General features: G+C 48.1%; 16 protein-coding genes and 1 long non-coding RNA gene across 26 annotated transcripts in view; 6 read left to right on the top strand and 11 right to left on the bottom strand.

Moving 5' to 3' along the window:
• The window catches only part of VPS53 (VPS53 subunit of GARP complex), a 63358-nt gene extending 36658 nt beyond the window's left edge, over positions 1-26700 (bottom strand). For both annotated transcript variants that reach the window (XM_021524901.2, XM_021524902.2), the window contains exons 1-9: positions 26573-26700; positions 24012-24092; positions 22929-22978; positions 22085-22151; positions 8151-8237; positions 7788-7903; positions 6544-6663; positions 1169-1247; positions 175-318 (exon numbers count right to left, since the gene is read on the bottom strand). In XM_021524901.2, coding sequence (XP_021380576.2) covers positions 175-318; positions 1169-1247; positions 6544-6663; positions 7788-7903; positions 8151-8237; positions 22085-22151; positions 22929-22978; positions 24012-24092; positions 26573-26656 — 828 coding nt within the window. In that variant the 5' untranslated portion in view covers positions 26657-26700. The remainder of the gene's footprint in view (positions 1-174; positions 319-1168; positions 1248-6543; positions 6664-7787; positions 7904-8150; positions 8238-22084; positions 22152-22928; positions 22979-24011; positions 24093-26572) is intronic.
• A 148-nt stretch (positions 26701-26848) lies between these two features.
• On the top strand, positions 26849-31391 carry TLCD3A (TLC domain containing 3A). Its single transcript, XM_021524903.3, has 5 exons — positions 26849-27058; positions 28186-28269; positions 30336-30549; positions 30652-30747; positions 31122-31391. The coding sequence occupies exons 1-5, from the start codon at positions 26937-26939 to the stop codon at positions 31389-31391; spliced, it is 786 nt and encodes a 261-aa protein (XP_021380578.2). The 5' UTR covers positions 26849-26936.
• A 1643-nt stretch (positions 31392-33034) lies between these two features.
• On the bottom strand, positions 33035-36278 carry GEMIN4 (gem nuclear organelle associated protein 4). The gene has a single exon (XM_021524967.2). The coding sequence runs from the start codon at positions 36276-36278 to the stop codon at positions 33096-33098; it is 3183 nt and encodes a 1060-aa protein (XP_021380642.2). The 3' UTR covers positions 33035-33095.
• A 303-nt stretch (positions 36279-36581) lies between these two features.
• GLOD4 (glyoxalase domain containing 4) lies at positions 36582-41492 on the bottom strand. The gene is made up of 9 exons (XM_021524984.3): positions 41361-41492; positions 40323-40372; positions 39610-39730; positions 39075-39219; positions 38742-38878; positions 38417-38503; positions 38184-38297; positions 38009-38095; positions 36582-37698 (listed from the first exon to the last, which is right to left on the bottom strand). Exons 1-9 carry the CDS (start codon positions 41448-41450, stop codon positions 37633-37635), a joined length of 897 nt encoding a protein of 298 aa, XP_021380659.1. The 5' UTR covers positions 41451-41492; the 3' UTR covers positions 36582-37632.
• Positions 41493-42523: 1031 nt separating this feature from the next.
• Positions 42524-43862, top strand: MRM3 (mitochondrial rRNA methyltransferase 3). Its single transcript, XM_031506486.2, has 3 exons — positions 42524-42625; positions 42899-43066; positions 43221-43862. The coding sequence occupies exons 2-3, from the start codon at positions 42928-42930 to the stop codon at positions 43772-43774; spliced, it is 693 nt and encodes a 230-aa protein (XP_031362346.2). The 5' UTR covers positions 42524-42625; positions 42899-42927; the 3' UTR covers positions 43775-43862.
• Positions 43863-44642: 780 nt separating this feature from the next.
• NXN (nucleoredoxin) lies at positions 44643-92100 on the bottom strand. Its single transcript, XM_021524904.2, has 8 exons — positions 91760-92100; positions 57945-58062; positions 56422-56555; positions 55919-56019; positions 55401-55507; positions 50490-50669; positions 47895-48019; positions 44643-45838 (listed from the first exon to the last, which is right to left on the bottom strand). The coding sequence occupies exons 1-8, from the start codon at positions 92075-92077 to the stop codon at positions 45656-45658; spliced, it is 1266 nt and encodes a 421-aa protein (XP_021380579.2). The 5' UTR covers positions 92078-92100; the 3' UTR covers positions 44643-45655.
• Positions 92101-98697: 6597 nt separating this feature from the next.
• On the top strand, positions 98698-107678 carry LOC110467728 (multidrug and toxin extrusion protein 2). Its single transcript, XM_021524985.2, has 17 exons — positions 98698-98804; positions 100640-100741; positions 101174-101242; positions 101581-101729; positions 101874-101916; positions 102509-102553; positions 102919-103016; positions 103223-103320; positions 103629-103742; positions 103929-103996; positions 104262-104370; positions 104736-104811; positions 105113-105182; positions 105736-105868; positions 106151-106245; positions 106476-106557; positions 106846-107678. Exons 1-17 carry the CDS (start codon positions 98709-98711, stop codon positions 107079-107081), a joined length of 1683 nt encoding a protein of 560 aa, XP_021380660.2. The 5' UTR covers positions 98698-98708; the 3' UTR covers positions 107082-107678.
• A 2246-nt stretch (positions 107679-109924) lies between these two features.
• Positions 109925-115494, top strand: LOC110467729 (multidrug and toxin extrusion protein 1). Its single transcript, XM_021524986.2, has 17 exons — positions 109925-110085; positions 110161-110262; positions 110429-110497; positions 110761-110909; positions 110998-111040; positions 111144-111188; positions 111517-111614; positions 111766-111863; positions 112372-112485; positions 112561-112628; positions 112881-112989; positions 113125-113200; positions 113280-113349; positions 113628-113760; positions 114054-114148; positions 114488-114632; positions 114951-115494. The coding sequence occupies exons 1-17, from the start codon at positions 109927-109929 to the stop codon at positions 115160-115162; spliced, it is 1785 nt and encodes a 594-aa protein (XP_021380661.1). The 5' UTR covers positions 109925-109926; the 3' UTR covers positions 115163-115494.
• An 85-nt stretch (positions 115495-115579) lies between these two features.
• LOC110467730 (aldehyde dehydrogenase family 3 member A2-like) lies at positions 115580-121249 on the bottom strand. The gene is made up of 11 exons (XM_077787556.1): positions 121222-121249; positions 120411-120577; positions 119984-120215; positions 119536-119621; positions 118862-119070; positions 118593-118710; positions 118340-118481; positions 118030-118196; positions 117378-117477; positions 116531-116766; positions 115580-116391 (listed from the first exon to the last, which is right to left on the bottom strand). Exons 2-11 carry the CDS (start codon positions 120570-120572, stop codon positions 116374-116376), a joined length of 1470 nt encoding a protein of 489 aa, XP_077643682.1. The 5' UTR covers positions 120573-120577; positions 121222-121249; the 3' UTR covers positions 115580-116373.
• Positions 121250-121783: 534 nt separating this feature from the next.
• Positions 121784-129216, bottom strand: LOC110467673 (aldehyde dehydrogenase family 3 member A2-like). Of its 7 annotated transcripts, none has more exons than XM_077787551.1 (12): positions 129101-129216; positions 128389-128555; positions 127782-128013; positions 127369-127454; positions 126283-126491; positions 126014-126131; positions 125761-125902; positions 125423-125589; positions 125190-125289; positions 124560-124795; positions 123486-123609; positions 121784-123223 (listed from the first exon to the last, which is right to left on the bottom strand). In XM_077787551.1, exons 2-11 carry the CDS (start codon positions 128548-128550, stop codon positions 123529-123531), a joined length of 1533 nt encoding a protein of 510 aa, XP_077643677.1. In that variant the 5' UTR covers positions 128551-128555; positions 129101-129216; the 3' UTR covers positions 121784-123223; positions 123486-123528. The 7 variants fall into 7 exon arrangements, with proteins under 7 accessions (XP_077643677.1, XP_077643679.1, XP_077643675.1 ...); XM_077787553.1 differs by having other exon boundaries at positions 128389-128552; positions 129101-129185; XM_077787549.1 differs by lacking the exon at positions 129101-129216 and adding an exon at positions 128949-129056.
• Positions 129217-133192: 3976 nt separating this feature from the next.
• ULK2 (unc-51 like autophagy activating kinase 2) lies at positions 133193-169565 on the bottom strand. Its single transcript, XM_021524906.3, has 28 exons — positions 169129-169565; positions 167875-167967; positions 166609-166650; positions 158393-158425; positions 157983-158019; positions 156403-156576; positions 155262-155335; positions 154643-154744; positions 154251-154309; positions 153864-153946; positions 151830-151880; positions 151360-151445; positions 150583-150754; positions 149644-149704; positions 149315-149407; positions 146229-146366; positions 145089-145234; positions 144509-144589; positions 141525-141811; positions 141225-141415; positions 140477-140586; positions 139513-139665; positions 138687-138895; positions 137269-137447; positions 136302-136420; positions 135796-135953; positions 135146-135281; positions 133193-135056 (listed from the first exon to the last, which is right to left on the bottom strand). The coding sequence occupies exons 1-28, from the start codon at positions 169219-169221 to the stop codon at positions 134989-134991; spliced, it is 3228 nt and encodes a 1075-aa protein (XP_021380581.1). The 5' UTR covers positions 169222-169565; the 3' UTR covers positions 133193-134988.
• A 1610-nt stretch (positions 169566-171175) lies between these two features.
• On the bottom strand, positions 171176-182893 carry NLE1 (notchless homolog 1). Its single transcript, XM_021524907.2, has 13 exons — positions 182871-182893; positions 182459-182605; positions 182158-182375; positions 181981-182060; positions 181675-181751; positions 180428-180525; positions 178892-179084; positions 178341-178476; positions 178008-178054; positions 177670-177872; positions 176623-176782; positions 176467-176537; positions 171176-176007 (listed from the first exon to the last, which is right to left on the bottom strand). The coding sequence occupies exons 1-13, from the start codon at positions 182877-182879 to the stop codon at positions 175995-175997; spliced, it is 1452 nt and encodes a 483-aa protein (XP_021380582.1). The 5' UTR covers positions 182880-182893; the 3' UTR covers positions 171176-175994.
• Positions 182894-183453: 560 nt separating this feature from the next.
• AKAP10 (A-kinase anchoring protein 10) lies at positions 183454-201101 on the bottom strand. Of its 2 annotated transcripts, XM_021524909.3 has the most exons (15): positions 200939-201101; positions 197563-197610; positions 195328-195510; positions 194542-195057; positions 193075-193173; positions 192559-192643; positions 192097-192220; positions 190904-191040; positions 189882-190026; positions 188988-189161; positions 187486-187595; positions 187062-187144; positions 186471-186523; positions 185794-185889; positions 183454-184753 (listed from the first exon to the last, which is right to left on the bottom strand). In XM_021524909.3, the coding sequence occupies exons 1-15, from the start codon at positions 201099-201101 to the stop codon at positions 184748-184750; spliced, it is 2022 nt and encodes a 673-aa protein (XP_021380584.3). In that variant the 3' UTR covers positions 183454-184747. The 2 variants fall into 2 exon arrangements, with proteins under 2 accessions (XP_021380584.3, XP_021380585.2); XM_021524910.3 differs by lacking the exon at positions 200939-201101 and having other exon boundaries at positions 185803-185889; positions 197563-200906.
• Positions 201102-206239: 5138 nt separating this feature from the next.
• Positions 206240-264106, top strand: LHFPL7 (LHFPL tetraspan subfamily member 7). Its single transcript, XM_031506461.2, has 3 exons — positions 206240-206527; positions 216601-216739; positions 260931-264106. The coding sequence occupies exons 1-3, from the start codon at positions 206240-206242 to the stop codon at positions 261155-261157; spliced, it is 654 nt and encodes a 217-aa protein (XP_031362321.1). The 3' UTR covers positions 261158-264106.
• LOC116184304 (uncharacterized) lies at positions 217778-257305 on the bottom strand. The gene is made up of 3 exons (XR_004149069.1): positions 257284-257305; positions 220661-220767; positions 217778-217806 (listed from the first exon to the last, which is right to left on the bottom strand). It is a non-coding gene; the product is annotated as an uncharacterized LOC116184304 (long non-coding RNA).
• A 369-nt stretch (positions 264107-264475) lies between the features above and the next one.
• On the bottom strand, positions 264476-272323 carry SPATA22 (spermatogenesis associated 22). The gene is made up of 10 exons (XM_031506460.2): positions 272306-272323; positions 269093-269174; positions 268233-268325; positions 267714-267842; positions 266940-266994; positions 266716-266811; positions 266004-266304; positions 265561-265690; positions 265136-265233; positions 264476-264801 (listed from the first exon to the last, which is right to left on the bottom strand). The coding sequence occupies exons 3-10, from the start codon at positions 268273-268275 to the stop codon at positions 264610-264612; spliced, it is 1044 nt and encodes a 347-aa protein (XP_031362320.2). The 5' UTR covers positions 268276-268325; positions 269093-269174; positions 272306-272323; the 3' UTR covers positions 264476-264609.
• Positions 271072-277870, top strand: ASPA (aspartoacylase). 2 transcript variants are annotated; one of them, XM_021524913.3, is made up of 6 exons: positions 271072-271508; positions 273426-273621; positions 274771-274864; positions 275280-275387; positions 275955-276064; positions 276600-277870. In XM_021524913.3, the coding sequence occupies exons 1-6, from the start codon at positions 271330-271332 to the stop codon at positions 276810-276812; spliced, it is 900 nt and encodes a 299-aa protein (XP_021380588.1). In that variant the 5' UTR covers positions 271072-271329; the 3' UTR covers positions 276813-277870. The 2 variants fall into 2 exon arrangements, with proteins under 2 accessions (XP_021380588.1, XP_021380587.1); XM_021524912.3 differs by having other exon boundaries at positions 271072-271556.
• Positions 277871-279103: the final 1233 nt, after the last annotated feature.

Genomic DNA, 279103 nt, shown 5'->3' with positions numbered 1-279103 from the left:
AATCCTGCTAGAGATAACACCAACTCCCAGCTCATCACCAACTCCAGATCACACCCATAATCAGTGTTTCCAAGCCCTTGGGATAAAAAATTTTCACCACAGGAACCTGTGGAAGAATGAATGCCAGCAGAGCAAAATGTGAAATCCAAATGGAGCTTGCTAAGCTTCCCTTACATCTTGATTTTCCTGGAAAAGGACCAGATACTCCGAGAGGTGCTGTTTAATGAATTTCTTGATGATTTCCTGTTTGATCCTGGGATCCAGGACGTTGGCTACCAGGCAGGCATCACGTAGGACATTGCTGGGTCCACCAGTCCTCTGTCAAAATAAACAGGAAGAAAATTATTTCAGGTTAAATAAGTTGAATGGGTGATCCTAAATGCATTCAGGTTTATCCTTTCCTATTATTCTCTTTTCTGCTGCTACTCTTTATTGCTGCATGGAAACTGAGCTGCTTCCATTTCACTGACCATGAAGTTGTTCCATGGTGAAGGTAGAACATTTAGAAACTTTTTTTTTTTTAAAAAAAAGGCTGCTTTGGTGCTGTTTCTCACAGACACAGATTTGCCCTTCACCAACTGTTCCAAAGAGTTTCCTCATTTCTGTACTTGTCACTTGCATAAAGAAACCAGCAGAGTTGGTACTTTGAAAGACAGAACTGGTGTTTTCTTGGAAGTAAAATCAAATTCACACATACTTCCCTTACTGTTTGCAAATGTTTGGATGCACAATGCTGGGGAAGCACAGTTGGTGCCTTAGCCCCAGCCCAGATTTGTATCTGCTGAGTAAACCAGACACAAGCTTGGTGGTACCGTTTCAACAGCCAGCCTTTGCTTGGCTTCCTCTGAACAAAACACTGATTTTTGTGACAAACAAATAACCAGGGACTGGCTGAGACCCCAAGGAAACCCTATAGATGAATTATTGGGGCATTCCCTGCCTGGCTGCAGCCCTCTTGCAGGAGCTGTGTGCAGAGTGAAGGGTGGCACGTCCCCCCCACAATTGTGACAACAACAGTGAAAAGTCACCCTTTGCTTTCTAAAGAAACTCCTGAAACAGGCAGAGACCAAATCTAGAGGTAAAATAAGGCTAAATCCAACGATAATCACAGTGAACCCTTTTCAGTGACACTTTTCAATGGGAGGAAGAGGGAAAGTGAGAACTTTACCTTTGTACCTTGGGAAGGAAAGGCTTCCTCGAAGTCAGCCAGGATCTGCTGCCCCAACTCATTCTGGGCTGCCTTCACCCTAAAAAGACACAGGAAGGGCTTTGGGGGTTCCTCAAAAACCTCCCTGCAAGGTGGCTGAAACACCAGCAGCTGCAGGAAGGTTTGTAAGGGATCAAAAGGGTGCTGAAGAGAAAACATCCACACTAAGAAGGTCTTTGTGTCAAAAGTGGGAGACTTTTTGCTCCCTGAATGACAACTCTCCACAGCACTGACCCCTCAGCTGCAGCAGAACATGGCCTGGATTCTCCTGCCCTGCTGTTATTTAATATTTCAATAAGGGCTGGTTAATCAGCTGAGACATCAGCTATTTGAAAGGCCTTTAATGCCAGTGTGATCTACATTGAAATTCATTTATGTTGACCACATTTCAACAGAAATATGTTCCTAACACGTAAAAAGCTTCACAATGTCTCAATCTTCACCATGAACCTTTCACAGTTCCAGGTGTACTGATCCATTTTTAAATGGATACAGCTGGCAGCAGTTTTATCCTATAAATTCTCAATGTCTTAGAGAAGCACAAAAGAGCAAAGGTATGAAATGGGAGTAGAATGAACCACAATCATGCTCTTTATTTGGCTGAGAGAATAAAGCTTCCAATTTCCAGAAATAAAAGTCAATACAGCTTAATTGATACTTCTAGGGAAATGGAAATGCCTACACACACTAGAAAGTGCCAAAGCAAACAGTGAGGCACTTCTATCCCTCTGCAGCCCTTGAATTCTTCCATCAGTTTTTATTATACTGGAAAGGCTTTCAGGTCTAAACTGATCACTCAAACAGTGGATTTTTCCACTGAGATTGATACTCCAGCAAGACTGGTGACATTTACTGTTGTGAAAATGTTTGTTCAGACTGTGGGGAGAAGACTTGGGAATTTTTTTCATGCTTGTTTAAGACTCCTCAACCTTATCAAGGAATGATCTGCTTCTTTAATCTTCCCATTCGAGTTCCATTAGTAGCAAAACCCTACGAGATGATCTGACAATGCTGGATTCTTTCATGGTGCCAAATGCAGAAAATTCTAGTCCTTCAAAACTGATGGCTGAAATATAACTTTATATCTGAGATTTAACTGGATGTATGACCTGCCTTCCTCAGGATTTATTTATGGGGATTTTGTTGAAAAAGCTTCTGCCTGCAGTGTCAAAAATAATTCTCACTTAAGCTCTCTGCTTCACAGGAATGTTCAGAGACTCCTCTACTCTTCCAGGTAAAGTCACTCAGTTAAGTGGGAAACAAAAGGAATTCACCAATATGTCGAAATAGGAGTGGGAAATTTAATCACTAAGGAGAAAGCCACAGCTACAGCTTTACTCCTGCTTAAATTCTACAAGAAAGAACTTGTAGCTCATGGGAGAAAGCATCACAAAAACAAACCTTTCATTCTCCAGGAAAAGAAGTGGAAAAAACAACAACAACAACAAAAATATATTGAAAACAGACTGATTTTTTTATCTTTTAAATAATCCAGAAACAAGAAGTGTGTAGAATTAGGAGTCACAGAAATTAGTGAGTCTGTATGAACAACTGGAAGCTATTAGCAGTGATACTTCTTTCCTTGTGAGTGGCTGTGGGGACCTTTCTGTTTGACAACAGCTGCAGTGCAGCACAGTGGAGGCACTGAAAAGAGCAGCAGCCAGATTCCTAAAGACTCAACAAATTTAAAAGAGCCTCTGTCAAGCAGTTAAAAGCCCTGTCCACAAGCTTTGTTGTTTTAGGCTCTGATTCAGGAAAGTACTTAAGGATAATCTTAATGGGGATTCTCATATCCTTAAATTAAGAAACTTTCAGGAATGCCTTGCTCAAGTGGGATGTTAAAAATACGTATTTTTTAAAAATAGGTCCTGCATAAAAATCTCTCAAAAGCAAGCAGGAAGAACCAAGTTTGATTTTTTTTTTTCCTTCATATTTTCTAAGAGAGGGACAGGGCAGAGCTATCCAAGCAGACAAAAGTTTAGGTGTGAGCAAGGACAGGGAGCCCCAGTGCCCTCCCAGTAAAAACCACTTTGGTATAACCACACACACAGAAACACTGAATTATTTTCACTATTATACCACACACCCAGGAGCAAGAAAACCTTTCTGCCACCTCTTTAGAGCTCAGCTGCCTTAGGCAGAGGACAAGGGGGGCACTTGCTTTAGCCACTGGAAATTATTGCCCCCGTGGAAAGCTGTCAGCTTTGCAGTAATTCAGAATATTCTCCATGCAGTGGAAACTGCAGCCATAAAAGCCTGGACATTCGGCCTGAAGGACTCCCCTGCACATGCCTGAGGGTGTGTGTGGAACCACTTCACCAGGTGAATTGGCTCAGCAAGCCCAGAAAAGAGATTTAGGATCTCTCAGAGCCTCAAGTGGCTTTGATAAGGGTCTCTTTCCCTGGGTAAATTCCCCTAGAAATGTACTGGGATATCCCAGCAGCCATCCCACACAGCAGGGAATTAATTGTCTTTTCCTGGGGCTGCCAAACCCTCTGGTTTATCCAACTATTAATAATTTCTGTTTATCTGACTTCTGTTTTATTATTACTGGCTTTTGTTCTCCATTTCCCCTGCCTTTAAAAAATAAAAACAAGAAAACCCACCGCTATGTTTCAAATGACATTCAATTACTAGAAACCACAATTCCTTTAGCCAAAGCTACCAGAAATCTTAAACCACGCCTGGCAGCTTGCTGAGATAAAAAGAGGCTGAGCCAGCCTGTTTTCCTGTGGCAAACTGATAATTATCTTTCTCCTAAATACTTTCCAGGCTTTTTTCCACTATTTGCTAGGCCTGCAAGACCATTTTTCTGGGTGGGTTTGGGACCACTAACTGTACCTCCCTCCAAAGATGGAAAACAGCAAAGGAGTGAGAGATAAGAAAATATTCCTGTTTACTACAACAACTATCAATGCACTGCATTAGAAATTGCTTTAGGAACGCTCTTAGGAAAATATTTACATTTGGCTTTGAGCTGTGACATTTTTACATCAATACTCAACAGGATCAGCACAAGAAGCCAAATAATTGAGAGTTCAGTCCAGGTTTCCAATGAATCCTTACAGTGGGATTTTGGCTTGGTTATTTTCAAAGGGACAGAACAGGTGGAAAACAACATTAAAAACACATCATTACTTCTCACAGCATCCAGGAGCAGCAACCTAAATTGAATACCCCATGACAAAGAGCACATCTAACACTACCAAGCAGGCACTTCTCCTTCCCATGGTTTCCCATTCATACTTGGCTTCACTCCATTCACACCATGAAAAAAGAGGCTTTTTATTTCAGAAAGCAACAGAATCTCCTCCTTTAGCAGTGTATATAATGGGCTTATTGTATATAACAGACATTGCTTACTGTCACAGGTCCGTGCCAACATCTACTAAAGCATTTCTTGCCTTCCCAAACATCCTAGAGGCTTCACTTCTACCATTAAAACAAATCCATGAGATACCAAACCCCAGCAATTTCACAGTCTAAAAATATCCCTGCAAGAAGCCAGGCAAACTTCCTCTGATGGTTCATGAATCACAAAACGATTTCCAAGCAAAAGAGAGAGAAAAGTCAACTCCAAACCAGGCCCTAACACACAGCCACGGAGTGAAACTCCAAAAGCAGAATGATGGTGCCATGGACCTCCCTGCAGGAATTTTCTGCCTGGATGTGGAGCAGTAAAGAGCTCCCAGCAGCACCCCAGAGCTGCTCCTCTCACCCCACAAGCAGCCTCCTCTATCACTACCAGATGGTGCAGCTCTCCCTGTATAAACACTGGAAGGAAAACCCTGCCGAGGCAATTCTAAAAATAGGAGGAACAGACTTTCTTGAGCTTTTCAGATCCTTATCTTGAAGGGAGAATAAAACAAAAGAAGTTTTTTCCTCCATGTCCTTGCCAGTCTGCTGGCGTGACTCAAAACCACCCTGCCTTTTAGCAGGAGCCTGAACTGGTTTCTGTAACAATCAGCAACTACAAAAGTATTAAATAATCATCCACCAGAAAGGGAAAACCAGCCAGAATTCTAGAGCAAGGCTTAAATTAATATTTGGCCTTAAAATGGCCAAGGACAGCAGGTTTCTGCCCAAAGGGCATTACCACTGCAAGCAATCTCTCTGAGCACAAGGCTGGAATAGACAACAGACTCAACTCAGAAAAGAACTGACATATGTTTACATTTCCTTGATGTTCATGTTCATTTAAGCAAATGCTTATGGTCAAATGCTTTGTTAAACAAGACCCCATCCCTACTCTGGATTTAGAGTGGATTTTTCTTCTGCTCTGCTTCATGGATTCCATCTGTGTTTTCTGGAAGAGGTGTCTATATCATAAAGAAAGTCTAACAGATTTACATGAAAACATTACAAACAAATCATTCAAACTCTGTTTCCATCACTAAACAACACAGGGAGCCAGCTGCTGTCTTAGCAAAGGGAGTTGCCAAAAAAAAAAATTAATGACTGTGCCTGGAAGACTCCTTTGAGTACCTCAGTAATGAGCAAAGTCACCTCAGGCAGGGACAGCAATGTCCCCTAGAATAGGAAGGACCTTGTTCCCTCCACTTCCAGCTGTCACATCCCAAAGGAAGCCAAGACTGAGGAGAAATGGTGGCTTAGTGACCACTGAGCCCTCACCTGCTACTGCTGAGGGTGGTGGGGACTTCCACCAAAACTCACCAAATTAGTGTAGCTCCACTTCAGAAAATCAAAGCTGTACAAAGGCCAGCAGAAGATTGGCTATAAACCTCAAATCTCAGCAGAATTGGGCAATGGCAGCAGGTTTTGGCAGAAGAAACTGGAGGTGCTCAGAATAACCAAGTTTGGCAACACAGAAGGAGGAATCCTGCCTGTCCAAGCCCTGGGGCTCTGCAGGCTGGCAGCAGCTCAGCAGCAGTGATGCTCCTGGTGAGGCACAAAGGGGCCCAGACATCACCATGTGCATGAACAGATTTGTGCCTCGTGCCAGCCTGCTGAGCTCCATCACTGAGCTGAACAGAGCAGGAGAAAGCATCACCCCAGGGCTCACCACAAACACCTGCACGTGAGCATCACACAGAACAACCTGCACTTCCACAGGCTCCTCCAGGTGAGGAAATGAAAAGCCAGTCAGTAAAAAGCACAGAGCCAGTTACAGCCACACTAATTACTGCTGTTGAACAGAATGGGCTGCTCCAGATTGGAGCAAGCTCTGTCCAGTTTTAACCTGTTTGTTTTGGCTGTAAAGAAGCTCCAAGGACCATATCCAGGCTTCACATCCCTGAGACTCTGAACCTGCCTAAGACATTTCCTAGCCTTCCTCCCCAGCAGGAAAGGAAGTGCTCAGGGTTTGGACCTTTTACCTTTCAGAGAGCTGTCGAATCTGAGGGATCCCCATGTATTTGTTGAAGTGCTCCAACACATTCACGACACCTTGGAGAAGGTTGGCAACTTCCCCATATTGTCTCCTCCTGGTCATAGCCCTGCAGAGGAAATTAAAGATTTACAAAGGCAGATTCAGTGAAAATCCTGGGTGGTAATGCCACAGGTTACTTCATCCCCACTGGGTCACGCTGGTCCCTACTGACATTTATTTTTCTAAAATACACAGCTCTTCATTAACATTCCAACTCAACATTAAAATTTCACTTAAGCGATGCTAAAATAAACCAATCTGGCACACATCTAACAATGCCTCAAAAAAAAAAAAAAGCCATAAATGTCAAAAGCAACACTTGGCAAGGAACATGTAAACTACTGAATGCATCCGCTTCCCAGTATGGGTCCGGAGGCAGTAAATGTTATTTCACTGTAATGACCTGAGTGAAGCCATTCGTCATCACACACAAAGTGTGAGTTAAAGCTTCTCTGGAGGAGAACGATGCTGAAAAGCCATTAGCCTTGACTTCTCTGTTAATAACTTTCACAGGGAACTGACAGGGAAAAAAAAAAAAAAAAGAAATTCAAGTTAATTTATTTTTATATCATCCTTTAGGATCATTCCAGTGGAGACAGCAGGCTAAGTAAAATTTAATTCTCAGCACTTCACGACCCAGCGTTCGTGCAGGATTTGCTACAAACCAAGAACAGGCTGTGCAACTTCACAGATGCAACATGTAAAAAAAGTGTATTTTCCTAGATTGTGTGTTCCTCAAGCATATTAAAAAAACAAAAAAGGATTATTAGATATATTTAACCCCTAATTTACACACAGTACAAGCTGCAAGGTTTCCTCGAAGACATGCTAGAATGAAAATTAGAGTAGACTTCTACCAAAACTCATTGCACTTTTAGATACAAGAGTGACAAAAATCTTCCCAAATTCCCAAGAGCACATCCCTAATGAGGATTCCTAACAGGCTGTCCTACTCCTTGAAGCCAGACTCGTTCCTTATCACCAAGGAACAACAGAGCAATCCAAGCAATCAATGCTGCAAAATATTAAACACAACAACACAGGCTGGGGGTCACTCAGAGCAACACGGAAAGGATCTGGCAGACCTGGAAGCAAAATTCCCTCCAAAAAACCAGGCAGGCTGTGACAGACCCATAGAGAACACTGCACAAACTTCACACCAAGTAGTAGCAGCAAGAGCTCCCCACTTACTCCAGAGAATCCACCCCCCCTGCCAGCATGTGGAGGTGGTTGAGGGTGGTGATGGAGGTGGTCAGGTGGCGCTTGGCATGATCCAGCTGCTTGATATCCCTGGTGATTTCCTTCACCTGGTGAATGAAAAAAGGATTCTGCTTGAATATCAAGCCCCAGCAATGGAATTTTCAGGAGATAAGAAGCCACTCTCTCCTTTTTGGGGCTGCAGAGGTGTCAGCTCAGCAGCACTCTGAACATTACAGGTTCAGCACAGGCTCAGTAGGAAATTACCAACCAGCCAGGACCAAGGACAAAAATGTTACTGACAGGAAAAGTCAGTGTCCCCTCCCTTTCAAAGGCCAGAGAGAAAGTGCTGCTCACCATTTGTTCAGATTTTTCAGCCTTGTCTTTAATATCCTTAATTTTACCAAAGAGCTGTTGAATGGCTTTCTGGGCTTCTTCCAGGGCCTGGAAAAGAAACAAGGTCAGAGTGGAAAGAAAATCTGCATTCAGTTTTCACCTTTCTAAGAAATACACAATAGCTCTTAACAGTCCCTGGGGCTGGGGCACTGGAGGGGAGCAGCTTTCTTACAAAGAAAATACCAGCAGCACAACAAAAGTCAATGTACCACGTTGGAATATTGAACCTGAGTGGACCAGGGTTTCAGTATCCATTTTACAACAATGCTTTGGCAAAATTTCATCAAGATATTTTATGAAAACAGCTCTTTAAGGTTACTAGAATATATTTTGACATACTAAGTGTGGGAAAATAGGTAGAACTTACTCCTGATCAACATGTATTTAGAGCAGAAAAATGAAACCTCCACAAGACCTCTATGCCCATCATTAATTATAAATAAAAAAGACACATATAGAACACTGAGTGCTTGCCCAAACCCCTTGCTGAATTAGGAGGACATTATCCTGGTGGAAAACATGATGCTGATTCCTTTGGAATGGGCAGCTCAGCCTCCCACACACCTGCAGGAGGAATGGCTCTTTCTAAGCACAGGTAAAGAGGTGGAGCCCAGGAAATGGCTCTCACCTGGATTTTCGTGCTATTTCCTTGGGGCACCTGGTCCCTTTTATACACCCATGGCACAGCCTGACCTCACACAAGCAGTGAACCACACGTGGATGCAGTGAACGAAGCCACATGTCCAAAATCACATGTCCAAAATCTGCCTTCTGAAGTAATTCTACACGTTCTGCCTTTCCAGCCTGATAACATTTCCAGCTCCAGCTCCACTTTGTTCCCTGCTGTTCAGTGGGCTTCTATCCCTCTGGTTTTATATCCAGTCCCATGACCAAGGTTACAGCACAAGCTACAAGTTCCTTCAGCAAATAAATTTAACACATCTTCATTTGGAAATGGATGAGGAAACTATCTGCCAGGAGTTTTTTGCTGGAATATAGCTGGGTTATAATAAAAGAATAAAAGCTGGAGATGGTTTATAATTCATTTTCCAGAGTTGGGGGGGGGGAGGAAAAGTCTCCTCTGAAAAATCTTCTGAATCATATGGAAGTTAACACTTTATGGATTGGTGTCACAGATGTTCACTGAGGGACATGAACACACAAAAATGTTCTGCAGGGTGGCTGAACAGTCCCCAGCAGCCTCTCCAATTCTTTTGAGAATTAAATTTTCTCCTCCATTTAAAGGCTTGTGGATTAACTGCAAAGCAAAGAAGCAAAGAATGCTCTTTTCAACATATTTAGCTCTGTCTCTGTACTCAGGCCTGCAGTACATTACTCTGTAACGTAATTAATAAGTGGTTATTAAGCAAGCAGCAACTGTCTTGCATGGTCTGAGCTTTGCATATGTCTGTATAAAATTCAAGATTCAGCCTGAAATTCTTTACAGATGCCAACTGCTGTTTCCCTTTGCTTCAGCACTAACAGCAAATGCTGATTTTTCTGCACAGTCCCAGGAATTCAGAGCTTCTTCAAAAGAACCTATGTCTCTAATGGTGATATTTAATAATTGTAATAAAAACCAGCCTTTACAGGAAAGTGGGTGAAGAACAAATTCCTGCTGCTCAGTGGAAAGCAGCACACGCAGGGTGGGCAAAATCCTCACCTAAAAACTGCTCCTGGAACACTGAGCAGAGAAAAATGGGATTCTGTCCCTGAGCACTTAAAACTGCCAAAAATAAGGCAAACTGGTGTCATCACCTGGTCCTGACACTTTCACCTCCTTAAAAACTCTGGAAAAACACAAATGAGACAATGTGTGCTCTGCTCCATCTGATGAATTAAGGAATTGTGGTCTCCTGCTGTGAGAAATGTGGCTGGGACAGAGGGAGAGACCAAACAGCAGCTGCTCTTCTGTTCCAGTCCTGCAGCTCATCCCTCAGAGAAAACATTTCCATAACTGCTAAAAAATAAAAAAAAACCCACACAGGGAACTCAACTGCAAACTTGAGTAAATCAGAATTGCTCATAAACACTTGTTTCATTCCTTAAAACCTTCTTCCAAATATTTGCTTAGCCATTAAGACATAAATCTTTTATCTATTCTCCTAAAAAAGAGCTGCATATTCCTTACATGACTCAGAACACACCAATTCATGATGTAATCTATATATATTTATATAATGAATATATCATTTGTATAATTTACATGTAGAGGTGAAAACATTTTTTGAAACATTTGCTGAAAGTAACACTATGTGAAAATCTATTTTTTTTTTTAAGTCAGGAGGGCCTTGTCAGACAGATCTGGTGTGAAATTCAGAACTGGATAAAAAAATGTTATTTCATGCACATGTACAATCGAAAAAAAGAAAAAAACAGAAGACAGTTCAAAGAACTCAATGAAACTTTTTTTGCTCTAAACTCTAACCATAGCATCTGAGAGTAAAATACTGTGTATAGAGGAAACAACAAAACCAATAATGAAAGAAAACCATCACCTTACCAGTCATTATAAAGACAAAGTAAAGCAAATAAAAAAACAAAGGAAAAACAAATTTCAAATATAAGAAAACACCTCATATTTAATAAACAGTGTTATTAGGGGATAAGACACCAACATCTAGGGCATGAAAGTAGGTCTAATTGCTCAAGCTGTAATATAGAAGTTTATTAATGGAACTAATGACTGTTCTTTCAGCTGTAAAAAGAGAGGGGAAAACACAGCCACGCTGAAGGAAAAAATGCATTTCCCTTCACACTCTGCCCCTGCTACAACGGTGAATCATGAATTTTAAAAGCATTTTCTTACTGCTTTTGTTACAATTTTATTAATAGGTTTCTTTTGGACAGAAATTCTAGGGAAAAACAGTATCAAGAGGATAGGAATTGCTTTTATTCCAGTCTGTCTGGTTCCCATGCTGGATGACAGGCAGTGATCTCCCAGCTGTGGCCTGGCACTGGGGTCACCTTGCGTTACTAATTTATTGGTTTCCTCATCAGAGCAACTGGGAAACATGGAAATGCACACACCCCAAACAGCAACCAGGAGTGAAGTTATTGCACTTCCTTTCCTCCACCAGCAGTTCATCCCGGGGGCAGAGGACCACGAATAAATAAAGATAATCTGTTGTGGTTATACGAAACAAGGATGTTGAAACGAAGGTTGTGATGTACTGGGAAAACACCATATGACTCTAATCAACAACTGAGCCTGCAAGCTACAATTAACCCATCAGCATTATTTATTCAGTTTGATGCAACCTCTGAGTGCCAGCACCAGCTGAGAAACACGGTGTGGATGGAGAGGGCTCAGGAGGCAGAGCCAGCAGCATCCGAGGCTTTCTCCCTAACATTTGACCCCATGTGGCAGGCACATTCTTCTCTCTCTCAGGATTTTTTCATAGAGGAGCACAGAGGAAAGAAAAAGAAAACAATTTCTATTTCTGCTCCTTGTTTTTCCCACGTGGAATGTGTGTGGAGAATTGTTTACCTGGGGTGATGGCTTGGTTGGATTCTGGTGAGGATTGTTTGAGCCTGATGGCCAATCCAACCCACCTGGGGCTGGGCTCTCAGAGAGGGTCACGAGTTGTTAGATATGGTAGTTAGAAAAAGTAGGTTTGTAGTTTTATCTCCTTTAAATAGTATATTAATGCATTATAGTATAGTTATAATAAAGAAATCATTCAGCCTGGAGTCAGACATCAGCATTTCTTCCCTCCGGGTTCACCTGCATTTACAATAACCCTGGGCTTCCCAACTGCTCTGACAAGTGTAAATTTAGCACAGAGGGCAGAACCAGCCAGCGGGGGAGAGGCTCCAGGCACAGAGTGCTTGGTACAAGGCTCCAGCCACGGATCACGTTCCTCCTCCTGTGGTTTAGTGTGTCAGGCATGTCCTGGATGCAGGAGGGAAGGAGGGGATGTGGCGTGTCCTGCTTCCAGGGCTGCCCTGCAGAAGTGAGATCCCAAAGCAATTCATGCAGAGGAAAACACAAGGGTGTCAAACTCCCCAGTTTAAGGCCACTGTGTGTTTTCAGCCATGCCTGGTTTTCACTCAGTATTTATGCAGTGGGAGCTCCTGTGTTCACAGCAGAAAGCTGAGACATCACATACACGGGGTGGGAAACAGCTCCAGCTCACAGCCTGAGCTCAGGTAAGCTGGGCAGGCAGTGAGCAGCTCTGCTGTTTGCCAAATTCTCCAGAGCTGGAGGGAAAAACACAGCCTATGAATCAGCCACAGCTCTGCAACCTCCTTCACCTTGAGATGCGACAGCAAAAGACTCCAAAGGCACCGGTGTAGAACAATAGGGAGCAGAGGTAAGCCATGAATCACTGAGAGACTGCCTAAAAAATTGCTTTCCTTGGCATTGTCCCAAGCAACTCCTAAGGTCAGACCACACATCATTCCATGTGTCACCTTTTCACACGAGATCTTCCAAGCAGCAGAAGGAGGGAAGAAAATAACCCAAGCGAGAGGTGGGACCAGACTGTGGCTTGTTTGTTAAATTTGGAAGTGATGCATTCTTTAAAAGGTTATGTTCCACTGACTTACAGTACCAGGCTGACATTCATACACACTAAAACAGTGTTAGCAACAATTATTCCAGCCAACAAAAACCAGCCCAGTGAATTAGAGTCAGTCTCTCCAAATCCCTGCAGTGCTGCAGATGGACACAGCCTCCTCCTCCCCTTCCAGCCCAGGTACAGAGCTGTCACATCACCCCATCAACCGGCAGCTCATTAGTGGGTGTGTTAATTTCTAAATACCTCTTTATGCATCCCATCGGGAATCTTGTGCAAGAAAATACTTCAGTACCAGGAAATATGCAAATAGGAATTAAGAGGCCTGTGTGTTACTAGAAAATGTCATTGAAGTGGGAGAAAAAGCAAATTTTCAGATGAGGTTTCCTTGCTTGAGGAATAACTGAACTAACACTGGCTTTTTTTCCCCCTAGTAATGGTTAAAATACCTCCATGGTTTCTATTTGCTTGCTGGTGTTGTGCTAGATACATGTTATTTTTATTTGATTCTAGCCAATATATAGTTCAATTGAATGTTGTTATTCACATCAGAAAGCTGCCCTCTACCAAGTGTTTTATAGACACTTGACATCTGCCAAATTCACAGCATCCAAATGTATTTTTAATGTTACAAATAGGGCTGTGGTCATGATGCTGAGAATTTAATGCTCCTGGCCTAGTCCCTGCTCTTGAAAACCAAGTGTTAATGCTTCTTTCATTTGCTGCCACACTTCCAGCCCAGATCAATGAAAATCTAGACCACGACTAAAAATAAAGTTCCCATCCCCAATTCTCTGAGGAGCCTCAGCTGTGGAGATTTCAAAGAAACCCTCACACTGGAACCAGCCTCACATTTTCTGCTGCTGAAACCTCATACAAACGAGTCCCTCCAGATTGGGGAAGGGTGGAAATTTACTTTGATTCTCAGACTGATTTCATTTTAGAGAAAAGCATCATGTTTTACAGCCAGGGCTAAACCACTGCAGCTGAAGCCTGGGCTTGTCTCACACAGGACAGCGCCGGCTGATTTCCCTGAGCAGACAAACCTGAAGGGCTCATCACCCTGGGGCTTGATTTTAGCAGAATTCTACCCTGGGAGTTCAGCAAATAGTACATAACTACTACAATTGTCACTGAAGAAGGGAGTTTTGTGTCATCAGCTCCAATCCCAACCACTCAGGCTGCACAGGACACTTTATATCAGCAGATTATATCCAACACTGCACGAAGCTCAAAATTGCTGGAACTGCCCCTTCACTTAACCCCAAATCGTGCTTAGAAATCAAACCCCACGTTCTCAACAGCTGCACAAACACTGACAGACACACGGGGTGAAGTGACAGGTGATTTCCAGGTAGTTCTGGCCAAAACCTTGCAGCTTAACTCCTGAACTGCTCCCCTGGGCTGGTCCAGCACCTCTCTGAGCTGCCAGATTTTACTGCATCACCCAGGCCTGCACAGGGGTGTCTGCAGCATCCCAGTTTTTATGCATCACCCAGCCCTGCACAGGGGTGTCTGCACTGTGAGAAAGGTGCTGACGTGCTGTGACAGAGGTTTGGGTGGCCTTGCTCCAGTGAGTAATTTTATGTGAGTTTTACAGTACCTAATCTGCATCTGGGCAGTGTGGCCATTTAAATGCTAATTGTGGGCATTGCATAACTTAAAAAGTAAAGCCTCTGGAACTTCATCAGGCTTGGGTCCCATGGTGGGTTAGTACAGCTTCATCATCACCTCATGGCAGGTTACTGCAGCTTCATCACATGGCAGGTGAGCAGCCAAAGCCTTGCCCCACGCCCAAAATTAAACACTATTATCATGCAGCAAAATCTCCCCGGGCAGACACTCATTATTCTCCTTATCTATGTCAGAATAGCCAAACTGTGAGTCTGTGCCCTCCTGTTTGTGTTGACATCCTGATTGCAGGTGTTTGCAGCACCTCCCTGTGCCCAGGAGAGCCTTGGATAACCCAGTGCCCCTGGCAGTGCTGCTCATCCTCCCTCCATCCTGGAGCTCCCTGTGTCTGCTTGAGCAGAGGGAAAACACACTGAATTTATTTGGGAAGACTGCAAATGACTGAGGGACTCCAGCTGATTTGTTTGCACACTGCAGTCAGTGATATTTGCAATATCAGAGCTTGACTTCTGTGGGGGATAAGTTCAGCAGCCACTCAAGTTACATCGGATTTTGCAAGATGAATTCATATCCAGGTTCATGTGCTGGTTTGGGTTGGGGTGGAGTTAATTTTCATCACAAGGATGGAGCTCTTTCTCTGCCCCAGTCAAAATCAGCACAGGTTAGGACTTTAAAGGAAATATAAATGGGGCAAAGGAAAACCACTCCAGGAACCCTGCAAGTAGGGATTTCCAAGTGGAATTCCTGTCAGTTTACCTGCTATAAGTATGGATGCAACACAGCTGGAATAAACATGACCACACATCAAAAATGTGAGGCAACAACTGAAAAAAAAAAAAAAAAAAAAGACAAAAAAGAGGGGAAAAAAGAATTCTAAATATCCACAGTAAGACACAATCTCCTGCCTGTTTGGAATTCTGTTTTCAAGCTGGGTTTCTTGCTTTGGTGGCATCAAAGCCACACAGGACTGGTCACAATTTGCAGCTTGCAGTGCCTTCAGCACCTCCAGCACAAGCACAACCCCATCGCCAGCCTCAGGCTGCAGGACAGGAACATCCCCTGAACTGAAGCACAAGGCAAGGTCAAGCTCAGACTTGCTCCTGCCTTGCAGCAGATGGCAAAAGTTATGCCAGCACGAGAATAAACAGCACTGGCTCTTCCTGGCATGCCATTCACCTGAAACCTTGTTCACTGAACGTGTTCTGGGCTAGAAAAAGCTCAGTGTCTCTACAAGGGAAGGACATTGTCCAGCTGTCACAATTCACTAGGGAAATGACTCTGAATGAAACTCACTTTTGATTCATTTTGGCAGCTCAGCTCCTGCTTATTATTCATGGCTTACAAAAGAATATTATGGGACTTTAATCACTCAGTTGGAGCCTTACAGAATCTGTGGCATGACTTTTCATAAAATATATGAAGTCACACAGCTTACAACGCTGTATTTAACCCCAATCCATTCACTATCTTAAAAAGGAATTGAAATCTAACACTAGTCATATTTCATATGCTCACATTTCAGAATAATGACCCATTCATAAAAATCCAGGTGATAAAGCTTAGCCTGGCAGGAGAGAATGAACATAACTGAAAGATAGTGCTTACAACATCAGGGACTGTGACACAAAATAGCCCCCAAATATTTCAGAGACTTAGGTTTAGTTATTTATTAAGATATTATGACAGTCAGTGCTGTCCCAGCAGCAGGGGCAGCATCAACACCTTCCACACGAGCCAAACCTGGGCAGTGTGGCCAAGGAAGCAGCACTGGAATTCGATGGCTGGAAGTGAGCATGTGTTTAAATAAAATTTTAAAAATGGCAGGAAAGTGCCCAGGGTAGGAGATGTGCAGGCACTGAGTGCCTCAGTTCAGTGTCAAACACTGCCTGCAGTCAGAAAAGTCACCTCCACACAAGGAGGGGGAAGTGAAGGAAGGAGGCTGAAGCAACAGAGCTGCTTCTTAAACAGGTTTATGGACACAGGGTACAAAAGCACCTCCCTGCCTGACAGTGTGACACTGCCCTCACAAAACTGGAGGGGACAAGCCACTGACTGTGGTGACACCACCCACCAGCTGCCCTGGGGCTCAGGACACTGCTCAGAAAAGCAGCAGATGACCCCACTCCTACTGCATCCCTCTTCTTCTGCTCACTCTCCATCTTCATCTCCTCCTTCCTCCCTGTATTGATTCTGCAAAGTGTTTCCTGATCTCTGTTTAAAGGAAGAAAAACCAAGGAAGTGTTTCACATACTTCCAGCTCTGACCTTGTCAAACCCACAACCTGTGGGCATTTTTCTCTGCCAGACACAGCCTCCTCTTTCCACAGGCTCAAACACTGCCAAACACTGCAACACACCCAGGGCAGGGCAGGCAGAGTCTCCCCACAGCTGCAGAGCCCAGATGTTCATTTGCACATGCCAGGAGAAAGGACAGCTCTGGCTGACCAAAGGATGGGATAGCCAACTGAACTGTCTGGGCAGCAAGGATATATTCCTATTACTTGACCACAGCAGCTGCCATCCCTTTTCTTGTACTGCTGGAGTTATGAGAAAGAAAATATATATCACTGTTTTCATGAAGCAAAACAAAGAAGGAGCCAACCCAAGCAATCCAATTTATCAGCCAGTATCTTCAGCCATGAGAAACATCCAAAGCTTTTCCCAGCCTAGGCACATCTATTTGCTCTTCTGGTTAACACTAAACTTTGTTCTAGCACTAATTGAGCCAGATCCTAACGGAGTCAGACACATTAAGCAATAAACCACATTTTTCTTTGAAACACAGTCCTTATTTGATGCAATTCAGTCATTTACATACACTGTGTGCACAGGGCAGGAAGGGAAAAGATGGACCAGAGATAACAGAAAGAAGCCTGTTGGGTTTTATTGAGATTCAAACTATCAAGCCACAAATCCATTTGGGATCTTGGGCCTGCTCTGGGGCTCTTGATTCTTTCCAAATTGGATTTCAGCTGAATCCACCTCACCTTTATTCACCCTGGTTGCACAAACACTGCTAAGGGTTAAACCAGCAGCAGATGCAGAGGCTACTTATTACAAGGACAAAAGCCTGATAGGTGAAGCAGCTTCAGCCAAACAACAAGTAAAGGCATGTCAGCAACTGTCAAAAAAATTACAGCCAGTCCACGCAGGAGCTCCAGCAACAAACACAACTGAGGAGTGACCCACCAAACCATACAGAGAATGGAAAAATTGATGGGAACTTTTTATCCTGCACCCCAGGGCACAGAGGAAATTATGCCACAACTGGGCTGCAGCTCTCAGCAAGGTCAGCCCACACTCCAGTTCAGCAGCAGCTCTGAGGGGAAAAAAAAAGAAAAAAAAAAACCTTCCAGAGGAAAAATCGCATAGCACTGGCTCCCTAGAAACTGTTACAACTGAAGCACAGCAGCTCCTGCATTCCCAGCCTCTCCCAAGGCATCCAAAATAGTCCAAGTCTGGGACTCCCAAGGAAAATTTTGTTACGCCCTACAGAGGAATGTTCCACCCACGGCTGTTGTTTCCTCCCAAAAAAGGATCATTAGTGAGATAATTTCTGAGGTTCAGGGCATTGTCTGCAGATTTTGCTGAAATATCGCACCAGGAAGGGGAAGCCAAATGAGCCAGACTATTTTAAGGCTTTTGCATTTGGAGGAAATTCTAGGGCAAAATTTCAAAAAGGCAGATGCTTTGAACTGGGAAATGTTATGCTTTGTAGGGAAGGGAGCATTCCTGTCTTTAGAGCAGCTTAAATAACTCTTTTGGGGCCACAGCTATTTGATGGCCTTTATTTTTAGACTCAAAATCTGGTTTTTCAGACACCTCGCTGCTAATTTATCCACACACGTGTACATGAGCAGGACTGTTTGGGGAACAGTTTAAAAGCTGACAGACAAAAAAAAATTATTTTCACATAAAAATTTCTTACTGAAATGCCTTCTCATAGTTCTAACTCACCTCAAAGCCCTGCTCCATTACCTCAGTAGGCAGAGGGGCACAGAAGTGTAATCCCAACCAGATATATATTCCCAATCACCCCAGCCAGACAGGACAGGAGACTCCATCACAGGGAGCACAGCAGCTGGATCTGTAATCAGGATTTTGGACTTCCTATCTCTGAGGTCTCCTTTTTCCTTAAGGAGCATGGAGAGCACATTTCCAGAGCTGCACACTCCATATTCCCCACTGGGTCAGACTGGGATTTAGATTCCTCTGAAAATGTTTTCCTGCTCTCAAAACCAAGGCTGGGCTCCCCTCTCCTGGACAGCTGGGATGGTGCAGCTCTCCACAAGACAGCTTTGGAAAGCTCCTTGCTGGGCTCAGTTGGTGAATAACCCCTTCTCCTCCAAAAAAACCAGGCTGGCATGGCTGATAAACCTCAGCTTGTCTTCCAGGAACCTGCCTGGATCACTGGTGTCCAAAAAAGGTTGGTGATAAACCCCAGTAATTCAAGGAGCATTGGATGAAGTGCCTGCACGAGATTCCCAAGCATTTTTTGGACAGCTCTGGCTGACAGAAAATGGGAAAGGCAAGGCTGAGCTCCCTCACCTGCCAGGGCAGCAGGGATGGACCAGCACAGACAGCTGAGGGAGGGACTCAGCAAAGAATCCCCTCCTGGCTTAGTTTGACTTAAACAACATTTTTTTTCTTCTGTTACCGCATCCAATGTTGTATTTCCTTTGGAAGGAAGTCAGAGACTGAAAGGATGTTTATTCAAGCTATTATTTACCCCTCAGACAAGGACATCTCCAACACAACACAGTCAGCAATGCTGGCAAACACTGGCCACAGTATCAGGAGCTGTTAGGAGAGAATGTGACTCAAATGAAGAGGTTTTTGAAAAACACCTTTCAGGCTCAATCCAGCAGTTAAATACACAGGATCCTGAGCTCCCACTGAAATTCAAGCAGCTACAAAATGAGAGTTCAGATGCACTTTCATTTATGGCACATCCTTTCAGATGATGGATTGTCCCTCTTGGATCTTGGTGTGCCAAGTGATAGAAATCAAAAGGCAGGAATTTTCCAAAAATTTCTGACTTCTCCAAAAGCCAGCATGCTGCAAGTACTGTGCACTACAGGCAGGAGAGTCTCTTATGGTAAGAGTTACAAATGGAAGAAGATCAGAGATAAAACTTACTGATGTGGCCACCTTTAAGCTTTGTTTCAAACCTCTTGCAAAAGCTGGTTGCCAACTGTTTCCTCACTAATCAAGGGTTTGCAGTTGTGGTTATGATGACAAAATGCAATAATGATCTTCATCCTGGGCTGCCTAAGGGTGAGGCTCACAGGATGACACTATTTATCCATGTGGATGTGTCAATCCAATTTTGCAGGGAAATACTGGTCTTGAGGATACAAGTTTCCTACAAATTTAGTAAGAATCTAAGATCAGTAGAAACAAGAACTTAATTTTGCTGTGGGAACAAATTACGAGGAAAACTAAATAAGAAAAACGGCAACGCCCTTCGAAGCACAGAACTGACTTGCCTTAACAGCACCTTGTTTTCAGTTGTTTCAAAACAATTTCTTACCAAGCATTGGAAAATAAAACCCATCCTCTCCAAGTGGGAGAAGTCATGCCTCTTACTCTATAAAAAACATTTCCAAGTGTCCTTGATTCCCCCTGAGAATATGCTGGTAAAACAATGGCACTTTTCAGCACAGCAACAGGCAGCTGGAGCTGGAAAACAAGGTTTTCACCCCCACAATCTGCTATCAACAGGGTGATTTGATGTGAAAAGAGCTGCCTCACTCCCCCACACAGCACCCAGGACACTCAAGGGACACAGTGCAGGGGTGACAACAACAGCAAATGTTTCTTCTAGGTTTCCTCTGATTTTGTGGTGACAAATATCAAATTCCATCTCAAACTAAAATGCCATTCAAGAGTTCTGCAGCACTGTAAAGTGACTTCCTTTGCTGCAGGTCCCTGTGATCTCCAAAATCTGAGCTTGCTGATGCTCCTTCACTGCTTTGAACTTCAAGACCCAGCCAAGTCCTGCCATTCCAACAGTGATTCCAGCAATTCACACAAAAAATGCATACCCAGGCGTGAGATGATGACCTTGGACTAGAAACATAGAAATAAAAAGCTCACAGCATTTCAGAATTAATATATTTTTCTTCCCAGAGAAGTAACACTTTAAATAATTGAATGGTTTCAGTGTTTGTTAGGATCTCAAAGTAAGAAACAACAGTTGTGCTCCTGGGAGATTGTCTGGCCTCAGCTGATGCAACTGCATGCTCTGGCATCCATCTTAAAGTTTGCTTCTACTTTGCAAAGCAGCAAAATGAGGGAAAACAGGAAAATCCACAGCTAAATACAGGAATATTTGTGACTAACTGCAGCACCACACCACTTGAAATATGTCCTGCAAGGACACACAAGTGAACACTCGAAAGTTTTTCCTTAGTCAGGATTTTAACTGGTTCCTTTACAACCAAACTGCAGGAAGGGCAGCACAGACAGCTGTGCCTTCCAGGTGCTTCAGAGCAGGACACTGTGCAGGTCCATCTGTCCACGCCTTGGAGAGTTTCAAAGGGATGGAGGAGTGAGAAAGCAGACACAGGACAGAGCTCTGAGCAAAGCACAGAAATGCTCCTGTGATCACTGATCATGGCACTGCTCGTGTTCATCCTTTTCTCCAAGTCCTCAGGGACTCCAGGCAAATCTCACCCACAGCTCTTCTCAGTCTCACTCTTTTGTGGTCTTTCAGAGAATTTATCCTCTCAGATGGGCCCAAGAGGCTACAACAGCAGCAACTTTCCAATCACAGCCAAACTCTCCAAGCACTGCACCAGTTTCCACTCCCTCCTCAATTTCTGTAATTGCCTCCCCACCTGATTGCCTGTTTGACTCCTGCACAGTAATTACAGGCAGCACCACTCCCAGGTAAGCCACAGCCCAAGCACATCCCCAGTTTAACAGCAGTGCTTAGACATCCATGATTCAACTGCTTCTGCTAGGACAGATGAGCATCTCTCATGTTTTTCTAAAACAACAGAAAAGCATAGGCAGGTTAAATAATTCCCTCAAGGGCTCAGTGGCACAAATAGGATTAGAAACAGATACCAATTGCAGTGACAGCAAGGAGTGGAAAATAATTACCCCATGCCAGTGTTAAGGCTGGTATTAAGAAGCTACTGAGGAACCTTGACTGATAGTTCAAGGTTCAATGTCCCTGGTCTAAAACAGGACAGGAAATAGAGCCAAACCAGGTGAGACCTCAGAATCAGCTGACACAGGGGCCAAGCTGAGCACCCACAGTCCCTGCAGACATGGCTGTGCTCACCAATACTGAACCCCCAGCAAACACCTCTGTCAGGCAGAAAACAAGTGAAAACCTGAAGGGTGAAGAGGAGCTGCAAGAGGAAGAGGCAGCCAGTGATCAGCACAGTGACCAACAACTTGGGACAGCTCAGCAAACCAGTGAAAAGGACAAACAGCCTTGTATTGATCCCTAGCCAGGATCAAATGTACTTGTACCTGTTCAGTGCTGCTCGTTTTATCATCAGCTCCAGAGTGGCACACACGCCTCCTGCTTTTAATCTTTAAATCAATTCCTCATTCACTTCCCTTCAGAGGGCGAGGCAGGTCAGAACAGCTGCTGAGCAAGCAGCTCATCAGTGTCAGAGGCACAGGAGCATCTCGGGAACAGCAGCAGTGAAGTTTTGTCTGCCAGAGCCACTCCTCAGTGTGACATGCCAAGCTGAGAAGCCCTGGCACTTCTGGCTGCTCATACCTGCCTGCCATCCTGTCCCACGTTGGTCTGTCCCCTCACCACAGTTCGAATGTTGTCATCCAACCTCCTGCAGGAAAAACCCCAGAGTGTCAAACCCAGCCTGTGTGAGCCTGACCCAAACAACTGGGGGAATCCTGAGAGCTAAAGAACCAATTTAAAACAAAAAAAACCTGCTCTAACCAATGCTAAAGTCATTATTTCCCCCCTCTCTCTCTGTTCAATGGCACTATCTTGCACAATTTCAAAGTCCTGTTGCAAAAATAAAAATTCATTTCCTAATTTAACCAGGGTTTCTTGCATTCCTGTTCCCTTAAGCAATATTATCAGCTCTCCCTTGTCTGTTTGCATTTCAACTTCCCACATGTGAAAGTGCTGTCTCAATCATTTCATGTTGGCAGTATCAGCCAGCACAGAAAATTTAAGTATTTCATGCACACTTTTGTTTATTTTGTACTTTTAGGACCAATAATGACAATTCAAAAATAGAGAGTGAGACTTTTTACAATATATATTCTGACCCCAAAAGCAATGAATTCTTGGCAACTGAGTCTTCTGGGTAGTTTGCTCACTCAGCCTTCAAACTATACAAAAATTTTGTATTTTTGATACTTAGCTGTTTTTCAAAGCTGCACTTTGCAACCCATCAGCTTAAACAGCCTGAAGAACACTTAACAGAAGTGAAATATAAAAATTATAATTGTTTCTGTGCCACTATTAGACTCAAGCCTGATCCTATCCATGCCCTTTAAACAAACTAAATCCTGTCAGCTGCAGCACAAAGGCTGCTTTTATGAACTTTGCTGACCATCAGACCTGATATGCAAAGAAATGCAGAAATATTTACCTTATTTTCAATCTGATCTTGTTCACAACTTCATCAATGTTTGCCAAAGACTGGAATATAAGAAAAGAAAAAAAATCAGAAAGAAGTGAAATGGTGAATGTCTTAGAGAGGAATATGTCAGCTGTGATCCCAAACACTTCATCACAGAGGGGTTTGAGGAAGAGGAGAGCAATGGCTTTGTTTTACAGATGTAAGAACTGAGACAACAACTCAGCTGCTTCTCTGTCACATCACCAAGAGCAGAAAAAGACAGGTCAGGGCTTCCCCCATGCCTGAGCTCTGTCCTTTGGCAGCAGAACGGTGTGACAGTGACCTCCAGTGGGCACTGGGGATGGGGACAGAGCCTCTGCCTTTGGGCTGAGACCCCCCTGCAGAGCCCAGACCCGCAGAAAACAGGCTGGAAGGAGATGCACTGAATGCACTGCTGGGGAAACAGCTCCTCACTGCTGGCAAAGGGAAAAAAGCCAAGCCACACCGCTAGAGAAAGCTGCAAGCCAAAACCACGGCACTGCAGAGGATCTCAGACGTGGCAAAGGTTGGAGCAGCCTCAAGACACAGATTTCACCTGTAGAAACATCTCTGTTTGGCAAGAGGTTAAGCCAAAAACTCCCCCTGGGGCTGAAGTTGGGAAGACAAAGCAGGAATGTGGGCCCACAGCAATCTCATTCTTTACATCCCAAAAGAAAAAATTGGGTTCAAAATCTCCTGTGATATTGCACAGGCAACACCTGCCTGATTTGGCTGAAAATCCCCAGGAACTCACCAATGATTGATATATGGCAAGTTATGAAATTTATTCCATTAATTTATTTCCACAAATCAAAGCAGGACTTTAATTGAAGCACTCTGGGTGGAAAGAGACCACAAAATGACAGCAAACCCAGTGAGCTGCAAATTTAAGAAGTGATTATTGTCAAAGCTTTATTTCCTGTGCTAGTGTTTAAAATAAAAGGTTTGGGTACAGGTTTAAACACTACTTTGTCCTTTGCTAATCAGGTTACCCTGATAGTTAAGTGTGGAAGTAAAATCAGATAGTAAAAAGTGTGAAAATGAAGTTTTGAGAGTATTTGGAGCCTGACTTACTTGCTCAGTGGGAAAGAGAGCATTAATATACTCCACAGCATTGAAATCTGCTCTGTCCAGTGGATCTTGGCTGGGAAATACCTGCAAAGAGGGAGAAAAACAAACACAATCAACCATCATCAGTAATTTCTGTAACTTTATACAGTTTCTATGACTTTTAATTCCTTCAGCACCCGCTTCCAGTTGTGTTTCACAGCATATCTCTAACAAGTGGCCAGGAGTAGAGCAGCCACATGCTCTGCAGGGCTATGACCTCCCAAAATTCCTGTGGATATTAGCCTGGATAAACACAGATAATTCACACACACGATTCCACACGCAGCTCTGGCACAATCCATCCATCCAGGAATTCCCAAGACACATGAGCTCTGCATCCCAAACCATGCTGATGCTTTTGTTGTTGTCTGGGAACAAACAGGCTCTTGGCAAGAGCTTTGCCAGGCCTCATGGTGACAGACAGAGGATTTGCTTTCCACAGCCCTGTAATAAGAAACGTGATGAATTAAGGAGTGGCTGCACAAGTTCTCTGGAGACTTGGGTTTGCCACTTTTCACAGAAGGGGAAGATAAACACAATCTGCTGAATGATTTGGGAAGGGGGAAAGAGCAGCTGTGGTGCAAACAGATCTCCTCTCTCCTCAGAAGTTCAAAGAACACAAACACGACTGCCAAGCTTTGCTTTTTGTCCCCACAGACTGAAGTGTGGTGTTTTCCCTTCTCTGCTACCACCCTGAAGCTGTGGATGTCCCATCACTGGAAGGGTTCAAGGCCATTCTGGATGAGGTTTGGACCAGCCTGGGATGGTGGAGGGAATGAGATGGTCTTTAAGGCCCCTTCCAACCCGAAGTACTCCATGATTCTGCTATTTGTCCCATATTTACAGAGCCATTTTCTGCTACTACAGAGCCAAATTCTGCTATTTGTCCCATATTTTCAGAGCCACCAGCTCTGCACTCCATGGTCAACACCCCCCTGGCAAAAGCAGAGCTGACCCCACAGCATCTCCCTGCTCACTGAAAGCCTTCACACCTGGGCACATGAAGCAGCATTTATGCTGTTTTACACATTTTGCACTGTAAAATCGGTGATTCTGTGACATCAAAGCAAATTCTGCCTGAACCAGCCCTCCTGGGAAGCCTTCCCAGTCACTCCTGTGGCTGAGGAGAAGCAGGCAGCAGTTAAACATGCATGAGTCCGTGGTGAGAGAAGAAAATGCTCTGACATCACCCCATGGTAAATGCAGCATCACACCCAGCCCATCCTGCTCACAGCTCACACTCAATCTCCACAAACCCTATATCTCCACAAGTATTAAGAGCAGATGAAACAAGAGGTGAGATGTGAAGATAAAGGTGCTCAGGAGCTCAAACTGCAGATAGGGATCAGTGCTGCAGGCAGCTGGAGCAGCTGCAGGAGCTGTCACTCCCAGGAGTTTGTCACAACCTATTAATCAGAAATGTCAGCCTGGATTTGGTGAGGCACCAGCTCTGCCTGTGCTCCCCACCCTGCTTCCGGCAGGGCAGCTGAGCCAGCTCTGCTCATTTAACCAGAACTGGGCAGGCTTTGCCCCAAAAACTGGTTCAGGAACACTGACAGGAACAACTGGATAATTGGGTTGAGAAGAAGTTGGAAAGCAGCAGGTGGTGTCATCCTCAACTTCTCCCAGTGCTCAGGATGTCAATATTTTCCTACAGCTTTAGTCTTTGTTAAAATAATTCAGCCAGGCATGTGGTGGGTTCTCCACTGCTCAAAAGCTCATGTCTGCAAGTGCAGAGGCTCGAGGTCCCCTTTAGAAGCTAACATTTAATTTACCTGTTCCCAAGGTCACCCCTTGCTCTTCCAGGAGGGCCACCAAAAGCGACCCACAAGCCTCAACACTCAAGAAAAGCGCAAAAAACTTATTTGAGTGCTACTATGTGAGACAAACACTGCTGCTGCCCAGACTTCTGCTCCAGAGAACGGTCTTTGGAATGGAAGGGTGGCTGCAGGCAGGGCAGGATCAGTCACAGAGGACAAGAGCCATGGTTTGACCCTGGATGCTCAGATGGGCTCCAAGTGCCACCAAGGGTTTCAGGGAACGCAGAATCCCCCGAGTTCTGGGGGACCACACGGATCATCAAATCCAGCTGCTGGCCCTGCACACACACCCCAGCATCCCTGTCCATCCCTGGAGCACTGTCCAACTTCTCCTGCAGCTCTGGCACCATTCCCTGGGGAGCCTGGGCAGTGCCCAGCACCCTCTGAATGAAACCCCCCCGTGTTTCACCACAAGCCAAAGCAGGACGCTTCGCTTATCCCCATCTCAGCCGAGCCACGGGTTGAAACAGCAAAGCACCGGGGTGCTGTGCCTGCGGCGAGCCAGCACCGCACGGTGGCACCGACCGCGACACGACGAGCCACGCCGGGCCCGGCCGCTCCGGGGCTGGCGGGGCTCGGCTCGGGCCCAGCGGCGGAAGGCGCGGGGCCGGCGGGGAGCGCTCGGAGGCCCCGCGCCGAGCGGCCCCGCACCGAGCAGCCCCGGGCCGCGGCCGTCCCCGCAGCGGCGGGACCCGCCCGGCGCACCTGCTCGATGGCGGCCTGCACGGCGGGCGCCAGCTCCAGCGCCGCCTCCAGCCCGGCCTCCAGCTCCGGCTCGTCCTCCTCCATGGCGGCGCCGCCGCTTCCGCCGTGAGGGGCGGCGCCGGCAGCGCCGGGCGGGGCCGCGGTGGGCGGGGCCTCGTGTGGTGGGCGGGGCCTCGCCGGGTGGGCGGGGCTTCCCGCGGGGGCGGGGCCTCCGCCCGGCGGAGCGGGGCGCGTCCCGGGAGCGGCGGGGCTGGTCCGGACCGAGCCGAGCCGTGCCGAGCCGAGCCGAGCCGAGCCGGGCTCTGCCGCCGCCCGGCCGGCTGTTGGTAAGCGGCGGCGGGAGGCAGCGCGCTCGTCCGTCCCCATGTGGCGGACGCTGGCCCTCGCCTCCGCCTTCTTCCCGGGGCTCTTCATCCTCTGCATCCGGGTGCTGCGCTGGGCCGCCCCGGGATGGAGCCTCAAGGAGCGCATCCTCCTCAGCGGCAGGTACGGGCGGCAGCGGCGGGACCCGCCGGGACCGGGATGGGCAGCGGGAGCGGCAGCGGGAGCGATCCGGGCGGGCCAAGAGCACCGAGTCCCGCCGGCCGTGAGCCTGGACCCGGGGGTGCCGCGATGCTCCGCGGGACGGTCCTTGCTTGTCCCAAGCCCAGATCCCGCGGGGGGAGCAAGGACCGGCGGCAGGAGCAACGCTCCGAGCATGGGCATCCCCCCGAGTGAGAGCATCCCCCCCGAGTGAGAGCATCCCCCCGAGTGAGAGCATCCCCCCAGTGAGAGCATCCCCCCGAGTGAGAGCATCCCCCCAGGGTGAGAGCATCCCCCCAGTGAGAGCATCCCCCCGGAGTGAGAGCATCCCCCCAGGGTGAAAGCATCCCCCAGGGTGAGAGCATCCCCCCAGTGAGAGCATCCCCCCGAGTGAGAGCATCCCCCGAGTGAGAGCATCCCCCGGAGTGAGAGCATCCCCCCGGAGTGAGAGCATCCCCCGGAGTGAGAGCATCCCCCCGGAGTGAGAGCATCCCCCCAGGGTGAGAGCATCCCCCGAGTGAGAGCATGCCCCGGAGTGAGAGCATCCTCCCGAGTGAGAGCATCCCCTCAGTGAGAGCATCCCCCGGAGTGAGAGCATCCCCCCGAGTGAGAGCATCCCCCCAGTGAGAGCATCCCCCCCAGTGAGAGCATCCCCCAGAGTGAGAGCATCCCCCCAGGGTGAGAGCATCCCCCCAGTGAGAGCATCCCCCCAGGGTGAGAGCATCCCCCAGGGTGAGAGCATCCCCCCCGAGTGAGAGCATCCCCCCGAGCACGGCCATCTCCCCCCAGCCCTGCCCCGCCGGACCCCGCACCGTGGTACCGTTGTCGGGGCGGGGATGCTCCGCTGCATCTCTCCCTCCCTCTGCCCACGGGGAACCGGCAGCGGTTCCACCGACCCACGGGGGTGGAAGGGACGGCACCTGGCACGATTCCCCCGGGAGGCAGTGCCTGGCACTGCCACACATCCTCACCATGACGAGGTGTGCACGGAGCGGGCATCCAAGTGCCACCACCTTTCCTGCGGCAGCCCTGTGCCCCAGCCCCTGGGGGATCACTTTTGGGGTGACCCCTGTCCTCTCTCTCCATTTCAGGCTGGTGTCAACGGTCCAAGCCACGATGGCAACGTTGTCAGGGATCACGGTTGTGCTCAGCTGCAAGAACGTGGTGCATGACAGGTAACCCAGAGCCCAGCTGGTCCCTCTGCCCCGTGGGGAGCGTGCCGAGGATGTGCTCAGCCAGCTCGGGGCTGGAGGGTGTTCTGCCAAAGGCTTGCACGTACAAAGGGGAGAGGAAAAGCAGTTCTGTGTTCCTCTTTCTCCCACTTGGGCTGGAAGGGTTGGGCAATGTGCTGGCTGTGCACCCCCCAGACAGCAGCAGCTTGCTCAGGCCTGGGGGGTGTTCTCAAAGGATGGGCTGTAACATGGGCTGTGTATGAAAGAGAAATACAGACATCAGCAGCTCTGAAGGGGTCGGGAGTCTCCTTGCTGGAAACTGAAATTGCTCCAGAGTCAAGCAGACCCGGTGAGAACTGATTTCAGAGGTGCACCAAGGCATGCCAAAAGGATTCTGAAAGAGTCCAGGAATGGTAAAGCTGGGATGGAGCTCACTCTGAAGGAAAGTCCTGCTGCCTTGCTCTCGGTGCTCTGAGATAAACTGCCCAGAAGTGGCTCTCAGGAGGAGCGATAGTGTAATCTGGGTCAGAAGGCTTGAAAACACAGCTATTATCCAGACTAGCAGAGAAGATTGCAGGAGGGAAGAATATAATTATGCCGAGCTGGAATTCGACCGTCACACACCGATTTTAGGGTGATTTTTAGGAAGGGCTGCCACCTTGGCCATAGCAGACCTGTCTTTAATACACAGATACGAATTATCTTGCCTTGTTCTAGGTAGTGATACCTTCCCAGATTCCTCAGACCTGCTTAACCCAGGCAGTCTATGAGTTAACTCTTTGCTCTGAAATAAAATTTCTGCTGTATAGATAAGGCAGATGATGAATCCCAAAGCCACACAGACAGAAGGTGCTGCCAGCAGCCCTCCTTCCCCCGGAGCTGTCTGCTTGCCTGAGTGTACTCAAGGCCAAGGGCTCTGTGCAAACACTTTGTGGGCAGAGACCTCGATTTTCTTTGAATCTGGAGGAAATTGAGCCCAGTGCTCAGCAGGGAGGGCCTTGCAGAATGACAGCAAGACAGCAAGCCAGGAAGCATCACAAAGGTTGCAGTAAAATTTGCCAGTTTATTTACAGAGGCAGACAATCGTTATATTGCTGGTGCTGTAATTGCCCTCCAAAACCCTGGGCAAGTTTGTAAACACAATCACTTGCCACCTGTGCTTCACACCACTCACATCTTTCCATCTGGAGCAGGAACTCCCGCAATAAATTTTTTTCTTGGGATGGCAGGAGAGCAAAAAGAGATTTAAGCCCCAAGCTACATTTCTCCAAGCAACAGCAAAGGGTGGTTTTGCCTTTTTTTTTTTTTTTTTTTTTTTTAATTTCATCAGTGTGATTTCACACAGGACTTTTTTAAGGAGGCTGGTGGCCCTGCAGAGCAGGGCTTGCTGCTGCCCAGATTGTGCAACCAGGATTCCAACATGCTTTGGGAACAGGCAGCTGCCTGCAATTATTTCCCAACTGACAAACGCCTCATGGGGGTTTATTGCCTGTATTGGATATTTTGTGCTTCACTCTCCAAACTCCAGGCCAGCCATCCCTGGTTAACTCTGAGTTCTCCACATGCTTCCCAAACATTCCCTGGGTTAGGCAGCTGCTGATGCAGTGAGACAGGCAGGAGAGACCCAGGATTAGGGGTTTCCACCACCAAGCACCAGCTCTGGGGGATCCAAGGGTTTAGGAGGGAGATCACCTGTGCAAAGGTGTTGGCTTGGTGCTGGATCCCAAAAAATGCTGTGCCTCTGGCCTGTGCAGCAAACACCTGGCTGTGGGGCTTATCAGGATCCTTCCTTAGAGCCGTGTTTGTGCTTGGCCAGGCTGAGCTCAGTGCCTGGCACAGCCCAGCAGCAGCAGGGTCAGCACTGAGATCTGTCCTCCACACGTACCAGGCACCTTTTATCTGGGTCAGCCTGTACTTGCTGAGCCAAACAGAGTTAAAATTCACCCCCTTTCAGCTTGAAAAACCCATTGAAATGCTGTCATTTCAGTCCTAAAGATTCTTCCACCTCCCAGAGCATCATGAGGTGCTGGGAGCTGTTTTAATGCCTCTGAGTGTGCTCTCCCTCTCAGGCACTGGCTGGCTGTGGAATACATCTGGGTCCTGGTCCCCTACATGACCTACGACATCTATGTCATGTACCTCTGCCACTGGCACAAGAGCCAGGAGAAGGGGATCCTGGAGAAGAAGCACTCGCTGGCCAGCGTGTGGAGCTTCCTCCTGCAGGAGAGGCTGATGGTGACCCACCACCTCTTCATCCTCATCGTGCTCACCCCCATCACCCAGGTAAGGGCTGCTGCAGGAGTCCAGGAGCCCCTGGATAGCTGGGTATTGGCTCCTGGCCACCTCTCTGCAGGGTCCCGTGCTCAGTGCTGGCTTTCTTTACAGCATTTCAGGGGAGAGCTGGGGGACTTCTTTGTGGGCTGCATCTTCACAGCAGAGCTGAGCACGCCTTTTGTTTCACTGGGCAAAATCCTCATGCAGGTAGGTCACTAAGGGTGGGGTTGGGGATTTTGTCCCCAATTTGTCCTCTGCCCCTGCCCCAGGCTCCATCAGCCCTCTCCAGACAGTGGCTGAGCTGGGGGGGTGTCTCAGAGAGGGGCAGCCCCACAGCTGTAGCACAAATCTCCCCTGCAGTGCTGCCTTCCTCCCAGTGTCCCATCCCTTTCTCCCACCTGTAAGCCCAGTGGCATCCCAGAACTGGGGGCTGTGCCGTGAGCTGGTGCTGCACCACGTTCATTCCTCCTCTGCCCTCCTCCATCCCTTCCCACCCCACCTTCCTCCAGCTCTCCTGGATGCTCACCAGCACCACCAGCGCTCTGGAGCGCTGCTCACCCCACATTCCCTTCCTCCCCCAGCTCAAAATGCAGGACACGCTGCTGCACAAGGTGAACGGGATCGTCATCCTGGTGACCTTCTTCCTGTGCCGCATCCTCCTCTTCCCCTTCATGTACGCGGCCTACGCCCGCCAGGTGGGGATCCCGCTTTACCTGGTGCCGTTCCGCATCCCCCTGCACTGCAACATCGCCAACGCGTCCCTCATCGCCCCCCAGCTCTACTGGTTCCGCCTGCTCTGCCGCAAGGCCGCCCGGCTCTACGGCGGCTCTCCCGCCCACCGGAGCAGATAACGGAGCCGGTAACGGCCGGGGCTGGCACGGGGCAGCCCCCGGCCCTTCCCTCGGGGAGCAGCTGGAAGCACCTCCCGTGTCCGGGAAGGTTTTTCCTCGTGTGCTCCTGCCGGCCTGGAAGCTCGGCACCGCGGCACGGCCGAACGGAGGCTCACGGAGCCGGGTTTGTTCCGCCCCGCGGCGGCTCCCGGCGCTGACACCGGACACCGGCCAGGGCGGGGATGCTGCAGCCCATGGGAGCTGTGCTGGAGCCGCAGCACAGCTCTGCGGAGCCGTGCCTGACCTGTACTGACTCCAGCCCTGTCCGGCCTCTCACCTCCTGCTGCTGCTGAGCTCAAGCTCCACTCAGCCCGACGGTGCTTTTCACCACAAGTGGCTCGGGAGACTCCTGTGCTCCCAGCAGGGCTGGAGGGCACAAGTTCATGGTTCTGCTGTCACAGGGCAGGATCTGCCAAGCCCTTCCTTGGCAGGGGCTGCAATTTTCCCTCCCCTAACCACAGCTGCTTTTATCTGGCCTGCATCCCCCCCAGCAGGGATTTAAAACCACCTGGCACGCCCTGCTCTGCTCTTGCCCTCCAGCTGGCACCACCACACCCTGGAAACAGCCCCATGGGGCTGCACAGAAGGAATCAGCAACCACAGAGCAGGATGCTGAGCTGGTCCTTGGCCAGTTCAGCCCATTTCCATAGCAAAATGGGTACAGGCTCCCCAGCCTGCCCTGCACCACAGGGTGTGTGCAATCAGACCACAGCCGAGTTCATCCCCTGGAGCCAGCACCAGCCAGGACAGCCACCTCCTCCTGCAGCTCCTGTACCTGCTCCAGGCAGGGAACTGCACTGGCACAGCCCCCGTGCCCAGAGACCTGCGACAACTCTGTGCCTTTCATTCTGTCTGAAACCAGCAGCCAAGCTCTGCGAAATCTGGATTTTTTGGGTGTTGGATCTGGTCCCAACCACTGCTGCTGTTCTGGATAGAGTGTAAAAAAAACAAAAAGGGCCTCTTCCGACCCCTGGTTGTTGTTGCAGAGACTCCACAGTAACCACTGAGACCAGCTGATGTTACAAACTCCTGCAACTCTTTACAGATGTTGTATCTCACTGTTTTCATTGCAAATAACGTGCCTTATGTAAGGACAAAAATATCCCCAGCCAATGAGGCACTCCAGTTTGCACTAACACTGCCCTATTTACTATCAGGAGACCAATAAAGATTTCCTCTCTGAGTCACACCACTGGCTGGCTCTTCCACGTGCCGTTCATTACTGGGTGGGGGTGTTACGTGTGGGGTTACTGCTGCACCCCCACCTCCGGGCAGAAGCAGCACACATGGATTTCCAGAGGTTCCTGCCTGTCCTGAACTCACCCAACTCGCTTCCCAGCCTCCAACTCGCTTCCCAGCCTCTGGCAGCATGGAGCAAAACCAGCAATTCTCCTGGGACTAGGAGAGGGCTGGTGGCAAAGCAGCCAGAGGGAAGCTATTTCCTCGATGCTGGAGGCTGCTGTGTAAATGCAGAGCCAGCAGCCACAGAACTGGCAGCTTGGCTCAGGAACAGCTGCGCCCAGTTATTCCAATGGAAAACCAAAGCGCCTCCTCCTACCCATCTTCATACAGCCGCTTCCACTGCTTAGTGGGAGAGCACAGCAGGGAGGGAGTAAACTCAAAAGAGAAAAGTGAGGGTTTATTACAGATCATACAAGGTCCACATCAGTGCTCTGGGCGTGCTTCCAGCTTGCTGAGCTTCTGCAGGAGGGTGCAGCGCAGCTCCTCGTGCCCCAGGCTGTGGGTGACGGCCTGCAGGAAGTGTCCCTCGTTGGCTCTGCGCAGCGCGGCGCATGGTGACCCGTCAGCCTTGCTGGACACCTCGTACTGCGACAGCACCTCCAGGGCCACCACCAGCAGAGGCTCCTCACAGCCCCCAGCAGGCAGCATGGCAGCCACGTGCAGCAGGTGGCAGAAGAGCTGGATGCAGGTGAAGGACACCTCCTGCGCGCAGGGCTGAGCCGCGGCCGCCGCCGCGGCCTTGAGGGAGGCCAGCAGGTCGGTCAGGCTGGCGCAGTACAGCTGCACCACGTGCAGCCAGGCCTCTGGAGGCAGCCAGCTGGAGCAGCTGGAGCTGCAGAGGAGCTGGAAGCCCCGCAGGAAGAGCACGGAGAGCTGCAGGTGGCAGGCGAAGGGGCGCAGGTTGAGCAGGGGCACGTGCTGCACGTACTCCAGCGTGTAGGGCACGTGCAGCACCTCCTTCTGCAGCAGCTGCTCCACCACGGGCACCAGCCTCCTCCACTCGCCGGGGCTGCACCAAGGCAGCACCTGGATGAGGGCCACCAGGAAGCCTTTGCTGAAGAGATTCACCTCCTCGGGGTTGTCCACGTTGACGCAGAGCAGCGCCAGCATGGAGTCCCTGAGCGCTGGGGACACGCAGCAGCACTCCATCCACGCCAGCAGCCCACTGCCCGGCCCGTAGGCTGGCCAGGACTGGCACGTCCACTCGTCCTCAGGGAGCCTGCAGATCTCGAACAGCGTCGCTGGGACCTCGTTCTTGAAGTGATCCCCATAAAGCTTCTTCAGACGGAGCCCCACGGTCCAGTCCAGGGATGCCACCTTCCTGTGGAGCCAGGCCAGCGACTGCACCCACAGCTCCGAGGAGGGGACGGTCTCTGGTCCCACCAGCTCGCACAGCTGGCACAGGATGCTCAGAATCAGGTCTTTGGTCTCCAGGGAAGGGAAGAGCTGCTCCCTAGGCCGATGCCAGTACTTGGTGTAACCATCCAGAAGTTTGCAGAGGCTAAGGAGAAGTGGGAATGGGTGGCAGGACTCAATCCAGTGCTCTTCTGAGCAGGATGGTATTCCCAAAACCTTACTGAGGATCTGCAGGCTCAGCTCAATCTGAGCAGAGTCTGACTTTAAACAGGGAAGGACAAAGGCTTCGGTCACTTCTGCAGGTGACACAAGTGGGGTGGCTGAGCCTGGCTGCATGAGAAAGGCCAGGAACTGAAGGAATTGCTCCTCTTCCCTCGCCGTGGAAAGCTTCCCCCACACTGCCTCCTCCAGGCACCTCACCACCAGGCTGCGTGGCTTGCCTGCACCCTCGTGGCTCTCCAGGAAGCTCAGTGCTGGGAAGGAGCAGAGGATTTGGGCGAGGAACTGGTGCGCCCCGAGGTTGACCACAGCAAGATGACAAACCTGCTTCACTGTGGCCTCGGGGGACAGCAGTGTCAGCCTGGCCACAGAAGCCACAGCCCTGGCCAGGCCTTCATCAGACACACTCTCTGTGATCTGGTTCAAAGTCACATTCAGGTCCTCCTGGAAGCCCTCCCTGACAACCTGCACGTTCTGGGACAGACCTGGGCCGCCCCAGGACGCCAGGACAGCTGAGATCACTTTGTTTTTGTCACTCAATGAAAGCTCAGTGTAGCACTCCACGATGGCTTTGGTCACTTGCATCTGCAGCTCTTGGGCCTCCTGGTCATGGTGGGAAGTAGCAAAGTTCACCAGCGTCTCCAGCAGTTTCAAAACTAGCTCAGGAGTCTGGAACAGAGCTTTATTCTTCACCAGGCACTCGACCCAGGCCTTTGAAAAAGCCCAGGTCTTTTCAGATGCAAAAACAGAGCAGGTTTCCCCATGGCGGTCCAGCCTCTGTGCAATGATTGCCATGGCAACTGAAGACACAAGGCTGGTGTCCAAACCCTTCAGGACTGCACCGGTGTCCCTGAGCAAGTCCTTGATGAGCTGTGTCACCTCTGACACCACCCATGTCCCGCCATCCCCCAGGTCTCTGGTCTCCAAGAGGAAATCCAGGTTCTTCCCAAGGCTGCTCAGAGCGTCCAGGAGCCGGTAGCTCTCAAAGCAAAGCCCCTCACACCCCCTCAGAGTGTCCTGCAGCTCCTCTCCCCAGGCCTGCAGCAAGCTGCAGAGCAAGCCTAAGCCATCGAAGAGCTCCTCACGAGAGGGTTTGGTCAGGCACAGGAGGCTCAGGCTCCTCTCTGCCTCCCTCACCTTCTCTCCCAGCTCGCAGGGGTGGTACTGGCTGTCAGCATCACTGCTCCAGAGACTGACCACGGCGCCGAGCTTGGCCAGGTGCTCCGCGATGGGCAGGGGGCTGTGCCCCGGCCCCAGCACCGAGGAGAGGCACAGCAGCTCCGCCAGGTTGGCCAGGGCGTAGCACCTCAGGCGGGGCTGGGCGATGCTGCCTCGGATCAGCTTTAACCCCTCCAGCAGCACCGCGGGCAGCCCGGCGGTGGCCGCGGCGCTCCCAGGGTCACCCTTGAACCTCTTTGGGGGCTGCAGACCATCCTCGGGGGGGGACTCCCCGCCGTGCTGGTGGATGAGAGCGCCGAACGCCGACACCGTGGCATCCTCCTGCCCCGCCCTGTGCTTCAGCACCTCCCACCACACGTCCAGGAAGAAGCTGACGTCCGACAAGGAGGTCTCGCTGGAGATGTACCGCACCAAGCTCTGCAGCTGTGCCCGGCACACGGCCGGCGGCAGCGCCAGCAGCAGCTGCACCCAGAGCCGCGGCTCGCCCAGCGCCTTCACCAGCTCGAAGAGCGCGGCGGGGCTGACATCGGGGATCATCGCGCCCACCGAGAAGAACCCGTCATCCCTCCAGCCCCACTCCAGCGCCGGCAGCAGGATCTTGGCCCACACGATGGCCACGGCCTCCTTCTTCCACCGGCGGCGCGGCGCGGGGCAGCGCTCGGCGATCTCGCGCAGCGCGTCGGCGATGGGCAGCCCCGCGCGGGGCCAGTCGGCCTTGCGCAGCTCCCGCAGCGGCCGCGGCTGCAGCAGGCGGGCGGCCAGCAGGAAGCCGCCGTGCAGGATCGCCGTCTCCTCGCCCACGGCCCAGGGCCCGCCCGCCGCCATGGCGGGCCCGCGCTCCGCCGCCGCCATGGCGCCCGCGCGGTGACGTCACGCCCGCGCTGCGCTGACGTAACGCCGTCCGCCCCCGCCCCGCCGCGCGCTCGCAGCGGCCCCTGGCGGCGCGGAGGTGTGCTGCTTAATTAATTAATGAAATCATTAATTAAATCATTAATGAAAAATTAACGAATTCATTAATGAAATCATTAATGAATTGATTAATGAATTCATGGACTAATATAATTAATGAAAACATTAGTGAATTAATTAATGAATGAATTCATGGACTAATATAATTAATGAAAAAATTAATAAATGAATTCATGGACTAATTCATTGCCATGCTCCACTATCAATGTGTTTAATCATACAAATAGGATTCCAAACCGCCATTAAAATGGAATTCAAAAAGCTGACTGAAAAAAAAAAAAAACAAATCGCAGTGAGGAGTTTTTCCTGCTCCACCTCAGAAGTGCCAACGCTGCCCGATCGATCGTCTCTATCAAACTCGTTTCGCGATGAAAACCTGATTTAAAGGATTTTATTTAAGGTTTTCATCAAGGAAACGATGGTCAGGCAGCATACGTGGCACAAGCAATGATGGGAATGACTCCCTGTATTCCCAGCAAAAGCAGAGCAACTTCACTCCAACACAAAAAACCCTGAATTGTTATTTCCAAAGGCAGCTTCTCACCAACAGCTAAGTGAAAAACTTATTTCAAGCTGCCCCCTGGCACCTCAGCAGACAGTGCAGCTCCAAACCCCAAAGCACAGCCTCAGTTCCCTGCTGGAACGTGGAAATCTCCTGGAGAAAGACTGGAAACCCAGCAACAGCAGGATCCCAGTGAGAAACACACCACGGGCTGAACATTTCCCCTTGGAAGCTGGGGAAACTCCTTGGAATAACAAGGACTGGAGTATTCACGCAGCTTGGCAAGATCATTTCTTTGTTCCCAATAAAGGGATGCACCCCACACCTCCCTGGAGAGGGGGAGTAGCCACAGCTGCCTCCAAATCTCCTCTCTAGCCTGCAAATGAAGGACAGCTAAAGCAAAGTAATCAGGAAATTAATTAATCAGAAAATAACCTATCCACCTTTCCTTGAAGCATAACAACACAGAAATGTGATTCTCTCTTGACTGATGGTCCCTGTTTTGAAGCCAAGGGCTCAGCTGCTCCTTTGCTGCATGGCCCCCGTTTTTTTGGATGGATGAGATGTGAAAGGGACAGAGCAGCAGGCCAGAGACATCAGCTTAAATCAACCCAAAAAAACCCACCACAGGAAATCCCAGCACCTTCTGATTAGGAAGGCAGCACTTTAACCAGGATTGGCACTTTCTTGGAAGAACTCCAAGGCACAGAATAGCAGCACAGGCCATTCCTCCAGCTAAGCTGAAACCTTCTTCATGTTGTGCTCAGCAAACCACTTGTCACTGTTGTCTGCAGCCATGGCCTGCACAAAGACAAGTGGGAACATGGTCAGAACAGGAGGAAAGCTCTCTGGAGAGATAAATCATTTTTTAGCTACTAGTAAGGAGAACTGACACTGAAAACCAACTTTCTCTGCCACAGCAAACAACGAGACCATGCCCCAAGAGTGATGCTGGACAACTCCACCCAGGGCACCAAGTGAGATTTAAAAACTGATTTATTTTCCTTACCAACCCTGGGTGATTTGCTTCCAGGAAAAACTCAGCATGGAATGAAAATTGGATTTTACAGGTATCTCTAATCAGGAAGAAAATGAATGTGCAGCCACTTACATCATCCAACAGCTTGTCACCATTAGGGTCCACCTGGGACAGCTCTCTGAATGCTTCATCCCCCACAAAACAGATTTCGTGGCCATCCTGAAAGGAGGCAGCTCAGTTATAACTAATGGCAAGGAGGAACTGAAACCAAATTTAACCACTTTTAAAACTTTTCAGTTTTACTCACAGGATCAGCCAGAATCACCACCTGCACCGTGGCTTTGCCAGGCGTGTCCAAGCTGACCAGGGGCGTCAAGATTTTCTGATTCTCCTTTTTCATCAGGGCTTCAATGCTTGGCAGCTGGAAACAGAAAGCAAACCCAAATCACCTCGCTGCCAAAGAGATAAACTATCTGCTCAGGGTTTTGTTAACACCAAAACAACCTTCCCCAGCTGGGGGGAGGGAAATGGGGCTGTTACCTCTTCCTTGGCACAGGAGAAGGCGATGCGGCCGAACGCTGTCCCGTGGTCCACTGCTCCTCCAACAGCCTTCAGCTCCAGCTTGCACTGGGACAGGGAAAAACCCAGCCTGGCTTGCAGGGACACTGCTCCAGGCTGCAGCTGATTCCAAAATCCCCCATCCACGCCTTTCCCAACAAGCCACAGCAAACCACAGCTTTGCTTTTTTATTTTTAAAAGCGCAGCTGGGTGTATACAGCGTCAATTAAAACACTCATCATTAAGGGCACAGTTGCTCTAATTAAGAGCTTTTTTCCTGAAATTGGTGATTTTTCCAAGGACTGACCTGGTTATCAGCGTAGCCCAGCAAAGCCCTTTGTTTCTCCTCATCCTTCTCATAGATTTTCATCCCAAGCAAACCAGACCAGTAGCTCACAGACTTCTGCAGGTTTGAGACACCCAGGGTTACCTTCCACACGGGATCTTGAGGATTGCAATAATTTCACATTAGCTACAAACATATTATAGCTTTAAATCCACAGTTAATGTCATTAGTATTCTTGAGAAGTAACAGAGAAATTATAAAAAAAGTGTACTGTTCTACAAAATGCCATCAAAATAAACACACTCTGATACCCCACTGTTAAACCTCTGCTGAACACCAGCAGGGGTATTTCACCTTGCTTGGGCTGTTCTTTGTCTTCCAGGTAGAATTTGTATCCTCCTGGGGCTTCAGCTTCAAAGACACCAGAGGTGACTTCTTTGAGGGGCCACCCCATCTTCTTGGCATTGCTCACAGCCTGGCTGGACACCAGAGTGATGCCCTAGAGAGGACACAACACAATCCATGGGGTGGAGGCAGAGACAGAACCTCCTTCCACACAGGAAACACGAGATCTCCATCTGCTGCCAGCCACTAAATCACAAAAATTATCAAAATAATAAATATAAGAGTGTTTTCCTGCAGCAAGTTCCTCCTGTTGGATCTGGCAGCAAACACCAGCTGTCCCACACAGCAGAGGGAGAGCTCCAGAAATGTTTCCTGGACCTCTAAGTGAGCACAAATCTGCTCTGGATTCTGCTCTTCCAACTCAGAGACAACCATAAAAGCAACGATTATGTGGTTAAGGGACCCAACAGCATAAAAATAAGCAGCTGTGACAAATGAGCTCCTAATTATCAAGGTAAATCAGCTTATCATGAGTGGAACTCACCAGGAAGTCGTTGCCCAGGCGATATTCTCCAATGCCATAATTGTAAGTCAGCTCTGCCACAAAGTGATTGTCCTCTGGTCCGTAACCCACCATGGTCTTGCTCCATTTTCCATCATAAGGGCTGGAATATCCATATTATCCATATTTTAATGTCATTAGCATTGAAATGAACCACCAAGAACTGCGAGTATTTGTGTTTCAAGGAGGAGTTGTGTTTCTAGAGTGAAATCGTGGCAGATTTGACCCCGGGCTCTCTTCATATGATAAAAGCAATTCTACCTCATTAACAGCTGGTGCTTTAAGAGCACAGGCTGCTCATTAGCTGCAATTACATAATCACTTCCTTATTGCTAAGTAGGAAAGGGCACCAAACTGTAAGATTCCTTCCACTTCACAATGAAATGCATTCCTCTTTCTTCTTCTTTTAATTTCTTTTTCTTTAGCCTTGGGCTACCAGGAGGGATTTTTAACTCAAGAACCTTGATAGTGCCACGATTATCTAAACAATCAGTGGAACTGGAGTCCTGATAAGCTGAGAAATTCCTGATAAGCTGAGAAATAATTAAGTATCAACCTAGAGGCGTGGTATTTCTGTGCAATATAAACACCACACCTACACAGAGTGGGGGGCTGCAGGTTCCAAGGGAAGCAATTTAATAAGAAACAACCCAAACTTTATTTTACTGTGAACAACAGCTGCACCGGGCACTCACCCGTTGCAGGTGGCCTTGCAGCCCTCCTCGAACTCCTCGTGCCGCAGCACCTGCAGAGCCAGGAGGTGCCCTGGCTTGGGAGGGGATCCCCTGGAGCATCCCCTCGATCCAAGCCGGAACTCCTTCCCCAGGCCCGGGGAAGCGGGTGGGAACAGGGCCAGCGCGGGCAGGAAACGGCTCCTGTCCCATTCCCAACCCCATTCCCATCCCATCCCCATCCCATTTCCCATCCCGTCCCCGTCCCATCCCCATCCCCATCACATTCCCAACCTCATCTTCATTCCCATTCCCATTCCATCCCCATTCCCATCTCATTCCCATCCCCATCCCATTCTCATCCCCACTGCCATCTCATTTCCCATCCCATCCCCATCACATTCCCATCCTCATTCCCATTCCATCCCCATCCCCATTCCCGTCCCCATCTCCATTCTCACTCCCATCCCAATTCCCATTACCATCCCAATTCCCATCCTCATCCCCATCCCAATTCCCATCCTCATCCCCATCCCATTCCCACCCCCATTGCCATTCCTGTCCCTGTCCCCATTCCATCCCAATTCCCATCCCCATCCCCACCCCCTTCCCCATTCCCATTTCCCATCCCCACCCCTTCCCCATTCCCATTTCCATCCCCACCCCCTTCCCCATTCCCATTTCCCATCCCCCTTCCCCATCCCCACCCCCTTCCCCATTCCCATGTCCCATCCCCATTCCCATTTCTCATCCCCACCCCTTCCCCATTCCCATTTCCCATCCTCATTTCCCACCCCCATCCCCATTCCCATTTCCCATTCCCATTTCCCATCCCCACCCCCTTCCCCATCCCCACCCCTTCCCCATTCCCATTTCCCATCCTCATTTCCCATCCCCATTCCCATTTCCCATCCCCACCCCTTCCCCATTCCCATTTCCCATCCTCATTTCCCATCCCCATTCCCATTTCCCATCCCCAGGGCCGCGCCCCGGCCCCACGGCAGCCGCGGCCCCGCCCGCTCCCGGCCACCACCCGCCGAGCCCCCCTCCGCCGGTGCTCACGGCCATGCCCAGCAGCTCCCGGTAGAACCGCGCCGTGCGGGCCCGGTCTCCCACTTTGAAGACGAAGTGCAGCGCCCTGCGGGCGGCCATGGCGGCGGCCGTGACGTCAGGCGGGGCGTGCCGTGACGTCAGGCGGGGCGTACCGTGACGTCACGGGGCGGGGCCATGGCGGCGCTGGGCCGCGCCGGGCGGGCGCTGCTGTGGCGGCGGGCCGAGCCGGGCGGGCGGCGCGGGGTGCGGGCGCTGCGGCGGAGCCCCGTGAGGGTGCTGCAGCCGCGGAGCCCCGCGGAGCGCCCGCGGAGCCCCGTGCGGGAGCCGCCGCCGCCGCGGAGCCCCGCGGAGCCGCCGCCGCCCGCCGCGGAGCGCAGCGCGGCCGCGCCGGGGCCGCGGTACGAGAAGGCGGCGGCCGGGGACCGCAGGCTGGGGTGAGCGCGGGGAGCGGGGCCCGGCCGCGCCGCCCCGCCGCACGGGAGGGAGGGAGGGAGGGAGGGAGAGCGACACACGCCGCGCTGGAGGAACCGGGAGGGCTTCATAGAACCGGGGAGGGGTTGGTTCTTTAATCTCCATTCGCTCTCGAGGGGAGATTAAAGCCCGGCACGTTCCACCCGTACCATGGACAGGGGTATATTCCGCCAGACCAGGTTGCCCAAGCATCATCCAGCCTGGCCTTGGGATCCAGGGGCAGCCACAGCTGCTCTGCCAGGGCAGGCGCCAGGGCCTCAGCACCCTCCCAGGGAGGAAGTCCTTCCCAATATCCCATCTAATCCTGCCCTCTGGCAGTTTAAAGCCACTCCCCATCATCCTGGCACTCCAGGTCCTTGTGGAAGCCCTTCCCCAGCTCTCTTTCAGGTGCTCTGATCCCACCCCAGGGCCACCTCGCCCAGCCTTTCCTCCTAGGACAGGTGCTCCATCCCTCAGATCACCTTTGTGACCACCCGGAGAAGCTCTCAGGGGCTGGTGAAGGTTTTCTGAAGGTGCTGTGAGCATCACGGCCATGTTCTCTGAATAATTTCTCCACAGAAAAGTGGTGACTATCGCCAAGTCAAAGAAGTTCCGAGATAATCACGGGAAGGTTCTGCTGGAGGGGCACAGGCTGATCAAGGATGCACTGGAGGCAGGGGCTGTGCCACAGACTCTCTTCTTCAGCACTGTGGGGCACCTGAAGCTGCTGCCTGAGGCAGAGATAAAACGAGCCAGCTTGGTTAAGGTGAAATTTGAAGACATTAAGACATGGTCTGACCTCGTGACTCCTCAGGGGCTTCTTGGTAAGTTGCCTCGAAAACAGTTGCAACACTGCCCAAAGGGAAAGTTTTCATATTTAGGGTAATGACTCTCTTAATAATCTTTCCTTCGACATAGCACTGATGGAAAATAAGTTTTCCTTGCCAAGTGACAAACTCTGCTCACACTTCCTTTAGGTGGTGCTTTTCCTAACACTTCCTCTGGCACATCTTAAGTGAAATCTGGGCCAGCTCTTTCAGAGCAGGCCTCTCCTGGGGGTGGGTCAGTGAAAAACCTGTCACACTTCATTTCCGCAGGCATTTTTTCCAAGCCTGACCCTGCCAAGATGTCCTACCCTGCAGCTCAGCTCGCCAACTCCCTGCCACTGCTCCTCATCTGCGACAACATCCGAGATCCAGGAAACCTGGGGACTATTCTGAGATCTGCAGCAGGAGCAGGCTGTGAGAAAGTGCTGCTCACCAAAGGTAAGAGAAAAGTTTGAGTAGCCTGGGGGTAAAGAGGTGCTTGAGGATGTTCCCCAGAGTTCCTAAGGAGTGTCTGGCTTGGTTGGCTGTGGCTGTGAATCCCACCTCTGTGGGGACCCCTGTGCTGTCATGGTTTCTCCCCGTTCCTTCCCAGGCTGTGTGGATCCCTGGGAGCCAAAGGTGCTCCGTGCAGGCATGGGGGCTCATTTCCGTGTGCCCATCATCGCCAACCTGGACTGGGAATCTGTTCCCACCAACCTCCCTGCTGGCATCCAGGTCTGCGTGGCCGACAACAATGACCCCGACGCTCCAGCCGGGAGCACGTCCGTGCCCAGAGGGGCTGGCAGGGCTGGCTCTGCTCCTTCCAGCCCAAAAGCTCCTGTGAAATCCAGCCCCAGGGCTGCTCCCGAGCACGAGGATGAGGAGGCAGCAGCAATGCCAGAGCTGGCTGCACAGCATTACTACGAGGACTGGGCCCGGGCGCCGGTGGCCGTGGTGGTCGGAGGGGAGACCCACGGCCTGAGCCCGGCCGCGCTTGGGCTGGCAGCCAGCACGGGGGGGAAGAGGCTGCTCATCCCCGTGGTGCCAGGCGTGGACAGCCTGAACTCTGCCATCGCTGCTGGCATCGTGCTCTTCGAGGGCAGGAGGCAGCTGCTGTGGAGGCACAAGCAGGAGGATGGCAGGCAGAAGTTGCCTGTGCCAGGCTGAACTGTTTGGGTGCTGAAGGAGCACCTCTTGCCTTCGGTTCTTTGAGGGTTAATAAAAGAGCAGCTCGGGCTGTTTGGTTTGTAGTAAATGAGTGTTTAAGGCTGGAGAGTGCTGGGATGAGTGTGTGGCCACACGGTGATGCTAGAGAGGAGGAAAAGGCCGGGGAGCAGCCCTGGCCTCTCCTCAGCCGCTTCCCCCCTGCTCCAGCCCTTTCATCCAGGAGATCCATGGAGACCTCAGATCCCTGTGTGTGCTGGCCCAGCCAGGCTGCTGCTGACAGCGTGTGTCCCTCCCAGCCTGGCTGTGGTTTTGGGTCACAAACACCAGATTGATGCTACCTGAGTGGGTCCTGCCTGTGCTTACCCAAATCCTGTGCTCCAGCAATCCCTCCAACCCTGCCATGGCCAGGCTGGCTGGCGTGTCCGAGCTGCAGCACTCCTGATCACGGGCTGCTCCTGGAGCTGCTCTCCTGCCAGTTCATCACTGCTGAACTCGGGAACCCCCAAAACGTGCAAAACACAGGCTGGGTTTGCACAGGCCGAGCTGGCGGCCGTTCCCAGCTCCTGGCGGGGTGGGAAGCTGCAGCAGGATAAAAGCAGAGGCCATAATCCTGCCATGGCTGACTAATGAGCTGAAAGGGAGAAGCAGTGGCTTGCACAACACCAGCTATTCAGGCTGGGAACGCCCCAGTGGCTGCCAAAGGGCTCCCTCCCTCCTGGGGAGCTCCGAGCAATGCAGGCACAGCCAGGGCTGTGTCAGCCCAGGGGGAACACACAGAAAAAATCCCAGGAGCCACCTATCCATGGGGTCAGGCTGTGGGCTCCTCTTCCCCTACACAGGTTTCCTCCCCCACAGCAGGACGCAGCAATGGAGGTCATTGTAACAGTTTTATTACAAAGTTCCAATCACCATGTACAGTTTTTACAATGTCACTTTTCAAGGGCTCGGCTGCGCTGCTTGGGTTAGGGGGGGAAAGTTTTTTTCTTAGGGTTTGGGAGGGTTTTTTTTTTTTGTTTGTTTGTTTGTTTTTTAAAGAACAGCACCGTTAACGTTGAGTTTGGGACACACCTACGAAAAACAGCTCAGTCAACTAACACAGAGGGGAGAGAGGACAATTCATACCAGAGAGAAGGACGAGAGGGGACAGGGGGAGCACAAGGAAGAGACGAGAGGGGAGGGCAGCCCGGTGGTGATCCTCCTCCTGGCTCAGAGTGGGAGGGACAGGGAATACCCACCCATGGCAGGGGGATGGACCCTGACACAACAGCCAGCGCTGCCTAAGGCTGTCGGTGCTTGGATGGGGGGTGGAAAACCCACAAGGTCTCACCCCCAGGAGGAAGAGCTTGGCTGTGCCGTGGTCTTTCAGAGGTTGTCAGCAGTTAAGACTTTGTCTTGGCCTTGTCAGGGCACTTTTGTGGGAGAGAAAGAACTGGCCAGGGGCAATGGGGACAGTTTCCTTATTGCTTCCTGGAAGTCATTTAGTCAGCAGGGGTGGTGAGGAAGGAAAGAAGGAGGGGAGGAGAAAGCAAAGAGCCCCAAGGAAGCCCACCCACTGCCTGATGCATACGTTGGGAAGAACACCATGCAAAAAGATTTGCCTGCTAGCTAGTGCCGTGTATAAAATAACGATACGGTAACAGTTCTGGCCTGGTTATTAGAGGTTATTATATCACCATGAAGCACAAGCGAAGTCTCCAAACGCCAACAACTCCCTGCTGAAAGTGCATCTCAAGGAGTTTGCTTAGGAGGAGGATTCACTGCGTAAAACAAGGCACCACAAGAAGGTTGGATACTGGGTCGGGCGTGAGGACACGCTGGAGAATCCACAAGCGGCGGAAGAGAGACCTAGTTTTAAATAACGTCTGTTGGCACAGGGGCCCCTTAGATGGGCTCGGGTTTTAGCTTGTCTGCTAGAAAGTCGCTGACAAAGGCTTCCACGATTTCGGGCGTGATCTCCTCCACATCCATCACGTACTTGGCCCGGGCTGACATGTCCAGGATGGTGAGCAGGGGTGCAGCCTCGGGCAGGTTGGTGTAATCCCGCAGGGAGTCGGTCATGTCGTCCTGGAGGCCAAAAGGAGAAGGACAGAGGAGTCAACAGCAGAGCCAGGAGACCAGGAGCAGCTTGCTGCTGCCACAGTCTATCCCAAGAGGCTGCGCCTTGCAGCAGCACCACAGTACCACCAGCATAGCAGGCAACGTCCATCTCGGTGCCTGCTCTGCTCATGGTTCATGTCACAACCAGATGGGGTTGGTTTATCCCAGGCTGGAATGGGACATCCACTCCTCCAACCCAGAGGCGCTGCTTCCAGACCGACCTGCTGCCCCAGCCACCCCAGAGCCTCTGGGACATCCACAGCTCAAGGAAACTGGTGACAAGTGCTGAACGTGGGGACTGCCAGCCCTCTGCCAGCACAGCCACTGCTTGGTGAGCTCACCGCTCACCAAGGGCGGATACCAAAGGGACCCAAGCGCACACCCAGAACAAAGCAAAGAACAGGAACGGGATGAAGACTTGTGCTTTGAGCCAACGATGAGACCCCACCAGCAGGTCCCAGTGAGTGGGCACCCACAGGAGCAGCATGCTGCTTGCAGGGGGAGAGAGCTGCCCTCCCCTCGCCCCGGCACAGGCAACGATCCATCCTTCTGAAGGCTGCGGGATGCAAAGAGGCGGCAGCGGCGCGATTCCTCGCCGAGCCCACGCAGCGGGGCGTTCCTGCGCGCCCCTTCCGAGGGGCAGGAATGGAATCCACCCACCTGGTTGGCGGCCGGGGCTCTGCAGCGCGTGGCGCCAGCGCCGGGGAGCTCCACTCGCGCCTCCCCTTCCTTTGCAGGGGTTTCTGGCGCAGCTGGACCACGTGGCTGGAAGGGCCAGCAGGGCCGGGCTCGTCGCCTCGGCCGCCCCCCACCCAGGTGTCGGGGCGCCTCGTCCTTCATTGACAAAGGCAGCGAGGGATATTTTTAATCAATGCAAAATCGGTGCTGGGAGAGCAATGGGAGGCGCCTGCTCCGGCCACGGCCGGGCTGCTTTGTGCGTGGGGGCCAGCGGAGCCCCGGGGCCAGCGCTCCCGGCTATTGAGGTGACGGATGAATGGGATGTGCCGGACGCTCCCCATTCTTCGGGCCGGCCGCCGCAGGGCCGTCGGGAGCTGCATGAATAGCAGCAATGTTTCAGCTACAGCCGGCGAGCGGGAGGAAAACGCTTGGCAGGCTCTGGGGGAGGGGGGGAAGGTCCCAGACCCTCCCAAAATAGCCCTTTCCAACAAGGGACTTATTCAAGGGTGCGGGGCTGAGCTGGGATGCTCAGAGACCTATTACGGTGCTGGGAGAGGGAGCGGCTGCACAGAGGGGGCTGTGGGAGGTGGCAGTGGGGGCCTGGCTGGCTGGGGGGGCCCGGGGGTGGCAGTGGGGACCCTTTTGTCGCAGGGCGGCTCCGGAGGGCTCCGCGCATGGAGCACTGCGGCGGTGACGTGGGCGTGCAGGGACGGAGCAGGCGCAGCGGCTGCCACCTGCCCAGGCCCTGAGAATGATGTGGGAGGGGAAATGCAGGCCTGGGGGTGCTGGGAGGTTTTTTGACACAAAACCTTAGTTTGCCAGACTGCAGCGGGACAAAGTGTCTGTGCAGCGGAAAGGGAGGCCAGAAGTCCTCCAGTTTTCCCATTTCCATTCTCTCCAGCAGATCTTTGACTTGGAGCGCTGCACATGCCTCAAATGACATCTCAGCCAAGAAAAACATGGTCAGCTAAGGGCAACAGCTGAAATTTCACTGGCTGGGCCAGGCTGAATCTCAAACCCTGCTCTTCTTCCCCTGCCCATCCACTTTTCTGCCTGCAGGGTTGAGCAGGCAGCAGCCCACTCCCTCCCACCTCCCACTGCCCCGCTCTGCCTGTCCCTCTCCTACCTTCAGGAGCATCTCTGAGCAAACCCTTTGCTAGAAGTAATATCTGGCAAGGAGAGCACAGACTGAGCCAGGCCTCAAGTCTGGCTTTGCTCTGTGCTGCCTGGCAGCTGCAGTAGCTCCGTGCCTCAGTTTACCCCCTGAAAACAGCAACAGCAGTACCCAACTCAGCTCAGTCCCCATACCCAGCAGGACACAGCCCTGTGCTCTCCTCTCACTTACCTCACCCGCCACGAAGAAGAGCAGCGGTGCCTCCTCCTCTTTGGCTTTGTACTTGGCTATGATTTTTTCAGCTATGGGCTGGATCAGTTGTTTTGCCGCCTCCGACTCCCCATCATCCTCTGAATCTGCAGGGCACGGGGTTGTGGAGACAAAACAGAAGAGAGGCAAGGCAAAAAAAAGAAGTTAGGATCAAAGGATGCAAACGGGCTGGGCGCTGGCAGCTCTGTCCCACAGCACCTCCGTGCAGGAAGCAGGAGCCCGGATGCGCCGCACGGACTTCAAAGGCACACACAGCTCTGGAGCAATCAGGGAGCAGTGAAATGCACTACAGGGAAACACCCAACAGGAGAGCAGTTCCTGCTCCCCAAATACTCCACTCCTTGCTCCCTGGTGCTGTGTAGGGACAAACAGGCACACAAAAAGCTGCTCTGTGGTTTGAGCATGTTTTGAAGAGCAAACCAAGGTGCTGATGTGAGGCTGCTGCCACCCCTGCCCGCCACGCACCATCCCTGTGCCTGGGGATGGCTGAGCTGCAGCTTTACTGCTCCAGCCTCAGAGCTCTGAAGGCAGCTTTGATTTGACAGAGGTAGGGCAGAAAGAGATGGCAGCATCAATCAAACGCCAGCCACCACTGAAGTTCAAATAGTGAGCTGGAAAGAGGAGAGTCTGCATCCTTGGGAAGCATGGAGATTAAAAGATTCCAATTCAGGGAACACTTTTAGGCACTAAAGGAAGAAGGCAGAAGAGAGCCTTTTGTTCCCCCTCATGGTCTCTGATGTAACCACCACAACAGGTCCAGCCCCCAGCTGGGACAAGCCGTGCCCATGCCAGGGAAACTCTCTGTCCTTGCTTCACACAGCCCTGTCCTCCTCTCTGGCTTCTCCAAGCAAAGCAGGAGATTCCAGAGATGCTGCACACTGGATTTCAGGGTCTGTCCTGTGTGCAGGGCAGTGATAAATACAGCAAGTTGTGGGGTGTCTGCAGGGATTGCTCTTCCTACACACATCAGCTGCTGGCGGCGCTCCAGGCAGCCCTGCACACTCTGGCTAACCCAGCCCTAACCCCTCTGGGGAAGGAGGTACATCAGTCAGGATTTATTCAGCACCAGCACTTCTCCTGGGGGTGTTGCTGCCTGTGCAATGGAGGCACTGGTCTGCTGGGGGGGTCTCCCAGCAGGACAGAGCTGGCCAGGAGCCCCCCCCCCCCATTCCCAGTGCCTGCCTTGCTGCAGCACCAGCTGTATCTCTGCCCCAGCACATCACTGGTGGGTTTCATCAAGACCATCCACCCCCAAAAGCATGGAGCAAGAGCCCCAGCTGTTCCCCTGATGAGCTGTTTGCAGCAAGGTGATAGAAAAAGTTTGCTCAGAGCAAGATAAAAATAAGTCTTTCCAGAGGCCTGCAGCGCCAGCCCCAATCCATCAGGCTTGGCGTGGCCAGCCGGTCCTTCCCACGTGAGGAGAGGATTTTTGGCTCTGTGCTCACATCCCCTGCTGGGCTCTGCTGAATAAATAACCAGGGTCAAAAGGAAATCTGAAAGGGAAGAAGGAAAGGAGCGAGGGCCATGTTATCAGCCTGCAGAGGAGTGTGTGCTGCTCACAAAGGGCACATGAGGAAGCGGGACACAAGCCCTGCCCTGGGCCGGGCACAACACCAACAAGGCAAGGGGGGCTTCTTCAGCACACCCCTAAACTCCACACAGCACACAGGGGACAGCTGCACCCCCTCAGGAGCCCAGGACCCCTCAGTTCCCTGCCTGGGATGCTGTGTGCACACTTGGGCTGCCCACCCAGGGCTCAGCCTGCAGCACAGCTCATCCCAGCCATGCCCTTTCCTGAGTTATTGTGTCCATTGCTGGCAGGGAAGCAATGAAGAATGAGCCATCTGTAGCTCTAGGCTTGTTTCTAACTGCAGGGAAGCTTCATGTGTGGGTTAGCAGGGAAAGGACAGGAACTTTGGGAAAAAACCTTGCCCTGTCCTGCAGCCAGGGGAATTGGGGAAATCAAGGACCAGCAGAGCACGAAAGGCTGCTCTGACTGTCACGGCCCTGTGAGCTGTGGTTTCAAGCACAGATCTATAATCCCTTGCACAAACACTTCCTCTGACTCCTCTGTAACATCACTTGTGCCTGAAGTCCCTGCTCCAGAAAGGCTTTTCCCATCTCCACCACCACCAGCTGTGACAGTGTATTTCTCACCCTCCCAACACCTCATCAGCATTCCCAGCCACAGCCACCACCACACCTTTGTTATGACAGCTCCTCTGCGCTGCCAGTCGCTGCTCCACCACATCCCAGGGGGGTGTGTGGGAGCTGCAGGAGCCCCGTGGCAGCCTCTGGCAAACCCCTGTGAGCTGCTGTGGCACAGGACAGGGGCTAAGGGGCTTCCACAGCAAGCTCTCCTCTCCCCTCACTGGCCTTTCTGTGAGCACACAGTGATGGAAAATGGAAATGGATGTCACATCCCTTCCCAGGGACCTCGTCATCACCAGAGGCAGGTTCCCAGCCCCGTGGCCAGCTCGAGCCAAGCTGGCAGGCTGCCTAGCCCCCTTTTCCAGCATGGGCTCTGCTGGCAGAGCAGGGATGCTCCATCCATACCTACAAAGAGAACGAGGCAGGGGCCCTCATTGAGCTGCACGGCGTTGGAGTCGGTCAGCTCCAGCACGGGCTTGGGGTGCCAGGGGAACTCGCGGCACTCGATGTCGTTCAGCACCTCCACCCGGCCCTGCCGGGTGATCACCTCTCCCTTGGCGTCCAGCACGATCAGAGTCGGGATGCCTGTGGTGGAAAAAAACAGGGAGGAAGATCAGTGAACTGGCCAGCGACAGGGTGTGGGAGAAAGGCCTTTTCCTATGGCCTCTGGCTCTGGCAGGAGCCCAGGCAGCCTCCTGCTTCTGCGGGAGATCAAGCTCCCTGGATCCTGTTTCTGTCCTAGCAGAGCCCTGTGATTCCAGGAGCCCGAGCAGGAAGCTGAGACAGCTCTGGCATTGCCTGCCTCTCCCTGCCCAGCTGCAGGCAGGGATTGCTGCTGTCTGGTGCCCACGGGTGCAAATCCCTCTGTACCACCCGAGGACCCTCCCTCTTGCACCACCATCCCAGTGCCCAGATGTGGCTGCCTCTGGAAGAGCCCAATTCCCAGGAACTCACAAGGCCTGCAGACAGCAGCGGTCAGGAAGCAGGGTGTGTTCCTTCCCAGAAGAACACCAGGTATTTTTGCCCCACAGCCCTCCAGCACTAATGGCCCAGCCATTTCCACAGCACATCCCTCTGGAGACTAATAAAACTGTGCAGGAATGTCCAGGTCTACAGGATCCTGGCAGGATGTGGCTCAGGGGATAGCCAGTGATGGTCTGGCTCTTGGGAAAAAGCAACATTTTACCCTGAGCTATGGAGCTGAAAAGTTTAGTCGTAAAGGAGAAGCTGAACAGAGTTGCAGCAGAGGCACAGCACAAGCCACCAAATCAAATGTCACTGGGAGTGGGGCAGGTTGGACACCAGCTGGTGACCATCCCATCTGATAAAGCACCGACTTTCCGGCCACAAAACAGCCACGGGTGGGTCAGCAGGAGCAGCTGACGATGGTGACTTCATCTGGAAAGCACACCACTCCTCTGTCATCAGGGAGACAAAGAAACATCCCACAAGGAAGGAAGGGGGGACAGTGGGATCAGGCCCCAGGGGACAAACACAGTGACCAGTGTTAGTGCCAAGTGCTGCCATTGCTTGGCCCTGCTCCCTCTGCAGCATCTCCTTCACTCAGCAACACCCCGGGCAAGCTGAGGCAACTCAAACACTCCTGCCCTTCATACCAAGGTTCATTTTAAAGCTCATTCCTCAGGAATACCCTGCAGAGCCCCTCCTGCGCAGGGGGCACGCAGCGTGTGTGCCCCTGCCAGGCTGCTGGCGCTGTGTTTGTCCAACAGTGGGTTACTCAAAGCCCTCTGAACTGGAGGCGTTTCTCTAGGAAATACTCGGCCATCTGTGTGTCCCAGCCTGCCTGCAGCTCCAGGCCAGCGGCTGCATTCCCATCATTCCAGCCCGGCGCATTCCTGCCTGCGCTGGGGCTGGTGCTAAGCAGCAGTGCAGGAACCCGCCCAATGGCTGAGCTTGCAGATCCTTAGGGTACGCCAAGAAAACCATTTTGTATCACAAAAAGGCTCATTCATTACCTGCTGGTAATTCAGTGTAGCCCCAGGGCAGGGATGGGTTAAACAGACTGGAAGGAATTGGGAAATCTCAGGCTGGCCCTGCCCTTAGAGGCACAAAGTGCTACTGACACCAGGAGAGCGCAGGATTGGGATCTTGATCCTTTTAGGATTGCCAACCCCACCCCAAACGCCTGCTTTTCCATCCGTTATACAGCAGGGACAGGCTGCTCAGGTCATGGTCAGCCTGAGCAGCACTCCCAGGCAGAGGTTTCAAATAAGCTTTGCTGATCTGGGAAAATTAGGGGCCCAATTTAGACACAGATCGCTGTGATTCTGCAGCTATCAAGGATTTCATCCACTATTCAAAGCATTCCTTTACACTTCGCTTAATTTGCATATGCAGATAACCCGACCCCCTCCCCAGTACCCAGCCAACTACAAATAGAAAATAGAATCAGAAAACAATGGTTTTTAAGATAATTCACATCCCCATCTTCTCAGGTGACCTTTGTGACTACTTCCCTAAAAGACACACCCTGTTTTCAGGGGACAAAGACCTGCAGGACCAGGGAAAGCATCCTTAATGTTATTCACACCTGCTAACCCAAATAATTCCCCCTCCCCACTCGTCCCAGGCACTATTTGTTATTTTAGTGCCTTTTGGGGGATTTGGTAATTGCCTTAAGTCATAACAGCAGAATTTACTTATCAAGAAGAATCAGCGATCAGACACTGCAATGAATATTGTATAAGCTTGGATGAAAATTAGCATAGACAGTCTTGGTTGGATTTTATGCACTAGAAAATGGATTTGGCTCCCACGGGGCCAGCATTTTATGAAAACACAGGGGCCAAATGGTTTGTTACCGAACCTGGCAAGGCATTTACATATTTATATATTAAACCCCAAACCCGACATTGAAATCTCATCTGCATGAAGTCTGTTGGGTGAGTAATCACAATCGAAGTGAAGCAAACCCCACACCAACCACAGCACAGGTGGTGCATTTTATTGCTGGTTTTTCACTTTTTCAGAAGAAAGCTCCAGAAATCTCCTCTAGCAGTGACTTCCAGGCTGTGAGGGCAACCTGTGGGTGTCCGGGCTAAAGCACAGGGAAGGAGAGGAACAAGAGTTTTTGGAAGGCATTTCCAATCCCAAAGAGACACCACAGAGTCCAGGGGGAATATTGGGCAACTCGTGAGATACACAACAAAAAATTCCTATCAAAGCATCAAGTCCATCACTGCTCCCCATCCCATTGGGAGGAGAGCAAGGCCAGGGAATTTCACCCAAGGCAGGACTGGGAGCTGCCTGCACAAAGGGGAATTATTTCTAAGCAGCCACAACACAAGACATGACTCTTAGCACTGCACTCAGAAGCAATTTACTAGAGGTGGCAGGGTACAGCCTCTGACTGCACATGAGTTATGAATAGAGGCATTCAAAGTAAACCCAAATAAAGGCCTGTAACCCAACTTGCATTTTATACTGCGTTTTTAAAAGTTGTAGGGGCCAACACAGGACTAAAACAACAAGAGATTTGACTCTATTGCTACTTTCCACCACTCAGGAACTTAAAGCAGACAAGGAAGACAAACTCTCCTGTTGTTTCAGTACCCAGCCTTCAAAAAACAGAGGGAAACCTCTTCATGTTGTACTCACAAGCCAGGCACCAGGATGGTAACCTGGACACACTCACTGATCAGAAGTGCAGCCCCAAGGAGAGCTTTCAGAGGGGGCAGCATCACCAACCATGAATGTGGGAAATGCACACGTGGTTACACAGATCTAATTTTTCATTTGGGTGCAATAGCCACACGTGGTGGTGATGTTTGCAGGAAGATTTATCCCAGCTGGTGTGAAAAGCCTGACTGCAAACAGGCAGGCAGCCCCAAAGTCTGCACGGAGCTGAGCTTCAGAGATGAAGCTGCTGGTCCTGGGGCAGAGGAGGGGACTGGGGTGCAGGGGAACAGCCAGTATTTACATTTTCAGGTCGGCACACAACAAAGAGAGATACCTTTAAGAATTCTAGAGTTGTAGGGAAAGCTGTTACAACTGTTTCCCTGGCTACTGCCTGCCTGGTGCTCAAGTATCCATGTCTGGACACCTTATTTACAGAAAGTCCCAGTGAAACTGGCAGCAGTCCTGCTGAAACCAGCCCTGGAGAGGGTTGTGAGCGGGCCGGGGAAAAGACAGATGAATTTGGAAAGCTCTGGCCTCATGGGAAGGTCATTAAGCAGCAAACTGATGGCTATTTAAAGCAGGCCGATGGTTATTCTTGGGCTGAGGTCAGGGAACGGGGCTGAGTGGCAGCACCTGAGCTCAGGCCAGAAGGGGAGCTCGGAGAGAACTCCAAGGAAGGATTATTTCTCCTGTCACTCTTCCCAAGCCCTGGGCCTCCTCTGGCAACACTCCTCCTTCCCCACATGAACATTCTGCCAGCCTGCACCCACCTGGACAATATGAAGTCAGGGGAGGTTTAGGCTGGATATCAGGAAAAGTTTTTCACCCAGAGGGTGGTTGAGCACTGGAAGAGGCTCCCCAGGGAAGTATTCACAGCACCAAACCTGTCTGAGTTCAAGAAGCACTGGGACAAAGCTCTCAGGCACAGGGTTGGATTGTTGGGTGTCCTACACAGGGCCAGGATTTGGATCTATGATCCTGATGGGTCCCTTCCAACTCAGCATATTCTGATTCCATGACAGAGCTCTCCTCACCAGCCAGTCACCTTGCACACCTCTGTGCTGCAGTTTGTGCCCTGCAGGAACAAGGTGCCAGTCCCCAGGAAGGGTTGCTGTGAGCTTTTATCATCTTTGTGACTCTTTGAAGCCACCCAGACACACAGAGTCTCTCCCTGCCCCTTTGAGCAGCCAGGGCTGCTGGAATTCTGGCACTGGCACGTACAGTAAAAGCAAAGCCATGGTTTACATCAAACACTCTCTCCTTTGTAATTCATGTCACTAACATAAACCAGATGCCATCTTCCTCAGCCCCTGCACAGAACGATGGCCTGTGCCTTTGCATTACATAAACCAGCAAGAAAATGAAATTTGAACCTTCAAGAAATAGCAAAAAACAAATAAATCAGTAATTAGACAAAAAACATCCAAGCCAAAAACAGCTTCCAAGTTTCCAGGAAGAATTAGGTTGTTTATGGAAGTCCTGTTTCAACTAGCAGCCTGCCTGGCAGGTGGTAGGAATGTGAGTTTGTGGAGAGCAGAAACATGAGGCTGCTCTGCCTGGGGCACTGTGCTTTGCTTTGCTGTTTTCTTGGTTTAGTTAAACAAGAGGAGACATTACAAATACTCAACAAAAGAGGGGGGGGAAAGGAGATTTGGGCCTCAGTGTGGCCCTTCCTACCTTGGATGCCGTAGAGTCGGTTCAGGCGTGACCGTCTGGCCTCATCGCCGTAGGGCACAGCCACCCAGGGCATCTCACTGAAGTACTGCTTGAAGGAGTCCTCTGACCTGTGCAAGGGGAACAGGGCATGGCATGCACAGCCCTGCACTTGCCAGGCTCCTTCCTCGTTAAAAACCTGGCTTGCAAAGCCTTTTATCCCTCCCACCAAAACGCATCAAGCTGGGAGAGAGTTAGACCAAATTTAAAGCCTGCAGCCCTTCATGAAGAAGTCCACTGTGTATTTTTCCCCCAGTAAAATATTTCAAATTCTCCAGGGCATCTAAATGTCGACTCGTGGTGACTGCAGCAGCTCAAGCATCCTTCAGACCCCAGAGCCACAAGCCACAAAGTGAAGCACAGAGCTGCTCTTGCTGAGCCCCCTCTGCACGTCCCTGCTGGGCAGAGGGAAAGGACTCAGGCAGCCTCTGTGATGCCAGAGCCAACCTGCCCTGCCTGCACAGGTGTCACTGCTGCCTCACCTGTCTGCACTGACAAAGAGGATCTCAAACTTCTGGCCTGCCTCCTTGATTTTCCTGTAGGACTCCACCAGCACCCTCGTGAGGCTTCGGCACGGCGGGCACTGCAAAACACAAGCATAAGGAGGACTGCAAAACACAAGCAAAACACAAGCAAAACACAAGCAAAACACAAGCAAAACACAAGCATAAGGAGGATGTTGTCTCCTCCTCAGGACCAGACCCACACCAGCAGGGCCAGGTGCCCCAGTGACCACGAATGAACTGGTGTGACCTCGTCTTTGCTGCAGTGCCTGAACGTGCCTGGGGTTTATGGTCTGTAAGTTACCAACAAAACCTCTTCCATTTTTAAAATCTGACCACTCTCCCCCTCACAGGGCCAGCTGGGGATGAGAGGCCACCGCAGTGCTGGTGATCAAAGCATCTTCAATTCTTCAGCACCAACCAGCCCGGGGTCTTTGCTCTCCCTGAGCCCACAACTGCTCTGCACAGCACCTCCTACTCACCCAGTGTGCAGAGAAATAGACCCCGACGTGAGAGCCCTCCAAGGCACTGCTGTCCAGTGTCTGCCCATTGCTCCTTAGCAGAGGCCCAGCAACGACTTCACTGAAGGGTTTTGGCCCCCAAGGGAACTCCAGACCTGGGGAGGGGTCAGGATAGAGGTGGAAAGAAGACACAAGACAGTAACATGTGCATGCAGCTTTTACAGATTCAGGTTCTGCTAGGAAAAAAAAAAAAAAAAAACAAACCTATTCAGGATACAGGGATCCTGTCTGAGGAACCCTGCTGGGGTTTATTCCCATCCAAAGGGGATGCAGAACACCTCAGCTGTCAGGCACCACCACAGCCCTGCCCTGAGGCGAGGCAGCCACGCTCTGCACTGCAGCCAGGGTCACCTCTTGCTCTCAGGCAGGCTGCACCCACGTCACAACACCTTCAGCTTGACAAAGCCTGCTCTGCTTTTGTGCCTGATGAGGCATCTTTCCTTATCAACTGTGTTTATTTTAGCAAGAGAGGGCAAGGAGGTACGTGCTCAAGAATGCAGTCAGAATCTGTCCCTTATGCTGATAATAACCACATATTCTTACACATATCCATACATGTCTTTATTTACAAACTTTAGCTATATATATGTAAAAGATAGCGTGTTTATATCCATATATCTCTATATATATCTTACACTAACCCTCTGCACCCCAAAGCAAGCTGTGTGTGTACACACAAACACGCTCTGAATCATCTGCTGCCAGCTCCCAGAGCAATCAATCCATGTGTTCAGCCAGAGAGGAGGAAACATCACAGATGGCTCAGGCCACAACATGTTCCTGCTGTACAGCTCCTGCCACTGAATTAAAGACTCTGTCAGGATTTACTGCACCAAGAAACAATGAGCCAGCAATAAAAGAAATGGATGGACAAGTACAGCAGATGACTTATGGGTCTGCAGGATCTGTGAGTATGGGCACATTTGTTTGGTGTTTTGTTGTTTGTTTTTTTTTCCCCCAATTTGGCTCATTTGGGATTTTTCCAAAATGGAGGAAGATGGATTTAACACCAACTCCCAGCACAGCAAACCTCAGCAAGGGAGAACAGTAACATTTTTTTTTTGTGTTTAATTTCTAAATAATGGGAAATGCATTAACCTGAGTGTGATGTCAGTGATAAAAGTCCCACTCAGTATTCTGGAAGGATTCTGCTCCCAAGGTATGGAAGGTCTGGGCCCTCATGTGCCTCTCCATTAGGGAAAAATCCAAACTTCATGTTTCAGTTAGCCTAACCTTTTCCTCATTAGCACTGCAGACAAGAATCCTGGAGGGAAATTCCTTGTTCTTTTCAGTAAGCAAAACCAAAACATGAGATCTGGCAGGAATGATGCAGAAAATTTTACGCCGAAAATAGCACGGTGCTTTGAATAGTTAAGTATGACAATAGTTCTTTGTTCCCTCCCCCCCAGGCCATTCAGAAGGAACCGAGATGAAAAGGCAGCTGTGTGTCCATGTTTCTGTGGCACTGGGGACTCCAGTCTTACCTTCAGGGTCATCTCGGATGACCAGGAGGCCGTTCCTGCAAACCACCTTCCCACTGGAGGCATCGATAAATATTAGGGAAGGAATGTTGGAGACTCTGTACTTGTTCCACAGCTTCAGCTGGAAAAGAGATTGGAAGGGGAGATAAGGAAGATAAACTTGGCTTGGTGAAGAGGAAGATTTTGGAGCATTAGCATCTTTCGGAGCAGAGGTCAGAGGTGAACAAAGAAACAGAGCTGGTGCTTCAGGGATGAGTGTGAAGGAATGTGAGGAAGAGCTGCTGGCCCAGTGCCCAGAGAGACCCTCACCATCACCACCATCCCCTCAGGACCTCAGGTGAGACCTCTGTGTGTCTCCCACCTTCTCTGGGCTTGCCCATGAGAGAGGCAAAGCTTCTCCTCCTCCTGCTTTTACCTTTTGCAAGTAAAATTGGGATAATACTTGCCATGCTTTGAGCTCTTTGTTTAGAAGACATGGTAAGCACAAATACTTTTAATGCCACTGCTCTGAAGCAATTTGTAATGCTTCCCTGGCAGTTTCCTCCCCTCCCATTTCCATGTTCATTAAACAAACCAGCAACCCCTGCCAAGACACAGCCAGGCTGAGCACCAGGCCAAGACACAAAAAAAAATTATTCTTCTGCAACTGGGGCTTCCCGGGTTTGTTCCCAGGAGCTGATTAAGGGCTTTGACATCAGCCTGGGGGCCCAGCTCATCCATCCTGCAGTGCCAGCTTTGCAGGCTGATGGCCACATTTTGGGCATCCCAGTCTGGACGGGCGTGTGCTCGGCTCTGCACAGGGGGGACGGAGCCCTCTGGGTGTCACAGGCTCCTGGGCCCACGTTCCCAGGATATGCTTCTGGCACAGGATGATTTAGAGCTGAATTCATGCACAGAAGCTGGCTGGGATGAGGAACAGGAGCAGCAGCTGCTGGCACAGCCCAGCCTGCAGGTGTGGGCTGGCAGGGCAGCTCTCCCCACCATGCACGGAGGAGCTGCTGCCATCACCTCGTTTTCCTTACATTTCTCCAAGCATTTCAACCCAGACAGCCCAGTGGTGAACTATCAAACTCTCAAACAAAAGCCAAACCATAACCAAGAGCCAAATGGGGAAGGAAATTAATCTCCAGCTTCCCCTAACATCAAGCTCTGCTCTGCAAAGCCCCTCGGGCTCCGTGTGTTTGCAACGTGCTGCAGTTTGGAGAATAAAACCCAGGCACTGGAGAAGCACAGAAGGGGCCCAGCAGTGCCAGCCAGCAAAACCATCATGTGCTGCTGCTTCCACCAGTATCTCACAGAGAAACTGCACCCAGGTGCTCCCAGAGGAAGAACTCTGCAGATGGCTGTTCCTGATTTGCAAAGAGAGGCAATCCCATTTCGCGAGATGGGAATGATCTGGGGACATAGAGAGAGGCAAGGTTTTGTGTCCTACCCCCCAGCCTTCCATTTCCAACAGACATATTAATGAATTCACAAACCAAATGGCCTTGGGCATGAAAAGAATAAAGAAACTGTACTCAGCACAGACCAGCCCCCTCACAATGACAGTGTTCAAACACAGAAGGTAAAATCCACTTCTGTGAAGTTTAAAGGGTGGGGAAAAGCTCTTTATAAGGATCACAGGCATTTAACAGGGTGCTGCAAACAATAAGGAAATTACAACTAGCAATCGGATCGTTCTCTTTAAATAGTTGCTTACATTACACTTCATTTTGCCAAGTCCTTTGTATACAGAAGCAGCTCCCCGGGGGCATCACGGTGGGTCCTGGCAGTTTTGCTTGGCTGGGGAAGCAGCAGGGTCTGCACTTGAGAGCCAAGAGGCTGCATGGACTCGCTGTGCTCAGAGGGAGGGGGCTGGAACACCCCAGACAAGGGGATAACAGCAAAGCAAACCTGCCCAAAGCACTGCAGCAAGCGTGGCATGGCTGGCTCCAGGCAGTCTGTGAGATCCAGCATGTGTGGCAGCTTTTGCCAACAGCTGGTCCTGGGTCTTCTCAGGATGTGTAAACCATCAGATCCCACTGGATACAAACTGCAGGCACTGCTCTTGGCAGACAATCTGCAATCCAGACACTCTGTCCCCATGAAATTAGGAGTTTCCACTTCCCACTCACCAGTGAGGGTCCAGAGGAGAATGCCTCAAGCAAGCATGAAGCCAGGTGTGTGTCAAAAGGATCAAAAAGCATCAAAAGAGGTCAACATGACATCTCTTAATGCTGGGGGAGCACGTCCATCGCTGAGCTCTGAGACTTGAACCTAAAGACCATCATGTCATGCTCAGTCACACCTTGGGTGAATGAGAAAAAGCAATTCAAATGGAAAGGTTTTACCCTGCACCTGTGCAAAAGCTCCCAGACACAGCCCAGGTAACACCAAAGTTTTAGAGCTTCCTACAGGCTGAGCAGCACTTCCTATTTTTAACAGATTTGCTGCCTGGGTTATCCCTGAAACTCATCACACAACACCAATGAACAAACACAACAATTGCACACAAAGCAACTGGAGTAGGGTTGCCATTTGAAGCCTACTACAAAAAAAAAATTGGAAGTTAGTGGTCTCGATGCACTAACCATATGAATTCCATCCAGGAATGTGCTGTTTAAAGTGGGAGCAGTTTGGTTTGACGAGTCCCCTGTGCGCCAGGAAAGCTGATGGGGAATGAGAAACGCACGCGCCGCAGGAGGAGTGCCAGGATCTACCACAATTCCCACCACCTTGGCCCTCATCAGCCAGATTCCAGCTTTTCCAGAGCCTGTCAGACGTTTGGGAAGGAAGCCTGATGGCTCCTTTTACTGCAGGTCTGACCTGAAAGAGCAGAGCCTTGCTAGGAAATGGGCTGGTTCATTTTAGCCAAGCTGAAAACAGCTCCCTGTGCGATTCCCACGCTGTGCCATTATTGTGCACCTCAACTACAGCTTCCACCTAAAGCCACTGGGATGACCCAACCTGTCTTGTGGCAAACCATTGTGCTAGTTAGTTTTTCTCAGGGTAAAATGCCAAGGATTTGCCCATGTGAAGATTCTGCAAAGGGAACAAGCTCAGCTTACACCCGCTGGTTGTGGTCCATGCAGAAAGGGAAATCCAGGAGAAAAAAGGCATCCCTGGTATGGGTACCTGCACAACCACACACCTCACAAAGGATTCTGTGTCAGGCTGGGTGTGGGATGCAGAAAGCAAATTACAACTTGCTGTGAGACTGAGGGCTGATGGCATGATAGCTCAGGCAGCAGGGCAGAGTGCTGCCTCAGCAACTCTGAAAAGCTGTTTTTCCTGCCGTGAAGAGGATGACATAGAAATAACATACTCCACACACTCTAAGGATTTGATCATCCATTTAAAGAGGGGATCTCTGCTCTGCTTCCCAACAGCTGCTGCAAATCTGTGGGATATCAAGCCAAAGCTAACACAGATGTGGAAATAATCTACGGGCTATTCAGCCTGAAAGCAGCTGATCCTCTCGCAGCGCCCTTCACTCCTGGTTCAGGCCTGCTAGAGCCACTGCTCACCCCAGGACACCCACTGGAGAAGCAGTGAGGAAATACAGCCCCTCACAAGCCTCTGTGCAGGCTGAGCAGCCTTACAGGAACTTCCCTGGCTCCTGTGCAGGTGGTTTAGTGCAGCCGTCCAGTGGAAAAACCAGAGTCACCAGATTCCTCGGGTAACTTTATCCCTGCACAAAAGCATCACCAGGACATCCTGGAAACCACAAACCCTGGGGGCTCCCTGCATGACTCCATCCACAGCCAGCTGTGAGAGGCTTTCAGAGATCTCTCATGATCTGAGGGCTGAGGTGATCCCCAGACATCAACCATGCAGCAGCACAAGGCTGCTCTCCCCACCCGTACTGGCTCCATTATTCTCCTCATCCTGATGACTGGGAATTCCTGGCTGAGAGGCTGGGGAGACGTTTGCAGACAGGCACAGTAATTTTTCCAGATAAAGGTGTCAGACGAGAGGTCTCCCCAGCAGCCCAGGGCTGGCACCCGGCCGGGGCGGATGAAATCCCCTCCTGCTCTGCTCCTTCTGCTGGGGAAGGGATCCCCCACTTCCAGCAGCTGCCGGGTGCTATTTTTGGTTGTGCTGATTGATTTATCAGTCCTGGTCGCATTCACTCGCTCACATAAACCCTGAGCTGCAGCAGTGAATGCTGGCAGAGATAAAGCACAAAACTGCCTGCAGTGCACTGAGCCCTGGCTGCTGGGAAAGTGGTCCTCCCACCCTCCTTGGGGGCTGCATTTCTCTGCTGTTGTGTGAAACTGGACCATAAAAGCTCTCACGCTTCCCTCTTCCATAGCACATGGAGCTGACTCCACCCAGGGATGCAGAGGGCAGAAATGGTCTCCACTCATCTTGCATCCACACTTCTACCCTGACCAGCAACAGAAGACAAAGCCAGTTTAAATACTCAAAGGCAGCTATAAATGAACATATTCCTGCTGTGGGTGGCTGCTGCTTTGTACTAGCACAAATGTAAAGCCACTTTTCTAAAAATTCACTCTTACCAGCAATACCTCCAAGGCTCTGGAGAATTCTGGCGAGGCATTGGAAAGATCCCACCTTCCAGCAGCCCCATGAGTGACCATGTGAGAGCACAGAGGGGTTTCCATTACAGCATGGGCTCAGCTCTTGCTGGCCTCTCATTCAACAGCCACAGGCTGAAACGTGAAGTCTGTCTGAGGAACACACGAGCAGCACTCAGGTGGAAAAGTGCCCTTGGTCCAGGGCTGCAGGGACCAGCAGAGCTCAATGTCCAGCTCTGCCACACAGAGCAGCTCCAGGCTGAGATATCCATGGCCATTCCCAGTGCTCCAGCGCTGCGGGAACCCCTCTGTCCTGGCTGACTGACAGTGTTAAACTGCAGCTTTTACATCGTGCCTTAAAGGGCTTACAAGCACCAGGGGCCACCCAGGCTCTGCAGACAACAGGCTGCTCCCTCTCCCTGTCGATTTAAATCTAGTTCACGCCTGTCCTTACCACTCAAGCTCAGCTTGGACAAAAGCTCCTCTTCCAGCCCTCCCTCACTGCTCCTTTTCCTTCGTGCATCCTCCTGAGCAGAAGGAGAAGGTGGTGAGGGAAAAGCACACAGCCAAGTAGTGGGGGGAGACCAGATGGTGCACGCCAAGGTCTGACCCTGTGACACGGAGGAGATCGAGCGAGGCTGGGGATAAATTCATGTCCATTGTGCTGTCGCCTCTCTCTGAAAGTAAATCAAAATCTAATTACAAAACACAATGGTGACAGAGATGTCTGCTCCGGGAACGTTAATGAGCTGAGGAGGGAGGATTTGGAATTGCAATAAACAAGATTGATGTGAACAGCTGAGATGGACAGTGCAGGGCACCGGGGCTGTGGGTCCTACAGACCCCATCGCTCCCCTCCCTGTGTGCTGCCTGCAGTGGCTGAAAGCCCAGTTAAAAACCAACCACTTTCCCCTGGCTCTCGGCCTGGCAGCACCTGCTGGGGACATTCCAGCAATGTGACTCGGTGCTAACAAAAACCTAAAAAAAAAAAAAAAAAAAATCAACCCAAAAGTCGTGCTTGTCACTTCCATCCTCTCCTTGCTGTGGCTCCATGGTGGGAGCCTGGCACAGCATGGCCCAGCTCTGCCCACATCACCCCACAGCTGCTGGGGGGACGGGGGAGACCCTGGGCTTTTGTTCTTCCTGACCAGGGAGCAGAGCAGCAGCAGGTTTGGAGGTGAGGAAGGAAATCCTCTCCACGGGTTTCTGGCACGGCGGCCGAGGGCTGCTCTTTGTTCCTTGAGCCAAAGGCTGCGATGGGGGACCTGGGCCAGCCCAACCTCGTGTCCTGGCGTTTCCTCCCATCTTCCTCCCTCAGCACCCCGCTCCCAGAGCTGCTGCTGCTCCTTGCAATCTGCCAGGCTGTGCCAGCCGAGCGCTTTGTTGGAGGGGGCTCCGAGCCCAGCTGCCTGCTCTCCCCCTGCCACACACACAGCTGACAGGCTGCATCCTCCACAGCCCACAGCTGATAGGAAAACATTTAATTTGAGCAGGGCTGAAGAGCAGTTAACATGATGTATGGAGAGCAAAGCCCCAGGGCCCGCAGCAGACACGGGAGCTGCCCGGCTGTTTTACATGTGCGGGTTTCAAAGAGCTGCTGGGATGGCAGCTCGATTTGATCTCAGGATCAGGAGGAAGCAGCATTTGACTAAACATACAGATAACAACACAGCCAGGAAATCGAGCAGGGAGGGTGCCACCAGACAGGCTGGTCTATCAACACCATGAGGATGCTTTTCATAAATATTTTTTTTTCCTCAAATTGTATTTGATAGCCCAAAGAATGCAGAAATTTAAGGATGCAGCATTGCACCCACAACTAGGAAACACACCTCCATGTATTTCAAATAAATGGGTTTTTTTCCTCCTTGTGCACCGCTCTTAAAAAGGGGCTTGCACATGTGCAAGGTATTTAATAAACATTTTTTCTTTCTGCAAACACACAAAAAGCAGTGAGGGCAGTGGGAGTTAAAGCATATGTGGGAAAAATTTAAGACACATATAGAAGTCTATCATCCATGGCCCCTATAAATTACTCCCCCAGATGACCAACACTGAGTAAGAAATAGCTATGTAAACACAAAGGCAATAAGAAAAAAATTATAATTTCTGTCTATGGGAAAGGGATATTTTTCCATCTGTTTATAGGAACGGCGAGGGGTGGGGCGGGAGTCTGGGATGTTGAATTGGAGTTCAGGGCCTCCCTTGGTCCCATGTCTCATCTGTCACTGGAAGTGGGACAGTTGCCAGAACATGGCTTTCCTACCCACTGCCTTTGCTGCTACTGTTCACTTGAGTGCTGGCAGTAATCTCAAGGTCAAACACCTTGCAATCCTGGATCATTAAGAAACAAACACTTCTGAAAAGCCTTGAGTTAAGACAGAGTTCCCACCAAACACAAAAGCCTTTTAAATCAGCAGGGAAATCGGGATTTGTTGTTTTGTTTTGTTTTGTTTAATGCACACAATGAGGTTATTAGTGGGGTTTCTGTTTTGTTTTCAGTGGTTAATCCATGAGGGAACCTTACACAATCAGACCAACAAAATCCTGGAAAACAATGGAGTATTTGTTAGCACTGTAACACACCCTGGGGAGGGCTCCAGGAGCAGCCAGAGCAGTGACAAGTCAGCACCAGGACATCCCCCAGAGCAGCTACACAAAAGATTCCTCTAAAACTATCAAGGCATCATAGATACCCTCTTGTGCCCACTGCTGCTGAGGCACCCACTGGCTGGATGGCAAATTTGCTTTTCCACAGCACCTTTTGAAATGCAATAGCTCATCCATCACATCACTGTGATGCTTCCTTACAAAAAGCTCCACTCAACACAGCTCTTGCATCACTGCAAACACTCAGACTGTTTAAAAGCAGCCACTTTTCTCCAGCTGATCTCAGGGTGCACTGCTCACTCTGGTCCCCCCTACAGCTGCATCCATCTCGGTGTCTCAGCACCGAATCTCATCTGGCAGCACTCCTGGTTTGCAAGCCAAGGAGGATTTTCATGCAAAGGTTACCCAGCTGCAGAGCTACAGAGGCCATAACCACAGCCCTGGCTGCGGGGGCAGCTCGGGGCTTTGCATGCAACAGGCTCTGCTCAAGGGATTCACTCCGTAACCACAGATCCAAAGATGCCAGGAACTAACCAGAGCCAGGTGCTCTCAAGCTCCAGCTGGAAAGAGCAATCCCTGCCACTGACAGCCCCGAGTAATCCTGCTCTTCCTCAGCTCTTGGGGTGGAAGGGATCCCACAGCCTGGAGCAGCTACAGTGCTCACAGGGACTTCTCCTTTGGAGCCCCGAGTCCATCCTGAGCAAACATCACACCACCAAAAGTGCAAAAACCACTGAGGATGATGTGTTTTCAGGGCCTCTGTGCCCTCCTGTCACACCTCACCAGCACAGCTGAGCCCCAGGGCTGTGCTGGCCTGAGCCAGCGCTGGGTGCCTGCAGGGAAGAGCATCCGAGTGAGGTGTGACACGAGCAGGACAGATGGAACACAGGCTGCTGGAAAATGCTCCCGTGCTGAGCACTCCTCTCCCTCCTGCTCCCCAAGCTGACACTCAGCCCCTCGGCAGAAAGGCTGGAAATGTCATCCTGCCCCAGCCAATGATCTCTAAATGAGAAAACGTCACTGAGAGTCCCAAGTTTGCAATTAATCACCTGCACACATTAAAAACCAGGGCAGAACGAAGCTGCCCAGAGATCAGATGCACCAACACCTCAACTGCAGCACAAACCAGCGGGTGGGGAGTTGGAGAAGCCATTTCTTCACCCACTCCTTTTGCAGAGCAGCTTTTCCATCACACTGGAAACACAGAAGGGAGGGACAGGGAAAGGAGCAGAGTCCTGGTATGGGCTGGGCACAGAGGAAGGGGTGGGACAGCCAGGATGGGGCCAGCAGACGGGGCTGAGGGGTTTATGACACACACACATGGTGGGCCAGGTGCAGGGCAGAGAGGGAACCCGATCTGTCCCCGAAACCCAGCACCAGCCACAGGAGGCCCCAGCTCCAGAGCCATCGACCCGGGAGGAATGGCACAGCAGCCTGCAATTCCCTCTTCTGCATTTTGCAACAGTCAAACCAGTTAAGAAGATGAACACAGAGAGTGAAAAATCAGAAGCAAGGTCAAGCTCCGCTGATGGAAGCTCCCAAGGAGCCAAGAGCCTGCAGTCAGCATATGGATGAAGGGAGGACACTGGTGAGAGAGAGCCTTGGCCACCGTGTCCCTCCTGCCACCACCAGCATGGCACAGACAGTCGTGGAGAAATAAGGAGCTGCTGCCAGGAACTGATGAAACGTGAATCCCACGGGGGTGTTCAAAATGTCAGATAAGATGCAGCATATTTAATTCCCTCTGCTGACAGCCAGCCCCAGCTGGAGGAGGAGGATTCAGAGAGAGAAGGATACCCAGCACCAGCCCTGCCACTGAGTCTCTGAGTCAAGAACAAAGCAGGAGGTGCCACCCAGCCCTCTGTGTCAAGAGGGACACAAAAACCTCATGTTTTTGGTGAGAATATGGGAGATTCTGTGCAAAGAAAAAGCAAATTGTGTGTTCTTTTATAACATGCCGAAAACTTCTGTGTGCTGGCAGTGAACCTCCTCAGATGGGGCTGTATTTCAGCTGTTACTATATTCAGTTTGTAAAATGCTCTGGGATGATAAAAATCACTCCAGAAACAGTTACTAAAACTGCTTCCAGGAAATAGATTCACAGAGTTGGAGAAAGCCTGGTGTTTTTACAAGAGCTTCAACTACTGAGAAAGACCAAAGATAAGCAAGAAATTTTGCTTCCTTGTCTTTTCAGCAATAAAAAGGAGCTGCACTGGGGTTTATTTGATTCTGTAACATACAAAACAACCGTTAGTTGTTTCCTCAGAGAGTAGCCTGATCTGAGATGGACAGATAACACCCCTCAAATCACCTGGAGCTGAAGGCTTTCTGCCTTAGTCAAGCTCTGGATTTGTCTGCTCGCATTCTTGTTTAATCCTGTTGCTTTCCATGATTATTGAATTGTCCAGAAGATGATCCCAGGGTGACTAAATCCACGCTGCAAGAACAGGGATTTTATCCAGGAAAAGCACCGTGGGAGCACAGCCCATCTCCCCATCCCCGTTCCAGCCTCAGTGCTAGGAAGCAGCATGTTTGGAGTTGGATGAGCCACAGGAAACGCATCCACTTGTGTCCAAGTGACTTTTTCCAAGGATCTGCCATGAAGTTTTAGGCTTAGTCACCCCATCCCCACCCCTGGGTCAGAACTGATTGAATGCAGCCCCCGAGTCAAACTCCAAGAGCTCATCTCGTTTGGCAGCCCTGCGCTTCCAAGCCTTTCCCCTCCTCTCCCTCTCCCTCCTCTCCTTCAATTATCTTGCTTCATCTTTATTCTGTTTCCAGGAACACTTAGCAACAGGCTCTCGCAATCAGCCACCGGCAGGCAGGATCTGAGGAGGAGACTGCAGTTGAGATGACCTTTTGCTACACTCATGCAAATTTTAAAGAAAGTATGTGAACAATTTGCCTTTTAAGCATCCTCTGCCTACATTCACCGGGAGTTAATTCTCCTTCTCTCCTTAGAGGCATCAGAAACATCAGATTTTCTGATTTTACACTAATGAGAACAAAACCTGAGGCTTAATTCCGGCTTACTTTGTGGGAATTTTTTTTTTCTGTATCTCACGCTGTCAGAAGAACCTGAATGGGCAGAAATTAATATGTGACACCTACCCTGGCCTAGACCCCAGGCCTGCTCAGGCACCACGTGTTCCTGTCAGCAAAAGCCAAATGTGGATTGAGGGTCCATCCCAGCAGCCAAACTGGTCCTGAGATGGACAAGATGCTGTTGGCTCCTCTTGGTGAGCAGCTTTCACTGATCACCATCAGAGACTTTCATCCCAGGACAGCCCCAGGGCATGCCAGGAGCCAAACATTGCCTCAGCCTCCCCAGGAACCCCAGCTTTTTGTGATCTCCATAATTAAAGGCAGCAGATAAAGGCTGGGACAGTGGTTCAGGACTCTCATTCCCATGGGACTCCTGGAGTGCTCCTGCCAAATCCAGGGATTTTGGCAAGTGGCGTCCTCCCAAGCAACACACCAACCACCACAGAGGTCTGGGAGGGCAACACTGATGCTGGATGGATGGAAATGATAAATAACAAGCCTGGGTTTGGAAAACCACTCAACAAACTCACAGCAGCCGTTTTTACAGCCACCCCAATGGGTGCTGGCAGAGGAGAACAAGCAGCAGCCTTGATTTTCATCAGATTTAAATCAAATCCCCAAAGCTTTCCAGCACTTTCCCTGTCACTCAGTAATTTTCTCACATACACGAACAAGTTTGGAGACAGCCCAAAGTGCACACCAGGACAGCCAGCGCAGCTTGCAGGGCACAGGGGCATTACTGCATTTAGTACTTTCTCCTTAAAACAAATACTCTGTGTTTGGAATAAAAAAATCCTGTATTTCTTGCAGTGGCTAGAAGCTGAAGGGAGGGAATGGGTGAATATCCAGGTACCAAGGCAGGCAGCACACCTCCTGCTTTCTGTGGAGTTCATAACCAGGGAAAGAATTTGCAGGGCCCTGATCTAGGAAACAAACAAAACAAAGCCCCTCACAGATCTTTGATACTTCAGATAATCTTAAAAAGTATAATCTACTGCTTTTTTTTTTTTCCTTTAAAAAATGAAAAGTCTAAATAAGCACATCATTGATCCGATTGCTGAGAACAGCATCTGGAACATCAATCTCTGCCTGAGACTGCAGAAGCTGCAGGAGAGCTCAAAGCAGCCAAGGCTGCCCTTGAACCAGATGCTGCTCACTCTTACAGAAACGCCTGTGGATCTGTGTGAAAATGATTAAACAAAATTGCTCCCTCTTTTTCCAGCTTCAGAACTCAAATCTGTTTTCTCTTAGAGGGCAGATGCTCATTACATATCCCACAGCACATCAAAGAGCAGGAAAAGAAGGAAGGCAGCCACCCTGCCATGCACCAGTGCCCAGGGTCCTGCCTGAGCAGCACCCACCCCCTCCCCTCCCCAGAGCCCTTGGCTTGGGGTACAGAGGGTAAAAATGCCTCTTCAAGCTTTGGTCCTCACTTAGTGTCAGCATGAAAGGTGCCACTCAGGGGCTGTCTGTTCCAACAGCAGCAAACAGCAGCCCTGTGTTCTGTAGGCAATTCTTGTGGGGCTTCAAAAACTCCAGCTACTGCAGCACCTCGGGGAGCCCCAAAACTTGGGTATTTCTCCAATATTCCTTCTCCAGCAGTGTTTGAGCATTCAGAGCAGAACATGAGGGATCATCAATCCGGTCCCAGACCTGTAACCCCCATCCAGATCCAAGCAGCACCTCCTTCAGATGCTCATTAACAAAATGAGATCATCAAGGGAGAGTTGCAAAAGGTGCCAGGGGCCTCCCAATCCCCCAGGAGAGGCTCAGCAGGATGTGACCTTAGGGGCACCAAACCCTGTGCCTTTAATGCCACACCTGATTCAAACCCCTGTGCCCAGAGGTGAAAGGCAAGTGACAGATGGGAGACCTCACTCGTTTATTTTAGTTCAAAGACCTCAGAAAACTCAAGGCAATCACTCACCAGCTCGGATAGTTAAGGAGGAGTGTGGGGAAGTGTGCCTGGGCAGCAGGAAGCACAAAAGCAGTTTCGTCCAAGATCCAAGGGAGAGGAGTCACAGCCAGGCTCTTACTGAACAGCTTCTTCCAGGCAAGCCACTGCCTCATCCGTCTTAATCCTTGACCGCTGAGAGATGAAAACAATTTATCCTCGTTCCCTGCTCTTACTGAGGGGTTACAAGAAATAAAACTAAACCAAAGATCAGGGTTATATAGCTCTTCTCAGAAAAGCTCTGCCTGACCTGGACTTTCTCAGTATGCTTTTATCTAGGAGTGTTTTGGCTAAAGCTTAGCCCAGGAAAGCCATGTGAGCCAGGCAGTTAAAAACCTGGTACTTTTCATGTTTATACAGCCAGCTAAGCAGCACACTACAAAGGCTTTTATTCCAAGTCTCTCCTGACAAACCAGCATCGATAAATTACATAATCTCCCAGGAATTATGATGCACAGGAGGAAAGAAACTTCAATTTTCTAGGTAAGAATGAAAGGCTCAGAAACTGAGAACTGAAGGAAAAGTCTGTACAAAAATCATCCCAAGATTAGAAGGCAACTTTTTTTTTGTACTAAAAGGAGACAGCAAAACCTGCTGTAGATGCTAACACACTTCTTCCCCATGGCTACCAAGAACTCTACAAGTCCAGAGCTGAAGACAGAAATACCTCAAAGCTTTCTCTTCTCTCAGATATCTTTATTTCCAGAAAAACCAATCTGAAACAAGCCCTGTGTTTGACAAGCAGAGCAAATGGCTACAAGCACAAGAAGAGATGAGCTTCCCAGTCTGAGAGGTGCAACTGAGCAATGAATCATGGAACAGAATCATGGAACAGCCTGAGCTGGAAGGGACCCACCAGGATCATCAAAGCTGCTGTCAATGGGGTGCATCCAAGTACAGCCCGAGCTCCCAGGTTGAACCAGGCTTCACACACTGACTGTGTACTGAGCTGTGTTGGTTTTACATGCTGTGTGTGCAAGAGCCAGGAAAAATCCATCTTCAATGTCATAACAAACCCTAAGGTAAACACAAAGGCAAGGCCAGGCATATTATTCAGTTAAACAGGCACATAAAGGAAAAGGCAGCCCTGGCCGTGTGTTTGCTCCTGATTTTTGTTGTTTCTCAGGGAGCACACACAAAAATGGGCCACTTTAAGCCTTGCATGAAGCAGATGCTCCCCTCTCCAAGAACAAACCTGCTGTTCCTAATAAAAAGCAGGAGTTTTGCAGAAGAAACCTGCACTTCACAGTCTGTGCACTCCCCCAGCACTGAGTGAGAAAGGAGCTCACCTTGGCCCCCTTGCAGACACCATGCCCAGGGGCTGGGCAGCTGGGATAAACACCCAAACCCAGGGAATTCCCAAACTCTGAGAAACCAAACCAGAGCCAGCTGGTCTGTAAGGCTGCAACCCTGCAGGAGAGTTGTGTCTTCAAGTTATGAAGTTTATGGCGTTTGCCCTGCACATGAGAAACTACCCACATGGGTTTTTAAGGTGGTGGGCAAAGGAAGGGGTGTCTGAGAGTCCAGGTGCCCAGTCAGGCCAGGAAGCAGCCAAAGGAAGAGTCCACCTGCACAGAACCTTCTAGAGTAGCTCTAACACAGCTGGATTTGGTCTTTTGTGCTTCCTCCAGGAAAGGCTGAGCAGCTCTTCCCTCCACTGGGCAGAGCTGGAGCCTGGTTAAATTCCGGGCACAGAATCGGCGGCACTTTGGATTAGTGACAACTTCAAAAGGAGGAGAAAAGCCCTTCTCGGGTAAGTCCTTGCTGCTCAGTTTGCTGAAGGGCATCAGGACAGCCTGAGCCAGCAGCAGCTTGGCTGAACATTTCCAGACTCCATCTGGCAGCCTGGCACCCAGCCTGCTCCTCCTTTTCCGTGCCAACAGGGACACGCGGACCCGCCTTGGTTACGGCAGCTCCAGGGGAAAGGATGAGCAACTTCTACACCAAAGATTCTTCCACACATTGCACAAAATTCATGCCTTTGAACTCCCTGCTAGCTTAGGAAACGAGAGATTTCAATCCCCAAAAACAACCTGTTTGTATAAATAAATAAATAAATAAATAGGCAGGAGTGCCAGATTCTGCTCCGAATCCCAGGGAATCAGCAGGTGGCAGATGGTTAAAGCCAGAACAAGGCTATTTCAGAGCTGCAAGTTGAAATATCCCCCTCCATCCTCCCTGTAGATCTACAGGAGGGCCACAGGGAAGATTTAGCACCTGCAGCTTTGGGTTGTTGTGGTTACCTTTTAGCCCATTCAAAAGAATATTACAATGTGTTCCCCAAGGGAGTCCATAAATAGCAAAGGATTCTGCTCTAATCCCCTATCTACTCCTTTCTGGATAATATGGCATTTGGACAAGCACTGCCAAAACACAGATTTATGGCAAAGCTGAGAGTTTGCATGGCCAGCACATGCTCTAAAAACTCAGGATTCCAAGGAATAAATAAAGCCTCTCCTAGGATATAGACAGCTCTTCAGTAATGGAAGCTTCATGCAGATACAAACCTGCTTGCAGGATTTCTGCTTCCCTCTGCCACACCAGGCAAAAGACAAGTTTATATTGATTTTCCCCAACACCAAAATCAACTGTTCTCACTGGGTGTTCTTGCTGAAACCACCACCACACAGTCACTTCCCATTTCTTTACTAATACTTTATAACATCTATCAGCTATTACCTATCCAACCAGCTTCAAACTTCTTTTCTGACAGTGACCAACATCAAAGGGGAAAGAACTAAGAAAACTGCAGACTAAAGGAACTATAAAAAGTACAACTCATGAGTGCTACAGTTTTACTGCTCCACTGGAGACACCAGGGAGCTGTGTGCTCTTAGAAGTTCCTCAGCAAATGGTGTATTAAAAAAAAAAAACAAAACCAAAAACCAACCAAATAACAGCAACTTTGCAGACAACTCGGTGCTACTGCAACTAGATTTTGTAGTGGAAATGCTGAAAAGCACCTGGACAACTGAGCCAGTGTAACACACACGTGTGGCTGTGAGGGGCTGACCACAGCAGAGCCAGTGCAGATAGAAAATTCAGCACCAAGTGAAAGCAAATGTATTTTGCCCACCTGAAAAGCCAAGCCAGTGAAGACACATCCACTCCCAGAGGCACCAGGCAGGATTGTTTCCTACTCCACACTTCCCAGGTGTGATTTTAAATTACTCACTGCTGGGGCTGTCACACACCTCCCTTGGGTGCCTGCACACAGCCCTATACAAAGGCACAGCAGCAGGGGCTGGGAGGTGCATGCTAGGGTACAAAAAAAAGAAAAACCCAGTCATTTTTGACAAAGGGGAAGTGCTGCATCCCTGCTGAATCTCTGTTGTTGCCTACACACCCTTTGGATCCTGGCTACTTGCAAGCAAAACATAAAACCAAGGATATTTGTTCAAAACCCACAGGCGGACACTGTGATCCTATTGAAGAAAAAAATACAACTGGCATTCATTCTAAAAACTTCCCACCACTGGGACTGGGATTCAAAACCAGCACTGGGCAGTGAGGCCAAAACACACTGAGAGCAGACGCCTGCAAAAGATTCCAAGGGAAATTAGTTATGTGGGTTTTAACAAAAATAAAATTAAATCCAATGTTTACAAAGGGAAAAAAAAAAAAAAAAAAAGGCAGCTTCCCTAGGAGACAGTGCTGCAAACACCCTTTGCAGATAAGCCAAGACCTGTCTGAGGCTTCCTGTGCCAGTGAGGTTTCCTGGGTGTCTGTGCCAGTGTGTGCAGAGAGGGGAAAGGCAAAATCCAAATGCTGAGCAGGCAGCAGCTGCCTCCTCCCGTCCTTGGGGCTGCCCTGCCCTCCTCCACAAGGCAGAGCCACTCTGGGGCTGGCCACTGGCTCTGAGGGGCATCCATCCATCCATCCATCCATCCATCCATCCATCCATCCATCCATCCATCCATCCATCCATCCATCCATCCCTCCTCTTCTATCAGCCTCAGGGAGCTCTGGCCAAGGGAGGACGAGCTCCTGGCTTTCCACTGCTCTGATTCTTCTGTCTCATCTCTCTCCAGGAAGAGACATGCTGAGCTAAAGCTGAACGAGCAAGTGGCTTTACAGAAAGCCCTAGCTTCCCTTTCTCTGTGCTAAAGTCAGCCTGATTCTGTAAACTTTTCTTTTTCCCTTAAGTAATTTTTCTGCAGCTGAGTCACACACAGCCTCTGCCAGGAATTTTTATAATCACTGAATTAGAGCAAGGTTTTGCCTGTGCATGCCTGACAACATCTGCTGATGGAAGCGAGCTCTGCTCAAACCCTTGCAGAGCCCTGGAGGAGCAGGGCAGAGCTCTGCCCTTCCTCCCAACAGCACCTCTCGTGGGGCTCTTCTTGCTGCTCCTCCTGCAGAGAGCTTTGCAGTTCCCAATCCACGTTTTGGGAGGAAGGAAACAAGCTGGAATGATGTGGGAATCCATGGTTTCCCTCTGGCTGCCCTGGCAGGTCTGGAACCCTGGCAGGGGTCAGGAACCCCCCCATACAGAGCCCCCAGAGACACTGGCTGTGATCTCTGTCCATGCAAAAGAGCTTTCAATCTTACAAGATGCATTACCAGCTCTGAATGTTTGATATAAGTAATAATTAAGTGTGGCATGGGTGCAAAAGTAAAATTTTAGGATTTTATATAGAGGGTTCAAAGGAGGCAAGATGGAGGAAATTGGGTGTGCCTTGTCCTTTTTCTCCTCTTCATGCCCTCCATGTCTCACTGTGGTGTTGGCATTTTTCTGTTGGTTCAGGCTGGGGACACACTGTCCAACGTAGGTGACAGATATTGGCACGTTCTTGTAAATGCAGCCCAGGGAGTTTCTGGTATTTAATGTTTGTCACGTCCCACTGAGGGCAGAGCCCCACACGCTGCCCTGCAGGACAGAGCTGGGCAGGGCAGCAGAACATGTGAGAGATCAACAGAATAAACAACCTTGGAACCAGCACAGACCAATTATGGCTTCTGCTTTGGTAGCAGGGCTGGTAGACAGAGACTTTTTACAATTCAGAATCATCAATAGCTCAGATTCTGACAGAGTGAAGTCCAAAGGGTGCTGAAGCAGGGGGAGGAACCCTGGCTGCCTCTTGGCTCTCCAAGCCTCTTGCTGGAGCATCCCTGAGGCAGCACCCCCAGTTATGTGCCTCTCCATCAGCTGCATAGCTGCAAAGCCATCGTGCGTCACATCTTCCTCGGAGACAGACAACACTGTGGAGTCCCACAAAACCACAGAAGGAAATAACTCCCTCGACCTCCTCCTCCAATGGACACAAGGAGTTGTTCTGCAAGCGAGGCTCCAACACACAACACTGGTCCAGACTAAAGATCAAACACAACTCATGTTCACATAATCCAAAAGCAGACATCTGGCATCAGCAGCCTAAACTACACACTTCCTGGATGATTTAAACACCTCCCACTTTATGCTGCAGGTCAGAAATGCAAAGGAATTGCCATCTTCAGGACTGAGCTGTTCAGCCTCCTCCTTGTTACTGGTTGCTGGAGAATGATCCTGTCCCCTCCTGGCAGTGGAGTAATTCATCCCAAAGGGCTGCATTAAGGAAACACTACAGCTGCCAAGCCCTGAAAAGCAAGGATGTGCTGGAAATATGCTGTCTCTGTAGCTTTAATCTGGTCCACTCGCAGGGGTCTGTACAGCATGGCCACATACCATGTGTGCACACAGTCCTGACGCAGTTACAACCAAGAATAGCTGTTCAGCAAGAGAGGAATTACTCAGTTCTGGGTTTCGGCTGGTTGTGCATGCACAGCACTCAGCTCTCTTCACTTCACACTTTTCATATGCTGCTCCAAGGCAAAAATGAAGGCGCCTTGCCATTACAGACTGGGATTATTCTCAAAGGATTCTGAATTTATTTTCATAAAATCCTCGAGAACTACATTCACAACACCTCAGGTTTACAGATGAAGAAAAGAGTTACAGAGAAGCTCTAGGCACCCAGTTCCAGAATCAGCCTACAGCCCCCTTTTAAAAAATAAATAGCACTGAGAGGAATTTAAATGTTTGACGTACAACTTCCCATGAGATCATCTGCAGCAGGAGCACTCGGCACTTCTGCAACTCAACCTCACCCTGGGGACCTGGGAAATCAAGTCCCTCGTTGTGCATGAAAAGCAATTTACCCAGCACCATCCCCGAGCCCTGCAGCAGCAGCAGAGCAGGAATTCCCATCTCCTTAACCAGCACTTTCTCCTCTCTTTTTCCATCACTTGCCTCCAAGCCTGTGAAGGGCTGGGGTCCTCCCCATGGAACCCCATCCTTCACTGGGCTGCCTCAGCTGCCCTCCAGGAGCAGCAAGGGCAGGGGTGCCATGGAAAAACCCCATACGTGATCCCATAATTAGAAACGGCATCCTAACCTATACATGGGGATGAATTGAGGTTGCAGAGGAACACTGTAAATTGGATGCACATTTCTTGTTCCATTTTACTGCTTTTTATTTTTTTTCTGCCCTCTCCCTTATTGGGCTTTGGCTGCGCTTCAGATTAAGCTCCTAATAAGGGCTGGAGTTGGATGGGATTTTTTCAGCCCATCAGATTGCAGCCTTCCAAGCCATTGAAATGAGATTCAAGCTGAACTTGAATTTTCAATAGTTCGGCCTAAAGGCGAGAGTGTTAACAACAGACCTGCCAACACCTTCTCCACACAAAATGTCTGAAAACTCGTCTACACATCAAATGCTGCTTGGGCTCTGCTAGACAAAAGCCACAAAGCCAGCATCTCAAATCCACTGCTGACTTGCTCAGCTGGTTCTTCTGCCAGTGAAGCTCATACATTTTCTCTGAAAATCCACAGAACCTCTGTGTTCTCTCTAGGAAAAGGGGTTTCCCCCCAGGAACACAGCTGCTGTAGTTTCACTATGATAAGGAGATATCAGGTGGACACAAAGAATGCAGACACACACCACTTCACACAACACACTCAAATTATACAGCCCCAAAATTAAAGATACTCCAATGACATGCATGGGCTTTAATCAAGGCCTCTACCAGCACACATTTTTAAATGAACACATTTTTAAATGCTGAAGTCTATTTTCTTGAGGACATGAATGCTTCAGCTTCCACGCCACCAAAATTATTTCCATTTCACATTTCCAGTAAGTATGGCTGGAACATGAACATGAACATCCATGACTACTTTGGCCAGTGCTGCAGGGAGCAGTGCAGTGAAGGGAAGGTGCTCCTCTCCTTTGATGAGAAACAATAAGAGAAAAGGGAATAATGTTTTCTTGAACTGCATCCAAGGGAAAGTATGCCCTGCTGGAGTGCCTGGCAGGGCATCAACAGCAATGGAAATTTCAGCTTTCAAAGAAATAATACTCAAGAAGGGGGTGGGAATATCGTGTAGGAGCTGACGTGACACTAATCCCATGGACTGCATTACAAACTGCCACTCCTCTCCAATGAAATTAAATCCTCTGCAGAAAAGTCATCTGGCTCCAACATTTTTTAGTAAATAGAGCATAAAACAGAATGAAGAAGAGCTCATAACTGAGCAGAAAATGGGCTCAGATGGGCTGCTACAGGCAGGAGGGACAGCAGACCACTGGGATTTTGCATTTTAATTTGGATGGTCACTGCAGGATCTCAGAACACCAACACAACACAACGGGGGCCCTCTGCTCACTGCGAGGGGAAGGAGAGCAAGGTGGGAGAAAAGCACAGCAACTCCTGCAAGAAGTTCTGGGCTTGATTATGAACTTATTTAATTGAGTACCATTTAGCTAAGCGAGTGGGGAAGAGCCCTGTGGTGTCCTCCAGTGGCTCTTGCCAGGGAAGCTGCAGTGGGGCTGCTCATTCACCCTGAGCAGCAGCTGCTCACACCAATCTCCATTTCTCTGTCGGGAGCTGCTGCCACCAGCACAAACAAGAAACACTGAAAAAGTGTCAGTAAATGGCACTTTGAAATCAGAAGGTGTCTGGCAGCTCTGTGTCAGTGTGATGTACCCTCCAGGGCAATTGCACACCGGCTCGTGTAGCTTGAAGCTCTGAGCAAAGCAAATATTGTGAATAATGGTGGAGGGAAAAAACCCACAAAATGGCAATGAAAGTGTTTGCCCAAGCTCAGGTCAGGCAAGACTTTTCTATCTCTGTGACAATGTCCAGTCTGCTGAGCTACAGAAGAAGTTTAATATCTTTCTACAGGTTCATGTTCTCAGCATGGCTCTGGCCATTAATCCACAGCAGCAACATTGATGCATCTTCAGCTACTGCAAGGACGACTGGAGGTATTTAACAGCTGAAGGGAAACGCAGGTAAAGTTTGTTTGCCCCTCATTTTTGTGTCACTAAGCAGCTGTAGGTGGACACAGGCAAAGCACTGACTTGTGCAGAAGCAGCTCAGGGCCAGGCACAGTCTCACTGAGTGCAGAGGGACAGAGCCAACATCCACACGGATCCTGATTCTCTTAAATTCACCAAAGCCTCTCCAGGGCCAGCTGTGCTTTTGCACAAGGCAGGTTTATCCTCAGGGCCAGCAAATGCCATGCGAGACACGCACACAGAGCAGCAGAGGGAAGACAAAATCTGTAGCTGTGCTAATTGCTGGAGTAATTACAAATTAAAATACCAAACTAAATACCACAAGTCTGAGAAGAAGCAAAGAACCCTTTTCCTTTCTAGGAGCTGCCTCTCACAAGTGACTTTTGCCATCAGGAATCACCTCCACGGGCCCAGACAGAAGTCTGAGCAGATGAACAAAAAATGTCAGGTATTTTTCTTTTCAATAGATTTTCATCCAGACAGGATGAAAAATCTTTTCTCTTGAGCAATTGAGTTTTCCCCACAACAGACATGAGCTGGCATGTTCTGAGCGTTTGATATTTCAGTCCCAATTAATAAAATAGTAATTGCTGCACCTAAGGGGTTCTGAGCTCCCTAAGAGGAAACACTTTATACATACACAGATTTTCCTAAGCTTTACCACTACATACTTAAGACATGGATTGAGGGATGAATCACAACTTCAAATTCTTCACTACTAAGCCTGGCAATCAACACTGCCACTTTCTGGCAACGAAACCCTAAAAGCCTTCACCTGTGATGTCATCTGCTAACAGATTTATGTTCCATGGGGCATTCCTGTCCTGTGACTCCTTCACTGAGGAGGCAGCTGGCTAACAGAATTTGTTCTGGATAATCCCTTCTCTGGCTCTCAGGAGGGGAGGAAAGAGATGAAGATGCACTCAGCCAGAGATGGCAGCCACCACTTTTAGGGAACTTATTACACCCCAGCCACCTGCCAGGTGCAAATCCCATTTAGAGCCTGGAGAAGGCAGCAGCATGAAGACAGAAGGGAGGTGAGGGAAGTCTGCACCTCCCAGATCCCAAACCTGTGTGTCCACAAGGCAGGAGGCATCAAGCCTGGCCTGTCACTGTGGGGGAGAGGTAACACACAGCCCTACAAAACCAACTGTAGGGTAATCTTCAAATGTATTCTCTGAGCCCAGCACGACAGACCCCGAGCTGCCAGCAGGGCTGTAATCTCTGCCTGGGGTTATTATTTTCATAATTAGAGGGATGGCCACAGACAGAGGTGGTATTTGGTGGCCTCTTAACCTAGAGACTTACTGGGGTTTATGCAGATGACTCCACTTTTTCAGCAGCAAAGCCTGCAGCAAATCCTCGTGGGGACAAACATCAAACCAAGATCTGGATGTGGCTCAACACAAGGCCACTGCTCGGTCAGCCAGAGCCAAAGAACAACAACCAAAAAAAAAAAAAAAACACAAAAACATGCAGAGCTCAGAGGGAGTTTAAGTTTTAAAACTGAGTAAACCCTGCAATTCAACTTTGGGCTGTCTGAAGCAAAGTGACTTTTCAGGTGAGGCACCACTCCTTGCTCCAGCCTGGTCCTCACACCTCTCTCCTTCCATCCACCTGCTTCTCCCACACTCACCATCCCTCTCCAAAACATCTCTTCCCAAGCTAGGAGCCTCCTCCCAGCCTACCACATCCCCATTTTTCCACCTGAAGAGCCACAGGTCCCACGAAGCTGGCAGGGACATGCCTGCAGGGAAAGGCAGGGACAGCCACCCACTCTTCTGCTTTAAAGCAACAATTAACTGGTTTGAAAACTGCCTCTCTAGGCAAAAACTCATCCTGGGAGCCACCAGGGTGACAAACATCTATTTTGTGCATCACCTAAGAGATAAACACCAATCGATGCCCTGGATGCTCCTGTCACACACAATAATTAAACCATCAGTCGGGACACAGTGAATTAATGCAGACAGAGGGGGACAAAGGAATGAAATAGTTTCACTTGAATCCTCACAGCTTAACAAAAGCAAAACCAGGCCGGACCTATTGAGGAAAAAAAGCAAAAGGTAGAAGAAATCTCATTTAACAGCTGCTTTTCCCAGAGAGAAAAGCAGAAAACCAAGTATGCAGCAAACCAGGATCAGGCTGGAATGAAGAGTGGCACTGAGGGCATTGCTGTGCCACAGGCAGGAGCACACACAGGACATTCCTGCCTTGATCATCAAGAAAACACTGCAACAGAGGTGGTCTGCAGGACAAAGAGGAGGCAAAATCCCCGGAACAGCAGCCCATAGCATTTTCTATTCCTTTAAGAAAAGAAGGAGTGGAAGCTGTGCCACACGTTAGCACTTAAGTAGTCCCTATCCTCAGTTTCCCACCATCTGTACTAGTCTCTGAAACTCCCCTACTTATTGAATTTATTGCTGTGTGTCTCTGCCAAAATCAAAGACCTAAATATCAGCAATCTTGGTGGGAGGCGTCCAGCTGCTCCGGCTCACGGGAGGAACAAACCCTGTTTGTGCAAAGTCGCATTGAGAAAGCCAGGCAGCAAATCTCCCCTAGGAACAACTTCCCATGCTTTCAGATTAGCAGATCAAGCTGCAGGCATGAAGACCTTTCCCCCTGTCTATCTGTGAAATCCAGTGCTTTAGGACACAGAAATGGGTTTTTTCTAAGCCTGGAACGAAGCGATTTTGGAAGTGCAGGGCACAGCAGCAGCGGGGGGCAGTGGCTGAGGGAAGCAGAGCTCCAACTCGGGGTCATGATCGTGTGCTGTGTGAAATGGGGCTTTTCCAGGGGGGATGGACTGCTGGGACCTGGCAACCATGGCTGTGGCAGAGGCACAGCCCCACTCTGGTCACTCATCCAGCCCCTTCTCACCTCTGCTTCCTTGCCCGTGGGGTGAAGCCAGCAGGATTTCCCTAATTTGGAAATTTCCAAGCAGAGATTACAGGGAAGAGCTCATTAGCAGCAGCCTGTAATGTAGCAGTGACCTCTGTTCTGTGCCCACAAACCTGAATCAAAAAGGGAGCATCCTAAAAAATCAGCTCGTGGAGTCAGCAGCCTCTCAGAAGCAAATAAGCACAGCTCCCTGCCCTCTTAAAACACCAGATATCAGCTGATAAAAGAGGAGCAATCCTGCAAGCCAAACACCCGGGCAGTACTTGCAAGGCAGGATTTGTAGCCTGCTGCTCTTTGATTTGCTCTGGGAGCGACAGAACAGTAGTCAGAAAAACATGAAGGGGAAGAACATTTTTAATGTTCTGGTGACCTGACTGATGCTGCAAATCCCAAATCCCAAGACCCAGACCCAAGACTGTGCACAAGGACTGGGGTGATGGTGTTGCTCAGACCCTGAGCTGCACTTGGAAGAGCAGACAGGGACAGCAGCTCCTCAGTGGGGCTGGGGACACCACAGACCCCACGAGCTCTTGGACTCACTTGGCTCTCAGGGGCTGAAACAGTCACACAAAGGAAGTTTCATCTCCTTCACGGATCTGACAGCAGATCTGGAAATTGTCATCTCCTTCCCACGCCGTCACACAGCTTGGTTCATTTGAAAGCTGTTTTATCCTGGCTCAGTTCAGCTCGTCTTGTTCCTGCACACAACAGCAGCAGCCAAGCGAAGAGGGGACAAACTGGGACCCCCAGCCAGGGGCAAGTGGATGCTGAACAGGCAAGTGGATGCTAAACTGCAAACACAACCAAAACACTCCACACACGTCCTTTCAACCAGCAGCGAGCACAAGGGGATGGAGCTGAGACCCCTGGCAACACCACTAAAATCCCTGTGTTTCTCCTTTATTTTGGGAGAGGCAGAATAATCCTTTTGAACTACCCAAGTGGGGGAGAACCAGCATCTGTTCAGATTCAACAGCTTGGGTCTCACTGCTTTAGCTCCAGCTCTTTACCAGTGGATGGGGAAAGTCTCTAGCTTTTATTCCAGGGCCTTTCAGCAGAGGCTGGCAGAGCACCTCACAGACATTTAATTAAATCCTGCAGCCCACCCCGGTGAGGAAGGGATTATAAACAGCCCCCAGCTCAAGCAGCAGCTCAAGCATCTCTTTCTGTGGTATGGCTCAGTTGCAGGAGTGCAGCAGTCCCCACTCCACCAAGCTCCTAAATACACATCAAACAGTCCAGAGACTTTGAAGAGCCAGCAGAGCAGAGTGACCAGGAGCATCCTCTGATGGGATGGGTAGGGGCCCCTCTCCACTCTCAGAGCCACAGTTTTTTGTTACCCCTCTGCAAATTAAACTACACATTTCCAAAGTATGGCATTCCTGGTGACCACTTCATCCACCCAACAGCCCTGGGAGCTTCATAAAATGGAAGAACACCTTTTTTCCTTTCTTTTTTTTTTTTTTTTCCCCATGCTCACCTATGAAGTGAGACTTCTGCTGGCTGAATTACATCTATTTAAACAAAAGTTCAGACATCTGCCTTTGCACAGTGTCAGCTGCGAGAAATGAGCTAACATCCAGATGCAGTGGCATGTCAGGATTAGCCCAGGCTGGGGCAGGAATGCTTCCATGTATGGAAAAATATTGGAGCAGTGAAACCATAAGCTTGGAGCTGAGTGAAGTGAGAGGCCCTGTCAATGAAACTGCAGGCTCAGGTTTAGAGGATTTAGCAGCTCAGATCCGCCATAAGATCCTCAGTGTGCATATCAATAAATTTCACACTTTTTCCAAAAGGGATTCCTACAGCAGTGCTGAGATTCCTGAGGGTGAGATCCTGCTGGCTCTGGAAGCCAGGCTGGACCTGCTGGGCACCATGAATGCTCCCCATGCCAGGCACAGGCTCGGGTGCTGATGGAGACATTTTGGCTGCTGCTTGCCCATCCCTGGGCTGCTGCCTTCTGCCCAGCAGGGTCTCTCAAAGCCAGCTCAGAGCTGGAAGGAAGGATGCAGCAGTGGCAGTTCAAAAGTTGGATCAGCTTGGCTGGGGAAGCAGAGCCCACTGTTGTGGCAAGGGCAGCGCCAGGGCACGGGGAGAGAGCCAGAGCAGTGCCCCCATCAGCGTGACACAAATCAAACAGGCTCATTTGGCAGCATCCCCAGCTAACACTAATGAAGTCACAGCTATGACTTCATCTCTCCAGTGGGAATCTCCTGGGAGCAAGGGAGAACTAGAATTTCTCTCTCCGGCTCGCTCATGCAGTTGCAATTTGTTTCAGTCGCCTTATATTCTCTTCTGCAAACATTACTTAATTCTCACCCAGATTTTTAAATCCTTGCCCTGAAATGTAAAATAATGTTTCCTTCTCAGCTGTCAAAGCCCAGCCTTGCTGAGATCCCTCCTGGTGGGATCTGACTCCTTGTGCCAGCTGCCATCCACTCCCTGGGGTCTCAGCCCACAGCTGAGGATGCCACCAGCTATTTTTCAGACCTCAAATATGTAACTAAAATCTGGTCACTCTTGCCAAATTCATTTTAAATAGGTATTTTTGCACCTTTCCTCCATTAAAATATTTTTAAGTCAGGCTGGATTTAGCCACAGTTGCAAAGACAGACAAAATGCTGCTGGAGGACCCTGGAGCTTCCCTCCTTGGCTGGACAGGACAGACTCCAACGCTGCAAAAACCACCCAGCAATGAATGTCTCACACCACCCTGCCTGGAGATGCACCCAAGAATTGTCCCAGGGTATCCCTGCTGCCTTCCTCATCCCCAGCTGTGCTGAGGGTTTGCTCCCCTGCCATTCCTGGTCTCCACAGCTGCAGCAGCACCGAGCACTAGGAATGCACCTTTAGGAGCCAGATTCTCTGTGGTGTTTGGGCTCTCCCCACACAGGCAGGGAGCCTGCACCCCCCTCACTGCCCTGTGCCTTGCTGAGGGCTCCCATCCCTTTGTTTTTAGGGCAGAGGGGCTCTGTTTTTAGGTGGCAGATGCTCGGCTACTGCCCTGATGCAACTGAGCAGTCACTCACCCGCACTAAAGAAAGACTGCAAATTCTTTACATATTAATTGCTGCTTGCAATTGTTCTCAGTGCTGACAGACAGACGTGAGAGTATGCAGAAAACATTCCTGCATCTTTTTATTTCCACCCTTCCATTAGTTGGGTGTACTCTCTGCCAAATCAATAAGAGACTGCATTTTCCTTGGAAAACTGAGATGATGAAAATGTGATCAGCTACGAGACAAGGCACTCACGTTGTAATCTGAAATACTCACATAATTCACTTTCCCATGAGAGAATTTAACAGGTCTATCTGCTTACTTGTCAACTCATCCCACCCCCAGCTTCTCCATTGACCCTGTCTTTAATTTACAACCTACAGATTTAGCTCTGATTGTGGTTTTTTGCCTACGGAGCATCAGCTGAGAGGCAGCAGCTCCAGCCAGAGGAACCTGCTCTGCAGAGGGACATCCAGGCAGTGCTGGAGACATCCCCCTCCCCAGAACACCCTCTAGTCCCCCATCTGGGCTCCCACCTCCAGGACAAAGAGGAATTAATGCACCCAAAGCCCAAGCTGTAATAAATCCAAGCACCCTCCCCAGGCTGGCAGCACTCCCTCCTTTCCTCACCGTTATTATCTGGAGATGGCACAAAGTGATCTGGCTACAAAAACAGCCCAAACCTATCGTGCCTTACAGAACCAGTTTAGAGAGCACACGCAGCTATAAAGTCGTGATTATTCAGTATTCAAGCCAGCCTGAAAGCTCAGGAGTCAGCTTGTATCTGCTGAAAGCAGGGGGCCTGAAATTATCCGTGAATGGTTCAAAGCTGCAGTTAATTCAACATCTCGACTTTCAAAAGCATAAAAATCACAGATTCCTGGAGCGTGCGAGCTTTTCAAAAATTACAAACTACTAACTGTCAAATCAAAGCAGCAAATAGAAATCCACATGGCTGATAAGACAAATAGTTGCATTTTAAAGAGTAATTAAATATCACTTTGGAATATTTTGCTTGGAACTTGTTTCCATGATAAAAACAATGGGGAGGGGAAGGAGGAGGAAGCAATCCACACACACCAATAAGCTTCTCATCAAACAAATCCAACAAATGCTCAGGCTGCTGAAATTTGTTTTGCTGAGTTCAGAGTTCAGCCTGCTGTACCACAGCCTCCCATGCCCTCTTCGTTTCCCTAGATCCCTAAATTTCACATCAAACTCCAGTAAGGAGGAGGCAATCACTACGTGAATCTGGATTGTTGGAGAGGAGAGTTGGGACAAGAATCCCCATGGTGTGGTCACTAAAAACTGCAATATTTTCTGATTTGACTAAGATTAAAACCATGTCCCAGCTTCCATGCTGGGAGCATGGCTGAAAAAAAATCGGAATGCAAAACACAGAGCTCTACCCAGATGAAATTCAGAAGTGAAACCTTACCCCAGTCCCACACACTCACCCCACCAAGTTCTGCTTTGAAACACTAAAAGTTTGTCCATGAGAAAGGATCAAAAATCTCCAAATTATCCTGGGCTCTTCCAAAACCCAAACCTGCCAGCAATGAACTCACCATGAATTTCACCCAAACTTTCTAGTGCTAAGCAATACCTGTGGGCAGCAATATATAAGGATTGAGTACTGAAGAAGGAGACAGCTACTGCATTTTGGATTAAAATGTTATTGAACCGCTTGGAGAAGCCACCATCCAAAGGCCACACAAAGCTGAAGTCAGTTTTTGGGATGGGATGTGTTCAAGAACCAATCATGTGATCAGCAAACTGCTTGTCCCCACCCTGGAGCCAGGAGGATTTGATAATGGAAAGATGCCCAAGACTTTCAGAGCAGGTCCTAAAACGTGGGCAATTACCCACTGAAGGATGTAATAAACACCACAGCAGACTACACGTCAGCAAGACTTTTAAAATACTAATTCTCCCCCAGGGAAAGTGCTCAGGCAGGCACCAGTTTGGATATGGGGGATATCCAACCTCCACGGACGTCAGTGGTGTTTTTGCAGCTCTTGCAGGACCAGGACACAGCCCCCAGACTTGCAGCCTACTGAGCTTACAGGGATTTCACAGAAGGTTTTGGCAAGAGAGAGGACTGCTAATTGCATGGAGGGTGATTGCAAAGCTGTGTAAAACACACAGCAATAATTTGGGAAAAAAAAAAAAAGGCATCAACAAGAAGAAGAAGAAGTCAAAATGTTTTGGCTTCGATGTCATCTGCACAATGTGGAAATACTGAATAGCTTATTCCTCACTCATAATTGGAGTTCACTGTTGAACGTCTCCAAAATCGCAGGGGAAAACGCTCCATTGTTCTGCACTTTCTTTTGTAAAGCTGTTACGTGTTCAGCCTCTAAAGAATGCATTTTTGGAGAAGAACTATGCACTGATTACTTTACAAAGGAAAGTTCCTTTGCTCAGTCCTGCAACCTGAGAGTAACAAATGGAATTGTCAACCGTGCATTTTTAAACAAGCGTTTTCATTTCAACATCTGGATTAAGATGCCACAATGAAAAACAGCGCACAGGCTTCCCTCTGCTCCCTTCATGCATCTCCCATTCTTATGTTTCAGAACCAGCAAAGTTTCAAAGCAAACAAAGAATCAGTTGGTGCTGCTAATGCCTTGCTTCTTACTCAATAGCCTGATGTCATGAAAAGACCATATTTTTCAAATCTACAGCTCTGCAAGCCAAAGAGTTCATATACATTCCCACCCCAGAAATATAAAGTCAGGAATACAGCTGAAAGTGATTACTTAGATATTTTTATATGATGAAATTCAAAAGCTGCTTCAAGTGATTTACAAAATCTTCTGTAAGACAAATCCCACATCTGTGCTGACCACTTGCCTCCCAGATCTCAACAGATGGCAATTTCAAACAGAAAAGTTCTGAGTCCCTGAAAATCAGGGTGTACCTTAAACTGTAATCAAGGGTCTGAAGATTTTCCCTCCACAAAAAAAAATTGTGGACAGACTAATTTAATGACATTTCTATCTTCTCCCCACTGTTTTTTGCACAAAGCCTACCTACAAAATTAGTACCTGGTGTCTTATTAGGAGAGGCTCCCATGGATAAGGGATAAAAGGAAAACATTGTCCCAACCAAAGGGAATTTACCAGTGTGAGCAAAGGCAGATCCTCAGATTGCTTTCAGATACTTGACTGAATAATCACAGAAAAACAATCAACATGTTTTGCATTTATTTAAATCCAGAACAGAAGCATCTCAGCCTTCCCAAGAAGAATCTGTACAACACTCAACCAGATGCATAAATACAGCAGAAAAACCACAAAACACAAGAGAGGCAAAGCACGGCCCCAGCGCCACTGCAGCACTGTGTGGATGCACCAAAGAAGTGTCAGGACAAAATTCAAGATTAAAAATAATGACTGGGCCAAGAAAGTAACAAGTAAACACAAAAGCAAAGGCAAATAAACAACAGCTGAAGATAAACTGCTGCTTTCTCACTGCACTCTCCTTTCTCCCACTCCTATGTGGAGCCGTGTGAGAGGATCTACTCCATCCAGAATGTGAATGGTTTCTCTTTTTCTAGCAGAGATGACCAACATGTCCAACACAACAGCAGGACAGCACTCCTCCAACAGCCTGTGTGCCATAAGGCCTTGAAAAGCACCCAAATTCCCCCTGAATTAGGTGGACTCGGCAGCAGGGATGGCGTGGAGCTCACCAGGAGAAGTCTGGGATCCTTCCGACACCTCGCTGGGGGTGCTGGGGACGTCAGGGCACGCAGGCAGATGGGAGCTGTTTACACTGCTGAGGCTCTCAGCAGCAATCAGGATATTAAAGCTGTTATTAAATCAACCCTCCAGAACTGGAGCAGATGTCCATGCAAACAGACAACAAGGGGGTGATGTTAAACCAAAACCACAACCAAAACGAAGACACCGAGCAACGCCTCCTCCCCATTGCTCTGCTGAGCCTCGCCAGGCATTATCAGAAGACAAATCAGTTACCAAAAACTACCTGTGGCTGCCCAAATCCAGGCCTCAACAACTGAACTGAGAGACGTGCAGCACGAGTTAAAGGCCTCCAATCTCATTTGGCTCATTCTGGTTTTGTCCTTGAAAAAAACCCTGCCAATAATAGGCCTGGCTGTGGCTCAGACAGAGGCATAATGCCATCCTCCTCATTAATCAAAGGCTTTCCCCATGGCCAGATGTTTGCTGACTTGTACTGCTTTCTTTTATTACTGGTTTGGAGGCAAAAATTGCTGTGTGCTTAAGTTACTCCAGTGGAACTGGTTGTCCCTGGTAACTGCACCCCGGCATTATTGAGTTACCGAGGCATCCAACAAAAAGTGGCTGTTTGCTTTGACAATTCCATCTACTTTGCCCAATAACCATCAGAGCGAGATGCTAATTTACTTTTAGGACTGTGGGAATTGTACTGCAAACCCAGAAAGGAGGCGAGGTTTTAAGATCTATCAACGTTTGGTGCCCAGAGTTTGGAAGGAGAGATACAGAAAAATGCAGAGTACGCCAGAGAAGGACAATGATAGATGGACTTTAAAAGTCGTATTTTTCAATAACACTGAGCAACAAAAGTGGTGCTTTTATACAGGATAGGAAGCCATCATGTCTCCACAAAGCTTTCATGGACTCAGGAAATAAAGTAACCAACCCACAAGGGGAAGAGTTGGCTTGAAAGGACTTCTGGAGGTCTTTGAGCCTGGGCATCACCCACACTCAACCCTGCTGGGCAGAGCTTCTCCCAAACAAGCCCTGTGACCTGCAAGGATGGGGAGCTGAGAGCTCAGGGACAGAGCTCTGTGTTCCCACCCCTCTTGCTGTCTCTACCCTGCATCTATAATATCCCTTTTTTCCCCATAAATCTGTATAATTCACTGGGGTTTAGGAGTATCCCTTAGTGCAAAGGAACCATAACTCAAAAGCACTGCCTACATTCCTCTGATGCTTTTGTTTTAAAACAAATTAAGCCTGTGAGGCACTGAACATATGCTTGACATCCTCAGCTCTCGCTGGCATGTTTTTGAAAAATAGAAAGTTTGTGCTTTTCTGGGGAGTTAGGTCATTAACCCGGCTATTTAAAAAAATCAGCCTATTATACAAGGAAACTTCTAACTGCCTGAGCTACAGGTTATAAATCTCCTGTTTAGAAATCTGATATCCTGACATAATTGCCCTTACAACTTACAAATAGGTTCTCTGTTATCCGTAGATTAAGCTTCCTCCAAAGCCACATCACATCTGCTTAGTTTTGAAAATATACAGCATGAGCTTCAATTACTTTACACTCCACACAAAAATAATCCTGAATTTAACTCAGGGCTTCTTGGAATAAGAGTTTAAGACCCCATAATCTTTTTATTTCATGTTTTCTTGCAATCTAATAGATGGAAGCATTGGCCAGCATGTAAAATTAATGCCACCTTCCACTTCTATGATTTCCCAACCATTTAACTACACTGCAGTGGAATTTTTAAAGCAAATACAGCAAGCAGAAGTCCCACCACCTAAATACTCTGAAATGTTCTGTAGGGAAATGGTCAGCTACTAATTGGAACCACAGTGTTTTCACATCCCTGTAGGAAGAGGGTTTGGTTTAAAAGAAACCTGAGTTAAACTGTAGTTTCTCTGAAAGATGAAGCTTCTGTTGCAGCTCCTCTGATTAATGAAATTGCTCAGATCCCAACCACATGGGTGAGCTCCCAGTTAGAAGTGTCTGGACTTCAAAGGGACAAACTGGGGGCAGTGGGCAGCATCATCATCCAGGTGCACAGCATTAACCAGGTGAGAGTTTTTGCAGAACTGGGGGCTTAGTGACAAAAAACGGCGGCAAACAAGGGAAGAAAAGGCAAACCCGTGTTTCAAAGCTACATCTCTTCTGAGCAGCAGGGACATCACACGGCGCTGCCAGACAACAGCCAACTTTGCCTTAAATTCCTTTACCTAAGGAAGGAGCAGGGCTCAGAGACCCATCCTGGGGGATTTCATCCCTCTCAAACCAATACAGCCTCGAGGTGCCCAGACCAAGGGATGCCTGAGGGGGCTCAGCCACCCTCAGCCCTGCAGGTACCAGCGTTATCCCAATCCCAACCAAAGCTGAGCCAGAGTCTGCCCGCTGCCTCCACACCCACTGCTTCAACCACTAGCCAGAAAGATGTTTAGAAATGGCACTGTGGGGCACCATCTTTTCAATTCTTACTCAATTGCTTCCAGAGATTAGATTTGTAAAGAGGCTTTTTTTTTTTTTTTCTGTTTTTTTTTTCCTTTTAAGCGCTGCAAGCTCATTGGGAGGCAGAGGCTCAGCCTGTGCCTTCCTTTTTTCCTCACAGCCTACCCGGTCTGGGTCTTAGCGTGCTTTCTGTCCTTTATCTTTCAGATTAAACTCTACAGATCAGAGGCTGGAACTCGCAGAGTATCGAACGCATCAAACGAGAGGAACAAACCGCATCCCACAAACTGGCCGGGCAGCTTCGCCAGCAGCTCCCAGCCGAGCCGGGCTCACTCGCTCCTCAACCACCGCGTCCTCCCACAGCTGGCAGGGGCCAGGCTCCTTTCCGTGCCCAAACCCACGCTGGAGCCCACGGGCACCGTGCCCGCTGCCCACGCCAAGCTCGGCTCTCCCCGTGTCCGAGCCTGGAGGAGCCGCTCCGCTAATACCTCACCTATACCCCGCTCACACTTCACCTGTACCCCGCTCACACCTCACCTGTACCCCGTTCACACTTCACCTGTACCCCGCTCACACCTCACCTTCACCCCGCTCACACCTCACCTTCATTCCCGCTCACACCTCACCCATGCCCCGCTCACACTTCACCTGTACCCCGCTCACACCTCACCTTCATTCCCGCTCACACCTCACCCGCACCCCGCTCACACCTCACCCATACCCCGCTCACACCTCACCCGCACCCCGCTCACACCTCACCCGCACCCCGCTCACACCTCACCCATACCCCGCTCACACCTCACCCGCACCCCGCTCACACCTCACCCATACCCCGCTCACACTTCACCTTCACCCCGCTCACACCTCACCCGTACCCCGCTCACACCTCACCCGCACCCCGCTCACACCTCACCCGTACCCGCTCACACCTCACCTGTACCCCGCTCACACCTCACCTTCATTCCCGCTCACAGCTCACCCGCACCCCGCTCACACCTCACCCGCACCCCGCTCACAGCTCACCCGCACCCCGCTCACACCTCACCCGCACCCCGCTCACACTTCACCTTCATTCCCGCTCACACCTCACCTTCACCCCGCTCACACCTCACCCGCACCGCGCTCCCGGCGGGGCAGCGGCTCCGCGCACACCGCGCTCCCGGCCCGGGCTGCCCTCCCGGTGCCGCGGCTCCCGGGCCCGCCGGAGCCGGGCGGGATGGCAGCCGCCGCCTCCCCGGCTGCCCCGGGGACTCGCTGGAAGGCGCCCGGCCCCGGCCGAGCCCCGCGGCCCCCAGACAAAGCCCGGGGCGCGCCCCGCCGCCCCCCGCCCGGCCGCGGGGCTCACCTTGCGGTGCTTGTCGGCGAAGGGCAGCGCCAGCCAGGGCATGGCCCGCACCGCCTCCTGCCACTGCTGCTGCTCCTGCTCCGCCGACACGAACACGATCTCCAGGCGCTGCCCGCCGGCCGCCGCCGCCTCCCCCCTGAAGCGCCCGTAGAAGGCGGCCAGGCTGGCGCCGAGCTGCGCGCAGGGGCCGCCGAGGCTGCAGCCGAAGTAGAGCCCCACCAGAGAGACCCCGCGGGCGGCCAGCGCTGACACGGCAACCTCCTCGCCGTCGGCGGCCACCAGCACCTCTCCCAGCACGTCGGCGAGCGCGCCCGCCATCCCGCTCCGCTGCCGCCGCGCGCCCGCTCCGCTCCGCGCCCGCCCCGCCCCGCCCCGCCAGGGGGCGCTGCCGGCCGCGCGGCCCCGCGCCCGCCCCCGCCTCGGGCAGCGCCGCCCCGGCCCGGCCCCCCCCACATCCCCCCGCTCCCCTCAGAGCCGCGGCCGGCGCGGCCCGGGCACGGAGCGGGGATGGAGCGGGGAATGGAGAGGGAATGGAGCGGGGCACGGAGCGGGGATGGAGCGGGGCACGGGCACGGAGCGGGGATGGAGCGGGGCACGGAGCGGGGATGGAGCGGGGCACGGGCACGGAGCGGGGCACGGAGCGGGGAATGGAGCGGGGCACGGAGCAGGGATGGAGCGGGGCACGGGCACGGAGCGGGGCACGGAGCGGGGATGGAGCGGGGCACGGGCACGGAGCGGGGATGGAGCGGGCACGGAGCGGGGCACGGAGCGGGGATGGAGAGGGGCACGGGCACGGAGCGGGGAATGGAGCGGGGCACGGAGCGGGGATGGAGCGGGGCACGGAGAGGGAATGGAGCGGGGCACGGAGCTGGGCACAGCAGAGCCTGAACACGGAGCAGGGCGCAGAAAAGGGCACGGAGCATGGCACGGAACGGGGCAGGGAGCGGGGAATGGAGCAGGGCACGGAGCCGGGCACGGCAGAGCCTGAACACGGAGCAGGGCAGGGAGCAGGGCACGGAGCGGGGCAGGGAGCAGGGCACGGAGCGGGGAATGGAGCCGGGCACGGCAGAGCCTGAACACGGAGCAGGGCACGGAACGGGGCAGGGAGCGGGGCACGGAGCCGGGCACGGAGCGGGGAATGGAGCCGGGCACGGCAGAGCCTGAACACGGAGCAGGGCAGGGAGCAGGGCACGGAACGGGGCACGGAACGGGGCAGGGAGCAGGGCACGGAACGGGGCAGGGAGCGGGGCACGGAGCGGGGAATGGAGCCGGGCACGGAGCCGGGCACGGCAGAGCCTGAACACGGAACGGGGCAGGGAGCCGGGCACGGAGCGGGGGATGGAGCCGGGCACGGAGCCGGGCACGGCGGGCAAGGGCTGCCCACTGGCCCAGCACGGTGTCGGGTGGGCGCTGGGGTGAGTTCTCCCCGAGCGGGTGGGCGCTGGCGCCGCTCGCTGTGGGTGGGAAGCCCCGAGGTCACCAGCCCGAGCTGTGACACAGCACTGCCTTGTCAGACCACGGCGCTGGTGCCACCTCCAGGGATGGTGGCTCCGCACCTCCCTGCGCAGCCCATTCCAGCGCCCAGTCGCTTTTTCTGTGAAGAATTCCTTCCTAATATCCAGCCCAAACCTCCCCGGGTGCAATTGAAGACTGTCCTCTTGTCCTGTCGCTGTGGCCTGGGAGCAGAGGCTGAAGCTCTCCTGGACACCTTTCAGGGGGTGGTGGGGAATTATAAAGTCACCCCTGAGCCTCCTTTTCTCCAGGCTAAACATCCCCAGCTCCCTCAGCCGCTCCTCCCAGGACTCCTTCCATAAAGTCCCTTCCAACCCAAACCATTCCGTGACTTCCCACTGGCCCCATGAGGGTAGATCCAGCCTCCCCAAAGCCCACAGATTTATTCCCTTCTTTGTCTCCAAAATCGAACATAAATACGTATTTACCCCTATCAAATGCAAGCAGAAAAACCTGAAAGCCAATCCAGAAGCATAAACACAAATTGGGCTGCGTTGAGTTACACCGTGTGTCTGGCTGGGCTACAGAAAGGAAATAAAGCAGAGACAGTGACATGCAAACCAGGCTGTAAAACGTTTTTGCTCTTTGTAATCCAAGCCTGCAATCTGCAAGCCTGCAGAATTCACTGCGGGATCCTCAGCTGCTCCCGGCTGATGTCCATGCTGCAGAAGAGCCCCAAAACAGCACACCGAAATCTCACTATCTACTGCAATAAACACCTTCATTTTTACAACCCTTCCTTATGTGGATTCTCCTTACTGTTGTTGCTCTCAATTGTATTTAAAATAATTGTGTAGCATTCCGAGCCATTAGGGGATGCTTTATAAATACAATTAATTATCATTATTATTATTATTACAGCTTTACAATCTCTCTTTTCTCTTGCCAAGACCTGCTCCCTAGAGGTGGTTCAAAGCAGGAGAAGTTTGGTCTTGTTTTTTATTTGTCCTGCCTTATCTGCCTTAATTAAGTATCTGGATTCTTCAGGGCAGGGAAGCTGGTTTTTAAGTCTGCAACTCTGAACTCAACCAACCCATGCAACAAGATAAATATTCTGCTGTAAAAATTATATTTATGGCCGCAATTAATACGTCTGGCCCTGCTTTTAGTGAACAAAGCAGGAGGAAGATGCTCTGAAACACTGAAAAAGTCAAAAGCATTTCTCTCTTAAGGAACAATAAAGTAAAATGAGGAAACAACTGTTAATGAAAAATAATTCACAAGGTGAGGTGTGACTGAAGTTACACCACGAGAGAGCTTAAAATGTGGTGGGTGAGGTGATTCAGGATGCCCATTTGAGAGGCAGCTGGAGACTCTGGAATTAAAGAGCCAGGACAGCATCCCAAGGTTTTAATAAGCAATTTCTTGTCCATATAGAGCCAGTGCCTATCTGCATTTTTCTAACTCCCATTTATTTTTCATTAGTAGTGGGTTCTTTTTCATATTACACCCTAGTTGATTAGTACATACTATATTTTTCACTTAAGTATTTAGCAAGTATTTTTTCAAATATATTTACTTTATGATACATATTATTTTATTATATTTATTTTCTTTATAAAATTAATCTATTTCAGATATATATTTTTCAAATATATGTAGCAAGTATTTCTTGTTAAAAAATATTATATATATATAATATATATTATACTATATTTATAATATAGTCTATTTTTAATATATTGTATATAGTATATTTTATATCATATATGTAAATGTTGTAAATAGATGTAAATATATATTTATGCATGTTATATAATATAGCTAGTATAACATTATATTATATTATATTATATTATATTATATTATATTATATTATATTATATTATATTATATTATATTATATTATTATATATACCCTATACATATAGTATATATATTACAATATATAGTCTATTTTATTATATATATAATATATACTGTAACATATATCACATATATAATGAATATATATAATATATATATAATGTGCATACATATATAGTATATATATACACATATATATAATGTGTGTGTATATATAGTATATATATACATATACATATATATATACACACTACACACACACACACACACACACACACACACACATATATATATATATATATATATATATATATATATATATATATATGTATATATATAAAATATGAATATTTGGCTAATGATTGGCACATGTTGGGATTTCCCTGCACGATCAACAGACACCCGGTGCCCATCAGGGTCTTGAAAAACGACAAACCCGGACGGAATGAGGCAGGGTGAGAAGCGCCGAGCCCAAGGAGCGGAGACAAGAACGGCCGGGAAAGGGGATCCGCGTCCCCCCGTTCCCCCCGGCGCTGCGGGAGCCCCGGGAGCGCCTCGGGACGCGGGGCTCCGGTGCCACCTGCCGGGAACGGCGCGCACGGCTCCGCCGCCGCCGCGGAGAGCGCACCGGGAGCAAAGGAGGCTCAGAGGGATTTACCGAGCGCCGCGGTTCCCTGCGGAGGGACCGCAGCCAGGCCCGGGCGCTCTGTCCTCCCCGGCACGGAGCAGGCTGCACGTCTGGGAAAAACCCTTCACCAAAAGGGTGGCCGAGCCCTGCAAGGGGCTGCCCAGGTAGTGGTGGGCTTCCATCATCCCTGGAAATGTTCAAAAGCCATCTGGATGTGGCACTGAAATGGCAGAGTTACCCTGAAGTATCCACTGATGGCTCTGGTCATCTCATCCTATGGTACAAAACTTATATAAAAATTTAATTTGATTGCAAAAGGCTCTTCAGCTTTTAATGCAGCTGCATTCCAAACTCCACGTTGTGCTGAGGGCAGTGGGTTTTCCACCGTGGGTGCCATCAGCCAGCAGCAAGGTCTCTTAGAGGAAAGGGACACAGCTCAGTGTTTGACATGGATCCATTGTGTCCTGGCATCCTCCTTATTGGGCAGCTCTCAATCTCAAACTTGTGGGGTGTATTTCAGCAGCAAGATGTTGGCTGTGTTTCATAGTATGGACATCCACATCCAGAGAAAGCCCAGGGTAACCATCCTGCCAGGAATCTGCAGGGAAAACAAGGGCTAATTCTGCTCTGCACATGATGCAAGTCAACTGCAATCCTTCCAAATCCAAAGTTTTTTTCTTCTGGAGTCACATCAGCATTGCTGAGAAGTGCAGTGTCCCGGCTGCCCAAACCAGCTCCAGCAGGATGGCCTGTCTGCCTGCTCCGGCTGGATTGGGGCTGGTCACACATTAACTCCTCCAAACTGCTCTGTCTTGAGGTATCAGCCTCCCAAAACGCTGCTGTGGATCCACTGGATGTCTAAAACAACCGCACGGAATTTGACCCTTCAAATTCCTCCAGCTGGTGTTGCAATCCTGGTAAAATCCAGATTGCTGAGGGCAGCTCACGGTACCTTTGACCCTCCTCATCATCGCTGGCTCCGGAAGATGAGTCCTGCTGAATCCAGTTGGAAGGTCCCTGTCCCTGTCACACAGGCAGTGCCAGGTCTGTCGTGCCAGTGATGGGGGAGGCCTCAGAGCACCCTGCTCATCCAGCCAGGTCCTGGGGTCCAGGTCCTCTTCCCTGTAGGAAGGGGGTTTGGTTTAAAAGAAACCAGAGTTAAATTTTAGTTTCTCAGAAGGATGAAGCTTCTGTCGCAGCTCCTCTGATTAATGAAACTGCTCAGATCCCAGCCAAGTGTCTGGACTTCAAAGGGACAAACTGGGGGCGGTGGGCAGCATCATCATCCAGGTGCCCAGCATTAAATAAGTGAGAGTTTTTGCAGAACTGGGGCCTTAGTGACAAAAAAACGGCGGCAAACAAGGGGTGTTGGGGTGTCCGTTCTGCCACTTTCCAGCAGGACCGGGATCCACGTGGAACCACAGAAACACAAAACAGCGCTTCTGAAAGCGACTGGAGTTGATTTCAAACAGCACCTGCAAAACACAAGGAAAGGGATTTCAGCCACAGCCCTTCTGTGTGTGTTTGGCTCTCTGGGGGCTGCTCCAGGACCTGGCTCCTGGGACTGGGAGGGAACTTTTCTCCCCAAGCTTGTAAAGATGGACCTTTTTATTTTCAAAGCCCTTTCCCCCCAGGTTTCTGCCCGATTCTCTCCCTGCTCTTCACCAGCCGGGGGTATTGATCTCAGCAGGGTCACCAGGAAACTTCAAAGGGGCTGACACTTGCACTGCTCGTTTAGGACCATCAGTAGCACCATCTGAGCCTTATCATTTCCCCTCTGCCTCCACGGGAGATAGCGGCGCGGCAGGAGCCCTCCGGCCATCTCGCAGCCAGGCTGGTGACAGTCACACCACCAGCCAGTTATCACCTTTTCCCACAACCATTTCTGTTTCTTCAGAGCTGCCCCTGAAGCGCCAGCCTGCACCTACTGGCCACAGGAGAGGAGGGAAAGATCGTTGAGAGGAGCGCTCTTTTGTCCGGAAATACCCTGATTTCATCAGGGCAATCAAATCAGAGTGGCTGTGACTCACCACCACTACGATACGATTTTTTCATGATGTCACATCATATTTGAAGGGACAAGGGGAGAAGTGAAACATTAACGAGACAATATATTTCGGGCCAGTGACACCACAGCTATAAGGCACCAGGGCAGCAATTAAACAGCTGGAAAACCGAGACCCACTTTCCACTGCAATTTTCCACGCGTTAGCAATAGGTTTGGTTACAGCTACTTGGTTACGAGTACCTGCACTTAGGTAAAATTTAATTTCTGTAACAACCCAGCCTCTGACCCAAACCAAATCTCCTTCTTGGCAGGTGCTGGGCAAACACAGCCATTCCTGACCCTGCCAGCTGCACCGCTGGCCACCGGCCTGCTGGGTGGCAATCCTGGATCAGGGACAATCCCTGCTCCCCCGGCGGTGCTGAGGGGATGGAGGAGCAGGGGAGGCTGCCCAGAGCCGGCTGCCCCGCACTGTTTCCACGACGCTGAAGGCAGAGAGGACATTGCTTTGCTCAGATATCCCATTCCTGCCTTTGCACCTCACAGACAGCACTTAGGGGGTCCTAAACCATCGTCTCACAAGGAGTTCCCCAGTCCGTAACCACCACCCGGGGTCTCCGGACCTCTGGTGACCCCCTGATCAAGACGTGTCTGCTCGGGGGATCCCCATCCCAGAGCCGATGAGCGGGAGCGCTCCAGATGTCGCTGAACGAACAGGGGGGATCCCCTTCCCCTTGCACAGCAGATCCCCAAACCGCCACCACCAACAGGGGATCCCCCACCCCCAAAACCCCCGCCACGGGCTCTGCCTCTGGCCAAACACGCGTGTGCGGGGAACGCGCGCTGCCGACTCCAGCGGACACCGGAGCGCGGCCGTGCGGGTCCCGCTGCCGAGCCGAGCCGAGCCGAGCCGTTCCGCCCGCCCACAGCCCCGGGGGCGGAGGCGGCCCGGCCGTGCCCATAAGGCGGGCGGAGGCGGCCGGGCGGTACCGGCGGCGATGGCGGCAGCGCGGTGCCTGCGGGGCGCCCGGCGCCTCCTGCCCGCGGGCGCACGGCACGAGTGCTCGGAGCTGGCCCGGCTGGCGGGGCCCGTGGTGAGACCCTGGGCGGGGAGAGGAGGCGAGGGACACCCGGGGGACACGCGGGGGACACGGTGCCCTCCCGCGGGAGCGCGTCCCCGGGACGGGGATCGCGGCGGGGCTCGGCTGTCCGCAGCCGCGCAGCGCTCCCCGGGCGCTCCGGGATGCCGAGGAGGGGGACTTGGGTATCTGCCGCTCCCGTGCCGCCGGGTTTCGGCTGCCTGCAGCCTCCCGGCACGGCTCTGCAGCCGGGGATGTGCCACAGCGCGGTCGCTCCGCCGCTCTCTGTGCCTGGCTGGCGCTCGGATCCTCATTCTTGCCCCAGGCGCTCTTGCTGCTGCCCAGCGCGGTCCCTGCTTCCCTGCAGCACGGCTGTGGGAGAGGAGTGCTGGGCTCAGGGAGGGGGACTAAGCTGCTAAACTGCTCTGTGAAACCAGCCCCGAGCCCTGGCGCTGCCACTCACGCCTTGGGTGACATGTGGCACTCTGCACAGCGCCAGGTCCATAGCTGGCCCTTCCAGCGGGCTCTGGGTGCCCTATGCTTGACTATCCTGAAACCCTCCCTGGATTGGAACTGCTGTTTGCCATTTGTCTGGACCCTCTGGAGGGAAACGGAGCCTTTGGTAGCTGGCACAGACAGCGCTGAGCACGTTTTGCAGAGGCTTCCGCAAAGGGGAACCACGCGCCACAGCCCTGGCTCTAGTCACTCGTGTGTGAACGTTCCTGCTTTTAGTCTTCTGCTATATCTGGTAAATAAGTACCAGCTGTTAAACTTCTCAGAGGCACATCAAAGCCCTGACCTGCTGTGTTCAGTCAGCAGAAGAAGTCTGGACTAGCTTCAGTTTCTGTAGATGAGCACATCAAACCCTCTCAGTCCCCTCAGCTGTCCTGCCTGCAGCACAGCCTGCTCCTCCATGTGCACAAACACCTCCAACCCAAACCTACAGCTGCTGTTTAATGATCATTCCATGATAAACGCTGTGCTGGGATGGTGCTGGAGGTACAGACCCCTCCTGTGGGGATTATTCACAGCAGTGGGTCGAACATGCCTGGGCTTGGCAGCAGGACTGCACCTGCAGGCAGCAGCGGGAGGTCTGCAGAGGAGAAGGGATTGTTCTGCTCTTCCTCTGACCCCTCAAAGCTGGTTTCCCAGCAGCTCTGGGCTCTTGTCTTGCCAGCTGCTGGGTGGAAAGGAGTGTGAACAGCTCCTGGGCTTGGTTTCCAGCTGTGCCCACCCCTCAGTGGGTATAAATGTCCCTAACTCCTGCCATCTGTTTCGAGCTGTGCCATGACTCCATGCCCTGGATGCCTGTAAGGGAGACATCCTCTTGCCAAGGGAAAATGAGGTCTGCAGTGCAATCTCTGCTGCAGCATTGTTACACGCTGCTGGCAAGGAACACACAGACTGGCCTTGGTGTCTCTCCAGGAGGAGAGGATGTTGTGGTTTTGGAGCACAGTTTTCCACAGATGCACGCAAATGTTTTGTTTTCCCCTCTCTACGCAGCCTTCATCCTGGAAAAGAGGATTTCTAGTGAAACCCTTAAGCCTCTCTTAAATGGGGTTATCTGGCAGATTGGCTGTGTAACACCAAAATACCACAGGGCAGGTAGATGCTGGCTTTGAAAGACAAAGCTACTGAGAGCCTGCTTGAGTGCTGGAGCTGCCCCCCCTGCCCAGCAGTGTTGGCAAGCAGGGAGGAGTTCCCAGGACCTCAGCAGAGCCCTGGCCTTGAGGCGTGGACAGAAACACGAGGAAACCTGAGCGTTCATAGTCCATCTCCTGGAGGAGGGGTGGTGTTCCACAAGCCCTAACAGGTCCTCATCTCACCATCTCCTTCTCTTCTCATCCTAGTTCTTTGCCCAGCTGCTGGTGTTCCTGATCAGCGTGGTCAGCTCCATCTTCTGTGGCCACCTGGGGAAAGCTGAGCTGGATGCTGTGACCCTGGCTGTGTCTGTACGTATTGCTCCAATTCCCCTTGGATTTCAAACACATGAATTATGTGTCACCAAAAAATGAAGAACCGAAAAACCCAGACTTGTAGGATTGTAGATGTGAGGGCCCTGTGGTTATTTTTTGCCCTGAGCACAGGCAGGAGAGGGGAGCTGAGCAGTCAGTGCCTGTGCCAGTGCAAGGCCAGCACCTGAGAGCCTCTGGCCAGCTCCCTGAACCCAGCAGAGCTGGGCATGCAGCCAGGAGCAGCTCTGTTTGTTGTGGTGCTTTAGATCTTCACCCCTTGCTAGAAGATCCTTTCGTTAACGAGATCCTGTTATTCGGAGAAATAGAGAAGGGCTGGAAAACTTCCCAGGAGCTTGTAGCAGAACTGGCTCCCCACCCAGCTGGGAGGGAGGCAGTGCTGTGGGCCAGCTTCCCCTGTCTCTCCTCCAGGTTATCAACGTGACAGGCATCTCCATCGGGGCTGGCTTAGCCTCAGCATGTGACACGCTGATGACCCAGGTCAGTGGCAGCTCCCCCTCTCCTGTGCCTGGAGGTGTTTGCTGCTGGTGTCTCACCTCCTCTGCAGTGTCATCTGAGCACAAAGGGCAGGGCTGTGGCAGCTGCCAGACAGAACAGGGTTGGGAACACTCTGGCTGGAGCCTGCTCTTTCCCCAAGGAGCCTTGGGTCGTGCCTGGGTGCCAAAGGATTTGCAATGTGCAAGTTACACCCAACCAGCCTGGTATCTGCAGCTGCAAGGCATGGGAAAAGCATTTAGTTGTCCTGTTGTTGCCCTGAGCGTTTGCCCAGCCCCTTTGGCTCCCTGTGATGCCCACCCTGATCCTCTCTCCCGACCCAGACATATGGCAGCAAGAACCTGAAGCAGGTGGGCACCATCCTGCAGCGGGGCATCCTCATCCTGCTGCTCTTCTGCTTCCCTTGCTGGGCCCTCTTCATCAACACCGAGAGGATCCTCCTGCTCATCCAACAGGACCCCGAGGTCTCCAGGTCAGGGGGGAGATCCAGCCCTTCTGGATCAGGCATTTGCCATGGAGTGTTGAAATTAAGGCTCTCTGGAGCTCGAGTGCAGCGCTGTTTGGCTTGGCTCTTGCTTTGCTGGATCATTAACTGGGGAAACAACTCTCTTTCCAGGTTAACTCAGCTCTACGTGATGATCTTTATTCCAGCACTTCCTGTAAGTCTCTGCTAAAGCTGTTAGAAGCTCTGTGTACCTTAGCAACACCAGGGGAAGGAGGGAAGGCCTTTGCTGTGTGCCTCACAGGGCAGGTTTAGGGTTCTACAAGGTGCCCCTTGACCTTATGCCTTAGGATGTGCACAGGCCAGCAGCTGCTGGGCCAGCAAAGTGGGGCTCTCTCATCTTCCTGTGCAAAGGCTTTTGCTGTGGCCACATAACTTGTGATGGACTTTGGAACCAGAGTCTCCAGGCTCACTCTTAGCCCCGACATAAAGGCTGGAGCTGTTCCCACACTCGCAGCTGCTGGGCTCTGAGGCAGGGAGCAGTAGCCCTGTGGGATAAGGGTCTGTAGGTTTATCCTTCCGAGCTTTCCAGGCTTTCCCACGCTGATGAGGAAGCACTGGAGATTTCCTGTTTGGAGACTGAGCTGTCTTCCCAATGGGAATGGGATGTGCTTTCTGTCACTCTTGGGTTTGGGTGCTGGCAGTGCTGCAGCTGGAGCACAGGGGTTTTGGAAGAAGGTGGAGGGAGGTTGATCTGTCAGTGTTCAGTGGCCACAGGCTGGTGATGAGCTGAATCCTGACTTTTACAGGCGGCGTTTCTGTACCAGCTGCTGACAAGATATTTACTGAGTCAGGTATTGTATAACTGGCCAGCTTCTGGCCATGGAATAAAGGTGGGGAACATGGATAAGCTTGGGGATCTCAGCTCACCATGTTCCAGGGAGAGCTGGGCTGGGGAATGTGAGATGAGCCAGCCCTGGCTGAACTCATGGGAACCACTTTTACCTGCCTCCATTTCCTACTTCCCAACTCTGCATTTTATGGGTTGTACCAGCTCCTGAGCTCTGCTTGTCACCTCCTGCATGGCTCACACAGCCCAGCCTCACCTGGAACGTGAGCTGCCTTCTTGGCATTGCTGGAGGTCTCCCTTGTGCTCACTGGATGGGGCTCGGGCTGTGCTTTGGGGAAGCAAATTCCAGAGTTCCTCCTTGGCTTCCAGGAGATCATAATGCCTCAGGTGGTGACAGGGATTGCAGCCAACATCCTCAATGTGGCCATGAACGCCTTCCTCCTCTACGCTCTGAAGCTGGGCATGGTGTAAGTGTGAGCAGGGCTGGGGACAGGGGGTGAGGGGGTGCCCCCTTCTGCCACCCCCTCCCTCCAGCCCCCAGTCTGCCAAGCTGAGGCTGGAGGGGTCTGTCCCACATCTGCAGCAGGGCTGCTGTGGGTGTCCTTGGGTCTGTCCTGCTGTGGCTGAGGAGCTGGGCAAGGATGTCACCTGTAACCTGCCTGTCTCTCCCCAGGGGCTCTGCCTGGGCTAACATGGTTTCTCAGTACACCCAGGTCATCCTCCTCATCCTTTACATGTGGTGGAAGAAGATCCATGTGAAGACCTGGGGAGGTACTGTTCTATCTTAATCCTTCAGAGCAGCAGTGTCTTTGGCATTGTCACCAGCACAATGGTGACAAAGGGATTGCCATCCCCTCACAGTGGGAAGATGCTGTAGCCATGTCCTCAAGGCCTTTACTGTAGCTCCAAGCACGTTCCTGATGAATATTCTGTCTCAGGAATGCAGCATGGCCCAGCACCAATCCTGGGCTGATGTTCTGTGAGCTGCAGGGGGATTGTCCTCAGAGAGTGGATGTGGCTCCCCTTTAGGGGAGCAGGGGGGTAACACATGTTCCTTCTGCTCCACCTCCTCCTGTCAGGCTGGAGCAGGCAGTGCCTCGTGGACTGGGGCTCCTTCATCTGGCTGGCAGTGCCTGGCATGGTCATGATGTGTATTGAGTGGTGGACCTTTGAGATTGGGAGCTTCTTGGCTGGTGAGTCCAAATCCTCTTTTCCCTCTGGTTCCTGGGGGCTGCTGCTTGAGCGTGTCCCCAGAGCCCCCCTGCCAGCAGCAGCCTCCTCACCTGCAGGGTCTCCAGGACATTGCAGGTGTTCCCATCTATTCCACGGGGACAGGTGCCTCCTTTCAGCCAGTGAAGGAGGTGACAAATCTTTTCCAGGGCTGATCAGTGTGGTGGAGCTGGGTGCACAATCTGTCATCTACGAGCTTGCCTGTGTCGCGTACATGGTAAGGGCTGGGGGTGTGGCACCCTAAATGACCCCAAAACAGTGGCCCTGTGGATCAGAGCTGAGGTGGGAAGCAGGGGTTGGTGCCAGGCAGGTGATGCCTCTCAAGCCTGCACATCCAGGGTGTGCTGCAGATGGAAAATCCCTTCACTGCAGCAATGCCAGTTTGTCCCCAGTCCCCCGCTGGGGAAGAAGAAAATCTCTGCAGGCTCTGCTGGCACCACAGGCTCTGCTGGCACTCACCCCTCTTGTCTCCTGCTTCTCAGGTGCCCCTGGGCATCAGCGTGGCTGCGAGTGTCAGAGTGGGGAATGCCTTGGGAGCAGGGAACGTGGAGCAAGCCAAGACCTCCTGCATCACTGCACTGCTGTGCACAGGTCAGTGCAGTCCTGCAGAGCAGAATAAAGGACAATTATCAGCAAACGTTCAGTTTCCCTCTCCCAAGGTCAGGGACTCCCACAGGAACCCATCACACTTGTTTGGACCCTTTGGCAAGGCAAGATCAGGCAAGATTCTGACTCATCTTTTCTGTTATGAGCCTGGTGCAGAGGCTTTGATACTTAAAAATGCAGCTTAGTGTTCTTACCTCACACTCCAGAGGGTAGAGGGAGAGGAAAACAGACTTGTTCTCTGCTGCAGTATCATTTGAGGTCAGTGAAGTCCAGTCCCCATCACATGGAGCCTGGGTCAGGAGCAGGATGTGCTGCCCTTGAAGGAATTTGACTATTCCTTTTTCTTTCAGGAGTTTTCGCTGTGGTGGTTGCAGCATTGCTGGGGAGCCTAAGGGACGTGGTGGGATACATCTTCACCAGTGACACGTGGGTTAACAGCTTTCTTTTAAGTATTATTGCCTTCTTGGAGGGTGTTATTTATACCCCAGAAGCTGCTGACAGATAAGAGTTCATAAACCCCTATCTGGCAAACGTTCCTCAAAGGTTCCTCTCCATTTCCCAGTGTCCTTGGGCAGCACAGCTGCTTCTAGCACTGGGACAGTAGCATGGTGGCAGGCTGGGATCAGGGAACTGGCATCAGCCTTTGTGGTTGATTGAAGAAGGTATGTGAGAACCAGGGAGCAGGTGGTGCTGCTTCCCCTGATCAGTCCAACCATCTTCCCAACAGGGAGATTGTCAGCTTGGTGTCCAAAGTGATGCTCATCTTTGGTCCCTTCCACCTGCTGGATGCCACAGCCGTGAGTATTGCAGCACGTGGAGTGACTCCTGTCTGCAGCTTGGGGTTCAAAACTGCCTGAAGCCACTCTGGGCCTGTGGAAATGATCCAGAGAAGCCAAGTGAGAAAGTGTCAGAGCAGCTGCTTGTGTTACCTCTAACACCTCAGTGTCCTCTGTGCTTGTGGCTGCCCCTTGGCAGTGCTGCAGACACCCCAGCTTTTCCTCCTCTTTTCCCCTGGCCAAAGCTCCAGCTTTTTACTGGTTTATCACAGCAACACAAGTGAGCAGCTGGGCCTTCAGAAATACCAGGTTCTCCCAGCACACTGGGATACTCAACAGAAAGTAATTCTGGCCTGTTTCCTCCTGTCATGTCCTGGAGGAGGCACCTGGGCACCGTGGGGAAGCTCTTGGGGATCTGCTCGGTGTCTGTGCTGCCAGCTGGAGCGAGCCGAGCCTGCTCCAGAATGTGACTGTGCTCCCTCTTGGCTTGGTGGGATGGTTCTGGGGGTTTCCCTGTGCCCAGGGCTGTGCCATGGCCCAGAGGCCCCTGGCAGTGACCCCCATGTCTCCTCAGGCGACGTGTGGCGGGGTGCTGCGGGGCACGGGCAGGCAGAAGCTGGGCGCCATGGCCAACGCCGTCGGATACTACACCATCGGCTTCCCCATCGGCATCTCCCTGATGTTTGCAGCCAAGATGGGGGTGCTGGGTACGTGTGCCCTCCAGCTGGCGTGGCAGGAGCTGTGTTCAGCAAAGGCTCAGCCCTGCAACTCGTGCCCGGATCTTCCTTTGCATCAGTGGGGCTGGATTGCACGCTGCTGTGATTGGGGCGGCCACTGAGTCGGTGCCAGTAAATCCAGGCTTACTCCCAGCTTCCCCAGGAGCTGCTTCTTTCAAAGTTCTTGGGCTGAAGTCCTTGGGCATTCTGGCAGGGACTGGCAAAGGCAGGTTTTCCTCAAGCCCTCCCTGAAGTAACTTCCCACTGCTGCAGGTCTGTGGGTTGGGATGATCATTTGCATCTCCGTGCAAGCCCTTTCCTTCTTGGCTTTTGTCGTCAGAATGGACTGGAGGAAAGCTGCAGAGGAGGTGAGAATTGTGCTTTTCTCTGGGAGTTCTTGAAAGGTGCCGAGTTAACTCCTGTTTCAGGACAACACTATAGCCCACTGGGAAATGACAGAAGTGAACTGGGGTCTGTCCTCCTGTAGCAGAGGAGCAATTTGGTACTGAGAATGCTTATCTTGGGAGAGTGGAGGGTTTTTTTGGGCTGGGCAGGACACCCTTGCCCTGAGAAGAGCAGCTCTTCCCTGTGTTTTTAGGCTCAAGACCGAGCTGGAACGAAAGAACAAGTGGAAGACGTGAACTCCAATGGCACAGCTGCTAACAAAACATCTGCTGTGGGTATGCAGCTGGGCCTGACACCAGGCAGGGAGCCCAAATTCCCCACCCAACCCCTTCCTTTCCTTCCCAACTGTGGCAACCATGTCTGTCCTGGAGGCTCAAATGGCTGGAAAGAGCACAGTGCCCGCTGCTGGGCCCTGGGCCAGTGGCACTTCTCCCGCACCGAGCAACGGGGTACAAGATACAGCTTGCAGCTGTGTGTCCCCGTGTCCCCAAACCGTGGGAAAGGACACTGAGGACTGCCACGGGTGCTTGTGCAGCCTCCCTGCAGCGTTGTGTGTCCCACAGGTTACACCTCCCTCGACGCGGACACCGGGGACACCACGGTCCTGCCTGAGAGCATGGTGATGGGCGAGAGGCAGCCTGAGCACGAGCTCAGCACGCAGGAGGAGCCTGCTGTGGTCCCTGTCCTTGTCCCTGTGCCATGGAGGGCCGTGATCCTGCGCCGTGTGCTGGCTGCTGCTGCTGCCATCGCCGTCCTGCTGGTGGGAATCCTGGTCCGGCTCCTGACTGGCAATGGCTAAAGCCAGGGAGGCTGGGGAACTGTGCACCGAGCAGGAGGGCACGTGGCAATGTCCCAGAGGATGGCCTGGGGAAGGAATTCCCCCGCAGTGCCTTACAAAAAGTCCCTTTGCGCGGTTCCTGGTTAGCTCACGATGTTTTATCCCACATGCAGAGTTCTTTAAGGGGGTGAGGATGTGGCACCTGGGGAAAAAAAGGGCTTGAGAGCTGGCAGGGAGCTGCCATCTCACTGGGATGGCACTTGTGAGAGGTGGGAGTGTATCCTGGGGCTGACCCCAGAAGGACACAGGGTCCTGGTGCTGCCATCCTGCTCTCTGGGGACATTGGATCCTGTCATCTGCTCATGGCAGAGCCTCCTGCTTCCCACAGCAAGTTTCCTCTCACACCAGCCTGTACCAGCATCTTGGGGTGGCAAATGCCACTTGCAGCAGCTGTGGAACAAAATGGATTTTGCTGGAAGATATCTGACTCTGCTGTTGGGTGCTGGCTGCTGGCCCTGACCCTGCTCTCCCTCTTCAGGGCGGGCACAGGGCCTAAAGCAACTTTTCTTTGCACTTTTGTAAGGTGGGATTTTGATACAATAAAGTTTTCTTAGTAAATGTTAGGCTGTTTGATATGGTGTGAGCGTGACCCTGGTCATTGGCAGGACTGAACTCTTGTGGGTCTGGTCGTGGCCCTGAGGTTTGGGGCTGGCTCCAAACACAGTGTTTTCACTCTTCCCCTTGGGTAGAAAAGCAAGATTTGCTGCTGTCACGGTTGTTGAGCACCGTGGAAGAGGGAGGTTGAGGGAGGTTGCTTGCCCGACCCTACCAGAGCCATCACAGAACTGCCCCATGTCACAATGCAGACAGCCCAGCACCGAGTCCCTCCGGGCCTGTCCCGGGCTCCCACCTGCACCTGAGGGACTGTGACATGTCAGCTGGGAAGTCAATACCTCATACAGATGTGTGGCACCTCCCTGTCACCCCACAGCTCTCCTGGTGCTGGCGGCCTGTGAACGAAAAATTGTGACACCAACTTTGAAACCGCCACCATCCCCAACACCAGCGGGAGGACGCGGCAGATCCTGCCCTGCTCCGAATCCCGGTAGGTTTGGGATGGCAGCGAGGGGACAGCAGGGACGTGTCTCACTCTGTCCCACGAGTTATCCCAGCCCACTCCGCGCAGGTGGGGTCTGCGCTGGCAGCATCTCCCTCCCCGCCGGGCCGAGGACGCTGCGCCCGGCCCGGGGGAGCGCTGCCAGCGAAACCCGACCCGGCGGGGCCGTGCCAGGGCCAGCAGGAGCCGAGGGGCCGCCTTGTCTTGGCCACTGCGATGGGAATGAGCGAGACACAGCCCCGCCACTGCCGGCGGCAGCTCACGGCACCGCGCACACCCCGCAGCCTCCCCCGCCGGAGCCGGAGCAGCATCCCGCGCCCTGCCCGCTGGAGCCGCGGAGAAGCAGAGAGGTAGGAGGCTTCGCAGGGTGGGTGTAGGATGGCTCAGCCCCAAAGGCTGGCTCAGCACAGGCAGCCGGCGCCTCGCACGGCGTGTCCGGGCTCCTTCGCTGCGGCGGGACCCTCGCTGGGCTGCGCCGCTCCGTGCCCTGCCCGCTGCCCGTGCCCGCGATGCCCACGCTGCCCACATTGCCCACGCTGCCCACGCTGCCCACACTGCCCACACTGCCCACGCTGCCCACGCTGCCCACGCTGCCCGCGCTGCCCACGCTGCCCACACTGCCCGCTGCCCACACTGCCCACGCTGCCCGCTGCCCACACTGCCCACGCTGCCCACACTGCCCGCACTGCCCGCGCTGCCCGCGCTGCCCACACTGCCCGCGCTGCCCACACTGCCCGCGCTGCCCGCGCTGCCCGCTGCCCACGCTGCCCACGCTGCCCACGCTGCCCGCGCTGCCCACGCTGCCCGCGCTGCCCACGCTGCCCACGCTGCCCACGCTGCCCGCGCTGCCCACGCTGCCCGCGCTGCCCACTGCCCACACTGCCCGCACTGCCCACACTGCCCACGCTGCCCACTGCCCACGCTGCCCGCGCTGCCCACGCTGCCCACGCTGCCCGCTGCCCGCACTGCCCACGCTGCCCACGCTGCCCACACTGCCCGCACTGCCCACACTGCCCGCACTGCCCACGCTGCCCACTGCCCACGCTGCCCGCGCTGCCCACGCTGCCCACGCTGCCCGCTGCCCGCACTGCCCACACTGCCCACGCTGCCCACGCTGCCCACTGCCCACACTGCCCACACTGCCCACGCTGCCCGCGCTGCCCACGCTGCCCACACTGCCCACGCTGCCCACTGCCCACACTGCCCACACTGCCCGCGCTGCCCACGCTGCCCACGCTGCCCACACTGCCCACACTGCCCGCGCTGCCCACGCTGCCCACGCTGCCCACGCTGCCCGCGCTGCCCACGCTGCCCACGCTGCCCACGCTGCCCACGCTGCCCACGCTGCCCACACTGCCCGCGCTGCCCACGCTGCCCACGCTGCCCACACTGCCCGCGCTGCCCACGCTGCCCACGCTGCCCACGCTGCCCACACTGCCCACACTGCCCACACTGCCCGCGCTGCCCACGCTGCCCACGCTGCCCACGCTGCCCACTGCCCACACTGCCCACACTGCCCACACTGCCCGCTGCCCACACTGCCCACACTGCCCACACTGCCCACGCTGCCCACGCTGCCCACACTGCCCACACTGCCCACACTGCCCGCGCTGCCCACGCTGCCCAGCCCAGCGGGCAGCCGCCGGCCCCGGCTGAAGTTCAGCCCGCCGTGGTTACACATTGCTCGCCCCGGCGCGGTTTAACAGAGCGCGGAGGAAGGGGCTCGTTCCACTCCCCCGGCAGGGCAGCATGAAGCCGGAGAACTTCCCCGAGGAGAATGGCTTCGGGGAGGGAAGGGCCGCCGGCCAGGGAGACCTCGCAGCCGGGAGCTGCCAGAAGAAACGCCGCTGGATTCCGGAAAACTTCTGGGAAGACGTGAGGCAGCTGCTGGTGCTGGCGGGGCCGCTGGTAAGAGAGACTCCCCCCGGCACAGCCACCCCTGCTCACCTCCATCCCTAACCTTCAGCTCTCCTCCGTGCTTAGATCCTGATCCAGCTGCTGATCTTCCTGATCCACCTTGTCAGCTCCATCTTCTGTGGCCACCTGGGCAAGGTTGAGCTGGCCTCTGTCACGCTGGCCATCGCTGTAAGCATTCCCGGGGCCGGGCACCAGCTCCCTCCCTGCTGACACGGGGATGAGACGTGGCAGGGGAAAAGGACAGAGGAGATTTCACACTCCCACTTCTCCTTTCATCCCCTCTCCCTGAAAGTCTTAAATGCTCACCTTCACTCTTTGCTTTTTTAACTCCCAGGTTATAAACGTCACTGCCATCTCTGTAGGCTATGGTTTGACTTCAGCGTGTGACACCTTGATATCACAGGTGGGTGAGACATGCTGGCTTGTCCTGGGGACATGGGGTGGGGGTTTCCAGCATCATCTGATGATGCCCAGACACCACACGGAGCCCTGGCTGCTCCTGCGAGTTGGGGAAGCTTATCCCCATGTAACAATCCCTTAGCAAGGAGATTCATCCTCCAAATCCTTCCCAGGAGGTTTTCAGGGTGATCTGAGCTGCTCCACACTCTTCAGGGCCCCTTTCCCCCCAGCACCAGCTGATTTCAGCGCTGCCCTCTCACCTTGCAGACCTATGGCAGCAAGAACCTGCTGCGCGTGGGGGTGATCCTGCAGCGGGCCACCATCATCATCCTCCTCTGCTGCTTCCCTTGCTGCGCCCTCCTCATCAACGTCGAGCAGCTGATGCTGCTCATGCAGCAGGATGCCGAGGTCTCCAGGTTGGGTGGTCCCCTCATCCCTCCCCGGTGTGGAGGGGCCGAGAGGAGGGTGGCCATGGCCCTCCCTGACCCCTCTCTGTGCCCGCAGGCTGACCCAGCACTACGTGAACGCCTTTCTCCCTGCCCTCCCGGTGAGTGCCCCTGGGCACCCTGGATGCCACCTGCACACGGGGACAGGCTGCCCCTGTCCTGCAGCTCAGCACTGGCTCATCTCATCCAAAATTTCCTTTGCAGGCGGTTTTTCTGTATAACCTGGAGACAAGATACCTGCAGAACCAGGTGAGTCCCAAAGTCCTCACACCCACCCTGGCTCAGGGTTCCCTTCCACAGTGCATCCAGGGTTTCCATGCTCACTGTTCCCAGGTGCCCCAAAACAGCTCTGACCCATAGATCACCCCATTCCACAGCCAGCTGTATCCATCCACCTCCCTTCATACTTCCCCACATCGGGGATTTACATCCATCACACTCATTTTCCAAGCAGGAGACATCACTGGAAGTCTGGGGTTTTTTTTCTGGGAAAGGCACTGAGAGTGGGGCTGGGGGGACCTTCACACTTCCCTACTAAAACCTTTGGGAAGACCCCCTCATCTCCTCCTCTTTGCAGATGATCATGTGGCCACTGGTGCTGAGTGGGGTCATCGGCAACCTCGTCAATGTGGCTGGAAACTACCTCCTCCTCTACAAGTTCCACCTGGGCATCATGTGAGTAGCACCTGTGCCCCCTGGAGAGGAAAACAGGGCACCTGGCAATGGCAAAGGAACACTGAGCTCACAGGAGTACAGCAGGATGTCTTTTTCCACCCTGAGGGAGGCATAAGCAGGATGCCAATGACATTTCTCACTTCCTCTGCAGGGGCTCTGCCTGGGCCAACACCATCGCTCAGTATTCACAAACCATTTTCTTGTTCCTGTACATCATAGGCAGGAAACTCCACGTGAATACCTGGGGAGGTAAGGGCATCTCCCCTGCTCCCTGTGAGTCCTGCTTTACTCAGAAATATCCATAAAACTTGTATCAGGTGTTCTTGGTAGAAGAGGAATTCTGCTCATCCTGATGGTGAAACATTAACCCCAGCCCGCGGTGCCCCGGGTGCCTCAGTGCTGCTTCAGCGGCGCTCGTCACGCACCAGCACTGGCAGAGCTGTGTGATCAGCACTAAACATTAATTCTGCAGAAATGAAACTTTCTGCTGAGGCTTTGCAAGCTTCAGCCCCAAAGCTGGATGAGCACAGATGTCAGCAGGAGGTTGTCTTTGGACACTGCTCTGGGAGGGTTGTGCTGCTCTGTGGCCCGTGGGGCAGCAGCACGGAGGCTGTAGGTGGACATTGAGCTGATGGAGATCCTGTGGAGTGCTGGCTCTCAGAACAGGAATGGCCCCTCCAGCTGCCCTGGGTGCTGTGCAGGATGTACCACATGGCCAGTCTGGTCATCCCTCAGGTGTCCCTTCTCCTCTCAACAGGCTGGTCCAGCGAGTGCCTGCTGGAGTGGGACAGCTTCACCTCCCTGGCTATCCCCAGCATGCTGATGATGTGCATCGAGTGGTGGACCTACGAGATCGGGAGCTTCTTGATAGGTCAGTGGAGAGAGGAGCTGCCAGGACATGGCCAGGCTTGACCCACAGCCAGCACTGACCCCTCCTGTCCCACAGGCCTGCTGAGTGTTGTCGAGCTCTCTGTCCAGTCCATCATCTATGAGGTGTCTGTTGTGGCTTTCATGGTAAGGGCTGGGTTATCACTGCACACCAGGGCTCCATGTGGGCTATCCTGAGACAGGCACACAGCAAAAACTGCTCCAGCAAACCCCCATCTTCCCCCTCTGCACTGGAATCTCTCCCTTCTCCTGCCTACCCCTCCTTACGGAGATGCTTTAAATCCAATCCTGAGCTCCATCCTGCTCTCTGCTGGGTGGGTACCCCCCCATCACTGTGACAGCTCCATTGTCAGACACATGTGAGCCCTGTGCTTGCAGATCCCCCTGGGGCTGGGCACAGCTGCCAGCGTGCAGGTGGGCAACGCGCTGGGCGCCGGCAACATCGAGGCGGCCAAGAGATCCTCCAGCACCAGCCTGATCTGCACAGGTTAGTCCACAACAGCCTGGAAAGCCTCTTCCTGGCCTCCTTCCCATGGAGCAGGGAGTGCTTGCAGTCCTCTGCCTGCCTCTTCTCTCCCTGCTCTCCAGCCAGGCTGGGCTCAGCTCTGTGCTGTGTTTTCAGGGGTGTTCTCCGTAATTGTGGGGTCCATTTTAGCTGCCACAAGGAACGTGCTGGGATATGTCTTCACCAAGGAGAAGTGAGTGCCCCCAGGCTCCTGGCCTCAGTGTGTGGATGTCTGTTCCCAAAAGTGATCCTTGGCTTTCTTCCATCCCCAGGGAAATCGTTGACTTGGTGGCGTGGGTCATGCCTATCTATGTTGTCTTCCACTTGTTTGAAGCCATGACTGTAAGTCCCAGGGCATGCTGCTATTTTCCATGGGGAATCTTGGTGCTCAGCAGCATCATGGTGGATCAGGCAGTCAAGGGTCCCTCAGGCTGCAGCTGACCACCACCCTGCAGAACCCCTGGCATCATCCCTTAGAAAACATCGAGCACATAAAAGGATGCTGACCCACAGGACTGGGCAGGGACACAGAAATACTGGGCAGAGCAGGGAGCTGGGTCATCTCCTGAACTGTGCCAAGGTGATGCTCCCTGCCCCAGCCCCTCTCCCTCTCCTGGCAGGGCGCCTGCAGTGGGGTGCTCAGAGGCGTCGGGAAGCAGAAATTTGGTGCCATCCTCAATGCTGTGAGTTACTATGGTGTGGGCATGCCCCTGGCAGCTGTGCTGCTCTTCGTGGCCAGGATCGGCGTCATAGGTACTGACCCCTGGGCACTGCAGCCCCAAACCCCCCCTGCCACAGGCAGGGCAGCTCCACTGGGGGCTCACCACAACCCTTGTGCCTGGCTCTGTCCCCCTGCTGACTTGTCTGAACACACTGGGGTGGGCTGGGATGGCTCCTGCAGCTGCTGGGAGCTTTTACCAGGGAAAAGTAACCCCAAAGCAGGCACCCGTGAGCACCCCGCGTCCCCACTGACCTGGGTGACATTCCCTTTCTTGCTGTCCTGGGATGCTGGGTTGGCTCTGGCTGACGCTGTGTGCCCTCTGCAGGCCTGTGGGTCGCGATGCTCGTCTGTGTTTTCATCCTCTGCACCTCCTTCCTCACCTACATCTCCCGCCTGGACTGGGAGAAGGCAGCCAAGGAGGTAATCGGGGCACTGACAGCACATCCCTGCACTGGGAATGTCCTCAGTGCCTTGCTGGCATGAGACAGGCTCAATCTCATGTCCAGTGCTCCAGAGCAAAACCCAGCTCTCCCATGACATCCCTGTGTCCAGCTTCCTCCTGCACAAGCACTCAGTGGCCTCAAGGTTTCTCCCTGCACCTCATCTGGGGACACAAAGCTCAGAGCAGACAGGGTGACCCGGGCTACCTCAGCCCTGAGCATCGCCTTGTGCCTCAACAGCTCCAGGGAGCCCCAGGAGAGGCAGCACAGCTCTGCCAGGTGACAATTCCCCACTGAAGCCAGCACATTCCCTCGCCAGGCTCAGCGCCGCGCAGGAGTGACCCAGCCGCCACCGCCGGAGCTGCCGAGCCTGGGCCCCGAAGCCTCCTGCAAGGACCTGGACGTGGCACCAGCCCCCCAGCCCCACACTTACCTCCCTGCCAGGGCGGTGCTGGGCTCTGTTGGTATGGCAGGAGCTGGGCCCTGCGTGCAGGGGAGGGTTTGGTGCAGGAGGGGTCCTGAAAGGTTCAAAAACGAGCCCACAAAATGGGGGAGAGCATCATGCTGGTGACACCCTCAGCTGCTGGGAGAGCAGCAATTTCAAGCGTGGGCTCGGGAGGGTGACAGAGGTTGGCAGAGGGACCTCTGGGCAGTCCTCACCTCCGGGGGCAGGACCTGGTGAGATCTCCACTGCTCCTAAGGTGCCTTCAGCCCTGTGACAAAAGCCTCCTCAGAAACCCCTCAGTCCCCCTCAGACCCCTCAAGGCCCGTTCTCCTTGCAGCGGGATTAGAAGTGCAGAACGATGTCGTGCTCATGGGCATCACCAAGACGGAGGGACCCACGTACCAGCTGGAGCTGCGGGAGGCCACCTCCCCTCCGGCCACCGCCGTGGTCACCAAGCAGCTGATCCTCCAGCGTGGGCTGGCCTTGGCCGCGGCCATGGCCGCGCTGGCCCTCGGCATCACCATGAAGCTGATTTTTAGCACAGACTGACTCGCACCAAGGACCCTGGGGACTTGTTTTTGGGCAAAAGCCTTTCCTGAGGGACAGGCGTACCAAGCACGGACAAGCCAGCGAGAAGACTGAGTGCACGCCTGTCCCGCAGGAACCAAAGGGCCTCTGTCAGTGTTCAGCAGCGTTTGTGCAGATTTTGGTTGGGAACGAGCCCCCAGGATGCTCTGGCACCCAAAATGCTGCTCTGAGCTGCCTGACACGCTGAGTGTGTGTGGGATCCCCCAGCCCACGCTGCCAGCACCCACTGGAGCTGAGCACAGCCCAGCTCCCCGTGCTGCTCCATGACAAATGCCCAATAAAGAATAAACCCAGCTAGAGTGGGACTGGCTCCTTGGGGTGGGCTGGGGTCAGAACAGGGAACATCCACACATGGGTCTTACCCTGCCTCAGGTGGCCTTCGCAGCAAAATAAAGGTTTTATTCAGCAAGGGTCAAGGGCAGCTCTCAGTTACAAGTTTGGAGGTAAAAGACTATCCATAAATGAATAAACCTCTGAAATTCAGATACAGAGGAGGTGGCTGTGGCTGCTCTGCCACTCTGGCCAAGGATGCCTGAGACCTGGGACTCCAGCTGCAGCAGTGCCCCTGTCTTTGCCCCAGTAGCCCCAAATACAGCAGCACAACAGTCCCTGGCACTTCTCAAGTCCTTGGGACAGCTCAGGTGGCTTTTGCACACCTTGGATAAATAAAGGTGGTTTCCCTGCAAAGAGCATCACCCATCAGTCAAGGATGAGATGCTGCAGGTTCTTCGAGGCTCCTTTCCCTCTGCTCCAGGGACAACCAGCCTGAACTGTCCCCTGCAGCGAGACCCTCATTTCCCAGGCTCATGGCTGTGATGAGCGGCTTCCTCTGGGGATCAGGTGAGGTGTTACAGAGGTAACAGGCTCAGTGAAAAACACTCCCACGTTCCCAGGAGGTTTTAGAGGAGCTACTGTTTACAGAGGAGGGTGGGTGCTGTTTCCTTCCATCTGCCACTCACTGCTCAGGCATGATCCACGGACTAGGTCTGGATAGCTGGAGCCTTTAACTTGGGGGGTCTCTGCTTTAGGTGTATTTTTTTTTTTTTTTTGTCTTCTACCTCACCAGTGCATTGGCTGCCTTGGAAGAAATGAAATCGCAGCAAAGGAAAGTTCAGCAGTGGGACTGCAGGGAGCGAGCAGCGGGTCCAAGGGCTGGCTGGCCATCACCTCTCTCACTGGGGGTACAACACCTGGAAAGGCACAGAAACAGGGATGAGTCCTCCAGAGAGGGAGCAGAGCTCAAAGCAACGGGGTGCTGAAGGGTTAGGAGGGGCTCAGGGGACAGAGCTGGGAGCACACACCCACAGGGACAGCAGACCCAAAGCTCACCTTTGCCATCACGACTTTCACAGCCGCCAGCAGGGCCGAGATGAAGTGTCCCACTCTGCTCCTGTTACACTGCCTCAGCAGGAAGAGCCTGGCCAAATGCACCATCTCCATGCTGCCAGGTGGGTACCTCAGCTTGTTCACAGCCTCCCAGCTCAGGTCCTTGATCAGGCAGGCGCGGCGGTGGGAGAAGGTCTCGAAGCTGTGCCTGCCGTGGTAGGCGCCCATCCCGCTGTGGCCTGAGGGACACGGCCAGGGAGCTCACACCAGGCACAGGGACACCTGCTTTTCTCAAGCTCAGTCTGGCACGGAAAGCTTGCTCATGCTGCTTCTCAGGGCAGAGGAGCAAAGAGCAGCTTTTTTAATCAGTGAGGGCCTGCTCGCTGCCTTGGACTGCTGCTCATGTAAACTCACCCTTAAAATGTTAATGACACCAATTATCTCCTCCCAGAGCTAGCCTTGCTTTTCCCACAGAATTCTCACAGGGGTTTCAAGGAGTGGGACATGAGAAGGGCATTAAGCAACACCCAAGACCTCAGCCCTGTGCCCACAGGAGCCTGACAGCAGCTGTGGAAACTCAACCAACCCATGGACAAATTCATCCCACACCCCAGCACAGGAGAACCAGAGCTCACTTGTGTGCCAGGGGGTTTTCTTCTCTCACTGGGAGGCCTAACAACCAAAACACTAATGAGCCTTTTTACAAAGCAACCCACCCCAAAAAACATTAACACATTAACGGGAAATGCAGCTGAAATTCCTGAACTGCCAAATGGGCAGACAGCTCCTGGGTGGGGTCAGAGGCTGCTGCTGATTGAATGCGGGTGCAGGGGCTGGAGCAGGGACTCACCCACACCTCCGAAGGGCAGATCTGGGAGCACGGAGTGCATGATGACATCGTTGGCTGTCATGCCACCGCTGGAGGTCTCTGCTATCACCCGTCTGATCAGCTACCCACCATGGGAGAGGGCACAGAACAAATCAGATGGGACACATCACCATGTACCAGAGCAGGGAGGGCTCACGGTGATGCTTCCATCCCCCTTTGCGGGGGGCACAGGCTGTGCCTTGTTCCAGGAGAGAGGCCAGTTTACACCACTTGAGCACGGGATCTGCCCAGCTGGAACAGTCACAAAATGCAAAGGCTTCATGTCAGCCCAAGGTGCTCCTCAGCCTCCCACCCAAACTGCCTGGGGCTGTTGTTCTAGGGCAAAGCCCTGACCTGAATTCCTGAGCTGGCACAAACAGAGCCAGGAAGGGAGGCAGGAGACAGGGCAGGAAGCAGCACCCACCTGTGTGGGAGGAGATGGACAATCCCAGAGCCCTTCAGATGAGACTGGGAGCCTCCAGCAGCTCTGGGAGCCATCATGGCCCCCAAATGCTGCAATTTATGTGGAAAATGAACTGACACAGACCCTGCAGAAAGCTGAGACTGGGATCAGCCATGTTCAGGATCCAGCAGTGCAGAGACACTTCCAGGAGGGAGCACAGCCCTGACCCACCTGCTTGTTGTTAGAGAAGACATACAGGGCTAGGGGCTTCTCCCGAAGGTTGATGAACTCAATGGCTTCCTCCACACTCCTCACAGGCACAATGGGCATCACTGGTCCAAAGATCTCCTCCTCCATCACCTTGGACTCCGGGGAAACATCCGTGAGGATGGTTGGTGCTGCAGCAAATGGGAGAATGAGAACAGCAAGAGCAGGACACAGACCTGGCCCATCACAGGACATTGGTCAAGTAAGGCACAGGCAAACAGACCCCACAAAGCACCCACTACCACCTCCCCTCCACAGCAGCTGCCAGGAGCACCTATGAAGCAGGAGGCCTCATCAGTCTCTCCCCCATGAGCAATTTCCTGCCCTTCCAGCAAGCCCAGAATCCTCTTGAAGTGACGCTGGTTGATGATCTTTCCATAATCTGGAGACGACTTCACATCCTCCCCATAGAATTCCTGACAAAGGGAACAGCAGAGACAAAAGTGCTCAGCACATCTTCCAACAGCCACAGCTCCAGGAAATCACACCTGGGACCATCTCCCCAGCACAAGGGACTCCTCCCTCACCTTCAGAGTCGCCTTGATGTTCTCCACCACCTTGCCCTGGATGGATGGGTCGCACAGGATGTAGTCTGGGGCGATGCAGGTTTGCCCACAGTTCATGTACTTGCCCCACGTTATCCGCCTGTGAGAAGGGAGAAAGGGATGTGGTTTCTCCATGCTCAGTCCCTCCCCCAGCCCTCTGCCCAGCTGCCAGCACCTGAGCTGGGGATGCTGGCCCAGAGATCTCCCCCTGCCCTGCTGCTGAGGGCCCATCGAGGGTGCAAGAGCCTGACCTGCAGGCGACAGCCAGGTCACAGTCCTTGTCGATGTAGCAGGGGCTCTTCCCCCCCAGCTCCAGGGTGACAGGGGTCAGGTGCTTGGCAGCTGCTGCCATCACAATTTTGCCCACTGCAGTGTTGCCAGTGTAGAGGATGTGGTCAAATCTCTGGGTCAGCAGCTCAGTTGTCTCAGGAACTCCTCCAGTGACCACAGCATACAGATCCTGCAGGGCAGGGGTGTCAGGGTTACCCCAACCCAGCACATCACTGTGGCACAGAGAAAATGTCGCCACAGGCCCCCAGCTGTGTAATAATTACCATTGAATCCATGATTGCAGAAGGCTGACGAATTATTTTATCATCCTATACTATATTATACTATACTTATTAAGAAACTCAGTAACCTTCCAGCCAGCCCAATGCAGCTTTGACCTAATTGGTCAATCCATCCAAACACCATTCATTGTCCAATTAAGGAATCACCCTTTGGTAAACAAATCTCTATAATGCCTTCCACATGTGGACAACAGCAGGTGCAACAAGTGGAGATAAGAATTCTTTCTCATTCTTTTTTCAGATCTTCTCAAAGCCTTCCTTAGGAAAACACCTGGGAAAGTCTGTGCCTGTTTTCTGTGGCCAGAGAGCTGCTGCCACAAGAAACCAGGGGACCAACACGAGGCCACACTCACCTTGTCCAGGTACTGTGGGAGGAGCTCAGCCACCAGCCGAGCCGTGTTCTCGCTGACCTCTGATGGCTTCACCACCACAGCATTGCCTGCAGAGCACACCCAGCATGGACACTGAGCCCTCCATCCTCTCCCCATACCCAGCATGGACACTGAGCCCTCCATCCTCTCCCCATACCCAGCATGGACACCGAGCCCTCCATCCTCTCCCCATACCCAGCATGGACACTGAGCCCTCCATCCTCTCCCCATACCCAGCATGGACACCGAGCCCTCCATCCTCTCCCCATACCCAGCATGGACACTGAGTTCTCCATCCTCTCCCCACACCCAGCCATGGACACTGAGCCCTCCATCCTCTCCCCACACCCAGCCATGGACACTGAGCCCTCTATCCTCTCCCCACCCCCAGCCACCACCCCACAAGGCCGGGGCCATGCTGGAGCCCCACCTGCTGCGATGGCCCCGATCAGGGGCTGCATCACCAGCACAAAGGGGTAGTTCCAGGCCCCGATGATCAGCACCACGCCCAGGGGCTCGTAGCCGATGTACGCCTCGTCCCTCATGGTCAGCAGGTTCTTCTTCACGGGCTGAGGGGCTGCCCAGGACGGCAGCTTCTCCATGGTGAGGGCCAGCTCCCCCAGCACGCCCAGAATTTCATGGCTGTAGGCGTTGGGCGCACTCTGTAACAACAGGGAGCTTGGGGAAGGGATGGAAAAGGCACCCACCTCCCTCAGCCACCGTGGCACCCTGAGGAGTCAGAGTCATCCAGTTCCACGGTGGGGGACACGACAGAAACCCTTTGTCACTGCAGAGGCCTTCCTGCTGTACCCACTGTCCCTGCACAGCAAAAGGGACAGACCCCTGAGAACACAGACCTTGTTCAGGTCCGCCTTGAGGGCTGCCAGGATCTCCTTCTCCTTCTCCTGCACCATCCTCTCCAGCGCCTTCAGCTGCTGAATCCTGAACTCCAGCGGGCGGCTCCGGCCCGATCTGAAGGCGGCCCTGGCTCGCCCCACGATCTGCTGCATCTTCTCCATGGCTGCTGAGGAGACACCGGCCACCCCCGGCTCACCTCAGGGCCGTGGAGGGCTGCTCAGCCCTGGGAACACCACGAGTGTCCCACCCTCAGCAGGGCTGGGAGATGTCCTCCTGAGAGAGGAGTTCCCACTCTTGAGCTGGGTGCTCAGGGCTCACAGCATCCAAGCCCCGTTCCACCCGCACAGGGCACCTCTCAGAGCAATCTGGAGTTTGCTGATTGATCCTCTTTTCCAGGGTGCTTTCTCCAAGCCTCGAACCCACCAGCCACTCCACCCTCTGCCCACAAGGGTGTTCCCAAGGAGCCAAAACACAGAGATGACTGTGGCCTGGGTGGGCAGCCAGCTGGAAGCAGAGCTGCGTGCCCGGAGCTGGCCTGCACCCACGTTCCCCAAAACCATGAGGCCCTCACATGTCTTCAGAGAAACATGACAAAACACTGCAGACACTTCACCCTGCTTCCCAGGAGCAGCATTTCACTCTTCAGTCAGGACCAGAGATCTGGTCCTGCATCTGTGCCCCACCAACCAAGACACCAAGATCCCCTCACAACGATTAAATCCTGCCCTCCCCAACCCACTGCTACAGCTGCGTGACACAGCTCAAGAAAGCGAGTGACTCATTAAAAAACAAAGGAAAAAAGCAAGTTACCTTCAGAGAAGCTTCTCTCTCCACCAGCCTCCTGTGAGGAGTGCAAGCAGGCACAAGCCCTTCCCCTGCCATGGCCGGGGGTGATCCCTCCTCCCACGGGCGAGCTGGCCCTGGCCCAGGGCTCTTGCTGGGTACGATGCCCTTTACCCAGCCCTGTCCTGGGCTGTGGAGCCCTCGTGGCTGCTGCCAGCCAGGGCAGTGACTCAGCCCCAGTGTGGGATGGCAGAGACCCACGTGCTTTTGCCCATGCCTGGCCCACGTGCCACAGCTGCTGTTGGGACACAACGCTCAGGCTCGGGATCTAAAAAACCCCAACCAGGCAGGTGAAAGGTAATCCAGCGTGGATTTGAGAGGGGGAAACAGGCCAGCTCCTCTACTGGCTCACCTCACTCCCTGCCTGGCTCCAGGAGTGTTTCCAGTGCCCAACAAAGCTCTGGGAGATCTTTCTCAGGATGCCAGGGACACCTTAGAACACATGTGTGCCATTCAGCCAAGCCATGGCCAGAGGTAGGATCAGCAGAGCAGGATTCCTCAGCAGACTGCAAGGACTTACCACACTCGGTTTATTATTTAAATTCTCAGTGTTTATTTAGTGCCTTGCAAAATGTATCGTCCAAAAGGCTTAGCACATGGATTTTCAGCAGACATGAAGAAATCCCACTTATTGCACAGTAAATGTAATTTTCTACTCTATATTAATTGCATTTAGTAATAATTTTTCAATTTGCTTTAATATTAATAGTTCTAAGGCTCTTTCACCTTCAATTCCTTCAGCATCCTTCCCCCAAGCTAGAACAAGCCCCACATTATTCCCCAGTGCAAGATTACAGAATCCTGAGAAGCTCGAACACGAAGGAGCACACACACTCTTCCAGTAATTATTTTCCCTTGGAGGAATCTGACCAGGAACAGCTCTGTACTGGCTTTGGCTGGGATGAAGTTAATTTTCCTGTTAGTCACTAAGTTTCTTTGCAGAAGGATGGTGCTGTTTTGGGTTTGTGACATTGGAGTTATGGTGTTTTGTCTTCCAAAGTCACCACCGGGTTTGATGATGCCCTGCTCTCCTGGGGGTGGCTGAACACCTGCCTGATGAGGGGAATTGATGAACAAATTCCTTAATTTGCTTTGATCTGCCTGCAAGCCCAGTTTTCACTTCACCTATTAAACTATTTTTATCTCAACATACAAGTTTTCTCACTTTCTTCCCATTCTCTTCCCCATCTCACAAGGAAAAAGCAAGTGGCTGTGTGGGGCTGGGCTAATCCACAAGGTATTTGTCATTCCCACTTCTCTGAACAGGCCTGAAATTTCTTTTGCTCCAGCACAAGACACTCATCAGCACAATACAGGCAGCACAGGCATCACCTTTGGAATTTTGTAACTGCTAAATAACTGTTCAAGGCACATGGATGAAACACAGAACCCAGCAAGCAGCTCCTGACCAGCTGTGGAAGATTCTGGATTGCAGAGATGGGAGAATGTTTCACCTCAATTAAATGGCAAGGGGAACCTCACTGGGTTTATTCACAGCCACCACTCTTGGCCAAACACATCGGGCAGCACAGCTTGTCTCAGGCTTGTCACCAAGAGGGTGGGTGTTCAGACCATCCCCAAAAATGCAGGGAAATCACTGTCAACCCAAGGATTGCTGCAATTTGGTCACTGAGGGAAGGTGAGTGGTTTGGTGCAGGACACTGTGTGTCCCTGGAAGCTCTGCATGGCATGGGGTGGAGGTAGGGACTGGAATTTCTTGCTCTGCAGTCCTCCTTCGGAGAGCTTGTCCCCACTGGTCCCTCTGTTCCAGCATGGCTTTTAAGTAAACAGGAATCTGAGCCTTCTCGTGGTTAGTGCCTCTCTGAGGCTACTCTGTGTGCTCGACAGCTCACTGAAATCACCCAGAACAAAAGAAAAGAATGACTTCCCAGCTTAAGGAAACAGACACAAAGCCAGCACCCAGAGTATGATGTGCACATGGTGCCTTCTCTCTTCATCAGTTAATCACCTGTGAAAGCAAAACACAACACCAACGTCCTGTGAAGGATCTGCTGAGATAAAACCAATTCCCTTTCTAGAACAGCCTGAAGCAAAGCCCCTTCAGCCAGGGGGTTCCCCAAGGTGCAGCTCTCTTGCCCCTCAGCATGCACTGGTTATCTCAGATGCCAGGGAAAACATCGTGCTCTGGCTCAGCCCCACATTCACTCATCTATAAAGCTTTTCCCAGTCTCAAACGAGGTCTAGACAGAGGAGAAGAAAAAGGCTCCTACCTCACTGTGACAGCCACAGCAGTGCTCTGAAACCTGCTCCTCCTTACCACCCACTGGGCCAGCCCAGCCTCTGCACAGCCAGCACAACCAAGAGGGCTTTTCTCTTCAGCACAGACTGGTGGCTCTGAGAAACCCAAATGATTTCAAGATGCTGTGAGTTTCCCCCCCTCTCATTGCCCTACACAGGGCCTGCCTCCCTGGCTGCTGCCTCGAGGTCTGAGCCAGTTCTTGGCTCTTACATCTCCTCCTGGATTATGTGGGCAGGTTATTTCTTCCCCTGGGATGTTGGGCTCCTGAGTGTCTCCTTGCAGCAGCAACTACGCAAACTGAAGGGCAGAGTTCTGATCCACCCTGCCTCCTCCTGTGCCCTCAGGAGCTGCTCCCTTAAGCTCACTAAAGCCCACAGAGCAGTCGGTGAAGGCACACATAGTGTCTGGTATGTCAGACACGGACAACCAACAGCGATCACGCTTAAGAGATTCAGATCTTGCTCCTCCACCTCAGGAGGCATCCTGAGCCTCCTGCAAGCCTCTCCCTCCTGCAGAGAGGAGAGGACATCCCACCCTTCCGCACTACCCGGCTGGAAACAAGGGAGGAAATGGGAATAATTGAGCTGAGGTCAGACAGGGGCTGCAACGGGCGAGGAGGAGGAACAAGAGCTCGTCACAGACCCCGGCTTTGGGACACAGCTTCCCTCCCCAGGGTGCTACGACACAGATTGCAGCTCTCTGGGCTGTGAGGCAGCTCAAACGCTACTGAAGGAAGCCCTGGAGTGGAAACCACGCCTAAGCAGTCCAAAACTACCAACCTCTGCCTCTGGAGGGAGCATCCCACGGGTGTCACCTACCAGGGAAGAGCAACAGGGAGTACAGCAGCCTGCGAGATCTCTTCGGGGATATTCCTATTCTACAGACAGCTTGCAAGAGTGAGAAGGTCAGAATTTAAGGTGGGACAAATATCATAAATCTCAAGACAGAAAAAAAGGCCAGGCTTTATAAAAGGGCTGCAGTTGCAAAGAAGAGATCAGATAAATTGCACGTGCACTGCCACAGACAGCAAAGACCCAAAACTCACCTTAATCATCACCGCTGCCACAAGCCCCAGCAGGGCCAGGACAAAGAGCCCAATTCGGGCCTTGTTAAACCGCTTCAGGAGGAAGAACTTGGCCCAGTCCACCTTCTTCTGGCTGCCCGGTGGGTACCGCATTTTGTTGGCGCTCTCCATCTTCAGGTCCTTGATCAGGCAGGCGCGGCGGTGGGAGAAGGTCTCGAAGCTGTGCCTGCCGTGGTAGGCGCCCATCCCGCTGTGACCTGAGGGACAGGGCCAGGCAGCTCACTCCTCAGGCTCAGCCTGAGGACAGCTGAGCCTTCCCCTGCAGCACTTCTCAGTCTCTACCATGTCTATCTGTACTTCAACCCTCTTCTCCCTCACCTCATTGCTGATTGCAGCTAATGGTTTTAATGCACCTTTCCCAGCAGGCCGCACTAAATGCTTCAGTCTTTCCAAAAATACACCCAAAGGTTTTTCTCTCCTGGCCCCTGTCCTAATGCACTCCCAGAACTTACAATTATAATCATGACCTGCTGCACTAAGACTCTTGAGCTGCAGGAGGCACAGGTATACCAAAACACAAACCATGAGCTGTTGTTCCCTGGGACACACTGTGCAGTAAGTCCCAACTCTTAAGGAGCTCCATTAACTTACCAACACCACCAAAAGGCAAAGTTGAGAGGAAGAAATGCATAATGACATCATTTCCAGTCACACCACCACTGGAGGTTTCTGAGATGACTCTCTTGATTAACTAGAAAAAGAAAAATACACAAACCCAAAGATTAAGAAGGCTCAAAGAAGAGACCAGACCATGTAACTGAGGATACTGGGAAGGAAGCTACATTTCAACAACGTTCATCTCCTCTGGCACAGCCCTGACCCACCTGCTTGTTGTTGGAGAAGACATACAGGGCTAGGGGCTTCTCCCGAAGGTTGATGAACTCAATGGCTTCCTCCACACTCCTCACAGGCACAATGGGCAGCACTGGTCCAAAGATCTCCTCCTCCATCACCTTGGACTCCGGAGAAACATCCGTGAGGATGGTTGGTGCTGCAGCAAATGGGAGAATGAGAACAGCAAGAGCAGGACACAGACCTGGCCCATCACAGGACATTATTCAGGACAGTGCCTGTGTTCAACATAACCCAAGTAAGGCACAGGCAAACAGACCCCACAAAGCACCCACTACCAGCTCCCCTCCACAGCAGCTGCCAGGAGCACCTATGAAGCAGGAGGCCTCATCTGTCTCTCCCCCATGAGCAATCTTCTGCCCATCCAGCAGGCTCTTGACCCTCCTGAAGTGACGCTGGTTGATGATCCTTTCATAATCCGGAGATGACTTCACATCCTCCCCATAGAATTCCTGACAAAGGGAACAGCAGAGACAAAAGTGCTCAGCACATCTTCCAACAGCCACAGCTCCAGGAAATCACACCTGGGACCATCTCCCCAGCACAAGGGACTCCTCCCTCACCTTCAGAGTCGCCTTGATGTTCTCCACCACCTTGCCCTGGATGGATGGGTCGCACAGGATGTAGTCTGGGGCGATGCAGGTTTGCCCACAGTTCATGTACTTGCCCCACGTTATCCGCCTGTGAGAAGGGAGAAAGGGACGTGGTTTCTCCATGCTCAGTCCCTCCCCCAGCCCTCAGCCCAGCTGCCTGCACCTGAGCTGGGGATGCTGGCCCAGAGATCTCCCCCTGCCCTGCTGCTGAGGGCCCATCGAGGGTGCAAGAGCCTAACCTGCAGGCGACAGCCAGGTCACAGTCCTTGTCGATGTAGCAGGGGCTCTTCCCCCCCAGCTCCAGGGTGACAGGGGTCAGGTGCTTGGCAGCTGCTGCCATCACAATTTTGCCCACTGCAGTGTTGCCAGTGTAGAGGATGTGGTCAAATCTCTGGGTCAGCAGCTCGGTTGTCTCAGGAACTCCTCCAGTGACCACAGCATACAGATCCTGCAGGGCAAACAAGAGCCTGAGAAGTTACCTTGATTCAAAGCACTTGCATCAAGGCAGCAGCTCTGCATGTGGCAGAGGGCAAACTTATTTGTGGTCTACTACATGATAGGGACAAAATAGAATGTTATTAGAGATGTGCTCTGCTCTTTTCCCTGAAATGAAGATTCCATTCTCATTCTGTGCCCCACGAACTAAAAGAAATGAAGGCTGAGACCAGGGCTCAGTCTGGCTGTGGAGCTGCTCCCACACAGGAAGAATCAGGGCACAGATGACTGCCAGGCTCTCCCAAGGGCTGCTTCCTTCCCCTGCCTCTGCCTCCCACCTAGAGAAGGCTCTAAATCCGTGGAGGAAACTCCACAGGGCCCTGTGCAGTGACAGCAACAGCTTATCTCCGTGACACAGTGCAAGGGATGACAGAACTGCCAAGCAAGGGAAGGAGGAACAACACCTCCTCTGAGGAGTGCAGTTCAGCAGGACATGAAAACTCAGGACATGTTGGCATGGAACACAGAGTGCCCAATTCTCAGGAAGAGCCAGTCAGTGCCAGCATCCCACACAACCTGTGGTAACCTCAGGGCATCCCCAGCACAGCTCCAAAAGAGCAGCTCCTGCAGTGAGAAGTACATACCCACTTCTCCATATGGCCATGGATGTCAAAAAGGCTGTCACACTGCAGCAGCATTATGTAAGCTCACACAAACACAGGGAGAAATTGTCAATGTACCTTTGGACTCCAACAGCAACTCAACCCTTCCTGTGCCTCCTGCTTATGCTCCTTTGAAGGGAGCAGGCAATGGATTTGGCTCGAAGCTGCAGGAGCCCTTTGGATCAGGACAGATCCAGAGTGCCATGTCAGGCATGGAGCCACACTCACCTTGTCCAGGTACTGTGGGAGGAGCTCAGCCACCAGCCGAGCCGTGTTCTCGCTGACCTCTGATGGCTTCACCACCACAGCATTGCCTGCAGAGCACACCCAGCATGGACACTGAGCCCTCCATCCTCTCCCCACACCCAGCCATGGACACTGAGCCCTCCATCCTCTCCCCACACCCAGCCATGGACACTGAGCCCTCCATCCTCTCCCCACACCCAGCCATGGACACTGAGTTCTCCATCCTCTCCCCACACCCAGCCATGGACACTGAGCCCTCAATCCTCTCCCCACACCCAGCACGGACACTGAGCCCTCCATCCTCTCCCCACACCCAGCCATGGACACTGAGTCCTCCATCCTCTCCCCACCCCCAGCCACCACCCCACAAGGCCGGGGCCGTGCTGGAGCCCCACCTGCTGCGATGGCCCCGATCAGGGGCTGCATCACCAGCACAAAGGGGTAGTTCCAGGCCCCGATGACCAGCACCACGCCCAGGGGCTCGTAGCCGATGTACGCCTCGTCCCTCATGGTCAGCAGGTTCTTCTTCACGGGCTGAGGGGCTGCCCAGGACGGCAGCTTCTCCATGGTGAGGGCCAGCTCCCCCAGCACGCCCAGAATTTCATGGCTGTAGGCGTTGTGCCCACACTGAAACAACAGGGAGCTTGGGGAAGGGATGGAAAAGGCACCCACCCCCCTCAGCCACCATCAAAGCCCTGCTGCTTCAAAGTGTCTGTCACCGGCAGTGACAAAGGATCCCTGGCCAAAGATGGCCAGCGTGGGTGTGTGAGGCAGAACCCAAAACCTGACAGCCAGGACTGCCTTTGCAGCTCTGCCTTAGACTAACTCCTTCCTAGAAATGGTGGCAGCAGACCTTCGCAGGCCACAGTGGGAGCCAGGGCCAAGTGGCACAAGACCAAAAGCCATTTAGCACAGCAAAGGCATCCCTTGGCCTTCCCACCTCCCCTTCAGAGCCAGCCACTGTCTGTGCACAACTGATGGGAGAAACTCCCCGACCCAGACCTTGTTCAGGTCCGCCTTGAGGGCTGCCAGGATCTCCTTCTCCTTCTCCTGCACCATCCTCTCCAGCGCCTTCAGCTGCTGAATCCTGAACTCCAGCGGGCGGCTCCGGCCCGATCTGAAGGCGGCCCTGGCTCGCCCCACGATCTGCTGCATCTTCTCCATGGCTGCTGAGGAGACACCGGCCACCCCCGGCTCACCGCGGAGCCCGGCTTGTCCCCAAAACCTCGGGCCGCGCTCCCCCCTCCAGCCGCGCCCCCGCCCCAGCTCCGGGCTGCGAACCCGCCGCGTTCATCCCTCATTCCTCCGCATCTCTCCGAAGCCTTACGTAACTCCCGAGTTAGAAAAGTTTGAGCAGCAGCGCAGGGCGTTGGTGGCAGCGCGGGGATGCCGCCGGGGCGCACCGCGGTACCGAGCGGCACCCGGCGAGGACGCGGCGGGATGGGGACCCCCCTACCCCCGAGAGCCGCGGGGACCCCCGAGCCACACCGGCGCTCAGGCCACACGGTGGCTCCGAGCTCTCCCCGCGGCCGCTGCCGTCCGCCCCGCCGCCCGCCGCCCACCGGGGCCGCCGCCGTTTCCTCTTTCCGCTGACATGACGGAAGCGGAACGGGCGAGGCCGCCCCGCCGCTCCCCCTCCGTGCCCGGTGGTCGCGGTGGGAGAGAGGAGGAGGAGGAGGAAGCGCAGCGGGGAAGGACGCGGTGCCGCCGCTACCTTGGCTGCCGCCGCCGCGGTGCTCCGCGGGCTCGGCAGCGGGGCTGGCGCTGCCGGGCCGGTTGTGAAACGCTGCCGGGGCGTGGGGCTGCCCTGGGGGCGGAGGGCAGAGTCCCTGCGGAGCCTTATCCGGGCAGGCAGCGGGGAACGAACGGGGAGCGCGCCCTGCCCTGCCACGGAGCGGAGCGAAGCCGGTGATGTTTTGGGGGAGGCAGGAAGAGTCCGCAGGACGGTGGAATTAACCTTGATACAGTCGTGGCGTGGGAAGCGAGCCAGAAAAATCGCGGAGAAAGGAGCTAGGCACATTCCGGTTAAAAATAGACCTGCCACAACTTGTTCTAGGAAAAGCACGGCGATTATTTAAAAATTGTATGCAGGTTGTTACACGCTGCCTCTCCTGACGCGATTTGCTCAGGGCTTTTACTGCTAAAGCTCGTCGGCTGCAGCTGTACCCACTAAATCCATGCCTGCTGCACCTGCTTGGCACACAGGGCTGGCAACCTTCTCCTGCAAAGTTGAATCCTATTTTCCCACATCAACACAGCCCTCTGAAGCTGGGAGTGCCTTTTGGCTCCAGATTGTGCAGAACCACAATTCCCCCCAAACACCAAGCTTGCCTTCTGTGGTCAGTTGGCTTCACTGACATCTCCTGGGCTATGGCTCAGCAGGAACATTTCACAAGCTGTAATCACAAATTTTGGCAGTAATCACCCTGCTGTGGAGAAGAATGACACAAGCAGCTGCTAAAACTTGTGTGCAGGAGGCAACATGAGAAGGAAAAACAGGCTGGGCCTGACGGGGCCCTTTCAGCTGGTGTAAGGAGAAAAGCTGGGTATGCATTGAAGAAAACATGGGTAGAAGCAGGAATGTTCCTCACAGGACCATTGCTTGATGAAAATGCTCCCTGTTATCCTGTCATCATCCTTGCAGGCACAGCAGGCTGGAGCTCTGTGCAGGCCCAAGGGAATTTGGATAAGGATTAATGGTACTGCAATCAGAGTAAAAGCCTGAGCTGTCAGCACGGAGCATTACACTGTGCCTGGGGAAATGGTGCTGCACTGCACCCACCCAGGCTGGCAGCATGAGCAGGGAGCTGGATGGATTCTCCAGAGCTTGTAAAATCCTCACCCATCAGCCCAGAGGGTTTTCATGTCACAACAGTGCTGCTTGTACTTGGCAGCACACACTGGGAGCAAATGTCCCAGCTCCCAGTTATCCCAGTGGTCAGGGGGCATAAACCTGTGCAGCATCCTGGGAGAGAGTCCCTTTTGGTCCTTGTTGGGGACATCTTTTGGCCAGCTGGGGACAGGGAACAAGGCTGAGGGCTTTTTTAGCATTGCAGAGTCCCAGCTGGGTGAGACGTGGATTTCAGGAAAGTGTGGGATCTCGACTGAGACAGAGGAATACCCCGTGCTCCCCACGCCTGGGAGCTGGCAGTGTTTTCTATTTTAATTCAATCACTGCGAAACAATGAAGGGAGCTATTTATGGGAAAGCAATGGAACTCCAGAGGAACTGGGAGTGCTGAGGGGGGTTCTAATCTGTAGTTACAGCAGCAAGAGGTGTTTTATTGAGAAGGTGAGCTCAAGAATCCCTCCTACCCTTACTCCTTGTAGCCCTGACTCCCCTCTTGGAGTCAATTAACAGCAATTAGACAGGCTGCAGCCCTTTGTGCTCATCCTTACCCTGCTTCCAAAAGCACCCAGCAGAGCCTGGGGAAGGAAGACTTTGGTTTGGAAGACAAGCTGTGCAGTATTTAGTTTCATGTGTCCACCAAATAACACAGCTGATCAATAAATGTCCTTTTAGCTGACACACCACACTCACAGAACTTCCAGTTTTCAGTTACAATCCTTAACTCTTAGTCTCTGCTTAAATGTCTGCCTAGTCTCAAATTCCAAGTGTTTTCTGGAAGTCACATAACTCAGCCAGATCCCAAACCCATGCAGCACTCGACCATAAAAGCAGAAGATGAACAACAGGGAGAGGTTTTTAAGGAACCTACAGGGATCAATGCAGCTCAGTTCATTTATGGCATCACTTGTTTTGAAAGCTCTGGCTGATCTCACATTCGCAAGAAGGAGATACTGTGTCACACACAGCCCTGGTCTGTGGGCTGCATTGTGGCCAGAGTTCAGGCCATGGAAAATGTGAAAGGGACACAAAGAAACAATGGGAATGATTGGCACAAGGACTGCAGCAAGACCCACTGGCACTCGGCTGGTTTTCAGGCAGCGAGGAGGGGGAGCCTGCCGTGCACAAAAGCCCATTGAAAAGGTGTTTGTCCCAAGGAGCAGTGCCAAGCTTCCTGCAGCTGGGCTCCAGCTGACTTGGAGACCTCAGGAGAGGGGTTACCCTGATGGACTCCACTCCTCTGCAAAAAGGAGGAGCTGTGGGGGCACTCTGCGAAAAGCCACAGCCAGGACCATGGCTCAGGTCACATGGGGAAGTTCAGGATAAAAAGTGATTTGCTTAAAGACTTAAAAGGCATCCTGGACTGTCTAAAAAGATAGTGGCAAGCAGAGCTCAGAGAAGACACAAAAAGTCAAAGGATCAAAATTTAAATTAAAAAGCCCCCCACAACAGGAGAGGAAGCAGGAATCAGAAAGGAGGTGGGACACAAGTCAGGTCACAAGCGAGTTTTATCTGAATTTCAAAGCCTCAACAAATGTTGAGCAGGATCCAGCTTTCCCTGCTCCAGATGAAAAGCAAGTTTCCCTTTTTGGTGTAGCTGGGCACAGAACTGGGACATGGGTGAATCACAAGTTATTGCCTCTGAACCCTGAGGAGATGTGGCAATAACTTGATGGAGCTGTACAAAATAATAGCAAAAACTATGCAAAACCCAGGCAGTCCCAGGAACAGCTCCCTCCCAAAAATGCTCCTTGGAATAACTTGTAGCATCTTAGCTGAAAGTTAAATTAGCAGGATTTCCTCCTCTGTGTCAGAGGAAGGGTTGAGAGTTCAACTTCTTGCTTATGAAAAGCAGCAAATATCAGAATCAAAATGTGTTTTAGATTCCTCAGCTGACATTTTGTAAAATTGAACAGAGTGGAGCAGGACACTCAAGGAAATGCTGGAGAGCTGAGCTAGAAAAGCACAGCAAATCTCTCCTTTCAAGTTCTATCTTTGAAAGGCTGGGGAAAAAAAGGTATTTATTAAAAACAAGCACCTGCTGTTCAGCACAGAGAGCCAAAGACAGAGGACAACTTCAGGATCTTTGTGGAATGAGTTTATGCAGAAAGACAGGCCCTGAACATTGGTCTCCTCCTTCTGAAAACAGCCAGCAAGAATAGCCCTTTTCTTCTCCTCCTGTTTGTGCAGCTGTAGCCTTGCTGGCAAGAGGGGAAGGAGAATGAGCTTGAATCCTGAAAGAAAAGAAAGAAAACCAACAAAACCCAGTGAGTTCCCGAGAAAAGCAGCCTATCTCCTAGACTTGTGCATTAAGGCTGCTGCTTTGTTCCTAGATTCAGGCTCAGACATATCATTAGCATTCCCAGCTCGCTCCTTCCTCATCCTCTTTATGTGCCACTCACAAGTGGAGGGGTTTTTAACAATAAATTAGGGAAAATTTGACAGTACAACTCAAAAATATAATATCCACACAGCAGCTACCACAGCATACCTCAGCTGGGCAGAGGGTATGAGCTGTGAGGTGAACAAAGCCCATTTTTTGCCAGCTTTGGATAGAAATTGTAACTTCCTGCCAGCTTTTGTCAATTAGCTCTGTATTTGCTGTTCTGGCAGCCCAAACAGCTCCCCTTTGCTAGAAGCAACAAATAATCACCTTGTTGAAAGATCATACAGCTGTTACCCAGGATCCTACTTAGCATTTTTGTCTTACAATCCAAGTTAAAAAAAAAAAAAAATTTGAAAAAAAGAAGATGCAGGGTAAATTGTCATCCTAAAGCCAGGGAAAAACAAACTCGGGACGCTGAGCTATCCAGAGATAATGAACTCAAGGATGCTGCCCCATCCTGCCCTGCTGGCAGATCCAGCTGCTGAGGGGAACATTCAACAACTTCTTAACCCAGGCAAGTAGAGAATTTTTCCTAAATTTAACACCTCTGGTCACAGAGACACAGAAACTCAGTTGTACCATAGAAACACTTCTAGTGTCAGTATTTATTTTTACCTTAATATACATTTATACAGGCCATAATAAAAAGGCTATTACGCAACAGTTCAGTGAGTTATTACCTAGTTCCAAGAATAATGCATGCAATTACAAAGGAGAGGTAGAAACACCGTATTAAAGACCTAAAAATACAAACATTATATAAACAAACACTTTCAAATTAACTGTTGGAATTTCATACAGATAAATAAGGTAAAAAGTACATTACTCTGTCAAAGTAAAGGAAACACATGGTTATCCCAACACTGAAACAATATTTTGATGTGTAAGCCCTGTACAACTTTGTCAAATAGTTCAGACCACCTGTGTTTAAGAGGATTAAAATGATTTTGTCCTGGAGAATGGTTTATTCAAGTATTCAAGCAGTTGAGTAACAAAAAAGTCCCAAAAACAAAGTATAGGAACCATTTCCAGAGAAGCTAATCTGCCTAAATACTTTGCAAATTGCTGTCCTGATGATCTCACGGGATGCTTGAAATGACAATGCCTATAAGGCTAAATGAAGCTTCCCACCTCTCCCCCAAAATGCACACAAAATAATCCTGATTTTTCACACACTCTATATGTAGAGATTCTACATCATTTTATCAGCATCTCAAACCACAACATTATTTTCTGGTTTGTTTTTTTATATATATATATTTTTTTTTTGCATGGTTCCTTGCAGAACCTTTCAGTTTACAGTATGTATTGTAATACTGCCCAAGAAACAAACTACAGAGAACTGTCATTACACCCCTAAAGACTGCAGGCATTAATGCACATATTGCATGCACAACAAAAGATGCAACCAAATCTATAGAAAAAGCAAACAACCAGCAACTCAACATTGCTATTATTGAGAAAGTCCAGAGCAGTAGTTACTCAAGTATTAGACAAATAGGTATAAAATGGAAAGGTTCACATGAATACAAGTTTTTACACAGTTTGTTTGAAAGTCTTCTAGAAGCTACATTTGAAACTCTGAAAAGAATTTTATGTACACTGAAATGAAATTCAGCCAAGTCCATTGTGCCTTCTTTCTCTAGATTTTTTTTTTAATATAGTTCTTCAAAAATGAATATACAGTTGCTTTAGTAAATTAGTGCAAAACAAAATATTTTGGAAGAAGATCATCAAATAGTATCCACATCAGCTGAAAATCCCCTGGGGATTTTGCACAGATGGAAAGAATTTCTTCCACCCCCACTTTTCCCCTGGGGTAAGAGTGTGTTTGCCATCCCTTCATATGACAACCTGAGCCATGTGTACAACAGGTGAGCTCCAGACAAGGCAGCTGAGCCCCAAAAAGCTTGAAGCAGCACTTGCACATGGTTAGGGTTTCCCAAATTCACTCAGCCACATTTTACTGAACAGCTTAAAAACTCTCGAGGGAATCTTCTGAGGGAAAAGTCTTTTTTGTACCTGATGCAGAAGGATCCGGTCTCTAAAAACCTCACGAGGAAAAAACAACAAACCCTGATCATTCAAGTTCAAAGCACACGTACAAGGATCAGTTTGAAATGTGAAGAGAGATTCTTTTAAATTCTGTTGCTAGGAAGGAAAAGGAGCTGCTGGATTGGTAAGGCAAGTGTACTTTTGGAATTTCTCCTCTTTGAATATGCTGCTGTTTCTTTGGTAGTCACCACAGAAATGTAAGAATCATCTTCCACGTGGGGCAGAACAAGGACAACAATGAAGCTGTAGTGAAAAAAGTGCAGTATCACTGATGTGGTCCCTTATGTTCACACCATCTGGTCCTCAGGATATTCCTACTGCTCATACACAGCCACTGTGCTGTAGCAGAGTGCAGAAAGCCTTCGCTCAATGCTGGATTTATCTGCAGAGAGAGGCACAAGGCAGGTGATGACCAGACTTATTTTACAATTAATTAATTCCATGCAATTTTCATTATTCAGCTGAACTTACATTTGTGTACATTTTCTATATCTGCAGGGTCTTGCAGTATTTTAGTCAGTCCCTCCAGCAGCAGGGCTGCCTTGTGGTATCGATATGTGATATCTTCAGTTTGCTGGAACATCTCATCCAGAGCTGCTGACTGCACCTGCAATCAGTCAGGACATTCAGTTTCAGAAACTCCATTAGGCAAGCAGCAAAATGAAAAATTCAGAATTAATCATCCAGAAGTGTCATTAAGAAACTATTTCCCAGCTTTGATTTAGCTGATGTGTTGTTGTAAGTAAGATAACAAAATGAAGGTGGAACTAGATGATCTTTAAAGTCCCTTCCAAACCATTCTGTGATTCTGAGAGGACACAGCACCTGTACTGTGACAATATTCTGCACAAGAAAATCTATAGAAGTGCTTTTTGATATAAATAGATATGCTCATTCTTACACCTGCATTCTCTTGTAAAGAAACAAATTAACTGTGCACAACACCACCATTATCAGGGTTAAGTACAACATTTGCCAGAATCTGTGTGACACAAGAATTCCCTCTCATCACTAAAGCAGTTAATTTTCCTTTGTGGCCACTGACAATATAAATTCTATTTTCTGGTTATGTAGAAGAGAAGGCAGCAATTCCTAAAGTTCAGGGAAGAGGAGGGACTCACCATTTCCACAGCACAGTTGTAGATGAGTTTTTCTGCAGTTACACTGTTGATTTCATCAATGAACCTTTGCTTGTCCGAAAAGAAACGATTCAACTTTTCTGTCAATTTTTTGCACATTCCGATACAGAATTTGTATCTCTCGTTGAGGCTTTTCACAACTGGGAGAAAGGTAAGAAGAAATTTAAAAAAAAAAAAGCCAAACAAAGCCCAAACAACTCAGCCTAAGTTCAGCTTTGCAAAGTAAGCTTGTTTAAACTTGTAGTTTTAGTGTTTATTTACTCCACCACTTCTATGACTTGAGCATCTATCAAATAATTTCCATTTCAAGTTAATAAATACCTATTTCCTAACTGTTTCTGCCTGTTTACTATGGGAGTTGTGCAATTGTACATATCTACAGCTCTCCTGCAGAGAAAAAAAAACAAAGCACATGTTGCAACTTCAACTTTCTGAGTGATGTATCAGCAAATTCACAAGCAAAGCAAATTAGATGATGTTGCATCTACCTTGCTTAACAGCAGTGGATGGGTTCAGTTTGCCAGATTTGACCTGTGCTTTGGCAAGATGCAGAGAAGATGCCAGTAACTGGGCAGCTTTCATATACAACACCAGCTGCTCCACTTGTCTAGGGAGAAGAGGGGAAAAAAGTAATTTATGCATCAAAATACCTTTTTTAAATGCATTCAAGCCAGGGGCAGACACCACTTTTGAATCACAACATCTCACAGGACCCAGAACAGCAGAAAATGACAGATGTTTAAAATGCAGCTCCACCCCTCCCTTCACAAACACTCTGTCATGGGGTGAGGGGACATCTGCTCATTTAGGAGCTGCAGCAGCAAAGACAAACTGCTTTAAATGCAGACATTTGAAAAAGGAGCACTTATTTGTGGGGACTCTCTGCCCGAGGTCAGTGTCTCACCACAAGTGACAGGGTGTACTTTTCATTTCCTGTCCCCCCAGAATTCTCTGTTGTGAAAAGCAAACACTTTACAGAGGTTTTCTGTTGGGTTTTTATTACTTCAGGAAGAAGGCAGGAAGTAGAACTGCCCTTTCCCACCACTTCAAATTTCTCATGTTTCTCCTCGCTTTTGATTTGGTATTAGGGCTGATTGGCTGTTTTTTTCCAGTGAAACCAAATTTGGACACTTCTTCTCCCCTCCCAACCTCTACTCAGGGCTTCAGTCAACAGGAAGGGATGAGATCTGCCAGAAGCTGGTACACAAATTTCCATGCTCAGAAGTGCACTGCTGCACCTCAGGCCTGAACTCAACACCTTCCCCAGAAAAGTGGCAGGCCAGAAAAAAAAATCTTTTGCCTTTGCTCTTTCTGATCTGTCTTCAGTTGTTAAAAAAAACAATTCCCATAAAGATTTTCTACAGGAAAACATTCACTCCCAGCAAAAAGGGTAGTTTCAATACATTTTTTGATGTGTTGGATCTTCACTAATTCTCTATTTGACTGCATACTCACCCCCATTCTTTGCTGAGCTGGCTGATCTGATCCACAACGATGCTCTCCTGGATCTGGTACAGTGACACAGCAGAAGTGCACAGGTCTGGGTTTCCTCCTCTCACTGCTGTCAGATCCAGAACACACTCTGTAAATGTCAGCATCATGTTTAGGTGACGCAGCGTGTCTGTGTGCTCTCTCTGTCAGAGGGAAAGATGACAGCAGTTTAACCACTCTAAGCCCATTTAAAACTCTTGTTAATCATGCAAAGATTTCTTGCTATGTCAGTTCTGTGCAGGAATTACATTGTGGTAGAGGCAGCATTAGGGATGACAGAACCAAATGGGCCCCAACAGATCTGAACTTGTTCTCTGTTAATGAATTCAAGATATTGTAGCTTATACTTAAGAGTCTTTGAACAAAGCCAAAGGAATTGGTACATGGAGTTCTGTGTTGAAACCTGAGGAGCTAAAGGAATCACAAGTAGGACAAATTACTTATTTTATTATCAGCAACATAAAAGTATGCTTGGCACTTGTGCGAGGAGCCAGGAGGAACATTTGGCTTTTATTATGTAATGGACTTAATACCTACAAAAGAACTGATATGTCTCACTCTAATTTACACTTGGTTCTGGAATTAAATTGTGCTAAAAGATGGCTGTTACCAAAGTTTACACTTCAGACTAAAAACTTCAATTGGAGTGAACAGCTCAGTGCTGCTCTCTCAGTAAAACACACAGTACACATGCAGAGTTTCTCCTCAAAAAGAAGCCTTCAAAACTAATCAAACATATCTTAGCAATATTTATAATATTTTCACTAACAATACAGGTCTAAATACATTTAAAATTCTATCTGTGGGAAGAATACTGTGTACTGTTAAGCATTCATGTTATAAGAGATATTCAATACAGACACAAACACCTTCCAGCAAGATGTGAATGAGAAACCAGAACAGCAATCTGTCTTGAGAAATATAAGAACTCCAAAAATAGCATTCTGGTGAAAGACCACCCCAATTTGTGTTTTTAAGTGTCACTCCCCCACACATCTTAAAAAAAATAGGACAGTTTTCCCACAAGTAGGACTGAACATCATTCCATGGCTGTGAAGAAGCAACAAAATGCCCAGAGGGGCTTTGTTACTGTCAGCACCCACGTCCATTGGCATTCACAGAGGCCTCTCTGGGAGGCTCTGGTGGACAAAAGCAGTCATGTTCCTCTGGTTACTTATTCAAATATATGAAATGCCAGCAATAACTACCAAAGAGAAACTGGCAACTACTGATACAGCAATATTTTCAAGATCCTAAACAAAAAAAGTGAACACGTGAGACAGCGCAAAGGAAACAACAAAGCTCACGGAGCAATCCTGCTTTTAGCACATCTGTTCCACCAACATCACACATTAGAAAACATGAAATGATTATTTCTGTACCTCCATTAAAGTTTCCTCAGGCAATTCAGGAGCTTCAAAAGTGATAAAGCCCTCAAGGCTGGGAGGGGAAGTACCATAAGGGATGTACTTCAGACTCGGAGCCGCCTCGGCCCCTGGAGGAGAGGAGCCCATATAAATCCCAGGAGGAGAGCCCATATAAACACGGCCACTAGTGGAGCACAGAGACCCTCCAGAGCTGTTTGATCCCACTACAAGAGAAATAACACACACATTCAGTCTGATTCAGAGCTGTCTGATCCCACTACAAGAGAAATAACACACACATTCAGTCTGATTCAGCACTGGGGCTGTGGGTGACAGCAAGTGACACATGAGGACCCCACGGAAGATCTCCTCAATGCTGTTTGCCTGGCTCTGTAGGGAATGCAGAGGATGAATTGTAACAGTGACAATTCCTAACAGGTCTGGGATTCATGGCTGACAAGAATTTCAACTTGTTCACACTGCCCACCTGAAGCCCTTAACCTTGAAGGTCTTTGATATTTGGCAGCAAAGCTGACTCTTGCCAAAATGCAGGCAGCTCCCACCCCTGGCGTGCTGTTTCTGGGACAATGCAGGGCAGCAGGCAAAAATCAGAATTCTGATTTTACTTCTTCACCTTTGCCATATACATAGGAGGTGACTCACTGCTGGATTGTAAATCTGTGCCTCTGACCCTCTTTAGGGGGGAAAATGCAGAAACCATCTGATATTAATCTCTACTTTTACTCTAGGCCCTGTGCAAGGCAGCAATCGGGCCCCAGAAGTGGACAAGCCCAAGTGCTGCCTTAGAGAAATGTCCACACAACTTCCAGGAAAGTCTTACCTGAGGTGGTTCTGGTTCTGAGGACCATGTGGGTGCAGGTAGGAGGGGTGGCACTGCTTGGAGGGGACCCCACAGTGAACATGACAGCCCGAGAACTTGCCCCACTTGCCATGGATGGAGTTGCCATTGCAATTCCATAGGCTCCTGCTGGAGCTGGGAGACAACATGTCAGCAAGTCAGTCCCTATTCCATATAATCACACCAAGAAGTAATTATATGCAGCAAACTGGAGCACTGCAACACAATGTGCTTTGATGAAGATCCAAACCCTGGACTAGTTAGAGGTTCTCACAGGAAATAAAAGAAGCTGAGTGGACACTCTTGGTGAGACACAGACAGTCAAGGTGCGGCTTCATGTATATTTTTACTTTCAATATCTCAGTGTTCTACTCTCACCCAGAAAAGAGCAACAAAGACTCCCTGAGAGCCTGAAGATGTCAGTTTTGAAGCAAAAGATACAGCAGAAAAATTCTAAAGGCAGATCATGACAGGTCTGGAGGCTAAAGACCAGCCCTGTCTGCAGAACTCCTTCCACCTGCTCAAAAGGGAGAACTTCTGGTGGCAAGGGACAAGCTCAGGGAGGAGGAAAATAAAAAACCAACCAAACACCCAGAGTTATATAAATTTGCTTTCATATGAAATTAAGGTGGAAAATGAAAAGCTACAAATGCTAAATTAAAAATAAAACCAAACCAGAAAATCCCAAACCCTTCCAGCCAGCACAGGCAGTCAAGATATTTCTGTGTTTAGTACAGAAATAAGTATTTTCCTGTCTCAGTTATTTTTAAAGTTATGCTAAAGAAACCGAACAGATCCCCTTAAACATTAAAAAAAGCCTTCTGTGCTGAGGCTAAAAATTGTCAGAAGCAGTTCTCCAAGTTGGAAGCAGAACTGTGATCCAGCTGGCATTCCATAAAAACCCAGGCAGAGGGAAACAGTTTGGATGTACCACTCTGGTCCTTACCTGTATCCATTGGCCTCTCTGTGTTGAGACTGTCTGTACTGCCTTGGTATAACTGGCCCCCAAGGGTGGTCTTTACCTGTTGATCTGACAGCTTCCCAGTACTAACAGACCTGGACAGGAAAACACATGAATTCCCCCCCAAAAAAAGGTTATTCAGGAATATTATCCAACTTGCAACTAAGGATAACTAGGATTCTTGGTATTTACTACAGAGAATTTTTCAACAAAAATAGAGAAAGTATTGAAATCTTGCTTGTTATCATGGATCTTCTAAAATAGAGCAAATAATAAAACTAAAGAGACCTTTTGCTCTTGAAAAATTTATATTGCAAATTTTGTCATAGAGATTTGCAAGCAAAAACTGAACAGGTTTTACAGGGGCAATGAAATTCCAGATTCAGCTAATCAAAACAAAAGGGAACTAGACAGCAAGACAAAGTACTTCAGGAAGTCCCTACTATATTTATAGCCAGTACAAAATGTTTCTGTTGCACACACCAAAGCTCAGCATCCCCTCACAGCTTTTTCACCCTCTGAGAGTTGCTGTGTGCAGTTCTGCTGCCCAGCTGCCTCCCCCAGGAATGCCAAGTTTCTCCTAAAACAAGTGGGAGAGCTCTAAGTTATCACTTAAACAGAGGGCTTTGGGGAAATATCTCTTATAAACACCTCACCTACTCAAAGATGTCCCTTCCTCTTTCAAAATTAGACCTGAAATTTGATGAAATGTTCTGTTCCTGGCAGTGCCTACCTGCCAAAGGTGGTTTTGCTGTGCTGCTCTGCCTGTTTGTCAGCTGCCTGGCTGGAGTGGAAGTGTGTGAAGTCCCTTGGGTCAGTGATATCTTTAGGCTGCAGCAGGGTTTCAGCCAAGCCCTGGCGATTTGCCAGGGCCAGCAAGTTGGAGGATGCTTGAGTTTTAGGTATTTTGAAAGGAGCTGTCGCCTTTAAGAATCAAAAGCAAGAACACACCAAAAAAAAAAATCAAAGTTAGAACCCCAAAATATGCTTGGTTTCAGGCGCTGTGTTACTGAGAATTGCAAATGTAACAAACCTTAGTGGGAGAGCCGATGATTGTTGGCAGTGGGGTTTTGAAGAGCCAGTCTGAGCTCCTGGGTGAGGACCCCATGTGCTTGGTAGGGGATGTTCCCAGGCTACCTGGCCTGCTTGGCTGTGGGGAATGACTGTATCCATACCCAGCATAGGATGGGCAAACTGGGTCTGAATGCTGCTTTCTGAGCTTCTGCTTGTTTTGGTAGATATCTGTGAGAGTAGGAGCACTCTGCAACCTCGCTCCCATCAAGAGTGACTGTGGAGATTGAGATGGTGGTATAGGAGAACCTGTGGAGATGACAAACAATAAGGTAAAACTCTATTTGCAGTGCTTGCAAAATATATTGATAAAGCCAAAAATTCCAGAGAACAATGTTAAATTGCAAATATTGAAATGTGTGTGATCATTAGCTCACTAGATAGCAAGGAGAATGGATCTGGCCCATGGATTATTTGAACTATTGCTACACCACACTGATGAGACCTCCAAGCTGCCAAATAGGCACAATTTCAGGCTGACAGCTGTCCTGGCAGCTGCAGTACTTCTGGCAACCTCCACTAAGACAAATAAAGAGGTAAGATTCAGCAGGAATGGCATAACCAGCACTGAAATCCCAAGCTGAATAGAGGTTCTCAAGGCCTGGAATGATCTTGCAAACAAGAGCATGAATGGGACATTGCATGTTAATGACTTGTTTTGTGGGTAATGGCTTCATTTACAGACAAAGGCAGCTCATGATCCTGCAAGAAAACTAGGAACTAAAAAGAACCAAATTATTCAGATGGAACAGTTTGGGGACATGACTTTGAGCAGTTGTTTACTTTTTAGTCTGTCAGACTGAATCTTTTTTCAAAAGCTGACAGAGGAAGTCCACACTTAGGTACAAGTGCAGTTTCTCCTAAAGCAAATGGGAGAGCTCCAAGATATCATTGAAACACGGGGCTTTGGTAAAATAACTACATATATAAGCACCTCACCTACTCAAAGATGCCCCTCCTCTTTCAAAAACAGGCCTCAAATCTGATGAACTGTTCTGTTCCTCGTGTATGTTTTTATGTCTCATGATAAGGAACTTGTGCAAAGTTACAAACAGTACATCAGACTTCAGCATTATGGTCACAGCTTCCCAGGGAAAATGCCTGCCTGAAACCTCTAAGAACTGACACTGAAGTGAGTTTCACTCATGTTTTAAGGAAAAAAAAGAAAGAGGGAAAATCTGAACCATACAACTAGAGGTTTTTAAAAGGTGGCCATGAGAATCTTCTGAGAGAGGCTTCATTTCATAAATGTCTGCTCAAAAAAACCTCCCCAAACTTCTTGTAGCTTGTTCAGTAAAGTGCCCAGCTGTTACAACACATCTTTCAGCCTTCTTGAGCCCATGTTTTTGCTAGTTGGATTTTGAATATGAGCTACTTCATCTTGATTTCATTCCACTCCATTAGGCAGTATGTTTCAGAACAGTCTGTCTGCCTGCAGCTCTAGCACAGGGATCAAGTCTATTTCTCATTAATTTTGCAGCCAAGAATTTGCTTGCCTGAAATCCCTCTGCTTGTCTGTCTCACAGCACTGGGAAGTCTTCACCTGTCATTTTAGAATCAGTCTGAAATCTCACTGGTTACTGTTCCAGTGTTGTTGCCACCCCAGGGAAGGCTTCTGAATTAAAAGTGTGTCCTCTGCTGCCACTGGCAGCAAGAACAGCTCAATTAGTTCAGAAGCTACATTACGAAAGACATCTTCAGTCCTTAGAAAAATCTCAGTTCAGATGACCTCACCTCACCCAAAGCAAAATACTGCTTCCCATACCCATTAAAGTGTTGAGAAACAGACTCTCTGCAATTTGTGGTATTGTACAAACAGAAATACCACAGCAGTCATTTCAAATTAAGAAGTGAAACTAAGGAGGAAAAGAATGCAGAAAACATATGAAGAAATGAAACATTAAAACACCTGCCAGCCATAAAAACAGTGCTGTTACAAGTTAGTTTGATATTGGCAAAAGGCACTAAACCAACAGCCTGACAAAACTCTATCCAAAGTAAAGTTGCAACAAGAAAAGCAAACACAGTGCCTTGTGTTCTTTTCATACACACTCCTTTTCACTTTTTGAGAGACCATTCCATATGTAAGGATTCACTCATTCCTTTTGTTGAGCCAGCTGCTGGCACAGAAATTATCAAGGCAATTTTTGAGACACATCACAGAACTTATTTCATATGGATGAAACCATTCCCAGACATGGCTGCTCCAAGAAGTGAAGGCTCAGATGGTTTTGGACAAGAGTTAAATAGGACAAAAACTCACAATGCAGTTTCAATATCACATCATAGAAATTCAAAATAAAAACTAGTATTTTAGCTAGAGAAGAAAATGCACCCAAAATGCGCACAGAGCAGAAGAACAAGTTGCTGAGTTGCATATTCTTATACCAAATCCTTCTGGCATTACAGTGCAATTCCATCTTTAACAGTCTCAGAACATCTTCAAGTCCTATTTCTTCCTGATCTTTTTTTTTTCCCCTGCTGGCACGCCATAATGATTTATGACTTGCAAAGCTTGCTGACTGCTTAGCAACAGGAACATCAGATCCCAGCCGATTTCCCAAGGGAATGACGAAAACGTGTTGCACGCTGTGCACTGGCAGCTCTGCCTCCCTTTTCTGAGAACTGGCATGACAGAGCTGGTCTATCAAAACCAGATTCTGAGAAGCATGTTACTACCATTCATTATAAACCAGCCCTGGTTAAGGACAGGCTTCATCAGAGTTGCTGTTCTATCCTGAGAACAAGAAATTTCAGTCGCTGAATTATTGTGTAGGGAATCAGTTATGGGCAAAGGTGTCACTCAGGCCACAAATGAGCTGTTTCCATAAATCTCAGTGTATCCTATTAACCCATTCTAATGTTTGTTGGCTCTCCTACCCCTTCAGAAAATGTTCTAGAAGCTCTATCAAAACAATGCTGATTGCATTGTCCAAAGTCACTCACCTGAGAAGTTTCTACTCCTTGATTCATGTCCTTGGAGTTGTCCACAACAACAGTGCCCAAGCTGCTCAGGTATGGTTCCAACTATGCAAACAAAACCAAAACATGGATTTACATTTTCTACTTCACTTACAAAAGCTAAAGCAAGTGAAAACCTAGTTAGTTTACTTCTGTGAGCCATTTAACAGAAATTATTTCTGCACACTTGACCTGGCTGGGCAGGCTGTGGTTTGAAATGTGGATGGAAAATGAAAATTTACAATTCTAATAAATATTTGTAGGGAATGGTATGTTTATAGTGCTGGGCCCATGTAAGGACTCATAAGGAGTCTTTCTTATCTCTTATATTTTTAGTATAGAAATTTATATTCTTTTCTCCTCAGCAGAAGCAGTTTTGCTAGTGCTGTAGTTACCAGACTAAACAGCATATTTCAATTATATTAGTAAGCTCAAAGCAGCACATTTCACTTAAATCTAAATGAATTTCTACCCTGTTATATTTTTACTCTGTCTCAGGTTTAAGATTAATTTCAAGCAAGAATCTGCTAAAGCTTTACTAATTGCTAAGCATTTCTGTGCTTACCTAGTGGTGAAGGAGAGTATGGTCTGGAAGATCCTGTGGACAGCCTGCGCCCAACGGCCTGGGCAGTGTCAGCTGGCACTGGAGAGCACGAGCCCATCTTCATGAACCCCATTGGGCTGGTGTTGGAGCGCCTCACAACCCCGGCTCTGGCAAGGGAAAGGAATGGTCACACACACACTGTGCTCACTGGTTCCCTGAGATCAGCTTCAGAATCCCCCCAGGGGAGTCTGATCAGTTAAAGGAAATATTGGTGTTTCAGCTAAGAAGTTGAGCTTTCCATACTGACAGTAATCAAGATTTAATTCCCTTTGTTACCACAGACTTTTAAATTTTGAATGCCATAATAGTCTGTTAACTGGAGAACATTAGAATAGACTTCCCTTAGTACACCCTAATCTTCAAAAACTTGATCATAAATTTTTTTTATTTCACAACCAAGTATTGCTGTAAGTGCCCATTTTTTAAACAGCAAAGATTCTGACAGAATTTTCATATTGTTTCTGGAATACAGATCAGATAACTGAAAACAGATTATTTAAGGGAAAGTCATTTCCCTGAATGTAGCAACTATAATCAAATCGGGGACCCTGGAAAAAATATGCAAGAAGCCCTGGGTTTTGTTTTTGTAAAGATCTCCAGAGTTCTGAGTAGTCTATTTATGAGCCTTTGACCTTCACCAGCCTGATCCTGTCGACCACAAGGCAGAGAACAAGCCTGGCTCACTAGAGCCTCATAATGAGACAAGCTGGTTAACTGGCATGCCAAAAATTGTTTCCTTGATATTCTACAGAACAAAGCATTCATCTCATCACTACATGTGTGAAAACAAAACATAACTTATTACTGACATTTCAGTTCATGATGTAATGCCATGCAATACACAAAGAGCAGCAAAAAAGCAAGACTTCATCTTTTTACCTTCTTGGGCTGCATTTTGAGTGAAAGAACAAGCTCATTTTGTTTTCACGAAATGTTTCAAGTGCCCATCCAACAATCTTAAGATTTTGAAGGGCTTTTATTTGTTATCATTGAAATGTCTCTTTAGCATGGAAAAAAAAATCCACAAGAAAGCAGGGACATGTGCCAGGGTACAAACACCAAGCAGAAGCAAGGGAAAGGAGTTAAAAAGCCCAGCCTCACCTGGGTGATCCGTGGGGGTTTGACACGGGGCTGGCAGTGGAGGAGAGGTTCTGTTCTATGCGCTGGTAATTCCGGAGCTGGGTGGGAACCGGGATCGGCGCCGTCTCGCTGCGGGGGGACACGGAAGGCTGACAGTGCCTGAAGTTGGAAGGTGTGGAGACAGGAGATGAATACAGGTAGGTAGGTCTCACTCTCTCAGAATTCTACTATAGGAATTTGGAGAAAATCTAGGAAACAGGCAAATGAACTTCTTCTGTGCTCCCTGGGTGCTCTGAGATCTCAGTTTGTCCTAACCCAGCTCCAACGCTGCACAGAGGAGGATCAGGACCTGTTCAGGACTCCCTGCCTTCCCTGCACTGGCTGGGATCACACAGAGCTGGGAGTCAGCCCTTGGTCACACATCACTGAGATCTCCAGAACCCTCTGACTCCCTGCCAAGCCACCCGCTGTGTTTACCACACTTGAAAATAGTGTTCTAGGAAAACCCAGAGCACCAGGGACAGGAAGTTCAGAGCAGGGCTGGAATGTGGACAAAAGCCACCGAAGCACAGGCAGAGATATCCCCAGAGACATCATGAACTTGCAGGAGGAAAACATGTTATGTAATGTAAGAACCAATCCCTGCCAGGGGGAGCCAAACCACACACCTGAACATTAATCCACAGATTCCAACTGCAGATTGCCCAAGTTCAGCTGGAGTGTCAGTGACCTCAGTGTGGCTCCTGACAAGGGACTCAAACCACTGCATGTAATCAGTAACCAACACTTTTAAAGGAAAATGGAATTCAACTGAAAGAATTTCAAACAAATGGGCTGTCTGGAAGATAACAATTTTAGTATCTGGTCCTTTATTGGCCACGTCTTTAAAGAAAAAATTACAAATTCTTAGAAGAAATGTGAAAAAAATTCTCTAGAAGACAGGCAGTTACAAGACTCACTGGCTCCAGCTGAACAGAAATCTGGAGTTTTTTTCTGTAATTGTTCTATTCTCTTTGCTACCACTTAGAATGAAATATTACTTCCTAATAGGCACAGAACTTCCTTAGCAAAAGAAATAAGTTGGTCCTGCTGTTGCCACCCAGTTTCTGGATACCACAGAATAATTTGGAAGTTGGCTGTGGACACACAGTCAGCAGAAAGCCTGAAAACTTCCAGGCAAGGAGAAGGACTCCCAAGTGGAAACCACAGGAAGGCTGTGGGCAGCCTGCCATGACTACACAGCACACTCAGGGAGCACAGGGAGCCTCTCCCCAGGAGAGGGAAGCAGATGTTATTTAAAATGTGGCAGTGACACTCAAGAGACCATGAAGGCACTTCAACTTTTAAAGAACTCAGCACAAGAAACATCTTCCCCTACTCTCACACAGCCTTGCAGGGAGGTCCAGGCAAGCTCTTGAGCAGTGAGCTAACAGGAGGAGCAGTGCTGTGTGAGTGGGGTGCAGAGGCACAGCCCCATCAGGGTTCCCCAGCTCAGGCCCAGAGTGAGCTCTGGTCAGGCATCCTCCAGTCAGAGAAAATGCAATACAGATGTGTGCAGAGCTGCATGCAAATCTTGTTTGTCTGAGATCCAGAAGGTAAAACTGATAATAAACCACAGGAGAGTGAACCACCTCGACCTAATCTGCCCATTCTGGCTGGAGACTATCTGTGAAGACACACAGCATAAAGCAGCATAATTTATGGGCACAATTAATTCAGTTTCATCAGCTAATCAGAAAGATTCATTGTTTCACAGGGCATAACCTTTTATAAAACACCAAAAACCAAAGAACCTACAAACAATGAAAGAATATTTGCCAGGAAATAAAAAACCAAACCCCAAACCAAAACCACCATCTTGTAGAATATCAGACACACACTCTGCCTTCTTCAGACCATGACCCATACATCCCTAAATGCAGTTATTGAATTAACTCAGCCAGTAATTAAATCAAACTATTATAGTACAGAGTGTGAACAGTAGGCAGCTATTTCTGATCACACGATCATTTAGCTCTTAGCAATGTACAGATAACACAACTGGAATATTTTCATAACATTTCTAACTCTAAAAACTCTGCCTGACACAACTTAAAAAAGGAAAAAACAGTGAATTTATATTACACTGTAGATGGCCAATTCAGAATAAATGGGTCTCTACAGGCAAACCATCCCCATTATCTGCTCTTAAACATAAACCATGAGGTTAAAAGCTGTATCGACAGCCCCTGTCAGCAGATTTCCCCAACTGCACAAAGATCAGCACAAAGTAACAAACTTTTCTTGTGACAAGCATTTCTAAACAAATAATGCTGACTTGCAGCCCTCTAGCACTGGCACAACCCAAAAATGCAACCAACATTTTAGCTTTATTCCCCAGTTAGCCACTCATCCTCTTTCTGTCTGTACTGAAAACATAATGAAATTCATCACTTGGACAAATTCTGCTTGGATATTCCATGAGTAGCTTAACACCATAATTAAGCTTTACATTTTCCAGTGTAACACAGGAAAGATTTCAGGCCCCACTGATGAAAATCAGTTCTAATTTAAACCAGGAGAAACTGAAGCCTACAGCCATGAGGAAGAAAGGGGACTAATTACCAGTCCTGCTGATGGAAAACCTGCAATACATGTTTAGCTCCTTCATGTGACTTTGGCATCTTGTGAGACACAACCATGAAATTCTCAACAATCACTTGCACAAAAGCCACACCCAGTGACCAGACAAACCGAGCCAGCCACCAGACACAAATTCACTGCAATCTGGGCTTTCAAAGTTCCTCTTCTCTCACGACCACTTTGTAAAATGTATCTGCATTCAACATCTTGACTCACTACATGAAGGCTGTGCTGTGCTTCCCAACACCAAAAAAGACAGTTATGTCCCTAAATTTCTGCTTTTAAGCAGTTCAGAATTTGAACAAAGAATGCTCTCAACTCCTTAAGGAAATCTTTTGGGGGTTCACCAGAGAAGGCATGAAGGGTAGAGAGCCTGGAGAAAAGAGGTCTGGCTTCTATTTTAGTCCAGTTTCACAATTCAAAAAAAAGAAATCAATAAAACCACACCCATAAAATAGCAGAGAATCTAAGGTCACATCACACACCTGTTAGCTGTACCAGAAGCAGCACTTCGAGAAGAGGCTGTGGATGGTTTCTGTACAGTTCCTGAGCTTCCAGAAATAGTTAATGGTGACTGCCTGTGAAAACAAAAGCCACTGTCAAAAGACAGGTCCTCACACCAGAGAAACATTACTTGGCAGCAAAACTTCCTGAATTCAAGCTGTTTAGATACTGAAATTAAATTCTTGTTTATCTTTCAGAAAGTCCACAGAGCTATGACAGCCCAGTGCCAAAAGCCCAGAATCCCCCTCTGCAGCTGCAGCATCAATTTTAGAAGAGGAGGTTTCTTTTGGAAGAAGCTCAGCACACCTACCCTCCACACATCAAGAACTCACTGGAAGCCCGCCTGCCAGCTGCTCCCAAAGGCATATCATCTGCAGGAGGGAACACATGGAAAACCCACGTCAGCAAGCAGAATCAGAAGAAAAAAAAAATAGACCTTCCATATTGCTGTTATAGAGAAAAACATTTCTGTGAATATATGAAAGCTTCCCACAAAAGGTTTTGTGTAGGAAAATGGAACTGGGGAAGGGAGTTCTTCACCAAGTTATTTTGCTGTTTGTTTGTGGGTTTCTGCCACATTAATAATAATTTTGAAATAAACTCCATTGTTTAGGAGTACAAGGTATCAGCACTGGGATGGAATGTTTACAACAATGGATGGCAGAAACCCTTCAGGCAGTCAGTCAGACAAATATTTACCACAACTGGTGGCATCATCCAGAAATCAGCTGACTTTGTGCAATTCAGGTTGGGACCATGTCATAAATGTGCTACATCCAAGTTTTTCCTTTGTATAAGCCCAGGCTGATGTTTTACCTTTCATGTTAGAAGTGTTTTTATGTTTTTACCTACAACTGTTATTTAAAGCTCTAGAGCATGAGCTATACATGTTCAGTGAGTCTGGAGGAAACAAAGTGCCTGCTTCCACAAAGAAGTCCAAGAGGATCCTTGGGTCTTTTATCAGCAGCTGTTTACAAGTGAATCTCTTCCTCTACTGCCAAGCCCCACTATTTTCCATGACTTTAAACCACGCCTATTGCATATTTGTCTGCTCAACTGAAGATTAAAATGTCCCAGATGGATGTGTAGTACCAAAGAGTTTCCTTCCAAAGAGGAATCAAACTACATAAATTAATTTCAGTTTGAATTCTGACACATTTAGAGCAAAGAGAGCCAAAGAACAATAGGAGGGAGAAGTGTGTTATGAATAAAAATTGGGTTGAGATGTAAAAATAAGAAAGGTTCTTACATGAATGGTCTGAAGAGATATTGTGTGGGACAAGAACAAAGTCATCTGTGTCACAAGAGGAGTTCTTGCTACTGGTACTGGCAGAGTCTTTAGAGACTTGAAGATAGTTAGGAGGACCCAGTGGAGGGGAAGACAAATTTTCTTCTTGAATGTGCTGCATGTCTGGCAGAGACTGGAGGGGGGCGGTGGAAAAAAGAAAGTTACAAAAACCCACTGTAAATCCACTGATTCACAAAGTAGAAATGCTTTTGAACTATGACATTTCAAATACTGGATAACCCTGTAGTGTCAGTTTAGACAGTTCTATACTGATCAGGCTGTGAGTTTAAACAATTGGGATTTATTCAATCATTCCTGGTGATACAGATATGCCTGTTCCAAATGTCAAATAAAATTGGAAGTCACTGGTTTGCAATAAGGGGTCTTAGCCAAAAGGGCCAACTTAAAATTTATTTTTAACAGTCATTACATTGCAAACCATACCAGAATATCTAAAGATTTGCTGCTCTAGCATTTGATATTTGTATGGGGTTTTTTTACCTTAACGAAAAAGAACAACAGAACCCCCACAAGATACAACACAAGGAACAAGAGAGCACCAAACCGTTAATAGTATTTAAGGAAAAAACAAGGGTGTTTCTTGCTTTTTGCTCCTAAACATGACAGTTTACTGTGCTCAAGTATTTTAAGATTTTAAAAATTCATGAATTCTTGGCTAAACGTTACAGAAAGTATTACAGAAAGTATTTTCTGGAGATTGTTGTGCACAGAACTTACTGGAGGAGAAGCAAAGCGACAAGGAGAGCTACCACAGGAACTGCCAGAGACTGAGCCTGGGTATGTGGGCACTGGTACAGGACAAGCTAGAAGAGAAAAACCCAGAGAAGTTAAAAAAAAAGAGACTAAGACTACAAAAGGCTGAATTTCAAACAGATTTCCTCACTCCTTCTCATTCATAAGCCCTCAGACAGCTTATAAGAACAGCACATCCTCAATCACATGAGGGTATTTAAGTTCAGTGCAAACGTCAAAAGAACAAGTAAATAAGTATCACATTTCAGTCTGGCATAATACAAGAAAGGATTCAACACTCGGGCTCATAATAGAGCACAACAACAGGCAGGCTGAGGAAAATGTCTCATAAACACTTAGTGTGATATTTGGCAGATCTTTCTCCCTCCCAGCCCACAGCATTCATCATTTACACAAATAAGTGGAAAAAAAAAAAAAAACAACCAACTACTTACATTTTTTCACTGTTGAAATGTGATCCAGGAAAGGGTGGTTGAAAAACGCTTCTGTAGAACAAGAAACAACCACCATTGTGAGTAGATGTACAAATGACAGAATTTACAGACTGTACTGCAGATGGTGATAAATGGTTGCCTTCCCAGAATCAACACTGCAGAGCCAGAGGGTGAAGAGCTTATAAAAGATTAAAGCTTTCTATGGTACGTGCTGCCATAGAGTTTGGAAAGGAAACGAGAATCAATTTAATAACATCAAACATCAGTCAGCAAGGCAAATCAGACTGAATCACTAGAAGAAGTCTTGTGACTGCACTTAAAGCCATGTACACAAGAAGCCTCCCTATACTGCTGAGGAAATTATGTTCTCTGTGGTAGTAATTCACTTTTAGTCTGCTCTTCAAAACAGTGAGCATTTTTCACATCAGACACTGAAAGTATTTTCAGCTCTGCCTTTCCCAAGGATTGACATTTATTTTTGAAGCCATTAATGCTACACCTTAGGTGGCAAAATAGAAAATCACAGCAGAGCCATTCTCCTTTCCACTTCCCAACAGCAGAACATGACCTGTGTGGCCAGTTCATGGCATAAAAACAGATTTAGACACCCCTTCCTTAACAATTCCCTCAGTGAACTCGCTGTTGTTACATTAGAAATACTTTGCTTTTGTTGTAAATGGATATGCTGAGGCACTTTTAATTGACCATAACCAGTTGGCAACCAGGTTACATGGAAAGTTTTGTTCTGCAAGGAGCAGTGTTCAGCTGGTTCAGGGAATTTGAGGGTTGGTGGGAGCCAGCTGCTGAGCTGGGTGAACTTTAATGTCCTAACACTGGAGGAAAAACAATGCTGTGTCTCAGACATAAGCCAATAACAAGGAGAAGAAAAAAAAAGAAAGAATCTGAGGCCTGCAGTATCTCTCTTCCTTCAGCAACACTTTTCTCCATGACCCGATAAGGGAAGGAATCCAGCTGTAATGCCTGAACAATGTAATTATTCACTTGAACACAGGGATCAGGTGCTCTCCAGCTTTTGTACAACACCTGCTGTTCTACTTCATATTGCTGGAAGATCAACAACATTTCCAGTGCTATTTTTACTTTAACAACAGGCAACTGGGCTCTGCTATAAACTCTCCCTTTCACTCCCTTTGCTAAGCACATTCCAGAGCAGCCCCTTTGAGGCCCTTTAAGTGGCTCAGCCAAGGAAAACATGACTTTCATCACTACCATTCTGCTTTCTATTTTTCTTTCGAAGCACAAACACTTTCTCCCACCACCACAAGTGATACAGTGAATTTCCCATGTTTGAAGAAACTATAGGGATCAGCACACCCAGAGTGCAGAGTGGAATCAATTACTCACAGTCCATGTTTGTGATGTATTATTTCTCCTACACATAGAGATTTATATACTGACCTCTGGATACTGTCAATATAATTTGTCACATTCTACCCAATTATTATGAGCTTTTTCTGGATGTGAACTAAAATGTTAAGATTAATATTTCCCAGCAGCTATGATAAAACTGCATTAACTGCAGTGCTATAAAATTTAAATAAGCAGCATGAATATCATGACATACAAGATGCAGCTAAGAAGAATTATCAAGATGTAACTGCTCAATAGTGTGTTTCCAAACTGGATTCTTCCAGTACATGGAGATCAGAAATGGCTGCTCCCGGTCTGATGCTAAAACACCAGTTAAAATCACAGAAATAAGACTTCAACATGAAATTTAAGGTATAGCAGTAAATCCTTGAAGGAAAGAGCACAATTGAAAGAATTTAACTGATTTATATTTCACTACTTATAAACAAAGTCATGATTTATGTGCATCACTTAACACTGACAGTAGTTATCCAGTGATTTGTTTTAGCTACTCTGCTTTCTTTATGAAAACAGAGAAGAAAAAAAACCACTTCACTTCTCATGTAATTGGCTGTGGACAAAAGGTCAAGATAATTATTTTGGTCACATGAATACAACTAACAAGGAAAGTCAAAAGAGCAAAAGGAAAAAAGAAATACATACCAAAGTCCATTCTATCCTTTTGATTTCTCTGAAGCAAACCCAACAACAGGTCAGCCAGGTAAGCTGATGTTTCCCTAGGAATGCTGCACACAAGAGGAAGTAAAACATGCATTAAATGTAATGCATGCATTGCATAATGCATACCACATTGAATTTCAGGGAATCAGCATTCTGCCACATCCCTAAGTCATCACTATCTCTGCTTTACAGCCTTAGTCCATTTAGTTTGCTACAATGAAGGCAAGATGCAATATGATTCACTGGTATCACACTACATCCTTGCAAAGATAGCAACAGCGAATGTTTTTATGAATCCCAGGCATTCCCCAAGATGAAAAAGTGTTCAATCAACAAGTGTAAGTGACAGGAAAGGCCACAGTGACATACCTAGGAATCAAATTCCTGTTCTTTTCATAAAACATTCTCAAATCTTGAGGACTATTGGCCTGTCAAATAAAAATGTACATTAATTAAAGCTCGGTTTCATGGAGGAAATAGCTTTTGTTCCTAAGCACACATACACAAAAAGGAGACTTTTGTATATGGGCATTAAAGGAGAAAACACCAAGCAGAACAGTGCCTTCAGCACTGAGGATCCTTATTTATGTATTTCCTCTGGATTGAACACACTCATCATGCAGACTAAGCATAAACAACTTCTCCCTTGCTACTCTCAAGCCTTTGCAGCACCAACACTCAGACATCACTTGCTTCTGCTTTCCTGACTAGAAGAGCCCCAGGAATGTCCTTCAAACTAAGGGAAAAGGAAAAAGTGTTACCTGAAAAGGTGGCTTTCCAACAAGACACTGATAAATCACAGTTCCTATGCTCCACAGGTCTGCTTTAGCATCATAGTGTTGAGACATAATCACTTCAGGAGCCTGGAAAGAACAGCAAAGTCTCAGAAGGGAAAACAACAAAAGGAAAGCCACAGCAGTATGAATCTACTGTCAGAGCAGTATTAACAGAGACCACTTCATGGTAAGAGAAAAGTAACATTTTCCTGTGCATCACATGGCTTGAGAGATACCATCTCCATCTAAAATGAAAGCTGAGTTTCAAAACCACAAAGAAACTAGAAATGCTGATGTTCTGAAGAAAGCATTCAGCACGTGGCATGTTTGGGAAGAGGGACATGTTATTTACTTGGCTTCTGCAGTTCTTATTCTGGACAAAGTGCCACTAAAAAATGTTTGATGTCTCTCTGATTATAACAATCATGGTCTCCAAATCCCAAGGGAAAAAAAAAAGGCAGTAAAACTATGGAAAGGGGAGCTGCACTCTGTCCCTGATCTTGGTAAAGCAACATGAGGCATTTGCCAATCTGCAAACAGTCAATTATTTTGTTCTGGCAGGAGAATGTTTGAGACAAGCAAGATAATGTGAAATATCCCTTACCATGTACATAGGGGAACCACACAGAGTTGCAGCCATCATGTTGCTGTGCAGATAACGAGCAAACCCAAAATCAGCTGTGTAAAGAACAACCTTGGTCAATGAAGAGAAAGATAATTTTCAAATTTTTACAGTCCAGAAATCACCTGTCTCTGACTGAAATCTGCTACAATTAACAGTGTGATTGAAAAAAGACAGGTTTAATATCTAGCCAGCTACATGGAATAGTAGAATCTTTGTCATGCTGAAAGAATAATGTATTATCTTTCAAATGAGCAAGCCAAGAAGCAGCAGTGACATCATTTGCACAAACTGCTGCTCAGGCACCTCCCCAGCTGCAGAACAGCCTGTCTGGCGTCAGCAGGAAAGGATTAAAGTCACTGGCTAAATATAAATGGCTCATTAAGAGTGATGAATATACAATCTGCCTGCAGTGAAATCACATCAGGTACAAGCTGAAGAAGTCAAGTTTTAGGTGCCTGAATTTTCCATGCAGGCAAAAGCATCTGAAGCTATCAAGGTAAGGACAGCAAGGGAAGAAGTTTTGTCTTCCCTGTGCAGTTTTTGAGCAAAAGTATGAAAATGAACTTGTTAAAAACAAGGTAGTTTTAAATGGACACTTCACAGACAACAAGGAGTGATTAAAACCCCTGAAGTGGCCTCTGCAGAGGAATTTGATAGTATCCTGAATATTTGACATCTCTTCCCTGTTACAAGGCCAAACCTCCCTTCAGCCATGCCAAAAATAGATCATAACCTTCATTTCTCATATAAGCCTTAGGAGGATCTACCACTAAAAAAGAAAACAGCTGGAACTGCAATTGGAGTCTTGCATATACAGAGTTTTAAAATGAGTTAAAGGCTACATCAAGTTTCAAAAGTTAGATTTATGCCTAATTTAAAAAGTTTAGTACTAGAAACATCAGCTAAATAGATTTGTCCTGCAGCTTTAATCAAACAGCTCTTTATAATTCAACCTTTTTTTATCCTGAGAATGCAGCACAGCATGAAGCTCATCATTCTTGACTTGCTGTGTGATTTGCATCAATTGAATACACTCTGTATCCAGGGCTTGGAGAGACATTTCTGAGGGGGGGAACAACCCAAGAGTGCTGATTTCCCCTTCCAGTGAGGCAGAATGTACCTATTTTGATGCGTATGCCACTGACGCTGGATTTCCGGCGGCTGGCGTAGGACAGCAGGATGTTCTGGGGTTTGAGGTCCCTGTGGATGATGCCTTTGCTGTGCAGGATCCTCATGGCTGCTGCAATCTGCTGCAGGAACACTCGGATGGTGTCCTCACTCAGAGTCCCCTTAGCTGGCAGTGACACACAAAGGAGCAAGGGGGAGAATAAATATCAGTAGCTTTGGGTAAAAGCAATCAGCTTCATGGTGATCGACTGAAAACCAAATGAGTTATAATCTAATTATCATGAATTACAATCCTGTCTCCAGTGTTTTTCTACAAATGTAAATATTCTCAACAATATAAACATCACCATAGTTTTAGAGCAGCTACAGAACTATGAATCATCTGTTTTTCCAGTGGTTTATTCAACTTGGTAGCAACGTAATTGTAAAATTTCTCAATTGGCATTAAATCTCATGAAGTCTTGAGCCGTGTTATGGGAAAGATAGGTTGGATATTAGGAAAACGTTTTCTATTATAATGTTCTGGAATGGTCTGCCCAGGGAGGTGGTGGAATCACCATCCCTGTATTTAAAAAAAGCCTGGATGTGGCACTGAGTGCCATGGGTGAGGTGTTTGGGCTGGGTTGGACTCAATGATCTTTAAGGTCTCTTCCAAACCAGTCATTCTGTGAATTCTGTGAAATCCTAAACTGGCTAAAAAGGCAAAGGAAGCATGAAAATAAAATAACTTCACATTAAATGCATCCAAAAATCATGTTAAAACCTGAAGACATAAAATTTGTTCTTTATGGGGATGCTGACAACCACCCTGCTCAGAAATTTCATCCACAGGAAAACTTATTTTGAAAGGAAAAAAATGACATGCATGTTTGAAAGTCTCTTCTGAAGTTATTATCTCATTCTGCAGCCCAAAAAAAGCTCTGAACACAGGAGCTGGATTGCACTGAGTCTTTCCAAAGGTTTTAATGGCAAGTGAAATTAGGCTTTTAATACACACAGTTGCCATAACAATAGCTGTGCATAAAAAAGATTCCTTCAACAGGCTGAGATACAAGGGCAAGTAGAATATTTTCATCAGGAAAAACATGAAGATTAACATCTCTGCTCAAAATTTTGGTTGGAATAAGAATCCATTTGTCATGATTTAGAAATTCTGTCCTCACTTTGGGCAGAGCCATGGAAAATCTCTCCTAAGGCAGCACTGCCTCTTTTTCAGAGCATTATTATATAAGTAAATCAGTGTTTTTAAGTTCACATCTCGGAAAAGAAAAACAGGTGGAAACACTGGGAACAGCCCCCAAAATGCAGTTTTAGAAATAGAAACCCACACATTTTTTCAGCATGCTGCTGATGGTTAACTACAGCTTCTCTCTCATTGACAAATAAGGGAATGTTACATTCAGCTGTGGCAAAAAATAAAAAAGCACTTTCTGTCTGTGTGTTATCATATTCATTTACCCATATTTAAAGCACAAGCCAAAAAATCCCAATGATGAAAAAAACAATGGATGTCAGGAATACAGAATATAAACACATAAAGCAAAATAATAGGGAAATACAGTAATCAATTACCTTGTAAGTAATCTGCCAAGTCCCCACCATTGCAGTACTGTTGAGGAAAAAAGGGTTTTATTCAAAATACAAGCACTAAAACACCTGCTACATAATTTCTACTTTGTCATCTTTTTAATGAAAATTAGATCCCTTCCAGCTGCTTGCCTTAAAATTGTTTTGTCAATTATTTGTAATTAATAATTCGAGGTGTCACATTTCATCAATACTTACAGTATCATAACATGAAACTGAATCATTTATGAAACTAACAGTGCTGGTAAATTTAATGGGGCATAGGAAATTAATAATTCACTTTTCAAGATAGTTTGTTTTAGCAAGCAGGCCATGGTTAGTTTGCAGCTGTGCAAAGGTATAGTTTTGTCTAAAAGTCTTTAAAATCAACCAGAAACATACATGTTAACACATACCTCCATGACCAAAAAGACAGAATTGGGCATTTCCTAAAAGAGGAGAAAAAAAAACTGATTTAAGAATGTGAGAACACAAAGTCTGCACCTGCATTAACCAAGTGTAACATGGGATTTTCCCATCACTGAGACACCTTAATGTAAAGTCACCGTTTCAGAGCAGAGCAAAAATGTAGATTTTCCACTATGAGATATATTACATTTCCAAAAATATTTTCATATGCAAAGCCATAAAACCACCAGGCAATACTTCCACAAAGTGTCTTCCTGAGTGAGCCCTTGGCAGAGGCACACCCCTGCCATGTTCCTCATGGCAGAGCTGGGAGCTGTGTCCATCCTCCTCAGATTTGCCAAAGCACTGACCTCCCACGACCCCTCTGCAACCTGAATTCCCTCTCTTGTAACTGGGGAAAAGTTCCTGAAAGACAGATTGCCCAATTTCTACTGTAAATTATCCACACATTTCACAAATTCAGTTACAAAAATATATCTGTGCTTAAACCTGACTGTAACAAAAACATTCATCCTGGCCTGACCCATCTGTGCTAATAATCAACATTGTTTTCCACAGTCTCCTGCACAAAACAGTTCTGTTGGGCCTACAAAGTTGAAGATTCCAAGAGTTTTTATAGAGCAGAAGTATTTTTTCTCCCTCTGAGCTGATTGAGATTGAAAGAACACAAAGAGAACTGGAAGGAAACTAAGGGAAGTATACAGTAAACAGGATGATGCTTTAAGTTACACAGTGTGCTACCTCCCTTTCCCTTTAAAAATAAACTTAAACAAGGGCTGACAGATTGAGGGAAAATATGTTTTTTATGGCAGTTGAAGGAAAAAAAAATGAAACGGCACCAGACAAGGCCAGGCACATGCCCCAGTGGGAAGTGGGACTGCAGACAGTCTGACTAAATTCTGCTAAAGTGTCACAAGAAAGTCAAAAGGGACATTGCACAGCAAAATAAACACTGTGAACTCAGCCACCTTTCTCTGTGCTTGCACTGACACTTCAGCAGATGCTCAATTTGACCTCTCTGGCAAGAATCACCACCAGGGTGCCATTGTCAAGGGCTCGCTAACAGCTTATGTTAGAAAGCTTGAAAAAGAGAAATAAAAGCAAAAATGGGCCCATGGCCCCAGGCTAGAGAAACCAATGACCCTAAACACCACACACAGCACAGAGCTTAGGGATGGCTCAACCCATCAAGGACACTGACATCCAGACAACTCCAAATAATGATAATAATTACAGTTCAAGATGAAATGGCTGGTTTAAGATTAATTCAAGACTAATTTCCTGCTTTACTTTTGGGAAGCATTTTGTCACTCATGTCTGTGTTACAGAAATGCATTTGAGGTTCTTTCCAGCCCAAAACATCAAGCACATTTTGCAGATTTGTTTACATTTGGAAATTAGCTTCAAAGAAAGCAAGTTTCTAGGAGTATGAGTCAAATCTGTTGGGAATGGCAGGCAAACTCCAAACAATATAGAATATTAAAGCAGTAGCAGATCACATTTCAGGAACTCTCAATTGTTCAATGTTTCTGCAATAGCTGTGGCCAACATGAACCATAATTGACATTGCTATAAACACCTCAAAACCTCAGTGCACACAGCAAAGCAAAAAAAACCACTAGTAATTACCTGCTTTGCATATTACTGAAAAGATATAATTGTTCCTTTTTGCATTGTTCCTTTGCAACAACACCTTCCAAGACAGAAGCTGTCTTTTAGGAATCCTCAAGATGCCAAACAGCAACTCTGAGATCCCAATTTATCAAACTGAAATTTCTCCCAACTGAGGATCACCTCACTTAAAGGATAGCTGTGATGTGGAAAAGAACAACTCAGCTATGAAGCAGGAAAAGTCCATTCTCCAGTGACAAGAGAATTTCCACCCCAGCTTTGCAATCCCATGAATCACAAAGATGTTCCACGGTGTCAGAGCCTCCACTGCACAAAACCAGCAGCTTATGGCAGCATGGAATGCTCAGCTCATGACAGACATTTATTCATCACAGAACTAAGAGGATGTGTTCGCTGGATTCCCTTGGAAACAAAGTCCTCTCAAATGAGCTGCTCTCTCCAGAAGCACAGAGCTGATGATTTGCCCTGTTGTACCAGCCCTCACTTGTTTAGAAAGTCATTTCTGCAGACCACAGTGAATTGCCCTCAAATAGAATTACTATTATTTTTTAAAATTTATATTCTTGATGAAAAATAACAAGTCACCAAGTAAAGTCACAGTAAGAAGTAGAGCATATTTCCTTAATGTAGCATAGAAAATTTATTTTACTAAATCAGCAGAGCAGATTAAGAGATTCCACAAAGCCATTTTCCCAGGCTCAAAAGTCCTCTCCAATTCATAGTGAGGAAGTAATAGTTGGCACAGAACTGATACCAACCTCCCCAACCACAACTTGTCCCAACTTGAACTCATAACCAAACACTTTTCAATATCCCACCAAGACAAGCTTTAGTTCAAAACAGCTGAACTTGTTCAACCCTTCAGCAGTTTTAGAGACATATTTTGCCCTTATAAATTATTTTGCTGAACAATAAAGCTCTCTCTCCCTATCAACACTCCCCAGACTTGTGGTTTCTGTTGACTTGCTACACAGAGCAAAGTGCTCAAAAAGGAAAGATTAGAAAACCAGCATGTTTCAGATCTAACATTCAGGAATAAAGCTGATCTAGCAAGTTATTTTAAACTGCCTCTTGAAACAGATAACAAAGCTTTCAGCAATTTGAATTGATGTACAGATCACAAAATTAGTGCAGCTGGAGTTGTTCTGACCTACACTCCTACCTAGATAAATAAGTAAAACAAATATCTGCTGTGTTGCAACAATTACCAATTCTCCCTAGCAACTCTTTTTTCCTGCTGAAAGTTTTCTTGATAAAAACCTACTTTTGCTCCTTTTTATTCTGAATCTAGGTTTTACTTGCAAACAAAGGCCAACTGGAAACCAATTTACAATTCTGAAAGGTAAATAGATAAACCTAAGAGAAAGAGGTTAAGAGGCAACATATTTGCCAAAACTTGCTATGTTTTAATCCAAAGCTTCCACCAGTTGTCTTGGGGGATGCAAAGCTCCAGCTTGAGTCACAGTCTCAGCACAGTGGTTCAATTTAAAAAACATTAATTGCAAAAGAAGTCAAAACATCCGTGGTTACTTCCAAGAGCTGTTGCTAGATCTCTGGAGTACTGGCAGAAACATTCCTTCAACGTCATTTTGGTTCACAAGTCCTCCTTTAGAACAAGCTGAAGGTCTGCAAGGAGCTTAGTGAGCTCCCAAAGCAGAAACTGTGGCAAATAGTTACTCTTCTTTTCACTTCTGTAGATTTTATTTCATTGCAGTTTATGATGGGAGTCCCCAAAGCAGGAGAGTTAACCTGACAGCTTGTGCACTGCTGTTACCTGATTAATTTTCTGCTATGTTCATTTGTGCTATATTGGATATATATTTTTTTTTTTGCCCAGGAACACTTTTTTTTAATGATATAATGAAAAAGGACAGGTGCAGATCTTTTAAAGGCTGTTTCTCTCTGTATTACAGACATTCTTGGTTTACTTTGTTGAGTGCAACACAGCAACAACTTCTGTGTTCAGCTCCTATCACCCAAGGACTGAACATTTTGTTAATTCTGACAAAATGTTAAATCTCAGACTAAATGTCACTTGACATGTGCCTGTAGGATTCAAACAGGGTGCATGCTGCCAATTATTCACATAAAAGAGCAATCAGCCATGGAGAAATGCACCACAAGAACTGGATCATCCATTAGCTGTTAGTGAAATGCTCTATTTAACCAATATATGGGAGGTGGGGAAAGGGGCTGCTCTGCTGCCCAGCGCCAAGGAAAGGCACAGCTGCTCTCAGCACAAAGGTTCAGCACACTTTTGTACAAAAAATCATGTGAAACAGTTCTGAAATTCAAATTACAGCATCCAGGCACAGCAGGTAAGCAAAAGACTAGTAGTAACTCTTCTGAAACAGATCTGAAATTCAAATTACAGGATCTAGGCACAGCAGGTAAGCTAAAGCCTGTGTAGTAACTCCAGCTCTGGTTCTGTGGGCCACAACAAATTCTAATCCTGGTTGTCTCCAACATTTGCACTGGCATCATTCCTGCACTGTCATAACCAACATTTCAGCTGGCACCAGCTCTCAGGTAGTGTTTCAAAACCTTTACAGTTGCTACAGGGCAGGATTTTTCTTTTATCTGAACAGCATGTTCTCATTTGATTATTTTCACACAGACACAGGGGATGGATATTGACAAACACAAAGGCCTTAAGCAAGGAGCTAAGGGAACAAAAATAAAGATATTGAGACACCCTCTGTTCTTCTGGGATTGTGGAGGCAATGAAAGCTGTGAGACATTGAGATCAGGAGCACATACAGGATGCCTGGAGCAAAAATCTCAAGAAACACATGCAATAGTACCAGACAAGTGGAGTCCTTGGGTAAACCAGAGGTATTTAATTCCTGCTGCTAAAACAACAGTTCCTCCCCTCAGCAGCCCTAGTGAGAACTCCTGGGCTCACTGTGTACAACAAAGCTGAGCTGTAGGTCCCAGAAGGATTTCTGGCTCCATTCCCACTGGCTTTCTCTGCTTCCAAGGACAGCAGAAGCAGCTGCAGGTTTTTTGTCTGCTCTGTACCAACAAGCTAAGACAAGAAACAATTTTTATCCAGATACTGTTTCTCCAATAAAACTCCAGAAATTAGTTCTCCCTAAACTACTGTTCAAATGGCAAACTTCAGACTCTATACTGTGAGGACATTAATTCACTCTCCTAAAATGCTAACTCTAAGATACATTACAGGCTTCCTTTCTGAGGGCTGACATCCTAGAGAGGTTTTGAATTAAATTATTTGCTAAAACAGGCACTGTCTGGCACAGTGCAAGAGATTCGTTCTACTCAGCACACACTTGGGATCATGAACTGCACAAAATTGTAAACTCATGTCCTAAATATAGAACATTCCAAATAACTTATTGATACCTTCATTCCACTTCAGTGGAATACTTTATCCAAGGATCTCAGTGTATTTTACACTGTAAGTTAGAGGCTATTTTAGACTCCTTTTGCTTTTGAGAAACAGTGCCTCCACTTCTCCAATTAACAGGATCCAAGACTGATTTTCTTTAGCAGGATGAATGACATCCTACAGCACCACCATGGGAAAAGAGTTGCATCCTTAAACCATTTTAGAGATTTGGGAGCTTTTTATTCTTGAATGGCAGACAATCAAACACTTGCCCAAGAAGATAAGTGAAAAAATGTCTCTTTTGCTATCCACCTATTGTATCTGAGTTTTTTTTAAGCATTTCACAGAAAAATTCATGTCACTTGGAGAGGTGAGCTATTTTCCAAAGCCCTAGTGCTAAAAAACATTTGTCTCTCACAGATGGAGGGTTTTTATTTAAACATCTCTATAAGTTCCCTCAGCCTGGGCACCATGGCCTCCACACCCTGGTGTGTGCAGCTCCCCAGCCCTGTGAGGTGGCACCAACAGCAGTGGAATGCTCTGCTTACATAAAATGCTTATCTGCAGCTCAAACCTGCCAGGGCTGCACGTCCACCTCACGGAAATCAAGGGCAATTATCCTGCTGGCTGCAGAACAAAACATTTTTATGCCACCATTAACACACAGCAGTTCACTGGGGTGTGGCTCCAGACGAATGGGCACTTCTAGTAATTGAACTCCAGACACACTAATAACATATCAAAATGGTATTCCCAGGAGATGAAGGATGAGCAGTGGAGAAGGTCTGAAAAAGTTCATGCACAATCAGCTGAATGGCCCACAGGTTTGTCTTGGATTTAATTAAAACTTTTATGGTGTATCTGTCTTTATTATACTGACTTGTGTGTGGTCATGCAACAGGAACACAACCGTAAATGAAGAGACATGAAGGAGAAGGAATCTAACTACTTCCTAAGAATCAATCCAAATGAAGCTTTTTGTAATACATAAAAGAATAATTGTACATTCATTCTCAAAAGTTACATTCCAAATTGCTATGCAGGGGTACAGCTTGAATCTAAAGTACTGCTATTAATTTATTATTGAGATGTGAAAGTATTTATCCTTGATCACAATCAATTTACACTTTTTTCACTTAGTTTTTCCACTTTCATTGCACACCATCTTTTCTGTCTGAAAACTCAGAGCAACAATCAGCTGTTGACTTGTTCAGCTACATGATCTGTCAAACTGCATCTGAAACAGGAGCATTTTCTTATTTCAAACTGTCTAAGGTTAAGAAAAGCTTCAGCCCAACAGAACTACAAAAATAAAACAGACTCCCATTCACACTGGGAACTTCCTACTGTGACACAGACTCCACTGGCTCCAGCACTGATGAAAAAAAATGCTTCTGTAAACTTAGAAATAGCTTGAAATCCTAAAGTCTTATCTGCTGGACTGTGTCACCGTGTTCACAATACCCTGGCAAACAAAAAGGGCAGCACATGCTAGAACATTAAATGCTACAGAAAATTGGTAGGTGTAACAGCCTACTAAACATGTGAATGCCTTGCATAGTGTTCATTCTTGCTGGGTTATAAATTAGTGTAATCACAGAAGGTAATGATGTCTGCCACTTCACAAACACAGCAGAAAGGGAAAAGCTTATTTGTGCAAGTGGCACACTCTTTATTCCATATTTTGCAAAGCAATTCCTTCTCTAGAAGCAGCATCCTGCTGCCAAGCTTTGTGTTTGCTATGAATGTACTTGAAACATATCAAGGTACAGGACACAGGTTTGCCCTTCTCTTTGCTTTAACTGCTCATTTTAAACAGAATAGTTGGTGACAAGCAGCAACACCCCCTTCTCAAATGGAGCAGCACTGATCATTCAAAAAGTTCTGTCATCCTTTCCTGGGTCAGAACAGAAGAACCTAAAGGTTATGTTTATAAAAACCCTTTAGGTAAAGAAACCATAGACAACTGTAGGACTCTGTAGTCTCTTTCCTTGTGCATAAATCAAAAGAACAAGAGTCTCTCCAAGCTCAGATGTTAAATCAAAATACCTAACTAGTCCACTACCCCCAGGGTGAGCTGCAGAGCTGACTAAGGAACCTTCATGTATAAACAACAGTAAATGATAAATCTGAAATTCAGCTGCTTACTCACACACCAACACCCTCAGTCAACAATTCCAGTTGCTTTTGAGATGTCTGGACATACTAAATTTAGATTGCTGAGAGATTATTTCCACTTAGCAATGCTCAGGAAAACCTTGTCTTCTCAAGAAGCACAACAGACTATACTTTCCCTCTCAGAGCAGATAACATCATTCAAAATGAAGAATGTTGAAGTCAAGATCCAGGAAAAACAATCTACAGATTGAACCTAGAAGTTCTGATGCACAGTCAGGTGCTACATGAACATCTCAGCTTTGTACCAAAAGTCACTTGAGTCCTACAGCCCTAGAAATCCTGAGCACACCTAATTTATGTCACGTGAACACAGATTTCTACAGCAAAAGATAAACATCCACACAGATTAAAAGCTTTTAGCACGTGTAAAGACAGGAAAGACTGAATGTCACAATCTCTATTTTGTGTTGCTTTGACTATGCCATGCCCCAAAGGTGCTTCTCAGTATTTTTTTTTAAACAGTGTAACTCTGTTTTTAAAATGAGGACTGAGGCCAGGAGATAAATGTATAGTTCTTATTCAAGCATAACAAATGGCTGCATGAGCTTCTTCATGTCTTATTTAGCTTTGCTCCACACTGGCAGGCCTTAGGATACAAAAATGTACTTCCGAAGCAGAACACACTCCCCTAGACAGGCTGCAGAACATCTCCACCTCATCAGGCAGGACCCTGGCAATAAAGAGACTAAGACAATCTGAAGGAATTTAATTGAAAAGATCCAAGTGTCTGCTTGGTATCCTGTCCTTCTGGACACACAGGCAACAGATGCACGTGACTGTGGTTTTCTGCTTCCTTCAGTTCCTCCTCACTGTGACACAGGGCTGAACACCACATTTCTCTGTCACACAGATCTCCAAGATGCTGTTCTTGCTGCCACTTGTTTTTGCTGAATTTCAAACTGATGACAGCAACAAAATAGATTCAATCCATTCAAAATAAATCCATTCAAAATCTTATACTTGGCATATATTATATATATTGATTATATTTTCATAAATTCATTTTAATGAAAAAAAAAAAGGCATCAAAATATATTTTACCTGGACATCATAAAGAGCTACAATGTTCTCGTGCTGAAGTTCCTGTAAAACAAGATATTTGTATTATGGAAAAAGGTTATTAGTGTTACTACTATTATTATTAATTGAATTTGCTGACAATGCTGGTTTGGTGATAATCAATGAGAATGTTTTTAAGATGTTCATATGGATTTCAGAGGAAACCCCAGCTGTTTAGACAATATTTACAGGATAAGGAAGTTAGGAATTATCTTGAGAGGTCATAAAAACATTTGGTTCCAGAACTTAATGTCTGTGACTTGTTACAGAAAGTACCAGAGCACAAGATCCTCTACTGAGCACTGAAAACTGACAAGATTTAATTTCCTAGTTTTACATAATTTCTTACTTAGTGAAGTAACCAACTAGACCATGTTCAAATCAACCTTATTTTTATAATACAAAGAAAATCAAAGCAAATGATATTAAATAAAACTCATGGGACAGCTCATGAATTATTTTGAGTTGCTCAAAAAAACTTTTGCAAGTTTTTAACTTAGAAAAGTTAAAAGTTAAGTACTTGCAGCACATTAATATACCAACACTAATTCTGGTATATAATAAATAAATGAGAATATAATATGTATATAAGGTAGTGATGTATCACAAGAAGCTCAGAAAGATGGGAAGAAAGCAGCACTCAGTATTACTGCAAAGCTGTGTGAAATGAGATGTGAAATTCAGAGAGCTGGGAATGCTAAATGACCACCCAAGGAGATGCTTCCATAAAATAATGCTGAAAAACAAAAAGATGCTCCATTACATTTCCTCTGTTAGAGCCACACTCCACATTTTAAGGCAATTATCACAAGTCAGAAGTGGGCAGCTGCTTCAGGAATTAAAGGCAGCTCACTGGTTTCAGCTTTCAAGGCACCTTTGAGCAAAAAAGATGAAGAAAGATCAAAGACTGATGCTTCACCCTCAGCTATGATCTTCTGGGAAAAGGTGCCTCATTGGCCATCCTGAAGGACAAAGTCTTCCACATGTGCAATAAGCAAATCATAGAGACTGCTTCCACAATAATTTGCTATTTTTAACTGCAAAGGCACGCTCACGACCTGTTCTGAGACATTTCCAAAACTAAAAATGTATTCTTTTCTGTTTTGCTTAGTATTTTTATTTCTGAATTCCTAACAAAGAAACAGCACAACAGCAATTACTGTGATACCACCCATGACCTGGAATGAACTAGGTCAGAAGTCTCTTTTCAAGCAAAGCAGCTTTAAAAATCACTGCAAATTAACATACCTTTAAGATTTTTATTTCTTTTCCAAGTAGGATTTGTGACTTCGACAAGTTCTTTTTGTTAATACTCTTTATGGCTACTTCCCAATCAGTTTTCTGGAAGTGAATAAAAAAAGTACTGTTAGTTTACTTTTTTTTTTTTTAAACTTTATCCTCTAACAACTATCTAGGAAAACACTGAGAAAAAGTTGCAAGATGACCCTATTCTACCCACCAGTTATTACTACATCATGTGACACCATCAAGAACTGTTTCATTCCACAATAGCTTAGAAAGCTATTAAAATCCAGCTTCAGCTACACTGCATTTTAATGGATTCCAAAGCATTAAAACAAAAAGAACAAAAAAGAACAAAAACAAGTAATCATACCCTATTTATTTTTTGGTAGCAGTGCTATATGTCTGCTATTTTAGACTTCTCACAATGATCCAGTTACTTTTACTGTCCTTTAAGGACTTCTTATTTTCAGCTTTTTTATACTCTGCAGATGAAAACTGCACAGAACCCCCTCTGTTTTAAGCAAGCTTATATATTGTCTATTTATATATCATCCAAAAATAAACTATTTACTTGTGAGGTAGGAGCACCTCCATTGCCCTTTAAAGTTTCCGCTTCCCTTTCTCGTTATTATTATTTTAACCCCAAAATCACTGCAGAATCGTGAGCTCTTCCTTAATCCTCCAAAATGCTAAATCTCAAGGCTTGTTTTCTGGAAAGCAAAGCTCTTTAGGCACCAGAATAAACTCACAGCATCAAGAAACCATAACGTAACTATGAATATCCGGGGCGATGAGCAAGTCACGCCAGGAAACCAGACACCTCTGAATTTAAGAAATCTCCAGCCAATCCCAAAGGAGGCAATTTTCCATTAGATCCCTCGTTATCCAGCGAGATAAACATGACCCTCCCGACAAACAAAGGGCTCAGCCTCCCCTACAGCTGCAACTCTCCCCTCGCCGCTATGGCAGGGAGCTGCCAACAGCGGGGAGGAGCGCTGGGACCGCGGACAGGCCGGTGGGCTTGAGGGAAGGGAAAAAAAAATAAAGAATTTATGGATCCCGGCTCAGGGCCGCGGGGCAGCCGCGGGCCTCATCCCACCCGCATCTCCCTTCGGCTGTTTTTTCCCCCCGAACACCCAAACCACGTCAGAACTCCCCAGAGGACACAGCCCCCCACCACCGCAGCTGTCACCCAGTCGAGGGGCTCCTGCCGGCCCCGGCTTGTGTAACCAGCCCCGCTCCGGCTGCGCTGTTTACCTTGCGGTGGCGACCTTTGAAGACCACAGCAAAGGCTCCGTGTCCTATCAGGTCCTTCTTGCTGTACTCAAAGTCCCCCACCACCTCCATCATCCCTCAGCGGGGCATGAAGCCCCCGGGAAGGACGGAGGGAAAACAAAGGGGTTCTTCCTCCGGCTACAGCCGCCTCACGGCAGCCGGCGGCGGGCTGGGAGCCTGCCCCGGTCCTGGCTGCCCCCGGCGGCGGGGGCAGCTCCTCTCATAGCGCCGCAGACCCCCGGGCCGGCGGGGCTGCTGCAGGGCGTCACCGAGGCGAGGGGCTCCGTCGGGCATGGGGAGGGGAAAGAGAGCAATCTCAGGGCTCGGGTGTGAGGGGACAGCGCGGCATCGGCGCCGGGACCGGGGGCCTTCTCAGCGGGGAAGGGGGCTCCGTGCCCTGCCGCTGCCCGGCCCCATGGCCCCGCCACAGCGGGGGCTGCCAGCGCCGCGGCCCCGCTCAGGGACCGAACCCCAGAGCATCCAGCGAGGCGGGGGGAGGCGCGGCCCCCGGCTCCGGGAATGGCTGTCGCTGTCGCCGCCGCAGCCCTCGCGAGAGGCGAGGAAGCAGTGAGGGTCTCTCAGGCCGTCAGCGCCTCTCGGGGTTCCTGCCGCCCCACCACTTCCTCCATAGAGATCCGCACTCGGCCAGCCTCGGCTGCGAGTGCCCGGCCCTCTGCACCGCCCCGCGGCTCTTATAGGCCGCAGTGCGCAGGCACGGGCGTTCGGGCGCTTCCGCCGGCGGCCAAAGAGTGCCTCACCCCGGGTAACCTGGGGTAACCCTCCGCCGCCAGCGCCTCAGAGCGGGGCCGGAGCGCGGCCATTGCCATTGCCATTGCCATTGCCATTGCCATTGCCATTGCCCCGAGCCCCCCTCACACCCGTCCCGTCAGGGGGCCGGTCTGCTCGTCCTCTCAGTGAGGACAGCGACCACGGCCCCTGGGCACACCCTTGCCCTCACGCCGGGGCAGAGAGGCCAAAGTCAGCCCGCCACGCCCGGCCATCACCTCAGCCCTTCCCGCGGCCGCCTCAGGCGCACCCGCCGCTGAGGACAACGCTGAGGAGCCACCAGGGCAAGAGGGAGGACCGGAGTTGTACAGGACAAGAGCTGGGACAGTCAGCAGCAGGTATTGGATCATCCCAGGTTTCCAAGGCACTGGCACTATTTACATAGCACCTCCAGGTCGCTCACTCTCAGCCCTGTCCCTGCTCCAGTAGTGAGCAAGACTCTTCCCTCAAACCTGAAACAAGGAATTCCAATGAATGGAGAGGCAGTGGAGGAACAGGCATACAAAGTGCTGTGAGCCAAAGGCACTTGGAGTTGTTCGATCCCTTTATAAGAACAACGCCTCTAATTTACAGCCCCTGCCTCCCGCACTTTTAGATCAGCCTGGGGCTGTTTACAGCACGTACAAACATTAAAAAAAACCCAACCCGCCACCAATCAACAGTCACATGAAGCCTTTGACCTTCACCTCCGGGTTCACATAATTATGCTTCTTTCCTCTGTGTTCCATTCCTCACTGCTCTCTTCCCCACGTTCTCCATCACACCACCTGCACATCCCAGATTCAGACCCTTTCAGGCTTCCCCAATATCCCCTCTGACCCCACACCACTGTGCTGTGCCTCCCCTGACGTGACCCAGGCTCTGCTTTCAGTGTCACCAGATCAAAATAGAGACCGAGCAAAGAATTCTGCAGTTGGGCCTCTCCCCATTCCTCACTTATCGCCCTTGGCTTTCCAACACTCCAAACCAGGCACTACTGGAGCCGTGTGCCATGTCAGGACTTCTCCACAGACAACAAACTTAGATGTAAAAAATATCCAGCAAGAGATTCTTAAGCAAAGATTGACAGCTCTATGAAGGACATTTTAAGCTATCAGAGGAATCCTAAGAAATGTTTTGTGCCAAAAAGAACCAAAGGGCTTTAAAACCCCTCGAAACTGAATCCTCCCTTTATTTGGTGAAGTTTTGAGCTCCCACCCAAAATCCACCCATGGCACTACCCTAACAAACAACACCAAGAAAGTGGAGTTGACCAATAATTTCAATAGCTCAGAACACCCCTGTGGAAAGAATAAATGAGATGTAAAAATATTCCAAGTTAATCATAAATTAAAGTGTTGGTAGTAACAGACACTTTGTGATACGCTTCACAGTGCCCCGTTAAACCAGGAAAAAGCCCACAAGCTTCCATGTGTTACATATTCTGATTCATAAAAATTATTTCCTTCAGAACTGGTTGTTTATTGCCATCCACCAATTCTCACTTCAGTATTAATCCTCTCAGTGTCAGCGTGTATCCTCACCCCAAAATCAATGTCACGAGCTACATTTTAGGGAAGCTGAGAACCAAATTCATTCAGAAGATGCCTTTTGAGCAGATAAAAGTCACAACAGCCATTACTAAGCCACCCATTCTGCATCCCACTTGCAAACCGAGACACATTTCCCAACACATTTTCCTTCCCTTCGGCAGCAGGAATGCCTCATGTCCTTTTGTCCTCCTAATGGGGCTGGAGCCCTGGAGCAGGTTTGTTTCAGCACCGCAAGGACAAACAGCCAGGAGCGGCAGCGAGGTTTGACCGGAATAACAAAACACCCTGCGCCGGGATCCCAGCGGCTCCCGAGGGCTCCAGCAGCGCTCGCTGGAGGCTGCAGGATTTGCATGCGGGTCACTCCTCCCAGCTGGGAGCTTCTGGGTGTCGGTAACTCCAGCATCCACACTACAAAGAACCTACAAATAGCATCCTCACTTGCTTTTGATGCTGGAAGAGTTCAAAGGCAGAACGGACTGGATTCACCTTTCCCAAATGGAGCTTCGTTGCCGGAGATGTTGGGAGAGCGATGCAGGATAATCCCATGGAGCTCGTGCTGCTCTTACACACAGATATCCAGCATTTAGCCCTGTATGCTGCAGCACCCCGAGAGTGCTCTGCTCTAACCATGCAGCAGGACACAAAAACATCCAGTGCACCTGCCTGATCCACCCCGGTGATCCTTCAAAAACACGGAGCACTGTGTCCTGAGCTGGTTCATTTTTAACATCACACTCTGCAGGAGCCACAGCCCACTGAGAGACCAGCAGCAGCCCAGTTCTGCAACCACCATTCACAGAGGGAAGAAAACAGAACAGCAGTACTGGAGATGGCTCTGGGGCTCCTTCCCAGATGCGCCACTTTGCTTCAAATTAGTCCCTCAGTTGTGAGCCAGGATTTCTGATCACAAGAGCAACACATCTAGGAAGGAATTAGCAACTTCCAGGTTGGTTGTCCAAGTGCAGAGAAGGATGCTTTCATCTGGTAGCAGCTCCACAGAACACAGACATCACTGCCCTGTGTTCTCTTAACACCTTTCATCCTCAAAAGCACTCATGGACTTTGCAGCAAGCCCTTCTCTGCCATACCACACCAGCAAAATGCAGCCCTGAGGTAGAAACATCACCGGAACAACGCCTGGGCTGACCCAAAACAAAAATCAGAACAAAGCTGCTTTTCCTACTTTTCATGCAAAACAATGAATGAGGTTCATTTTCTTCCTGTTCATTGAAAGATTTTTCTTGTCTCTCTCTCTCTCCCCAGGCTATAAACTTGCACATGGAAATTAAATTACAGATCTGGGAAAATATTCAAGAGATCATCTGAGTCAAACAGGACAGGAATGTGTGGCTCCAAGGACCCGAGGAACACAACACACACTCCACTTGCATGAAAGCAGGACACAGCCCCAAGAAGAGTTTTCACATGGATTTTAAGGCCTCATTTATCTAAATCAGCTCCCAAAGGTAAGAGTCTGTCAGCATCCTGCTCACCTCAGAGCTATTGACTTCCCTCCAGGTGTTCTGACCATATCCTTCCCTCCCTCCCTCCATCACACTCAGGATTTCCTTAAGACAGGTAAACCTTCCTCAAAGGACTGGCAGACTTCCCAATCCTTATCACTACTGTCCTCCCATTGGAATTTGTAACAAAATTAATGGTGGCATCAGCTGAGCTTTTAAAGGAGAAAGTTCTGGCTATGCTTAAAATTATTCTTGTATTACCAGTGAAAAATAACACCCTTGTGGTAAGAAAACCTGTGTGGGATGCTTAATGAGTAACTCAGGAGGAAGTGGACTGAAACATGGAAGCAGATCCCAGGATTCCTATCAAACAGGACTGGAAAAGCTTAGGCATTTCAGTAGGTTTTCTGTAAGGCTGGTGCTGCTTATCCCAGAAAAGCAATCAAAAAGCTCCAGCCTACCTCCTAGATATGTCCTTTAACACAAAGTAACATCTTCCCCATTAATAATGCCATCAACCCAAATTTGCATCTGCAATTGCCCAAATTAGCTAATTAAAGCTCCCATCCCCAGCGTGGCGGAGCGAGGGAGGTCACGCACTGCTGCAGCTCCTGCCAAGCAGGAGCCAGCTCAGGAGGGAAGGGCAGCAGCTCTTCCTTCCCCAGTGCCTGAACAGGCAGTGACTGCAGCCAGGCCCGGGAAATGCTGCATTCAAATAAAACTGGGAGGGAGGAGTGTCAGGGAATTGCTTAGGAATACAGCTGGAGCCAGGCCAGCACTTAGTATGCATGCAGGCTGGTGCTGTATGAATGGTAAAAATAGCAGCAGATGCTTAGATAAGAAAATACAATTTGGTTTACATGCAAAGCCATCACAGAGCGTGGTTCAAAAATCTACCAGCTATCAGATCACAGGAAGATTAAGGCCAAGAGCTTATTTTGGTGTAAATTTAATTGCAAGGCCCTCTTTCTTCAAGAGGTCTCACTTCACTTTGGAAAACCTTTCTGCTCCAGCATTAGAAAGGTGAGTTTAATTTAGGCAATTATGTCACAGAAGCACAGTCTGAAGGGATGGCAAGAGCATGGTCAAAGGGCACAGTGATTGCTTTGGTTTGGAAATCAGTGGGCAAGGTACACTGATATTTTAGGTACACCTACACACATGCACAGCCAGCCTAGTTCCCACAGGCAGGATCACATCCCTGAGCTCTGATACATCCCTGCCTCCAACACAAAACACACCCAGGACTGACAGGGCACAGTGACCCTGTGAAGCAGAGAATGATTCTTCACTCAGGAAGAGCCACCTGCAACCAGGAGCAGCTGCTTGCAGCAAGTCTGACTTGGGAACAGAGCTGAACTCCCAAGGGTGGGTCATTTCCTTTAGCACAAGCACCCCGAAAAACTTGGAAACCAGGCAGGCTTCTTGGCTGTTACCAGTGACCTGCTCCTCTTCTTCCCAAGGGAAGATTTATCAGCTGGTTCTAAACCACCCTGTCCCACATTTACCTCAGTGAATTACAAAAGGCTTTGTTTATGCAGTGGCCTTCACTGTCAGCAAGAACCAGCTGGAGGAAGCACCCTAATGAAAGAGCAGGTATGGGATACTGAGCTCTTCCCAAAAGATCCCATAGAGATAGCTCCCTGCTGACTTGGCTGGCAGAAGGAGATACTCACAGGAACTACAAATTGTCTTCTCAGTCATATTAAAGATTTTAACCCTTTGTTCCAGTCTCTGTCTCACCTGAACACTTGCAGACAAGCAAAAGGCCATTACTGCACAATCTTAATTCTCCAAAGCAATCCTGCCAGCAGGGATAAAGTCCTAAAATGCATCTTCTGCAGCTGGGAAGCATTTGAGACCCAAACTCCTGTTCTGAGTTGTAGTAATCACTGCATCTGAGGGCTATGGGGAATGTTTTGACCTTCATGCTAACCCACTGCAACTAAATCTGACAGAATAATTTCTGCTCCTTATTAATCACATCCTGATTTTCTCTGTTTCATAAGCATTCTGGAAATAAACGTTTAGTCCAGGTCTATTCAACTCATGATGGCTGGAAGCCCAAACTGACTGATAAAAAGGCTCATAAGCAAACTTACAAATACCCAGCTAACAGTGTGAATCCCTCTCACCCACTGGGCAAGTAAATGCACTTGAGAAATTCCAGGAGCCAGCTCTGTGCAATGGAAGTATTGCTATTTTCTGTGTTGGTCCCAGTCCTGCTGTTAACACGTATCCAGGGCAAGGGACAAGTGGCACACAAAATCCCTGCTCCATTCTTCCCCACCCTGTCCTTCCTTCCCCACGAGCCAGTGGTGGATGGGAAATGGACACTCACTCCCCTGTTCAGAGTCTCATTTTCCCATTCCCAAGAGCTGCTGAAACCTGAAAACTCAGCACAGCTCCAGCAGTCATTTGAAGTCCAGGCCTGTTGCATCCTGAACAGATTAGCAAAGGAGTTATCTGCTGTGGATGCAGAGGATCACTGGCAGATAATGCTCAGCACAGCCTGCAGGGAAATGGGATTGTGTGGAAAGGCAAAACCTTAGTGGAATACTGAGAAGCCCCAAGTCCTCATTCTCAGCAGATCTTTGTCCCAGATCATGCAGCCAAGCAAAATTCTGCAATGGAATGATGTGCTGAAATTTCCCATTTTTCTCTCTCTCTGAAGGCCACACAAGGACAATCCTCTCTGTTCCCACTAAAACCCTCTTCTCCAAAGGATTCTTCACAGAGCAAGAAAGGGCACGAGCAGACTCTGCCCTTCGCTTGCCCCTTTCAGGACAATGGCTACTGTGAGGCTGAAATTCCAATAAAAACCTAGTTGAGATGGTGGCAGATGAGATATCCCTCCTGTGATGTTCAGAAGAACTCATCCTGCAATGCACAGCTCTTAATAAGAACTAAATTAAAATTTCCTTAAATAAATATAAAGAAAGAGTCCATGAGGAAGAGTTGCCAGTGGGAACACGGAGCCGTGTTTGGGTCAATCTCTTCATCCATCTCCTTGGAGATCTCCCAGGACTGTGCTGAGGGCAGGACCAGCAGCTCCATGTCACTGTTCCTATCGACGCCATCTGGAAAGGGAAAGAGCTGCTGTGTCCCTGTGGTGGGGCACAGCTCTGCCACAGGGCCCAGCAGGCACCAGACAAGAGCAGCACCGCAGGGATCTGGGGTCACCAGCCACAGTCAAATGGCAACCAGCTCCCAGGAATTTGTCTGCATAACTGGGAGACGGAAAAAGGTCAGAAAGGAAAACCTGGCCAGCTGGTGCAACTGTTCCTTTCCCTCTCCAGGAGTCAAAATATCTGAGTCAGATTTCATCCTGACTGCTCGGCTGGAGAGGCTCTGCTTTCTAGTTATCTCCCAGCTACAGTTCCTGCCCTGAGAGAGGTCAGGTCTCCCAGCTGGAATCTGACACAGTGCTCTCTGCAATGAGATCATGCCCTAACCACACAGGTCTCTGCAAGGGCACTGTGACTCTGAGGGACACACGGAGTAGCTGCAACATCCTCGTGGACACACGGGTTACTCACATCCGCAAACACTTGTCCTTCCCTCCGCTCGCTACCCTCTGTCCATCAGGGCTCCAATCCGCTGCATACACCTGGTGTGATGGAAATCAGTCACCTGTGCTGCGAGGAGGGCTCACTGCTGCCTCCCAGACAGCCCAGCTCCACCAGGCAGCTCACCTCATCCGCATGGCCGGGCAGATCCACGGCCAGTTTCTTTGTCTTGGCATCCCAGACCTTGAGGGTGCTGTCGCTGCTGCCGCTCACCAGCAAGCGGCTGTCGGCTGACCAGGCGATCTGGTACACGGCTGAGACGTGGCCCCGCAGCGACGTCAGGTACCTGGGGATAAGGACAGGCTGTTAGAGCAGCAGGCTTTGTTCCAAACTTGCCCTTGCCTGCATGTTTCTTCTCCACCAGTACAGTCACAGGATGCCAAGCACACTCCAGGCAGTCTTGCTAGACAGAGTCCATCCAAAAACCCTCCCAAGTGGGCTCAGAATCTTCTAGAGGATGCCTCCTCATCTCACCCCCTCAGACAAGAGACCCTTACCCAGCAGGCAACACTTCAGCCTCACTGCACAGATGTATCCTTCCCTCTCTGGCTGAGCAGCCCAGATTTAGAAGGGCCTTTAAAATCACTGACATGAAAGCCAAGCTCATGAGAGTTCAGGTTGGTTTGCAAGGGAGGACTGCTGCCTGCAAGAACTCACCAGTACTGCAGCTGAAACTTAAAAGCTGGATTACAGGAGCACCCAAACACCAACAGCACTACTTGTAACTACAAGAATTTGCATCATCCAGAACAAGCTGTTCTCTGGCACAAGAACTGTTTAAACTGGGTCACTCTCCAGTTCCCAACACACACATCTTCAGGAGATCACTGGAGTGGAACATCCCATCCCACCACAGCTGTGCCTGCCCTGAGAACCGACGCTGGAGCAACAGGGTGTGCATACAGGTACCAGGCAGTGCTGTGGCTGAGTCACAGTGGGGCTGCACACATAGAGCCAAGCACAGATACCCTGACACAAGAAAAGCCAGACAAGAGACTTCCCAAGGGCAGAAAAAGGCAGAGGCAGCAGAGTGATTTTGTATGAGTTGAAGCTACAGAGATGCTGAACACACCAGGAAGCTGCTGGCAATGAACTGGGGCCCAGCCCTGTGTGCCCTGAGCATTACACACAGACTCCACACAGCACCACCTCTAAGAGAACAAACCAACTCACTTTCCTGTCCTGCCATCCCAGAGCTTTATGGACTTGTCGAAGGAAGCACTAGCTATTATCCGGGTGTCTGGCGAGAACAGGACTTGGTTAATCAATGCCTGGTGGCCTGTCATTCTCTCAAGTGGCTTCTTGTCTTCTGCTGGTCTCCAAAGAAACAGGGTGAAATCATCTGACCCTGAGACGAGCCTTTCTGGCTCCTGACCCTGAAAAAGAGATGAAAGAGCCCAAGTTTTCTACAAGCCAGGTGTGGAGAGCTTGGAAGCACACCAGTGTTGGGGTGTCCACTGCTTTCACCAGTGACAGTGTTAGAAGTGACAGCAGGGATAAAAGGTACTTACCCGGACTTGGTTGTACCTCTGCAGTGCCCTGTCTTTCAGTTCTGACACTGAAAAAGGGAAAAGGAGGGTGAAAGAGAGATTGCCAATCCTTAGATGAAAAGAAATTTTATCACCTTGTCATGCCAATTCCAATCCTAGTCTGCAGGTTTAGCAGGAGCATTTGTGACTGCTCAATTTGCTAAAGACAATTCGGCAGCAAAAGCCCTGGAAAACAGTGACCTCCCCATCCCCCAGACTGTTCCACCCTGGCATGGGCAAGAAAAATCTTGACTTCCATGCATGGAAAAAGCATGACCAGTCCTCCCCCAGCTCCAACGTGGGTGCTGCACTCACAGGAGCCTCTGACATCCTGGGGGTTGATGGTGGCCTCGGCCGGCTCGAAGGCGCCGGTGCGGAGAACGTAGTCGGTGCTCAGGGCCATGGTGTTCACCCAGTGAGCGTGGCCCTGCAGGGTGCGGCACAGGACCCCCTGGGGACAAAGCCACCCTCAGACAGGGACAGGACACAGCCAGGCTGCACAGCACCCACCAGACCCACCGGGCTGCAGGGACCAACCCTAAACTTTCCAAACCTGCTTGCCCCAGCTGCAGGCAGGCCAAGCAGGGAAGACTGCTGAGCTTCGAGAATCAGTTTCCCTTGCACAACACCCATCAGCTCAGGCTGCTGCAGGGATGTTGCCAGCTTTTAGCCCCATTTAACGCTCTTAAGGATGAAAACATCACACAATAGATACTCCTTGCAAATGGTGCCAAGCAACAGGTCTGACAGGTCAAGAAGATACAGCAGCTGTTTTTCAGGGCACAAGCTGTGCCAGGAAGAGCAAAGCTACCCCACAGTGTGCCCAGCCCCCTTTGCCAGCAGCCCAAAGGCAGTCCCTCACTTACATCCTGGCTCCTCCAGACTTTGATGGTCCTGTCCTGGGAGGAGGAGTAGAGCAAGCCATCACCCCCCCACTTCACACAGGTCACCGACTGTGTGTGGCTTGTGAGGATTTTGTCACACCTGCCCATCAGCGTGTCCCAGATGCGGATGCTGCCATCCTTGGAGGCACTGGCCAGGTAACGGCACTCTGGGTTTCTGGGCAAAGAGATCAAATCCATTTGTGCTGCTCCCCTGAGCCCCAGAGGATTCAAGGGTCCAGCACGCAATAAAATGCAACTTTCTTTTGATTTAAGATCAGAGAGAGACCAGACAGGGGCAGAGCACTGACCTACAGGGAACAAGGTCTCACAAGGCAGGGGAGAGGCAGACAAATGCTTCCTCCAAACCAACTCCTGGGCTGCACAATGCAGAAATCAATCCAGGGTAAACTTGGCAGCTGAGGCCTTGGCAATGACCTTGCACAGCTTTAACCCACTGGCTATGGAGGTCACCACGAGGTCACCATGAACTGGCACCTTCCCTGAGCACAGACTGGAGAGAGCCCTGGGCAGGGGATCAGCCTCACGAAGGGAGCACAGATCCATGGCATTGGGAATGTGTTGGATGTTCCCCTGCTTCTGCCATGCTTCATGCCTGTGGACAGAGTGCTGTTGTGTTGACAGGGCTGAAAGGAACACTGTCCTTCCACATCCACTATTGCTCAGGGGGCAAACTGAACACATCTGGAAGCAGCTGGCCACAACCCAGCAAGGACAGGGCAGCCACAACCCTCTGTCCTTTGCACATCGTTATCACTCTGCATGGTGGCACCAGCAGTGAGGAAGAGCAAAGCCCCCCTGTTGCAGTGGAACTGGCTGAAGAAAGAGAACTGCAGTCCTGGCAGGGTCATGTCTCTCCTCCCCATTTCCTCATCTTCCTTACAATCATTTTTTTGCTAATCCAGTTAATTGTCTGCAAATAACTGGAGCTTCCTACTGGCAAATTCAATTTGCAGGGCTCTGCTCTGAAGGGGCCCTTTTTCTTTATTTTTTTATTTATTTCTGTAACATCTTGGATTAATGGCTACAACTGTCCCCTTCCACCCACCTCTCCCAGAGGGAGCTTTAGCTGATAGAAGGGATAAGGGGATTGTACAGTTAATCATCCCTGATGATAAACAAACAGGATGACAGAGGCCAGCAGGATCAGGAGAGCAGAAAGGCGTGCTCTGCCCTTGGACACCACCAGGCTTCCCTGCTCCCACCTCAGCACTGCTGGAGCAGCACATCAGTGTTTGTCCACAGGCAGGTGTGTCTTTTTCCCAGGGGAAAAGAGATACAGCCTGGCAGTGATTCCCCAGCAACTCACAGGGACTGTGAGCAGCAGCTGGGACTCCTGGCTCCCAGCTGCACACATTTTTCCCAGCTCACCTTGAGAGCTGCTCTACACAGGCTTTTTCCCATAACAGGAGAAAGGCAAACAGGAGCAATGCCCTTTAGGTCAGGCTGCTCTTTTCCATAGGAGCAAAGGGGAAGGGCTGAGCTGGCCCCTTCACTTACATGTGGAGTGGTTCCCAGCACAGGCATGTGATCCATTTGGAGTGGCCAGAGAGCACCCGGCCGATCTGGCTGCCAGTGGCTGGGTCCCAGAGAAAGATCTGTCCAAGAGAGGAAGCACGAGGGTCACATCAGGCCACAGACATCATGTGAATCCCAGAGACGTTGGAGCTCCATTTAGAAAGCAGAGGTGTCCTTGGGATCGTGTTTGCACTCGCAGGCAGCAGCAGGGGAAGGGGGCTGGATGCCGTTCCAAATCCTTGCAGCAATCAGCTGACACCCAAAAGAACTAGACCTGATTGCCCTCCCATCTGCCTAAAACCTGCTGCTACAGTTATCTGACTCAACTCAAAAAAGCTACAGGTCCCCACAAAGCCACCCTGTGCCAGAGACTCAGGCAGTGTTTGCAGAGCACAGTGAAAGCCACAGCTAAACGCTGCTGATTATCGGATGCTGTGGGTGGGACACATGCTGGTTTTCTCTTGTTGATTCTCTCTCTACATAAATGTTCATCTTAAGAGCCAAGGCATTAGTCATCTCCTACTTAAGAACCTAGGAGAAACAGGGAAAAGGAGGACAAGCAGCTCTCTGGTTTCAATTAAAGGCAGACCAGCACCAAATCATGGCTGAACCACCCTGGCCCAGGACATTTCCTTGGGATTGGCATCACAACTCTGGCAGCTCTGTGAGTGCTGTCATTGCTCCCAAACCATTTCAAGGTCAGAAAGAGCAACTGCCCCTCAGCAGCTCAGCTCCCATTTAACCACATGCTCCTGCTTCCCCAGGCATTTCTGCACTTCAAGCACATGAATTTTGCCCCACAGCGAGGGCTGAACTCCTGTCACATTTGTGCAAGAGGGAATTTGGCCACGTCTGTGTGGGAGCATGATGACCAGGCTGCTGCTGCACGGCTGGATCACGCTAACAGCAGCCCTGACCTGTCCTCACTCCAGTCACTTCCCTCGTGATGGAGCCGCCACATCCAAAGCCTGGGCTCTTTCCTGGACAGAGGGAAAAGCGACTGCCACAAGACAGCAGGACTCAGCAGCAAGAGATCCCCAGGGTGACAATGCCAGCGCACTGCTTGGCACTGAGATGCTTCTTGCACTACCGTGACACAGCCACACACAGAGTTCCTCTGGAGAAGAGGAATCCCGCTCAAAACAATGGGATACAGGCCTCACACCCCTGAAGAAACAAGAAACACCCCTAATCCCCTCCAGCCCCATGCTGAGGGAGCCCACGTGTACCTGGCTGTTCTTGCAGCCCGAGGCCAGTTTCTTGCCATCAGGTGACCAAGCAATGCTGAGCACCCAGTGCCGGTGACCTGGCAGAGAGAGCACGAGTGGGTGAGTGGAGAGCTGTGACTGTGACTGTCCCTGGTGTCCCAGCAGGAAGCCACTCTGTGCTCCTCCTGGCCAGCCCCACTTTGCCAAAGAGAGCTACTCCCTCCTCAGGCTGCGGTCCCAGCCTGGAGAGCTCAAACAGCACCAGGCTCTGCTCTGCCTGTCCCCCAGGCAGACAGGGGGTCCCTCCTGGCACAACCCAGCACCCACCTTTGGCCGTGAACTGCGGCGTTTCCGTGCTGAGGTCCCAGAAGCGGACAGTGGTGTCCCCAGAGCCGCTCGCCAGGTACCTGGGAGAGGAGGAACAGCTCAGCACAGTGTCCCCAGGACAGGACAAGGGCAGCTGCTGCCTTGCCCTCATCCCTGCCTGCAGCCACACCCTCGTACTTTCCGGTGGGGCTAAAAGCTACGGAGATGACGGCCTCGGTGTGTCCCTCCAGGGAGCTGGTGCAGCGTGTCACGGCTCGCACCCTGAACACCGCCTGCGGCTGGTAGATGATGTCCAGGACCTTCTCCGTCTCCACGCTCTGCCCTGCCAGGGTCTTCTCCAGCGACGCCACGATCTCGGCATCGTGCACGAAGAAGGCCAGAGGCACCGGCTCATCCTGCGGGAGAAAGGGCAGGTGAGGTAGCGAGGGGCGGCGCCGGGTGCGGCTGGGGGCGCCGGGGAGTTGGGGAGGGGTCTCACCTTCTGTAGGAGGGCGTTGCACACCAGCTGCAGCTTGTCCGGAGTGATGGTGACCGGGACATCGAAGGGGGAGCCCAGGCACTCCCCTGCCTCATCGCGGAACTGGATCAGGAGCCGCTGCACATCCTCCTCGTCCGGCGGCATGTTCTGCGGGACAGCGGGCTCAGCTCAGCGCCGGGAATCCCACCGGGCAGCGGGCACAGCCCCTCACCCCGGCAGCGATACCCGCCGGGCGAGAAGGAACCTCCACTGGGGGACCCCGCGTAGGGCGAAACACCCCGCACTGAGCAGGAGCCGCGCGGGGGAACCCCAGGAGATGGCGAGAAGATCCCGGAGCGCCGCCGCACTCCCACCCCTGCAGCTTCCAGGTGCCGCCAATCCCGGTCCCGGTCCCGCTCCCGGTCCCGCTCACCGCGGCCATGTGCGCGCGTTCCCCCCGTGCGCCGGAAGCGGGCGGGGAGCGCCCGGGCGCGGCGCCGCTGCCCCCTGGCGGCCGGCGGTGAGCGCCGCGCTCGCCCCGGGGCCGCGGGTTCGAGGCCGCGCAGGGACAACTCCCGCGGGCCTCCCTCGGGAGGTGATGCCAAGCGACTCGAGACGGGCCGAGCTCTCACACACAGCGCGGCCCAAAGGTTAAGGAAATGCAGCCCTGAGCAATATCCATGCCCAAATCTGGGAGCTGTAATACCTGAATATGCCCAGGATTAGTCGGGATCCTGCCCAAGGGGGAAACTGAGGCAGGAGTGCACTAAAATAGGCAGTTTAGTGTGGTTCAATACTTCAGGACTATTCCCTGCCCCTTTCCACCTTTTCCAGCCCAACTTCTGTCATGTCCTGTGACTGAACAACTTATTTACTATTTAAATAAGAATTAATCTTATTCACTACACTGCCATTAACATAATCCATTGAGAAACATAGGCAAAATTACCCCTAAAACTCACATAAAAAAACCCATCCCATGTAACTTCAAACCCCATGAAAACAGAAAATCAACACAAATTTTAATATTTATATATTTTAAATCAAAACACAATTAAATAGAGTAGTTTTTAAGTACATGAATGCTTGGGTATGAGAGAAATAAGAAGTGGTACATAGTACCAAAAACCTATACACAGCCTTTTTTGCTTTTTCATAACAATACAGTGTGTCTCTATACAATCAAATATTGCAACAGAATAACACTTTCTAGTCAATCAAGATATTCTGAACATTGGAAATGATTTGAGTTCTTCGCATAGTGATTTCTTTGCACACGTTTGAGGAAAAAAGCAATCATTAGAGTAAAAAAAAAAAAAAGACCCAAAATAAAAGTGTTGTATACTAAAAATGCAGCAGTAACAAGGGTGAGACACTGAGTACTTCTGCTACCCTGCAAAATCGATTTGCTGGGGGAAAAAAAAGGTGCTGTGTAACATGGTAAGTGTTGACAGTGTCAGGAAGGTGGCCAGAGGTCATTAAAAACTGTTTTTCTTTGTAAACCAAACATCTGGAGTTAGAGCCTACATTGGGTGGAGGACAACAAGCGATGGAGAATGGCAGCAATTCCTTTTTTCCTTGCTCGTGGGATGGTGAGGACAGGACGTGGAGCAGTCTGCAGGGTCCAAGGTGGGAGCAGAGGGGCTGCAGGACCAGCCTTGGATCTGCCCCGTGGTGGAAGCAGGGGAGGTGTGTGTGTGTGTGCAGGTGTAGGAGCTCGACAAGGAGGAGTTCCTGACCCTTCTAGAATGCCTTCAAAGTTAATGCAGTTATGAAGTAAAATACATTTATTTTACAGTTGAATACTCATCTATTTCAAGTAACGGAAAATTAAACTTAGAACTTTCCAGGTCATTCACTGCCAACGGATTTGCCCCACAGCCCTTCCAATTCTGTGTTTAAAAATTACAAGCAGTAGAACCAGAAACTACAGCAAAACCTTCCCCTCTGTTGTGGCCTCTGTGTCCCATTACAGATATTTTGCTTGACTTTTTTTTTTTTTTTGAGACAGGGTCAAGTATTTGTGAAATCAATCACAGTTTCTCAGTGAGACATTTGTAAACTGCATCTTCATCTTGGAACCATCATTACTGTGAATGCCACATACACCAGGGAAAAGTGTTTCTTCACTCTCTACAGTGGAGGTCCAGGATTGCTTCTTTTTCATTCTTCCTTAGAAATGAGGGGGATTCCAGCTGTTGAAGTAACAGTGCTTTGTTTTTATTGGCTGTGTTAAAGAATCCACCAATAGGGAAAGTTCACTCATTCTCAAAGTGGAAAACCAGATTTCCTGTCCTGGAGTTTCTAAAATCATACCTGGAAAAGGGAAAAACAGTTCATTTTACCCTAAAACATGCAAGGTAATTGTTCATTAGAAAGACATTTTGTGTTTAAAAACATTGAAGCTGGGTTTGAGTTTGGGAAAGAAAAAAAGCCTCAAACCTAATCCAAACACACTCAACCTTTTGATTACTTGCTTAATTGAATCCAGAGCATCTGCAGTCATTTGAGATTTCTATATACTGTGCTGAGTGACTTTCATCCAGGCAGAGTGAAATTTTATCATTTGCAGCCAAGCTATTAAGTGAAGTCATTATACAAGTAATTTAAATGTTACTGCTCTATTAGAAAGAAAACACTCCCACAGTGAAACTATGGATCCACCCAACTGGATCCAAAAATCTGGGCTTTGGCACATGTTTACTTTCACTAACCTAACATAATGCAAGTTCATTTTTCAAAATTCACATGCCTGAAAGTCAGAAGTACCAGACATTAACTTGGTAACCTGCTGTCACCAATATTTCACAAAATCCAACTACCGCCTCAGAACTGGGGTTTTTTAGACAGAGAACACATGGGCTGTAGAACACCACAGCCACTAAGCAACAATACACAAACCTGTGGACAGGGTTACTGTGTCTTTTCCAAGTCTGGAGGCAGAACTGTGTAAATGAGAACCCAATGAGACAAATTCACAGCTGCTGAGTTTTACTGAACTTCAAACAGAAATACCACTACTGACTAAGAGGAAACAGCAAGTGTGAGCTCAAGTCAGGAACTACACTTCATCCTGCAGCACAGATCACCCTTTTAACTAATTAGGCAGTTTGTAGACTCAAATTAAGACAAGTTTAATGCTTGTACAGGAGAACCACCACAGACATCTGTTAAGAAATTCTTACATCACACATAGGCCGAAACACTTCCAACCTTTGTTTCTTCCTCTCACGCTCTGCTGGTTTGAACAGTTACCAGCGTGGGTTTCAGCCACGGGAGGAAGGCAAGTGAGAGCTCTGCTCCTCCCACAGCCTGGCTGAAGCCAGATGAAGACAGCAGCTTTTCCACCCCCCTACCTTGCTGACCTTCTCCAAAGGCTGCTCACACTGTGCCTGCTGCATGACGTCGTTGACAATCATCTTTGCTATCCTCCAAGCCATCTCTTCTTGAGCCTGAAAAACACAGCCCAAAACACAGATAGCTTCAGGTTCTTAAAAGAAAAACAGTGCTCTCAGCACAGCCTTGGAGTCAGGGTAACCTTCACAACTCCATAACCTGTATAAACATATCCTCCCTCCATGGAAATGCAGCCGGCTTCCAAGTACAGTGTTAATTTCAATTACTGTACTTAATGCTTGATGCAATTCCCAAGAGAGTTAGTGGAGATTTTAGATTTATCTCTTGGGGATTTGTCCAAGCCCCTCAGAGGGGGAAAAATGCATCCTGGAATCCATGTGCAGTGGTCACTTCACCATAAAAATCAAACAGCACTTCCACCCCTACTTATAGCTATATAAAACCACAATAAGAAAAACCCTGACTGCAAGCACACACTTAATTAGTTCAACCATAAAGCACTGGCAAAGAGCAAACTAGTTTCACACATACATGCAATCAAATTATATTTAGCACACACTCTCCCTGTTCTTGGTGCAGCAAAAAGATACTCAGAGATAACAGCCAGGATTAAGAACATCAATACTTTATTTCTCTGAAGTGTAAAGTCACAAGGAGAACATGAAAGAGGACACACCTCATCTGTATTTCCTTGAACCCATTTCTTCATTGCTTGTGAAAACATGGACCCTGGTTGAGATAAAAACAGCAAGCAAGGTATGTCAGCAAAGTGAGGTAGAAAGCTGATTCCTGTCACCCTTGTGAAGGGTTTGCTCTGCTGGCATGCAGGACACAGAGGAGAGGCAGGAAAGACAAGGGACATTTGGACACTGAGCCTTTCCCAGAGCTGAACAGCAGCAGCAGGTCCCAGCCTGGCTGGGAAGCGTGTGGAGAGCTGCAGTTCTCTTTCATCTCAAGACCAAAGCTTGGAAGGTTTGATCACCAGCTCAGCTGCTGACGCTTCCATCCCTGCCAGGTTCCATCGACAGCTCCAACTCCCACCGGCTGTTCCTGCTCCCCGGAGTCCAGCTGGACCAGAAAAGCAGAATTTGGTAGGAAACTGGGCCAGAGATGGGTTTTGGCTCAGTACAGACCAATCCCTACAGCATCTCTGTTTGGCTTAAAACAGATCTGGAAGGAGTCAAACACTTTGCCTATCTTAACTCCAGCAGGGAAGAGAGCAGCTCTGCAGGTGTTTACAGAACTGGAGACAAAGAGCAAAGCAAACCTTTTGATTTTTTGACATCAGGCTCTGGTTCAGATTCTCTGATGAACTGGCCCAGGTCACTGACTCTTCCAAATGTCATCTTGCTGAGGAGAGAAGTGAAGAACCACATGGGTGATCCAAAGAACTTTGGCATTATGGCAAGCTATATTTGGCTATATACTTGGCTACATTTTGAAATCAAAGAAGAACAATAATTAAGAGGAAGAGAAAAACCAATTAGAAATATTTTCCTGCCTGCCATTTTGGTCAAAGAAACACTCACTGGGTGTTAAATCACTATTGAAATAAAGTTACTGTCAAATATTAGCACATGGACTAAGATCTTGCATATAGGCCTACTCTCCATGCAGGAGGACACAGCAAAAATGAAACAGAGGTGAAACATGTAACCAGAAAGGAAACAAAACACTGAAATGAACCTTACCCTGCATATGTTCGTTGATACAAAGATTCTGGATCCAGACTTGCAGCATCTACAATTATTGCTTCATCAAAATTTTTCAGGATTTTAACATTAGCCTTTTTGACATTGGACTACAAATAAAAATTCTAAGTATTAGTGCCCAATGCAGATAACTACCAGCTTCTTAACAAAACTGCAATTTTAGTGCTTTTAACACAGATAAACCTCCATCAAGTCCCTAAGCAAGAGTATAAAAGAATCAGTGTGTCTAGACAGCCTTGAATTCCCAACTCACAGGAATTGTTTTTAGCAGAGGATGATAAAATTCTGTGGACAGGGCCAAAGACACAAAGCCCATGTCAGCACACGCTGCTGCCTGAGCTTTATCAGCTCAACAGATCCGTGTGTGCTCACAAATCATTTGTTGTGAGTCTGGAACATCCCTCTCCCGCCCTTGGTAAGCAATTCCCAAACACAGATGCCTCCCCCGTGCACAGAGAACAAATTATTTATCTTCTGGCCTGGAGTATTTATATAAGATTATGAAAAAGAAGCCAAGGAAACATCAGAGCAACAGCAGGGAGGGCACAACACGCAGCAATCCATTATCACCTCAGCACAGAACAGCAACACCAATGGCAGCTCCTTTCCTGCTGCTCTTTATGCAAAAACATGCAGAGACCCAGAGATTCTCCTAGTCAGACAAGCAGGAATGCACACCACAGAAAGCAGCACCTCATTTCCTAAATTGCCCAGCCAATTACCAGCAGTTCCTCCTGCTCGGAGGATCAAGCAGCAGGAGGCATCAAGAACACAGATTTTATTCCCCACTTTGCAGCTAGGGGAGGAATATTCCCTCCTTGCAAATTAGAAGGTTTAAAATAGTACAAGCAGGTGGTATAGCTTCCAAGTTGCTGGAAAGCCAGGACATGAGTAACAGTGGTGTGGATACTGGGTTTGAAGCTCAGGGTAGCCCTGCAGAGTTCAATAAAAGCAGCAGTCACTTGGCTCTTCTGCTCTCAGCTGGGCTGGCAGTTTCCAGGCTGTCCTGTACAGGTTAGCCAGAATCTGCTCTGTGTTTGAGCAGATTGATGCCTTCAGCCCTGGAAATGAGTTTACTCTTCAGGACAGAAGATCTGGCACTTTAAAAGAACTGAGCACACAAAACTAGCGTGTTTATACTTTAATCTGACAGCACATTCACAAGTATCAATTTTTACCTGAAGTTGTAACAATGGTATTGACAAAATAATGTTATTTCTAGTAACAAGTATTCTTAGATATTATGGCATCATGAAAAAGTCCTCAGTAAAGTAGCAACTTAATAAAGACGTCACTGATGTAAGGAAATAACAGAAGCACAAGGCTTTGGGTACAACAAGTAGCAGAGACACTTCTGACAGAACTGAGCTGCAGGTAGATTAAACACATCCTAACAAAACACAGGCTTTAAATGGAAGTGGAATGGTGTTTCCTTACAGGGTGAAAAACTGGATATTGACACAGAAAACCCAATCTGATACCTGGGAGGCAGAGCCATCCGTGCTCCCTATGGAATCACTGTCAGGAGAGCTACCAGGGCCATGAATACTCAGTGCAATGCTCCCTCCTGGGAATTCATCCCCTCGTACTGAATGGATGAGGTCATTCAAGTATTTGTAGTAAAGGTTGCTGGACAAGAAACCAGGTAGGAAAACCTGAGAGACAGAAAAAGTCCTCTTTAATCAAGGCTGGTCTGCATAGTCAGAGAAGAGCACACAAACATCTCAGTCCTTGTGTAGATGGAACACAAGTAAAAGCATCCATGCATGGAATTACTGTGGATTAGCAACTGCACTGCTTTAAGTTTTAATCCTACTGCAAAATTGAACAAACCCAACTGCCTATTAATGAAATCCCCCTAATAACTGGAACTGAAGTTCAGGGGAGTTTTTTTCCCCTCTTAAAAACTTAAGCTTGACAGCCCAACACGCTTTACAGTTATTCTGTTTCACTGTGCACAATTTTCTGCAGCTCCAGAATCAAATAATTCATTTCTGCTATCTGGGTATTCCAGAGTTACATTATTAACCACAGCACTTGTATTAGACTTGCAAACAACTCCTACTAAGAGGAAGTAAAATTTTCTAAAGATACAAAATAAGCTGTTGATAGCAATTCACATGGGAGGAAATTCTGTTACTTCCATTAAACTGCAATAATCACTCGAGACAAACATTTCACAGAGCATTAACAGCAGCCAGTGGGTGGTATCTTCAAATCAGGCTGGGGCAAGGAGTCTGGCAGATTTTCCTGGATCTCTTCTATAATCCAGGTAAACAGGAAGGCAGTAAAGGAACAGGAGAAATCAGGGCACGCTGTGGAACGCCCCCTTCATCCTCACTAAGTGTGAACCCCACTCTGAAGAAGGGTCTCACCGTCTCCATGGTTGTCCATGCCTGCCTTAAGGGAGTGGTGAAGCAGTTGGGGAGAGGCCCCCCCTCCCTGCAGATGTTGGATTCAATCTCCAGCCTCACAGAGTCATCAAAGCCCAGAGGGTGCGTGGCCTGCAGGGAGAAGTACCTGGGGCAGGGCAAGGAAACAACACAGACAGGATTTGCAAACCTCTGCAGGTGCTCAGTGCCCACCTGTCCCCCAGACACTGCACACACCTGTCCCCACTGACTACAGGTGACACACCCCCTCCCAGAAGAGTCTGAGAGCCCTGCCCTGAAACACAGATGAAAAACAGAGAGTGGGAAACAAGGATGGAGCAGGAAACACCCAGAACTCCAAAGGAGTTTTGGCTCGGCTGCTCACATCCTTGCAAACTGAGTTTAAGCATGGGGAATGATTGATGAACCTGAGTGAAGCATTTGCTTCCTCCTTGGGTAATAAGTGAAGTTGTGGTGGAGCCTCACACTTAGGCTTAAGAACAAACATTTCCTGGAAGCAGTTGTGCTGTCTGTCTCCCAGCTGTCTTATTGCTAAAGTAAAACACAAAATATAGGAAGAAAGTTCCTCTCTGACTGCTTCCTTTAAAAAAGGAAATATTTCACAATACTAAGAACAAGCACTAGCTGGCTTTTATGACATGTGAGAAGAGTTTCTACAGCCTACTTTATATAACAATATCTGACCATTAAGGTTTTTCTGCAGTGCTGTATTTGTTATTAGGCTTAAACCCCTTCCATTTTCAAATGTCAACCAATCAGCTTTGATACTTCCCAACCAAACAAAATCAAGCAATCAAGTCCTGAGAATGATTAAGAATGGAATTCTTGTAAGGATTTCTCCTCATGTATACAAAAAAATTGCAGTTCATGTATGCAAACACATCAAAAGGAACCTTGATAAAATGCACCTCAGCAGAACAGCCCAAGAGTGCAGAGAAGTTCCTTTTTGCACAGCAAATACAAAACCACAAGTACAGAAATAAAGGACTGTTGAACTCCCTCACTTGTCATACAAAATCATGGCATCGTTCTGTGCTTCTTGCCCATCATACTGGCCTTCTTTGGCAGCCAGCTGAGACTGGAAGTTATCTGCTGCCAACCAGAACTGCAATACATTAACTGCATCTTCCTTCTCCATGTACTGGAAGGGAAATCAGAAAAAGAGGAGATTAAAGAAGGTTTAGCAAGAATCTTTTAATATTTTTTTTAACTTTCTTCTTCCCATTTAGAACAAGAAACATAGGCCACGTAATAGTGATGCAAAATTGTCACCAAGACAGAGTATTTTGAATTTCTGTTTCAAACAGATTTAACTTGCTTGGAGGGGAAAAAAAAAAAGACAAAGAAAAAGAGAACTTCTGACATTTCTTTTCTGTACTTATTTTCACACTTAGTTTCCAAAAAACTATTTGTCTTGTCCTAGGACAGGAAACACCATTTTCATGCTACATTTAGCTTCCACTGAGCTCAGCACATTGTCTCAGCTTCCCAAGCTACAGTTTCAAACTACATCAGCTCATCAGACTGTCAGGACAGATATGTCAAGAGCTGATTCCTTAAAGGTGCAGGAGCCTGAAACTGAAATCTTTTATTTAACCTATCACATCACTAAAGGTGCCCTCTCCACATAGCACTGGTTATGATTTGTTGTCTGTAATTTAGGCTTTTACAGTCGCTACAATGTGAAGATCAAGATGACAATGTCAAAGCTTCTACAAAGCAAAGAGACTCTGAGAAGCACTCACTGACTGGAGAGGAAATCTCAAATACTCATTCCACAGTACAATGGACAGGTCTGAACACTTGAATTAGTTCTACATGGGGGCAGGAAAAAGTTCAATGCATTTTCTCTCAGAAAAAATGCACCTTGGGTTTTTTATTATATTTAGAATCATAGAATTACAGAATTGTTTGGGTGGAATGGGACCTTAAAAATGATCCAGTTCCAACCCCCTGCCATGGGCAGGGGCACCTTCCACAATCCCAGGCTGCTCCAAGCCCCATCCAACCTGGCCTTGGGCACTTCCAGGGATCCAGGGGCAGCCACAGCTGCTCTGGACACCCTTTGCCAGGGCCTCACTGCCCTCCCAGGGAACAATTCCTACCCAATATCCAACCCAAAGCCATCAAGCAATGAACAGATTTTTTTCATCTGCTAGAAAGGGATCTAAAAGCAAACCCAAACGTTGCCACTCACCTCAGAGAAGTAGAAGAGGGCTGACTCACAGAACAGAATGTCAGCCAGATACACAGTCCCACTGGTCAGCACCTCAATCTGGTATTTACAGAAATGGTGACTCCGCAAGAACTCGCTAAAGTGCCTGCACAGAGACAGGGACAATCACTTATCAGGGTCAGCAGCACCCAAGGCGCCCTCAGAACCCACCAGCTCTTGCCCAGAACTCTGATACTTTTGGGTGGATAAAAGCAAAACAAGCAAGAAACAGGGCAGGTTTGGAAATGGCACAAGAAAAAGATAAGGAACACAAAAGTGTGAACAGCCAAGATCAGCAAGAATGGATTTGGAGGAGGGGATTGAGCAGTTTCAAATACACAAGACAGCACAGAAAGGTGCTGATATGGTCATGCCTCCATAAACATTTTTAACAGAACCTTCAGGACAAGAGACACAAGAACCCAAACCATGGCATCAACTTACTCTTGTTCCATTGCATGGAACACTATGGACTGTGCTGTAACAAAGCAGTTGGGATCCACTTGGCCATCCTCCCCACAGATCTTTGCTGCAAAGAAAGAGCAGGTTAATTTTAACATGGATTTGGCTGATGGAGCTGAAAGGCATGAGCAAGGACTGGTTAATGAAAAATTGCAGTTCAAATCCACCAGAATCAGCTGGTTCTGACTGAGCAAAGATCTTTCAAAGCTGGCCAAATAATAATAACATGGCTAAAGGATTTGATTGAGACTCATATCAGGATCCCCTCCGTAACCCCAAGAACTCTTTCCCTAATTTCAACAAAATCTCTGAAAGTTTTTATCAGGATATTCACAGCACTGCTGAAGGTCAGATCCACTGAAACTTGTAATCTATCTTTTTAAGGCTGCCTTTAGAATTCATAAAAATAAAGATAAATGCAAATGTGTGCTGTATTAGAGACACATCTTTATGGGGACAGAGCAGCTCTGAGATGAGGAAGCAGTTATTCATTCTTACCAACTATGTCATTTCTCATTGCTTCTGTAATAGGGATTGGTTTAGCAGCATCTGGAGAAATATATTTGGTAAAAGTACTAACTGCATCCCGTTCTATACCTGCAGGGAAGAAACACAGAATCAAACTTGGAATTCCTTGCCCTGATTGAGTAACAAATGTTTGCTCTTCAGAAAAGCAGCTGTCTAATTCTCAGTGATGTTTCCACTTCAGGATATTCATATTCTGCTCCTGACCAACTGACTGTGTGATCTCCAGTCAGGTCACAACAAACCCAGCATGGACTAAGATGGAATAAGACAACATAGCTCCAAATTTTCCCTACCAGCACACAAGGCAGAACCCACTTCCTCAGCTGCACACCATAATCTCAGTAGCAACAGCTTTCAAAATTCCCAATTTTTAGCTCTCACCACAGAGAAATCACTTGCATTATATAGGAATTACTAGGGGAAACAAATCTTAAAATGATATTACTCAAGTTGTGTTCTTTACACATCATCTTTTGAGACCTGTGACTCTGCTCTGGAAGAGAGAAAAAAATACACTCAAATTCTTTTTCGATTTCTCAATAAGGGCACTGTGTTTTCAAATTCTTTTTAGACATCAGAAAGCAGAGGTCCTTTGGTAATTAAAATATCATTTTCCTTGTTTAAGTGACTTTGGGGCTGAGGTTATGTATTGTGAATGCACATGATAAATAACTACATGAGAAAGACAAACAGCAAGAGAAAGGGATGCAACACGAGGAAACAGTTGGGCAAACAAAAGGAACCAATGTGAAGAAAGAAGTGTTTCCTTTGTGCCTGCAGACTTGCACAAATGAGGGAGGACTGAGTAGATGCAAAGTAGATAAACATGTTACTGTGCATGTAGCTCACTACCAAAAGGAAATATTTTAATTTCATCCTTACTTCCAGCAGCCTCTGAAGAGGTGGGATCCAAATGACAACAAATCAGTTACAAGGGGAGGAACTCTATCAAATAAATCCAAGAACAGAAACAGTACATTCCACACATAAATCTCCACAAGTCTCTTGCAACCACTTCTTATGTCATTTTATGTAATACAGGATATTTATCTTCCATGACAAGTTAATTACCAATTCCCAGCCCCACCATCCAAACTTTCTGCAATTCTTTTAAGGTGGGATGGGACAGGTGAGGGAAGAACTGGGCATAGCAATATTCACTCAGTTTCTAATGATCACACATGGAAGAACAGACGCAACCTAAGCTCATTGAGTACACAATGATTTTGAAGTCTCTTCAGCAGCTTTTTTATTTTTAAACAAGTCAAGCAATACACAGCTCAAACTGCCCAGCAGCAAGTTAACATCGGTGATAGATAAAACTTTCTTCCTCACAACACCACATCAGGCTTGCTAAGAGCCTGAGAACTGAGGCACTCCCTGCACAAAACCGTTCATTTCCCACCTTCTCAAGCAAAGGGAACACACAGCACTTACTTTTCATGAGTTTTCCTGACAAGTCCTTTAGTGCAGAGGAGGGGCTGTTTCTGTTCGATACGGAAAGCTTGGCAGACTCCTGCTGCTCGGCTGGAGGAGCGCGAGTCCCCGCGTGCGGATTCCCGGGAGGCGGCGCGGTGCCGCGGCTGGCCCGGCCCGGCAGCGCCGCGCGGTTCTGGCTGCCGGCAGTTCCGCCGGGCTGGGGCCGGAGCTCCAGCCTCTCCTCCAGCCAGCCAGCGGGAGGAGAGGAGGCCAGCTCCTGCTCTTTGCAGGGGGACACCGGCTCCGCCAGCGAGCTCTGCTTCACCGTGTTCAGGCTGTGCGCGCGGATGCGGGACCAGGTGGTGGAGTGGAAGCTCTCGGCCTCTAACCAGAATTTCACCAAGTGCTCCATCCTGCGCAGCTCCATGAACTGGATGAAGTAAGGGAGGGCTACGCTGTCCTGCAGGACTTGTTCAAGGGTCTTGGAAAGGCTTGATTTGGTCTCTTGAGCCTGGTAGTTCAGACACGATCTGCCTAAAGGAAAACACGAAAAGGGAGTGAGTCCGTATTGTACCACAGATGTGGGGGTTGGACACAAAAGTGTCCTGGAATGCAACTGGGAAGAGGCAATTCCGACACAATGACAAAGTAAAGCAATTGTGTTTCCTCTTCAAATCCCTCCCAGGGTAACACAGATGCTACTGTAACAGCAGCTATGCTTTTATAACCAATTTCTTTACTTGAAAACCAAGGGATGGTGCGTGCACCAGGAATACACAGAATAAAAAGAGAAGCTGACATTACCTAAGTCTCCAAAGTGAGCAGCTTCCATGTGACTCGGCTGCTTCTTGAGGGCAGCTGTGCGGCTGCTGGAGAAGGAGTCCATGTTGGCAGAGATGGCATTGATGGCCACATGGCTTGGTCCTGCAGCCTCCAGCAAGGCATGATTCCTAGTGCTTCTCTGAGGGGAATGTACTGGGATTGGAGCTGCAACCAAGACAGGAATGGTTAAAGCACAAGGACCCCAAGACCTCTTCTAAACATTGCCCAGTGCTAAGCACCCCAATATACACCAGGGAGTTTGCAAGAGGCAGTCTCATTAACACCTCACTGTACCCTGGGTGTCATCTTTGATCAAGGGTCTGTTTAAAGACCACAAGTTTTATTATTGCAAGAATAAAGTCACTCCCACCCACCTCTATTTTCCTTATTCAGCAGCAATTCAAGAGATGCCACGTCTAAGTTTACACATGAAATGAGTCTTCCTGCTTCCTTGATAACTACTGTAACAACTTTATACTCTGTCAACAGTTTAGTTTCGTTCCAATGCTCCTGCCAATCCATTTCCATGCATTTTTGAAAGCTAAAATGTGATAAAAAAATCCTGAACCACAAAGCTATCTGTGAGGTCTAATAGGAGTTATTTCTCAAAAATATTTTTGTTGCTTCTGTTTGGTTGCTAGAGAAAAAAAAAAAGCAATAAGGAAATACCTGTGATGAAACAAAGGTTATAAACTTAACCCCCTCTGGCTGTTTTAGGACACAAGTGGCCCAAAAAGAACAAACAAGAACTTCCTCACACAAAACTGAGCTAATTGTTAATTGATGACAAAGCTGAAAAAAACCCCAAACATGCTCACAGCAGATTCCAAAGCTCTCAGGAAGCTGTGTTAGATCAGGATGTCATGCAGGGACATCTTACACCTCTGACTCAAAAATAAAGTACATCAGGCGAGCTGATTATCTCAACACTTCCAGAGATGTGTTCCATCACGGTGTCAGGCAACTTGGGCTTCATGACTTCCATGCTGCATCACTTTATTTGTATTCCCAATTTTATGACAGCAGTTGACAATTTCACACTTAGATGTCACAGATACCTCAGGAGCAATGGAAACATTTAAATTACTGCCAAGTGTTTGTGCAGCTGCAGGATTGGACACCAAGACACCACTTGCTGCTTCTTACAAAGCCTCTGGGTGTTTCATACCAGCAGTAATGGAGAAAATACCTTTTTTTCAAGGCCAAGGGATGGCAGCAGTGGGAAAATTTGGTGGAGATCACTTGTGTAGAGCCAGAGCCACACTCCTCATAATGCTACAGGCTTTTGTCAATTAGATTTAAATTTAATTTTATATTTTGGACATTTGAGAAAAAAATGTTCTGCTCTCTCCAAGGGTCAAACAAAGGTGCTCTCTGCTGCAGCGGCTCACAACATGCAATACTATAAATTTTCAAGTTTATTTTTATTTTCAGGGTCACCATACTGATAGTTGCACTGAAAGGTGAGGTGTGGCTATGAAATGGATGTAACTCACTGTTTCCTGCATTTGATTTGAAAGACAGACCACCAAGAAAAACACCTGCAATCTTCTCCTGATGTGCAGATAACACATTACCCAGTACAGAAACAAGATTTTGTCTGAGGGTATGAAAGTAACAGATCAGATTCTGGCATTTCCCTCATCTCCTTTCAGTACTGCAAGAAAATCTGACAGGATCAGCAAACTTGTTTTCCTGCAGTTTATAAATCTCTTCTCCACCACGATCTTTTCTCCTTTCCTATGAGATTTAGCAGCAAGATTTCTGCACCCCACAGAGCAGCAAGGAATGGCTCATCCAGGATTTGGATCTTCAGCCTCACAAGGCCCATCCAAGTTAAATCTGCAGCTTCTTCTGCAAATCAGACACAGTGAGGCTGCACTTTCCAAACTCCAAAGGACACTGCAGCTGAGCAAGAAACTCCAGGAGCAGTTTGCTGTGGATGGGAACAACCACCACGTGCAAGGTGACCGGAGTGCCTGATGGCTTTGAATTAAAGCTCACGCCTGACATAGCTTAACAACCTCCTGCACCTACAGATTCAGCAAGAGGAGGAGGAAAGATGAGTTACCATAAATACCCAGAAACAGAATTAAATTCTGGGTTTGACGCACAGGTCAGATCTGTGCTCAGGAGTAAAGAATGATCCTGTTGGGTAAGATAGAAATGGTAAATGATGGCAGAGATCTGAATTTACAGACGAAAGTTTGATCTTACTTTTAATTGCTTTCACATCTGTGGTCTTTTCTTGTTCTTTGCCTTTCACTGTAAAAATACAAGGGAATATGTTAATGCTATTTTGGGTCAATAATGGCATTTACCTGAGAATGGACATAGAATTCCCAACATCAGCAAGTATCACAGGCAGATAGAAACTCTAATTTTCTTAATACCCATTTCTCGTTTAAATTGCACATCCAGTAACTGACAGAGGCTTTCAAAGCTTTTCTGTTGACTTACTTTCAAAAGCAAAACCCATCCATTAATTAAGTTTCATGAAATACAGTCTGTTACATTTCTGTGGAGGAAGATGTTTGCTGTCAGTAGATTAAAGCTACATTCAGGGTGACTTTAACAAACAGCATGAACTGGGAAGTAGGGAAGAACTGGGAAGTAGGGAAGATGTGTTTTAAGTGTAGAGCACTGGCAGGTGCTGTCTGTGAACCAAAAATCACCTGAAAACAACATTTCCCTTGTGTTACAGGAAGAGCAGCACAACACCCAACACTGAGGAGATGTGGGCTGGCTCTGGCTCCATGGAGCTGCTTCCATGCCATGATGGGTACCACAGAAATGCTCTGGAAACTCCCTGCAGACAGTTAATTCTCTTACAAATGGTCTTGCTTAATCATCATGAAAGCCCGGGTGAGCAACTGATGGGGAGATAACAGTGCAAAAAGTTATGATGGAAAAGTGCTTTGAGGATTTATTTTTTAAAAAATATTAGTATTTTTTAAAGGAAGCTCCTAAAGGAATTGAAGAAGGAGATCTATTCAAAACAAAAATAAAGAAGCCCAAGCAGCACACAAACAGGATGGCAGAGAAACAAATGCAGGGGGGATACTGGAGAATGTGATCTACCAGGGAGGCTGCTCCAGGCAAGGATTATTACTACAAATAGGTCATTCCTGAACACCCACTGAGGAGCCCTTCCTCAGTGCACAGCCCAGCACAATCCCACATTTACATCACAAAACACATCCAAAACACCACCCCAAGCGAAGCCTTCCTATCCCCACCTAAGGATGTTAAATATTTTACAGGAGAGCTCCGGTTACATAACTGCCCTGGCCCGGTGGCTGCAGCGCTGCCTGCCAGCCTCCCCGGCGAGCACAAACGCTGCAGGGCTGCAAATCTGCAACTCGGGGTCGAAAATTGCAGCTGCCAGGGAGCTCACTGTGTGACAGAGGGGTTGAAGTGTGCATTACAAGAGGAGGATTCCCTCCACGCTGACCTGCAGCCTGATGCAGCACGAGGGAAACCAGCCTTTACATAACTGGAGAGAAACCAGAGGGAAGCAAGCAACCTCTATGAACTCTCATCCTTCCCAAATCACTCCAGTATTTCATCAAACCGGTTCCTAGCTATCAGCAGCAAGTCCTGGGTTTCACACAACAGCCCTCCATAAGCCTATTTTCAGTTTAAATACCTCTGTTCCTTCTTTCCTCCCTAAATACCTACTTACTACTGGAAATACAAACTCCAGGGTCGTGTCCCAACCCTTTCCACACAGGCTGCTCCTGTCCCCAGCAGCTCTGAGCACGACCAGGTGCCATCAGTAACAGGAGGGGACAAAATCAGCTCTGATCCAGGACAAGCCCGAATTTCAGAGAGTGAAGTTGCACCACATGAACTCACTTTCACTTCCCCCAAAAAGCGGATGCTGTGCGGTGCCTGTGTGAAACCAGAAGGAACCACAGAATGGGGACTGAGGGAGAGATTTCCAGTGGCCAATCCCCTTCCAAAGGGTGCCAAAGCAGCACATGACATTCCAGAGTTGCAATTCACATCCTGAAATGCTCTCAACAAACTCAAAAAGTGTTCACAGTGTGTCAACAGCACACAGAAAACAACGAGATCCTGCTGAGGTCAGCCAGGCTGTGGGACTGCACGTTATTCCCAAGATATCCCAGGGATGAGCTGGTCCACTGGCAGCAGTTTCATAACTGCCCTCAAGCGCCCAGCTCACCTGTTATATTTTGATTTCTCAACCCATTATCCACCCTCAGTCTGCCAGACCTTTATTTTGAGGCCCAAGCTATAAAAACACTTCACCCTGATATTTGATTTTTCTACAAGCTTTATGATTCTTGCTATGGTTTAATTTAAAATTAGTCTTAATTTCTACCCACTGCAATATCCTCTTAAACAACCACAGCTCACCCCAGGAACATTGGTGTTTGTAGGATTTTGGCCTGCACGTGGCCAGAGTTTTATCCTAAGCCTAAATGTGCTGCTTCCCTCACAGCTTCAGTTCAAATCTTGTCTAAAAGCCACACCTAAAAACGGAATCACACCAAGCAGTGTTTTATGCACAGCCCAGATGAAAGGTTGCTTTTCTCCTCTCCTTCACAGCGTCTCTGCATTTAGTGCTGATTTGCCTTTCTGACCAAAGATCCTTTAATCAAAGGAATACAGATCCTCAATTACACTTCTCAGATAATCAGAGCTTTCATGGCTTTCTCCCTGAGAAGGTTTCCACACAAGCTGACCTTGTCCCTGTGATCCCGCGTCAGGAGGGAACCTCAGCTCCACAATTCTCAATGAAGCAGCAGGAGCTCTTTTTGAAGAGTTTATAACCACTATCAAAGTTTTATTCTGCAGCCCAGTATTTGTATATAAACACCCCAAAAAGGATTGCAAAGCCCTCAATGGCTTCTACTCTTCAGATCTGCTACGTTTAGACTCATTTCTCGCACAACTGCTGCACTAACCTCCCCAGAGTGACATTTTCAGTGCTGCTGCTTTGGCTGAGTGAGATCCAGAGGATGTGAGAGCCAAGAGCATCACCATCACCCCAGGTACCACGTCCTTGCCTCCCAGCATGTGCATTTTGGGTTCAGAAACACAGAAAGACTTTAGGACAGCGCTGCATCAGAAGATCAGTGCTCGAGCTACAGCACCACGAGGAAACAGAACTGTCCCAAGGGGCCCTTCCTAAAAGGTGCCACTTGCAACAAAAACCACCCAAACCACAGCTGGGCGGCTTGAGAGCTCTGGCCCTGCCTGCAGCACGGGCACAAAGCGCCTTCAAAACGCAGAGAACACTTAAACTGCTCCCATTCGTGCTGCTGGGGCGTTACAAATATTTCAGCAGCCCTGAATTTCCCAGCTCCTACTGCAGAACGAACTGCCGAGCACTCCTTGGGCTCAGCGCGACGAGGTCCCTTTTCCACCGACACCTTCAGCTCCTGCTGTACATTCTCAGCCCATTCTCACTGTCACAAAGCCGGCCGTGCCAGCCCTGTGCAAAACGCATCTGCAAAGGGCTCCGAGCGCGGGAGGTGCCACAGCCGCTGGCGGAGCCGCGGGCAGCCGGGGCCGCGGCCGCTCACCGGAGAGCCCCGAGCCCCCCGAGGACGCAGGCACTGACCGTCATCGGCGGGGAGGCCGCTCCTCAGGGCCCGCGCGTCCTCGCGGGGCCCGGTGGCGATGCCCGGCGGGGCAGGGCCGGGGCCCGGCGGCCGCGCAGGGGACGAGCCCGGCGGCCGCCCGCCCGCCGCCGCTGCCCTACCTTTCCGCCTGAAGAAGGACATAGCGCCGGGGAGGGGGGCGAGGCGGCGGCGGGGCGGGGGGAGGCGGGAGGGGGGGAAGGCAGCGCGCCGGGCCCTATGAATGAGGCAGCCGCGCCCGCCCGCCGCCGCCGCTCCCTCCGCCTCTTCCTCCCGCGGCGGCGCCCGCGGCCGCCATGTTGTCAACACCGGCCCCGCGCCCGCTTCCGGCAGCGCCGCCCGCGCGGCACGGCGGGATGCGGCCGCACTCAACATGGCGGCCCCGGCTTCACACCCACCGCACAACGGGGGCCGGGCGGGGCCGCCATGTTGGGTGAGGGCAAGAAGCCCGCTGGGGTCCAGGGCGGCGGGGCGGCCATCTTTGATCGGGGCGGGGGGCGCCGGGCGGCGTGAGGCGCCAGCCGCCATCTTGGCTGAGGGCACGGGTGACCCGGGGACGCTGCGGCAGCTCGGGCGCGGCCCGCGGGCAGGGACAGAGAGCCCGAGGACAAGGGACACAGAGCCCGAGGACAGGGACAGAGATCCCGAGGGCAGGGACAGAGCCCGAGGGCAAGGACAGAGAGCCCGAGGGCAAGGGACAGAGAGCCCGAGGGTAGAGGGACAGAGCCCGAGGGCAAGGACAGAGAGCCCGAGGGCAGGGACAGAGAGCCCGAGGGCAAGGGACAGAGCCCGAGGGCAAGGGACAGAGAGCCCGAGGGCAGGGACAGAGAGCCCGAGGGCAGGGACAGAGAGCCCGAGGGTAGAGGGACAGAGAGCCCGAGGGCAAGGACAGAGAGCCCGAGGGCAAGGGACAGAGAGCCCGAGGGCAAGGGACAGAGAGCCCGAGGGCAAGGGACAGAGAGCCCGAGGGCAGGGACAGAGCCCGAGGGCAAGGACAGAGAGTCCGAGGGCAGGGACAGAGAGTCTGAGGGCAGGGACAGAGAGCCCGAGGGCAAGGACAGAGAGCCCGAGGGCAGGGACAGAGAGCCCGAGGGCAAGGGATAGAGAGCCCGAGGGTAGAGGGACAGAGAGCCCGAGGGCAAGGGACAGAGAGCCCGAGGGTAGAGGGACAGAGAGCCCGAGGGCAAGGACAGAGAGCCCGAGGGCAGGGACAGAGAGCCCGAGGGCAAGGGATAGAGAGCCCGAGGGTAGAGGGACAGAGAGTCCGAGGGCAGGGACAGAGAGCCCGAGGGCAAGGACAGAGATCCCGAGGGCAGGGACAGAGAGTCCGAGGGCAGGGACAGAGAGCCCGAGGGTAGAGGGACAGAGCCCGAGGGTGGAGGGACAGAGAGCCCGAGGGCAGGGACAGAGCCCTCAAAGCCCTCAAGGCAGAGACAGAGCCCTCAAGGCAGGCACAGAGCGCTCAAGGCAGGGACAGCGGGCGAGCTCCGTGCAGGGCCGTGAGGGCCGAGGCCCTGCAGAGAGCCCTCAGCGCCGTGTCCCACAGTGTCCCCGTCACTGTCGGACGGACACACGGACACACGGACACACGGCCAGTGCCGGTGCCTGTCCCTCAGCCATGGGCCGGGGTGCGGCGGCTCCTTCGGCCCAGCCCGGGCCCGGCAGATCCAGAAATGCCCAGGGCTGCTCGCCCCGGGATCACTGCCCGATAAGTCAGCTCCGTCTGCCTCCCGAACCCTGCACTAAAATCCTCTTCATCATCCTCCCCAGGCAAATCTGCTCCTCCCGCACCTACCAGGGACGTTTGTCACCGTGACACGGCGCTCAGGTTGATATCCCAGCAGATCTCTGCTCCGAAAGCTTTACAAACACTTTGTCAAGACTGTGATTAAAAATTCTGGTTTGTGCGTGAGGAAACAGGCACGGAGCCAGAGGGTAGCTCTGCCATCCCCGTGTCACCCCTTGCCATGGAACTGTCCTGCCCGTGCTGCCCGAGCCGTGCCAAAATGATGTAATTAATAATCATTGCCTGAGTTTCTGCACCGTCTTGCATCCAAGTGTTCCAAAGCTCTTTACAAACACTCAGTAATTAAGACTCATAAATGGGAAATGAAATAAAAGGTGCACGGGGATCTTCCAGGGCTGGGATGGAGCTGTCTCCTGGGCGGGATGGTACCACTGATCAACACCCTGTAGCAATTGCATTTTCTCTTTTGATATTATTTTTGTTAACTGGTGCTCTTTGATACGGTTTTGTACACATGCCCAGAGGCTGGCTGAAGCATAATGAACTAATTCTATATGGTTTCTGAATAATGAATGGAATTATTTAATTGGCACATAACCTCAGAGACTGCTAATAGACTAAAACATTCTGAAGATGAGCAAATTGGAAAGAATGGGATGACTCAGAGAACACTAAATTAATAGTCTGCCAAAAATGTTGCACCCAATCCTCTTGGGTTTCAGGATATATACATGGGGGTTGAACAAGGGTGCAGTGATTTACACAAGAGTTTGACATGAATTTCCTTCCCTGGATCGAAATTTTCTCTCTTTAAGGAATTCAGAAGGGCTGAAGCTCCAATCCAGAGCTGCTCACTCAGCCTTGGACCTGGATCTGAACTGGAAGTGTGAGTGACAGCAGGTGCTGGAGTCTTTAACAGAACGTGACAGTTTAATAATCTGAGCAATCAGTTAAATATCACTTCAGGACATGGGTTGGCCAACGTCAGAGAAGCTGAAGGACTCCTCCCTAAATGAAAATATTCAAATAAAAAAAACCAAAACAAAACAAAAAAAAAAAAACACAAAACTGTCTCACTGCTTGATTTTTTTCCCCCTCTCCACAGCTACAAAAAGAAGTAAACTTTAGTATTTGAAAAGATCTGAATGGAATGATCATGTTTGGACAGATATAATAAAGCAGAACAAGACTTTGTTGCCTTGGATAATTAATCACGGGGCACTGCTCTGCTCAGTTACAGCACAAACCCACAAATGTAACACGTTAGAGGCCATTCCCATTTCTCCCATCTTTGGCATACTCCATTTATTCCCATGATGTTGGGATTCTCTCTCATATATAAAATTCTCACTACTTTGGGAATACAAATACCAAAAATTATATGAGTAAGGACTTTAACAGCTGAGATCTTGCTCTGGAATAAATAATAATATCCTAAACACATCAGGAACCAAAGATGTCTTTGCACAGAAACTCACGGCACCTTCAATTAGAGACTTGTGTTTTACTCCTATTTTTTTTTCTTAATGGGAAAACAAGTGTCTGCATGCCCACACAAAATTCCTGGCAAGCCTGGCTGTGGCTGACCTCAGTCCATGAACCTCATGGGAACGGGAGCGTTGGTACCTGTGCTGAGCATTTCAAAGAAGGGAATTCTCCCACGTCCCAGCCTGGCGAAAATTAACTGCTTTTATTAAAACACTGCAATTCCTCCCTGTTCCCTTCCACGGGGCACATTCCCAGGGAGGGAGCCTTGTTCAAGCAAGGGGTGAAGAGTCTCTGCCTGACTCCCAGTGGGTGAGTTAAAACTCGAGGTTTGAAGTGTAAAATGGGGGCAAAAAGGTACAAGAAAAGGTTCAGTCCCAGCGGGAAGAGCCGTGTTGGTGACCTGCTGCTGCAGATGTGCTGGGCAGAGCTCCGGGAGCAGCACTGAGCAGCAGAAAGCAGAAAATTCCCCTCTCCAGGTCCTGAGCTCTTCCCAGCTCCTGCAGGAGCGGAGCCTTCTCTGCAGGGCTGGGAGCCACTCTGGGATTATTCTGAATTTGGGAAGGCAAACGGGCTCGTTGGCTCCTCCACCCTGCCCAGATGGCGTCGCCAGCGCTGTGTGGGACTCACCTCAGATGACCTTTCTGCAATCCACAGTGTTTCCCCCAAATTCTTGGCCATTCTATGGCGTCATAAATACTTGAAAAATAATAATTAAGTTTAACACCGTCTTCTGTTTCTCCGTTATTTTTCCCCCCACCTTTTGCTTATCTAAATGCCTGAAGGAGTACAAGAAGCGATGCAGCACATGACAGCACTCGGGTATTTCTTCAAACCAGGGATATGGGAGGAAAAACAAGGCTGAGTGTGATTTTGTCCCTTCAGAGCTTTCCTGAGCTCACAGGACGAGCACCGTCCGCGGCATTTCTAGAAGCAGGACGCAGCCAGGGCCGCACGGAGCCGCGGCGTTACCGGGGGCTCTGCCGGGGGTCGGCGGTAGGAGCGGATGATGCGGCGGCGCTGCCGCAGCACTCCGGGCGCGCACCAGGAGAGGGTGCCAAGCCCCCGGCTTGTGCTGCCGGGATCCGCACGGGCTTCCCAGCACTCGGAGCCCTCTCCAAGCGCTGAGCTTAAAACACCAACCAACGCGCCCTGGATCTAAAGGAAAATATATATATATATTTTTTTTTTTTTTAAACCAAAAGCTGCCCAAATGTCATTACCTGTTTCAGCGCTACCGGCAGTAAGCGCCAGAAACTCGCCCGAGGACAGTAGCGCAGGATAAAGACATTTTTTGCTACATTTTAAAAAGGATCTGATTTTTCATGCGGCTGATGGACGTGGGACCGCTCGGGGGAACAGCTGAGCTCCTGGAGACCGAGAAAACCCGTAAGATCTGCGAGACACATACATAAAACATCAATCCGTGCTGCACGGGCACCGTAAGGTTCAGCAGGAAAAAAACCTGATCCATGAAGTTTTTAGGATGACTGTTCTAAAAATCCATCTGCACTGGGAGGCGCAGCTTTTACACCTCAAGTGAACGCAGGCTCCCGGGCAGCCGCTCTGCCTCCAACACCTTGGAGAAACCTGCGGGATTAGAGGATAACACCTGAGCCCGAGCCGGCGCACCCCCACTCCGAGACCTCCCTGCCACGGGGGTTTCAATCCCCCGCGCGGTGCCACCCGCGGAATTCCCGCAGCCGCGTTCCGCACGCGTGTCCCCGGCAGCAGCGGAGCCGCAGCATCGCCGTCTGCGGCCGCGGAGGGAGGGTTAAAAACACGGCCGGTAATTAACCGCGGGAATAACCCGCTGTGGGAGCCCCCAAAGCGTGCGCGCAGGTGACCCCGCTCCCCCCGCCCCGATTCCCCCCGCCCGCCGCGGGTGTCGCAACCGCGCCCGTCCTCAGCCGCGCCCCGCGGGGGGGGCGGCGCAGGGAGCGCGCAGCGAGCGCGCAGGGAGCGCGCAGCGAGCGCGCAGGGAGCGCGCAGGGGCGCGGGCAGCGCTGCCGGCCCCGCGCCCGGCCCCGCCGGCCGCCCCGCGCCGCCGATGCTGTCGGTGCCGGTGCCGGTGGCGGGCGCGGGGGCGGCGCGGGGCGCGGGCTCCCTGCCCCGCCGGCGCACCATGTGCAGCGGCGTCGGCTGCTTCTGGGCGCTGCTCTCCGCCGGCCTCCTGGCCGCCTGCGCCGCCGCCTTCCTCTCGCCGGCCTGGCTGCTGCCGCCCGGCCGCGCCGCCGCCGGCTTCGGCTTGCTCTGGCGCTGCGCCGGGCCGCCCCGCGGCTGCCACGGCTCCGCCGGCCCCGGCGGCTTCGGAGACATCCCCTCCGGTTCCTGGCAGGTGAGCGCCTCCCCGCCGCGGCACCCCCCACCGCCTCTCCCGGGTTGCCGGGTATCGCCTGTCAGCTCCCCACATCCCGCCTGCCCTTGCCTGGACTCCCCGGCATCTCCCGTCACCTTCCCGACATCACCCGTGTCTGCTTCTGGCTCTCCGGCATCCCTCATCACCTCCCCGGCATCTCCCGTCACCTCCCCGGCATCCCCCCCTTTCCTGCTTTGGGCTCCCCGGGGTCACCCCATCACCTCCTGGCCTCGCCCCAGACCTGCTCCAGGCTCTCCAGGATCTCTCTGTCCTCCTCACGTCCCTAAGATCCTCCTATCATCACGCCAGCTTCCCTTGTCCTGTCTTCCAGACCTGCTCCAGCATCCCTATCCTGCCCAGATCATCCCAGGCATCCCCAGCATCCCCCATGCTGCCCTCGGGCATCCTCTGCAGCTCCTCGTGCTCTCTCCAGCATCCCTTCCATCCTCTGCATCCCACCCGTCCTGCCTGAGCATCTCCTCAGCACCCCTTGGGTGTCCCGTGATCCCTGGGGGGTCTCATCCCTCTTCGGGACGCTTGGCTGTTCTCGGGGGGCTGTGTGGAACCCCCGTGCCAGCGCGGGGGTCGGTGCAGCCGTGGTCCCGGCAGTGCCGCGGGGCTGACCCGGCTGATCCCCCCGCCCTGGCCGGGCAGGCTCCCGCGGGGTGTGCGGGAGGGACCCGGAGAAGCTGGAGAGGTTTCTGCGCTCCCCAGCGGGGCGCTGAGCATCACTCCCGGCTGAGTTTGCTGTGCGGGAGGGAGCAGGGAGGTGGCTGAAACTGCTGCTCCTGAGACACGTGGATGCAGAAATCCAGCCTGGATGTGGGGGATCATGGCTGTCCCCCTGCCCGGCCACCCGGGGTGCCAGGTTTTGGGAAGGAAGGAGGCCCAGACCCCCCCGCTCGCCCCATGGGGTTGCTGTGGTGTCCCGGGGTGACAAAGAGCCGCCCGTCACGCTGGGTGTGTGCAGGGACCGCACAAAGCCCGGCCCCGGCATCCCACCGCCCGCTTGGCCCTGTGCTCTCCCTTCCCTCTTACCCCTTCGCTCTGTGAGTGTGACATCCCTGCCTGCGCTGGGAACACACGAGCTTGGGCTCGCTCCGTCACGGTGTGGCAGCATCCCCAGAGCAGCCCCGGGAGCTCGGGGCTGTGCCGGGCACAAAGGGCGGCTGCCAGCAGCTGGATTCTCAGCCTGCCATGGAGCTGCGCTGTTATCTCTCCCAGGACACCAGGTCTGCGTGTGATTGCTTCAATCCCATCACGCTCCTTAAAACTGGCATTAGAGACAAATATTGTGAATTGCAAAGAAAAGAACCAGCTGTATAAACTCCTAACTATTTATATAAAAAGGTGCAAAAATGCTCTTGTTTCCATGGGCTGGCCTTTGTTCAGATGTTTTTGCAAATGCGATGCAGATAAACACTTCCAAGTAATAACAAACTTTAAAGATAAGAACGAAGCTCGGCAGTGACTTATTTGAACAAGCTTCAGCCTCTAGAAACACTGAGACCCAGAATATAAGATAGCACGAAGTCTCTGAGTTCCTGAGCTTGTGCTGAGAGATGAATAATCACAGCACTGAGGGAAATTTGCAGCGCATTTTGGTGACATGTCCGTGTCACCTTTATTAATACCACCCAAATAATTAATGAACAACAACCAGTGCAGACTCTTTCAGAGGAGAGTGCTCCCTTACCATCTTTCTGCCATGAGGAGGGGGAGAATACCTGTTGTGATGGTTATTTGATGGGCTGGAATGTAATAAAATAGTCCTGACAGCTTTGCTGAGGCAGGCGACAGCTTTGGCTTTCTTGCTTGAGCAGCCTGCGAGCCCGCACGCCTCGGTGCTCAGCTCGGGGGAGCCGAGTGCTCAGAACCCTGTCCACGAGTTCAAGCAGGAGATTTCTATCCGCTTTGGAGAGATGGGGAAATCGTGGCTCTTTTTTCTTTGCTTTCAGAGCCGCGACGTTCATTTCCAACCTTTGCAGCGATCTGATGGGCAGCTCTCTCTTTAAAATGAGAGCCGAACGTGGACAGGAATCTGGGAGCTCCTGAGAAGAGCCTCCAGCGTTTGCTCAAGTGGAGTTTGCTGCAGGAGGGTGGGAGCTGGGGCTGCCGGGGGCAAAGGGGGCTAAAGATGATGTGGGGTTCAGGGGCTCTTCTGGAGTGGAGCTGGTAGCACATCTGGGGATGCGAAGAGCACACCTGGGTGGGTGCTGAGAACACCCGGGTGGGTGCTGAGCACACTCGGGTGGGTGCTGAGCACACCCGGGTGGGTGCTGAGCACACCTGGATGAATGCTGAGCACACTCGGGTGGGTGCTGAGCTCACCTGGGTGGGTGCTGAGCACCCCTGGGTGGGTGCCCACCCGCAGCCGGGATGCCCATCCCTGGGGAACATTGTTCTTTTTGTTTCCTGCTCCAATGTGCCGATTTGTTGAAGGGTGGGGGAGCGTTCAGTCCTGCAAATGATCGTTAATGCCAGTTGTGTGTGCACTTGGGGGATTATGTTAATCGTGCTACAAATGATGCTTTGAATCATGTCTGGAGGTTAATTAACATGCCTTTCTTCTCTTAAGAGTGCCTTCATGTCTGCTTAGAGTTGCTGGCTTTTTTCTGCTTCCTTTCATAATTACTTTGCAGCTCTCTAACATCATGGGTACCTTTAATTTAACCCTGTCAGTGCTGCTGGGGCTTTGCACGGAGCTCAGCATCATGATGATTATTTGATGGGGTGGAATATAATAAAAACACCCTGATGGCTGCAGATGTTGTGGACAGGCTGAGACCTTGCAGGAGCTGATGGAAACTGGAGAGGGTTTGGCTGGAGCCAGAGGAGAGGGGATGGTGATGGTGATATTGCTCAGGCAATTTGTGAGAGAGGCCCTTGGGATCTGTTGTGGGATGACCTGGAGCTGTGAGGGCTGCAGAGGGGCATCCCAAGGTGTGCAGGTACCCTGGGGACAGGGGATTGCTCTTGGGAGGCCAAATGCAAAAAACAGGTGAACTTTTGAGCTCTGAGTGGTTTCATCGCATCTCACAACTTTTTTCCTGGTGCCAGATCACTGTGTACGTGCAAAATAGTGCTTCATCCTCAGCTAATTTATTTTCTCTTTCAGTGGGAGCATTTGGCTCATGGGTTCCTGTCTCAGTGCTGCACTTCGGAAGCTACTGCTGCCACATTTCAGATTTCTATTTTTATTTTTCCAGATAGTCTCCAATTATTTTCAGGCTTTGCCAAGCATGTAATCTAAAATAACAAAGAAGCTGATCAGCCCATGATATTCAGGTTAAAGCCACATGGACCATTTGCCTATGGAGCCAGTGATGCCATGCTGGAGCAGAGTCCAAAATAACCTGCTCAGGATGGGGGGAGGCTTTGCCCAACCCCAGCAGTTCCTTGAGTGGGTCTTTCCTGGGCTTTAAAGCAGGACTTGAAAAGATTCAGCAAAGCTTAGTGAAAATGTACAATAAACCTCCTTACCCTTTTATTAAATCTTCACTGCTGGTTTGTCACTGCATCAGTTCAGCCCTGGGTCCCTGGTGTCATCTGGGGTTTGCCCTTTGGGGCCAGGTTTGCAGATCAGCAGCCCTGATCCCGGTGAAAAAGCACATGGGGTCCTCATGCAGATGGGAAGAAATCTGTCACTCTGTGGAAAATCTGTCACTCCTCTTCTAGCACAGGCTCTGGAATTAGGGAGAGAAGAAGTGTGACCCAAGTGTGACCAAGCATGTGTGTGCTGGCAGTCTGCTCTGCCTCCAGAGTCGTGTATCAGGCCAGCACATTAACTTGGGATTATCAGGAAATCAACTTTTAGCTCCTCATCCTAAGAACTTCCCAAGAGACCGGCCTCTGTCTGCCAGTCCATTTGATTTTTAATTGCACTTACACAACCTTGGCGAGAATTGCAAGCACTAAATGTAAGGAATTCTTGACATCACCACCTTCATGCACATTACCCCAGAGCAGATTTATCTGCTTTCATCAGCACACAGACTTTTCTGACCTACATTAACAGGACTGAAAATACCTGGCATTGGGGAAACCTGTAATTGCTGGGCTGTGGCCCCACATTTCAGCGCCCAAGTCCCAAACCAGCCTGCTCTCAGCTCAGCTGGGCTGAAAGGGGAGCTGAGGCAGGACCAGCTTAAGGGTGGGCCGTGGGAGGTCAAGTTGATTAAAAATGCAGCCAGGCTGCTCTCAGGATTAGTTCTGCCGCTGCTCTCCGAGGGAGAGGGAAGCTGCTTTGCTTGAACAAGGAGGTGGTGTCAGCCCCGGGGCGGCGGGGGCAGGGGGCTCAGCTGAGCTGTGGCCACTGCTGACAGTGACGGCCGGGTCGCACGGGTGTCACACGGGTGTCACACGGGTGTCTCGGGTGTCACACGGGTGTCACACGGGTGTCACACGGGTCACCTCGCTCACAGCCCCTCCTCAAAGAGCAAACCCTGAGCCCCGCGCCTGGGCACAGCAGAGCCCCTGTGATGGTGCATTTCCCCTTTGCGGGGCGCAGAGCAGAGTGTGGCTCGGCTGGCAGGGATTTGTGACACGGGACATTCCCTGCACGCTCCCGAGGCTGCAGAGCCCGCCGTGGCCGGGCTGCTCTGGCTCTGGGAGGACAAGGCAGATGGGCGAGCGGCGTGACCCGCGGCGCTGAGCCCGGCTCGGCTGCCAGCGCCGGGAAAGGCTTATCCCAGGCAAGGATAATGACAGCGACGGCAGGAAGGCCTGATCGGCTACCCAGCACAGTGCACTGCTTGCTGCCTAATTAAAATTTCATTAAGTTGGTTCGAATCCCTTGATGGAGGTCACAGGCACACCATTGATGTGCTAATGTCTTACTTTTCCCTTTTTTTCTGTCTTTCACTACTATCCATCATCCTCTTAGATAAAGCAGTGCCATTAGGAACTGCTTTCCAGCATCCCCAGATTGCAATGGCAGCGAAAGAGACAGCCATAATTCATCAGACATATTATCTGTCCCTTATTTTCTCTCTAATTAAAAAAATGCCTCCCCCACGTAGCAACGTGAATCAGTTTGGGCATTAACTCTTCTGGTGAGCTGGGAATTGGAAAAGTTGCCTGGAAGGCCAGGACTGGCTGAGCCTCATTTTAGTGGAGCTGCTGCTGAATTTAGTGCAAAAGTAGTGAATTTAGTGCTGAATTAATGCAAAAGCAGCTATTTTTTTTTTTGCTGGGGAGAGATACCCCTTGTGCATGTTGCGCTGTGGGCAGGTCCCCATCCACCAAATCCTGCAGTTGAAGGGGAAGAAATGAGGGCTGGAGCCTGCTTTGCATCCCTGTGGCCCAAAACATCCCAGCTCAGGGGGTTGGGACATCAGCCGCGTCCCTGGTGGCATCACCCTGGGCTCTGCGCTCCTGCCCGCCTTGGGACAGTGACAGCGGGCACTTCCCAGCGCCCCTGGGCACGGATGGCATTTTCTGCCAGCAGCACGGAGAGGGAAGCTCAAGCAGGCAGGAGAAAGCGCTCAGATGGCGCCCAAAGGAAGGGAATTGCCGGGGAGGAGAAGCCCAGGATGTGTGGGATCCTCCTCCTGGCCGTCGCTTTAATGCCGCCCAGATGGCGAATGTTTGTTTCTGCGCCTCTGTGGGGGAAATACGAGCGAGCTGCGAGGCTCCACCCGCCCACCCCGGCCCGCAGCAACTCCCAGGTGGGGATCCCAGCTTTTCCCGGGATCCCAGCTTTTCCCGGGATCCCAGCTTTTCCCGGATCCCAGCTTTTCCCGGCATCCCAGCTTTTCCCGGGATTCCCGGGGGAAGGCAGAGGAGGCACCTGCCCACACCTGCACCGGCCTCCGGGTGCTGCCAGCATTCCTGCAAATCCCAAAGCTCAGGTCCCCACTCAGCACCTCCATCCTGATTTGGTTTTTTAACAAGGTCCATTTGGTTTTTACCTCTGCTGGTGCAGCACTACTCAGTTGAAGCCCAAAACATATTCCCATAAGGAATATTTGATAGGAAAGGTTTGCATTTAAAAATTAAAATGGTTGGATTAATTTTGCCACATCTTCTCTTACAGTTGACTTTACAGGTTTTCTCCAGCTCATTTGGGGTTTCTTAGATATTTTCTCCCAACAGATACTCCCAAAAAGCCAGATATACTGTGACTTTCACTTCCTTTTTCTCACTGAGCCTGTGACTTTATTTCCCAGTTATTTAGGGCATATCTTTTCTGCCCCCATTTCCAAAGATGCTGAAGCATCTGAGCAGGGCTGGAACACCCCAGCAGTCTGTAACCTGGCCCTCAGCCTGCTGCTCTGGGTACCACAGGCCCCATCCAGGATGGCAGCTGTTGGTGGATGGTCAAGTGCCAATTAATAAATTGCATTAATAAACTAATGTGCATCATGACCCAGTTCATAGTGATGGCAGGAGCTTTGCCAGGTTGGTTTATCTCTGCTGAACCAAACACTAGGTAGTGTTTCTTAGCCCTAAAAACCCTCCTGGAGAGTTTATTTTTCCTTCCCCCTTCCTGCTTTAATGTTGGCTTTCAAAGATGAGTTAACTTTTAAAAAGTTTTCATTAGGCATATTAAGGAATTCTTCCCAGGACAGCCATTATGTGACATTTTAATTTTGATTTTTCTGATGCATGAAACAACATCCTCAGCAGATTTATTGCTAAGTGAATGGCCCAGCTATGGCATGTGTCAGACCTGTAAAACACTAAAAAACAGGCAGGGGATTGTTGTTAATCAGAATTTATTATGCTACATAAAGGCATATTTACAGTCCCACCAGGGGACAATTAATTTGTTTGGGGATAAACAATTAATCTCCCTGGGAGTGGGAGCAGAAAATCTGACATGGTTTTATGTCTTTTCCCAGCGTGGCAGAGGCAGGACTGCTCACAGCCTCCCTGGGGGCATCTCCCTGGCACTGCCAGGGGTCAGCAGTGCCCAGGGCTGGGCAGCTCTGCTCCTCCCTGGCAGGGTTTGCACTGGGAGCTGTGCTCTTTACTGGGATAAATGGGTTTTTTTCCTGCTCCTCCCTGGCAGGGTTTGCACTGGGAGCTGTGCTCTTTACTGGGATAAATGGGTTTTTTTCCTGCTCCTCCCTGGCAGGGTTTGCACTGGGAGCTGTGCTCTTTACTGGGATAAATGGGTTTTTTCCTGCCCTGCCTGAGCAGGGCTCTCCCAGGCAGCCTGCTGCATCCCTGCTGTTCCTCCCCACCCTGTCTGTTTTTGGGTTTCAGCCCTTGCATCTGTTTCCTGCATCCTCTCCTTTCTGCTCAAGATGCAACAGGCACAAGCAGGGAGGAGAGAGGGAGGTACTGCACAGTGGGAAGGAGAGAATTGCAGCTGCTATTCTTTGCTACCTTTGCTCCATGGACTTCTTCAAACTTAAACCTTATTATTTCTCTTTGAAAGCAGCTTTTTGATCTTTGCAGGAGCAAATCCAGTACATGACAGGAGCACAAATTCCCAGCTGAGGCCATGGAAAGGTTATGACAAAAGCAAAATTTCTGTTTTCCAAGAGCACATGCAGTGTTTTGGCAGGTAATGTCAGCACACAGCCAGCAGAATGTGGGAGCCAGGCAAAGAGCAGTGCTGTGTCCTTTTCTATTGTCACCTACTTTTGGGGCAGCTGTGCTCCTGCCACTCCTTCTGCCCCCAAGAGCTGCCTGGCAGCTCTTCAGTGGCTCAGCATTCCTGGCCCACATGGCAGAACCCAAACCTCACCATTTCCTTCCTCTATTGCCACATGAATCTTCTCCCATTTATTCATGAGACCTTTGTTCCCTTTGCCACAGCCTGGCTGGATTTGGTGGGGTTTTGGCCACCCCTGGCACCTCAGGATGCTGCCAGCCCTGAGACCCCTCAGTCTTGTTGCCAGACCCTGCTGGCAGGTCCCAAAACAGACCAGCTCTTTTGCCAGTTTAACTCACCTGCACCCAGCCTGTTTGTGCCTTTTTCCTGTCACTTTGTCCTGAAAAAAGACCTTCACACTTCTCCACAGGGATTAACAGTCTGAGCAGCTCATCAGTTGTTTCCAGCAGGAACTGTGAGTTTTTAGGGGATTTGAGCCATCACAATTAAGGAGAACCTAGATCATTAAAAATAATATGCTTCACACAAGAGAGGAACCAGCCTGCTTCACAAGACCCCTTTCTGCTGAAAAATTCATTGCTCTAAATAATTAATGATCCTTGCAAAGGAGGATGGTTTCACTGGGTGGAAGGTGGAATACAGACGCCAGGCAGAGTAATCCTTTTTTTTGTTATGAATCCAGATTTCCTGGCCGTGCTGCTGCCCTGGGAGCAGTGGGGGAGCAGGACTGTGGCTGCTTTCCCCATGGGGCCCCAGGCTGGGAGAATGTCTGTGCAATGGGGCCATCCCATCCCATCCCATCCCATCCCATCCCATCCCATCCCATCCCATCCCATCCCATCCCACCCCACCTCACCCAAAACCCCATGGGTCCCTCCTGGAGTAGGGACAGGGCAGGGGTCTTTGTGTCTGAAGCCCTGAAGCAGCACTTGTCTGTCCAGGTCTCAGAGCCTTGGAAAGCTCTGGAGAGGAGCAGATTTCCCTGCTGGAGCAGCCTCTCCATTTCCCTGGGTAGTTTTTGCACTGCTGTTCCTTTTGCTTTGCATGTCAGGAATTCATTTGTTGCTGGGACAGCATTTGCATTGCTCAGTGCATAAATAGGCTATAAATAAGATGCTGATTTCTAATCACTGCACAGCCCCAGGAGAAGCACTCACTCCAGGGTGTCAGGTGGTGCCTGGCCTGTCCCTCTCCAGCACCAGTGTCCCTTCTTGGAGCAGTGGCAGCTGCTGGGACACAGCTGGCAGTACCAGTGCCACCCAGCACCAGCCAGTCCAGCTGCTGAACTCCAGCTCAGCAGTCAGGAAGAGAGGAGGACGTAGGCAGTGCCAGACCTGTGGGACAGCACCACTGATGGGAGGGGGATTTTAGTTGCTGGGACCCCCCATGGGCATCCCAGGTAAATCAAATTCCTCTTCCCTTGCTCAGCCTGCCTGTGGTTTCTGCAGTATAAATTATCTGTAGCAGAGTGTTTGTGATCTCTTTGGGAAGGGGAGGGAAATGGAAAGCTGTTTCTGTAATAACCATGGCTGCACAAAAGCTCAGGTAGAGGGGGAAGATAAAAAAGGCAAACTGGGCACTGCTGACCATAATGTCTCTCCAGGACAAGAGGGCTGGACAAGGCTGGGAGTGGGACCTGACCTCCTCAGAGCAGCTCCCACAGAGGTTATAAAAACCAGGCTTTGCAGGGAGATGGGAGTGAGACCTGCCTTGGAGCTGTGCTGCTCCAGGGAGCTGAGGAGGGTGGCACTGCAGGGTGACTCACCAGAGCCAGCAGCATTCCCTGGAATGTGCTGGGAAGTGACAGGAGTTGACATGGCTGCTGCAGAGCCGGGCTCGAGGTGTCCTCACGCTGTTTGAGCGCTGTCACCAGCTGGGTGCTGGAGGAGGAAGGTCCCCTCTCTGCCCCTGGCCATGCCCCTGGCTGGGCTGGCAGTGTCCCTGCTGGAACAGGCCACTCTGCTGCCACTGCCATCCACTGTCACCTGCAATGAGGACAGAAACAGCAGCAGTCAGTGACTGAACACCTGTGCCCAAGGGCGAGCTGTTTTGCCATGAATTAATGCTTTTCCCCGTTTTTAGGATACTGGGGTGGGAGCAGCCTGCCATGTCAGCAGAGCTGCAGCGAGAGCAGCAGCGGGATCCCCAAAATGCCTGCTCATTGCCAGGCCTGCTGGGGCAGTGCTGCCCTGGGATCCATTTCAGCGTTCAGCACTGACACATCACACACATCTAATGGCACTGGTCTCAGGACGTGGCCCTTCGTGCAGTCATGCACTTGCAATTGTCACTGCAGCCCCAGTGCCAGTGACCCCTGGGAGCAGAGCATGGCTGAGCCTGGGGCTCACGACTGAGCCGCGAATTGACGCAACAAAAGGTGGAAGGGAAAACCCATGACAGGGTTCCACTCCCCACTTCCAGAGGGGGATTTCTGGGGGGCGTGGTGGTGGGGTGACCTCTCTGACAGTCCCCTGTGTCCTTCCAGACGAGCGCTGTGCTGTGTGCGGGCGGCTGTGCCCTGCTGGCCCTCAGCTCCCTGCTGGCCATCGTCGCTGTCGTGCTGCCCGGCGGAGCCTGCGAGCGCCGAGTCTGCACCCTGGCTGGCTACATGCAGACAGCAGCAGGCAAGTGATGGGTTTGCTCTTTGGGGGGGAAAGATGGGGTGTCCTGGCATGGCATCTTGGAGCTCAGCAGCATGAGGAGCTTGCAAGCTCTAACCAAGGGTGGGAGAAATGCAAGAGGCTCTTCAGTTTAGTGATTGCTTCCTGCATTCAGCACAAAAGCTATTGGACATCATCTCCAACCACGCACGGGTCTGTGGCAGAGCCTGGGCTGCAGGTCCCCCTCTCTGCCCCCAGCTCAGGATGTTGTGTAGGACAGGAGGCTGTGGTGAGACCAGCCTTTCTGCTGGCAGGGTGCTGCTGCACCTTCTGGGGTCCAGCAGATGCTCCCTGTGAAGTGTCCAGTTCCATCTTTGTTGTTAAGCCTCTGGAGGGATTTCCCTCCCTGGGCTTTACACCTGACAGGGCTGCCCAGCCTGTCCTGTATCTCCCCAGGCAGCCCTGGGGATGCTGCATCCACTTAAAATTCCTTTGCAATTGCCTTTGCTTCTGCCTCGGGGGAGTGCAGAGGGAGAGGGCAGGAAGCTGGGGAGGGACAAACCCCACTGGAGACTTGTCACCCCTGCAGGGAGCCACATCCCCGAGTGTTGGACCGAACCTCCCAGCTGGACAAGAGCCATGACAGGAGATTAATGCCCCTTCGTGTCGGTGCCTGAGAATAAACTCCTTTGCTTGGAGAAATTCTCAGGGCCAGCCAGGCTTTGTTCTCTGCCTGGAGCATTCAAGCTGCTTTGGGGGGAAATCCTGTTACACGCTCTCCTCTGCAAGACTCATCCCATGGGATCCGATCTGGGACAGATGGAGCAGGACAGATTCCAGCCATGGCTGCTCCAGCTCAGCCGGGCTGTGGGGCCACACACAGCTGCTTGTGCTGTCCCCTTCTCCCAGGCTGGAGATTCCCATCTCTGCTGGGTCCCCTGGTGTGGGACAGAGGCTGGAGGAGCCCCATGGCAGATCTCAGCTCCAGGGATGGGTCCCTTGCAGGAGATCTCCCCTGCAGGGGATAATTGGGGTGGAAAAGGGTAACCCCACATTACCTTTGCCTGGGGGGTGGCACATCCCTGCTGCGTCTGGAGCAGATACAAAGCAAAGGATTAGGACGAGTCCCTGGAAAGGAAACCGACTGTGGCAGATAAATACAAATGAGGAGCTGCCAGGAGTTCTGGTAATATTGAACAAGCTGTAAATAAACTGTAGGCTCTAAGCGTTATTGACAAATGAAAATTTACTGGGGACGTTTGAGCAAGCTAATGGTTTGCTTTAAACCCTGGCATTGCCTGCTAAGCATTTTGTCTTGTGCTTTTTAATTTTGTGCACTGTGGATTAATTCCCATTCAGAGCCAAGCAGCCCTGAGTCAACAGAATTAAATGGTTTAATGTATTTGGATTCAGAAATGCTGCCCCTCCATAATTTCTCTCCTTGTTGCCCCCTCCCTCCCTAGGAGGAAGCTTTTCCATAGAAATCAGCTTCAGTGAGGTGACAGGGAGAGAAACTCCTCCCCAAAAATCACATTATCTCAGAGAAAAACAGGGATTTTAGGATAGATGAAATGATAGGGGAGGGAAGGAAAGCAGAGCAAGCAGGGAGGTTTGCTAGAGGAGCTGCACTCACATAAATCCAGGTGCAGAGGCCAAGGATTGATCCCTGAACCAAACAGGAACCAATCCTGAGGGCAGCCCCACAGCAAGGCTCAAGCTACAGTTTTAACTTTTTCCTGCTATTTATTTGGAGAGCCAAGTTGTGCCTTCTGCAGCCCCAGAATGGAGGAAGATAAAAACCTCAGACAGACAGAGCAGAGCTCTAATTGCAGATGCAGACAGGCCACCAGGGTTCAGAGCTGGGCTAATTGCCACCACACTTTGAAAACACAAGTCCTGATGCCTGGCATCCATTCCTTAGGAAAAAAACCCCAACATATCCACACAAAAGACAACAGGATGATCCCTAATGAAAGAGTTAATGAGCAACAGGGAGAGGAGGAAGGAGAAAGGAACATTTGCTCAGCTCTCACACCCTACAAAGAAAATGCTGCCTCTGAGAGATTAGAGGTGGGGCTCACTCCCTGTTTATGGCGTCAGCTCACTAAAATGAAATTTCTGGGGGATCCTTCCTCCCAAACCTGCATGGCAGCACCTCCCAAGAGGCTGAGGTAGCCAAGCTGGCCCATTTATGTGTGGGGTGGTCCAATCCTCAGCTGCAGCCCATTGCTATTGATGGAGAGGGGTCCTGGGGCTGACCCCAGGGACAGGGAGGACAAATGGGGGCACAGCTGAAACCCTGCCAGTTGTCCTTCAGCAAAAGCCTCTTTGCTAGGGTTTTAAAAACAGGAGGTAATCCCAGGAAGAAATGTCTCCTGCTGCATGGGGCTGAAAGGGAAGCACAGGGAATGTTCTTCAGGGCTGACAGTGCCTGTACAACCTCTCTGGGGGCTGCCAGGTGCTGCTCAGGGGTCCTGGTTTGCAGCTGGATGTTGCAGTTCATCCCTGCAAGGCTCTCAGAGCAGTTTTTCTGTGAGTGACAGTGGGGCAGCTGCTGGGAGGAGCACGGGGCCATCACAGTGTGCCAGGCACTGCCTTCACCATGGGAACTGTGATGATGCCCCGGGGAGCCCCAAGGCTCTGCTCTGAGCTGTCACAGCCCACACAGCCCCAGCAGTGGCACTGCCTTACAGGAGTGTCCTGAGCCTGCAGCCTCTGCCAGGTTTCAGCAGGGACTGTGCTCCACAGCCCAGAGCATCCTCACCCCCATGGGAATGGCCTTCGCAGGGCAGCGAGGCTGATGAAAACTGAGATTGCAACTCAGTGAGGGCAGCGAGGCTGATGAAAACTGAGATTGCAACTCAGTGAACCCCATCAAACAGAAAATCTGGGCAGATTTCTGCTTTGGGGGCTAGTGGTACTAAGGGAAGGATTATGGGTGACCATGCTCCAGCACTGGAGCTGGTTCCAGCACTGGTGCTGCTTAGGAACGAGTCCTCACAGGCAGGATGAGCAGCCTCCCTCATCCCTAAAAGCCTCCATAAAGCCAGGATTATGTTGTTGCTTTTAGGAAGCTTTTCTCTGTGTGCTCTTCAGGCAAAGGGCTCTTGCTTTGCTGGCAAGGGGTGGCTGATCCAACCTGCCAGTGGCCCCAGGGCTGCTGGTCCTTTCCCTGCTCTCTGGGGCCTGGCAGGAGGAGCTGCAGAGTTTGGAACCTCGCTGAGGGCACAGAGCACAAGAAGCCTTCAGGGAGAGTTTTGCTTTCAGCCCACACTGCTCTTTGTCCAGTCTTACCACCATCAACTCACTACTCAAGACAAACCCAGTGCTGAGGGAAATGATCCTGACCTGCCTGTGCCTTTCTAAAGTTCTTCTGGTTTTAAAGAGCAATTTCCCAGCAGTGCCACGACAGAATCAGAACAGTCACAAGGCTCCAGCAAGACAGGCAGAAACCCTCAGTTATGCAATTTAACCACACTGTAATCCCAGGTTTCATGGCAGTCCCAAGAGCTTCTTCCTGGAAAATTTGATTGCATTCTGCAGCCAAGATCCCTCTTACTGGCAGCAGCATGGTGGCATTACAGAGATGGCCTCAGCTTTAGGTCAGTTAAGCAGCAGAGTAAAATACAGGAGACTTTGTGATTTTTGTCTGTTCTTTAGACACTGATCATCCAGTAAGGACACAGGAAGGAGAATGGTTCATTTTCAGATCAGTGGGAACCTTCTAAATGTATCAATTCCCAAGGACTGAAAATCAACCTAGATTAAAACTGTTCGTGCCATTCCCAAGGGAGAGCAGCAAGGATGGGTGGAGGGTTTGGGGCAGGCTGGGGGCAGCAGTCCCTGGCCAGAATGCTGTCCCGGTGTCACAATGTTATTTAGGAAGGCAGCACATGATCCTTTCCCCTCATTGCACCTCCCATCCCTCCCTGCATCCCAGCCCACCTCTGCGATCGATGGTGCCCTGTTTGTCCCAGCTTGTGCAGGCTCTGCATGGCAAGCAGCACCATCATCTGCATCAGTATTGATCCCTCAGGCTCCCATCGATCAGCCTGGTGACATATAGGTAATGTGTAATTAGTAACTTAGATAAAAACAGCGCCAGGAGGGAGCTGCCAGACCAGTGTGTCCGTGGAGCAGCAAACAGAGGGGTCGTGGCTGCCTGGTCATTGCTGACCTGCCATTGAGCCACTGAAACTCTTCCTTTGCCTGAGGTTTTGGATCCCTCCCATCTCACCTCTCTCTTAGAATCCAGATTGGAATAATGGCATGAGGAAGGCACTCTGCCGAGCATCCCTTCCCAACGCACTGCTGGCCATGCTGGAGAGCAACATCCAAGGATGGTGCAGAGGCCACCAGACAGTGGGGACACGCTCTGGGTTCAGCGTCCCAGCACTGCTTTGAGGGGATAGAACTGGAGCAGACACTTCCCCAAAGCAGGGGACAGTTGGGAGCTGACACTGGAAGGTTGGGGAATGGCCAAGAGGGGAGGGTTGGAGCGGTCCCAGCCCGCAGAGCCGGGCGGGGCAGACCCAGCCGCTCTCCTGACGGGCCATGGTGGCTGCGGCAGCCCGGGAGCTCCATCCTGTTGACGCCGAGGGTTGTTTGTCAGAGACATCCTTGGGATTCGGAAGGGGAACTCAGCAGTGGAGGCAGGGGGGAAGCAGTGCCCTGTTGTCCAGGCATTGATTTGATTTAAAATCATCCGAAGCTCCCCCCATCCCTGTTTAAAAATAGCATCTTGGCTTTTATCACAGAGCCCACGCCGTCCCTCTTCTCGTGGCAGAAAAAAACATGCTCAGTCCTGATGCACTGACATTGCTGGATGTGTTCAGTCATCAGAAAAGCATTAAGGAAATGTTGCCATAAAGCTGTTTCCCCATTTAAGAAAGGTTCCTCAGAACTGCAAGAGAAGCTCCCAAAAGAAACAAAGTCCAGTCTTCCTGCAAGGTTCTTGGGCACGAAAGCAAAACACAGCAGCATAAAACCTGAGTCTGGAAATGTGTCCAGTTCCTGGATTGCAAGGGCAGCTTGTTTGTCTTTCTCTGGAAAGAGCAATGCTCCCATCACAGCTGCATGATCCTCACTGCTCAGGTGCTCACTGCCATCCTCACCCTCTCCCCTCCACATTTCACATCTTGTCCTTGCCATAGAGACAGCACTCACACCACTGCAAGCCCTGATTCCACCCCTGGTGCAAGGCTTTTTTCCCCCTGCTTTCTTTAATTACATTAGCAAAGCCAAAGAACTGCCTTTGGCACGTTATTATTCAGTCAGTGAACTCTCACTAATTCCTGACACAACCAATAAATATCTGAGGTAGGAGCTCACTGCCAGGGAGCTGGAGAGGGGCTCGGTCACAGCCCAGCCCCGCTGCTCACTTCAGAGCCAGTGCTGCTCATGCCTGACTTACCTGTGCTCTCATTTTGTTCATTTGCACTGATGCAACTCCTCTTCTGTTACATTTTTTCCTAATTTCCTCCAGAATTCAGCTCAGTAAAAGCCACAACCATCCTGAGCCTTGTGCTAGTTTGTCCTGGAGCAAGGACTGCCCTGAACCCTGTGGAGATGCTGGGAACCAAGCCCAGGTGTTGGTACCCAGCAGTCCATCAGTCTCTTATTCCATCAGTCTCTGTGTGCTTAAGGATTTGATGAACTCCTGTTAGAAGCAACAATTGACTTTATTTTCCATTTCCCTCCCAGCTGGGAGGTGTTGTCTGGGAGGATGTTGAAGGGGGAAAATGAACTTGTCAGATCTGCAGATCGACGGGCATCAAAGGGGAACCACAAACATCAACTTCAGCCTTTCAGGAAATTTTTACTTCTGCTGAAACAGTAATTTCTCTGTGCTCACTCACTTGAATGCATACATTCAAGTGACAGATCATCTTGGTTTGAGAACAATTTCATTATTTTACTTCCAAAACCTAAAATCTTCATTGGAGAGCCAGGTCATTAAACATGGCAGTGACAGGAGAGGGGCTGGCAGCTCTCCTCACAGCCAGGCTCCCTGCCACAGGTTAAGTGCAGATCAGCCTTCCCAGGGCTCCAGCTTGTTTCACATGAGGTGCAGAGCTGCTGAAGGAGAAGGGGCCAGACCCTGGCTGTGCTGTAGAGCAGCTGAGCCCTGCTCCAGCCCAGTGACAGATGACAGAGATTCATTTCCATCTGACATTTGGACAGATTTCTTTCCTCTGCTCACTTCTCAAAGTGGGCTGTGATTCTCTCCAGGTGGGTTGTGCCGTTTGGCACAAAGCTGCTGACTTGGTGCCTTTGCTCTCCCTTCAGGCCAGGTCCCAGCAGCAGCAGCAGCAGCACTGTGCCTGGGCTAATGCCAGGAGCAGAGCATTTCTCAGTAGCCTCATTTAGAGAATAAACCAGCCATGTCCTTTCATTGGCTTCTTGGAGAGGGGCAATACATTTCCAGTGACATCAGTGACAGAAGCAATATTCTTTCATTGCTATCATCAGAAAAGAGCAGCTTTATACTGCAAGAAAGAACTATTTCACTTGTACAAAACATATTCTTTATTTCCTTAAACCTGGGGAAATCCTTGTCATATTAATATGTGTCTGAATTGCTTCTCTTTCAACAGTTCTCCCAGGGATTTGAGCTTAGACCAGTTATTGCACTTGGATGCAGTAACAGTCCATAAAAAAGTATATTCTGTAAATAATAACAGTGCTTTGTAATAAATGGAAACTACAAATAACAAGTGCCACTGGTACTCCAACACTGCTGCCCCTGAGGAAATACAGGTCCCAAGGAGCCCAGCACTGTGCCAGAGTCACATGTTTTAGATGGGAAAATCCATATTTCATTTGATTCCCTCTGCCTGTGACTCTCCCTTCAGTTTACAGGCAGTTGTTCTGCTACAAGGCAGGACATTCACCTGGATTCTAACACTTTCAAGGCACCAGGGTGGGACTCATGCGTATTACCAGAAGGCTCCTCAAGCTACATCTTTCCAGGCAGGCTCCTTCTTGAATTTTTGGTGAGGGATGGCTTTGATAATGGCTTGTTTTTCATGAAGTTTAATTGATCTTACTGGTTGTTGCAGCAGAGAACAACAGCAGGAGAGGGTCTCCTTTCCCATGCAAGTTCAGGTTGTGCAATAAACCAGATTCTGCAAAGCTTGAGAGCATTTATCATTTAACAGCTGGCATTAGGGGCTGCCCAGCCTGCTTGTTGCATGCTCACAGTGCTGAGCAGGATCACATCCTCTTATCTCCTTGCTGTGGAATTACATTCAGCTGAGGTTTCTTCTCACCAACAGTTTGACTTCTCCCATTCCCCTTCCTTGCCTAGCTCATGTTTGTGGCTGTTCCTGGGAAGATGGAGACAACCCTGCAATCCTCTCCAGGGCCACCTGAATGTCCTGTCTTGCTGTGGGGAGGGAGTTCATAGCTGAATTTCATGCATCCTGAAGCAATTGTGTAGACATCACATCATCTTTATTGGCTCATCCATCTGCATTGAGTGCAGGGTGTAACACTGAGGAAAAAACCCTCCCTGTCCTTTCTGATGCTGGCAGGGAGCTCAGGACTGTCAGGAGCAGTCTGCAGCTCAGGGATGCATTTCAGGGAGTTTTGGTCAGCCCCAGTGCTCAGCCTGGCAATGCTGAAGTTTTTGGCCTGTTGCTAATACCAATATTAGCAGGATGAAGCCAGGCTTTGGCCTTGGGGGGAGATATAAGTGTTTGATGGGCTGGTTGGATGCTGGCTGTAATTTAAAAGGCATCTGAAAGTGGGGACCAGGACATGTCAGGACACAGAGCAGGGCAGTGTATAGAGAAGACATCACCAACAAGCTGCCTCAAATCCTAAAGGTTGACATCAAATTTAGGGCAAAGCAGTGAGCCCCCCAATGCCTCAAAAAATCTGTTTTGCTGGAATTAGATGAAGCTCATGCTATTTGTAGATCCACCTGGGAGGTCATTACAGGTCCTGGCTGGCGCAGCCTTGGTGAACACAGTGATAAATCTGGGTGGCAGCTGCTGGTTGTCTTTTGTGTCACAGATTGCCCAGGCAGTTATAAACTCTGCATCTGTGCACCACAGTCTGGCTTTAGGAGCAGGGGTGAAAAGAGAGAGGAGTTCCCTGAGAAAGGAGCAATGAAGATCTAACAAATGGGTCTTTCCACCTCCTACAGTTTTGCTGACTGTGGGACAGATCTTTTGGTGGGACTTTCAGTCCCACGTTACTTGCTCTGATTTGGCTTCAGTGTCCTGGATAAGTGGGAGGTGCTGCTGGCTGAGCTGGGGAGCCAGCCCTGGGAACAGCCACAGGAGCAGTGGCTCTGGGCCAGCTGCACTTCCTTTTTGCACAGCCTGACAATGCAGGGAGTCTGGCAGAGGTCTCTGTCCTCCTGTGGGCACGTAGCACAGCTCCCAGGCGAGCTCTGCTTCGGAAATGTTTTGCTCTGCCTTCCTGTCTGAGCCTGTGCTGAGCTGGATTCCTTAGCTGGTAAGGAACAGATCTGCTCAGAGGAGAAATTTACCCTGCCCTGAGTGTAAACACAGATGGAAACGTGGTGGAGCCCTTTCCAAAGTCAAAGGAATAAATCTGTTTAAATGGCTGAACACCTGGGGCAGTGAAAGAGCAGGTGGAACATTAACCCCAGAAAGGACAGTGGGGAGAGGGCACGAACTGCACAGTTAAGTGCAGGAATTACCCCAAAGAGCATAACAGAAAGGAAAAGAGGCTCCTTTATGGATCTTTTTTAAGACTCCTGAGTTTTTTGAGCCCTGTGAGTTGCATCCCAGGCACTTTGGATGGAGCAAGCAGGTAGGCTTTTCCCCAGGACTAACCTCATCTGCCTTCTCTAGGGCACCATGTGAGGGATGCAGCCCCACGTGTCCTCCAGCTGCTGGGAGGGATCAGCAGGATTTTCCTCTCTGATTAGGCAGCTATTGCTGTGCTGCAGGAACCCTGGAAGGACAGGGCATGTTCACACCACAGGGAATCAGCTTCATGATGGTTTGGTCAGCTCTTCTGCTCCAAGCCAGTACATCTTCTATGTTCTACAGTAACAGCACTCCTGAACAAAGGCCTTGGTCCTGTAGGGCTTTATTCACTCGCTTAACCAAAAAGCTAAAAACATGGATAAGCCTTGGATGGCTGAGAAAATGTGAAATTGGGTTCTCCTCCCAGCCGTAACCTTGGCAGAAGCACAGCTCTGGCTGCTAAAGCCCATAAAATGAACAGCCCCTGTTGCTCCTGATAGGGGTATAAAATTATAATTACTTGAGAGTGACTTACGATTCAGTGAAACAAGGATCTTCTCCTTTTTGATTGAATTACTCAGTGGTTATTCCTAGAAGACTGGAAGCAGATGGCAAGCTCTGGCCAGGCGTTTAACAGCCTGAGTTATGGCATGGAGGGGATGGAGCTGAGCCCCAACCTGCTGCTCCTGTCTTCCTGCTTGCTTTGGGTCCCCATCCCAGGGTATTCCTCGGGAAAGGAGAGGCTGGAGCCTGGGACAAGATGGTTTGCAGCCATGGATGGAGATGTGGAGCATGTCCAGCAGCAGAGGGCTTGTTTTGCAGCTCAGGTGGCAGCACAGAAATGCAAAAATGTTGTTTCTGTAAGTCCAGTGCTGCTTTGGCCCAGGTAGGCACACCTTGATAGCAATCCCAGTGTGTTGTGTCAGAAGCCTGTGGATCTGGGAGGTGACAACTGCCCTTGTGTCACACAGGAAAGCTCCCCATCCCTATAGGCCCAGGAGGAGGACGGATGGATGAAGGCAGACAGTCCCCTGGGCTGGGGTGGAACAAACACTGCTGTATAATTTCTGCCTCACTGCTCCTCCTGCCCCCGTGTATCTTGAGCACATCAATAAAATCAAATAGACTATTAGCAGCACATCCTGCTATCAGCCATGGATGGGCATCAGGCAGCCATGCAACCTGCATTTTATGAAGTGCTGCTCCTACCACTGCTGGGGCTGCAGTGATTATCACAGCTCCTCACAGCTGGGCCACACCACAGCTTTTATGAGCTACCCTACATCAAAGGCCCTTTCTTTTTAAAGATAAATTAACAATTCTCTCCCTTTCTTTTTATTTAATAGCATAACAGCCAGCTGATTACTAGGTGAGACACCAATCTTGTTGCTGAGCTGTGCTTACTGCATTGTCTATTTGATTCTTTTTATTGAATAAGCAAATGTTCTCTCAGAGCTCTGAAGTCCTTATGAGGGAGACTCATTTTCTGCTGCTGTGATCTCTTTGTCACGGGTGGGTGATGTATGAAAAGGAATTGCAAATAGCTGTTTACAGCAAGCAAAGTCACAGAACAGCCCACTTCAATTTCTGCTATCTGTCGGAAGCTGTTGTTGGCGATGGTCAAAATTAATTAAGCAGGAAGGAAGAGAGCAGAGAGGCACTATGCATCCAGTTCTGCCATTGAAATATTAATGGTGAGCTAATCAAGAAAGAGTATCTATGAATATCTAATCAGCTCACAGTTTGCAGTTTTACTGAAGCAGTGAACTTCTGGGCAGCAGCCCTTTGCAGGAGGTGTGGGAGGGGAGGTGGGCAGGCTGCTCCTGATCACTCTATCTGGGAATAAACAAAGAGCTCCTGCCTGTGACAGGGCTCAGGGACGTTTTCCTTCCACATCTCCCATCCCTGCTGCCACTGGATGCTGCTGCATCCATCCTGCTGTCACCTACAGCAGCCAGGCCAGGGTCCAGCCCACAGCATTCCTAGTGCTGTGTTCCTTCCTCCCCAGTGCCAGAGGAGAGCTCAGCTCCTCCAGGACTGAGCTGCAGCCTCTGTCCACATCCAGGTCTTGGGAAAAGGCTCAAAATTGTACCTTGGACACACAGCCTGGCCCTCTCCCTCCATGCCTGGTACAGGCACCCCACAGGAGGCAGCAGCTGTGTCCCTGTTTCTCCTGCCAGCATGTTTCCAAGTGGAGTTTCCAAGCTTTTCATGGGGAAACAGAAGGTGGTGGTTGTACTGCAGGGCCAGGCTGCACTGCAGACCCCCCAAGCCTGCTCAGCTGCCTTCTCCCACCCACCACACAAGCAGGGAAAAACAAGAGGAAACAATCCCATGGCAAAGCTGGGCTGATTCCAATCAAAGCCACAAAAGTAAATGTCAGTTTTGGGTGCCAGGAGTCGTCAAGCATCATTTCTTTCTTCAGTGTCAGTGTAATGAGGGCTGTGGCTTTGGAGATTTCGATTGCTGTGTTTCTGCAAACAGTTCCCTCCTCTAACCTCTTGGAAATTGGATTTTGTGGGGCTGAGCAGTTTGTGTGCAGCAGATAGCAGCAGGACTGATAAGGAGAAACCTGTTTACACACTCACTCTCTTCTAATACTACAACTGGACAGGCAGCTGCCTAGATTATTTTTTCAATTTCTTTTTTTTTTAAACACTATCTAGTGTAATCCTTGTTGGCTGAATGTTTTGCTGCTTAACTGGGAGAAATCTGAACTAGGCAGTTTTAACACGTAACAAACATGAAAATGATGTGAAGAAAAGGATAAAGGTAATAAGTAAATATTAAATGACACCAAGGAAGAATCAAGTAGTGATCAGGAGGGAAGAGAAAACCTGTGCTGTCCTGTGTGAGGTGGTATTTCATGTGCTGCCAGGGGAGTAGGGACTGGGTACAACTCCAAATACAGAAAGGAGAGAGTCCTGGCACGTCTCTCTGACAGCCACAGGAACTTTCTGGGAAAGGAAAAGCAAAGCAGATGGCATTAGTTAAAAAGACTGGAAGGTACCAGGGATGTCCAGGGAAATGATGGCTGCATCCATTTTCTGTGGGAGGGAGAAACCCCCTCACTGCAGGTGTGTGGGTGCTGCAGTGCCAGCTCCAGCTCCTGGGGCTGATGGGGGAGCGAGAGGATTTGTGCAGGAGGAGCTCTCTGCAATGTGCTTCAATATAACCCAAATCTGTCAGCCTTTAGGGCTTGCTGAGAAGGTCATCTGTGAGCATGGCTAATTATTTCAAGCAAAGCAGCAGGCTAATTCCACTAACCTGCTCCCAGGGACTGAGCTCTGCCCTGTGCCTTGGCTCCCTAGCTGCACACAAGCTGCAGGGAATTACAGATGCATGAGAGTGTGTGTAAAGCTCATGGATATAAACAGATCCCACTGGCATGTACCTGGAGCACAGAGAGGAAAATTCACATTTTTCATAGCGTATTCATTCAGTTGTCATGAAAATGCTGCTCCAGCCAAAAGGCAGAATCTCTTCTTTCTGCCATTTAATTTTCTTTAATCTGCTCTTGACATTTATTGAAAGAAGTATTTTACCCACATCAAAGGCAAAGATTTCAAAACATCACATGGAAAAAACCTTAAGGTCAGTCCAAGTGAGGTTATGGTGGCTGACATGAGATGAAAGACTCTGGTTTCCACAAGGAAAGTCTGTGCAAAACAAGAGGCCATGCTGGCCTGTGCTCTGAGGATGCTTAATTTGCACGCTGGCAGGAGCTGGAAGTGATGGGCTTTGTGTGCCTGATACCTTCAGCAATTCAAGCAAGGCTGTCTTTAATATGAACAAGTTAAAACAAAAGATGCCTTGATAACATGAGTTTTCAGAAGGCTCTTCACTGGGATGAAGTGTTTCCCATGGCTCTGCCCAACGCTGGCCCAACTCTCTTTGCCTGGGGCAGAGCTGGGCCCTGCTTTGCCTTCACCCTCCATGAGGGAGTGATGCTGCTTCTCACATGATTAAATGAGCCAAAACACTTGACAAGATGAACAAACTGCTGAAAGTGCACCCAGTAGAAGGGCCAAGCCTGCAAGATGCCTCTGGATGTGTGGAACATCCTGAATGCCAATACTGAAGAAAGGTGTAAAATGTAAAAGACCCTCAGAGAACTTCTGCATTTAGTTCATTTTGCATGGGTAGAGGTAACAAGCTGACACAAGTTAATTTATAGCTTGGCTGTATGCTGATTGCAAAGTACACATTTCCACTCAGCCACCATGAGTAAATCACTTTCCCACTGGTTCTCTTGGCATATAAAAGAAATTTCTCCCTTCTCGACATTTAAAAAAAATCCTAATATGTTATACACTCCATGACTTTATAGCATCTTTAATATTTAAAAGGCTAGAATCTATAACCTCAACCTTTAACAAATGTACAGCAACGTGATAACAAATTTGCCTGGAACAGCTGCTATCTTGGTACCAACTGGCACGAGGAGGAGGGAAGTAATTGGCTTGTTTTCAGATAATTACCATAATTGTAGTGACACCATTTGGATCACATCTAACTGCGTTCCTGCTGCAAGTTGGATAATTTAATAATTGGCAGAATTTAGACTGACAGTAAAGGTAAAGTCAGCATATGGTGGGGAATCAGCAGGCACCTCCCTGCACTGCTGGTACAGGCTCTGCTGCTGTTGCTATGAACTTTAGCAAAATCTTCTGGCTTTGCTGCTTTTCTTGAGCTCTGTGGCTGGGCCACATCTTTGCTCCTTTTCTGATGCTTGTCCTCATGAGACCACATTTTGCACCTCTTGAACCTTTTGATTTGAGATCAATCAGTTCAGTTCACTCCTACCCAAATTACTACTTCCTTTGTGCTCTTGAGTATTTTTAGCTGTCCTAGTTCTGCTGGGGGCTTGTCAGAGCTCTGCACTGAACAGGGATTAAACCATGGTCAGGTGCTTCCAGGCAGCAGCCAAATGCCTCTCCCAGAGGTTGAGGCCAGGCTCCCTGGAGCAGGGCTCATTGCCCTGGCTGAGCTGCAGGGCTGCTGGGCACTGCAGGGAACCTTTTCCTCTTGTTCCTTGCTGTCCTTGCTGCTGGTGGCCAGCTGAAGGGGATTCAGCAGCTCCTGTGCCTCCAGAGCTGAGAGCTGCCCAGCAGAGCCCAGGAGCTGCAAGGTAAGGCCAGGAGGTGGCTGAGGCTACTGGGGGAAGGCAAGGAGGTTTTTCAGCTCAGCTTCTTGGGCACTTTTGGCAGGAGATGCAAAAGGAGCAGAGCACTGAGCTACTGCCCTGCAATGCCTGTCCCTGGCCTTGCCCTGCCTTTTTCTGCTTCTCCAGCCCCCAAATGAGAGATACTCCTAGGGTACATCTGCTTGTTTTGCTTGTGTGGCTCTTCTGCTTTCCCTGGGCTGAACCCAGACATCAGGGGTACTTTCCATGGGTCCCAGTGGGTGAGGGGGCTGGGGACACATCCTGAGCTCAGGTCTGCAATGCAGCCCAGGCCTGGGGGATCCATCAGATGCTGGAGAGAACTTTGGCATGGAGCAGGGGAAGGGCTCATCTCTAATAGACCCCTCTGCCAAGATGAGGTTGATGGCTCCATCCCAGACTGGGCACACACAACCCTGGCACAGGAGGGAGGGAAAGGGGATGACTAAAAAGTAAATCCCCAGGTTCTGGTGGGTGGTCTCCAGTGTAGTGTTGGGAAGGAGTGGGAGTTGTGCTGCAGTAGGTTTGTGATGCCTGGAAGCAGCTGCTGATCCCCACACATCCCTTCTCCCTGCCCTGCACACAGAATCTGCAGGGTATTCCTTTCCTTGCAGCATTCCCTCCCCCTCTGTGATTTATTGCTGCCAGCAGGCTGTGCATGTGGAGGTGGCATAAATCTCACCCAAAAGAGAGAGAAGGAGGAAATTTGCATTTGCTTTCTCACTGGCATATTGAATGCAGCTTTCCAGTTCACTGCTGAAAGCCTGGGCAGGTCCCAGGCTGAGGCACTTCCCTCAGGATAAAACAGGGCCAGTGCTGGGGCTTTCCTCCCTGCTGGAGGAGGCTTCCACAGCCAGCAAAGAGAAGCTCCCCCACTCCACCCAATTATCCCCAGATTAATTGCAATCCACTCCTAGTTATATTTTGTGGTATCAGCCTACATGATTCTGTAGTATTTGCAGGCTTCAAGCATTCACTGTGCTCCCCTGTGCTGATCTGCCAACATCCACATCCCCTTCCCTCATTCAGACCTTCCAGTCCTCCAAATCATTTTTGTGTCTCACCCACCTCCCACCAAGTTGCTTCCATCCAGACTGACAGTCCCTGTGCTGGAGTTAAAATCCCCCAAGCTGCTACTGGAGGCTACAGAAAGCAATTAGGGAGATTACAGTCAGAGCATGGTCATGCTGCTGCAGGGGTCTGGGTGTCCTGTCACAAGCAGGCAGCCTGGACTAAGAGGCTTTCAAATAACAGAGCATAAGCAAACAGAAAAACCTGGCAATTGTTGTCTCCAAGACTGCATTTTAGCTGGAAGTCCATCAGTGTTTTCCTATGTTAACACTAAACTGGATACAGGGCAAAGCAAGAGATGCAAAAGAGCAAGGAGAAGCAAGGGGGATGTAACACATTAATCAGAGGCAAAAGTTGGAGGCAGTCTGCAAACCTCTGCTCCTGCAGGGGCTGACAGCTGTAAATAGCATATTGAAGCCATGGAGGAAGTAAAGAATTAATTACAGTGCCAAGACCCAATCCCACTTCCAGCCACAGGCAGCATTTATTAAGATCTCACTGAGGCAGGAAAGATTGAACAAGGGACTCAGGGGACTACGAAGGGGAAAAGAATTAATCAGTTTGCCTCAGGAGACTGGAGAAGTCAGATTAAATAAAAACTGGAAGTAAAATGAAAGGGGGAACAAGATGGTTAGAAACCTGGACCTGTTTGAAGGAGAAACTCTGGAGTCATAGCTGGGAGCAGTCCCAGGAGCTCCAGTCCCCTGCTACAGAGGATGGAGAGCTTTGAGGACAAAGGCTGAAAGTTTGCCTTGACTTTTTAACAGGTTTAAAAATGTCACTGTAGGTCTCTTCCTTCCTTTGCCTGGCAGAAGGAGGCCAGGAAAGACATCCCCACTTTCAGTGCATCATCAGGGAGCTCAGATTCCCCACATCCCACTTTAACTTGGACCTGAGAGTTATTCCCCAGCCTGATGAAATTCTCTGATAGCCAAGCAAGGATGCAGCAAGGGAAGCTGCATCCAGTTGAACAAATAGAAGTCCAAACCCCAGGACCAACACTCTTAAAGGAACATTTTTGTCCCTGCCCATTGTCAGCCCAGTGTTTTCCATCACAATAACATTCAGTTATTTATCTTCCAAAGTGTAAAACATTTTCTTCCCTCTTTTGTGCTGTTGCTTTTCTGCCTGTCCCTCTGGGAAAGGTCACTGAGCTTCCACATTCCTGCTGTGTAATGAGCTGTGACAAACGCTGGTGACCAGGCTGGGGTCATAGAGTTTTAGAGGGCCTTGAACACCAACATCACAAGGAGGGAGCCTGTCCCCAGTTTGTGAATGGTGTCCCATTGCCAGCTCCTTCCCCTCCATGCAGCTCAGTGGCAGAAATACCCTGGAAGCCAGATCAGAGACCTTTGTCTTATTCTTCCCCCTCAAAAATCCCAAGCCTGACACATCCCACGTAAAATAAAACTTTTCATGTAATCAAAGTAAAGAGGTGAATGGAAGAGCACACTTTGTCCTCCTTGGTAACTTTTCAGGAAACAGGAAAGCATTCCTACTTTTCTTGCATGTCCAGAAACAAGCTGTTTTGAGAAAGTCCTTATGGAAATGCAAAGTGCACTTTCTATATCAAGGTTTCTTCAAAATCCAACAGCTTTGATTCAGAAGAGAGACACCAAAGCCCTGCTTGTTGTAACAGAAACACTTTCCAATAAAACTGCAGTCTAGAAAGTTCCTAACTTTATCATATCAGTCTCTTTCACAGAAGTACAGGTCTGTGCCTACTTCTTTAGCAAATCTCCAGATTACTGGAATTTACTGATTACATAAAGCACAAATTGTAAGGAATAGACCCTCCACTACCAGCTGCATTGGGTAATAACCCTGAACATCAGAAATCATCATAGCAGGATGGTTTTGTCCCACGTTATGCCAAAGAGCAGTAAAAAAAAGAAAAATAAAAGGTATTTTCTGCTGATTTTATGGTGGTATTTCCTGGAAAAACCACTAAACACTGTTTGCTGGAGTTTAATGTGCATGAATGATGGGAGGGAGGGATGTGCACTGTATTAGAGCTTTTGAAACCTGGTGCTCTAAAGCTGTGTGTGCATGTGATGCATCCTAACTCCCCTGTGTCCAGGGGAGGAGCAGCAGTGCCTGCTCCTGCTCACTCTGACCCAGAGCACGAGCAGCCTGTGTGCAGCCAGCCCCTTTCCCTGACCTCAGATTTAAGGTGAACAAACCACCAAGCCACAGCTGCAGGCAAGACTTAAAAATCCCCACAGCTATCAAAAATAAAGATCTCTCTCTCAACACGTGTAATGTTTCAAACCAAACCAGCCAAAGAACTGAATGTGAAACTGGTGCAGAAACAGATTCTCCTTCAGAAAATGAACAAAAAGGATGTTTTCTTGGGGATATAGATCAGACAGGAAATGAGAGGTAAAACCTGAACGCTGGAGATGGAAGAACCTCCCTGAACCAGCTGTGCTTCCTGGGGTCCCATGAGGCCCTGGTTTCAGTTTTTGGGCTGTGCAGTCCCAACTGCACCGTGTGTTTTTCAGAGCTGGTGCTGCCCAGTGACACCTCAGAGCTACACTGTTAACTAACCCAGAAAAGATAAAACCTTCCCACCCTGCTCCAATCAGCTTTTCCAACCTGGTGGTGGTGAAAGCCTTGATGCATCTCACTTTAATGTCCCTAGGGCTTATTGATAGATCCCAAAATTAGATCAGCAGACCCCAGCAGGCTCAGGAGTCTTAGCCAGGCTTGTTACCTTAATGAAATGCTAATTGCTGCTTCTGCAGACTAAAAAAGTGCCTTTGGTCCTACAGCAGCTTCAGTTAAGCAGTGTTAATTGCCAATGCTAATTATGTTGCTGTTGCTCCTAGATACTGGTTCAGGTTAGGTGTGTAAACAATGAACCCAGTCAGTGCCCTGGGTGCTTTCTGTGCACAGAGCAGGTGCTGGCAGGGAACAGGGGCCACATCCTGAGCTGATGCCACACACAATACAGGACAGGACCAGGGAGGTGACAATCTCTAGAAAAGAGGCCATGCAGTAAACCTTCTTCCTAAAATTTTTTGGATTTGACTTTTGATAGAAAACACTGAAAAAAAAAAAAAAAGCTGATTTTTCCTCAGCTCCATAGGTACAGGTTTTATTCATTTCTTTAACGACCTGTCCTTAAAAAGCCTCTAATTTCTTCTGTGATGCAATTAGTGGAAGCCAAGGAGCAAACAGATTTGGGGTCCACCTTCCCAAAGGAAAAAAAAACCCTTCAAATGCCTTTTTTATTGTACATCCGACATCTGTTTCATTGATGAAATTCCCAGCTGAAAAGGTGCATCATGTCAGTTAAACCAGCAGAATTTTCCAAGATCTTTATGAAAGACCATTAGGATAAGATATTTGCTGGTTAGAACAGCCTTGGATAATTGCTCCAAAGGGGTTTCCCTTTGTAAGGCCCTTTGGGAGCCACTGCTTTGGGACTGAAGGCAGAAGCAGCCCTGTGTCAGCAGCTGTGGGGTTGCAAAAACCAGGATGAACCTTCCCTGGGACACTCCCAGGGCAAACAGGAACAGCGTGGGGGAGCCACAAGGAAAATTCTTTTGAGTTTGGCCATGCTGCTTTACTGATCTCCTCCTTGTGCTGGGAGGAGCAAAACAAAGCAGGCAGTGCTATAGGTTGTGATTCTAGAAAGAACTTTACAGAATCCTGCTTAGGGAACACGCAGTAAAACAGCTTTTATCCCAGATCCAATTAACAGCTGAGTTACGGGACTCCAGTGGAATAAAGGGCTGTGAATCTCCCAGCCTATTTACATGATTTATTAGAACACGGCTGTCTGCAGGAGATGCTTTATGTTTCATTTATGAGGACACGAGGGGGTGAAGGCTCAGTTACCAAGCTGTTGGGGTGTTCCTACCCCAGCAGTGCTGAAATTCTGCTACAACAAAGGCACTAAGAGGCCCCCTTGCTGCAGCACTGCTGGCTGTTCATGGCACGTCAGCCACGGCTTCCAGACTGGGCTTGGCAGAACTGCTGCTGGAAAAGCACCACTCATTTCCTCTCACTCCTTTCAAGGTTCATGTGGAGCAGAGAGCCAAAGCTCAGACATCCAGAGGGAAAAAAATCAGATGAGTTCTCAGCCTTGCAGCTGAACCATCAGCAAGGGGCAATGCTTGCAGTGGGAGTTTCTGTAACAAGCATGGAGAAGTTAGGACTGGAGTTTTCTCATCTCTGTTTCTCAAACTTCCCTTTCTAAGCATCTTCCAGGCCAGAAAAGGATATTTGAGCTGACAGCCTTGGAAGAGCTCCCCCATTTGATGTTTGTATGTTTGTAGAGGAAGCAGAGAAGGATTTTCAGTGACAGATGAAATCTGCAGTCCTTCTAACACACCAGAGATCTCTTCTAAAGAGATTTTGCCTCTTGAAAGCCAAACTATAAGGGTTTCTGTTGCAGAGATGTTTGATACCAGGAAACTGAGTCTTGTGAGAAAATGAAAATGTCCATGGTTTTCTCCCACTGCAATCAGTATTCATGTAAAAATAGCTGCTTTCCCTGTCTTGCATAGCAATGCACTAGTGAGAATAGCTGCTGTTTAATTTTTCCCTTAATTTTCAGAAGTAGCTGATAACACAGCAATAGGAAAATACAGTCACAAGTAATGTGACTTTCTCTAAGTGTCTGTTTTCAAGAAAAGTGTTTTTCTGTGTGTGGTAGGTTTTGTTTTAACACTTCAGTGGTGCTCTGAATAGTTGTTAAGATGGGAGGCTCCAATGCCATGTTGTATCAATATCACAAAATTGGGTGCTCCTGAGGGAAGGAGCCTAATTAGGATTATTATTTATTGCTAGAGCAGCCTCAGATTTGGCAAGTCCTCTCCCAGCAAGACTGTGTTACTCCTAGCATATGTTGTTTGGATCCATTATTTGAACTTAAAAGCTAAAAGTACTTTTTCTCTAATGGGCAGAGATGCAAGCTCTCCTCCAAATCTCTCCAGGAGGTGGAAGGCCCTCCCGAGGGGTTGCCTTTTTCTGTTAAGTGTTTCTCTAATGGGCTTGGAGAGAAACAGCACTGACACAGAGCAGAAGGAGCAGAAATCAGCCTTACAGAGGTGATATCAAGCTCCTATTCCCAACCACCTTCTCAGCTTCTCTGTTCACCTTATCACTCAGTCTGATCTCTCATAAGAAAACCAGGCAACTCTCAGGCTTGCACCCAAAAACTAACTTAAATAATATTTTAATACCCAGAAATACAGGTAAAATATTATTTGCAGAGAAAGCTATCCATTAAAAATCAGGTTGCTACTTTTAGTTTTCTACTGTCAGATAGAGAATCAGGCTGCTTGTAAGGTGAACTTCAAATGGGACCAAGTTTTAACAGAGTAATTTGTGCATCTTTTCCCCTAAGATGCAGGTACACAGGTATCCCCAGGCTTTGCTGTTCCTGAGTGACTGCTAACACAGCTCTCAGGGGCACCTGAAACACCACAAAATAAGACACCTGAGCCCTGTGGGGACTTTTGGGCAATTGCTGTCAAAGATGTTGTGATTTCTCATGTCCCAGTTTAGGGAGCTCAAGAGAAATAGCAGAAAACATGGTTTTAGATGAAGGGTGAGAAGTGTTAGATTAATGCACCAGTAGTTAAGTGTCTGCAACAAGAAAGTGCTGTTTTTCTAACAGTATTTCATATTGTTCCTAGGTGTGAGACAATAAACTCTGCACACTCATCTTAATAAGGGATCTGCCTTGGGAGTGCCAGGGATTGGCATGGGCTGCTTTTGCAGGAGCAGTTTGAGTTCCACTAGAAATCAGGAGAGAGAATTCAGCTCTCAGGAGCACAGGGTCATATGAAGAATTCAAAGCAGGTCTCCCAAGCCACAGACAGTGCCAGCCCAATCCCCTCTCCTGATTAGGAAGAGTCATTTTTCTCATTTCCCTCATTCACACTCGCACTAGCAAGGGAGTTGATGCTTGCAAATTTAGCTAAAAGCTTTCAACCACATTTCCACCACACCAGTGCAGAGCACACAGGTACCAAAGAAAGCATTCTTTGAAGGACAGAAGATTTCCAGGGTGCAGCTCCCTGCCCTTTGCAGCAGAGCTCAGGTGGGGTTTGTTGGAGCCACCTGGCATGCCCAGTGTCCCAGCAGGGCTCCCTGGGGTAGGAGCACTGCTGCTGCAGAGTGAGGATTCAGCAAGGAGCTCCTTTCCAACCAACCTGACCAAGGCTGCCAGCAGGGAAGCATTAGGGGCAAAATGTTTCCTCTGGCTCTTTTTCAAAAGCCTGGAATGGACACAGCCCATTTTAGCATTTTACTTTAGGTTGAAATCAGCAGTCAGCCCAGACCAAGTTCTAGAAAAGTCAGTGCAACACTTCAGGGTTTCAGTTTTGCTGAGTTATCTGAAGTTTGGCAGCCAAGTAGCAAGTGTGAACAAACAGCCATTAACACTGTTGTTGTTGTTATTATTATTATTTACTGCCCTCAAGCATCCAGTACTGCAGCAGGGAGGAACAGGCTGGCAGTTGTCCTCAGAAACCTGCAGCTTAGATTTAGTCACAGCAAAACAAAAGCTTCTCTGTGCATCCCACCTCCCTCCCCTCCATCACAGTCACTGTGAGCTCTCAGTTTGAGGACAACGTTGTCCCTGACAGTAATTAAAGCCATAACAAGAGGCACAGGTCTTTGTGCATAGGGCAGGGTTGAACCTGGCTCAGCCCCTCCAGGCAGTTGAATTTCCCTGTGTTTTGTGTCACAACAGTCTGCTCAGCACATACCTGGGCAGTTACTGGGCTCAGACAAGCAGTGCCATGAGCTGGCATGGTCTGATGACTTGTGATCACCATTCCAGACTTTAATAGTCACCTACAACTTTGATAACCAGCAATTGCTTGACTCAGCTCCCCTCCTTTCCTCCCCAGGCAACTCCCAGTTTCCTCCTGGGAGCTCGTGGCTCTTCCCCATCAAGCTCTCCCCACCCCTGCTGACAAACCCATCTTTAAAAACTGTGTCAGCTGCGAGGATGCAGATGGTCGCATTTGCATCAAACAACTTTTAAATTATCATTCAAATTAAATTAAATTGAAAATGCAATGAGCTGTTCCTGTAGAACTCCTTGCACAAAGACGAGTTAATGAAGGTCACATTTGTAACCAGTGAGGAACATTTAAACTGTATCATGCTTGGCATGGGATGCCATTGGAATAACATGCCTTTCTAAATAAGGATGAATTACTCTTAAAGGCCTTGTGCAGGATTACTCCTTGCTCCCAGAACAGGCTTTGGGCCCTGTGTAGTCCAAAGAGGGAAGAGCTGTGTGGGTGCAGCAGACCACCAGCAAAACCCTCTGGCCACGAGGGTGAGGCCTCAGGCACCAGCCTGGGCCATCAGGTCCTGCCTGCTCTCCCTGCCTGGATGCAAAGGCTGACAAGAGAGCTGATTGAAAGGTGCAGTCCCCATGCCTCTGCTTGGAATTGCTTCACTTACACACACGGAACTGGGCGTCTGTTGCCTTGCTCTGTGTTTGCAGGCATTGAAAAACTGCCCTGTAATGGTTTGGGTGACATCTGTCATCTTCATGGCTCTGTGCTGTCACAAGGATGTCACAGAAATGAGCCATGCCCAATTCTGTGTGCTGAGATGACAAATGTCACCTGTTTGGCTCCTTGTGAGGCTCACCAGGGACCAGCTCCTGCTCTGATGCCAGGCTGGGCTCCAATAAAACACTGGGTGAGTGCAGGAGCTGGGCCCTGACCAAGTGGCCCAAGTCCAGGCAAACACAGAGCAACAACCCAAGCAAGCCAACACAAAGCAGAAATTTGTAGTTACCCTTCTTTCTCTCTGCTTTGCATGATCCTTCACCTTATCTGCACCTGCTGCAGGCCACATCATATGTTTCATCTCAGAAAATGAAGTAGCATATTATATAGGGAAATAAATAGCAATAGTACATCCCAAATGCTCCTTAGCAACAAAAGAAGTGCTTTTACTCTTGTTTTTACATGGGCTCTGCTCCACATTCAGGTTCAAAGTCAGATGCTGAGAAATCAGAGAAACCTGTGAAATGGAGAGTAATAATTGGCACAATTTTTGTCATCTGCAAAGGCTTAAGAGCTGCTGGTTCACTGCAGCAGTAGCCTGCTGTCTCAGAGAAGAGCTAACACTTGCCATCAAAAGGGGACTGAAGTGCTTTGCTTTAAATAGCTGCCGAGGTTTTAGTTGCTTTGAAGTGACTGAGTGCATCCAAAATCTTAGAAAGCAACTGTTCTAAAATCCACCCTTCCCCATTTCTGCCATTATAACAAAAGCAGTCAAGTCACAGCTGAATGCAGCTCAGAATTCCTTGCAGGGAGGAATCACCAGGTTCAGTTTCTGAGCTGAGGACAGTGGCTCAGTGGGTTGGCCCTGTCTGCAGAACATTGCTGAAAGGCAGCAATGTGCCTTTGCTTACTCTGAACACAGCATTGCTCAAATGTTTTTCCTAAAAGCTCATAACAGTTGTAAATCTGAGGAAAACCCTTCTGATCCCTGTAGATGATGGTCTAATTTGTTATCAGCACAGCTGAGAACAAAATCTGGACCTGAGTGTTCTACTCAAAGCAATCTTTTGTGATGATATCTGAGAAATGGCAACAACTGGAATTAAACTATTTTACATAATCCATTCATAAGATAGAGCTCATAAATAATAGTAGGAAAACAAAATGTCAAGCCAAACTGATTTAAAAAAAAGCTTGAAAGCTGCCTTACAAATGAGTGGCACAATAGCAGCTCAGCAGTGAATGGTGATTTACTCTGCTTTGTAAACCAATTTATTTATCAATAGCTGAAGTTCAAAGATTATGCAAAAGTAACAAAGTCAAGGATATGTGCTAGGAGGAATGTGTCACACTGCTGCCTATATGGATTCAACAAAGGAATTTAAGGCTTTGTCTTCTTCCTGATAACTGCAGAACAACTCTGTCTAAAGCCACAGCTTCCCCCTGGCCATGGGAGCAGACTTCCAGCTCCAGTTTTCAAGCTCTGGGGAATTGAGCTCAATGGTCCTGACCAAGGAGGTCACAGTTTCCTGCTGCCTTTTGCCTCTGCTAACTGCTGTGGTACGTGACCAGCCTGTGGCTGACACTGCTCAGTTCTGACCCTGGAGAACTCAGGGATGTTTCAGAAGAGATGAAGACTCTGGGCCTGGACCCTGAGTTCTCCTGCACAGCATCCAAGTGCTGCAAAGAGGAGCCTTTGCACTGTCAGTTCATTTTCTCCTCAGAATCTCCACGGGAAGGGAATTTTCTCTCCTTAGATGTTCCATTAGAACCTGCTGATGCAGAATCCATCAAATGCATTAAAAGTCCATTAAGTCTGTAAGGATGCAGTTTGTTTTCTTGTGCTGGCTGAAGAATTTGGAAGGATACAAGCTGCATGTTGCCTGTGGCAGATTATCCTGTGCTGTGTGCTCTGGCTGCAATATCCTGGGTGCAACAGGGATATGTGGCTTCAAGAGATGAGAGGATACAAGGCCCTTTCAATCTGCCTGTGCCTTTGAACTGTGTCACACAAAAATGACAGCAGTGAGAGACACAGCAAATGATGCCCAAGAAGTTTGGCCCAAAATAACCTCATCATTTTGCATCAGACAATTCTGTCTGAGATATTTGCTCTTTAGTCAGTTCTGAAGTGAACATTCTTCCCTAATAACTGCATCAACAGGTGACACTTTGCTCAAATTATAGCTAGTTCTTCATTAAAGTAAGCTGAAGATGATGGTACTGAAAAAGTAATGTAGGATAAATGCTCTGGAGCATTTAACAAACTTGTATTCATTCATCAATTCTAACTCTTTTTCTAATTCTAATTCTAACTCATTCATCTGATTCTAAATCTTTCAGGTAACACCATGAAACAGTTATTCCTAAAATAAAACAAGACACAACAATTCTGTGCAGCCCAGGATGATTGGGGGATTCAGGCACTGACTGGGGCACAGGATTAATCTTTGCAAACTAATGTCGAGCCAAGTGGGGAGTTCCAGCCAAAGCTTGTTCCAACAAGTGATGTGCAGTGATTTTGATGAATCCTCAGGACACCCTGCTGAGAACTGGGGATGTTGTATAAATATGCAGCATCTTGGAATCTTGCAGAGAGCAGGGATACACCTGGTGCAGACCGGAGGTCAGAGCTGAGTGTGTGAGACGCTTGTCTGGTTTGTTGCAGCCTCCTGGGAAATTTGTTTGGGTTTGGTTAACTTGACTTTTAAATGCAGGCATCCTACGGAAGGAAACTTCCCTGAATGACAAGTCTGATGTAGTTAAACAAAACCATTTTTGAAATGTAGTGATTAAAATGCAGGTTTTCCAATGTATATTTCATCAAGGCTAACCATGAACAATCCTTTTAAAGTATTTCCTTTGATGGCTGGCTGTTTATTTGGATTCAGTGATGCAGGTTTGGTGAAAGAGGGTGTCAAGCAGGTCAAGAGGCGAGACGGACACTGTGCCCTGGAAATTCAAGCCTTTATTATCTGGTCTCCACGGGATTTCCTTTCCTACATGGAAAAATGTGTGGTAATGCCATAGCAACAACAAAGGAACAAACATAGCAGGACATGTCTCTGCTGTTTAAGGCTTAGTAGACTGGATTTTGTAAATGACTGCATTTCCAGAACAGTTATTTTGCTTAGAATAATATAAACAATGAGAAGCTGAACTAAAGGCACAAGAAATAAGGATGAACAGCTTTCCATCTTCTCCTTGAGGATTTTGTCTGTAAGGCAAAAGGAACCTTATAAATATTAAGGATGAGTTGAAAAATCCTCATTTTAATTTCAAACTGATTCCTCTTCCTCATCTCGGTCTACACTTAGAAAGGAATCATCCTTAAGCCCCATGATAAACTCCTCACCCTGTGTGGGTAAGCACAGATGCAGAATACTGCACGTATTCTCCACCAGCCAGTTCCCACAGACAAAATCTGCTGCCTGCTTATTAGGCAGAGAGGCTTTGCTGAGGGATTCAGGGGTTAAATGGCCCTTGGGGATCTGGGATGTCTGTGGAGAGTCACAAAATGGGAAGACAGAGTGGCACTTTAAAGCTGGGCAGCTCCTGGTGTGGAGGTGCTGCTCCCAGATGGTCCTGCTCCCTTGTCCTGTGTGCCAGCAGGACACAGAACAGGGCATAATCCCCTTTTTCCCCTATGTATTTGCTCTAGGATGCCACAGGAATGCACGGCTCACCACCAGCTCTCTTAAAGCCACATGCAAACAGTAGATCAACATGATTTATCAAAATCAGTTTATAACCAAGACACTGATCTGTCAGTCAACAGCCCCAGAGGGAAGTTTTTACAGCCCTCCCAGACCTTTTAAGATCCTTGACATGAAATGCAAGGCTTCCTGAGCTGCCTCCTGACCCTTCCTGTGACCTGCCCCTCACAAGCCATTATTCTCCACAGCAGAGCCCATCAGCACCTGTCATGGAAGGGGTCTTGGCTAAGAACTCACAGTCTGGCTGTTGTATTTCAAACCAGCTCTTTATCAGAGGAGACCAAAGTCATGCCAAGAAAAGAGAAGGAGAATAACCCCTCCAGTTTTCAGGACCATGGGGAACTATAAGCACCTGTCATGGTTACCCTGGGTTTACTGGAGTAGATCTCAACCTGGCTTGCAGTGCCTTCATTTGCAAATCTTGTTTCCATACCCATCACAGGCTCTAAAAAACTGCACCTCTGACCCTCAACCTCTGCCCACTTACCCACTATTATCTTGCCTCTGATTTCACTAGAGGTGTCTTTTTTTATAAAGAGAAGCCAAAGTTGGGCAGTATCCAGAGCCCATCAAAAAACCTCATGGGGAGAGGTCCCAACATGCCTCAATAATTAACACGAGCACATGGGTCACAAACACACTGATAGGGCTTCATCCAAAAAGCTCCTTCATAAATAAGAGCTGCCCTAATTATATGAATTCTCTAATAGTTCAATGCATGCTGAAATCATTTCAGTAGGCATAAAAAGACGTATCATGAGATTAACACTTAAACAGATTGCAAACATCTGGCTTTGGAAAGTGGATTGGTTAGACAACAGCTTTTGCAGGGCTTTGCAGGGTTATTTTCCCCTTTGGATTAATCTGCTTGACTACAGAATAAGTATTTTTCTGACCTGCCAGCAGAGACAATATTAATAGTTTCTAATTCTTTAGTCAGCAGAACAGTAAGGTGATTGCATGCTTGGGATTGGATAGAAGGGAGTCTTTATGATCCTCCAGCATCCCTTTAAATTCTCCTTCTGTCACTTGCAACAAAACAGGCACTTTTTGGTATGGAAAACACATGGCACACAAAGAAAAAGGAAAAATAAGCCTGCCACCTCTAAAGGCAGAACTGCACTCAGATTTATGGAGTTGTGGATAAGGAACAGAATAACAGCTGATATCTTTTATGGGTGATTGGGAAAAAGAAAATGTATTTCATATACCATTATGTACTATTACACAATGGTTAGTCATCTCAAAGACGTATTAGATGGACTTTTTTTTTCATTAAAATGCCATTAACAAATGAAATGGGTGGGAGGAGCCACTGGCTTGGTAGTGGTAAATGACCTGATCACAGGTGAGTAATAATAATTGTGAATCAGCAATGATCAGTGCCAGCTTGACAGATAGCTCAGATCTGACCAGTAATATTTGGCATCAAACCTCATTTCTATGCACCCAGCTTCCTGCCTTCTATCTTTATCACCCAGTGCATTTTCTTTTCTGAGAGCAGGCTGATTGCTACTAATCTTCCAGCCTGTAACCTAATGCTCTCTGTTTAAATGAAGTCCCCATATTGTTGATAAAGAGTCATTGTGTTCACTTATCTCCCTCCTCTCCAGAAGTGATAGCAGCAAATCTGACTTCTCAATTAACCTGTGCTGAATTAGAATCTTTATGATCAAATTGGTTGATGTCAGTTTGGATTTTTTTTCGGACTGCTCGAAACTCAGTGGGAATTAGGATTTGTGTAGAGCCTCTTTCTGTGTGTCAGATTGCTGTGGTGTACACAGATGAGAAGCCATTTTCCTGTCATTCTTACAAATTGCTTCTCTTCCTGAAATTTTCGAAGGAGGAATGAATGTGGCATTGTGTTGCAGGGAAAGCAACAGAAATGAGATCATTTACACCATGGAAAAATAATGGATGTTTCACAGATGTAGCAAGGGAGAGCATGGCATACATCTATCTGTGAGACAGGAGCCAGACCCTCTACAAATTCATTACAATTATTATTTTAAATGTATTTTTCTGGGATGCAACATTATACATTGGCATGTGAGAATGAAGACATTCAAAACTCAGTATATTTATGTCAGCTGTATATTTTCCAAACCATTCTTTTCAGATTAAAGTAATCTGTGGCTCACAGATGCCACATCCCATATGGGAATCTCATCAAAGGGTGGGGATAAATTGAATGAGTCAAGAGAGGCAAGAATTTCCAACCAAGCCAGGGAAAGAGGCTCGTGGGTTGCTGGACTGGGAGCACATCCAGCCCACCAGCCTTGACACAGAACCATCAGCCTGGGCTCTCCTTGCTCTGCTCCACAGAGCAGGGATCTCTGGTGCAGGGACCTCCTTCTGTCCTGCTTTAGAAACCTGGTGTTAGACACTGTCTTCCCTGAATGTCTTTAAGTAGGGCTTAACCTGGCTTGCTCAAATTCCTTGGCATTTGACATGGATAATCCAAAGTTAATTACAGAATGTTTAATTAGAGACTGTATCTAAGATCATCAAAATGTCTCCTATTTTATAAAGCATGTAAATCTCATTAAAATATGGATACCTAAGAAAAGATATTTAGTGGCTAAATGGAAGCCCTGTCATTACTGCTTCATTTCCTTGCTGCTGTTTGAGTTTTGACAGGAAGGGCACTGGCAGATGATCCTACTCTGATTAATACAGTTCTGTTGAAGATTTCACCTATAATTATCCCCTGTAGGAACACAAGGACCTGGCCAGGTTTAAATCAGCATGCCTCAGATATCTCCTTTATTCACCACTTCAAATACTTTTCTTGTTCAAACAGGGATGTATAGCTGTAGTTCTTCTAGACTGTTTATCTAGCACAAGAAAGCCTGCACTGAGACACAACCTCACAGAGAGGTTGGTACAAATTTCCATCTCTCCACTACAGATTAAACACAAACCAAAACTAATGTTATAAAATAAAAACTGATACAATGCAGAAGTTGTGCCAGAGTACACACTTGCACTGACTCCCATGTGCAAGATGTGCTATAAAACTCCAGCTCAGAAGCACAGACTTTTCCTAACAATACTACTTTGCTGAAGATTTCAACAAATGTTTTTTTCTCTTTCCATCCAATATTTATGTTTTCCTTGTTAGATTCTGTTTAAATTCCCACTATTTCAGGACCATCTTGTCATGTTTGTACAGTATTCCAAAGTACCTCCCAGTTAAAAGACATGAAGGTAATCTGTGATAAATACGAGGCTTTTTTAAGGAAGTCCTTGAGTCACTTTGCTGCAATGACAGCAGGGCTCATTAAACAGCTGCATCTCCTGCCCAGACTGGGGACGTTTGCAGTGCCTGCAGTTGGTGACATTCCCCAACGTGACCCCGGGGGATGTGAATTGGGTTGCAAAAGGAGCAGAGTGTCAAAGAGCAGCCCGGGCAGGGCCTGGGGTTCTCCTCCCTTCCTCAGCTCCTGCTGTGCTCAGCAGGGTGGCGTTGTCCTGGGCATGGCAGCCACTGGCACAGCACGGAAATCCCACAGCTGGTTTGTCCAGAGTCTCCCAAGCAGTGCTGATGTGGCAGCACCTTTCATAGCCACATTTAGCTCTGTGTTTCAGTTGTGCTGGTTTGGGGGATTTATCTCACCTGGGTATCAGGAACAGGGAGATCAGACTTGCTTTGAAGGGCTCTTTCCTCCTCCTGCTGGGGATGCTCACAGCTGAGAGAACCCTGCTGAGCACTTGCTCAAACTGCTGAAAGTTCAAGTCTTTATGCTACAGAAGCAAAACTTTCCAGTGAATACATCCAGGCACACTGAGGTTTGATTAGAACTTTGTAATTTGCCACTGGACAATCTGGAGTGGGAATTTGTCTGCAAGTCATTTCACAAGGTCCAAGGGATTATATCCTCCATGAGTCGCTGAACACAGGTGAACTTTTATAAAATATTGCTCTGTCAGTCCTTCCCTGTGTGTGTACAGAATACCAAGCTTCCAGGCTGCTGAATTAAAGCTGTAAATTTGAGCTGTCAAAGCCAAAAGATGTTGGACCAGGCAGCAGGTACCTTTATGACATTTCCTTATTACAAGCACTGAGATGCAATTGTTCATGGAGGGCATTAAATCAAATTGTGGATGGAAGCTGTGACAGAACCCCCCAGGCTCCTGCCTCACCACAGGCACTGCAAAGTACTCACAATTAACCTGCGTGGCTGGAGAGCTGCACAGGGGAGATGCTTTTCTTTTGGATGGATTTTGCCATCCCAAATGTAACTGTGCACTGTGCCACAGAGCAGTTGCAATTACCTTAATGAGCTAAAGTCTGTGGAGCAGCTATTCCATCAGGCTTTTGGGACAGCATCTGCTGTACTGCCCCCCTTGCCAGTGGTGCTCCACTGAGCTGCATCCTCCTAAAAGGGCATCAAGCTTGGAGGAGCAACCATTTGTCCAGAGACACAGGAGAAAGAATGGATTGATGGAATTAATGATGCTAGAAGGGTACTCCTGTGCTGAGCAGGTTATTTGGCTGTTGGTTGTATCTTACATGACCTACAATAGATCAGCAGGTGCAGTGACTCTGACAGGAGCTCACCTGTCTGCACTGAGTGAAAAGTTTGGGGTGGGCGTGACCCTGGGGACAGCAGAGGGAAACCTGAGCTGTCAGACCCATTCAGCCAGGCCAGGCTCCCCATCAGAGCAGTTTACTCGGGCTTTGGTGTTAATTGTTTCACTCATTGCTTCTTTGTAGTCCATCAAATTTAATTCAGTCTGTGGATGCAGTAATTACACATTCCTGGTTTTATGAAGGGCTAATAGACAACCTAAGGCTTTGTGTAAATTAGTGAATGTTTCCTCCTGCTGTTTGTCCTGTGTTGTGCTGGCAGGTGCAAAACGTCCCTTGCAAAAGCATATGGAGAATCACTGAAGTACAGCAAATGCTGATGGGTTTTCCAAGGACAGGGTTAAAAGATCATGTTATTTATGATATATATGAGCACAGGGTTTATTTTATATTATTCTGTAGCCTGAAATGCCTTAAAATTGATGCTGAGAAAGCAGATACCTCAGAGGAAAAATATTTTCTTATAAGGGACATGGAGGCAAAATAATAATTTCAGGAGATGCTTAAGCCAAATGGGAATGGTGACAGTGAGCAAACAGCCTGAAAGGAGCAGGAAACCTTGTCTGGTTTGCACTGAAACACAAACTTGTGGAGCAAAGTTTTTAGTCTGGCTGCATAAAAATTAAGGATTCTGTAGGGAAAGATAAACTGGTGTTGTCAGGTATTAATCTGCTAGTCACACTGCAAGAAAATTGTGGTTCTTTGTAGATATCTGGGGCTAAAACCTGGCCTAATGAGGACAGTGGCAACATTTCTGTTGACTCAGGACGTGCAGGATTTAATTCTAATTCTTTAACTGTTTTTATTTCCTGTAAATAATCCCGCCTAGAGCTGAGGAACATTTTTAAGTGAAGGTTTATTTCTCAGTACTTAACTATAATACATTAATAAATCAGTAGCCAAACTAAATAACTACTGGTTTTTGATTATATTCCAGCCTTCTCATTTATTTCTGGTTTTCCTCTTTCTCATGTTATGCTGAAAACAAGTCCAAAATCTACATTTTCTGGCAATTGTGAGATGCCCATAAGAAGGGTAACAGATACTCAATGCTCTACCAAGCAATCTCTGCTGTGTGCTCAGGCAGTGGTGGAGGGAAAAGCATTAGTTCAGCTTTGGTTCCCTTCCCTTTCTGCTGATCCCATGAAATTGAAAAAGCAAGAGGAAAAATATCAAAAGATCCCATCACATTTTCTCCAGTTTAAAGTACTAACTATCATGTTATGCAAAAGCCTGAGGTAAGCCTCAAAGCTGGATCTCTTACATGGCAATTTCCTTGAAGAGCTGTTGGATCACATTTTTCTAAGGGCTTCTTCTACACACGAGTATTTTATTGCATCTGTTTATCCCAGTAACCTGGAATTCATTTATCTAACAAAGATATTTCCATGAGCGAGCTTCCAACATACAGAGGAAAAATATGACACATCTGCTTCTAGTTTGTCCTGTCTGTGGCTAATTTAAAAATGAACACCAAGGGAAATACGTGTCAGGCACAGAGGATTCACCTCATTACTAGCAAACTTCCAACTCAGAATAGAAAATAACATCTGAAATAAAGATTTCAAATGCCACACTGCAAACTTCTAGATGGCAACAGCTGTGCCAAACCACAGAATTAATGTGGCTGTGATGGAGAGGAGGAAAGATTGCAATCAGTGGGCAGCTTCTTGGGTACTAAAAAACAGGCAGGGATTTAGATCAGCTGGTGAAAAATCCTTTTAATCTTCCAATTTGCTCCCAAGTCTCTTGCACGGTGATCAGATCCAGCAGCTGAGGCCTCATGTCCTCCCCTGAACGGGGTATCTGAGCAAGCAGCAGAAATGCCTTCATTTGGGAGCTCAATGCATTTAGAGTCTCTGAAATGGATGTGGGGCCTCTTTCTGCCTTTGTCAGACCAAACCCTAATGGAACTGGGACAAGAACAAGTGCTGAGACATGGAATGTTATTTCTTAGAGGGAAAATGAGTTCAATGAATGGAAACTTTTGGGCCTTGATGGCTGATGTGTGCACTTAGGGTTCATCATTTGCCCTGTCTAGATGCACATCACTTCTGCCAGAACAAATGAGCATTTTCCTGATTAATCAGGAGCCCTCAGGGAGCTGCTCTTTCTGTACATATATTATGATCATTAAGGAGCCTGACTACCCTGTTCTTGCAGGATGTGAGAAATGCAAAGCAAATTGTGCAAACTATGCTCTGTTTATTGGACACATTTCTCTGTATCCCTTTCAGTAACCGTGTAATTCAGTATCCCGAGATGACAAATGACGTATTTAAGTTCATTTTCCCATGCTGCTCCATAAATGTTATTAACTCAAACATTTAAATGCACCAAGATGGAAATGCTGTGGGGCTTTTTGGCAGTGCTGAAGGAAGCCCCTGTCATGGGGGTGTTTCTCACTGCTGTGTGGGGCTGGCAGCCTCAGCCTGTGGCAAGGGGGTCCCAGCTCTCAGCAGGGCACAGCTGAGCAGGGCTGGCTGCTGGAGCCACACAAACCCAGCTGCTGGGCTGGCACTCCTCCCAGAGCACCCTCACACCCCACAGTTTGGACTGAGCAGCAGGACAGGGGCAGGACAGGGGACAGAGCCCTTTACTCTGTTTGCAAGCACACCTTTCACTCTGCAAACAAACTACTGCCTAAACCACATCTGACAGGCTGCAGAGTAATTGCTGTGGGAACAGTGCCCGAGTTTGGGAGGCAGGAGTGACTGTGTCCATCTGACAATCAGGGGGCTCCTCCCAGCCACACAGGTGTCTCACCATTGTTCTGTACTGGACACCTAATTAAACAGCAAATTAACATTAATTGCTACGCCTTCTACTGGCACAACCACCTCATTCTGGTACTGCATAAGGCTCTGAAGGCTTTCCACTAATGCTTTTTCACATGAAAGAGAATTTTGCTGATATTGTCCTCTGCTGGGTCTATACTGATTTCTTTTTTAAAGTTGAAAATATGGAGTGCTCTTGGAAAATTAGAAAAATAAATCATCCTGCAGCCCAACAGATAATGTTTCAAATGCTAGCAAAAGCCTATGTGAAAGGAGAGAGAAATATGCACTTTTTAATTACAAGACCTGAACTTAGAAATTGGCTTCACTTCTCTGACGCCCTGGACTGGAGGGCACCATTTCTCTGGCACTCTCACAACTTAACAAGGTCATTTGCACTCCCAGAAGAAACTAAAAATTCATAAATGGAGTTGATAAAAAAAGGAAGGGAAAAATACTGATTTGCAGTTTCTTTACATAAAACATATTCAGGGAAATATTGGGATCTTATCTTGCTACAGTTGCCGTCTTAAGTAGTTCATTTATTAAGAAAGTTCAATGTTTATGCAAGCATTTCAGCTCCTCTTTAAAAAGACAATCGAGAAAATAAATAAAGTTCAATGCCAAAAAATCCACAGCAGAGCTATTCTTGTATTAATAAAACAATGGGAATAATACAGATGTCCTTGAGAGTAATTCTTTCTTACAGAGATAAGGTAGTGATTAATGGGAAATTTGTTCTTGCCAGAGGTGGCTTTCAACAGTAAGTAAATAAATAGTATGATCCCATTCTTGCAGTCTACCTACCATAAATATTATTAATCTAGTAATAGGAAGCTGTAATACTGCTGGCTATTCAGAGGTTAAGATTCTGAAAACACCCTTGCCCCTAAGGTTATTTTGTTGATTATGTCATTTACTATAATGCCACAGGAAAAAAAAAAATTGCATGGCAACCAATTCAATTCAGTTTTAAAATAATTTCCAGAATAGAATGCTTATTTCTGATGGTGTCACTGCACCTGGTCAAAATCAGCTAAAGAGCTTAGCCTCAAGGAATGGAACAGCCTCTATGGAGCTGGATTTTAAACCTGAGGGAGTGCTGGAGCAAATTAATATGGGTTCTGTCCAGTGGCACGTGCTGCAGCAGCTGGACTGCCCCTAAGCACTCAGTGGGAAGCAGGACATTGCCAAAAGGCACCAACCTCCTGCAGTTCTCCTTAGCCTGAAGTTATTGCACAAGAGACAGAGATTTCCAATAGAACTGTAACCAGAAATAGGAAAAAACCCTCCTCCACATAGACATTCAATTTTCCCCATAGTTTATTTATGAATTCTGAATTTCATGGGTCAAATTTATTAACTAAGTTATTCTGTCAAGAAATATAAATGATGATCATTTGTTAGCTGCACCTCTTGAATAACTGCATCAAAGTGTAATAAAATTATTGAGGGGATTTATTAACCTGATGAAGTAACTCATTAAATCCTTCAAAAGCATTAATGAAGGAGGAAGTGTGGGCCTTTTGGTATAATTGGAGATAGGAAATTGTACAGCTGGGCCAACCTGACAAGAAGGATCAGATATCCCAAAACACTTTCATTTAGATGGTAATTCGGGGCATTTCTATCACTGCTCTGGATTTCAACATGATTTTTCTAATCTTGGTAGCTCTGCATCAGAACACAACTCTGTCTATCTATCTATCTATCTATAGTTTGTTTGTTTTACTACTTTCTTCTAGCAGCTTTGGACTGAATTAAGCTCTTGTGTGAGATGTGGCTGGGGTTCTCTAAGGCTGATTTGTCTCTGTTAACTGAGTGTGGCTGGACCAGCACAACCAGCCCAGAACAGTTTTGACCACAGGTTTTAAGAGGACATTATTCAAAGTTGCTGCGTAAGACCTGGCTAAAGAGTACAGGGGTCAAACAAGGCTGAAGTTAAAACATCAGATGTGCTGTGCTGATTCATTTGCACAAACAGCCATCAGTGACAGCAAACCCTGCTCAGGGTTGGATATTAAAGCTGGATATTAGAAAGAGGATGGGAGAGAAAAGATCAAAGTGCCTTGTGCACCTGAGGATCAGTGCTGGGATCACTTGCTGCATTTCCGGGCAGCTTTCAGTGAAGTAGCAGTTGCTATCCCATTTTCCATCTGCAGAGAGCATCTGGTTCAAGCCAGAGCTGAGTCCATTTATAATGTTTTTAAAACCACTGAATGGATACACCTGCACTGTTCCAGCATTAAAGATCTTCCAAGCACTCAGGAAGCATCACTGCTGGAGGTGCTGCTCTACCCCACCCCTGCAGGACAGGGGCTGCATGTGGCTACAGCTGTGTGGCACCTGGGCTGGGAGAGAGGGGCTCTGGAGCAGACAATTATTTCCAACATTACTCGTGGTGTGGCTGATTTATGCTGGGCTGGAATCAGCAGCATGAAATGAGGGTTGTTACAGAACTGTTCTTTATGATCAGGTGATGGCACGTGAGCTTCTGCTGACTGATGACATTCACAGGACTAGGACATCTGAGAAACAGAAAAGTCTGCTTTCAACCCCCTGTCAAGCAGTTTTTATGAGGAGATTTGAAAACATGCAATTTGTGTCTTCCTGATAATTCCTGTGCCCTGGGAAAACTGAATCTGGTCTTTGTAGCTTAAATCAATTACGAGAAGGATGTACAATGTCTTTTTTGTTTTAGGCATATATTTTTCATGGTTGCATTCCAGATAAAACACTGTTGTGTCAGGGATTCTAATCACCTTTCAGGCATATATGTAAAATACTTGTCTCTGAAAGAGGTAATGAATGTGATATCCCTGAGGCTTGGAGGCTGCTGGGATGTGAAGTGCAGCTGTAATGAAGGGAGATGTGGGCATTATTCTCAGACCTCCCACCACCACTGCCTCGGCTGCCAGTGTGCGAGATGAGGTAGAGAATGGGCAAAGTCAAAATAAATTCACTCTCCAACACTTTCCAATAAGGTCACCTCTGGTGGAAGGCTGGTATTTAATGGCCACCAGCTTCATTATAAATCTGTTTTCGTCAGCGTCTGCTCTACTTAAATTGTGAGTCTTGGGAGAGGTGAAAAGATTGATTTAAAACAGACCTGTGGGCTGAGCAGGTGGGGAGGAGAAGGGAGCAAATGTGTCATGTGGAATCATGACTTTTCAGGTGATCTACACATCACTGCCTCTCTTTTGGACCTCAGCCCCTGTTCTAAATAGCTATTTAAGAACTTGGATTTGACAGGCAGAGCAGGAGCCAAGGCCTGCTGCAGGCTGGGCAGCATCTCCCCTTCCCAGGTGAGCTGGCTCCAAAGCAAAGACAATATAAATGTGTCTGTTCCCTCACTCCCTGCAGCTGCACAGGGACCCAGGCTGACACTGGTTCTTTTGCTTGGGAATGCATCAGATAGTAGGTGGAAGCTGCTCTTGTTCTCAGCCAAAAGATCACAAGAAAAAGCATTAATTTAAATTTTCAGTCATCAGTTTCATTCCTTGCTCATGCTGAAGAGCATAGCAGTTTTGGCAAGGATAGATTAATTAAGAAGGGAAGCAAAATGTTTGCCACCCTGATTTCTATTTGTAGAAATGTGCATTGCTTAGAAAATGTGTACCATGTTATGTTTACCTAAAATAGTACAAGTGAAATATGCACTTTTTATTAGCACTTCTTGACTGTTGAATAAAATGTGACACAAAGATAAGGGAACACAGGCACATTACAGGCATGATACATTCTGAACATGCTGCTCTCAGCTGAAGAATCCAACACTTAAATATGTCAATATTACATTATTAGTCTGCTTCTGTGTTTGCTGCTCTGAGATGAAGTGAGCATGACTTAAATAATTAAAAAAAAAATAGAAAATCTAAGTAATTATTGAAGCAGTACAAAAGAGGAAAATCATAATGGTTTCCAATCTGATAGTCCCCATTTCTTAGCTCTCTGACTCTTGTAAAATTTCATGTAACACACTGCTATTTTGAGAAACATTAGCTCTTGTCTCTCTTTTACAGTCTGCTAAAGAGGCTGTATTTCTCCTAACCTTGCAGATGACAAAATGCACTCCTTCACCATAGTCTACACAGTGCTGGCTCATTTCAGGCTTTTCGAGTAAATGACACGCAGCTCTATAACTGTATGATTAGGCCCATAGATTACCAGATTACAGCTATAAATCTTCACCATAGCTACCACTCACTTGGCAGAAATAGTCCAGTTTCATCATTTGTTCTCATGTAGAAAACACGCTGTGAAATGCAGCCTCAAAGGTCACCAGGATGGCATTTCCTTTTGTGGCCCTTAATAAACTTGCAGCTAATGCAGTAATTACCAAGCCCAATTACCTCTGTGATGGCTTCAGAGAATTTCTTTTCCAAAGTCTGGATAGTCAGAGTCCACTCCCTTCAGTTAATAAATAAGATAGATTCAGCTATTCCTACAATTGTTAGACATTTCTGAAACAGGCTATTTGTAGAATGAGGGAGTTGTGCCAACAGAACCTGAGTGGGGCATTTTAATGGCACTAAAAATATTTGTTTAAAAAGGTGCATGGACACCCTTATTTCAGTGCTAGTTTTATTTAAAACAATGTATTCCTATCTACCTCAGATAAATCCAAATAAACTGAAATGGAAAACATTTCCAAGCTTTTGATATACACATATTTCCCTATAATTTTGCATGTATGTACATATGCAGCTCCTTAGCTTATGAGCTGGAGTCACAGACTCAGCATTTCCTTAGACACAGAGTTTGGAGACATTGTACAAACAAATTCATTCCCTTTGTTAACTACAAAGGGGTTTGAAAAGCTACACAGCTCTTTTTATAACTACATTTATATTACAGCTGCTAAATGCTAACTTGTGAGTTGCACCATTTAGAAAAGCCAGAAAAGGAACTGCTATAATCTACTCCTTTGGCACCAGCCCAGCACTGATAGAAGCTCCTCAAATCACAACATGTTTGACTGAAATGACACCAGTGGTGGAATAATTCTTTACAAAGAAGACCTAAAGTGTGATATGTTAGAAGTAGCTGGGCCATTGTTAGGAGTTCCAGCTCTCTATTCAGATACAAAGGAAGGCAGCTACATCTTTATACCAAGCATATGGGCATTATTATCCCTTTTTCCTGCTCTTCCTTTTAGTTTCCTTGGAGGGAATAATTGCTAGGGCTGCTTCCAAGAGTTTGAACTCCAGGTACCTGACATGCACCTGCCACGAGTTCAGCAGAGCAGAATGGCATTTAAGTGTCCCTGTTTGCCTCAACCTCCAAAGTTCAGCTGTTATAACAGGAGGATTTTAGTCTGGTTTCTTTCATTTTGAGAGGTCACTTTCCTCTTTGTTTTATTTATATGTAATAGGCATTTAAAACTATGCCTGCTGATTTTAGATATATTTCAGCTCACCTCAAATTACTCTGGATAATTCCTCCTTTCCTGAAGTAGTCAAAAGGAAATCATTAATTTTCAGATAAGCCCAGAATTCCATTTTGTTTCTATTTGTACACAGATGTGCAGCTATTACAGACAAAAATCTTGAATATTACTTAGCACTGTCTTCAAGGGATAGATGCGGAAAAGAAATATAGGTACCTCCTTTTTGTACAAGAGGATTTATCCAAAATACCCCAAATATAGAAACCCTTCAGGCATGCTACAAAAATATTTACTTGGGAAAAGTGCTGGGAAGGACTGAGTGCAGGCCAGGCAGGGCAGTAGGACAAGAGGTGATTTTTTGAAGATGTTTGGCTGCTAGGTTTTCCCTGTTACCTGTATTTCTGCTTGGTGTTGGATCAGCACCTGCTTTCTCATTTAAGATCATGTAAGTAATGAAAAGCTGGAGAGCAGCTAATAAAATTATTAGGTGAATAAAATGCATGAACCTGAGAGGTCCAAGCCAACTGATTGCGCATATGAAGAACTGCCAGGTTTAATAAGGGAGGTAAGGGATTATATGTAAGAGGAAACTTCTTGATGAAATGAGTGAAAATTGCTTTGGTAGATTAAGCTCTGTCAATAAAAATCTTCCAAGAAGACTGTGACAATCTGTAATAGGGTTGGAATAATACCCTTGCTTGCCTATGATTCAACCGTAATTCCAATGATTATCTAATATGTTCCACAAGCTTGCAATTAATCCATCATTGTCACAAGTATCAGGAATATAATACACTCCTAAAGTAAGCAAATTAAATTCCTAAGACAAGCTAACCTTCTTACAGCAGGTAATTTCAGGAAGAGAACTCATGCACACAGAATATTTCACTACTACATATCACCTAAACATATTAACAAACACAAAATAAAACAGGTTTTTTTGCTCTCTGTGTTTGTAAGCCACCTTTGGATTTCCATCCATTTCAACATTAGTATGGAAGATAAACATAAGCTTAGTCCAGTTTAAACATTCATGCTTCACAATACAAAAAACGATTCAATTATTGTGTTTCAGATGTTGGAAACTCCATCAGTCTTGCCAAAAGAAGTGGAATGGAAATAGCCTTTTTTTGCCATGGTATCTGTGTTGTACACTGGTGCCCTCTGCACGCACTCCAGAGAACTGCATTGCTTTGCTTTGGTTTAAAATCAACTTGAAAATGGTGTGAGATATTTAAATAATTAAACACTTGTACAGAAGCTTAATAAAATGAATAAACCATTGCAATGACAAAGAGTTATATATTATTAATTTTAAAATAGCAGAAAATGCTATTTTCCCCAACTAGAAGTGTCACTGATTCAGTATTTTCACCAACAATTTACAATTTTTTCCTAGAATAGCCCTGTTTCCCCTAAAGAGGAGTGTCCTCCTTTCGAAGAATACCTTATTACTATTAAAGTTATTTAGAAAGCAACCAATTCACCAACCTACTTTTTAAAAATAAAACCAGGCCTTGGCTAGCAAACCCTTCAGAGGAGAAAGTGCCATTTACCATCTGGCTGTAGGACACCAGGGAAGCAAAGAGAATGAGACTGTAACTGTTTGGGATTAGAAAGTAGAAATAAAATATGACTTACTGTTGAACCAATGTGCTTGGCCTTGTCCCTGGCCTGCCACCAGCAATGGCTGTGAGTTACTGCAGAGGGCTCAGGTGGGGAAGAACCCAGCAATAACAAACACCTGTGTGGCACATAATAAAACAAAACAAAAGAGCACTTTTTAAGCAGCCTTCACAGCTGATGGGAGATTGCGGCTTTCAGCAACAGGAGATTAATCAAATTATCAAACCATGTTAAAAAAACCCTCAATTATGCGTGTTACTAGCAAGTCCTCTCACACCCAGAGGTTTCGTGCTGCAGAACAGGCAGTATGTTGTGTGGCCTCATCACCTTGTGTGACAGCAGGATTACAGCACGCAGAACGGGGAGATGCACTCGCTGCTGTGTTCTGACACCTTTGAAAGTGATGTTTGTTGTTGGAAAGCCGTTCAGAGGCGTGAGTGTTACAGGGGAGCCTAAATGGAGCCCCACTGTTCCTTTGTGTGCTGTCCCAGCTCGCTGTGCTCTGACAGACAGCACCATTAAGCAGTCATTAGCACCACGCCTGAAAGCTGGGCTTCTGCGGGTAATAACGGGCTATTCAATATTTGGAGCCTTTGTAAGAAAGAGGGCACCTAAATGAGAATAATGAGGTCATTCTATGACATGCCTGAGGATATGAAACCATGGGTAACTTTTTAGCCCGTTTGATATGTGAACATATACGTTCAGCTGCGATAGATTATTTCTAGCCTAGGAAAAAAAATAAAGCTGCTTCCATTAAATCGCACCACGCAACATCAGCACCAAGTGGCAATCAAAACACTGTAAAACACAGCCTTCCAAACAATTCTGTGTAACCCAATCAGAAAGAAAACATATATGGAACAGATATGTGAAACAGAGCAAAGGTTGAGACAGTGTCAGAAAACCAGTGAAATTTAACAGTTAGGAAAGGATTTTATTGCTAAAAGGATTGTTTCCAATTCTGCTTTTTTTTTTTTTTTTTTTTTTTTGGTCGAATGAGATGCTATTTTAGCTTTGAAAAGATGAACAAAGTGAAATTTTAATTTTAGACCCGCTTCTTGCTTAGAGCAGTGGCTGTTTCTTGTTAAACTGGCTCACTTTCCCAACATTTCACAGAAGGTTTTGCACCCCAGGGCTATTTCAAGATCCCTGGTGCAGTGGAGCAGCCTGGATTGCAGGGGAGCTGTGCTGAGCACCCCCTGTGCACCACAGGCTCTTGGGCAGCCCCTCTTCCACATCTCAGCTGTGTCAGAGTGAACATACAACTGTACAGGTCCAGGGATTAACAGGGTTTAGTTCGTGGTTTAACACTCTTGTAAATAGCAGTAGGAAAAATCTCAGGTTTTTTTAGTTATCTCCCTTGTTTCTGCCATCTGGAATTTTCCTGGGTGTGCAAGTGTCATGTGGCTCTCAGGCTGTGCTGGCCCTTCAGCTCTTTTGGGAAAGCTCAGTGACCTTTACTGAATAAGATGACAGAATAATAGAATAGTTTGGGTTGGAAGGGACCTGTAGAGGTTCTCCTGCAGCAAAGAGGGATGTCTTCACCTAGACAAAAGTTGCTCAGAGCCCTGTCCAACCTGACATTTGATGCTTCCAGAGATGGGGCATCCACCACCTCTCTGGGCAGCCTGTGCTGGTGTTTTACCACACTCATCATGAAAGATTTCTTCCTTCTGTCTACTCTGGTTTAATTTAAAACTATCACCCCTTGTCCTTGTCTGGTTTAGCCCCATTTTTACTGTATTTTCATTTATATTTTTTAGGGGTGTCACACATGCAATTAGAGAGATCTGCATAACGCAACTTCCTTGTATTCAGCTTTAGCATGTCTGGTTACTGTCAGGCCCTAAAAGCAGGGACACAGCTGCTGAAATCTCAGTTCCAGGAGCTCCCCCTGCCCTGGGCAGCTGCTGGAGGGATCAGGAATTGTGAGCCTGGCTCAGGATTTTGCCTGTGCTGGGAAGGACTTTTCCCTCACTGGCTCTTGCAGCAACATCTTTCACCCACCTTGTGCTTGGAAAGAGAAAAGGCCACAGCAACCACTGCAAAATCATTCCTGAGGTTTAAAGGAAAGAGAGTGGCTGCTGGAGCAGGTGAAACACTTGGTGCTCAGATTTCCACCTCTTGGCAGGCAGCTTCTCTTTGTACTCATAGGTGACACACCCAGATGGAAACAGACTTTGCTGCTGCTCCATTTTTTCTACTTTTAATTTCCATTTTCTTCACCTTATTGTTTTCTACAAGGGATTAACTCAGCAGTTCCATTTGGACTACAAAGAAAGGTTTAATTCAAATTATTCAGGGACTCAACAGGCTGTGTGTTAAACTTTTGGACTTCATCTAGCACTCAAGCTAATTAAAGTGGTTTTTAATTAAAAAAGATTAATGAGTGATTGCCCTTTTTTAGTGGGTACTTTTAAGATTAAGCCTCTCCAATATTATAATTGGAGTAATATACACATTCTCTACCTTAAAGGCAATCACAAACACAGAGAATAGCATACAGTGTTTGTTTTATATTCCTAATGTTTCATTAGATGTTTGCTGGTTATGAATTATCTATCAGCTCAAACATAACTGTTAACTCTTCTTGAATCACTACCCTGAATTTGAACAAACATGGTCCTGGAAAAAGGGGAAGAGAGGAAAAGGGACTGCTCCACAGTATAGTTTAGTACACAAAATAAAGCCTTTTAAAATAAAGTAGAGATTCTAAATACAGTGGTTACTGATTAGCAGAAGGGATAGAAAAGAAAACGTGGTTTCTCAGTGTTCTCTCAAACAAAAGATAGTGTAAACCCTCTCACCAGCCTGGCTCAGCCCCTCTCCACTTCCAAGCTGGGCAGAATCAGGTTCCAGTTGTTCCTGCGGGATTTTCATGCATCTTTATCTTACTCATTTTATCTTCAAAATTGGAAAAGTGGTTCTGCTGTTGATTCAACTACATACATAAGTTGATATTTGAATATGACATGGATTCCTTAAAGACTAAAATCTGTGAAGTTCCATTAAAAACCAAAGGATAATGCAGGGTAAATTGCAGGAAGCAAGCCTGTCTTTCCAATGTCAAGAAACATAAAATAAATAAATAAAAAGAAGATAGATGGTGTTGTTTTTCATCAGTTGGCAAATGCAGGATGTGTTAAACAATTTGAGTCAGTACTAATGAGTCTCACATTATCAGAACCTCATCAGCAGAATCTAAAAAACTATATTTGAACTCTTTCATTGAAAGTTTCTATTTGGCATAACAAAGTAATTGCTTTTCTCAAGCACAAAAATGCTGTTGTGAAGAAAGTGAAGCTGTTTTGGAATCTGCCAACATAGGAATTGTTCCCCTCTGGATTCCATTATACCTGAACCACCTTACTTTTTACATGGCCACATAATTTGGATCGCAGCGCTTCTGAAGTTATTTAATGGCAAGAGTTCTCATGAAAAAAATCCCAACTTGCTGCCTTGTCACACCACTGCTATTCACAAGAGGTAATTATGAAAAGAAGGATAATCTGCCAATCACAAGGGGGCTTTATAAGCTATACCTTTTCCCATTGATTTTAATATAATATATATTTGTCTTTCTAAAATAATGATTCCTTTTTTCGAAAGGAATTAATGTTTGATAATAACTGGTGTGATTTTTTTTTTCTCCTCTCTAGTGTTCATAATGGCTTCTGGGCTTTTGGTTTACCCTTTTGGTTTCAACTCTGCTACTGTGAAGAGGTTCTGTGAGAACTCAGACATCTACTATGCAGGAGACTGCCAGATTGGATGGGGGTACATGCTGGCAATTGTTGGGGTCATGTTGTCTGTCTTTTTACCATTCTTTGCAAAATATGCACCAAAAGAGCACATATCTCCAACTCCAATACCTACAATTTTATAGTATTTTATTACTGTTTAAGAACAGAACATTCCTGTCTACACTAATGGGCAGAAATTATTAAAGCACTTCCAGCTGGCTGTGTTGCTAAAGAGAGGAGAGGAGATGGGGAAGAGAAGGTCAGATTGACAAAGACCAAAAGTGCATTGAAAGTCTTCCGTAAGCGTGAGCAGCGAACACTCTGGAATTGAAATAGGATTAATCAGCAGCCTTTACACTGCTCTAAACAGATAATGGCATACTGCCTTAGACAAAATAAATCAGTTTATCCTCAAAATATCTGTCTACCTCCCAGTTTCTTTTGTGTCTCAAAATTGTGAGTCTTAAAAGCTTCAATTCACTTTTGATATAATCTGAAATGTCAGAACTTTTATGAACCCCGTAACTTTAAAATCAATAATGATATTTTGTTACAATTATTTTAATTAGTGAAAAAGCACCTACTAGTAGCCACAGCCTAAAATTAAGATTGATAGCTAAAACTAATTGTATACAAGAAAAGTTTCTTTTTCATCTGTATATATTAGCAGCACCTGCATATTGTAAGTTCTGGGCACAGTTTTTACTTCTGCTCTAATTGCCAATATATAGATATATCTTCATGAAGTCTTGGGTAAAATTGAAATTTATTTTTTTTTTCCTGAGAGCTCGAACTACTTCCAACAGCTCCATGATGATTTAATACTTTAACAGCAGGAAAATAAAAATCCTAAGAATTTGTTCTCGGTATTTCTTAAATTATAATTCTAAGTGGACTTTAACAAAATGTTTTGAAGTATGACAACTGTAGATTTTTGGTTTTGTTGTTTAAGGCTGAAAAGAAAAAATCTCTTTCTACAAAAATGTCTGTGCCCAATGGCCCTTATCTGTAGCGATAATACAAGCCAGAATGAACTAATTCCAGTATTGCCATTGCAATTCAGAGTCCAGATGGTAAAACAAAAAAGTGAAGTGAAATGCTATTGAACATGACTAGCAAAAATCTGATGCTGTGTCAGAAGTACAAATGGCCATATTTCATTAGTCTATATGGAAATTTTGTGAGGTCTGATTTCCACAACAGCACTGAATTCATTATTATCAAGCATTGAAATAAATGCACTTGATTGCCTTAAGCAAAAAAACATTGGGTTGTAATCTCACACCACTGCTGTGTGTTCTCATTTAAAATAAAATTTTAATTCTAGTTCTATTCTCATCTTTTATTTTCTATTATTTATTAAAAAGAAAAATCACATAGATTATATTTAATTCAGAGGTGTACTTCTTAGTTTTGTATTTTGGCACAAACCAGGAGATCAAATTTATTATTCTTCACTTAGCTGAGTCCAACTGATTCCTGAATTTTTATTTTTTTTTAATGGAAGGTGTACATGAAGGGACAGACAGAGACATGTTGAGGATGTATAAGAAAATGCAAACAGAACAATCACTGTGTTATTTTAATATACATCAAAGACTTCTGCAGTCTTGTTTACATTCCTCACCATTCTAAACTTCAATGGAACATTGCATTGTTCTCCAGAATAATTGTCCTATTGTTACATTTCCATGCACTCTAAAAGCAATTTTGGCACACAAACTTAGCAAGTTTTTTGAAAATGCAGATTCCAATGCAGAATTAAGGACACTGAGAAAGAGAGCATGAGTGCTCTGCACTTTTGCTCACAGGGACTGATAAATTAAATCTTCCAAATATTTAACAAAATAGGCTGAAGGAATGCCCTAAAGTAAGAAGAATAAATTTCAGTCACTTCTGTATATTAATGTGCTTTTCAGTGATGTCTTACACTTTTTTAATGAATGGCTGAGATTAATAATTTTCATGTAAGAGTCAGAAAAGTGAGGAATAACAAACAACATGCAAAAAGAAAATAATCACCACAAAGTAGAGAGACAGAGATGCAGGCTTTTCTTTCCTAACCAACCTGTGCCTTTACACTAGAACCATTATACAAGACAGGATCAATATGGTCAAGAAAAAAAAAATCACCCAACAACTGAAAAATGTTGAGTAGTGTGTATAAACTGTAATGAGTAGGGTTTTTTGTTTTGTGTAATGTTTACGACTGTTCACTTAATGTTTCACTAGAAAAAGTGATTTGTTAGTGTCAAATAGAAACTTTTTTTGCAAAGATCTAAACACTTCCTGAAAAGAAAAATTAATTTAGATTTTTATTAACAGCCATAACGTACCTAGTAGACAAAGGACCTATTCCTGTCATTACTTATTAACGTAAGTTTCACATGTGTAAAACTGGAAGCATCAATCACTTTACTGGAAGCAGTTTTAAATTACTGTTACAGCAGTCTTACAATTCACAACACCGCTGTACCAAACCCTTTACTTCTTAAAGCTCAACTTTTGTTGTGCAAATCATCAACCTCCGCATCCTGCAAAATTCTGCACCTTTTATGAGTCAAGATAATGCTTCCATTAGGAGCTTCCTTTAACATTTTATAACATTTTTATAATATTTAAATAAATCAAACACGTGTACATGACCTCTATCACTGGATTGGCAAAACCCTCCTTGAAGCATCCATGCTCTGAGCCTGCTTCACACTGGAGGTGTGGTGATAATTCCAGTGATCCTTGCAGTAGCTGGTAAAGCACATCCTTTAGATCTCACCTGTTGCTGACAATGCCTGTGCTCACACTGACAGATCACTTTTTTAAATAAAGACTGTCTGCGCGTTAAACTGTGTAAAAGCGTTTTCCTGTTACAATTTGCTGGACCAGGTTCAAGTTTTATTCTAAATATATAATTTTTTAAGTGTAACTAAAAGCTGTATTTTCCATTAATGTGTTTCTGCGTTGACTAGCTGGCTCCTTTTTAGAATATTAACTGTTTTCTGTATTTGACTTGTTGGATACAATATTTCAATTATTTTAAATGTGAAATTTCCAATTGCCAACACTGTATAATAAAATAATAAAAAAAATCCCCATACTGTTTGCTATTTTCTTGACAATTCTTTTGTTTTGCAATTCCCAAGAGATCTGCTACAAAGCTTCTGAAGCAGGGGAAAAGGAAATAGGAACAGCAGGAATAACCTATGAAAGGTAGTGTTTGAAGGCAAAGGCACATAAAAATGTACATGGTCCATCTGTCATTAAATATATTTCTATGGCAAAGACAAGGAAGTTCTGTGTTCAAATAATTATTTCTTTTCTACTTCCTCTGTGTCCTTGGGAATCTTCCTACAGCCTCAGGGTCTGTTGTTATTTTATACAGGTATTATACTGATATTAAAAAAAAAAAAAAAAACACTAATCAGGTAACACATAAATGGGAACCCAATGAACACCACACAGCATTTGTTGGATAACAGAGGACAGTGATATTTTCAAATGTTTAACCAGATTTTCACTGGTAGTTTTGGTAAATATTGTAGCATGTCCAGCCTTTAGATAACAGTTAAAACTGGGGTTTGGACAACCATTTTGACTTTTACATTTCATTCATAGTTTTTACATATGCTGTCATCTCAACATCTGCATTTTTAACAAAGTCTTGGAAAGTGTTCTGTTCTTGAGCAGTTGCTGGTCTTACAGAGACGCACTTGAAAATGTTCTTTTTTGCATCATAGGTTCCCATGCACCTGTGCACTCGACCTCTAATGAGTCGTGGAAGCTCACGGTCCTTCATCAAAGCATAATAAACACATAAAACAATTATATCACCTCACATAAAAGCTTTCCACATGGCTGGTTTCTGAGGGCTACGTAAAACAGAAGGTCTTTACATCAGCTTTGTTCCTGTTACCAGCTACTTAAAATCTAAACTCAAAGTCCCACCTGTTTTTCTGAAACAGAAGTCTGAGGATGCCTAAGTAGTGACTATTGCTCTAAATTTGGAACAATATGGTAAAAACATTCAGCCTGCCTTTTGCACTGTGAATTTATGTTTTCTTTTTGCATTCACAAAAATTATTGGAGCTAGTGGTGACTGTTATGTGTGGACACAGAATACTCACAATTTCATAAAATACACAAGGCAGGGTCTCCTTTCCATCTCTCAGAAGAAAGTTCTTTGCCCCATATGCTCCAGGTGTGACTGCAGAATCCAGTGTGCCTGTCCATTAAGCAAAAATTAATAATTCCAAAATTAACTGTATTAAAAATTTTTGTAAAACTGTATCACTCTACAGAAATTCCTACTAAACAGGAAAATTTATTCTAACACGTTCTAAAAACAAGGAAAGAAACAGAACAGAAAAACTTGATGTTAGAGGAAGTGTTAATTTTGTACCTGTTTCAGTCACCTTTGATAGCTGAATGGAAGGGAAATTAGCTGGTGCTTATGCCAATATTTTGTGGGTTTAAGTATTTCAGCTATTGAAAAATTCCCACTTGTTGTTGCGCTAGCATTCTTAGCAGATTATATTCTTATACTGCTTACCTAAAACTTCAAATAACAGTGCAGTTTTATAGGCATACTGGCTCCAGTGCCTCACACTTTGAATGACAGCAGACAGGATTCGCAAAGAATTCTTTTTTATTTTAGTTTTCACTTGAGATGATGAAATTTCCTTTCAGATGAAGACAAAAGTTTAAGTTAGACATACACACTTGCAATTTCAAAGGGCACATAGGCATTTATTTATTATGTTAAGTAGGCAATAATTACATTAAAATTAGAGCATTTGTTCAGACATACAAATAATTCCCTGCCACTTTACTCAGGATTTTAGATCATTACAGTATGAAAATCTCCATTCTAAATTTCCAGAAACTCCAGGTTTTACTAAGGGGTGATGAAAACCTCACCATCTTCCACCAGTTTTCTTTCTTTACTGCTTTCTTTGTTGTGTCTTTCCTATTAACCCTGCCCACAGGTTTTACCTGATTTTTATCTTCTGGGACACAACCAAATTGGTTTTCATTCATTTTATTTTGCTGAGTATTGTTAAATTTATATGCTGGACTAAGATCCTGCAGACTTCCTGTCACAGTGTTGGGTTTCACTGGCCACTGTCCTTTGGATGTGTCTGTTTTGATGAGCTGGGATGAGTTACGACTGTCAGGGTGTTTTTGCTGCTGGACAGTTTTCAAACTGCTTGAAAAGTTCTCAAACTTCTGAGAAGTTCCATTATCAGATCTTGAATTTGCTGTTTTACCTAAAGGAGTATATTCATTTCTGTTCCTGCAATACAACAGTTCAGTATCACAGTACCTCTTCTGAATACTGAGCTATGTGATTAAAAGATATTAAAAAAATCCATAAATTGTTGTTTTAGCTTTAAATACCTCCAAACTCACTTGAGTTTACACCAAATTTATCCACATACAGGCCAGTGATTACACCTGTGCATAGATCCATATGACTTCAACTGGCCTTAAAACCCTGCTCAGTTTTTGTCTTGCCCTTGTAAGGGATCTTCCCTGAGCCAAAATTCACATATTTTCATAACTCTAAAATAAAATAAACAAGGTTTCCTTTGAGAGTGTTATTAAAAGGGTTTCTTTGACTGCTACAGGCATATGGGAAAATGTGAGATGCATTTTCACATAAGAACAAAAAGGAAGGATAATAGACATTAAAGGCTTCACCAACCTGCAGGCAGACAAGTTTTTTCCAGCATTTGCTAAATTAAACTTTGATGCATTTGGTGGTTTCATAAGGGAAGGAGCCATCGGATGTTCTGCTTGGCTTTCAAAGACAAGTTTAAAGTATCAGTGACACAGCAGCAGCTTTATTGTAAGACACACATGGATTGTTCATGAAACAATATCCAAATAAAAATTTAAAAAGCAACAAATAACGTGCTTTTTACATACCCACTGTTTGCTGCTTTCTGCAGTTCATCCCCTTCTGGGTTTGCAGTTCCCCAGCCTAATTTTCAAAAGACAAAGGACTGAATATCAATAAATATGGAAACGACCGAACGGTAATAAGTCTTTGTAGGTCTCCAACTCTACCTAATGTTCCACAAACAGGCCCACATAGGAAGGAGGAAGAAAAAAGGAGAATGTGATCCTTTGATATTTGTAATTGTAAGACAACTTCTAACAAGTAGGTTGCTTCTCTAGACAATAGTTCAGTTATAAACATTAGGCTTTTTAGCAACAGAAATTTTATTATAAGAAAACTTTTAAACTTTATTACAGTAAAACATAATGAAAGCACTAAAAGCAGAATTCTGCACTGTCCCTTCCAAGCCCAATTTGCAGAACAGAAGTTCCTTTCTGAACTACAAGAAAGGCATCTTACAAATGTTTCTTCTTGTAACACAGGACTTGAATGTTGATTGAAATCAGCTGAAAACAAAAGGTCAGTTTCAAGAGACTCTATTTAAATGCCACTGCTACTTCATTCTCTATCACACAAAGAGTCAAACTCCCTCTAGGCAAGAAGTATAAAAAGCTCAATTGTACAAAGGAGAAAGAAATTTCCTGGAGGACAATTTTTACATAATGAACTTTTCAGAAATAGATATAAAGGATGCATATAGTTCTTGATAAAGACAATGTCTGATTTCACAGAATACAATCAGGAAGTCAAGATTTACTTGAATTTAGAGGCAGTTAAAAAAAAAAAAAAGTCTTATTTACCAAATGATGAGGGAGAGAAGTCATAACTACAAGTCCCAGAACCAGTACCTAGTTCATTTTTAAGTGGATTTGAAGTGAGCGGCTGTCTGGTTCTTTTTTTCTGATTGAACAGTGGTACAGGCAGACAACCTAAAATTAAAATTTAAGTAATGCTATATTAACAGCAAAAGAATATACAACCCACACTTAAAACAAGTAAAATTACTTAATTATTTTGCAATACACACAGGAATTACATTTCATAAACACATAAAAGGCCATTCCCTCACAGAATTTATGTTCCCAGCCCTCTGTCCTGCATATAATCCCATGAATGAAACCTTTCCCTCAGTGACCAGTTCCCTGAATCCATCTAAAATCTCTCTCTGTGCTGCAATAAACAGGTAATCCATGCAAGACCACTCAGGAAATGGGGATGTAGGGCTAAACACTGAATATCCTGTATGAATACTACATATATAAATGTATTTTATGTGTCTATAAAAGTATAATGAGGTGTAAACACATAAGGGCTAGTACCTGCTGTGCTCCGAGCCGAGGTGTCAGCTAAGCTCCTTTTCATTTCTTTGTTGAATCTTAACAGGCAGCAATGTATTGCTTTCTCCAAATTTGCTGTATGGAAGTCAGATAAACAAAGCAAACTAATTAATGCTGCAAACACATCCACATTCCATGTGATTTTATGGCAGTTTCTCTTAATACTGCAGCTCTAGTGGTTGGCATCATTTCGAACAGAAGACCTAAAGCACAGAAGCAGCTGTCCTCAATTTCAAAGATGCATAGGAGGATGCCTAAGATGCAACTGCTCTTTGCAGATTTCAGGCCCTAAGGGAGTGGGGCTGAGGGTCAGGTCCACGTTGAGAGTCAGCGCTGAGGGATGAGAGTCAGCCCTGAGGGTCAGCCCTGAGGGTTTCGCCCTGAGGAACACGGCTGAGGGCGAGCCCTGAAGGAGTGGGGCTGAGGACCAGTGCCATGTTGAGAGTCGGCGCTTACCGGGATGAGGGACGGGGCTGAGGGTGAGCCCTGAGGGTTGAGCCCGGAAGGACGGGGCTGAGGGTGAGCCCTGAGGGTTGAGCCCGGAGGGACGGGGCTGAGGCTGAGCCCTGAGGGTTGAGCCCTGAGGAACACGGCTGAGGCTGAGCCCTGAGTGTTGAGCCCGGAGGGACGGGGCTGAGGGCGAGCCCTGAGGGTTGAGCCCTCAGGCGAATCCCGCCAAAAATAACGGACGCTCGTCCGCGCGCTCGCGCCTCAGGCGGCGCGGAAATGGCGGGAAGGTGAAGCCCCGTCCCACCCGCTGAGGGCACGGCGGGAGCGGCCGCGCCCGGCTGGGAGACACAAAACCCCTTTAATCACCCCCTCGGTGCGATTTCATTAATTACCCCGGCCCCGAGGAATCGGTGTCACCCTCAGAGAGCCCGCGGTAGGAGCTGAATCTCCAGAAGTGTGTGGACGCAAACGCAGCTGTAAATAAAAATAAGGGCATTCTTCACCCTGTTTGTCTCTTTAGCTGTTCTGGCTTTTACACATGGCTAGTTCCTGTCTAAAATCTGAGTGCTTGGCACGATTGGATCTTGTTTTGTTTTAGTAAACCTTTTCCTTCAGAAGCGCTCCCAAAGCTCTGTATGTAGCCCATCAAACCAATCTGGATTCTTACTAAACTAAATATCCCACATCCTTTTTCAGAGTGTGAGTATTGGCAAAGCACTGGAATGAGGGATGGGTCCCAGCGTTTAACCCTGAAGAGTGAAAACTTCCTATGTGAATTCCATTCCTATGTGAATTTCCATTAATTCCCAAAGTGGCAGGTCCTGGGACACCAGGAGTTAAAGTGTTTGGATAGGAACTCCTCTAAAGGGATAAAAGAAGCTTCCATGTGTTTAGTTCCTAAATTCATGTTTGGAAATTCACTGTCTTTATCCTATAAACACTCTTAGGAGACAAACTTCTTGCATGTTAATTAAGTGAACAGACATCTCTGTGTTTCATTCAGCGCTTTGGAAGGAGTTAGAACCATTACAGTGCCAGCAGGAATAAAAGATAAACTAAATGTTCCAGCCCTCCATGTTTGCATTTTGCTGTTTAGTCTTCAAGCTGCTGCTGTGTTTAAATTCAGGAAACCCAGATTCAGAGTGTGAGTTGTGTTTTTGGGTGTTGTGTCACTCCTCATTCTGGCACCACTGCTGAAGAGAGGCAGGGATCAAAGGCCAGTACAGACTGTCCAGTGCTGTAAAATGCAACTTTACTGCTTTGTTTAATAAATTACCTATTCTGATTAAATATCTGACAGCTTCCAAGTACAGAATAATACAGTTGAGTATTCAAGCAAACAGTCTCTCTGTATTAACTCACTGTAAAGTTCAGCAAACTCTGAGCGCGTGAACCAAAACAAAAAGAAATTTTTGTAGAAATTATATTCCTGGCAGAACTATTCTAGTTAAATCCCGTGCTTAGCTTTTCCTAGACCTACAGTCTGTCAGCCTGGGATATAAAGTCTTTCAGACACTGGCCAAATATTCTCTCAGTCACTGGAGTATAATCTTAATAAAATGGAATTGTTCAATAAACATTCTTTATTCTCTTGCAATCTAATATTTGTTAATGTTTATATCATGAGTCATATACCAATTGCAAATACTTCTGTCATTTACAAAAATAAAGCTTATTTTTCTGTTAATATGTCCTTTTATTCTAAATGTTTTGATTCTCAGGATGGAAGTTACAGCTGCTCTTTGGCTTAAGCTTCAGAAGCCTTTCTGAACACTTTTGGAAATGGAAGAAAAGTTGCTGACTAAAGTTTTTTGGGGAGAGAACAGAACTATTGTTCCATCGTGGTCTAAATCCGTTTCCTTCTTAATAAAAGACTGCTAAAGTTAGAGAGTTGTCCCTGGCAAAGTTGTTTCGATGTGTTAGAGGTCTGTGTTAGCAGATCCCAAGATAGAACTGGAGCCAGAACTCTGGGCAAGTCAGTCATGGATAAATTGCACTGTAATTTCAGCTCATGTTCCTTCTAATCACTGTTTGTAGGATTTCTGAAACAAAAGAGGTTTTACAAGCCACGGCATGCATTGAGGAACGTAGCTGTTCTTTGGCTTTTTTTAGATGAAAATACTTACTGTTTCAGCATTGTGTGCTGGACTAGAGCCAAGATATGATTCTTATTTTGCTGATTTTGCTCACTTTAAATCATTCTTCCCTTATATAATATAATACTTATGGAACTTCAAACATACATGAAAATACCTGTTACACCTATTTGCAGTGCAAAAATTGCCTGACATTTAAGTGTAAAAACAGTGTTTTCCACTGTTCATTAGCACAGGATTTCCCTATAGATCATACATTATAAAGACTGCCCAGAGTTAACTTTTGGACTGTGGAACAGTGCCATTAACAGCCTCGGAGATGTTACTAAATACAGAAACTGAAGGGGAGGCTCCTTGGGGAGGGAGGTTGGAAAATCCCGCCTCAAAACTGAGTTGAGAATTATTGGGAGAAATCCACTCACTTTCTTTCACGTCTGACCTAACCAGAAGAAAGACTCTCCTACTGGAAAGAATTATTTTTTTGTTGTTGTTGTTTTTTTTTTTTCCCCCTCAGAGAGAAGTTTTCCTTGAGCATGAGCTCCCCGTGTGCTCGGGTGAGACGGGTCGGGCTCTTCGGGGGCACTCACGGCAATGAATTATCGGGGGTGCTCCTGGTCAGGCACTGGCAGCAGGATGGAGCTGAGATCCAGAGAGCAGGAGTGCAGGTGAAACCATTCCTCACCAACCCCAGGGCTGTGGAGAGCTGCACCAGGTACATTGACTGTGATCTCAACCGGGTTTTTGACCCCGAGAGCCTCGGGTAAGAGCAGTTGTGCTTTCTGTTGTTCTGCTTTTCTGGGTTTTAAAATTCTTTCCAGATTAAAATGTTGAACGCCAGTTCCCCTACTACTTTAACAGTGCAGTCACATAACTGAAATTACTGACCTTTAACCCAAAAAAAGAACAAATTGCATGTGTTAACAGACTCACTTCTATTGCTGGTAGAATCAGTCTCAAACCAACACATGATCTTAAACATGATTTTAAATTGGCATTAGATGAGCTGCATTTGTGTGGAGTACCACTGTTCCGAGTCAGAGTCATTATTTCTCATGTCTTGTGCAATTCAGTTTCAAAGCTCTTCTGAATACAATTACACTTACAAGAAATAGCAGATAAAAGCAATTAAACGGGAACATCTGAATATCTGTAAGAATGGCACAGAAATCAGGGAAGTGTGTTTAATTCCAGTTATGTACAGCAAAAGGTGAAAACTTGAAATTAGAAAAACTTGGAGCTAGAAATAATCTATTCTAAGGCAAAAGCATAGCCAAAAATCTCAATAATTTAACAGACTAATTATTTTAAAATAAATACTGTCTATAATTACTGTAAAATAGTAACTGATTCTACATTTTTAATAGGATTTGATGTTTCTGTGCCTTTGAGACATCTATTCCAGAGGTGTACTTTGATATATAAACAATCTTAGTATAGTTTCTCACCAGGTAATTCTATTTCAGAAAAGTTTTAATGGCAAAGGTGAATATCACAGAAAGGCATACTTACTGTATATATATTGCAGGCAGTTATTCTTACCCTACGTATCTGGCTTTTCATCTTAGAATTTTGTTGTTGATCATTAGATCTAAAATAAGCAGATGATACACATAAGATCATAGATGACACACGTAAGATCATACACATAAGTGTTGAGGTCATTCTTCTAATTGTTTACTTTGGAAAAGCATACAAAAAAAGTAGTTTTGTTTAGTTTCAGCTGCTTTGAACAAAGAACACTTGAAAAAACACCAGATTAAGACACCTGCAGGTTTCCTTCATATTTTAACTACTATTTCTCAGTAAATACTATGAAGTTGCCTGGTTCTATTTCAGCACTACTGGGTGTTTGAAGTACCTTCCTCTGGTCCCTTAAGTGTAGAACCTTCAAGATCACAAATTATTATACAAAATAAGAAAAAGGAGGGTGAAATCTTGATACTACTGAAAGCAGTGATGTAAATCTCATTGGCTTCAAAAAAAAGTATTAATTAACAGTTTTATGTGAAGGAATGTTGAATTTCAAAGGCAGAGCTAATGAACAGAAAGGTGGATTATATGTACACAGAGTCTCCTGAAATTACAAGTATTAAAACTTTGGAGAAACAGATTTGAGGCAGCAAAATCTTCACTGAGCTTTAAGGATCCTAAAGGAATAGACTGAAAAAGTCTGGTCAGATCATGAGAAGACAAGAAATAAAACAGGTTAGAAAAAACCTTGAGTGTGATGCCCAAGGCAAAACATCATGGACTGATGTCTGATTATGGTCTGCAGCAGGAGGGGGATCCAGTCTTGGAAGTGCTCTGTGTTGTTGCTAAATTTTATTTAGTTTTATTATGCACAGGGGGAAATTTGGGGATGTAAGGAGAAATAAGTAATTTCCACCCAAAATTTGCTTAAATAATTCTAATACCCTTCTGCACAAGACACAGAATAACAAGACAATTACTAGACAATCATACTTGATTTCTTCAACAAACTCAGCCAATTTTAAGTTTGGTAATTAAACAGGTGATTTCAACTCCAGTCAATTTTGGATTTAAAGTCAAAAGAAAAGGCTAATACATATTTTGTTGACTGTAAAGCCGTGGAATGAGCTCACTAATTTCTTTGTGCTGATATTAACAGCAGGCCAGTGGTGGAAGATATTCCATATGAAGTGAGGAGGGCTCAGGAAATCAATCATATATTTGGTCCCAAAGGTAGTGATGATGCCTATGACCTTATTTTTGACCTTCACAACACCACTTCTAACATGGGTGGTACCATTATTCTTGAAAACTCCAGGGATGACTTTACAATTCAAATGGTTCATTATATCAAGGTAAAACTAATTTAAATGAACTATTAAAATACATTATTAGTTGTAATGTTGTATTACTATATATTAATTTGTAGTTTCTTTAAATATACTAATTTTTCTTCTGCAAAACTGTTTAAAATATTTCATTACTGATAGGATGATTTTTTTTTTAATCAGAGGCAACTATTAATTTGATTATAATATCAGGTAATTCAGATTTAAACTCATCATATCTTCATGTATTGAAATGAGCATTATTAAGACTGATGGGCGAAGAGGAATACTTAGAATAACATCTATGAAAATTAATGCAGTTTAGTCTGCTTTCACATGGATCTATCAGGAACTTGGATAAATTTGGGTTATACATGCTAAATAGTTAAACGCTAATTTCATTAAATAAAGAGATGTAACAAATAATGGAAGTAAGTAATGACAATGTTCCCTTATCGGTGATGTGCCTTTAGAAGCTGTTTGATTCTGCTGTTCCTGAAGCTGATAAGTTTTGGTAGAGTGAGGTTTGCAGAATTTGCTAGAATTCTGGTGGCCTGGACAGTGACTGGTGGAATCCAGGCTGGGCCAAAGGTGTGGGATTTTAATTTTGGTTTTTCCCCTAGAAACAAGGTATTTTCAGACTTTTTTCCTTATTACATGTATTCTTTTAAAAGGCTTATTAAAAATACACAAAGATCTAAAAAGCTTTTGACTAAAATTATGTGAAGAGTAATGGTGGGCAGTCATTAAGAAAGAAGCTTCAAGTAGCAAAAATGCCAATAAAGAAGATTAAAATGAGGCTTAATTCACAATCTGTGTCCCTACAAGAGAATTGGAGTCTAACCCTAGATAAAATAGTTGAAATCTGCTTTATGGTATTTCGGTTCTCACTTTTGGACCCATGCTGAGGAGATTTTTTTTTCTCTGCTGGCAGTTCAGGACTAGAACTGTGCTCAGTTCTGGTTCAGCAGAGCTGCCTGGCATCAGTTAATAGAAAAGGCACCAACAAACACAGCTTTGTGCATTTTCTAAAGATGTCCTACTTCCTCGAGGGCCCTGAAATAAAGGCAACATATTGAAGACATTGTGTAAATCACTTCTGCATCAGTAATCTTTTGTGGCACAACATTTGAAATCATTTTGCATGACAAAGGCGTTTTTAACCCATCCCCACAGAACGCTCTGGCTCCAGAACCTTGTCCTGCTCTGCTGATTGAACATCCCAGCCTGAAATATGCAACGACTCGCTCTGTGGCAAAACATCCTGTTGGTAAATAGCAAACCTAAAGGCTCTTGAAATGATTTGGAAATATCTGTTTTCAGATGTGCTCACTGCCTCACGCAGAGTGCTCTGAGCACCAGGAGCTGCTTGCTTGGCAATATTTACCAAAATGAATGGATGTGATTATCCATTCTTCTGAAGAGTTCTGATTTACACAATCATTACATAACACAGAAATCCTTCAACTCAACTAACCCACTTCTTGCAGAAAATATTTATAATATACAACAAGGACTTGCTTGCCTTAAAACCCCACATAATTCTGTGCTTTACAATCCCTCTTAAACATTAAATACTGACCCAGCAGACATTTATTTTTGCTGTGCAGTGGAAGCAGCTGATGTGTGGTGGTGACATTAAGTGACATTAAGTGACATTAATGATCTCCCTCATCTCCAAACAGGTGTGGAGGTGGGGCCCCAGCCACAAGGTGTTGCTCGAGCTGATGTTTTGGACAAAATGAGGAAGATTGTTAAACATGGCCTTGATTTTGTGCAACTTTTTAATGAAGGTAATGAGAGGTTACAGCATCCTGTGTCATGTCAGTGGACTATTTTAGGAGAATATTTTAAAAAATGACATTTTACATTTAAACAGGTAAAAGGTGGGGGGAGAATTAAAAAATTAAAGTCAGGCCTGTGCACTACCTAAAATACACGCTGACAAAATAAGTGTTTTTAATTATTTCAGAGTACATTTTGTCAAGGGTTGTTTTGGTTTTTTTTTTAAATAGAAAGAAAATAATACAGTTATGTAAGTCAGAATTTCCATTATTGTGCTGGAATAATAAAGATTAAATACCACTGATAGCACTCTGTGCTGTGCAACACTAGCAAACAGACTTTCATTGATTTCCTCATCTACAAAATAGGTCTTTTTATGTGAAAAGTAACATTTCAGTAGCAAATTTAGACTTGAACTTCATATGCCCCAATACATGACTGGACTATCTTTCTACAACTTGGCTTTGAGGGGACAACCTGATGATTTGAACCATTCTGCAGAGAATAAATAATGCAATGTTCTTTTTAACGGGAGATTTTTCACCTTGACATTAGATTACATTTATTCTTTCTAGGCAAGGAATTTCCACCATGCACAATCGAGGTTTTTAAAATAATGGAGAAAGTAGATTATCCCAGGAATAAGAATGGTGAAATTATTGCAATAATTCATCCTAAACTACAGGTAAATTCTAGAATAGTTTCCTTTTGTGACATTTCCTACTTATTCCTGTGTTGCTTTTGCTACATTGTTGTATATTTTAGTAATAAATATTTAAAATGCCAATATTAACAAAGGATTTTATTGAATATTTTAGGCCTCCCCTAGGGTTAAGTCCTCTCAGTAAGGTCATACATTCATTATTGCAGGAAGTGTCTTGGGAATAACTGAACCTAAAATCACTACAAAGAAAAAGCCAATAGGATAGCTTATACTTTAAAATATAAACCTAATTTTAATTCTAAAATGAATGTCTGTTTTCAATCAATTGTGAGCATCTGCAGATTCCTTCTAGTTCACTTCACCAGTGAATCCTGAAAACGAGGGCCAGACACACAAAATTATATATACAAAATTATGTATTAAAATGAAACCGAATTATTTTAAAACCTTATGCCATAAACTGCAGAAATTTGCATAATTAGCATTAACTCAAGAATCACATAAAATATACAGAAACCTGAAAGTAAATATATTCTATTTATTCTCTTTCCCTAAGGATCAAGACTGGCAGCCACTAAAGAATGGTGATCCTCAATTTTTGACTCTTGATGGAGAAGTAATTCCATATCAGGGGAACTGTACAGTCTATCCAACATTTATTAACGAAGCTGCATATTATGAAAAGAAACAAGCTTTTGTAAAAACAGAGAAAATCAAACTCACTGCAAAACACCTCAGGTTGTCAGTCTCAGAGCACAGCACTTCTTAAGAGCTTTTTTCATATAAAAAGTGGGTTTCCTTGTGAAGTCCAGAGTTATTCAGTAGTAACTTGTGGGATAAATGCAGGATCTAATTTTAAATTGTAATTTAATTAACCTTGCTGAGCACTTTGAGATCTATTGTGATAATGCTGATTATGAGTCTGTTTATTGTTAATTAGACTCCTGTAGATGTAGAATTTATAAATATTTTTATGAAGTTTTTATGAAGAAGCTCATCTAACAGTACTACATTATATACAAAAATTACAGCTTTTCTACTTCATAACCCAAAACTTCAGTAACCAACACTTCTTACAATGGGTTAATACTTTAAATTAATTCCTCAGGTAAACAGGGAATTAAATGTGAGACAAAGGAGAAGCTTGGCAGAGAGAAACGGGGGTAGGGTGTGTATAATAAATTATATTATATGCATATGTGACTGAACCCCACTGTGCTGAAGTGGAAGCCTTGGGGTTTATTTTGTTTTTTTACTTACAAACATAAAAACAAGCTAAAAACAGGATTTCAAAGATATATTCTAAAGAGCTTTATATTTTATTTTAGTGTACTTCACAGTTAATTCAAGCTGTTTCTGATTTAAGGCAAGATTTAGGCAGTTACTCTGGTTTTGATGAAGAGCAATGCACAAACCATACCTGAGTATTCCAGAATGGAAATTAAGAAGAATTCCATGTGTGGAGACTTATTCTGTATCTGTAGAGACAAAGCCTGTCATAACATCTTAAAAAGAGAAAAAAATGGGGGTTTAATTAATTTTCTAAAGTTTTTTACATATTTGACAAGTAGGTGATAAACATTATGAACTTTGCATAAGGATACATTAATTATTCACTGAAAAACTAATTGTCCAGATAACTCCTATATTCTACCTTTGAAAAGTTATGTCATCCTCATTTACTACTAAATTTAAACTATTTCTTCCTTGCCTTTGTGTAACTCCTATGGCAATAAAATAAAAAAAAAAAAACAAGGGACAGAATGTTGATTGAATGACAAGTTTTATTTCCTTAATTTAAATAAACATGGTATAAAAAGCACAGAATTACCTGCTCTAGCCATTATCCAGAGTGTCCTGGAGACAGCACGTGGTTGATGTGAGGTGGCCAAGCTCTGTGGCCACACAAGGAGGGATTTCCTCAGTGAGAGGTTTCAGAAGCAGCCCCCAGCTGGTTCCTGAGTTCACCCCCAGGTTTTGTGCCTGGGCAGGGGCACAGCACATTCCTGTAGGGATTTTTGTGCTTTTTTCACAGCCCAGGGCAGCCTCAGCACAGCACAGAGGCCTCGTTGTGTCTCCAGTGGCCTCATGGCCCAGCCTGGTTCCTGAGTGTGTGTGAAGAGGTATTTTTTTTTTCCCTTAATACAAAAACTGGCACAGAAAGGATCCAAGCAGAGCTGAGCAGCCCCGAGGCAATGTCCTTCCTTGGCAGCTTTGGTGCAAAATCAACAATCAAAGATTCCGAGACCGCAGGAATTCTTCTCATCCTCACGTCTCCTTCTGAGAAAGCCAAACAGCGCTGGGGTGTGACGTGGTCTGTGGGTGCACAAATGTCCTTCCCCTCAAATTCCTGTGCCCAGAACACAGCCCAAGGTTCCTGTGGATCCCATCCATCCATCCAGGCCGTGGTTGGAACCTCAGGACACGGCGTCTGCTGGGGGCCAGTTGGGCAGCAGGACCCACGCTCACCAGCCCTGTAAATATTTTGCATTATCCTTCCCACTGCAGGCTTCCCTCACGCTCTCTTCTGTCTTAAGAAAGTCTTTTGGATCATTTTGCCCACAGCTGCAAAATCCAATGCAATTCTCATTATCATTCAAACACAGAACTGAGTTCCCCTGAGTCTCACCTAAAATAGCACCTTTAAAACAGGCACCACATGAATAATTCTGATGAAAAGCCATGACACTGGAGACACATGTTAATTGAAATTTAAAAGTACACAGAACAAATGTTTCTCCTTATATGTACACATAAAATGGAAAACTAAAAACATAATTAATAGTACTTGGTCATCACAGGTAATGAAATAAGAGCTACAGAAATGCATTACAGAGTCCTCTGAATAAAAAATAGTCTGGAATTGCATTGCACTGAACTAATTTTATTCACCTTGGGAAGAAATACTGACTTCTGATTTTTCTGAAGTGGTTGAATGAAAAAAATACTTCAGAAGAACTTCCAGTGTGGTAACTCTTTATGTAGGAAGATGCAACAGCATGGAAAAGCCAAGGAGGAAAAGTAATGTTGTGACTGGAGCAAAAATCCTCCATCAGGAAT

The sequence above is a fragment of the Lonchura striata genome, chromosome 20 (genome assembly GCF_046129695.1).
Source record: "Lonchura striata isolate bLonStr1 chromosome 20, bLonStr1.mat, whole genome shotgun sequence".
In the NCBI taxonomy this organism is placed as follows: domain Eukaryota; kingdom Metazoa; phylum Chordata; class Aves; order Passeriformes; family Estrildidae; genus Lonchura; species Lonchura striata.
The sequence above is the reverse complement of the archived record's forward strand: the minus strand, read 5'-3'. Positions and strand labels throughout refer to the sequence as shown.

Coding starts and splice junctions, on each gene's coding strand:
- TLCD3A (XM_021524903.3), top strand. CDS start 26,937: ATGTGGCGGACGCTGGCCCTCGCCTCCGCCTTCTTCCCGGGGCTCTTC. Junction 27,059..28,185: donor CGCATCCTCCTCAGCGGCAG/GTACGGGCGGCA, acceptor TCTCCATTTCAG/GCTGGTGTCAACGGTCCAAG. Junction 30,748..31,121: donor TGGGCAAAATCCTCATGCAG/GTAGGTCACTAA, acceptor TTCCTCCCCCAG/CTCAAAATGCAGGACACGCT.
- GEMIN4 (XM_021524967.2), bottom strand. CDS start 36,278: ATGGCGGCGGCGGAGCGCGGGCCCGCCATGGCGGCGGGCGGGCCCTGG.
- GLOD4 (XM_021524984.3), bottom strand. CDS start 41,450: ATGGCCGCCCGCAGGGCGCTGCACTTCGTCTTCAAAGTGGGAGACCGG. Junction 40,373..41,360: donor GGGAGCTGCTGGGCATGGCC/GTGAGCACCGGC, acceptor CTGGCTCTGCAG/GTGCTGCGGCACGAGGAGTT. Junction 38,298..38,416: donor TCTCCTGTGCCAAGGAAGAG/GTAACAGCCCCA, acceptor TTCTGTTTCCAG/CTGCCAAGCATTGAAGCCCT.
- MRM3 (XM_031506486.2), top strand. CDS start 42,928: ATGTCCTACCCTGCAGCTCAGCTCGCCAACTCCCTGCCACTGCTCCTC. Junction 43,067..43,220: donor GAAAGTGCTGCTCACCAAAG/GTAAGAGAAAAG, acceptor GTTCCTTCCCAG/GCTGTGTGGATCCCTGGGAG.
- NXN (XM_021524904.2), bottom strand. CDS start 92,077: ATGGCGGGCGCGCTCGCCGACGTGCTGGGAGAGGTGCTGGTGGCCGCC. Junction 56,556..57,944: donor CATCCGAGATGACCCTGAAG/GTAAGACTGGAG, acceptor ACCCCTCCCCAG/GTCTGGAGTTCCCTTGGGGG. Junction 56,020..56,421: donor TCTATTTCTCTGCACACTGG/GTGAGTAGGAGG, acceptor TGTGTTTTGCAG/TGCCCGCCGTGCCGAAGCCT.
- LOC110467728 (XM_021524985.2), top strand. CDS start 98,709: ATGGCGGCAGCGCGGTGCCTGCGGGGCGCCCGGCGCCTCCTGCCCGCG. Junction 100,742..101,173: donor CTGTGACCCTGGCTGTGTCT/GTACGTATTGCT, acceptor TCTCTCCTCCAG/GTTATCAACGTGACAGGCAT. Junction 103,017..103,222: donor GCTCTGAAGCTGGGCATGGT/GTAAGTGTGAGC, acceptor GTCTCTCCCCAG/GGGCTCTGCCTGGGCTAACA.
- LOC110467729 (XM_021524986.2), top strand. CDS start 109,927: ATGAAGCCGGAGAACTTCCCCGAGGAGAATGGCTTCGGGGAGGGAAGG. Junction 110,086..110,160: donor TGGTGCTGGCGGGGCCGCTG/GTAAGAGAGACT, acceptor CTCCGTGCTTAG/ATCCTGATCCAGCTGCTGAT. Junction 114,149..114,487: donor GGGAGAAGGCAGCCAAGGAG/GTAATCGGGGCA, acceptor TTCCCTCGCCAG/GCTCAGCGCCGCGCAGGAGT.
- LOC110467730 (XM_077787556.1), bottom strand. CDS start 120,572: ATGGAGAAGATGCAGCAGATCGTGGGGCGAGCCAGGGCCGCCTTCAGA. Junction 119,071..119,535: donor TCCCACAGTACCTGGACAAG/GTGAGTGTGGCC, acceptor CCTGCCCTGCAG/GATCTGTATGCTGTGGTCAC. Junction 117,478..118,029: donor TCTTCTCTAACAACAAGCAG/GTGGGTCAGGGC, acceptor CATGGTGGGTAG/CTGATCAGACGGGTGATAGC.
- LOC110467673 (XM_077787549.1), bottom strand. CDS start 128,982: ATGTCAGCGGAAAGAGGAAACGGCGGCGGCCCCG. Junction 128,556..128,948: donor AGGAAACGGCGGCGGCCCCG/GTGGGCGGCGGG, acceptor GTGTCTCCTCAG/CAGCCATGGAGAAGATGCAG. Junction 128,014..128,388: donor TCAAGGCGGACCTGAACAAG/GTCTGGGTCGGG, acceptor CTGTTGTTTCAG/TGTGGGCACAACGCCTACAG.
- ULK2 (XM_021524906.3), bottom strand. CDS start 169,221: ATGATGGAGGTGGTGGGGGACTTTGAGTACAGCAAGAAGGACCTGATA. Junction 150,755..151,359: donor GTCGCTTTGCTTCTCCTCCA/GTAAGTTCTGTG, acceptor GCCCCCCTCCAG/TCTCTGCCAGACATGCAGCA. Junction 140,587..141,224: donor AGCAAAACCACCTTTGGCAG/GTAGGCACTGCC, acceptor TTTCCTGTCCAG/GTCTGTTAGTACTGGGAAGC.
- NLE1 (XM_021524907.2), bottom strand. Junction 182,061..182,157: donor GCTTTTAGCCCCACCGGAAA/GTACGAGGGTGT, acceptor CTCCTCTCCCAG/GTACCTGGCGAGCGGCTCTG. Junction 180,526..181,674: donor CGGGCTGCAAGAACAGCCAG/GTACACGTGGGC, acceptor TCTCTTGGACAG/ATCTTTCTCTGGGACCCAGC.
- AKAP10 (XM_021524909.3), bottom strand. CDS start 201,101: ATGTCCTTCTTCAGGCGGAAAGGTAGGGCAGCGGCGGCGGGCGGGCGG. Junction 187,596..188,987: donor CGGATGGCTCTGCCTCCCAG/GTATCAGATTGG, acceptor TTTTATTTGTAG/TCCAATGTCAAAAAGGCTAA. Junction 185,890..186,470: donor TTCAAGGAAATACAGATGAG/GTGTGTCCTCTT, acceptor TGTGTTTTTCAG/GCTCAAGAAGAGATGGCTTG.
- LHFPL7 (XM_031506461.2), top strand. CDS start 206,240: ATGCTGTCGGTGCCGGTGCCGGTGGCGGGCGCGGGGGCGGCGCGGGGC. Junction 206,528..216,600: donor TCCCCTCCGGTTCCTGGCAG/GTGAGCGCCTCC, acceptor GTGTCCTTCCAG/ACGAGCGCTGTGCTGTGTGC. Junction 216,740..260,930: donor CTACATGCAGACAGCAGCAG/GCAAGTGATGGG, acceptor TCTCCTCTCTAG/TGTTCATAATGGCTTCTGGG.
- SPATA22 (XM_031506460.2), bottom strand. CDS start 268,275: ATGAAAAGGAGCTTAGCTGACACCTCGGCTCGGAGCACAGCAG. Junction 266,812..266,939: donor CAGAAAGCAGCAAACAGTGG/GTATGTAAAAAG, acceptor TGTCTTTGAAAG/CCAAGCAGAACATCCGATGG. Junction 264,802..265,135: donor CTTGTGTATTTTATGAAATT/GTGAGTATTCTG, acceptor GCTTTGATGAAG/GACCGTGAGCTTCCACGACT.
- ASPA (XM_021524912.3), top strand. CDS start 271,330: ATGAGCTCCCCGTGTGCTCGGGTGAGACGGGTCGGGCTCTTCGGGGGC. Junction 271,557..273,425: donor TTTGACCCCGAGAGCCTCGG/GTAAGAGCAGTT, acceptor TGATATTAACAG/CAGGCCAGTGGTGGAAGATA. Junction 276,065..276,599: donor TAATTCATCCTAAACTACAG/GTAAATTCTAGA, acceptor TCTTTCCCTAAG/GATCAAGACTGGCAGCCACT.